Raw genomic sequence first — 238,058 nt, 5'->3', positions numbered from 1 at the left:
TAAAACTGACTGATGAGTTAAACATGTACCTGATTTACTGTTCATCCAACTGATCATAATTGGTAATAAAATACAGGTATGTTTTGCTTCTGTTAAAAAAAACTAAATATTAAAAAAAATATATAACTACTGCACTTTGTTTTCTTATGTTGTATTGATGCCACCAACATGCAGATTAGTTTGTTCATTCAGTCAGATTAACTAGCTGGGCAGTCTATGTGTGACCCACAGCATTAATCTTATTAATGTCATATTATAGCTAAGCCTTTGGAGGAACAAGGTTTTAAAAAATAATCAACTTAAGTTACATTAAGACTTCATTATAGCAGCATTTAGTGGGAGTCAGTGGGGCCGAGGCTCAGCAGCTTAAACATAAAGCGACTGAAAACAAACAAAATTTAATGTGACATTTTTGTGGTATTTCCATTATGATTTCCTAAAGATCCGTGTTGGGAGTGCTGTGATTCGTGGGTGGATTATGAGAAAATGGGCCCTTGTGCACAGACATGTAAAAGCCCTCCCACTCCTCAAACATAGCAAGACACCCAGATTGAAAGAGATGACTACAGACAACATCATTTTTGCAACTTTTTCAGTGACATTTTACAGGTGAACTAGAACTCTTTAAATGCTGCTGTTGGTTCAAAAACAGCATCTGAACTTCAGTGTTAAGTTCATGCTGGAGATAAAAAGAGGCTGTCTGACTCCTTCCTGTTTTCCACTGACACTGCTCTTCAGTTCAGATATAATATGGAATAATACAGCACACTTTATATATATATATATATATATATATATATATATATATATATATATATATATATATATATATATATACAATATTACAGGAAACCATCAGAGAAAGCTTTACATTCTTGTTATATTTAGCTCTTAAATAGCAGAGCTGTTTTGATGACATACTGGTTAAGTTTAAATTGCTTTAATTCTACTGCATTTTAACAGAATGTAACTGTGGCCTCAGTATGCTGTATGTGTCCAAATATTGGATTTAATCAGTGATGGAATGTAACCCGGTACATTTACTCAACAGACGTCCACATAAGTCATTTGTTCAAGTAGTGGTGGCGCCCTCTAGTGGCCGTAGTAGTTGTGACAGGAGCAAAGCAGGAAGTAAGGTAACAAAGTGTAAGGAGGTAGTTTGGGGTGGTGGATTACGGTGGCCCTGAAGTGCAAATCACAACAGCAAATAGAAAAACGCAACAGCAAATCATAAAACACAACGGCAAATAGGAAAACACAACGGCAAATATGAAAACACGACAGCAAATAGGAAAACACGACAGCAAATATGAAAACACAACAGCAGATATGAAAAAAAAACGGCATTAACTTCTACCGGAAAAGGTAGAGCCTATCTAGCAGAGGACGGAGCCTCCTGAAAGGACAGACAGACTGTCTCTCTGTTAAAAGTAGGCGCTTTTTTCACCTCTCCTTCCTGTTAAAAGACAGACAGTCCATCTGTCCAATCAGATGGGTCCGTCCTCTACTAGATAGGCCCTACCTTTTCCGGTAGAAGTTAATGCCGTTGTGTTTTCATATTTGTTGAAGTGTTTTCATATTTGCTGTCGTGTTTTCCTGTTTGCTGTCGTGTTTTCCTGTTTGCTGTCGTGTTTTCATGTTTGCTGTCGTGTTTTCCTATTTGCTGTTGTGTTTTATGATTTGCTGTTGCGTTTTTCTATTTGCTGTTGTGATTTGCACTTCAGGGCCACCGTAGTGGATGGGTCAAACAAACACCAGACTTTCACCCAGAAGACTGGGTTTTGTGTCCCGTTTGAAAATAAAAGTACGGAACAAGTTCAGGAAACAAACGGAGCTATGACATAGACGTAATGAAGTGAAGTGTCTGATTTTAGCCCAAACCACAATCTTTTTCTAAACTTAACCAGGTAGTTTTGGTGCCTAAACATAACCAACGTTTTATATTTAATACTTTTACTTGTAATGGGTTATTTTTATAGTATGGCATCACTGTGTTTACTTGAGTAGATGATCTGAATACTTCCTCCTTAAAAGACTCAGATCAGGTCCAGGAGCAAAGATAACAACAGGTCATCCCTACTTTTAACTGAGCTCTGTGACTTTCCTACAATAACTTTTAATAGTAGTTCTTCTTACTTCTTATAGAGACCTAGGACCAGAGGCCCTTGTGCCCTTGGGCCTGTGCCCTGAAGGCACAAAAGGTTATCCATCCATGCTTTGACTTCTTGTTCTTTGAGTTTCTGTTGGTGAAGTTTGAGTTTCTCGATAGATGGCGCTGTTTCCTTTGCGTTGTTTCCTTTGTATCCATTCAGTCATAGGGCTGGCATTCTGCTCATGCTAATGTCCATAGAGATTTACTAAAACTAGATTTTCAATAAAAATAATAGCATTCAGGTTCCCAAGGTGGAGGTGCATCACAAAAACTTTTAAACCCTTTAAAATCAAATGAAATAAAAATGAGGGAGAGGGAGGCAGCCCAACAAACAGGAACACTGTGTGTCCTGCTGCCTGTGTGTGACAGTTATACAAGCGGGGTGATGGACGGCTCAGCTGTCAGGTAGGCAGAGAAGCACCAGCAACTGACTGTGGTGGGCCTGGCCATATAAGGTCACCGGTCCCCGGGGAAACTCCTGCTCACCACATATTCACCTATAAGGGTCAGGGTCAGTAAGGGTCAGTCAATAAGAGGAGATCTCTTATTTCCTGCACTTTGAAGCCTATCAGCCTATAGTCTATATCGACAACGTTTCATTTCCGGGATTGTTCAGGTGCCGCTAGAAATTCCGCCAGATGTCCCTCTTTTTAGGCCGGATGTCTGTTACCTTCCGCTTTTTTTGTGTTGGCATTCTAAACGCCGATGGATTTATGAGGTCTATGGTTAACTGCTCCTCAGATCTCTGCAGGCTAAATCCAGACAGCTAGCTAGACTATCTGTCCAATCTGATTTTTCTGTTGCACGACTAAAACAACCTTTGAACGCACACATGTTCCACCAAAACAAGTTCCTTCCTGAGGCTATTTTGCAGAGGCACCATGGCTCTGTCCGACGCTTAGCAACACTCAAGACGTTTGTGATTGGTTTAAAGAAATGCCAATAAACCCGGAATGCTGTGTGGACTAACTAGACCCTCCTTCGCAGCGCTGTGGAGGAAGGTCTGGCAATGCGAGACTAATAAGCCTATTAAGATCTATAAAAATATCTATATGTCTATCTATATGTTCTGTGTGCACATGAACACTAAAAAGAAGATTTGCTATTTGGAAGATACTTTTTCTACTACAACTCCTTGCTGTATTAGTGTTAACAATTCTTCTCTCTTGATGCCTCCACTGAGAATTGGATTCCTCGCTTAGTGTCATTATAGGTCCTTTATTGTAAAAAGTAAGATTTCCATGTGTTTTTTTATTTTTTTTATCATATAACAGGTTGAGGTGCTATATAAATACTGTGGAAGTATCAAAAGGCTCAATCACCAGAGAAATGCACACAGCCTGTATTCAGAAACTGTGACTGTATGTATGTGATGTCACGACTATACTATATAAAAGTAGAAAGTGCCGCTACAGTGCCGTTCAATCAATCATTCCCCAGCTGCAATGACGGTGCAGAGACACAGAGAGCCCAGATGCGAAAGACCTGGAAATGCTGACCAATCAGAGCAGACTGGCTTTTTTCGGGGGCTTAAAGAGACAGGCGTTAAACAGAATGTTTGAGACAGAGGATGAATACAGCTTTATTTACACAGACAATATAAGAAAAATAATGTGTTTTTGAACATTAAAGCATGTAAACATGTTCAAATAGAAAACCAAATTACAAAATGAACCCGATTTAGCTAAATATGGGACCTTTAAACTATGCAGGGCCACCACATATTTCTGAGTTCATTCTTTCCTCAACCTCTGACCTCTGTGCAGAAAATAGAAAACACTACAGATATATGTACTGCAACAGATAAACAAATAATCTAATAGTTAGGGTCCACAGCACACTACTACTGTTTTTATGTGAAATTAAGCACTGAACTGAACCACTTATCTTAATGATTTATCTTCTCAATTATATATTTTTTTTTGCTTGCTTTATTAGTTCCTGATGTGCATTTTCTTTCAGTAAATACTAACTGTTTTCTACTGTTGACAACACTGGAATAAGTTTTTAGTTTGTCTATACTGAAATCCAGAGAGTACTTACTCCTGAGTAAAAAAGTTAAGCCCTGTTAAATCAGTTCAGCCTCCTAAATCTCTTCATAAAGCTCACTGATGTTTTATTAAGTCTTTGTTTATAAGTACAGTATTATTGACTGATTAAATATTGACATTAATGTAAACTCGTGTTTTCATTTATTTTCTTCCTTTTATGTTCTTGTAAAGTTGGTGCACAAAGAAAGGATGATAGAAATTATATCTGTGTGTGTGTGTGTGTGTGTGTGTGTGTGTGTGTGTGTGTGTGTGTGTGTGTGTGTGTAAGTTGGGTTAAAAGCTGCAAAGTTAAGAAAATTAGATCAATGCTGAGATGAGACCGGCAGTGGGACTTCACACTGGCAATACAATACTGCTGCTGACAGCCGATATCAGAAAGAAATGACACTCTGCAGTCAGTGTGTGTGTGTGTGCGGTGTGTGCATGTGTGTGTATATATACATGCTGTATGTGTGTATAGACATGCACAACGATAAGCATTAACGAAAAGAACACAGGTGTGCATGATAGACATATGCACGTACTATAGACATGTGCTCAGAAGAATGTTGCAATACATGCACGTATGCACGCACACATGAACGAACGCGCGCATGCACACACATACGCACACACACAGTCAGTGAAGAACTGCAGCTTTAAATGTTACAGCTGTCTTTTCCAACTTTCCATTGATGTAAAATTAGAAATTAATGACTTATACAATAAATGGGAACAATGAAACACACACACACACAGCACAACCAAATGTCTAGGGTTGCATTTTAGGTAAAGAAAAAGCTGATTTGATTTACTGTATGTGCCTAAACGTTACTGAATAGCTTCTTGTTAAAAGCCATGCATGAGTTATTTTCTTTTAATACATATCCTAGTAGATTTCCCTTGTGACAGTAGTGAAGGCACGAGACATAAAGTCATACATATGTGAGAAGATAAACATGAAATTGCACATCACAAATAATGTGAATTAATCCCATGTATAATGTGTATGTTCTCCACAGCTAGTCATAGATTAAATCTCAACGGTTTATTGTTCTGTGTCCATTATTCTGTCTCTTCTCATTCGTCCTGCTGCTTTGGTAATGAAATGTAAGTTTTGTCACTCTGGTCAAGTGAAGGCGGATGAACAGATGAATGGACAGAGAGATGGAAGGAGGGACAGGCAGACTGACAGCTGAGTCGATGCAATTCAATCGGGTGAAAAGGCATTGAGATGGGAGGACCTGGTGAGGCGGTACTAAAGATAGAAATCTACGGTTCACCCCTCCACCTCTTGTATAACCACCCCCTCACGAGTTACTCAGGCAGCTCATGTTTCAATGTAAGCTCACCACCGTCACTTTCACAGAAACTTGAAACTATTATCCAAAAATAACATAAATTACTTACATAAACAGAAAACAGTAAACAGTTTAATTGAAACACAGGGTAATGTTGCTCAGTGCAGATGGAAGAATAATCAATAGTGTGATCCCCTCAGGCATTTTAGCACCCATACACACAACACATCCAATTTATTGCACCACTTTGAAAACACAATGCTTTAAGCTGTGTACCTCTCTGTCATCTTTCTAATATTACTGGTTCTATAGGCTATATATATAAGATAAATCCCCCCGGTTTATGTCCATTGTCCGTTGCTTTTGATATCATCTTACATTACATTATATGTCATTTAGCTGACGCTTTTATCCAAAGCGACTTAAAATTGCTATATATGTCAGAGGTCACACGCCTCTGGAGCAACTAGCGGTTAAGTGTCTTGCTCAGGGGCACATTGGTTGATGTATTGCAGTGGGAATCAAACCCGGGTCTCCCACACCAAAGGCATGTGTCATTGTACACTCAACAATGCACCCAGATTACCCAGGCAGCAATTATGTTTTCTCCATATGGTCAAGCTAATCAATATTACACAGTGTTAACATATTTTGTAGGAGATAAAGTTGCAGTGACACAAAGAAAACAGTGAAACATTTTCATCACCTTTGATTCATTCAGTGTTGTGTACAACCAAACACCAAACACAACGCCTCCCATCTCATTGGCTAAAACACCGTCACTTCTTCTCATTTACATGTAACCCCTGCTCATTCCAATACAGCACGTTTCACTGTGTGACAGACGTAACATGCACATGTTGACAGAGTCGTCTTACAAATGCTTTGGTCTATTTGTGGTGCTTCTCAACCTGTTAACATGGTTTTTCCTGCAATGGCTCAGGACGTATATGTCTGAAACAGTCCATGTCAAATCTGAGCAATCCAAAGAAGGTATAAGGGCTGCTGCTGCTTCTCCAGATCTGCAATCTCTTTCATAAGAGAATCACTTCCCTTTGAGTTTAGGAAGTTATGTCTTTATACATGGGGTTACAGGTTAAGGGTAAACAGCTTAGATTTAAAACACAAATGTCAAGTCTTTGAAATACAGCACATGACCTTAAATTCAGGAAAAGGACCTTGAGCTCATTGATTTCTTGTTACATCCTCAGGTTTCACATCAAACCAGTTTTCTTTTTTCATTCACTCATCTCTCTCAGTACAGGAACCACAAGGACAATTTACGGAGCTATAAGATGCTGTATAATGAAGACAGAAACATACCAAATGTGCGTCAGTGGAAGCCATCAGTGACCAAGACTGCCAGTTGGTCCTGGCAACACCCATGTGTGAATCTGTGAATGCGTGTAACCCTCAACTGCTCCCTAAGGCCTTTGCTGTGAATAAGAATTTGCCATCAGACTGCACGCCAGCTCAAATGAGCTTTATAAAATACTGTTTATATATATATATATATATATATACATATATATCTTGAATGCTTTAAAACTACATACACTTCTTGTATGTCATAACATTTTGTATGTATGTTTGTTCGTCACGCAGACAATGTATCGAAACACATTCACAGAAAAACATACTACATATATATTAATTTTAACAACTACACGTACAGTACAACTTCAGGCGGTAGACACATTAACAGCTACACCTGAAAAAATAAATAAATAAAATTGCAATGGATTGCAATGAAATGTTCAAGTTTCCACCACCTGTATGCTTGTGTGGATGCATGCACACATTTCCAAATGCACACACAATCTGCACCAACTCTACAATCTCCTTTGCGACTCGTAACACAGATTGGTCTGTGCAAACCATTTCCTTCCTCATCCTGCTGCCTCATATGAATCAGCACCTTATTACATCTTTTCTAAAAACCTTTTCTCATAAAGATATCAGAAAACAAAAATGTATTCCATTCAATATCATGTTATTTAATACACACATAAAGTAATCAACCATCTGACTTTTTTTTTTTTACACACTCTGCTCATGAGATTCAGATGGAATCATTATAAATGATTCACAGTGTTCCTGGTTACATAACTGTCCTTGGTGCCTGTTTCCCCAGGGCAGCTGCAGGGTTCTGAGGTTGTGTGTGTGTGTGTGTGTGTGTGTGTGTGTGTGTGTGTGTGTGTGTGTGTGTGTGTGTGTGTGTTTAGGGGGGTGGGGGGGTTGGTATGGGTGTGGGGAGTGCTGAAGTATACAATGACAGTCTAAACTGGGATACTGGATCTGTGCCACGGTGGTAAACGGACTACAGAACTAACTGGTCTGAATGGGCAGAAGACGCAGACAGCACATAACACATGTCAGTCAGCATGACCTTTGAGTTTTATTGATGGGGGTTTTGGTAAAGGATGTAGTGGAGGGTAAAACTGTACTTTCATATGTGAAGAGACTTAATACACCCTTTTAAGCTGCTTTGATTGTAGTTCACAACTACTGCTCTGATGTCACAAGGTATAAATATTTTCAAGACAAAGCTTAAATCTGTGTCACTGTAGTTTTCATCCTACAGTACATATATTTTACTTTATATAGTGTTCATTAGTGATCACTTATTACAAGGTTATGTGCACATGGTTGCATATATCATTTTGGGTACTGCATTGACACTATGAGCGATTGTTATGGTAATGAGTAGGTGTGTTTGAATGTTCATTCACAAGTGATTGTGTTCACAGTGGGTGAGCAACATGCAGAAACATGCAGCAACATCATGGAGAAAGACTCTTTTGGAAAGTCATGTCTGTGGATGATCAGGACACAGCTGGGAAACTGGAGCATGAGTGTTGATTTGGAGGAAAGGAGCTGAGACTCAGAGTGACTCTTTAAATCAGCTGAAAGTATAAATACAACCACAAATGTACAAACACGCCTGTAGTATGTGTGCTAAATGTCAGTATCTGCTGTGATGCAGTTCATGTAAACACTGACAAGCTATTCATTTAGTTTATCACATATTGTAAGTAAAGTTGAGGGATATCCATCGTTTGACTTTGAATAGGCACATATATAAGTTTAGAAACTGGGAGTGTTCATTTGTATAGAATTGATTATCATCAGCACAGCATGTAAATCCCAGATTTTCAAATGATAGCATGGTTGTAGATATAGAGTACCATTGGGCCAAGAACAGAGCTTTGTGGTGCACCAAAACTGAGATGATCACCTGGGGATTATTAAGCAGGTGCTCTAATACTTTTAAAGTTTAATAAACAACTCTGTTGTGTTTTGGTGAAACCTGGATCTTATGTAAGACTGTCTGCATCACAACGTCTCTCAGCTCCACTCCAAAATGTCTACTTTGTCACATGATGTGGGTGTGATTTAATATCTGTCTGCAGGTAGATTACTGAGGTCTATCACATTACCAGTGGGGGGTAATGATGCTGGCACTTGTACAGAAAAGAGCTGGACTCAAGGTTTCATAATAAGTAGTGTATAATTAGTAGAGTATAACCTTCTGTGAGCCCAGGCTTGACCAATGGCCTTTTGCATTGGATACAAAGCGATGCAAACATAAACTCATCAGACAGGATATTTATTATGATTTACACTGCTGTTCAAAAGTTTGTAATCTCCTGCCACAAAGCTTGATTGGGTCCAGACAGATGTCTGAGAGGACTGCTCTATATGTTTGATGGTCTTTGATGCTTTTAGGTTGTAGAAAGTCCTCTTTACAAATAGATGTCATTTAGTTGTGTATATGGGGAACAAAACGCTGTACAACTGAAAGATACAAAGATCCCTCTGAGCAATAGTTGAATAATAAGAGAAGAAATCAGCAGTCGTTGGTAAAATAAACTGGAAGCTTAGCATCAAAATGTGTTCAGATTTAAATAGGAACAGCTTCCTGTTACAGTGTCAAGTGCACAATAATACAGCCTATGACGAGCTGGAATTAACATTTAGCAAAGGCTTTCTTCAAACTTCACAAGAGAAACAGAAGGTTAGAATAGGGTTGGCATCATCAATATCAACTGAACATATAATGGAGTGATAAATCACAGTTTAAACCTCTTCAAAACCATTGAGTGGACTGCAGAGGGCCCAAAGAAAAACACAACAACTCAATATTTAGAGGTTATTGCACAGCTTTTCTGGGAAATAAACTCAAATTCCAACAGTATTTTCCCCTGTCATGCAACACGGTGGGGACACCAACTAAAACATAGTTTGAATCATTTCATTCTTCTTTTTTTGGGGCCAAATGATTTTACTAAAATAATAAATTTGGTGTCTAAATTATACTGTTTGTATCTCTATTAAAATAGTTATTATTGAAGAAAAGAAGAACATCAATATAATAGCTGATTCCAAACTTTTGAATGGAAGTGTATGAATATAAAACTTCTGAGGAAAGCACAAGACATGCTGAGAAAGCTGTGCAATTAAATACACATTTTGATATATAGAAAACAAACAGGAATTTACGTTTTCCCTCCTCTGACTTGCCAAATATTTTAAGTTTGGACAGCCTGTCACTATGCATTACTACATGACATTCCACACATGTAGACACCCCCACTGAGCAAATTGGTAGGTGAGAGGGACCACAGCTCAATGAAATCCAGTCTGTAATCTTGAATATTACAATGATGCAATCCAAAACGAAGTGGTTATTTAAATCTCCTAAATATGATGCCAGACAGAGCTCCAGTTACTCTGCTTCACCAACTCACCGGGGACACTTATGAAACATTGAGGAGAGATTCAGTGAAGTACATGTGCATGTCTACAATAAAAGTCCAAACCATCATAGCCACCTGCTCCTCTCAAACTGACCAGTTGAAAGCAGGTTGAAAAACTTAATTCCTTATCAACGTAGCCCTCTCCATTGAATTAAAATAATATTCAAACTACAGCAAAGATGATACATTAATATTTAGTGTAATTATAAACAGATTTATTTGAAACAAAGATGACTTTACTATATAAATGTACGAAGGTGCATGTGCTTTTGTCCTGCAAGCTCCTAGCAGCTACAAGCAGGCAGAATGTAAAATGTTGAACTGAGCGGCTGCAGCTGTTTTTTGTCTCTCGTCTCGAGTGTTGTGTGGTATTCGTTCTTGCCTTTTAGAAACTCAACCAGGCACAGAAGACCCCCTGCGACCAATCAAATGAGGGGACCCCGGGTCTACTCAGCCAATAGGGAGAGAGATCTGGGTATAAATACTTAAGCCCATCACCTGGCAGAGTTGGGCAACCCTTACATTTGGTTGACAGGATCTGATCCCGGGATCTGTTACCTCTTTCTTTTCTCCTAAGCAGGTAAAAAAAGCCTTTTTGATAAATCCAAGGGAAAGATTGTGGTGATTTTTTCTATATAAGTGTGGACAGAAACCTTTTTCTGAGCAAACCTCCTGAAAACAAACCTCCTCTCAGAGAGGGAAACAGTTTTGATTTCAAATGACCTCTGGAGCCATGAAAACATTTTTCTCTTCTCGCATTTTTGTCTTGGACCCCTCAAATGCTTTGCACATTTTTTCCTGATCTGGAAACTCCTAAACTCTACTTTTTCTATCAGTGCACACTGTAGTGAAACTTCTCTTTTAAAAACTTGATGCTCCTGGTTTCTTGGCTGTATGGGTAGTACTAGTCTTCTGATAATAGTTAAAGTAAAGTGTCACTGAAACAGCTATGACTTTCAGCTGTTGCTGACGCTAGCATGGTAGACTTGAAGTGTGTCTTTGAATAGTCTAGGAGCGCTTGATTTAGTCATGGAACTTGTGGAGCCATCTGTGAGGCATGCAATGCTTTGACCTTTCAGTGCATCAGGTGTCATCAATCAACTACACCTCAAGCAACTGATGGAGTTCTGACCTCTGTCTGACGGAGAGAGAGGTCAGCTATTTTGACTGATTCTGCAGCTGCAGCTCTTTCGATTCCAGCTCTGCATCTAGACATTTTTATTAAAGTAGTTTTTGGCTTTTTCAATTAAAATCTAATGGACACAATTACATTGTAGAAAAAAAAACTAAACCAAAAAGGGAGAAGGCCAAATATAGATTAACCATTTTTTAAGCATTAGCAAATTTGTGCTATTTTCAGTTTTAAAAATGTTGATTTATTTGAATGTTTTATAGCATTCATCATAATGTGCTGTAGACCGTAGCTCCCTGCAGAGATGGGAGGGGTGCAGGACAAGAGGGGGGCACAGCCACACTATTAATAAGCTTTGCTGTGAAGGGGAGACAGGTGGTGAGACAGTCAGACAGGCAGGACAGCAGGGAGAAAAGCATGTACACTGAACAGCTGAGAGAGAGAGAGAGAGAGAGAGAGAGAGAGAGAGAGAGAGAGAGAGAGAGAGAGAGAGAATGAGACGGTGTCTCCTGTTCACCAGAAGACTCATAGACAAGTCATTTGAAAAACTAGGAGAAATACCAGACAATAAATATTGTATTCACTGGATCACTGCTGTGTTTTAGGCTGCTTTGTTACGTCACTTCAACAAATAAACATAATTTTGAAAAATACATTTTGTAGGTTGTAACTTGATTGAACTATAAATCTCTATAACATTCTTCTGATTTAACACAAATCAGGAAAAAATGTGACTGCATAGACCTGAGGCGTTCCAGTTTCATCAAATAAGTCTTTAAGTCTCAAATAAGCATTGCAGATTTTGAAAACTAATTTTTTTTTTCTTCTCATTTTTGCTCAGGTGGAGTAAGAATCGCAGCCATGGCGAAGAACTGTCATAATGACCTCAAAATGAAGTACTCCGTGGACGAGGAGTACCCCGATCTGTCCCTGCACAACAACCACATGGCCAAGGTACAAAATCTACTCTGACCTTTTCTATCCATGAACAGTGAACACAAACCCACAACACACATCCTGCACAGGCACCAATAACTTGCAGCATGACATCGCGTTTTAGAAAGGCATGACTCTTCAGGTGTACATTCCGAAATGTACCTCAGATGAGACAAGTCACTTTAAACAAAAATATTTTTTCATTGTTGCTTTTGGAACCAAAATATGTTCTGATTGCTAAGATCACTGACCTGCACTGGTTGTCATCTGCTGTATAGGTGCTGACCAAGGAGATCTATGGCAAGCTGAGGGGAAAGTCCACCCCAAGCGGCTTCACCCTGGATGACATCATCCAGACTGGTGTTGACAACCCTGGTAAGAAGGAGCAAGTCATCAGCATAGAGATTAACACAAACCAACAAATATAGGGTTTGTCTGCCCAATGGACTACAGATGGAAATTAGTCCTTTGGCTACAATCTGGCACTTTTACGTGTACTGCTGTACATGTTCATCAAATGTGCATTGTCCTGAAATAATAAAATAAAATAGAATAAAAATAGAAGACAACAATATTTGTAGCCAAATATGAGTTATGATTATTTTAGATTATGATTATGGATGCTGTTAAACCTGACAATGATAGCATCCATCAATACCGCTAAGAAAACAGGACTTCTTATACATTTTTTTGGGGATCAGGGCTAAAGTCTTCTGTTCTACCCAGTAAGTTATGTCCAGGAACGAGAGGACCTATCAGCATCCCTCCATACATAACAATCTTCATAGTTAGCAATGTTACTAACTTCCTCATCCTCCCTCTTGTCCCCCAGGTCACCCCTTCATCATGACCGTGGGTTGCGTTGCTGGTGATGAGGAGTCCTATGAGGTCTTCAAGGATCTGCTGGACCCCATCATCTCCGACCGTCATGGCGGATACAAGCCCACCGACAAGCACAAGACCGATCTGAACTTCGAGAACCTGAAGGTGAGAAGTCAAGACCTGCACGATGGTATTGTTATAGATCAGCACAGCATTAAGCTTCCACACTAAATGAATGGCTTCTAATTGATTAATTACTGGTTACTTGTATGGCCACATTAATTGAAAGTTAAGTTCAATAATTCCCAAAATATTGATACATTCTTTACAAACATTTTCTAAAGCAACAAGCTAAACCAAATTCAGTCCAACCCCTCATATGTAAAGCCAGCAAGTTTGTAAATAATAATGTGTGTGTTGTGTTTTCTGTCCTGCCTTCTTCTCTCAGGGTGGTGACGACCTGGACCCCAACTACGTGCTGTCCAGCCGTGTCCGTACCGGCCGCAGCATCAAGGGATTCACCCTGCCCCCCCACAATAGCCGTGGAGAGCGCAGAGGCATTGAGAAGCTGTCCATTGAGGGTGAATGTCAAACTATTGACAATAATGCCAATCTATCACAAGTGTTTGTAGAATGCAGGATATCATTTTCAGAGACTGACTCTTTTTCCTCTGTCTACCTTCCTCGGTTCCTTCCTCTCAGCCCTGTCCAGCCTGGAGGGTGAGTTCAAGGGAAAGTACTACCCCCTGAGCGGCATGACCGAAGCCGAGCAGGACCAGCTGATCAATGATCACTTCCTGTTCGACAAGCCTGTGTCCCCCCTGCTGACCTGCGCTGGTATGGCCCGTGACTGGCCCGACGGCAGAGGCATCTGGTGAGAGACACACAGAATGGAAATGAAATTTTAATGCAAATTAGACTCTTTTGGGATTCCCCGAGTTTAGAAAGCAAAAAAAATGATCACATATGTGCTATAATCCTAATCAACTGCAAAAAGCAGATTTTATAAACACATAAATACACACTCACTAAACAAACGACCGCCCTCTGAGCTAAAAGCTCCCATCTGCCCTTCAACATTTAACACTTTCACCATCTGTCTTATTCTCCCACAGCTCTAATATGAAAATCCTGATTACTCCTGTTTTCAAACATCTGTTAAAGTGTTTCATGAATACCAAAGCACAGTGTGCACAGCTACAGCATACACTGCCCCTTACAGTAGCTCGACATCCTGTAAATCCACCACTGTGTAGCTCAGACAATTCACATTATCAGGGTTTAGTATTTTGGCTTACATTCTAAAACATGCACACTGTCACACACACTTACTGCCAGAAACATTTCTACCAAATTGTATTCATGCAACATTGTTGTATCAAATTACTGGCTTGCGAACATTTTGTTCTATATGTAGATCATGTGAAACTGAGCTGGATTTTCTTCCTCCAGGCACAACGACAACAAGACCTTCCTGGTCTGGGTGAACGAGGAGGATCACCTGCGTGTCATCTCCATGCAGCTGGGAGGCAACATGAAGGAGGTCTTCAGACGCTTCTGTGTTGGCCTGCAGAAGGTAAAACACAACCGTTATGCACACACATAAGTTTGCACGATTCAACTTGGTACAAGAGTTAAAGCCAATTCACCTCCTATGTGCAAAACAGCTTTCTATGGTTACTCTCTCTGTGCTGTTATTATGTAAATGGTGTAAATATTAAACCTTTTTATATCAACCTTTCATGGCTGTTAAACAACTTCATGATGTTTAAGTTCTGTCTCCATTAGGTCTTGTTAGCATTTAGTGCCATGCATCTAGTTTTAACCATCATGCTTCATTCATTTCACTTTTCTCTTCACTGGTCAGATTGAGGAGATCTTCAAGAAGCACAACCACGGCTTCATGTGGAACGAGCATCTGGGCTACATCCTGACCTGCCCCTCCAACCTGGGAACCGGCCTGCGCGGTGGTGTGCACGTCAAGCTGCCCAAGCTCAGCACACACGCCAAGTTCGAGGAGATCCTGACCAGGCTGCGTCTGCAGAAGCGTGGCACAGGTACTTTAAAAAAGAAACAGCTCCAATGGATCAGTCTCAAAGCTAGTGACCAGCTAGTATTTTCAGAGGAGCCTCAAGAGCTGTAGTGTTAAACACAACACAGCTGGATGGGGGGAGGTAAAGAATTAACAGCAGAAGTATTAATAGCAAACAAATATAAGTGAATATTCTGAAAACACTAAGATACAAACAAGTTACTCATCAAAACACTAACAAAAATACAATTTTATATACATGACATAAACTTAGCCGTTCCAAATAGCTACCGTCACAAAAAGGATGCCATAGTTTTGTTTTAGGATTACCAAGACTTAATAAGCTTTCTAAAATATATTATTTCATATGATTTGCTCTATTTGTTTCTGTTAGTAGCATTATGTCCCCCCTCTCTTACCTAATGGATCATTTTCACCAAAATATCCAGGGAGAGAAATCGTCAGGAAGTAGGCCAGTCGACTTGAATTGTTTTCCCGCTGCATCTCAAGAACTGCGAAAATTAGATCGACTATAAGGGAGGAATGTTTGTTAGATATACATGTATTTAATTGAAGAAACGTTCTTGCAAAGCTTGAGTAAGTCAGGCAGCGATATTCAGTCAAGCAAGTATGTTCATGTTCTCCAGAAAGCATCCATGTTCAAGGAGAAATACTTTTAGTATAAAGAGGACTCATTCTTCTCCCCTTCTTTTCCCTCCAGGTGGCGTGGACACAGCCTCTGTGGGTGGTGTGTTCGACATCTCCAACGCTGACCGTCTGGGCTCCTCCGAGGTGGATCAGGTCCAGCTGGTGGTTGATGGTGTCAAGCTGATGGTTGAGATGGAGAAGAAGCTTGAGAAGGGAGAGTCCATCGATGGCATGATCCCCGCCCAGAAGTAAAGTGGACAGACAACCAATGACTAAATGACTGTCTGTGTTGTTTTTTTTTTACATTATAAAAAATGAACAGGGGGTAGCATTGTGGTAAAATTATTTTACTGGTTTCGGCCAACTGGCTACCTTCTGCTTACTTCTTTCCATCAAGAAGACACTCCACTTTCCTCTCTGCTCCTTCCTTTCCCACTTACTTCGGTTAACCTCACTCATCTTTTCCTTTCCTTTTTTTTCTTTGGCTCCTAATTTCCTGTCACTTTAACCATCTCTCATCCGCATCTTCTCTGTAACATCCTGGGATCAATCCATGCATAGTCTGGTAACGGCTATGTATCCGGAAAAAAAAAATGTTTTGGGTTGTAAAATATAACTGGACAATTAAACCATGCCCCATGTAACAATCAAACTTCCTCTCTCATGTTTTCTTTATGAGAAACACACATGAATCTTTTGCAACTCCTCATAACAGATTGATAGTGATATGTGCTTACTGTACATGAACTGATACAGTACATTTAAGAGTAAATAAAATCCTTAAATATTAATATTTAAGTTCACTCGACACACATTATACAACAATTCAACGATAACACAAAGAAACTGGTGGGATGCCACGTCAAAGACATTAAATCCATCCTTGAGATAATAAAACAGACATGAAATACGAGGTTGAAAGTCTTTATTTTTGTGTCACACATTATTTCCTAGGAGACATGCAGGATTGCAGGTCGATCATTTCCGTAATTTCAGCCCATAAGTTAAGTTTTCTTGACAACAGCGACAGCTTCAAACACACTATACAGAACTGTAGCCTTCAAGCATGGCTCTAACTGTTTCTACAGAACAGGTTCTGAGAGTGAGGCCCAGTTGTACACAACAAAAACAAATGCAAAAACTAGCCCTAAATCACAGCTTCACATTTTCAGACAGTGATGGATACCAGCTGCAGCTAAAATCTCCCATTAAACAGATACATTCCTGCAGACCTTACAGCGTGATGATCAAATATCTGCTGTATCTCATCCAACTTTTCCTTTTACATATCCGCGTTTTGTTAAATGCTGCATACTTCTAAAGTACAAATTATAACTGCTTGGCTTCATAAAATTACAGTACAAGTACAACAACCTTTTGATTTTGGAGTCGTCAGTGTCAATATACGATCAATGAAGCACTCTGTTAGTTTTGTTCTGTAAAGAGCAGCAAAGTGTTTTTATAAAAGAAAATCTAATTTCTCCAACATTCGAGGTCCCATCTTGAACAGTTGCATGCTTTGAAATTATATAGTGGCTTAATGAGGCAGGAATCTGATTGCTTAACAGTCATACACCTTTTACAGTAATACTGGAATCTGATTGGTCAACAGTACACGTTACAGCAGTGCTGCAGCCTGATTCGTCGACAGATGTTAAGCTCTACAGCTTCTATATATCAGAAGTGTTGCTGAGGTTAAGAACACAAAATAAATGTACTATTGGACGAAAGAAAACTGACAAAACTTTATGGAGACAGTTCGCCATTTTGAATTTTTTTTACCTCAGTTTCCAAAATATTACATTTGTGGCACTTCTACCTGGAAACCTGAAGCCATCACTCCAGCTGGTTTCACTGAGGGAAGTAGAGGAAATAAGGGCACTCAATGTCAATGATTCACTTCAGTGGGCTTTAAAATGTGTGATTTTGTAACAATTTACAAAAGAAAATACAGATTAATTAAAAACTCTGCCAGTACAGTACAATGCAATCCTGACTAAAAAGCAAAAAAAAAAAAAGTGCTCAATGAATTTTAACAACATATCAGCAATACCAACAATTAAAAAAGAAATCAAGCGAGGGGCCCTATTGAGCCGATGCTTATTCAAGTCTAGATTCTTGGCTTTGGGGCTGTATTGCACTACATTAGAGGAACGGATGGCGGTGGCGTTCTGACAGACTGTGATATTGTTAAGTGCTACCAGTAAAACCTCCCTCTCCTCCATTTACTCTAAACCAGCACGAGCTACTGTAATCATGTGCATGGGAAAAATGTGGAATCAAATTGAAAAACTAAAAAATGCACTGCTTTTACTGGTGTTCAAATCTGTGGCTGCTTAACGTCTGTATTGTTTGACAACCAATAAAGGCTTTTTAGCTTCATGCTGAATTGGGTTTCTGAACGACGTCCGCATTGGCCTTGCAGGAAAAGGATGACGATTTGTATTTTTTTTGGATCATACTGTGTTCAATTTAAATCAGATAAAAACCTGGATCAGTATTTAATGCAAGGGTTTATTTGTTGAGCTTTTAAAAAAAGAAGAAGCCATTTGTGGGAGAGATTTAATCTTATCAGTTGTCTGGGCACTCCGTGAAAGCATACAATATGGGCTGGGGGAAAAAATCTATTTTTATTTTGTTTTGGGTAAAAAAAAAAGTATAGTTTAGTTAAATGTTAAACTAACTTTATTTAATTGAACTAATAGTTGAATCAGCACGTATCGGTCTCTGAAAAATGTACTCTGGCTGACCTGCTTTTCTAATCTTAATAGACAAAACCTGCTGAGTGAGAAATAATGTAAAGTGGCTTTTTTTCCCAGATAAGAAACTCAAAAACTAAAATAAATACAGGACAGCTGAGACACCCTGTTGTGTAATAAAAACTCAAATCATTGTTCCTGCTGGAGATCCAGTTTTTTTGTAGAAATAAATTCTACTTTGCACTTTAAACCAACTGAATGTCATTTGAAGTACTTTTGCTTGTTAATTAAGTTAGCATTGGACAAAACACTGGGCGAAGTAGAGTATATGTAAGGAGCAGAGCATACGCTCAAATGATCAGGTTCCCAAATGCAACATATCAGCTGGGTCCTGTATTATTATTAGGCAGCTTTGTTCCTCTGTAAATACACAGTGGAGAATGCAGTATAGATGGCAGGCAGAGAGGCAACATTTTACCAGAAATGGTACAAAACGAATTATTAAAATCCCAACTGAGCTGTAAATGGGCGTTATGAATGGATGGGCAGAAAGGCCGCTATGCTTCATTCAGTCTGTCACAAGTCTCTGCATTTCTGCATGTCTCCCTCTAGAGGCTGGAGGTCAGACTGCGACCTCACTTCTGAAATATGTGACGTCTGCTTCAGAGAAACAGATGTCAAACTTCGGCCCATTTTTAAAAGCCTTAAAGAAAGAAAATAAACTTAATACACAAAAAAATTTCAAACATTTCTTTAAATAGCAGCTCTTTAAAAAGGAATGATGACAACAAATATGATACAACAGGAATAACAATGTCAATAACAACAAATTAACAATCTTCCATCATTCTCAGCAACACCATCCTCATCGTCATCAAACATGAAATCGTGAAAGAGAGGGAAAAAAAAAAAAAACGGACTCCATGGGCTCACGTAATATGGAGGTGGTGGTGTGTTTCAAGCAGGGGTCGTAGGTCACTGACAGTTCCATGGTCAAGGGTCATCATAAGTCTGCCGATGGCGGTCTATCCGTGTCTGTGCATCCGTTTGTCTTTTGATTGGTGGTCTTTGGCGGAGGCGAGGCATCGTTAGCCACATCCGATGAGGTGGAGCCCGGGGAGGAAGAGGAGGCGGCGATACTTTCTTCCTTGTTCCTCCTCCTCTTCATCCCTCTTCATCTCTCCTCATTCATCAACCGGTCCAGTCTGTTATCAATCTGCCCCGCCTCCTGTCGCCCTCAGAGCTCCAGCTCCTTGGACACTTTGGTGGCGATGTCTCTAAAGGCTAACGGTGCCCCCCACAGGCGTTTGAACCTCACACCGCTGCTCTGGCCCAGCCCGCTGGGCAGCTGGCAGACCTCGGCCTCGAAGGCCACGCGGGCGCCGGCTGCTCCGTGGGTGCAGGACAGGAGGAAAGGCCCGGCGAGGTGGACCTGGCAGCCGCAGCCCTGCGCTGCCTCGCGCAGAGCTAGCACCACCTCGGCCGGGTCGCGGGGGCTCCGCACCCTCACATCCCAGCCGCATCGGGGGGTCCGGGGCTCGACCGCTTTCTGATGCCCAGATAGATGGCGACTGGAAGGGGGTGGGAGGGGGGGGGAGTGAAGGGACGATGCAAACAGAGGATGGAGGAGGGAATGTTGGAGGTAATGTTGGAGGGTTTAAAATGAAGGAGGAGGAGATCAGATATGAATGTAGGAGCGTGGATTTCAGTATAAATGGGTTTTTGAGATAAAGTGAGATGGATGTGTAAAGGAAGTGTAGACAAGTGAAAGTATGGTTGTATGAATGTGAATGTATGAGTGGTTAGGGAAAGGGAGAGGAGAAGAAAAAAAGATTAATATCATACATTATTGGATTTTTATATCTCTACATAGCAATCTAGGTCACAGATAGGTTTTCTAGTCTAAAACATCTCTTTTCTTTAATAATATACAAAGGATGTACACAGGGATATGCAAATTAGGGCTGGACCAAATAGTTTGAAGCTTCATCCATAACCTTAACATTCAAATTCTAATTATTTCTCTCTCTCTCTCTCTTTCTTTCTTTCTTTCTTTCTTTCTTTCTTTGCATGTCTATTCATTTTGTTCAAACTCTGTATTTTTGCACAGTTGCTAAAATAATATTATAAGTAAAATACTATTTGAGCTAGATTCCAGTGGTGGCTGCGTAGAATTGTTTCCGACTCGTGTCGTAATGTTGCTATAACTTTTAGATTATTATTTCATAATTTTTTTTTGTCCTTATTGGATCAGCCGAGTTGTATTCATTGAAGAAAGTGGATTTAATAGAAAAAACTCAACAGATTTAAACTGATGAATCACTTTATTTAATTTGAGGATTTCGTTCAAGGACTTTTGATTTTTCTTCTTCTTCTTGGGGGGTTTGACCTCATAAAATATGACGACAAGATCGAAGATGCATTCGGAAACCTCACTAGAAGCTTCAAAAGTAAAAAAAAAAGACATTTGGTACAGCGCTAATGCAAATCCAACCCACCTCAGATGAATTGCTCATGTGAGGGGTTTAGGTCAATCTGGAATTGATAATACAACTGTTTTGTTCCTGAATGAGAGTTTATAATGAAATGTATATAATTAATAACACTTAACATCAACTAACACACAACAATCTAAAAAACATCAGCCTGCTGGTGTGGGAGGATGAAGAGTTTTAGGGACTGAGCCCTTGATAGACACACTGAAAGTTATTATAATTTCTTTCTGTGACGCGGTTCTATCCGCAGGGATCATCTACCACAAGGAGTACCACAGTCTGTTGGCTAACGTTAGCCTGGTGCTGCTGGTTTACCTGCTGGTTTGAACCTGAGACTGAGACTGGGCTGAAGCAGCCGAGGCTGAGAGGAAGTACACAAGACCTTTAGTAACATAAGGATAGGCTGACACGGTTAACCCTGAGAAAAATACAGTTTAAATAAAATGAGAGAGCAAGATCAATACCAATGTAAGCTAGGTTTGGTAAATGCTTTTGTTGCAACTTTTCATGAGAATTTTGGGACGTAACCCATAAATGAAAGCGATAACTTAGATTGTTATTTTTTCATAGTTAATTTCTGTTACAGTATTGTGTCTTTAAGGTTCTAACCAGTGTCCCTAAAGTTATAATAAAGGTGGCTTTCTTTACATTGTTGTTTATGATTGTTTTCCATGTAAAGAGTGAACATCTAAATAAAATAATGGCTGCAGTTGTCTCCTATGAATTACATGAAATAGCAAAAACTTTCAATTCTAATTAGAACAGCACTGCCAAATGATAATATATGTATTGTATCATCATTTTGCACTCAGTATAGGGCTGCACGATATGAGGAAAATATGCGATATATCATAACGGTGTTTAATATCGCGATAACGATATTACTAAATAAACAGATATTAAAGTGTACTCAGTTCTGCATTTCTGCTGCTTTCAGTATTCTGCTAAAATACAACAAATTGCACGTTAAATTTAAAACAAATGAAAGGAAATCATTTCCAACATTCTTTTATTGGACAAAGTGAACATTGAATTGAATATAAAAGGCAGCACTAAAAAAGAATGACAGTTACATTTTAAAGTGTATATGTCGGAGCCTTTCGCGATTTGTTTATTGTGCCAGTTCATATTGCGATGACGGTAAAAAATAAAAAAAAATAAAAGATTATTGTGCAGCCCTACTCAATATGATGTACAATCAATAATAATGCCAAAAGTTCCACAATGTACGATAATTTAACCATTTTGTGACACTAACAATAAGCAGTTGGTTTGTCTGCAGCCATTGTGGTTACAGGTGTTTGATCATTTATAGCAATTATACGTTCTTGATGAGAGCTTTCAAATCTATTTTACTGTATTTCCTTGTGTCCTCACCACATAAAAAAAGAGGAAAATTTAATTAAAAAAAATCATCACAAGTCAGCATCGAGAGTAGCACGATTCAGGATCCGTGCCGGATACGTAATCCAGTTCCCGTGTTGGATCACATGCAAAAAGTGTGACTCTGTGTAGACTTGTGAGGTTTAGAAACTGATCAGAAGAAATCAGTCACACCTAAGAATGAAAACATTTACAGCTGCAGCGTGAACACAAACGGTTCTCTGTATACAACACATCCTTGTTAATGTATTTTACTCAGAGATTAAAGGAATCAGATTTAAGTGCTACAATTGAATTACCTTCAGAATAGTCAGGCTGAGAATTAAAGCTTAGGTTAGTTCAACATTTTGGTAAATATTTAGTTTTCTTGCTGATTGACACCACTCTCGTGTCTGCAGCTGGTTATCTTAGCATAACCAGCTACAGACTAAAGACTGAAAACAGGGGAAAGAGCTAGCCTGGCTCTGCACTGAGGAAACCAAATCCAAACTTCCAGCACCTCTAAAGCTCACCAATTTACACCTTACATCTTGTTTGTTTAATCCTGTAAAAACGTCAATTGATAAAGCTAGATCCAAAATATATCTTCCTCGTCAAGACAGCAAATTAGCCCAAAATTTCCCAAAATGTTTAACTATTCTTTTAACAACAGCAGTAACACCGTCATTCATGTGTAGCACACAAAACATTGTCTCTTATCTATAGCTTGAGGAGTTAACTAAAGGCATTTAAAGGAACAGGACACCCTCAAAATGGCCATTTGTTGAGTGTTGCCTTGAATTTATAAAGAAAACTTAGTTTTTGTCGCATGCCTCCACGGTGAATGGAGAATAGGGAAACGTCTTGATGAATTGAAGAAATAGGGCTGCGTTTAACAACAGCAAAACTATATCACACAACACTTCCATATAAACAGTCTCCCAACAGGCGCTCTACTTGTCCAGAATTGCACGGACAACAAGTGCACCTCGGCAGCTTCTCAGATGAGTAGCGGAAGGGTTTTAAATAGTAAGGTTTTGGTGAGAATGCATGTGTTTGGGAATTACTGAGCAGACGGCTGGATGAATGAGACTTGAATTATACTGCACGGGTTGTGTGAGTTCGTAAATATAGTTTACAAACGATATAGTTTTGCTGTTGTTAAACTCGTCACCCTATTACTTCAATTCATCACAAATTTTCTCCATTTGGGATTCCCCGTTCACCATGGAGGCATGTGACAAAAACCAAGTTTTCGTCATGAGTTCAGGGCAACACTGAGTAATTGATATACAAATGGTCATTTTGAGGGTAAAGTATTGCTTTAACATCCTTTAAGTACTTGATGGATACATTATAAGAAAAAAGCAGGCTGCTTGTAATGCACACATGAAAGTGAAGATTATTCTACTGTTGCACTTTGGTGTGTCAGTGTTGGAAAAAAAATTTAAACGTGAGCTCACCTTGTGACCGGAGATCTGCTGATTCTCTCAGGTTCGTCTGTGACCCTCAAGAGGAAGAAAAACGCATCCGTTAGGAATCAATTGTCCAATCGAGTATTTTACAGCAACATCCCCCGCCAGCTCCCCCCAATTTCCTGTTTTAATGCACAAATAGCTGCATGGCTAAGTCAGTCAATCCACGCCAATCACAACACAAAACACAACAACTCGTCTTCAAATCACAGATGGATCATCACCAACCTACACTCACCACACTGGAACACTGGATGGACATGAAACAACAAAATGTCAAAGTCACTAACAAAACGAATGAGATGGATAGACAAATGTAGAGGGAGTGAATCCAGAGCAGAGAACCAGGTCTGAATGGACACAAAACGCAGTGGTGCCAGACTTGACTCACACAAATACAAATCTAATGCTTATAAAAACACAAATGTGTGTATTTAAAGATAACACCAGCCTCATTTAGAGCAAAAAAATATTTTACTTTTGTCTGTACTTGATTTTAACTGCTGTCACAGTGTGGATTAATGAAGATGTGGATGTAAGATTAACATCTGTAAAGCGTGGTTTAAAAGAGGCTACAGTGTCTCTTGGGATTACGTTCATTTCTTTTTGTGACTCCAGTCGATTGATAGGAACCAGTTGATATCAGATGTACTGTACATTCATTGATTTATTCTATGATTTCTAATAATTATTTTTGACATGTGGTACGTTTTATAAAGTCTTTCTACCTGCATTTCACAACTTTGGCACGTTTTCAGTGTCAAACTGCGTTATTTTTGTATGGTTTATGGTTTAAAAAAAAGGGGTAGTACTTTGCAGCTAAGTAATAACATGGAAAATGTTTATCTTCTACAATGATGAGAATAAAATGAAACATTGAACACGTGGTTTCAATTCTAAACGTAATTACTGATAATTACATATTGTACGATCACAAGATCCTGTAAGTACATAAACTGATAACACAAAGTGGATTATAAACCCTCAATGGCCCGCTGTATATAGGCTTCCCCTGCTTTCTCTACTTTCTCCCTTCAAGAATCTGAAAGTGAACCTGATTTGACGGGCTACCAAGCTATATAAACTGGTGTTAGTGTCAGGTGTCTACCTCTTTCCTCACATCCATCATCATTTGGGTTTGTTTGATTTGGTTATGTTACATTTCTTCTTTTACTGTATTCATTCACTACTATTGTTACCATCCCTCCCTACATTTTCAAGTTTGATTGAATGTACGTGTAGCTTATGTTCTATATCAAAATCATGTGGGATCTTCTTCCTTTTTCGTCCTTTCTTGAGGCCGATGGTGACAAGTCTAATCTTAGCAAAGACAACTTCCAGACAGTCTAACTTGCAAAGATTATATAAAATATTTCTTCTACTTTTGACCTGCTTGTCCCCCTCCGAAGCACCTGTCTCATGTTGTAGATGTGCGAAGTATTTTTCTGTACTGACAAGTCTAATCTTCTACTCATATGTAGCTATGCAATTTTTACTTAGAGAGTAGATTATTGCACATGCCACACGGAAGGGCCATACACATCCAGGATGTATGAGCTCATGGTTGCTGTACGGTGCTTTGGGTTAAAGTATCTTCTAAACGACATAACAGGCTGCCAGGTACTATTGAGTTTAAGGCTGCATACTGCACTTCCCTCCGTTGGCCACCAGGGGCTCCTGTTGCTATTTTCTATGCCCTACCAACCTGGCAACCTTGTTTCTATTCCAGGAACTGGGGGTGGCCTGGAGGAGCGAGCAGTAAGACTTGATTTTTGTTTTTTTATTTACTGAAAATGAAACCCTGGCTCTGACTGAGGAGCTATTGCAGGGCTGTGCTTTAGATCTCAATACATGTTGTATGTGTCACCTCTCTGAAATGTCATGTATAGATCCCTGCTAATCCACACAGATAAACACTGGATTGCTCCTCAGCATTTATGAATGATTATATATAAATAATTATCCAGCAGGATATCTGGAAGGTAATTCCTGATGGCTTAAGAACACTAGACCTCATTCCAGCAACTCTGTTGGGAACACGTGACTCTTAACACCATTATGTTGCTGAAAGAACAGGTAGCTGTACGATTCTTTTGAAATCTTTGTACTCAACAGTAATTATGTCAACGTTTTGAGACTGGAGTGTCCAACCTTTACTATATTTAGGATTTAGGAATCTAATTGTTTTGTGAATGAAGAGTATGAAGTGACAGACTAGACATACTCTTGTGCATTGAATTAGGGACTATCTGTGTATAATCTAGGACTCGATATCGGTACTTAATACTTTAAAAGGTATCGACTGAAATAAACCCAGTACCATGTATTATCAAAACACTGCATTCAATCCTTTTTGTACACAGATCTAGAAAAAACAACTTTTTGTATGTTTTTCTCACAGCCAATCACCGCAAGCGTTGTTCAATTTAATACCACGTGTAATTGGCCCGCTACTGCAGCAGCTACAACCCTTACAGTCTGTAGTGTGGTGAGGTCGAGCCCGGTGTATTCGACGGAGTCTGCAGTTCAGCGTGCCAAGATGCTTCCATTCACATGATGGGTATCAAATGAAGTAGAAAAAAATAAGGAAAATCAAATGAAGTACTCTATATTGGTATCACTTTAAGGGGACTTGTATTATTATTTAAATGATACCAAACCCTAGTATAAACTGTGCAGTATGTGTGCCAGATTGTGCAATCAGTATGAAGGATTGAGAGTGAGTGAGTGAAAGAAAGAGGAGCAAAAAGTGTCGGGAGTGAGAGAAGCTAGCAGCAGTGAAACAGGACAATCGGCTTGTATCTTGAGGGAGAGCTGTGCAAGATCCCAGTATCTTGAGGGAGAGCTGTGCAAGATCCCAGTATCTTGAGGGAGAGCTGTGCAAGATCCCAGTTTAAGAGAAGGATTAATCCTGGTTGCATAACTAATCCTGATTAAAAATGGCAGTGACGCTGGGTCAGTCAGGATGACGGGTGCAGGCTTCTTACAAGCATTTAGCTCGTGTAGAGGACTCCGACACATGCTGTGTAATCCTAATGTCACAGGTTCAAAGCTACAATAATGCAGACTCAATTCTTTTAACCCAGACATGAATCTTTACAACTAAAACTTTAAAATGTTGAGGGCAGGTCATTCAAGAGTGCAAACCGTTTTCTCCCCTATGTTTTCTTTGTATTGCTATCATGTTGTTACCATTATAAAACTGAAAGTCATAGTTCACCTGGTTTACTGTTACCACAATATTTCTGCTATTTACACTGTGAATGTTGTCTATGTGATCACAACAAGAGGCGTAATCTAACCTCAAATCAGTTGAGAGAAAATCTCAAGAGAGTAATGTACAGTATATACTAGACTCGACAGAGATTCAGCAATTCTAATAATCAATTATTTGTTTTGAGTCATTTTTTAGGAAAAGAAATGTCCAAATTCTGTGATTCCAGCTTCTAAAATGTGATTATTTGGTTTCCTTCATCTCCTTCAATCGTAAACTAAATAGTATTGGGATTGGTCGGACAAAACAAGACATCAAGATACAGTATATACTTGAATTCTTAACAAATTGCGATGGACATTTTTAAACCGTTTCTGACATTTTATAGACAAAACGATTAATCATTTATCAAGAATTAAAGGGTAACTACCATTTTTTTCAACCTGGACCCTATTTTCCTATGTTTTTATGTTTAACTGAATGAACAACAATCTTTGAAATTGGTCCAGTATTAAGCATGAACGCTGTAACCAGCAGCCACAGACCGGGCTGCAATGTGACCCTATGGGGCAAATGTTCAGCATCAGTTTGGTCCACTAAAAGGCTCAGATTATTATTCTAACACATTATGGAAAGGATCCCTACAGAGATAGACCTTTTTAAAACCTCTTTGAGACGGTTTTGTTTAACCAGAAACAGCTCTGAGGTCACTTGCGCTAAACCCATGAGACTCCATTTAAAAAAATACTAACATATTTTTACATGTAAATCGATAAACTATGTGTTTATTTCAACCCAAACTAGAGTTGTGATGATGATGTAGAAAGACGACCCAAAACGGCTTTTCATAGTTTTATTATGTAGAGTCTGGTGGGTTTAGCGAATCCAATTTCGCAGATGTTTTTATGTTTAAAAAAAAGGGATCAACCTCCTTAGAAATCCTTCCCATAATCTTGTCAGACACTTAGAATATTAATCTGAGCCCGTCAGTGGCAAAACGAGCACTTTTGCCTTATATTGTAGCCTGTTTCGCTGCTGCCGACTGCAGCAATCTCGCTTAATACTGGACCAGTGTCAAAGATTGTTGTTCCCATCAGTCACTTAGACACAAAAACATAGGAAAATAGGGTTGAAAAAAACGGTAGTTACCCTTTCATTGACAGATTAGACACCAGAAATCAATTAGACACTAAAGAAAGACATTATTTTATGATGAAGTATTATTATTCACCCTTCTGCGGTCTTCGCATTCCTTCAACCTACTCCTACTTCAGTTATCAATTTTCTAAATTTCTTTAAGTGACATTTATCAGTGGATATCACCAGACATTGTGACTGCAACAGCATAAAAAGAACTTAATCAAAACACAATGTTGCACATTGCATTCAATGTCTCTTAATACTGGTATAAAGCACTGGTCTCCACGCCTCTTTGACCGCAGCTTTCCTCTTTGTAAGACTGTTTTATGTCGGTGCAAAAAGTTGGCTCTAGAAAGAAGCCTTTGCCCTTTGATTATGAAGGACTAACATCAAAAACTACACCTACGTTTTAGGATCTAAGGTTTTAGATCACTGAAACATTTTAAATCAAACTGGATATCTGGAAATGTGTCAAAGTTGTGCCATGATGTCTCTGTATTGCCAATCATACACGGTAATGAGAAATATTCACCCCTAACAATTAGAACAGTAATGCTAATGCACACTACATTACCAGTAGTAATGAAGTAGTTTACCTCAAAGACAGCGAGTCTCTCTCTCTTTATCACTTCTCTTCATCCTCTTTCCCCCTACCTTTGTCCTACATGAAACATAAATAAAGCACCATCCCCCCTTTTCCTGTCTGTCCTGGATCCTCTGCTCACAGAGATCCCACAGTCCTGCTGTTTTGTTAACAGCATGAGCAAACATATGGTGTTGATTACATGACTCAGACTTGTACAGTTGAGTTGCAATAAACTCACATACTCCTGGCGACACACACACGCACATCTTCATTGCGTTGCTTATTCTCAAAATTGAGTTGTGTGACTCTGAGTGTGTTGTGTGTGAGTAACAGACAACGCTAACATTCAAAAAGCTCACATCTAAAAAAAAAAAAAAAAAATCACTATAACAATAAACCAACTTCACAATCTTGTTGTCCCAGAAAAAAAAACAAAAAAAAACGGTTGTGTTATTGTTGGAAACAGGTAATGATGCTGTGCCACCTATAGCCTCTAGTGAGTGCTCCAGCATAAAGCCCAGCCAGCAGAGACACAAGCAGTCCAGACAGACAGAGACATTCAGGCAGGCAGCTGCTGAGTTTTAAGTCACATAAACATACAGTTTTGAGATAGAGCTGCTTTACAGGAAGAAATAATCTTGTAAACTAAGTCAAACCTCGACGGCAGTCCTAGAAACTCAAGTTTGCTGGATAAGAATTTTGGTCACAGAATAAGCTGGGTTTAAACTGTGCCAGAGCTTAAGCTTCCAAGGCGAGGCTCCTAAATGTCCTCAGTCAGAATGAAGCCTTAGTTTAGCCTCTATTTTTCTACAGAGATGCTTTGAAGTCTGGAGTTTCTAACCCTAACCCACCGTTGTCAGTTTTACAAACAGGGTGGACATATTGACAATATACTGTATATCATAAGACGATAGTAATCTATTTATACTGAGGTAACTACCCGTTCAACATGTGCAGTATATGGTCATACTGTAATATGACTGATTCATGGCAAATTGGCATTATTAGAATTTAAAAGATTTTTGCATCAATGTGATGAGAAAACCTTGACAGGGTTTCAGCAGTGCTCACCCATTTCAATTTCATATTTTAAAGACCTTTTTAACACCACATAAAATGCAATTTAATACACGTTTCATAATCATACCAGACAGCATACCAGAAGTCTAGTTTTCTCTCAGACCAATTGAATTACAATATGGTTAAAGGTTATTATGGACAATAGCAAAGAACGGCCCAACAAGAGACTGTCTTTAAGCCTTGGTCTCTTCTCGGTGGAAAACGTAACAAAAAAAGAAGAAAATAAACTTTGTATTTTTAAAGGAAAAGAGGTTTTCCAGTTTACGTCAGTACAGAGGGACGGTTCTCGATGCCAGAGCACCGCAGGTTAAATTGAACTCAAGCGCTAATTCAATTCCTGCCTGTAGAGATGCTCCTCTTCAGATAAATGTTTGTACAAATAAACTCCAACCTGTGACAGACAGCGAATGAAGGGTAAAGGGAATAACAGGGCACTGGCAAGCAGGCAGACAGTCAGACAGACAGAAGCAGCCAGAAAACATGGGAAAGGAAGACTTACTAACGGTTTTTGTCCCCTGTGGGAGGGTGCAGCCCGACATGGACTTGTTTGAGCTCTGACGTTTAGAAGGGTCAAGAGTGACCCTAGGAGGAGAGAGGAAGAAGAGAAGGAGATGAAGAGAAGATGAGAGGAATGGGAAAAAAGGAAAATTAACAGCAGAAAGTCAGAGAGACATTGAACAAAAGAGAAAGCAAGTGAGGGGGAAGACAATATAGAGATGACAGACAGTAAGAAGCACAGGTAGAAGAGGCAGAGAAGTACAAATCAAACTGTATGTACTGTAGTTCAGGAAAAAAAGAAGGATAGAAGATTGGCAGGTGACTGGCAAGGAAAAGCAAAAGTTGTTAAAGAATCAAACAAACCAACAGATAAAGCAACAATAAGCAGCAGAGAAGAACTGACAGTGAAAGACACACAGTATGTCCACCTGAGCAGCAGACCTGGGTCAAATAGGTTTGTTTGTACCAACGTAGAGTCACACCTGGGTGAGGTTAACTGCATCAGGAAAACAGTTGATGACAGAAGCTGAAAAGTGCACGTTACACAATTGGATTTTACATTTTTTCTTGAATTGAACATATCCAACTGCAGAAATGTAACAAGTTTAGATAAAAGGCTGCAACGGGATTGGGCCTTTTATTACTGGTGGCGGCGAGCAGTTGACATCACTTCTGCAGGATGAAATGTTTTATCCATTGACTTCCAGTAAACTATATGCTCCCTAGTTCCAAATTAAGTCAAATTTTATTTTTTTGCGTCTCTCTGATTCGCCTACTCTTTTTTTCACGAACTCGGCATTGCTCTTTTTTTCTCTCTCTATGGATACATTTAAAGATCAGAAATTACCATCCTTAATTCTAAACCCCCCCAAATAAATGAGTTCTGTCAACGACACCAGCAGTTGTCTGTCTTGTTTGTCTGTGTTGCTAAAAAAAAACAACATGAAGAGGAACACTTTTTTTTTTTTTAAATGTTAATAATAAGGTTTGTCTTTTCAAATATCTTATCTACTATTTCATAAGGGCTACATGTTGTTTCCCGTGGGAAGAGTCAGACCCATTTTCAATAGAAAATGTAATTGGCAGAAATCCCACAGCTTTTGGCAGGTGTTTAATTGAAAAGAAACACAGGCATCTAGTTTAAACAAGTAAAACAAACAGAAGTATTAATGCTGAAACACTATTAGACCCAGGTCTGAAGCCTGTGAAGCTTTATCATTAGAGAAGAAAGGCTGGTAGGTTAGTGCTGGTTAAGAAAGAGACGGTCAAGAGAGTCAGCAAGGTTAGCTAATTGATCATCATGTACAGGTTTCTAGCAAAACAGCTGTCCAGTTACAAGCCTGTAAACATACAGGCTTTTACAGGCAGTCTGCTATCACTTCACCACATTTGGATGGTTAGCAGTAATCATCAAAAACATACAACCCTTAAAAATACTTGGAAATGTCTGAATGAGCAAAAAAAAGGTTAATTTGTTTCTTGAGTTATCGTTCTCTCTCTTCCTGTTTTACCTACTGTATAGTCACACTCACGCCTCTAAACAAAAGTAAACCTCATCCTTTTTTTAACCTTATATCCTTTCATTCCCTTCTCCCTCTCCTGGCTTCTCCCCTTACCTGCGGGTCAACTTGGAGGTGAGTTTGCTTAGCAGGTTGGTCGTGGCCCGGGTCCTGGCGTGGGGCAGCGGGCTGGCATCATGAGACGGCGTTGGGGAAGCTGGGGGAGCATGGGATGGAGGACGACGGTCTCTGATCTGCCCTCCATGGAAAGTGCTCCTCACAGTGGATCCCCTGGAGAGGCGGGAGGAGGGCGTGGAGGACGCAGAGGAGGTCCCAGAAGCACCAGCGATGCTGTGGGTTGAAGGGGAGGCGGGGGGCAGGCGATGGGATATGGAACTGGAGGGAGAGGAGGAGAAAAACCAAGAGAGGATAAACGCAATCAAGATCATTTCAATTTGCAAGTGCAAGAACTGTGCAGGAATCACATACATGTTACATTATAGGACCTCCTGCTAATTTCCAAAGTATTCAATATCTTTATATAATTTGTAATATGTTTTTCTAAACATCTAGGCAGAGGTCTTTTCAGTTTAAATATAATTAAAAACATGCTGGCAGGTAACTTTACATTTTGTAAATTTACATTGTCATCACAGAAATGCAGTAACTGTTCAAATCAGTATTACTTAAACAGGAACAAACTGCATATAAATACACATTTGGCATGCTAGTGAGTATTTACAGCACCAGGACAGTGTATTGAGTAAATCCCACATTGACTCAAAATACAGTGCCCATGTTTATTGTAAAGAAGGAGAAATATCAGGCTTCGGATACACATACAATACCTGTTAGGATCAACCCTTGTTTTTTTGTCTTTTCATTGGATTTGCTGGCAATAGTAATAATAGTACCAACCTTTTGAGGCAAATTTATGTTACGTTTGTTAAAAAATGTTCACAGTATACCAAGTGAATTAAGGTTTACTGTACTACCACAGATAGAAAAGCCAGTATTATATACTGTATTTCTGGTTAAACATGCCTCTTCAATATGCCCCTAAATAATGGAAGGCAGGATCTGAAATATATATATATATATATATATATATATATATATATATATATATATATATATATATATATATATATATATATATATATATATATATATAAATAAATAAAGGGGTGGTACGGTTCATGAAAAAACCGCTCCGTTCACGTCTCGGTTCGGAGTGTGTGTGCATCGCACGGTTCGCCAGTACACGAACCACAGTGTTAATGTGCACTAACCACTTACTGCCGTAGTGCCAGGTAAACGACCATAGACAGTATATAAACGATGAGGGGGATGAGCATGACGAACGCAACCCATGGCAGCTGATTGGACGAATGCGTCACGTGGTATATATATATATATATATTTGGTCACATGACTTTAGTTTTGTTTACTTTTTGGACCACAAACATTTGCATGTGTGTAAAGAATTGTGTTTTATGATTACAAGTGCATTTGTAATACTTGTATAGCCTTAAACTGAGGTAATATAAGACTTTTTGCCAGACTTTTCAAGAAGAATGAATACTACGGAAAGGAACTGTAACAAGAGTGAGAGAGCCAGCTGCTCTTCACATCATGACCAACAGTTTTTCCTAATCTCTGAGTGGACCCAAAATGCTCTCAATTCCCTTACCCTTTGACACACACACACACACACACACACACACACACACACACACACACACACACACACACACACACACACACACACACACACACACACACACACACACACACACACACACACACACACACACACACACACACACACACCTCTCCACCTCTGATTCTCTGGCTGGCTGGTGGCCTGAGGCTGCTTTACATAACGCTCTAGATAACACTGGCACACAAGGTTCAAGTGGGGCAGAACCATTAAACGAATTACGTTGAAGCGCAGCCGTTGCAGAGCAAAATCGTTTAACATCAATGTGAACTATATGCCTACTGCAGCTAACTGCAGGGGGTGCACACCAGGGATGGAGGGAGGAGAGGAAAAGAGAAGAGAAGGGTGGAGAGGCTTGAGAGATGAAGCCTGAAAAAAATGGTGCGTGGAGACAAGGATTAAGAGAGGTAGAGTTGGTGCAAAAGTGGGGAAGAAAAGTGGACTCCCTTTTACAGTCAACACCTGAGATTTCCGTTTTACATATATACTGTTATTTTTTTTTCTTCTCCGTTGCAGCACGATGCTTATAAAAGTTATGAGTATAAATCATTTACATGACAGTAAAGAGGGTTGAGACTATCATCAGGAATGACACTTTTAGATTAAGGGCCCTATTTTAACGATCTAAGTGCATGGCGTGAAGCGCCTGGCGCAGGTGCGTTTAGGGCGTGTCCAAATCCACTTTTGCTAGTTTGACGGCGGAAAAAAGGGTCCGTGCGCCGGGCGCATGGTTCAAAAGGGTTGTACTTAGTGTCTTCATTAATTCATGAGTGTGTTTTGGGCGTAAGATGCAATAAACCAATCAGAGATCATCTCCCATTCCCTTTAAAAGCCAGGCGCGTTTGGACCTTGGCGCATTGCTATTATGGTGGTGGATTTGCACCGTAATATTTTTATTTGTAATCTTTAGCATGTGTGTGTGCCGCTGTGCATCCCTGTGTGTGTAACAAGCATAGTGTGCATGCACTGTGCATAAGCCTAGGCGCATTTCACTAATTTGCGGTTAATATAACAATGAAATGCTGCGTTATTGACTTTAGACCAGGTTTTTGTTGGTCAACAGCGCGATAACTTCCCACTGCCTCAAGATAGCAATACGCCAAGAATGCACCTGAACACACCTCCCTGTAAGACCAGCACGCCCATGGGCACAGTTGCATTTGCTATTTAAAACGACGCGGGCGCTGGACGGGAAATTGACAACTGTGTCGGTCTTAAACTAGCAAAGACACTTGCGTCGGACTTTGCGCTGCGCTGGGTACCAGATAGGGCCCTAAATCAGCCAGTCCTTTGTACACCTGTGCTGAAGATGGTTCAAACGTTTTTAATTATTTCTAGCTATATTATTAGGCTTATTATCATTGAATATGTTAAATTACATGGATTTCAGAGTTCAACAGTATTTACATAAAAAATAACTTGAAGTCAAGTACACTTTAGTTAGTTAGTAAAAGTACCTCAGCAGGATATTTGGCCCTTGGACATCAGGCCTGTTTGTCTACATCAAACTGTGCTTTACGATGCGTTATCTTATTTGCAATCTTATTTGTCTTGGCATGATGTCATTTATCTTCTAGTGTCATCGTAGATTATTGTCTGTGTGTGTATAATGTAGTATACACTGGAACGTGTGTTTGATACACCTGTATGTTTTATACAAACAAATGTGTTTAACTATGGTCTCACACACGCTGTCATGTACATAATCAGTGTTTTGTGTTTCTTGTGTACCTTTAACTAAATGCGACTGCGTGTTTGTGTCGATGCACGTGTTTGTCCCATCATCCACTCTGGCATGGCATCACATTGACAAGGCCTCTGAGGCAAATGGAGGGTTATGTTGGCACAATGCCAGTCCTCACTTCACCCTGCTGCTCTCTCCTGCTCAGTTCCCCTTTCCTACCCACTCTTTTTCTCATCCTGTCTTCTTTTGACCTGTCCCTCACCACCACCTGTTAAATCACAAAATGGAGCAGCAAAGGTGACTCGGTGTAATGCCTGAATGTAATAGTGTTGGGTGTGACGTCAAATCAAAACGGAGGGGCGAAACACAAACTGACTCTAAAACACCAGTGAGTCAGCGCTCCATCGAGAACACTGTTTGAGCTTTCTTTGGTATCTAATGAAGCATCATGGTTGGTCAACATGACCATGTTTGTGCAGTTTATTGACTCATTTTCAACAATGTTCTATGCTTTTGTGCAGTTTTAACACAAAGCTTAAAAAATAATATATTTGTACATTCACTCATGACTCCATGTTTTTCTTAGCTGCTTTCAATGAATTCTTGAAAACTCTTCAACGGTCTCTTATCCATTTGATAATTTGTTAAACCCTCTGGCTGACCTGCCCAGATCCCCCCCCCCCCCAATCTGTGCAGGAACATTTTCTACTGGAGGTCAAACGACAGCCAGGAACCTTCTGGCTCTTCCTCAGAGAGGCAACATTACAGAGTGAGTGAGAAAGAGAAAGAGGGATGGAAAACAGGTCAGCCAGAATGAAAGTGAGATAGTGAGAGAGGGAGAGAGAAGAGACTGTGGATGCCATCCTCGGACACTGCCAAGCAGACAACCATCTGTCACAACAGACAGTTCATATTGGGTACATAAACACACGCAAAGATGAACCCACTCATGCACACTCTCAACCCTTTATCCTCTCTAGAAGAGACAAAATGTATGTGAGACAAACACTCTGGGCCAAACACTCTCTAAGCTCTGTGCAGAAAGAGACGAGCTGTACTATACCAGTGGATCCAGTCTTTACAACATCCTTTCACACTGTCTTTATTATGAATATGTAATAAATGTGTTTCCTAGATTGGGTTAAATAAAATACAATAGGGCAATTCAAGTTGACACAATCTTTTTCCTAACCCAAACCTAAATCCTAAACCTAATCTCAACTCTTGGAGGTCCTTAAGGGAGTTTGGATACAAGATATGGTTAAATTTAGAGCTGGCACAAAGTCAAAACAGACCCCCAGTTTGCTCTTGGCTGTTTGAACTGGCGCTATCACTTGTGGTGATGCTGAAACCTTCAGTATCACTTTTTATTTGTTTATACATATGTGCTTCATGACCGTTGGCTGTGGTCCAAAATTCCACAAATAAAGCAAGAAAAACGCTGTCTTTTGTTAGGGCTGGACAATATATCGATATTATATCAACATAGATATAGGAGTATTGTCTTTTCCTGGTTTTAAAGACTGCATTACAGTAAAGTGATGTAATTTTCAGAATTTACCAGACTTACTAGCTGCTTTATTATTTGCCTTTACCCACTTAGTCATTGTATAAACATTATTGGTGATTATTAATCAAAACTCTCATTGTGTTAATATTTTGTGAAAGCACCAATAGTCAACCCTACAATATCGCTGCAACATGTACAACGACGTATTTGGTCAAAAATATTGTGATATTTGATTTTCTCCATATCGCCCAGCTCTACCTCATGTTGCATTTGAAAAAAAAAATGAAAAAAAAGAGTCCTATCAAAAAATGAAGAATTACCAAAATGTCCACACTTTTAGCTGTGAGGGCACTTTGCTTATCTTTTACATTACATATACAGCTCCTCTCACCTGTTTTCCTTGCCATTTTGCAGCAGTGTGTGTCTATCAGTGCTGGATCGGTCTGTACACACATACGTGTTTCTTCGAGTCATGGCACTGGCAGGGACGTTATTCTGGAGAAAAAACATTTATTATGTCTGATAATTTACGTCACACTATTTGAAAAGCCCTAAATTAAAAATACTTCTCTTGACTGTTTGACCTCAGACAGTCATGTGTTCTGCCTGTATCTCCCATACAGAACATTAAAGAGTTAATCTCAGGTTAATCTGGCTGCTGTCTTCAACTCTTTAAATTCCCTAGACTGACTCACTCATTATCTTATTGAACAACCGTTACCTCCATATTCTTCCTGCTGCGTCAATCTACAGTTTGTTATTCATCTATGTTTGCAAGTGTTGTATAGTTAAACTCTTCTCTAATTTGTGAAGGACGTTGCAGTCTCTATATCTGTGTCAGTGTAGTCTAATCTGAGTAAATGGGATTAGGATTAGATTGAGGATTCTGCCATCTGTACCTGTTCTATTGATAACGGATTAAAGGTGACAGATGTCTGAATCTGGATGATTCATCACACCCACAAAATATCATTTTGGCCTTACTGTGGTTGCAGTAACTTCCTTGCGCCGGTCAGGTATCTCTGCCTTATTTGGGTTATGAGCAGAGCTAACCATGGGACTGGAGGGGGTAGGGATGCTACGAGAGCCAACGGTACTGGTGCTCGGCTTGCGGCTTGACAGCCGCTCCTCCTTCAGGCCTGGACCTTCGCCTACACCACTGGGACTCCGCTTAGGGTTTGTCGAACCTGGAAGCGCTGGACCACCTGAGAGATAGGATACAAAGTTCTCAGTGAGGTAGATTTCTGTAGCCCTTTCAACATTTGAGAATTTATTAAACCAACTCTAACTTATCACAAAACGTCAATGATCTCGCCATTTAGCCTTACAGAAGTCAGAGTGTCGTCTCTGGCGGTGGTAAGTGGAGGCGCTGCGCTGCGCCTTGTGGCCAGAGGAAGAAGAAGTTGCAGCGGAGGCGGAGGAGGACGATGTGGGGTGTTTGCTGGTTCCGTTGGTGAGGGTGCCGGGTCGGACTCGAGCTAGACTCAGACTGCTAGCTGACCGAGACTCACTGCCCTCCGTCTGAGAGACGGACACACAGACACAGAAAAAAAAATAAAAAAATGTAACCTACAAAATGGCTGGAGACAAACATTGATTACGCTGCTTACAGCTTCTCTTCTATTCAACCCAGGGCTATAAACAAGACCATGTTAGTCTAGTACAATGAAACCCCAAATTTGCAATATGAACTGTTGATGACACCCTGTCCATCCTAAATCTGATCCCCATTCTGTGGTATTTCCTAATTTTGTGATATTTGATTTAGTATATGAGCTTATCTGGCAAAAGTTATGATATACGCTGTCAATTAAATGCATAAACCATTAACTCATATTCCACCTAAATATAAAGAAAGCTGCGAAAAAACAAACAAACAGCTGATACACTCACCTCATTCTTGCGTCCCAGCAGCAGGTAGGTGGCGGTGACCTCATTGTACTTCTGACTAGACAGTGAATCTCTGATCTCATCTCTGGTGAAGCCCATCCCAACCATCACATCTGGAACGAGACAAATGAAATTACAAACATTGTAATTAAAGTTCCACAGAAAGTGAGAAGCTACACAGGAATCATGCAGGTTGACGTGTACAATTATGAAAGGTTCAACCTGAGTGCTCTGCTTGGTGTGAACCTTCAGTGCTAGTAGAAAATGTGTGGAGCACTATTTAGGTCATCTTAAACTTTTATGATTCTAAATGATGCTGTCCCATAGGACATTCATGTAGAGGAAGCTTTGAGTGATGCAATAAGAGATCTCAGGCATAAGCTTTCCCTGGGAGGTTGAACAGTGCACCAGAACTTCTTTAACCAACCAAAAGTCATCATGACAGTGTTTGGTGTTTTAAGCCCCCAATGTCGTCTTCCAGGCAGCGCTGCCTGGAAGGCACTAGGATTAGGCAATGGTTAGGGTTAAGGTTAGGTGCCTTGAAGTCATTGGTCGCAGTGCTGCCTTGAAGTCGACGTTGGGGGCTTAAAACACCATCGAGCCATCATGACTTTGACACTGATGACTTTGCAGCCACAACTACAGACAGACACTTCTGTACTGGAGGCTTTGAACATGACCCAATCAGATTCCATGTCCCCAACCGCCCCAAAAAAATACAAAAATAGCAACCCTCCAGAGATGGCAGTTGAAGACTCTGTGGACAGGGGCCTCAGCCAGATGTTCCCAGCTTACCCTCACTGAATATTTTTGTTTACTGTTACAGTAACCTGCCACACAATCCAACTCAACGCCAGGCAATTGTGTGATCAATGATTAGGCAAATAAATGAATGTTTCTCACCAATGCGGCTGGCATTGTTTAAGTCCTCCACAGGCTCTGTGTGGGGCTTCAGATCCTCGCCATCATAGCCGATATTTATCCACTTATCTTTCATTATTTGCTGGTGAGGAAAGAGAAGGAGAGCTCAATATTTAGACACTAATGTGGTCAATCTGAACTTGCTGTATGTATGTTTCCTCCTCACGTCCAGCGAGCAGCGCTTGGCAGGGTTGAGGACCAGGAAGCGGCGCAGGATTCCCTCGCAGTCTGTAGACATGTAGAAGGGCACACGATATTTCCCCCTCAAAACACGCTCCCGCAGCTCCTGAACGCAAAACATATTGATAAACACAATCATTTTCCGCTACAGGGACATTGAATCTATAAAAGATCGGGACTAGGCAACATTTAAATACTGTTTATTTTATTATGTGATATTGTAATGCACGTGCATGTGATTAAAATGTTCACTTTTGACCTCTAGTGGAGCCGTTTTTCTACGAGTGGGCCCCGTTTAGTTTTTCTAGGGTACGTGCACACGTTCCTGCCAATGGTTTCCAGTGACTGACAGGTGGTGGCAATGTGCGAAGATATGCTGCAATGTGCCAACAAAGGCAGTGAAGAAGAAGACTGAAGGCTAGTAAACATTGATGTTAACAATGCAGGATTTAAAAATCGGCTTTGCAAAAGTGTTTTTTGAGGAAAGAAATGCATTCATCACATTTGTTAGGCCTCAAGGATACAAACGTCTTGGAAAGCATTATAAATGCATGTATGACTTTTCTTTATTTACAAGAAAACTCCACAAGGTCACTTTAAACACATTCAATAAGAAAAAATGTAAAGGATCATTTGAAATTTCCTAATTTGATATCATGCTATTATTAATGTGAAGTTCAATATGACTAACAGCAATTTCATTGTTTTCAAATGTGGAATCACTTGCTATCTATACTGATTATCCTAATACTGATTTTAACCATGTTGCAAAACCCTGAGAGGAGAAAGATTAAAACCAGTTTGCATTGTGGAGGACAATGTGCAATGTGCTACAGGTGTTTTAGCAAAATGAGAAAAGGGTTTAGATATTACTAGCATGCTGTTTTAACAGAAGTCATAAGAACTACTTTTATCTGGCATTTTACACCACCCAGTGTTCTGGCCTTCAAAAGCAAAGTGCAGTGACAGGTGATTGTATCTAAAAATGAACTTATAATAAATGTCTCTATGGGACATTCTTTTTCTTCTACATAATACCAATAATAAGTGAAGGAAAACAACAAAGCACACACATAGTTATTGCGCACTGCACCCCATGTTCTAACTGCAGTACGCCAGCTTTCTGTCTCCTCAAATGACATTTATACTGGACCAAAACAGCCTCCACATCACCCACCTTTAGGTTCTGTCCGTCAAAGGGCAAGGACCCACTGACCAGTGTGTACAAGATGACACCCAGGCTCCAGATGTCCACCTCTGGACCGTCGTACTTCTTCCCCTGGAAGAGCTCTGGGGCGGCATAGGGCGGGGAGCCGCAGAACGTGTCCAGCTTACTGCCCGCAGTGAACTCGTTACTGAAGCCAAAGTCGGCTATTTTGATGTTGGAGTCGGCGTCTAATAGCAGGTTCTCCGCCTGCACAAACAGAAAAATATCTATAATCAAGTATTGTTACTGAAAAGCTGAGTGCATACAGTCTGTTTAATGTGATAATGATTGAGACAGAGACTTTCACAGATATCTGGTTATCTGAAGAAGGTTCTTAAACCCTTTTTCATTTTTTTTCTTGTAACATTGTGTAATCACCTTCAAGTCTCTGTGAACGATGTTCTTCAGATGACAGTAGTGCACAGCTGAGACAATCTGAAGAGAGAAAAAGAAGACAATAATATGATGGTAATTGCACTTAATGTTTGTACTTAACATGTAAACAGAAGCTAAACTAGGAGCTCCAGTCACACATTCACACGCCCTCCTTGACCAACAATGTAACTCAACATCATGAACAAAAAGCAGATGACGGACTTTCTTTCTGTGCAATCACACCTACGGTTTGTTTTATTTGGTCTGAACCACAGTGGAAAAATGTACTGCATTTCTTCATTTCTGCACTGCCCAGTTACAAGCAAAGCAAGGACTATAAGCAATAAGTCACATCAACTCTGACTCTGATGTATCGTATAGTTTAAGTATAGATAAGTATAGATTTTAGCTGTTGTAACGTTGACAAGATTAATTAATACAGTATGTCCTCTTCCTCTCTTCTTAATCAGTCCAGACTTTTGTTATGCTCAGTTTTCCAACCACAAGGAATAGCTGGCTGTCATATGTCAACATTTGACCACATGGCAGCTAATATTGACAGACAGACAGACAGACAGAAAGACGAGTGAGGTAAGGAATGACGCTTAACGGACCTGTCTGAACTTGGCTCTGGCCTCTTTCTCCTTCATTCTGCCATGAGCCACGAGGTAGTCAAACACTTCGCCTGGAGGGGAAAAAAGAGAGCAAGACTGTAGTTCAGGCAAGCATGGAAGTTGCTTAATAGTCACATAGAACTGTCACCAGTGACTAGGTTGTCCTTATTAACAGTTTTGGTTCTCATTCTTTTTGCATACATCAATGCTCAGCACTGTGTCTTTGCTGCGACACCCCTGCCCACTTCCCAGCAAATTTTCACTCCCTCAAGCTCATACAACAACCCTTGCAAACGATATATGCAATAGAATGTTTATTCCCTCAGTATGTGTTGATGAGTGTTTAAGTATTATAAATCTCTGGTCTCACTCTGGTGTTTATGAGTTTAGAGTCAGGTTTGCGCCAAACTTCCACAAATATGTTTTAGAGCATTACAGGAGCAAATGTAGCAATACCGTAAAGGGTTGAAACCTGGGATAAATCCACCTACACATGCAAAAAAACATGAAATAGGGCACAGAGCATAGTGCAAGCACTTCAGACACAATGCACGGTTCGCAGGTACAGTGCACGTCATCATTGCTTCTGGCTACCTCCTTTCATTGTTGCGCCTTGTAAGGTCAGTGGCAATGATGTCAAAGTTGAAATAATTTGAATCTTGAGCGCAGCGCTAGGTGGCAATTCCGAGCGGTGCACCATACCAAAGATAGCGCTTCCTTCGAGTTGTCTCCACCGCTCTTCGCATAGGAAAACAATGGAACAGCCAGCACACAGCAGTTTTACGGCGGATCACATGTAGGCGGCTTAAATGTGACATGAGTAAGGGCATATGGGTATGTGGTAACACCTTGTGTTATATTTTTATGACATGACACATTAAAAAACAATCCTGATATTTCCAAACCTGGTATTGTGGTATTGCATTCATATTCCACAAACTTCAAATTATTTTTGTGTGCAGGTCTCCATATATATATATTGTGTGTGTGTGTGTGTGTGTGTGTGTGTGTCTGTGTGTGCACTCCAGCCAACCATTTGACCTTAGAGATCCTAAAAAGTAAAAAAAAAAAGAAAAGAAAAAAGGCTGAAGTTGAGTTGAACAGAGCATGTCGGCTGGTGAACTGCTGCCTCCTTATTAGGTATTGGAAGTAAGAGATCACACAACATCCAGAAAGAGCAGCGGAGAGAGATTAAAGGATCACAAGAAGAGAGGAAAGAACAACAAAAAGCTGCAAAAATAGAAAAGTGCATGGGAAACAGTTGAACAATGTTAAAGAGCAAGATGAATAGAGGAGCACAACAAAGGGGAAGTAGAGGAAACAGTAGAGAAGTAAAGAAAAGTGATTTGCCTTTTTCACAGAGAGAGACACGACATCGCAATAATGAAAATGGAGGGAAAAGGGAATGGACTCAATCTTTTATACCCTAAATTAATGAGTTCATCGGCTGTACTGTATAGCTCAGTCAAAGAAATCTATCTAATTGGCACCATTCAATAGTTGGCCATGATGGTGGTGGTGGGGATGTCACTCACCTCCGCTTGCGTACTCCATAATCAGGTAAAGAGTCTTCTCAGTCTCAATCACCTCAAACAGCTTCACTGTAACACACAAAAGACGAGGCGTTAACACCAAGGCCAGCATGGAAACACACACAAGATAATTATCTGGAGTGGAACTCACCTATGTTGGGATGGTTGAGAGTTTTCATGATGCGTACCTCTCGAAACAGCTGGTAAAAAGAGAGAAAGTGAACCGTCAGACACCATTTGTTTTTGTAATGTCTCAATTAGAAGATTACACAAAGGTCTACATTCACTCATTGCTTAAAATATTTTAAATTACAAAAAACTAAATTATCATAATAGCAAAAGGATAACAGCAATGTAAACTGCTGTATGGCTTGAATTGAAAAGTTGCCTGTGTTATTTTCGTGACGTGTAACTAGAAGAGCGGGCAATATGGACAAATTAAAAAATATATATATATAATTATTGCAGCATTATCTCGACATCAAGATGTTGATCCATGCTGAAGAATTCAAAATTAAAATGGTTAAGTTAAACTCGTGTTCATTCCATAAAAATCAAGGGTTTTACTAGAACAAAATGTAGTAAATACAGTAGAAGGTGTTTCATATCGTATGTTATAGATTGGAGTTTTTGTGTGATTTATGTACACATAAGAACCGTGAAATGTATACAATATGCCAAATGCATGGTTACAATCAATATATGGAGAGACAAAGAATAATACTAAATGTACTTTTGTGAATTAAAAACACATCTGAGTCTGAGTCTTAAAGTAAAAGCTCTTTTCTTTGTTTTCTGACTTTGGAAAAGGAGGTCGGCCTTCTCACATTTACATTTGAATTATTCCTCATTTATTCATCGAATGAATTGTTCTTCAGCTAATTCATACAATCCACAGCTGGTGTATAGAGCCATTGTTCCCCTCACTCATCTTTCCGACCACCTCTAGACCTGGGCCACCCAAGGGAGTGTCTCACTGGTGCTAGGCTGACAGCGGGGGCCCCCTCCCCTGGGTGTGCTCTCCCTCTGCCCCCGCCCCTTATCAATCACTGAGCTCCAGACTGCTGCCTCATCCTGCCACTCGGTCTCTCTCTCTCTCTCTCTCTCTCTCTCTCTCTCTCTGTGTCTAATTACAGTAATGTATTCGTCTGTGAACTTTAAAAGATTACAGAGGGAAAGCGCCATGCTAGAATCCTCACAGTGGACCACGCTGGTGAACTGTTATAATATGTTTTTAACACCAGATGGAAATACAGTAAAAAAAAACAAAAAAAAAACACCATCATTTCACCACAGAAATGATTAAAAATCAGAGAAATTACAGGAAATACCAGGTGGAATATCAAGTCAGTTTGAAGAAGACCCTTGAAATAGGTTTTAAAGCTGACATATATGTTTTAAAGTTTTGGGATTTTGCCAACTAACTCTACACCTGTTAATCGTGGTCTGCATACAGTATCTGTAAAGTGTTAAACAAATGCAATGTAGTCATTCATCCATCATTAGTTGTACTGGTTTGGTTATTAGTGTCAAAGTGAGACATTCGGACCCTGGAGGGGAACAAGTGTGTATGTGGAGACATAAGAAAAAACAAAGTGTGTGTGTGTGTGTGTTGCAGAGCAGAGTGTGTCAGGACTATTTCTGTATCTGCAGGAAACTCAAACTGAAATAGAAAATGAGGCAGATTAACAATGCACAGGAGATGAGGGGCGTAGAGGGAGGAAAAGACAAGAAAACAATATGAATGAAAGCGGGAGGGGCAAAATACACAGCAAGAAGTAAAACTGAGGTGTATTAGCATTTTGTTTTGGATTAGAAGTGTTACTTAATGCTCTGTAAATCTCCCAGCAAACCTGCCTTGTTTCAAATGATTTAGGAATAAATTACACAAGTGAAAAATGTGAGAGCACAGAAAAAGACAGAGGAGAGAAAATTCAAAAGCAGGAATGCAGCGATGCCTTCATTTTTGTAGCCGGCACGCTGCTGCCCTGGGAGACACAGCCCCCCCTGCATCACTCTCTCTCTGTTATTATACAATAAAACCAGATACAATCCTCATCTTTCATGTTCTTATGGTTACACTTTCTTATTTGACAATCACTACAACCAACTCATGGTGATTATAAGATGGATAAGGTGATTGATCGATGACCTTAAATCAGTGGTCATGGCAAACTGATAAACAAATACAAAGATTTTTGTTGGTCTAAAAAGACAGTTTACTAAAATGTGAGTTAACAGGCTCTTGATGCCAGGGCTGTAGTCTAAACCACCTTTGTCAAGTCCAAGACAAGTCCAAGACCAGGACTAGTCGAGACCAAGTCAAGACCGAGTCCAGGACAGAAAAAAAAGTCTTATGCATGTATAAGTAGTATCAAGACAATCATTTGGGGTTATTATTTGTTGATCTAAAAGCAAAAACAGTGTTTCAACTAAATCTAGTGTGTGATTATCAGGTGGCCCGTGTTTCACTTTCCCTCAAATATTATTATAAACATAATAAAAGACACCTGGACTCGGTCGAGACCAAAAGTCATATTTGGCAAGACCAGTGGCAGAGACCCAGACAAGCCCAAATACCAGCGAGTCCGAGACAAGTCCGAGACCGTAGGAAAACCGTCTTGAGTCCGGACTCGAGTCCAAGACCAGACTTGAGTACTACAGCCCTGCTTGATGCATTGTCATTTGACTACATTCCTGAATGCACCAGGCTTTAGATAAAAGAGCTGCCATGTGTGAAGCAAGTTGAAGTCACTTTAAGACAGAGGGACACATTATATAGACTGACACTTGCTTGCAGTGTCAGTGACTGTCTAGGTATTTAGTTGAAGCTAATTGCATGCACATGTGCATATGCATGTAAGTAAGTAAAGTTGTATTTATGTAGCACTTTTTAAAACAGTTACAAAGTGCTTTACACACACAAAAAATATAAATGAATGTAGAAAAAGTAGAAAGAAATTAAAATATATAACACAGAACAATGAGAGACAGACTAAACAAAAAAACCAAAACATTAGATTTAAAAAAAAAAAAAAAAAAAAACACAAAGACCAATACAGAATATTATTTTGTTAAATATTCAAAAAGTACAAAAAAGATTAGCCAAAAAGAGCAGAAGATGTCAGTAACTAGGAAAGTAGAGACTACAGTGGTACATATGTGATCAACAGACAGATGCTTTGATCTGTCTATCCTACTCATTAAGAGAGGGCTGACTAGTACTTATATACACCCTGCTTCATATTCATACTGAATGTAATTAATTCATGTAATAGACATATCAGACAGCTGCTGTGTAGGACCAGTCAAAGACAGCAGAAGCAGAGAAAATATGTTTCTTTCATTTGTTTATCAATCTTCTTTTGAAACAAAATTCAAATTTCCTTCATGCCACATGTTCAAGGAATTTTCTTACTTGCAGTGAAGCGACAACACTTTCACGATGACATAACTTTACTTTTTGCCCGAGGCGATGTGTGTATGCCTGTGTGTGCATGTTTTCACAGATATCATCTCAGACAGATTCCCAGAAGAAAAAGACCAGTTTAGTTCTCCCAAGCAAAAACATACGCACACACTCACCGACTAACTTGGCCATGCTGTGCAGTCAAATGCATATTTTGTGCCAAGATAAGACACAAGACATTTAAATAGCAAACAACTACCACACAGGAACTATTGCAAGATATTTTATTATAAATTAATTGCCAATTTCGATAACCTATTAATTGTTCAAGTTCTCTGCTTTATATCACTGTAAACTGAAAATGTTTGTGTTTTGGACTGTTGGTTGGAACCAACAAGCCATTTAAATAGGCTGTGACCTTAATTAAAAGAAGAAGGAATTGACAGAATAATCATTAGTTGCGCCCATATACTGATTTCTATTAACTCCTCATTAAAAAAAGGCAGGGATACAGAGCTGCAGTGATTTGACATCCCCTCGGTTATTTGTAAAACCTTGATGTGAATTCATATGAAGAAGAAAAATGTTGTGTTGTTGTAGCATTCACACATAAGAACCACAGGGAATAGTCTCCGTCTGGTCATGTGTTATAAACATTAGTTTGCTTCTTCTTATTCTCTGTCAGTTTTTTTTCTACTCAATGCTCTTAAAATGGGAAGCTGTCATAAAACACCCCCACAGGTCCGCTGGGAGTGTGTGCGCAATTGAATTAAGTGCATGGTGCATCAGCTGTTCATCTGAGCTTTAAGAAGAAATTTCGGCTACGCCTCTCCCTCTCCTCCAAAACAGAGTGTGGCTGAAAAGAGACTTGAGAACCAGAAACCTCAGCAGCTGACCAGGAAATTGCTGAGTCACTGGTATTGATTGAACACGCCAATCAATCCTCAGCTCATACTGCTGTAATGTTGTGCTGTGGGGCAGTCATTTGGTTTCTTATTACATACATGTTGTAGATTAAAAACATTCCTTGGTAAAAGCAAAAAAAAGGCCTGACTTTTCCCATCACATCCGAATGCAGCATTTGTCCACTGATCCAACAGAACAACTTCACTCTCTTATGTTCCCCCTTTCTTTCTGGTTATCTGCCATGGCAATAACCCCGCATCACAGTTGCCATGCCAACCCAGGTATTAATCCCTGGGCCTGAATCTCCTGCTTCCCAGGGGATTGTGGGAAGTCATGGAACGACAAGCACATGGAAAGAGCTGAACACAAAGACACACACACAGCTGCCGCCATGTGGAGTCCTCATGTGATAAAATGTTGATTTTTATGGATGAAGGCGAGACACTACAGGCAAAAGATTGTTTTATTCATGCACTGGTCAATTTTGAGATTTTGGGCTATGTTGCTTCCATAACATGGCTTACTTCAGTCTAGTGGAAAGAAAACAATCAAAATAAAAAAAGATATGCTTTCAATTCTCTTCTGTACAAAATACAAATATTTACTAGCCCTTGTCTCAGTTCCAGACAATATTTCAATATTTGATCGTGGTGTATTATTATCCAGCATCCTTCACTTTTCCTCCGTTCATCTTCTTCTTCCCTCTTTACAGGCAGAATTAATCAACTTCTGAGCGTTTACATCCTCTCTGTGTCTCTGTCCATGCCAGGAATTATTAATCAACTGCTAAGTCAAAGCTCTCACTGCTTTTCTACCACAAAGCAACTTAATGACTGACGACTGAGTTTTTTGCCCCTTTGCTCTTTCTCGCTTTGAGAGCAGTGCTGCGTGGGTTTGATTCATGTGTCTAGTCTGCCAGTCTGTCGCCCTTTGACCTGTTTATCCAGGCTGTGTATCTGTATTTTTCCTTTAAGTACACTCACGCAAACACATAACGAGAGAGAGAGAGAGAGAGAGAATGGTGATGTTGAAATGGAGAAATGAGGAATTGATAATGCTTGTCTAGCTGACATATTTAAATGGCCAGCCCTGTCACATCTCTACTGCACAACACAGTCTAAAACACTGCAGTTGTCTACACTTCCTCTTATCCGCCACAGCCAATCATGGGACCAGAGACACTCAGAGAAATAAGGGGGAAGAGAGTGAGAAGAAGTAGAGAACGAGAGGGACAGATGAACACACAGGCCTCTCCCTACTCCAACGTCAGAGTGCCTCTTGTGAATAACCCTCTGTTTGTGTGTGCTAATGTGTGTGTGTGTGTGTGTGTGTGTGTGTGTGTGTGTGTGTGCTTGTGTTAATGTTTGTGTTAATGTGTGTGTTAATGTGTGTGTTAATGTGTGTGTGTGTGTGTGTGTGTGTGTGTGTGTGTGTGTGTGTTAGTGTCTGTAAACTCTGAATGAAACAGACCATTACTGACTAGCCTTCAAGGTACAAGTCCTCTTCATTTAAACTACTGGCATGGTGCTCTTCAGCAAGGCACAGCTCAATCAAAGCCAGCTCATCATCATTGGTGTTCCTGAACGTCGTTGAAAAAAAGTTGGCAATGTAGCTGCGTTGTGTGTGGTTCTGGTATGATTAAACAGGTCATGGAAATTCACACATGCACATGTAATGTTCGACTGAGCCCATGTAAAGAGAGCAGGTCATTGTCCGGAGAATTCACAGCGAGCGAGTGAGCGTGTTGATGACGTTTCTATCATGCGGCTGGCACAAAGCTGGAAGAAAACTAACTTCGAGGGTGAAAGAGAAGGGTCATTTACACAAAGACGGCAACGAATATGTCTAACTGTAGAGACGACAAGATTTGGGAACTTCTGTTGGTAAGGGCTCATGCTGAAATCGCCAGACAAATTCAAGTAACAGCAAGAGACTCTGTTGTTTATGACCAAATCATGAAACAGGCCACTCCTTTACTTCTGCTGAGACATTTCAGACATGTGTATCTAAACACAGATCTGAGGGAATTTCTACAGGTCTATGAGCACCTTCAATAAAGGCAAACAGTAATGAACCAAACTGTCAGTTTCCTGCCGAATGTTTTGGGGCACTCAACATTAGAGCAACATTACTCAAGGATTCGACTTTGCGCTTTTTATTGCCGCTGGGGAACATTTGAATAGACTTTTGACCTGGTTTCTCCCTTTGTTTCCTGTTGCTGGGAGAGCTGCCCTTTTACGTTAATAAATAAAACGCCCACTATAACAACCCCCCCAAAATACCTCCATTCCTGTAATGTACAGAAGTAATTGGAGCTCCCAGGCTGGCCGATGAGAGGAGCTGAATCCTTAATGAAGAGAAGCTGGAGTTTAATTCAGACCTCATATAGCTGGCTGTTTGTTTTCAGATCATAAGAAGAAGAAGACCAAAGGCAGGGCATCATACTTCTCTTCTTCGGCTGTTCCATTTACTGTTGCTTTGAAGATGAGCTTGTGGGAAAACCTTCTGTTTTGGCTCTGTCCGCCCTCTTGTCCCTTTATTGTCTAATTATTCCCTTTACACACTGGCACAATAACAACAATGCATACAGCAGCAACAAGATAATTATGCACAGACACCCACACAGGGACAATATGCTGCATACAATAGCAATGCAGATAATGGCATTACACGTCCATACAAAGGCAGAGCAGAGACCGTGACGGGCTGTGAGTCTATCCGCCTGTTATCATATACACAGACATACAGACACACAGACACACTGTCTGTTCTTTTTGGTTCTGCTCTATATCTTGTCTTTCTCAGGGTCCCTGCTCCTGTGCCAAGGCCTCAATAACAGCACCCCCACCCCACCCGACCGTTCCTTTTGTTTGCCTGTCTGGAATTCAGCTCCTGGCTGAGGGGGCCTGGGTGAGGGACAAAAACACACTTCACAGCATTAGATGGTGGCCCAAACATTGTCCTGCATGCACACACATACGCTTTACTTTTGTGCACATACACAACATTGGATGGCTGCCCACAAAATTCTACTGTTCTCAAAGTAACACCGGGCTTTTGATGGGGCCCTCCATAGTCTGGCAGATTACCCAACAACACACATGGCAGGGAAGAGTGAATTAAAAACACACATGGTCCTGTACAGTATGTTGCTATTACAGCTGTAAAGTTTTAAGATATGAAACAGGACAACAGCATATTTTAGGTAAGGTATTCCCAAAAAGATTCAATTGAGATTCAGAAAACAAATCGGTTTTCATGCACTTTCTAATGTCTGGAACTCTTTTGCTGCGTTCAGGTGTGAATAGGACAATCTGACATCAGGATTTCCAACTCTGCTTATAAACACCTTTGCAAATGAACACCCAAAGGCAGCTCGTAAACAAGAATAAACCATTTACAGATTGTGCAGCTTTGCAATTTGGAAAATTGCTCAGCATTGGCAGACATCCATCCATCTTCATCCGCTTATCCGGGGTCGGGTCGCGGGGGTAGCAGCTCCAGCAGGGGACCCCAAACTTCCCTTTCCCGGGCCACATTAACCAGCTCCGACTGGGGGATCCCGAGGCGTTCCCAGGCCAGGTTAGAGATATAATCCCTCCACCTAGTCCTGGGTCTCCCCCGAGGCCTCCTCCCAGCTGGACGTGCCTGGAACACCTCCCTAGGGAGGCGCCCAGGGGGCATCCTTACCAGATGCCCGAACCACCTCAACTGGCTCCTTTCGACGCAAAGGAGCAGCGGCTCTACTCCGAGCTCCTCACGGATAACTGAGCTTCTCACCCTATCTCTAAGGGAGACACCAGCTACCCTCCTGAGAAACCCATTTCGGCCGCTTGTACCCTGGATCTTGTTCTTTCGGTCATGACCCAGCCTTCATGACCATAGGTGAGAGTAGGAACAAAAAACTGACCGGTAGATTAAGAGCTTTGCCTTCTGGCTCAGCTCTCTTTTCGTCTAGCGGTGCGATAAATTGAATGTAATACCGCACCTGCTGTGCCGATTCTCAGACCAATCTCCCGCTCCATTGTCCCCTCACTCGCGAACAAGACCCCCAAGGTACTTGAACTCCTTCACTTGGGGGTAAGGACTCATTCCCTACCTGGAAAAGGCACTCCATCGGTTTCCTGCTGAGAACCATGGCCTCCGATTTAGAGGTGCTGATCCTCATCCCAGCCGCTTCACACTCGGCTGCGAACCGATCCAGTGAGTGCTGAAGGTCACAGGCCGATGATGCCATCAGGACCACATCATCTGCAAAAAAGCAGCGATGAGATCCCCAGCCCACTGAACTGCAACCCCTCTCCACCCCGACTACGCCTCGATATCCTGTCCATAAATACAACAAACAGGATTGGTGACAAAGCGCAGCCCTGGCGGAGGCCAACTCTCACCTGAAACGAGTCCGACTTACTGCCGAGAACCCGGACACAGCTCTCGCTTTGGTCGTACAGAGATTGGATGGCCCTGAGAAGGGACCCCCTCACCCCATACTCCCGCAGCACCTCCCACAGTATCTCCCGGGGCACCCGGTCATACGCCTTCTCCAGATCCACAAAACACATGTAGACTGGTTGGGCATACTCCCAGGCTCCCTCCAGGATCCTTGCGAGAGTAAAGATCTGGTCCGTTGTTCCACGACCAGGACGGAATCCGCATTGTTCCTCTTCAACCTGAGATTCAACTATCGACCGAACCCTCCTTTCCAGCACCTTGGAGTAGACTTTACCGGGGAGGCTGAGAAGTGTGATACCCCTGTAATTGGCACACACCCTCTGGTCCCCCTTTTTAAAAAGGGGAACCACCACCCCGGTCTGCCACTCCTTAGGCACCGTCCCAGACTTCCACGCAATGTTGAAGAGGCGTGTCAACCAAGACAACCCCTCCACACCCAGAGCTTTAAGCATTTCTGGACGGATCTCATCAATTCCTGGGGCTTTGCCACTGTGGAGTTGGTTAACTACCTCAGCAACCTCCACCAGGGAAATTGATGCCAATCCCCCCTCATCCTCCAGCTCTGCCTCTACCATAGAGGGCGTCTTCTCCGAACTTCTCCCACACACGCTGCTTTGCCTCTTTCACGGCAGAGGCTGCAGCCCTTCGGGCCCTTCGGTACCTTGCAACTGCCTCCGGAGTCGTCTGGGATAACATATCCCGGAAAGACTCCTTCTTCAGTCGGACGGCTTCCCTGACCACCGGTGTCCACCACGGTGTTCGTGGATTACCGCCCCTTGAGGCACCTAAGACCCTAAGACCACAGCTCCTCACCGCAGCTTCAGCAATGGAAACTTTGAACATTGTCCACTCGGGTTCAATGCCCCCAGCCTCCACAGGGATGCACGAAAAGCTCCGCCGGAGGTGTGAGTTGAAAGTCTGTCGGACAGGGGCCTCCTCCAGACGTTCCCAATTTACCCGCACTACCCGTTTGGGCTTACCAGGTCTGTCCAGAGTCTTCCCCCACCCCTGACCCAACTCACCACCAGATGGTGATCGGTTGACAGCTCCGCCCCTCTCTTCACCCGAGTGTCCAAAACATATGGCCTCAGATCAGATGAAAGCGATTATAAAATCGATCATTGACCTTTGGCCTAGGGTGCTCTGGTACCAAGTACACTTATGAGCATCCCTATGTTCGAACATGGTGTTCGTTATAGACAATCCATGACTAGCACAGAAGTCCAACAACAAACAACCACTCTGGTTTAGATCAGGAGGCCGTTCCTCCCAATCACGCCTCTCCATGTGTCTCCATCATTACCCACGTGCGCGTTGAAGTCCCCCCAGCAGAACTATGGAGTCCCCGACTGGAGCCCCCATGCAGGACTCCACTCAAGGTCTCCAAGAAGGCCGAATACTCTGAACTCTTGTTTGGTGCATATGCACAAACAACAGTCAGAGTTTTCCCCCCCACAACCCGCAGGCGTAGGGAGGCGACCCTCTCGTCCACCGGGTTAAACTCCAACGTAGCGGCGCTCAGCCGGGGGCTTGTGAGTATCCCCACACCCGCCCGGCGCCTCACACCCTGGGCAACTCCAGAGAAGAAAAGAGTCCAACCCCTATCCAGGAGTATGGTTCCAGAACCAAGACTGTGCGTAGAGGTAAGCCCCACGAGATCTAACCGGTAGCGCTCCACCTCCCGCACAAGTTCCGGCTCCTTCCCCCACAGAGAGGTGACATTCCACGTCCCCAGAGCCAGCCTCTGCTGCCCGGGTCTGGTCCGTCGAGGCCCCTGACCTTCACTGCCACCCATGTGGCAGCGCACCCGACCCCAGCGGTTCCTCCCACAGGTGGTGGGCCCATGGGATGGAGGGATGTCTGCCACGTAGCTTTTTCGGGCTGTGCCCGACCGGGCTCCGTGGCAAACCCGGCCACCAGACGCTCGCTGACGAGCCCTCCATCTTGGCCTGGCTCCAGACGGGGGCCCCGGGCTGACACGTGCACTTACTAAATGCTCTTTAGTAGGTGTACGCAAAAACAGAAGACAATACTACAAATTTAGGTGATTGATTTTGATGAAACCTGTGACGAAGACTCTACTTCATGATTTGATCAATCGTGTGGTGTATATCTCTGTAACAACAGATTAAATAAAGATTCTACACAAGTAGACCTGCATATTTACAGTTTACACTTCATTTCAAGTCCAGACACATCAAACAACTATTGCACACAAATTCACTTTGCACCGTATGATGACTTTTTTGTTTTGTTTCTTTATGTTCACATTGGAGCAGGCTGGCACTTGGGTGAAGCAGGGAGCTTGCACAGTGGCAGTACTGGCTGTTCTATAGAAACTCAGATTTTTTCAAAACACTAAAACCTCACAGTTCCTACATCAGTGAAATAGTTTTAGGAGCCATAGTGTAGTGCTACGGACAGTAGAGAGTACAGCTGTGATTACAGTAGAGCTACTACTGCAACACAACGCCTGAGGAGAAAGAAGAGAGAAGTGGGACACAAAGCTAGAGTAACGAGAACAAAATAAAGATTTTAAAAAGGAGAAAATAAAAAGGGAGGGGTGAGTAGAAGAGGGAGGGGGAAATTGGGTATAAAATGACAATACAGAGAAGAAGATGGTAGAATATAGACTGATGCGTAACAGAGTGTGAAGAGAAAGAGAGCAAAGAATTAGAGTTGACTGAAGCTACTGTGCTTCTATTTCAACCCAACTGTGAATACTATATATTTTGAATATTAATGTTGTGAAAATTAAAATGCAAATGAAGTGCATCTCCATTAGGTATACTGAAGCAAATAAATCTCCCATGAAAGACAAAAGATTGAAAACTGTTGGACTAATACACTTCAGTGTCAGCTAAAGCTACACTTGTTTCATGTTTTCATCCAATCAGCTGATGGTCACTAAACCAAAAAGAGGCGGGGAGACAGCAGGTCTGTAATTTCCCAACAATCCACCAGAGAGTATTTAAAAAAGTCCAGCCTCTCATGTAAATCGTTGATCCAGAGTGAGCCAGTAGTTTAAAGCCACCGTCATTTAATCAGCAAATACATCTCAGTTTCAATTTATTGAGCAACACCCTCATAAAAAACATCTTTAAAGTTGGGAGAAAGCCTATATTTTAGCTTTTATACTGTACTTTAGAAAATCAATTGGCAACAATTTTGATAGTCGGTTAATTGTTTGAATTGATTTTAAGCAAAATCGTCAAACATTTCATGTTGCTGCTTTTCTCTGTTGTATATCCAATAAATATAAATATTTTTGCATTTGCGTTGTTCAGAAGAAGAAGAAAAAAAGCCATTAAAAAGATCCCACCTGGGACTATCAGAACTTTCTTTCAGAATTTTAAAGATTAAAAACAATTACACACAATTAATTAACTCCCCATATAGGCAGACAAGTTACTATTCACCAACAATTTATAGATTAAACGAAGAATTGAAAAATAAATAAATAGATTACAATAATAAGCGAAATTCAAACTCGGTTTGTAGATTATAGAGAATGTTAAAGCAGGAAAAAGAGAGAGAGAGAGAGAGAGGACAGACAGAGACAGAAAAAGAGAGAGACAGTGAGAGAGAGGACAGACAGAGACAGACAAAGAGAGAGACAGTGTCACCTGGCAGCATGCATAGTGTGTCCTATACCATCTACAATAATGCTGACAGGACAGGACGCAACTGGCTGCGCTATGCAGTACTAGACCACTACCACTCTGCTGCAGAACACACAGACACAGACACAGACACACACACACACACACACACACACACACAGTACCAGCCTTGTTAAAACCAAGGTCTTAGCTTAAAGATTTGAAGAGCAGATTCATGGTGTAATTGAGTAGGTATCTTACTGTTGGAACAGCAGGCAAACAATACCGCTGTACAGCACAAGAAGGTCTATGTTCCCAGTAGGAGACACACACACACGCGGCCTGTGTTCCCACAATGGGACAACGCACAGGCACGCCCACGACCATAACAGATACAGTGGGGAGAACAAGTATTTGATACACTGCCGATTTTGCAGGTTTTCCTACTTACAAAGCATGTAGAGGTCTGTAATTTTTATCATAGGTACATTTCAACTGTGAGAGACGGAATCTAAAACAAAAATCCAGAAAATCACACTGTATGATTTTTAAATAATTAATTTGCATTTTATTGCATGACATAAGTATTTGATCACCTAACAACCAGTAAGAATTCCAGCTCTCACAGACCTGTTAGTTTTTCTTTAAGAAGCTCTCCTGTTCTCCACTCATTACCTGTATTAACTGCACCTGTTTGAACTTGTTACCTGTATAAAAGACACCTGTCCACACACTCAATCAAACAAACAGACTCCAACCTCTCCACAATGGCCAAGACCAGAGAGCTGTGTAAGGACATCATGGATAAAATTGTAGACCTGCACAAGGCTGGGATGGGCTACAGGACAATAGGCAAGCAGCTTGGTGAGAAGGCAACAACTGTTGGCGCAATTATTAGAAAATGGAAGAAGTTCAAGTTGACGGTCAATCTCCCTCGGTTGGGGGCTCCATGCAAGATCTCACCTTGTGGGGCATCAATGATCATGAGGAAGTTGAGGGATCAGCCCAGAACTACACGTCAGGACCTGGTCAATGACCTGAAGAGAGCTGGGACCACAGTCTCAAAGAAAAACATTAGTAACACACTATGCTGTCATGGATTAAAATCCTGCAGCGCACGCAAGGTCCCCCTGCTCAAGCCTGCGCATGTCCAGGCACGTCTGAAGTTTGCCCATGACCATCTGGATGATCCAGAGGAGGAATGGGAGAAGGTCATATGGTCTGATGAGACAAAAATAGAGCTTTTTGGTCTAAACTCCACTCGCCATGTTTGGAGGAAGAAGAAGGATGAGTACAACCCCAAGAACACCATCCCAACCGTGAAGCATGGAGGTGGAAACATCATTCTTTGGGGATGCAAAGGTGACAGGACTACTGCACCGTATTGAGGGGAGGATGGATGGGGCCACGCATGGCAAGATCTTGGCCAACAACCTCCTTACCTCAGTAAGAGCATTGAAGATGGGTCGTGGCTGGGTCTTCCAGCATGACAATGACCCGAAACACACAGCCAGGGCAACTAAGGAGTGGCTCCGTAAGAAGCATCTCAAGGTCCTGGAGTGGCCTAGCCAGTCTCCAGACCTGAACCCAATAGAAAATCTTTGGAGGGAGCTTAAAGTCCGTATTGCCCAGCGACCGTCCAGAAACCTGAAGGAGCTGGAGAAGGTCTGTATGGAGGAGTGGGCCAAAATCCCTGCTGCAGTGTGTGCAAACCTGGTCAAGAACTACAGGAAACGTATGATCTCTGTAATTTCAAACAAAGATTTCTATATCAAATATTAAGTTCTGCTTTTCTGATGTATCAAATACTTATGTCATGCAATAAAATGCAAATTAATTACTTAAAAATCATACAATGTGATTTTCTGGATTTTTGTTTTAGATTCCGTCAGTCACTGTTGAAGAGTACCTATGATAAAAATGACAGACTTCTACATGCTTTGTAAGTGGGAAAACCTACAAAAATCGGCAGTGTATCAAATACTTGTTCTCCCCATTGTATATGAATACTCTTCAAAATGTGTAAACTGCAGAGACACAAACATAGTTTATTTTAAAAGGCACTGACCCCAACTCCCCTGACTAGAGAATTGTGAAGTTGGATTAGAATTACAACTAAAACCAAGAACTAAAAGAAATGGGATTTCACCAGCAGAATATGAGAAACTACACTTATTGCCATCTTTAGTTACATAGGCAATTATATAGGTTTTGTTTTTATTTAGTTGTGACATAAACAGTTCTGACATATATAGCAAGCAGACTGATAAATCCTGCTTGTATAAAGGCCTGGTGGATCAACCAACGCACAGAGCCAGACCCCATCAATAACCCAACTCTGTCTTATCAATAGAGTCAAAACCCAGCCTGGACTGGTTAGGTAACCAGCTGAGTATTCATCAACAGGCTAGCTGTGATGCAGTATCGATCTCGATGATGCAACTGAGTGTATTATTTGTTTCAGTGAAGGTGTTGATAAAGAACACTCATGAACAGACCACAGTTTGGTCAGCAGAGCGGCCGCTGAACAAAGAGTGACTTGTATGAACTGTGAGAACAGAACCCATCACACAAAATACACACAAGGTTGAAACTATCTCTAAATGACAAAAAAAAAGCATACTATGCATGCCTTTTAAAGGACACAATATTGAGTCAATTAAAAGATGTATTAAATTAACAAAAAATAATCAGCAACTACTTTGATAACCTATTAACTGTTGGAGTCCGTTCTCAAGCAAAAATGCTAAACATTTGCAGGTACCAGCTTCTTCATACGTGAGTATTTTATGCTTTTCTCTGTTTTGTATAATTGGAAACTGTAAACTTATCTGGATTTTGGAATGCTGGTTTGTAAAAAACAAGACTTAAAGAGAAGACCCCAGTGTATTTTGAAGAGCTACTTTTACTATTTTCTGACATTGTATAGGCAAAACAATTAATCAATTGAAAGAAATAAATAGCACATTCATCAATAGTGGTAATTAAGGTTAGCTGCTGCAACCCTAAAAAAAACTGGTGCCAATATTGTATTTGTTTTTATAATGATCACTCATAACATCATTTTTTACCCTAAACTAAACTATTAGAAGTTAACCTGCATCGACAGCATGAAAAGAAATACCAATACGCAGTCAAAATCTTACACCTAATGAAGCATTTCTTACAGACAGCAGACACAAATATTTCAATATTGCAAGTAATATTCCACCAACAAATCCAGATGAGAAAACACCGCAACTGCTTAAAAACTGAATGCAGCCCTGAGGCTTTGTTTCTCACTCAATTTTGTTTCATTAGCTCACTCTCAATTAGCACATGCATTACACACACACACACACACACACACACACACACGCACACACACACACACACGCACAAATGGCGGCAACAGGCCAAGTCCAGACAGGCGAGAGCCTAATCTCATAAGAGCTAGGAGTGCAACACATGTAGTTAATACTTGGCCCTAGACAAGCATACAGTGACGTACATTACCACTAGTATTTAACCTAGTTAGTTCCAGTGGCCTGTGTGGACAAATGTTGCTTATGTCATACTGACACAAAGCAGAACTCCAAGCTTCACCAGCTTATTGAAATGTCTGTATGAAACTATATTAATTGTACAAAAGAAACAAAATCACCCATAAAACTGGACAGACACACTTTTTAATCACACAGCAGTGCAACAGCTCAAGTTGAAAAGAGGCATTTTCCCTGTTGTCTGTTTGTCTGTTGTCTCAACGTATAACACATCCTCCCTGAAATGAAATGAGGCAGCCAGTAACAGCTTCATGAACACTGTGCTTCACATAACAACCAAAAGGTCAAAGGTCAGACAACTGCTGCACGCAAGGGTCATCAAGGCAAAACAACACATGAAGAGGCTACTGTGCTCAGTGATACAACACAAGTGCAAACAAACACACTTAAGGACACCACACAGACTTTTATATATATATTTTTTTACATAGATCATGCAGTTACAGAGGTTAAGTAGATAAGGTAAGCAGGGGTGAAACAGATCACAAAACAATAATAAAAAAAAGAGTAATGTGTATATACACACTAAAGGAAAAAACATCATAAGCAGCTAATTTTCTGCTTAATTAATTAATTTTGAGTTTGAATTGAGTTTGATGTACATAGGCCTGAAAATCCCATCAGCCAGCCGAAGAACCAAAGACATCTGTGTGCGCACAAAATACACACACGCACATACACACACACACACACACACACACACACACACACGACACTTACCTTCTGTAGGCTGGTTGGGTTGAGTTGTGTTTTATCGATGATCTTTATTGCAACCTGGGGGGAAACAATAGAAAAATAAATGAACAAAAACAATATAACAAAGAAAATTAATTTGTTGCAACAAATCTTGCCTAACACAATCTTAACAAAAATGTAATACAGAGGGCCAGATGTACTAACGCTTTTGCACTCACTTCAGGCGTATTTGTTTCGCAACGTGTGTGTAAAAGCATGGCGAGGTATGTACAAACGGGCCGCGCTGAGGTAAAAGCTGAAAATGGCAAATTGCGCTTTTCCGTGTCACGCATATGCATTCACGGAAGGGTCAAGGGGAAAGTGGGAGTTTCCCATAAAGAGATGGGAGGGGAATCGCAAATTTCGCCTAATTATGTATTCTGCGGTATGTACAAAAACCGCCCGTGAAAGCGCGCCTCTATTTTGCGGTGAAAATTCTCCGCCTCTTAAAAGCAGGTGTAAACCAGCCGCAAGCGGGTTTCCTCGCATATGCCTGGTGAAATGGCAGCAGTAATCCGAGCAAGACGAAGACATAGGCCAAGGAGACGAGCTGAAAGGATTTTTGACACAAGGATCACACTTTTTCAGTTGAGTGAACACGAAATCATTAAGCGTTACAGATTAAGCAGCCATGCAAAATTACAGTTACTGGAAGAAATCAAAGATGACATCGAATCTCCGACTCAGCGTTCACATTCCATTCCAGCAGCTGTTAAACTCATCGCTACATTACAAATATTGGCATCAGGATCATTTCAAACAGTCGTAGCATCAGCAGTGGGAATATTGCAGTCTGCACTCAGCCGTATCACAGCACCAGTACTTAACGCTTTGCTACAGCGCACTAGTCAATACATACATTTCCCCACCACTAATGCCGAAATAACACACATCAAGCTGTTGCCTCATAAACAAGCATATCAACTTCGTTATCGCTAAATCTTTGTTTTCGCTGTTTTGACTGACGTGGTGGCTGATCCATGATAGAAAGAGAGAGAGAAGAAGGCCCATTCAATTGCGCTTTTAAATGTGCGCAATTTACGGTATACGGTATATATCACAGCGTGCGCTTTCTGCGAGTCAGCCATGGCGCTGATAACGCTACTTTCGCAAATGTACGTACATCTGGCCCTCAAAGTTTCTAAAAGGTAGTATTAATTCCTGGGCTAATGTACTGGAATGCATTTAAGCACAAAGGTTTACTTTTTCCTGGTAGAGTTTATTTACAGTATGGTGAAGCAACTACTACAGCGGGTTCCATTTTTTTATCAATTCATCAAAAATGTGAAAAGATGCCCGTTAAAAATTCCCATAACCCAAGCTGATGTCCTCATTGTCTTGATTTGGCCAATCAACAATCTAAAACCAAAACATATTACATTTACTATAAATTAAGACAAAGAACAGCAGCAAATCTTCACAACTGAGACGCTGGAATTGGAAAAAGGTTGTTATTTTTTGACTGAAAACTGGCTTCAAACTATTAATTTTTCAAAGTAGTTGCTGTTAAATTTTTCAATCAATGAACTGACTAATCGTTTCACCTCTAATTATATTTATTATTAACCATTTCAATTTCCAAGCAGCATAAGGCTGTCTTTGTCTTAATCAGACTGCTGGCTACTGAACAACGTGCTCTGGACTAAATAAAACATGCATTAAAAGAAAACACATTTATAGCATTAGATTAGCATTATCCATTATTCAAAGTTTGAACATGCAAATCAAACCACACTATAGAGAGGATAAACAGTTGCACAGTGTTTTACAGCATTTAAAGAACATAGGAGCTGAAATCCACTAAACAAACCAACAAAGCTTCATAAGAGGCTTAACAACATGTGGTGACCGGGTCAAAGACTGCGTCAAACTGCCGCTGTAAACCACCGATATATGACTGTCTTCTTCTTTACATGGGTGAAAAACAACAGCTCTCACATGATCGAGCCAGCTGCTGACACGACAAAGTTTCTACTGAGCCTGATGGAGTTATTAACTCAACTAATGTAGGTCATGTTCACAAGAAGACTACAGTAAGAACAAAAGAAAAACATGGCTGTCTCTCTTCAAAGAGTTTGACTGTGCTGTGGGACTAGACAGATTTGGCTGGCTGTAAAAGCTAACAGGAGGTGCTCTGAACTCGATAGAAAAGCCCTTTTCAAAATCTGTGGGCACCTGGTTCTTTTCTGGCACCCAAACCCCGGTTGTTACTCATTCCTTCAGCCTTATCAATCCCAGCATGCATGGCTTTATTGACCCTTCCAGGGCAGTGAGGAACAGTGTTTGCAGTACTCCTATCTTCCCCTCTCTTTAAAACTCACCTCTCTGCCGGTCAGTATGTGTCGTGCCAGCTTGACCTTGGCAAAGTTTCCCTTGCCGATGGTCTTGAGCAGCCGGTAGTTTCCGATGTGTGGCTGCTCATCGGAACACAAGGCGATGGAGTTACGACATCGGGCACCAAGCGAGCGGTTCGACCAGCCAGTACCCTTCTCTGAGCGGCTGCCCGACAGGGAGGTATGCTGAGGGGAGAGAGAGAGAGAGAGAGAGAGAGAGAGAGAGAGAGAAACAGAGAGTGGTCAACCACCAGTCAAACTAAGTTTGAATAAAGGAGTTTGTTTTTTGCTGGCCTTCGTAAATGTCCTATTACGTTCAATTACATGTATTCTATTCCTCCATACTGTTCTACAACAAGAAAAGTAAGAAAACCTGAGACCTGCTAGACAAATTGTTAGTAGAATTGTAGGCAGGGCTGGGTATCGTTCAAAAATGTTCGATACCGGTACCGATACCGTGACTTCGATACCGGTTCCTAAACGATACTTTTTCGACCAATTTTATAAAATCCATTTTAACAAAGAACAACAAAAAAAATTACATTATACATTACGGCACAAATCTTTTAATTTATTTTCCAGCTCCTAATACGTGAGCCCTGTCTCTGTGCGTAACGTAGAGTTTTCCCTGCGTGTCTCTACGACGTGTAACGTTAGACAGCCAATCAGCAGCATTATTAGATCTTGGTAGAAGCATGCTGCATGCTTATTGGCTCCCTGTCACTGATGAGATTTACTCCTAAAGGTATTGAAATTTGGTATTGAATGACGAGGCATTTTTCGATACTGGATACTATAGAGGCAATTCGGTCGGTGCCTAAAAAGTATTAAAGTAAGTATGTATGAAGAAAATGGACTACAAGGGACCATTATGTAAAAAAAATGTACTATATAACAAATATTACCAATCGTATCCTTATCCTGTCTAAAGCAATACCATTTTTGCTTTCAAGACTGACTGAGGCTATGAAAACTTGTTATACAGTATTTGTTGCATTCAGTGTTCATAAAACATAATCTGTATTAGCGTCAGTAGGGGTTAACATATTTATAGAGATGATAAATGAGTGAAAGAGAGCTACGCCCTCCAGAGTATCTCCCTACACATAGTCACCTTGACTCTGTTCCTGTATGGGACTACTGCCTGGTACCAGACACCCAAAAACACGGCCACCTATGAATCTCACCTGACCCCTCTTAGTCTGCATTCCTCACATTCATGTGTGGCTGTGAGGCCAGTGGTGTTAAACATGTGTTGCTGTGTCTGTACCACACGAAGTGACATCAGCACACGGATCTACCCTGAACGCCCAACGCTCTGCAGATACACATGACAAAGCTCTGATTACACACTTTCGCAACCTAGAGCAGAGCATTCACTGTTTCTTACAACAGCAGGGTAATAGTGACAAATCAGGGATGTAAAGTTAGATATCAGAAAACTAAAATATTACATGCTTGGCACTAAATCTCATACTTAACTATCTGCCAGACCAATTCTCTAACCACTCAAGGGATGTAGCTTTCAGAGATGCAGTAGTATGATGAGTGGGAAATAGGGGCGTTGATATTAATCACTGCAGGACGTGGATGATTCTGCATCGATGCAGTGACAGACCATAAGCATTATTGCCAACTGATGTATGTTGTTGATTTTCTGGTCGCTGCTTTGCCTTTTGCCTGTTGTCTGCTCGGTTCAGAGAGTTGGAGAGTTCATATATATCTGACTGCTTGAATTTGTTGATGAAAACCATGTGCAGCAATATATAGTATAATAATATTGAGAAGGTGACACATCGTGGTATCGAATCAACAAATCATTTCCAAAATATCATAAAAACACTTGATATAATTAGGTAGAAAGGGCAACATAATGTCCTAGAGTCAAATTATAGTATGTAACACTGTTGAATTTAACAAACTAGGCTACTTGATTACAAAATGTGCTTATGAAATAGTATAATACTGTTAGTAGTTCTCTAAATAACTCATGGCCTAATTATTCTGTTGCACAAAATGTCACAAATTATCTATATATTGTTACATAAATTATGAATACAACTTAACTAAATGTATGTGCATCAACATGATAAATTGATAAAGATTGCCACTGGCATGTTTCTAATGTGTAACACATTTTCAAAAGCACATTTGCCTTTGAGCCCCCATAAAGACATATATGTCCCTAAATGTATGTGCTCAATTATATAATATAATAAACGGGTTACTATTTTTTTTCCAACCCTTCACAGACATTCAGCCTGACCCTACTGAACCTTTAAGGTCAGCTGAGGTCTGAGGTCTTACAGCATAAACATCAAACTAATCCCTCCATCTGCTCTCCTCTGAGCGCTGAAAACAAGCACGGAAACAAACTAACTTGAACTTTTCATCTGTAGTGGCGATGGCATGAGGAACAAGGAAATAAAAGAAGAACAGGAAGCATCAGAGGCTCACAGTCGCACTTCAGCTCCCATCAGGCCTCACTACCGTAACACAAACACAAGCATAAACACTTCATATGAAGTGTGAACAGTATTACTTTAAATGTTTGTCATTTTCCAACTTCCACCCACTTTCACAAGATAAAACTGAGAAATGACAGCGCCGTGGCAGCAGTCAGTGTTATTTAGATAGAGAAGACAGTTGTATCAGTTATCACCATGCAACACCTTCTCAGCAAAGCAGACATGAACACTACACTTCTCACCAGTTTAACTACTACTGTACTGACAATATGTGTGCCTAGTAAGTTAGTAAGTAAGTAAGCAAGTTATATAGCACCTTTTAAGGCAAAGTTACAAAGTGTTTTACAGGATACAGAAGAATATACAGTATCTCACAAAAGTGAGTACACCCCTCACATTTTAGTAAATATTTCATTATATCTTTTAATGGGACAAAACTGAAGAAATTACACTTTGCTACAATGTAAAGTATTAAGTGTACGGCTTGTATAACAGTGTAAATGTGCTGTCCCCTCAAAATAACTCAACACAGCCATTAATGTCTAAACCGCTGGCAACAAAAGTAAGTACACCCCTATGTTAAATTCCCATAGAGGCAGGCAGATTTTTATTTTTAAAGGCCAGTTATTTCATGGATCCAGGATACTATGCATCCTGATAAAGTTCCCTTGGCCTTTGGAATTAAAATAGCCCCACATCATCACATACCCTTCACCATACCTAGAGATTGGCATGGGGTACTTTCCATAAAATCATCTCTCAATGCAAATCAAACCAGCTATTAGGCTAACTGACATAAAACCATGCACATATACACAGCTATAAACAGAAAGGACACATAAACAAATAAAGAGGACACAAGTAAATCACAGCCCCAAAACAGGGAAGCAGTTTACAGACTCAGCTGATGTAATAGATGGGGTTCCAGTGGGACGGGGCCCTAACGGCAAAAGCACAATCATCCTTGAATTTGTGAAGGGAGCGGGGTATGAAAAAGAGACCTTGATCGGATGATCAGAGAAGCCTTGAGGTGGTATAAGGATGTAGGAGTTCGGAGATGTACGAAGGGACAAGATCACGTAGGGCCTTGTATGTGAGAAGCAGTATCTTAAGGTCTAGTAGGATGCATCAGAGAGTGGCTTAAGGTGCAATCACACCTACAGTTTGTTTTCTTTGGTCCAAATCATTGCAGGACAGTTAAAAATGTCTTCTCTGTAATGTTAGACTCACCCTACCAGATTCAAAATGAACAAATGGTTGTAAAAAAGGTACCTGGACTCTGGAAGTAGACCATGTTTTCCAGTGAGGAGTCGGACTGGAGTTACTTGGGCATTATGTTGATGTATGTTAATGAGATGGACTGGCATTGCTTTCATTGGACCAAATCAACCACAATAAATATGGAAAACATAATCTGAAATCTGTCCAATTGCAACAATTCTGAAATAAGCCACAACAATTAGTTAATGAAGAGAAAGAGATTAAACATGCTGGAACCACAAAAGCACAACAACGCAGATTTCAATACTGCCCAGGATCTTTAACACCTACCTCCCCTCACTTTCCTGACTCTTCCTGCTTCAACCCAGTAAAACAAAAATACGGCCAGCATTGGGGTTACAGAGTTGCAGCTCTTTGCAAAATGCTGCATATGGATTAGGCCTCTTGGACAGAGGACATATGTAAGAGAAAATATGTTAAGTCTGAACTGCATTACTGCGAAGAAAGGCAGAGGCATAAGAGAAACTGTGCAACTTATGACAAGCCCTCAGCACAATGACTCTCTATTTCCACACTATATGAGAACCACACACTCTCTCACACACTCACACAACCAGATCAGAAGTCAGATAAAACCACATCACCTTGAAATGCACCCAATGTGGTAAACACAGCGGTGAGATCACAAGATCTAATGATTTTCCAGCACACCCATGGAGAAGTGCACAGGCTCAGGACGGCATACTATAAATGACATTCATGCTACTAATATGAAAACTCACAGAGCAATGTAAAAAGGAAAAAGCAAGGTAAACATTTCTACATAACTTGTATAGTACATTTTAGTGGCAAGTAGTATCGAGGCCAATCCGGCCATTTTGAATGGATCAGTATCGGCTAAAATAAAGTAGTTCAAATTCTGATCCTTTTTTTTTTTATGAACTTTAGTTTTGTCCACCAGGTTGTAGGGCTGTGCAATTAATCAAATTACGATTTCAGCTCCTGACGATCACAAAAACAACGTAACTGAGAAAAACTATTATTTTGCACATTGCATTTTGCAAGTAAACTCCTACTTTGTCTTGTGTTCTGAAGGGGAATTCAGAAAGTTCAACGGGAAAAGTATTAAGGGAAATATTCACAGTTCAAGGTATTTTCACTGTTGATTTGAATGTTGAACTGTTGCACTTTTTTGTATTTTTAAGTTCAATGAATGCATCATCTTCCCAAAAATCCAATGAGCAATCGTGTTAAATAACGTAATCGTGATTATGATTTTTTTCCATAATCGAGCAGCCCTACCTTGTTGCAGCACTTTGCTCTCTTTATTGACAGCCGGGCTCATAGCATTTCGCTCCTTATAAGAGTGTAAATTAGAGTGTGGGAATGTGAAAAATTCAGCGTGGCATCAAAGTGCATTTATTTGGAAAGAGGAGAAAAAGGGAAAAGTGTATACTCATATACTATGCGTACAAAAGCCGAGCTGAAACTAACTGCCAACATCTACAGACATACACAACATGTTACAAATACTCTGAGGTCATTGCTTGGAATTTGTTTTTGCTTTTTGCACATTGCATGCTACAGTATGTGAACTGTGATTAATTGTAGGACTGTAACATAAAGCAGTACACCAGAAAAATAAATCTACTTCATCTTTCAATATTTCATCACTTTGTATAAAGTTGACCCCACACATCGGCCATCAAGGATTGAACCATGAGGATTTCTGAGCTTGGGAATAGAAACAAAGCACAAAAAACTTCAAACTGAAAAAGTTATGAGCATCAATGAGACTGTAAAGTAACGACTGGAGCAGCTTTTAGGGATTTTAAAGGAAATGTTTGAGGGATTACAGAGGTACTATACAGGCCTTTATAATACTATAGCCACCCAGCAGAATATGTTCCTTTTCCAATTTATTCCGCCACGTTCATTTTCCCCTTCTCTTCACCCTTCCCCCATTTATTCACCCCTTCTTCTCTCTCCCCTGGCTCATCCCATCCCCCAGACAAATCAATTTGCCTCCGTTCCCTCCATTCTCCTCTCTGCGCCTGGACCCACCCTCTCTTTTGTCTCGCGCAGCAATCTTCATTTTCAGCGACCTCACATCAATTTGAGCCTCATGCCGCCGCCCCCCCCATCTCCCATCTCCCCTCTCCCCTCTCCCCGTCAGTCACACATACTCCTTTCAAGGAGCGCAGTACATCGATTCACCCACTCCTTCTGATTACCACGCAGTTTCATTCAGGAGGAGGCCTCTGTGTGCAGTTGGGCGAGATGTGACGGGGTCTCCATTGGCAGCGGACTGGGGCCAGCAGAGGTATTTGGTTGGGGAGTGAGGGGGATGAAGCCCCCTCACATCATTACACATGTAGGCATTTGACATTTTGTATGGTATGTGATTTGCACATTCAGCAAACAAGCTGCACCTTGTGCAAACAAAGAAATACGATTCTTTGTGACGATGTCCTGCATCTCACACTGTTATCGACCTATTTTTCCCAGGACGATAATTCCGATCATTTATTTCTGTTGATAGGCCTACTTTCTCCTTAAAAACATTCTACCGCATTTGTAGGGTCCGAAATGAACCCACAGCAGTCGCCAAATGCGGGAGTGGGCCGACACACACACACACACACACAAACACTGGCGCACACACCAGACACAACCACTACCTTCGGTTTACTGATAGCTAACGTTTAACGTGGCGATTTTTGGCAGCCAGCCTTCCAAAAGAAAAGCACAATGAAATTAAATGTTAACCAATCATTAACCGTTGACCGACAAGCAGGAAACGGAGTCTCAGTTCACCCGTCTGGGAGGCTCTGACACACTTTCCGCACTCCGTGTCCGCGGACAGCTGTAGGCTTGTACCGGTGTTGATGTTTTGTGAATTCTTGGACACATGCAGCCACTTTCCTCAAACCGCTTGCGGGACTGACACAAGTCCACAGCGTCATATTTTAGGTCATATCGTGCAGCCCTATCACAGCTTCACCCTGCTGTCCTAAACTCTTGGTTTTGAGTTTGCTGATGGGAGAGCCATGGATGTAACTGAGGCTAAACACAACCCTAACCATATTATTTTAAAATCACAGTTGCTTTTAATATTGGTTGCCTCCCTTCTCAATCTAATGTTAATCTTTATACACATTTTTAAAGTTGTTCAGGACAGCATGATTGTGATCAAAACTGAAAATCCCCATCAATGTTATTTATGTCACCACGATGATTCGAAAAGCAAATCTACTTTCCTGCACCATCTAGGGCTGTACCAAATGTCATTTTTCTTCATTGGAAGCTTCTACTGAGGGGTTTTCTAAGTTTTGAATGTCTCTCGTCATATTTTATGACATCACCAAAAAACAAAAATCCTTGAACAGAATCCTTAATTTAAATAAAGTGATTCATTGGATTGAATACATTGTTTTTTTTTTACTAAATCAACTTTCTTTAATGATAATAACTCGCCAGTTTCATCAACATAAATACATGCAGGCAGCAGGCTGATCCAAAAAGAGCATAAAATAACGACGAATTAATAATCCAGCCCCTAGGCTTATAGTACATTATGCTTCGACAGAAACAACGCTCTGGAGTTATTAGAAATGTTTGGATCACACGAATCTGAAACAATCCTACGCAGCTTCAAATTATTCCGTACAGCCCTAGCACCATCTGCATTTTGAGTAACTTGTGATTGTTATAAAAGTAAATATTCATACAGTATATGCAAATGTGTGTACAATTCTGAAGTGTAGAAGATTAAAAAAAGGATAAATGGTTCATTGTGAAGCTAAATTATCCTGAAATAAAAATGTTATAATAATTCCTTAATGGCTTAAATCCAGTTTTGGGAAAATCTATCTACATCAAGTGACTCTGCAATACTGTCCTAAAGCTGGCTCCTGTCATTGGCTAAACAAAGTCAAAAAGCCGGCTATTCCTTTAAATTCCTGTGTGGCTGATAGGAATGACAGCTTGACGTCATTTCAACAACAATACAACGAACTTGTGAGCATGATTATCAGATGGCCCTGATGTGAAACACAAAACTATTGACCTTTCAACAACAGTAGCATTATCATCGTTACATCACAGCTTCAAACACGTTACCCTTAAAACGTAAGTAACACCAGTTTTCACCAGTGTCAACTTCAGCTAAAAGATGACACACTTCCAACCTGTTAAAATATTTCAGAAACAACGTCAGATAATTGAAAAAAAAAAAAGAAAAAAAAAAAAAACTGGAAAAGATTAAAAGAAGGTTGTTTCTTACACTGCCAGAGTTGCCATGGATAATATACAGAGGCGTTATTATGGATCCCACGCAACTTCTAGGCAAGTCCCGACCTACGAAGCAGCCTGATTGGTTGGGGTTAGGCATGACCTCGAGTAGTTAAGGTTAAGATAGTCGACTGGTCAGGGGATAGGACCTGAACAAATCGGGTTCCGTTACCTTGCGTAAGCATGGACGCCTGGCCAATAGTAGCATGTCAATGCTATTGAAGGGCGGGTCTTGTCTAGAAGTTGCGGGGGTTCTATAATAACGCTATACAGAGATATAGTATGTGCTGTATGTGTAGCTAATGATACACATGATACGTACTAAATAAAGTTGCCAGTTTTTTTATGTACACCTAGCTAAAACTTAAGCCGTCTAACACACCAGCCTTGCAATAAAGCCTTCCTATGAAGGCTACAAAGTCACACAAATCAGTTTTAGAGACATGTCAACTAAAATTTATTTTGGAGGCTGCAGTTTGTGGTGCAGCTGAATTATATCGTATATACATGTAGCAAGAGATATGTTACTTAGCCTACCTTCTCCTCATTATGTGAATGGGATGGATAAAAATCATAGACACACCTTCCCTTAGACATACTACGTACTAAGAAACCATCCCACTAAAATGTCTCTGCACATAAATGGCAATGGTAAATTCCATAGGTTTTTCTGATTAAATTAGATGATGGCATGACATGACTGCAGGGTGTTCATCCTGATCATGTGTGAGCAAAACAGAGAAAGCTCTTTCCTTCTGCTGATATTTAACCCACAAGCAAAAACGGGTCAGATAAGTTTGACTTCAAAATAAGAACCCAAGATACAAGTTTCTGCCATTTTTGTCTTGTTTTTAAAACTGATACTAAAGGTAGAAGCTGTTTAACTAAGAAAACCGTAATCCCCTGAGGCACATCACAAAGATATCATGAGTTATAGCTACAGTCATTAGAAATAGTTAGTACAAAAGAAGAAGTGTTGGGTAAACTATGTGGTAGCATGCATGTTTGAATGTCTGGCATCCCATCAGCTATTTTACAGTACAGCAGCTCTTATATCTGTGCTGGTCTGTGTGGGCATACAGCTGACTAAAAATGCATATGAATGCATGAATGGAAACTCTCATGAATCTTGTAATATAGTGCTTCTACTCTGAATATGTGCCTAATTTGACTGAACCCGATTCCGCTCATCTTTTGTACTTCAAACATATGATTTCATAAATTGAAATTTTAATTTAACAGTTTTAAAAACAACTGTTGTCATAATGGCTTGATTTTAATTTTTTGTTCCATGCTGCTTCTCTGCCATATGTGATCAATCTCAAGCTTCAGGAATATGTATCATATCACTTGCAGTCATTGTAAAAAACTGTATGAGTTTTCTGATGTTATTAATGTAGGAGGAATTATTGCTTATTTTGCAACTGAACCCATAAATAACTTGATTTTCCATTTCTTCCTTGCTTGTTACCGTGGTTTTAAATGAAGCTGAGGGAGGTGGCAAAGGGAGGGCAGAGTGGCAACTCAAGGTTTGCAGCGTGACAAACACAAACATGTTTCCAAACAATGGACCACGCCCTGAGGGAGGTCTCCTGCTGCTGCAGCCTGGATGAACTGGAGGTCTGAGCGTGTGTGAGTCAGTGTAGGAGTGTGTATGTTGGTAAGGAGGTATTGCGTAAAGACAGGATGTGTGACGTTGGTCCCCAGCAGAGGAATGGTGTAACCTTGAGCCATCCTCCACCCGTGCTAACACACACACACACACACACACACACACACACACTTTCCTCTTCCTCTCTCTAGCAGTTGCGGCTCCCTGCCTTGTGGCCTCAGGATGGCGTGTCCTGACACAAACCTCCTCTATCATGCGGCGCAGCAGACACACCGTCTCCACAACATGACGGAAAACAACAAAGAGATAACCGTGTTGACAATGAAAAGCATGAATGGATAACTTAAGAGGCTCAAGTGAACTATAACATCATGAGATCAACAACACACATCTGTACAGTTTGTCTGTCTATGGTAACGCGTCATATATAGCCAGGGCGGAGTCGAACCTGCAGCCGCTGCGTCAAGGAGTAGACCTCTATATATGGGTGCCTGCTCTACCAGGTGAGCTACCTAGACGCAGAATTTTCCGAATATATGAGGAAAACAGTTATTAAAAGACTTGGATATCAACAGGTTTTTGATATGCGCAAACATCGCTACGTCAACCTTTTCAAGAAGCTGGTTGAAGGAATGAAAGAGGGACGCTGTGTTCACACGGTCCAACAAGTCCGCCACCGCTGGAAAACTTTGAAAAAAAATTGGATTTTGCACAGCTAACGTAACGTTACATGTAAACGGGAATATTAGTGGAATATTCACTTTCCTTAGCCATGTAAACAGCTTAGTCGGAATATCGTCATTTTCAGAATAAGGGCAAAAACCGGAATGTTATGTGCATGTAAACATAGTCAATGACCATCAACAGTCACACCCTTCAGCACCATAGCTAATGTTAGCAATTCATTGCAGTTAAACAAAGAAACGGCGATTACGTAAAATAATGGACAATTATGTAATAACTGTTACAGGCCTACACATTTGGCATATTCACTTTGTCAACCCACACAACACATCCTTCTTTTCTATCTCTGCTAAATCTTGTCGTGTCAAGAGCAGAGGGAAGTTGCATGAGCTTGACCAGCGTCACTTCCTGTCTTGGAGACAGAGATGTCACAGCAATGACAGCAGAGGTGTCACATTTTGCAGTGCAACACCCGGAAAGCATTTCCTGGCAAGCCCCACAAGGAAGAGGGAGCTGCCAGAAAAATATGTCAGTGACAGACAGGATGTCCGATACTCTGGAGCCGAGGCTCCATAAGTTGCTGAAGTCGTGCTTTGCTCGTAACGTTCACGTGATCTGGACTTTTCACGAAGCATAAAGCATTTAATTACAGATGATAGATGCAATTAGCCACTGTGCTGAGTGTTTATGTACTGTGAAAGTTGTCAGTAATGTGCACTGGTTTTTACAGCTAAAAAAAATATTTGATATCAGTAGTCCTTAGTGAACAAAGTGGTTCAGTCTGATTAAATCAATTCTGATGGAAAATATAATAGAATTGATCTGCAAGCCATTATTATCCAGTATCATTCAGGACAACACAAAAGGTCACGAAAAGCATCATTGTCCACTATCGTGATAACCTCGTGATAGTGGCTGCCTGAAGGAATCTCTGGAGTTCAAGTCTCAGCTTTCTTCCACTTTCAGGTCTGACCACATAAAACCTTACTGTATTCATCAGTATTCTCTCTTACACACATATCCTGTATACTTTTTATATTTATTTCTGGCCTAGTAAAGCCCCAGACTCATGCTAATTGTCAGCCTTGACATCTATGACAAAGTCTCACCGCCACAGTCCCACCACCATCATGTTAATTTACTTTTATCACAGGAAATAATCATTTGCAGAGGATATTTTTTCATGACTTTTTGTAGCATTTTTTGCTAACAGAAAAACAGAAGGTGAAGAGTGGCAGGAAATGTGGGAGCCAAAAACATGATGAATAGAAGAAGGTCATGCTGAATCAAATCTCTTTAACTTCAGAATAATTAGTGACAAAAGCTGCTAAAAGAATTGACTTTCTTTCAGAGGGAGTGCAAATGACATACTGTTGCACAAACCAAAATCAAACGAGTTTACATTGTGAGTAATGAACATAATATTCAATCTGAAACCTCTTTAACATTGTAAATGACCTACAGTTAAACAATACATCACATCAAGTGTATTAATCTGTAACTACTGTTGCCGCTTCGGTTTTTAATTAGAGAAAATGTGTGGACGACTAAAGCAACGCAGAAGCTTGGCAGACATTCTTCAGCTTCTGCCAGACTGATTCAGATTCCTACCAATAACCATTAGACTGAGTCAGACCAGTGTGGCTGTAAGGCTACTCTCACTCATCTAATGTATATTTCCCCAGGGCAGGCTAAATTGTGTTGTTCTTACTGGAAGCTCAGTCTTAACCTTCTGTCCTACGTGCCAAATACAGTACCAATAGCAAAGGTTCATTAAAACTCAACTTTTTAGGAATTTTACTCAGAGAAATCTCATTTGATTCCCTCATCAAACTGACGAGGTTAGCATTCCTGAAATGTAGTCATGGCTTTGGAATGGGTTTCTTGTGCCCTCAGGTCAGGAAACTAGCTTCAACACTACAAAAAAGTTAGTTAGTTTTGATGCTCATATTGATTTTACATTCATTTAGCCTAGGGGGTGCCCAGAACGGCTTGGGTCCTATGCCTTATTATGGTAGGGAAAACCCTGTTGGCAGACAATAATCACCCTGTGGATGTGAAGCAGGCTATTCAACATCTTAAGTTTAGATGACCTTGATTTTGTGATACACTACAAGATGTTCCATACAACCAATAAATGCATGAATGCCACATGATGCTTCCTTTGTTGAGCCTCTTTAAGTGGAACATCTTGGATTTAAGAAAAAGCATCATGATTATCTTAAATTCTGTCAGCTAACATGGTGAGTAACATCGAAATATTATTGCCAACATGAGCCAAAGGACGCAAAGTTAAAGACAGTGTATTTTCCATTGTGCCATATTTTTCAATAAAAATATCTAACAAAGACAGTCTGACGTTATCTGGCTCCTGCATGCAAAGTGTAACTGGATTCCTGTCTGGACAGTGCACGCATGCATGCACACACACACACACACACACTTTCTGTTCGCCTCTGGAAATCTGCCACATTACTTAGCATATCATTCACTGCAGGGCTGTGATCATCAGACCAGGCTGAGTATGGGTCAGATTTATTCTGTTTGGATCAACAGCGGCGGATTAAAAAGCTGAGTCACTCGTTGGCTAGACCTCGGTTTCCCTCTCTGTCTCTATACAGACTGAATCTTCTCTCTGTAATAATCTGTTCCATAAACCAAGTGTCGCTGACTGCTCTGAGATACAATTTTCAAATGTCTCTACAACTGCAAAAAAAGAGACAGGATTACAACACAACTATAATCACTTATAGGAAAATTACCTTTATTTTTGTAGTTTTGGCCTTAATTTCTGCTGGTAATGATAACACTGTACTCCCCAAAATAACTGGTATGATGAGATCTTGGCAACATTCCTAAAATGAAGACTGACAGGGCAAGAAACATGCAGACGATCAGACACGTTGTGAGCAAGCCCACCCATAATGTCAGTAATAATGCTCACTGCACAGGAAAACTGTGCACATGCAACCATTAGGAAGTACAGTTGGTCATAGCTGAACCAGAAAGTCTGTAAAATGTGATGAATTGGAACGTTTGTTGTTGTTGGCCTTTTTTTCCTTTTCTTTACATTTACTTAAATTGATTTTCATGCTGGTTTGTTTAAAACACGTGTCATCCTCATGCCCAAAGCAATTTGACTGAAAGGTCAAGCTATGGGAGGGCGTCGACAAGCTTTTTGTGAAAACAGACCTGCTTGGTAATATCTGCTAAATGGCTGGCTTGGCTTCCCAGATGAGAAGTGGTTGAAACAAGGAATTTCCATGTTAGACATGTTCAAAACTAGCGTTGACAACAAATATGCCTTTGTTGGTTTGAAAATACAAGGTGTTGCTGATTAAGATAACAGTCTGTCAGATGTCACTAGTCATGTTTCCATCAACGTATTTTTATGTGCATTTTGAAGTATCTCATTAGAAAATGTTGATGGAAACGGCAACATTCAAGAGAAAAAAACGTCCTAAAATTCGCAAAAAGGTTTTTACGCTTGCTTGAGGTAGTTTTTCCATTTTTGAAAAAGAGTTAATGCGCAAAATGGGAGCTGGAAACAGCTTTGACAAATAAGTTGTGACGTAGTGAACATGTAACTCACATGTAACTCACATGTAGTGATGGCGATGGTGGTGGTGATGGTGCAGTGGATATGACACATGCCTTTGGTGTGGGAGATCTGGGTTCGATTCCCACTGTGATACATCAACCAATGTGTCCCTGAGCAAGACACTTAACCCCTAGTTGCTCCAGAGGCGTGTGACCTCTGACATATGTAGCAATTGTAAGTAAGATAAATGTAATGTGATGTAGTCCCGGTATCCATCGGATGGGGGAAGATTCAGGATATAGGTCCCATCCAGTGCGCCAGTGTGTATGATGTGCCTCAGCCACGTTGGGTATATTGACAAATTGGTTCAACAGCTTGAATCGTATGGCCCTGAACACACCACGTATACACAGCGGTGAACGGTTGTCTCGCTGACACCAAATGTCTCTGCCACAACCCTGTATTCTGCACAGGTAACCAACTTGTACAATGCTACCTCTCTCCCCTTAGCTTCTAAACTCTTTGCAATCTACAACCATGCATAAAGTCATCTTGTAACCAAACTACGTTTTGCGTAGTCTAGTTTATTCGCTCTAAACCAGATGGAAACGCTTCTAATTTGCATTATTTTTTTTCTTCTTTTATGCGCAATTTTAAAAGTTTGCTTAAAATTCGCTTGACAATTAGATGGAAACATGACTACTGTAAGGTGAAATCATGACACAGCAGTCAAAAGCACCTACAATGTAACATCATCTCTCTGCCATTACCCATTTGATAAAGCACAAATGTCTCTTCAATCCTCAAGGAAAACTCAAATGGGAAATGCCAGCACTGTAAAAATGATCATATGACAGGCTCTGTGTCTCTGCTAAACACAATTAAAGGACTCCGCGTTGTTGCAGAGCTCCTGTCTGCAACAGCTAATGGACAAAAACAGTGTCAGCTGTTTCGGATGCAACATTTCCTCTGGTTAACATGCACATTACATAAAAATATGTGGAAATGCAAACATGAGTTTAAAAGTTAAGATTTGAAAAAGAATAATCCGCTGTTAAAATGAAGATACCCTTTTTTAAAGCTTCATAGAGCTGTCAAGACACACACACTACAGACGCAAACACACTTATGAGAACAGGAAGAGCAGATATCGTATCTATATGAGTAAACAGCTGCAGCTCAGGCCTGAAGCGAAACACTGAGGACAGTAAGCAGACACCTGAGAGCCCGACAGCAGAAGAGCCCCCATTACACAATGAACACAACAAACCGACTGTGTGCTCTGACTGAGAGTCCTTTATGCTTGTCAGCCGGTTTGTTTGTGTAATTGTGCGTATCTGTGTGCGATAATGTGTTTTTCTGCAGGGTCTGTGTGTGTGTGTGTGTGTGTGTGTGTGTGTGTGTGTGTGTGTGTGTGTGTGTGTGTGTGTGAGTTAACAGGGGCTCTGTGAACAGTGTCAATTCTTCACACGGTAGCCTGATCTTCAGAAAACGCCACCTGTTCAGCACCGGGCGGTCGCTGACCAACCTCTTAACTAGAATTACATAATAGCTGGCAGGAAAACAATTTGTGCTGACAGAAAAGCCATTTCAGTTGTTAGGCCTTTATGCCAATAAAGTTTATTTATTAACTTTAACCAACACATATTCAGATTTGGACTCTTTATCCTGCATCTGATACTGGGTTTCTTCCTTTTGAACCTTCGAAAAAGCTAATCCTGAGTTTTATTTTTGCTCTTTTTATTATTATTATTATTATTATTATTATTATGCTTAGTGTACCTTAAGGCTCTGACACACCAACCCGACAGCCGACCGTCAGCAGAAAAGGACAGCCTCCCCGAGTTGGTCAAAAAAGTGCCTCGGAACACACCGAAGCGATGCCGACTTGAGCGTACGTTCTGCGCGTGCGCAAGACACAATATGTCTCCATAACAGCAGGCGGTGCTAATCTGTATTGTCGCCCAAAAAAATGCAAACCGGCAGCTGATTGGACGAATGCGTCCCGACTGCCCACCCACCGATTCAACGGAAGACACCGAACAGACTCGAGTCACCGACCTCGCCAGACTCTCCGACGGCCGATAATCGGGTTGGTGTGCCAGCGCCTTTAAAGCTTCGGTATTCGTTGCTTTTTGGCTGACACGTTTTCATAAATGTTTGTTAAAAGTCTACAATGAACAATAAAAATTCACCTACTTTAATACACTCACTACTAAACAAAATGTCCTCTGGTGACAGCAAGTAATGCTATTTATATTTCCGACAGTATTAATAAATATTTTTTGGAAAAAGAAGTAGTCAGAGTAGACAAATGAAAAATAAAAAATGAAAAAAAGAGTGCCACCTACAGAAACTCAAACCTCATAAATACACTCTGAGGCAGGAGACGACAGAGTGGACACACTGAGTGATGGTAAAAGCGATTTGGAAAGTGCAATGGAAAAAATCACAAAAGAGAGAAGTTAAGATGGTATTTAAACAAGTAATACTAATCTGAACAGGGAACGTTCAAATTTGTGTGCTTAATCTCTTAAGCTCTTTTCCCAGCACTGCCCTGCTTTACATTCACACTTTCATACGTTCACAGCCACTGACAAGTATCAACGGAGCTAGTGAAAGCCCAGCGACTTCATCATGGGCACCATGGTAGTAGCTGCTAAGGCTTAACAGATGGTAATTCAATCACCTTTCCAGGGATTAAAGTCGGAAATTTCCTTGTAACTGGCCCACTTCTCGGACCTTTGGGCTACTGTTGCACCCGTAACTCAAAACACATTTCAGTTGGGTTAAGCTGACGAGTATACAACACAGAACACGTCAGCGTGGCCAACATAGGTCATCTAATATCAACCTGCCTAAATTTATAGCGATCAAACATGGTTCACTTGGCCTCAGTGAACTAGATGATTAAAAGCCTGGGGCTGTTTATCACTGTGTGTGGTGTGTTTCTAGGTAAAATGAATGCCAGCGTGGGGCATCATAGGTGGGTGCCAGCTTTTGGGTAACAAGTCAGCACAGCAAGCTCATGAATATTTCGCTTGTCCGGGGTAACACAAAAGCCCTGTTCTGCCCTGCGGTGGCACACAGAAAGACATGTTAGCTTTTTTTCCTAAACATGCATGTGCGCACAAGCACTTACCCACACCCACTACAGTACTTCCTTTTCTCTCTCTCACACACTCAGATAAAAGCTCAAGACTAGCCCCAAGCAAAATAGTTCATCTTTTCCCACAGTACAGCAACAGAAAGCATGCATGCATACCTGTTTTTCATACTTGTAAGGACCTTGACTGACTATATCCTAGCTCTGACCTTTAACTTCAACTTTGTGTCGTGCTAGTGACGATTCCCTCTGACCAATCAGTGGTCTGCAGTGTTTTAACTCCACCTTATAGTATCAGCTCAGCTCGCTCGGGAACCTGGATCAAGGTGATACCAAAAAAAAGATACTATCCACAATTTTTGCTTATGGAAAACCAAAAAAGAGCGAGTGGAGTAGTTGAGTCAAGCTGTACCATGAAGTGGATAAACGGCATTAAATGTCCTCATTCTTCTAACCTTGACAAAAACACTGGATCCCCAGAAATACACAATACAAATACAAGTCTGACACACACATATAGTTCATGAGCTTTAGCAGTTAACCAGCACAACAGAATAAGAAAAGGAAACAAAAACTAAAGTTTAAATGCAAACACTTGCAGCTTGCAGGCCGATAAGAGAAGCCAGTTCAGCAGGTTAGGTAAAGCTGTCCGTGTTTGGAAATGAAAACACTGATACAGACACAATCCCAGAAATAGATCTGAAGTTGATTTATGACATTATTTTGCAAACAACAGACAAACTAGAGTAAAAAAATATGGACCAAAATATGTCAGAGGTCACAAGGAGCTAAAAGGAAGGGACTCCTAGTGATGTTGATGATGACACTGTGCAGGTTTAGTGCATTTTATTAACGGTAATTTTCCGATGCATGCAGATTGGAAACCCTACATAACTTGAAAAAAATTTTAAATGTAGCACAAGTGGATACAACAAATCCTCAAAAGTACAATTACGGGACTAAAAGTAATGTGTGAAGAGCACAAAAAGCAACTGGGGCTTTTTGACGTGTCTAAAGGGTGAAAGGAGGAGAAGGATGGAGGACTTGGACGCTGCCTGTCCTGGAAGAAGGTTTGTCTGCCTTTAGGTCTGGTTTCTGGGACTTTGGATCCACAGGACTCAATGGAGGGGTAACACAAGGAAGAGAAGTGAAGTGAGAACAACGGAGGAGAGGCAGCGGAGGGAACGGGGAGTACGAACATGCAAATTGTGGATCCTGGTGTGAAAGCTCTGGCTGACGTGTCAAGAGTGCTGTTATTGAATTATAATGTGGTGATAATGATCTCAATAGATGACAAAGCCACAGGAGGACAAATATCACGGGTTGAGTTGTGTAACGGTGGGTTTATGATGGTCTCGGGTCTGCAGGAGGTTATGAAACTACATCTGTGTTACATGCAAAATACACGCGTGTACATGCACCAACATGTTACTATATGCCAAGAAATGTACATCCAAAACATTCATATTAAGTGTTGTGTGTGTATATACCACTTATATTTACTCCTATTTTATCTTTTTTGTGACCTCTACAGCTCAGGACTGCAAAAAGTGATGAAATTCAACATCAAGCTCAAAATCACAAAACGATTCACTCAATTTGACATACCAGAGGAATGTACTACGAAGCAAGATCAACATGCCCTGGATTTATTTCCATTACCCGGCTTCAACAAACCTAACAACCGCGGTCCCGCATAAGTGGGACACGACGGTGGTTATCAACTTGTTCAATCAAACCAGGGTTTCCCAATCTAGTGATGAGCGCATTCCCATAAAAAATATGATCAATCGCAAACATGGAGTCTACCAGGGCAGCATATTTTACACAATAAGAGCAAACGATAACCCTACAGAAATATGAAGAATACAGACACGGTTTTACAGGCAAAAAGCAATACAGTCGCTGCTTCTTAGCCCAGGAAGGAAAGCTGGCAAAAAAAAATTGCAGATGCTGGAAATACGTAAATTACAAGGCTTATCAATATCACTGCCCCATCAGTCAGGCACAACAAGATCTGGCCATCATTACACTTGCGCATTCCATAAACATTCGTTGCTGTAGCCTATTCTTTTAGTCGCAACCCTGGCAGTGGTAAGCAATCGTGGGAAACACTGGTCACCATCTATTTAATCCATTTGCTTGTTTCTTGTCCAAGAGATGTTTATGAAATGGATCTTAAGCTAAAGTGAAGGGATAAGGTAAGACCTCAGCCTCATTTGGCACCAGAGAGAGAGAGAGAGAGAGAGAGAGAGAGAGAGAGAGAGAGAGAGAGAGAGAGAGAGGTGAAATGGTTTTAGTTGTGAGCATCTTAATTACATTATAGCTTCCACTATGAAAGTGCTTATAGAGTCTTGAGTGCACACAGCAACATGAACACGAGCCATCAATCAAATGCCAAACAGCTAAAACTGGAAAGAAATTAAATGGCCAGAAAGCAGAATAGCTCAGAGAAAATGTCATCATATCACAATAGACTTAGTGAACAGAACTACTGGGTGTGCTAGCTGTGTGAGAGTAAATTACATGTTCATGTGTGTGTTTGTTTAAATCGACCAGGTTTGACCCGACTGTTTTGTTACTTAACGACAACTCTACATTACACCTGCTTGGGAGACTAGGCTAGCTGGCTCAACCACAACCAAGAAAATGATAGCTCAGCGCTGGCTCCCCCTCCCCCCACTCGCTTTGTATAAAACAGTGGTTGGCGTATTTTCTAGACATAGTTATGCTTGAGCTCCCTACAGCAAGGATTAACAAAGCCAAATCATCAACTATCAGCCTACTGAAAAGCACAGCAGTGCAAATATCAGACCTAATGACCTTAGCACCACAAGAACTAGAGGAGAGTGACTAGGCAAGGTGTGATTTTGGTTTGTTTATGTTCCTCGAGACCGCAGAGGGTGGGTGGGCAAGGGTTTTTGTTCTTGTTCAATTTCTGTTTCTCTGTTCTGTATTTTTGCATAAAAAAAAAAAAAAAAAAAAGATAAAGTTCAACATCAACCAGGTTTGGTGAGGTAGGGGTATGGACAACCCCCTGTTGTTGCCATGGTGAAGTTGCTAACAAGGGTGGCTTGTGACTGAGCGAGCACAGCAATCATTGTGCTGTCCAGCTCACAGGCAAATACTTTATTCCCTGCACTGCTTTTAAAATCAGTGCAGAGATTCCTGCTCTACCAGCTCGGTCACAATTAGAGCTGTCCTCGACTAAAGAAATTCTCAGTCGACCAACACTCATGTGACTATTGACTAATCGATTGGTTTATTTAATTGACACATCTGTAAAACTGAGTTTCTCCACAAAGAATTGTGCAAAAGCACCACTTTAAAACTTGTGTTTACCAGAGATCTGCTCATTAAGCCTTTTGGAAATAGGTCATTCAGCATGAGAAAGCATAAAGACTAATCGACAGAAGAAATCTTAGTCAACTAAGACCAAAACAAGAGACTTGTTCGACTAATCGACTAAAAAGGGGGCAGCCCTATAGTCACAATGCATCACAAAAAGGGCGCACCTAAATATGACCAGTTCTGTTGTGCAGAGAAAAAACTCAAAACTACTGATATTATAGCAGTGGGACTGATGTAATAGCTCAATAAGTTTGAGGAAGGAAAGAGGTGAAGACGACAGAACAGATGATTATTTCTACAAGTGTTTATTTACACGATTGCTTACTTATCCTTTTTCAGTCAGAAAGAAGAGTTCTGTCATCTGCAATTTGTCTGCAAACGTAATGACAAAAACAGAACTGCATCAAGCATTTAATGGGCACAAGTATTGGTTTACTGCTCTGCTTTGTTCAGGAGAAACTGTTTTATCACACCTGCAGTTACTAAACAGGAGAAGAGAGCCATCACTCAGAAACTACTAAACACCACGCAGCCAAAAAAGCCTGCTCAGAATGTGATAGATATTGTACACATTTAAGTAACTGGAAAAGGAGTTTCCTGTTGTTGTGACTGAACTTCTTTACTCTGATTATTATTAGAATAAACGGCTCTATCTAAATGCATCGTCACTGTTAGGAGTACATTTGGGGTGTGGCCTGACACAAAAGTTCATATGAAAAAAGATTAAAATATCTCCTGGATTCTGCCACCTCTATAAGTGTTTCTGGGTCCTGGCACAGGCCACAAGTAATAAACACCTAACTGTAAAAATCCACAGTAAGTCAGAAGTATGATCAAAATCACACAGCAGGTTAGTAAGGAAAGGTGGCAGCATCATCTCTCCCATAGGTACAGCCAGGGCTCAAAAGGCCCCTAAGCAGAGGTACCTAATTTTTACGGATGGTTTGCATGTATTTTCCAGGGCTGCCATTCAAAACTTACATTACAGCCTGCAGCTAAGACAGGAAACTATATTTCAGTTGTGTCAGTCTTTTGGTTAGAGTGTCACACCCAAAATATGCTGTAAATTCAACACACTCGTCGCTGTTGGAAAAGCTCAATGTGTAAGCCAATGAAACCAGCAAACTGTGAATCAGCACTACTGGTAGCTGCCATTTATAATATCACATGAGACACTTGCACAATATCAAAACAACACATACAGGGATTGGGATAGTGACGACATATCCTTTAAATACCCGGGAAGTATTCAGTATTTTTTTCGTGTGGCTCTTTGGGAAAGCTTCAAATCCAAAAAGTGTGAGTGATGCTTCAGGCAGCTAGGTTGGTGTAAGCTAGGTGCCCTTGAGATAAAGGTGGGGATTCTATATGCAGCTACTGATGTTAATATGTGGCGAGGAGATACTAGAGAGAAGCTCACGTCCTCACAAGCAATCCTTATGAAAGAAATCCTGTAAAATGCTTCAAAATTGTGCCATTCAACTCAAAGTCCTGTCTCCCCAAAAACCCAGACGCTGCCACAAATGCAGAAAAACATCAGCAGGACAAACCAGGCTAGCCTGACACAGCAGATTTTGCAATAGTGTGCTGTGCACTGAGCTGCCTTTCATTTAGGGGAAACTAGACAGACCAGATGGTGTGAAGAGGGACAGACAAGGTGAAGAGCTGGATGATGTAAGGTGATGGAGTGGGAGAGAAAAGGAGGGGTGGGTGCAGGGCATGCTGGGTGTGGAGAGGGCTGGGTGGCCTTGCATCGGATGCATTCATTATTGATCAGCTGGAGGAAGACAAACATGCGCAGTGAAGACACCGGTGGGTGAAGGGGTGGAAGTGAAAGTCTAGGAAGATTTTTTTTGAAACTCATTGATTAAATGTGTGCATTTTGCATGTGTGTGATCAATGTAACACACACGACTCTGCACCCAGTCCACCTAAACCTCCCCCATCTCCCTCCCCATGTTCTCCATCCTGTGTGTCCAATTGCAACCTGTCCCAAATGGGCTAGTTGAGATTAGGGCGTCTGTGTCGCTTGCTTGCAGCTGCTCTTTGCACATGCAAAGACTAATCTCAGGGCCTGGGGGCTGAGGGGGTTATTTTAATAATGGTATTCAAAAGCACAACACCACCTAATGGTAACCTATTCCTGCTGCTGAAGGTGACAGATACACGCACTGTGTTTTTAATTATCTACTTACATGGTCCGGGTTCCGCTCGTTTCCAGGCAGTGCCGTGCGTAAAGACATTTTCGTCCCTGAGTGCGCTTCGTCGTCCAAGAGAAAATAAATAAATGGGCTGTAGGTTTGTGTTCACACTGGGTTGGAAAAAAAAAAGTCACCCCAGATTAGCCTGGCTGTCAGTCACACCAGAGAAAAGCAGCCTCACTTCTCATACAATCCTCATTGTCACAGTCCGTGAAGGCAGCAAAGATCACCAAGACAGTGATCCAGCTTAAATGAATGCGTAAAAAAACAAACTACATCCACCTCATGTCTGTCTGGTGTTTTTGGTACCAACCCAGCCACATCTGAAGAAAAAAGAAAAAAGACAGCCCAGACTGAACCCCCCACTTAGCTTCTCACTTTCCCCCAATCCTTCCCAGACGCTATCGTACCATTTCGGTGGACACAGGCTGGCTCGTTAATAAACCAATCCCGGTGGTCATCGGTTTACTTTCAGCTGCATCCGTCTTGTGGTGAGAAAGGAAAGAAAACTCAACCATTGAGGCAACTGATGGGGGTCAAAAAAGAGAAAACAGCCGTGGGCTCTGTGCGACCACCGCGGGTTGAGTTGAGAAAAAAGGGGGAGTTTTTGTTTTCCTGTTAGCTAACGTTAAAATGATATGATTTTCCTGGGTGACAAACGTCAAAGCGGTGACTCCCACAGAGAAATAGTAACGGAAACAGAAGTAGGAAACGCCTGATACCACATTTCAAGACGTCAAGAGATGTACGGAGCCTTGGGAGAAAAAAATCAATGGAAAATTACGGTTGAATTAAAGAAAGCGGCGGATGTGCAGCCTTCAAATCAGTCTCCGGTTCTTCCTCTCAATCCAGTCCGCCCTTAGCTCCTCTCATTCGGTTTGGTTCCAACTGCTTTTGCTGTGAATGTAAAGTCGCCCGGCTGAGCAGCGGCGAAACACAAAGATATGTCTTTCCCCGGAAACATAACATTTTTTTTCTGCGAAGAGGATGAAAGAAAACGGGAACCCTTCCTCCGCCTCCCGAAAAACACAGTGACAAGAGAAAGAGGGAGGGAGAAGGACGTTAGCGGTGGCATATAGGCAGGGCTGCTGCGTCGGTGGCCGCGCACGCGCACACAGACACGTGCCTTTCTCTCTTCTCTCCCCCTCTCGCTCATGCTGCCTTCAAGAACCCCCCGTCTTCCGAGTGTCACAAATCATAACGAACACTTGCTTGTGAGTTAATGTCACAATTAACTTAAGGATGTCTTCATTTTTGACGGGTTTGTATACAAATAAACAGCAACAAAGTCCTTCTGTTATTTTATAGACAACATTTCTTGATTTTACCTTCTGGAAAACAACTCGACTCCTATTTCTTTGTCCTACTAATATATTATTACCACCTCCTGGTGGCCAAAAATATAGATATGTAAAAATCGTCACTATCTAATATAAATCTAAACACGCTGTATATGCTGTACTGTCATATCCACCTAGCTACATCATGAGGTTTATAAAGCAACATGTTACATTGATCATTTCATATATATTCCACAACCCTTTGCACTCTGCGCCATGGCACTATTGTACTTGTACTTGCACTTTGTATTTCACATTGCACTTTTCTGCTTTTTTTGCACTTCTGGTTAGACGCAAAGTGCATTTCGTTGTCTTTGTACTTGTACTCTGCACAATGACAATAAAGTTGAATCTAATCTAATCTATTGTCTTACTGTTTACAAATGTTTTTGTTGTTATAATATATTATAAGCTGGTCAGGTACCCTGACTTGCAGCCAACAGCACTGTAACTAAATTCACATGTACTCAAAGCAGCACAATAACTATAAATAAATTAACATATATTCTAACAACACAGGATTTATAGCGCAGTTACACTCAACAAAATCTAAATTTAAAATCCAAATGTAGGTTAACTGGTGTGCAACAAATGCATCAAAGAGCATTGTTTAACAGGCAGCACTCTCAGCACTAAAAATATCCCATGCTGCCCTGCAGGAAATATACTGTTTGGTCATGCAGCTGTAGATTGGTCTGCAGGCCGATGTTATATGATAGGGCCCACAAGCCACAAGGGCCCATTCAGAACATATGACAAAATAAAACTTTACTTGCAAAACGTAATGTGCAAAATAATTCTTTTTCTTAATTACATTGTTTTTGTGACCGGGAGCTGACATCGGAATCATGTTTGTGATCAAAATTAAAATAACTGCACAGCTTCTGCATTTCTCGCAGAGGCTCCGGTTTAGGGGCCTCAGAGCCCAAGGCCCGATAGGCCCGTTTGGTAATCCACCATGATGCCAGTCAGGTGAGAACTTGAGAAAGCACTGGGAATGATCCTCTGTAGACTTTGAGGCCAAGGTTCATCCTACTTAGAACTACTAGTGTTCTCCAAAGTCCACAGTTTTACAGAAACAGGACACTGGAGCCAGACAATGTAAAGGACACAGCCTCTAAAATGCAAATATAATATAATATAATAGTGAATAACAACTGTCTTTAGATGGGGAATCACTCCATTCACACAGACATGCTGGAGTGTGTGTGTGTGTGTGTGTGTGTGTGTGTGTGTGTGTGTGTGTGTGTGTGTGTGTGTGTGTGTGTGTGTGTGTGTGTGAGAGACATGCTTGTGTAGTTTGTGGATACCCCCTACCAGGAAATCTGCCTCATCTGTGTTTGTTGGCTTCAGGATTACGATTTAGCGCATTAAAGACAATTCAACCAACACGTATTCAGAACTCAGAAGAGCTATTAAACAGCAGGCCTAATTGGAAGCATTAATGGAACAACACAGTGGTACTTATCCCATGTTGTAGCTCCTGATAACATTTTTACAATTTGAGGTTTGCAAGTCACATATTGAAAAACAGAAATGGCAGAAAAAGAGATTTAAACAATCCAGAGATTTAAAAAGAAAATATAAGGGATCATCTCCAAGCTGAGGCTGATCACTGACTTTTGCTTTAACACCTTATTTAAAAAAAATCATTTCATTGCACCAAAGCCCAGAAAATCAAATTGTATTACTATAACTTTTGATTTCATGAACTGTAATGTACTGTGCAGTTTATAAATGCGGGACAGTAAAATGTAAACCATCCTCTACCTTCTGTTAATAGCAAAACTATAAACCTACAAAACATGTACGTTGGAGCATCATTTTGATTAATTTAGAGTTTTTTTCTCTCGACACAAAACATTGATGCAGCTCTTGACCTGTGACCTGTAAAATGCATAAGTTAGTTGTCTTTGTCAAGCAGCTTTGTTTCTGACTCACTATGTTCCCAGAAGGAGTCTGAACACTGTCAATCACACACACACACACACACACACACACACACACACCAGATGCCAACATTATGATTATTTATTTATTTATTTTTTAGCAAATTATACTCTTTCCTCGATATTCAATCTGATTTTAAATATGAAAAAAAAAACAAGGCTTAAAGGGAGAACCAACAATCATGCACTGATCAATTCTGGGCTATTTTGCTTTTATAACATGTCTTCTTTCAGACTATAGTGGGAAAAAACAGTAGTGTATTGTTGTATATTTGTCTATTTGTGTCTGTACATTTATCATAAATTCACCAAAAGTAAGCATAAGTTAAGTTGCCTATTTAAATGTAATTCAGAAATAATCAATCAATCAATCAAAATGTATTAATATATTATTATTATATATTCTATATTATACATATCATACAATAAAAAGAATGAAACATATAACACAGTAAAATCAGAAAAGGTTACAAAGAAACAGGAGAGTGAAATTGTCACACCACTACTACGTATTAACAGCCAGTCTAAACAAATAGGTTAGTTTGGACCTAAAAAGAGCAACATCCGTAATAGTGCGAATATCAGGGGGTAACTTGTTCCAGAGTCTCGGGGCAGATCCCCCCACCGTTTATACCTTGACCTTGGGACTTCTAAAACCAGCTGATTTGAAGACCGCAATGACTGGTTGTGCTTACGCAAAGTTAAAATTTCGGACAAATACTCCTGGACCAGGCCATTTAAGGCCTTGAAAACAAACAATAAGATCTTAAAATCTATTATACGCACAGGGAGCCAATGTAGGGTGTAGAGAACAGGAGTGATGTGTGCACATCTAGATGTATTTGTGAAAAAGCAAGCAGCAGCATTTTGAACAAGTTGAAGGCATGAGATGGAGGTCTGATTCAGACCAAAATAAAGAGCATTACAGTAATCCAACCTTGAACTAATAAAAGTATGAATAGCCTTTTCTAGATCGTGCCTATTCAGGAAAGGCTTAACTTTAGCCAGGAGACGAAGCTGGAAAAAACTCATTCTAACAACATTACTGATCTGCTTGTCAAATAAAATAAAATAAAAATAAAGCTAGGACAGCACTCCAATTTGATAAAATGTACTGCCACACAACGGATGTTTCGGGCAGCGCCCTTCCTCAGCGTGTGCAATTCTTAATGTAATTCATCAACTTACAATACATATCTTTAAAGGCTGTTTTCTCAAAATGAGTTTTTCTCAGACTCTGAACCAGAAATCTCCACTTCAGCACTGCAGTAGCAATAACAAACACCAAACCCTCCACTTTCATTCCTATTCTGAAGGGTTTTACAGAGGGGTTTGTTAATATATCATTCATAGCCTGAATTACACAACATTTTAATCCTTAAAACATGGCGAAAATTGATTATTTTTTTAATGGCTGTTGACTGTATTTTCTAATTTATTGAGTGCTAAAAATATATATATCCAGAATTCCCTCTGTAAAAACCTTTGACTCTAATATGTCAACAACATGAAACAAGAATTGCGAACCTGGCTTCATCCAATGTTCAGATTTCTGTTCTGAAAATGAATGCAAATGAGTGCATATTTAATAAGATAATGTTTCATTTGCATATTTAAACATGTAATTACTGAAAAACTTATCATACAGAAAATAATTATCTTAATGTCAGTAATCAACTGGGGAAGTTACATGGTGATATATATTACATTGTATTGTTTACCTTATTCACCTGTAGTGTCTCCCTTTGAAAACATGTGTCAGTGAATTTATGTATTTGTGACTTGTTTTATTCATGACTAAATTACAAATTAGAAGTCTTACCTGGACTGATCTGGACCTGTTGGAGCGAATCCAGGGCCTCATCCTTCCCTCGCACCCCTACTTCCTGGTTATGACTGAGACCTTCAGTGACCTGAACCCCCGAAGACTGAGAGGCTGATACTGGAACAAACAGTTGAACAACAGACGGGCAGATTCACTGTCATCGCTCGGAGAACGGTGGCAGAGAAAGAGAGAGGTTTACCAGGGAAGCAGAGTGCTGCTGCGGAAATGCTGAGAGAATCGATGGTGGAAAGAACAAGCAGAGCAGAAGTCCATATTTCCATGGACTGTTCTGAACACTGTGTTACAGAGTACACCATGTACAGCATCACGAGCATCACTGTCCGGTCAGCTGTGAATAAACCAATTAGAGGGCAAACAAAAAAAAAACACTGGATGTGGAATCATCAATACAATCTAATGGGCTATGGAAAAGGAAGGGAGGCGATGTTTCTGTTGCTTTTCTGCACGTAAGCAGGGATTGATCGCGCCAGTGGCTCATGCTGAGCAATCCGAGGACTGGGGATGGAAATGGATAAGATTTTATTGATACCAATGTCATTATCGATTCTGCTTATCAGTCAGATTCTTTATAGATTCCCTTATTAATTCCTGGTCAATTTTCTGTGTGGGAAAAAAAGTAGGCCTACACAGGTTTTCAGCGTCAACGCAACTGTTTTTATCTCTGAAGTCTGAACACAGTGGGGATGAAATGAGAGAACGTTCGTATTCATTTTCATTTAGGTTTTTTTTAGTCAAACACAAAACCTGCTAAGCCTGCCTGTGTGGCGCTAATGTTATTATAAAAGGATATTGGCACTCATGCGTAGAGTGTCAAACACATGGAATTCCTGGAATGTAAGGCCATGTTTCGGAGAAAAATGTTTCAGCATATTGCTGGTGTTTCCACCCTTTTTACCCAAATTATCATTTTACAGACATTACAGCACCACTGTTGTCCATTTTCTTCATGAAATCAAGCCATGCTTTGGACTGTTTCTTCCTCTCCGCCATGACTCTTCCTTTAAGTTTCCGGCAGCGTAGATTTATGAGTTTGATGTCGTTGTTTTGCAATGTGCAACTGTCAGAAAAACATGATAAAAGGAATTGATAAGCTCTAAGGCATATGATGGGACAACTTGTAACCGCCCTACTGAGGACATCAATACATGAAAAAACACATATTTGTATACTTTGATACTTTTAAGGGACCTTCATTGACATGATGTATTTCCTAGCTCTTGAGCGTAACCATTATAACTACACACCTAACCTCACCCTTACCCAAACCTTAGCCTAATTTTAACTTTAACCCTAAAGCCAGGAACTGACCCTCAAACAGCGCTTTGAAGAAGTGAGAACAGACAAACCAAGGGGGTAAGCTTCTCCTCGGAACGCGTAGCTCCTATGGGGCCATTTTGTTGCTAACAAGCACTCACCTCCCGTTAGCATCCCATTGAATGCCATTCATTTTGGCAAGTGAGACAAACTCACTTTCCAACAACACCAATGTATGGAAGCCCATATTGGCCAGGACAACAAAACAAAAAATAGACAAAAAGTTCCTTGACATATTTGTGTTTTATGTATTTTATTTTGTATCTTAAATGTAGCTTAAAGGTGCAGTAGGTAGGATTGCGAAGATCCAGGACTTAGCCAAAAAATGTGAACATCGACAACTTCTCAGTCGCTCCGCTGCATGAGCAGTGATTGACAAGCAGTTAGACACCCCCTCTGGCCCTGATTGGTGCATCTTTTTAAATCTAAATGAAGAAAAAAACTGAGGTCATTTTGTTTGGACCCAGTCGGGCCGATGATATCCTTCCCGTTGACCTGGGCTAACTGCAACAATATGCGAAACACATAGTCACAAATCTGGGTGTCAAAATAGACAATGGTTTTAAACTTGATAAACAGTTAAATAATGTTGTTAAAACCAGTTTCTATCACTTGAGGCTTTTATCTAAAATTAAACCTGTTTTATCACATGTGATTCATGCTTTTATTTCAACTCGTTTAGACTACTGTAATGCACTTTACATTGGCGTTAACCAAACCTCTCTCTCACGCTTACAGTTAGTACAAAACACAGCCGCTCATCTTTTAACCGGAACTCGCAAGCATGAACACATAACACCAGTCCTGGCCTCGCTACATTGGCTCCCGGTCCATTTTAGAATACATTTTAAGATCTTATTGTTTGTTTTTAAATCACTGAATGGGCTGACACCTCGCTACATCTCAGATCTCTTACAAGTTTACACCCCCTCACGTTCACTTAGGTCTGCTGATCAACTTTGGCTGGTTGCTCCAAAAACCAGGTTAAAAACCAGGGGCGACCACGCTTTTTCAGCTGCAGCGCCTAAACTGTGGAATGAGCTACCTCCACAGGTCAAATTGGCCCCGACCCTCGAATCTTTTAAATCCCGTCTTAAAACTCACTTGTATTCCCTGGCTTTTAACCCAGCATGAGAACTGTGTGGTGTTATGTTGTTTTATGTGTTCTATGTGTTTATATGTGTTTTTTATGTTTTATTTCTTGTCCAGCACTATGTAAACCTTTGTTTTTTTAAATGTGCTATATAAATAAAATGGATTGGATCTGAACAGGGAGCTGTGGATTTTTGCAAATCCCACTACAGGCTGTAGGTGGTGCCAGAGGAGCCGGATTATTTTTTAACTTACCTTTAACTTCTACTGGAACATAGGGTCAGTTTCAGCAAATATGACAGAAAGTTAGTATTATAAGTCTTACCTACTAAACCTTTAAGTCTCGTTTGCCTATGTTTTACCTGGCTGCAAGAGTCAAACTTTCCCTCGGGGACAAAAAAGTTAAAGCACAGACATGATGGTTGACTTCTTGACCTCGACAGAAACACGCTGTATTCTGAAAAGAAACACATTTATATCTTTATTTTTTATTTACTGTCTAGCCAAATCCCCAGGTATTTATAAGATTACCCATTAAGTGTATGGAGGTGTGTGTCTGTATTATCAAAAAACAGGCTTGTCAGTGTGCAGTGGGGAGTTTTTAGTATCTTTACTAAATGCATGCTGTGCAGTTACCACATTGGTCTGACCAAACTCTGTTTGTCGTTCTAAGTCACATAACCACACCTTCCTCTGTAACGTAGCTTACACAGCATTATCTACAGTCAAGTATAAAGACAGTCTGCAAAGTCGGCTTTTAGCAAAACCATCCTGCAACAAAACAACTTCAAGCACTTCCTTTACATCAGTGGTAAGTTTTGATTTAAAAGCAATTACATTGGTCTAACAAAAGCAACACTTGAACATGATTTACTAAATAGATGATTGTACGCGCCTTTAACATGTTTGACCAAACCCAAAAATATAAATCTTGAAGCTGTTTAAATTGTAACTTATACTATTTTCTGTAAATGTCTGAAAAATTATACAATAGGCCTACAAAAAGAACTCCTTGAGAAGAACGAATTATGATCAATCAAGGTATTCTTAAAATGTTCGTATTTCTTCAGGAATGTAAAGTTAATTTCTCTTTTTATCCAACTAAATTGAAGTGCTCACAAATCAGCAAATTATGAGATAAGCTAAACCTTTATTAATCCCGGAAGAGATACAGTGGGGCAAAAAACCTTCCACCAATTGTGCAAGTTCTCTCACTTAAAAAGATGAGAGAGGCCTGTAATTTTCATCATAGGTACACTTCAACTATGAGAGACAAAATGAGAAAAAAAAATCCAGAAAATCACATTGTAGGATTTTTAATGAATTTATTTGCAAATTATGGTGGAAAATAAGTATTTGGTCAATAACAAAAGTTCATCTCAATACTTTGTTATATACCCTTTGTTGGCAATGACAGAGGTCAAACGTTTTCTGTAAGTCTTCACAAGGTTTTCACACACTGTTGCTGGTATTTTGGCCCATTCCTCCATGCAGATCTCCTCTAGAGCAGTGATGTTTTGGGGCTGTCACTGGGCAACACGGACTTTCAACTCCCTCCAAAGATTTGCTATGGGGTTGAGAGCTGGAGAGTGGCTAGGCCACTCCAGGACTTTGAAATGCTTCTTACAAAGCCACTCCTTCGTTGCCCGGGCGGTGTGTTTTGGATCATTGTCATGCTGAAAGACCCAGCCACGTTTCATCTTCAATGCCCTTGCTGATGGAAGGAGGTTTTCACTCAAAATCTCACGATACATGGCCCCATTCATTCTTTCCTTTACACGGATCAGTCGTCCTGGTCCCTTTGCAGAAAAACAGCCCCAAAGCATGATGTTTCCAACCCCATGCTTCACAGTAGGTATGGTGTTCTTTGGATGCAACTCAGCATTATTTCCCCCCCAGCACGACGAGTTGAGTTTTTACCAAAAAGTTCTATTTTGGTTTCATCTGACCATATGACATTCTCCCAATCCTCTTCTGGATCATCCAAATGCTCTCTAGCAAAGTCCAGATGGGCCTGGATATGTACTGGCTTAAGCAGGGGGACACGTCTGGCACTGCAGGATTTGAGTCCCTTGCGGCGTAGTGTGTTACTGATGGTAGACTTTGTTACTTTGGTCCCAGCTCTCTGCAGGTCATTCACTAGGTCCCCTAGGTGGTTCTGGGATTTTTGCTCACCGTTCTTGTGATCATTTTGACCCCACGGGGTGAGATCTTGCATGGAGATTATTAGTGGTCTGGTACGTCTTCCATTTTCTTATAATTTCTCCCACAGTTGATTTCTTCACACCAAGCTGCTTACCTATTGCAGATTCAGTCTTCCCAGCCTGGTGCAGGTCTACAATTTTGTTTCTGGTGTCCTTTGACAGCTCTTTGGTCTTGGCCATAGTGGAGTTTGGAGTGTGACTGTTTGAGGTTGTGGACAGGTGTCTTTTATACTGATAACAAGTTCAAACAGGTGCCATTAATACAGGTAACAAGTGGAGGACAGAGGAGCCTCTTAAAGAAGAAGTTACAGGTCTGTGAGAGCCAGAAATCTTGCTTTTTTGTAGGTGACCAAATACTTATTTTCCCGAGGAATTTGCAAATAAATTCATTAAAAATCCTACAATGTGATTTTCTGGATTTATTTTTCTCATTTTGTCTCTCATAGTTGAAGTGTACCTATGATGAAAATTACAGGCCTCTCTCATTTTTTTAAGTGGGAGAACTTGCACAATTGGTGGCTGACTAAATACTTTTTTGCCCCACTATATTCAGGAAATGGTGGTTCTGGTTATGATTGTTTAAGGAATACAACATGCAAAATTAACACAAAAATGATTTAGAATACAAGGTACAACCACTATAGAGAATACTGCTGGATATACAGAAAAATATATTGGTTGTAATCAGGGTTCGAATTATGATTTCATCTTTGTGGGGGTCTCTTAAAAAAAAGAAAAAAAGTAGTCTATGAGCAGCAAATTTTGAGCATTAAACATTTAATTTCCTGCATTCTGGTGAATTTTTATGCACCTATTTACCTTTTTCTGAATCAGTGTATGCTGCAAATATCTTTATGTAAAGGGAAATATAGATTACAATCCAAATATAAAAACATAATGGAATATATTACAGTAAGGCTCTCAGGCATTCTGTATTGCTATGTATTCTCCCGTAGATCGACTTTTCTAATTACATCTGAGTCAGCACACATGTAGCCTAGCATCATTTACTCCTCCCTCCTCTTTTGCTTCTTTTGTTGAGGAAGTAACCTCCTTAAATGTGCATATGACAATTATTCACCTCAATGATACATGAATTAATTTTAATTAATTAATAAACCCCTGGACTGTCATATTTCAGATGTTTGAGCAAGATTACTGCTCATGTTCAAAACTTTGTGCTGCTCATCTCTATTTTTACAACGAGAGTGGACACTATAAGCGACACACAGGTCCGCTTCAGAGCTCCGTGTGTTTGGGAAAAGGGCTTTATTTGTGATTTAAATAATGGTGCTGATGATTTTTAGAGACCCCCACAGGTGTATGATTTTACTGCTATCATGGGAGCTCATCCTCTCTCTATGGGAGCTCAGCTGCCACTGGCTCCCACGTAATTCGAAACCTGGTTGTAATGTGATTTTTAACTAAGTGATGACTAATTTACTTAATTCCCTTTAAGATCTTGTTCTCCAAAACTAAAGCAAACTTGAAATAATATTTTAAATTAAATACCATGATCTCAAGAGAATATTTTTTGGGGTTTATAAAACACTACAGAATGGAAGAATATTGTAGTGTTTCAACTCTCCCATGCTCCATATTTGGTTTTCAGCTTTAGCTGACCATGTTGACAGCCTTAACTCTGGCCACCCTGAGCCTTATGGTGTGGCCATCTAACCTCTGCCCTCCAACCTGCAAATGTCTCCACAAACTGACCGATGTTGTGTGTCAGGAGAAAGGACTGGACCAGATCCCTGAGCTGCCAGAAGGCACAGAGCAGCTGTACGTCTCATACAATAAGATCCAGGAAATACCCAAGCATGGGCTGGAGAAGCTAAAGGTAAAAGGAGAAAGCTTAAAGGCCCTGGCACACCAACCCGATTATCGGCCGTCGGACGGTCTGGTGAGGTCAGTGACTCTGTTCGGTGTGTTGGTCAGAGGAGCCATCGGCCTTCATTTGGGCCGATTTGACACGTTGAATCGAAAGGCGGGCAGTCGGACTCAATGGCCAATCTGATTGGTGGAGTGCTAACCCGGAAATGACGAGCGGGATGAGCGGGACTAACACCTCTCAAAATCTGACGAAAATCTTTTAAACTGACCTTTGTCGATCTGAAATGAAGACAGATTCAGCAACTGCACGGCCTATTTCTCTCTTAAAATGTTTTCAGAAACACGTTTCGGTTAACTATCTTCGTAAAATATGAGATCGTATTCTGAACGAGCCGCCATTATGCTTGGTTGTAAAATCCGGGAGCAGCCAGACCCACATGACGCATTCGTCCAATCAGCTGCCGGTTTAAATTTTTTGGGCGACAATACAGATTAGCGCCGCCTGCTGTTATGGTGACGTATTACGTCTTGCGCACGCACAGAACGTACGCTCAAGTCGGCGTCGCTTGGGTGTGTTCCGAGGCACTTTTTTTTGACCAACTCGGGGAGGCAGTCAGTTCGACTGACTTTTCTGCCGAAGGTCAGCCGTCGGGTTGGTGTTTTCAGAGCCAGTTTCATTTGGGCTTTCAAGATATTGGGTGTAGCCTATTATCTCACACTAATAATATGACTTTTTTTGTGATATTTCTAAAGAATTATACATAACAGACCTTTCACAAGTTGTTTCTCCTCCCTGGATGTTCTATAGGTCCTGGACCTGACTAAGAATCAGCTGAATGTCTTCCTATCCCTCAACCCAGTTTGGCCCAACATGACAAAGCTGTCTAAGCTCTTCCTACGCAACAATGACCTGAGGTTGCTACACCCTGGTCAGTTCCTAAACTGCCTCGCTCTCACCTTACTGGACCTGAGTGAGAACCAGATCGAATATCTACCCACTGGATTCCTCCATGGATTATCTAATCTGAAGACGCTGTTTGTGAACTTTAACCAGATTCAAATGTTACAGGTTGGTGGATTGGAAGGAGCCTTTGCCCTCGCTGACCTCCACCTTAGCCACAACAATATAACAAAGATAGAGGAAGGTGTGTTCAAGAACTCCACTGTATTGGAGAACCTTGTTCTGTCCAGAAACAGAATCACACGTGTGGGCGAAGCCAGCTTCACAGGAGTGACAGGTCTCCAACAGCTTAACCTGAGTGGTAACATGCTGGTCACTATTCCAGCTGAGGCACTGAGGGCTGTAAACATGCTCAGGTATCTGTATCTACAGAAGAACAGCATAATCAGCCTTCCAGAGGATTGCTTCTTCTCAATGAGCCTATTGGAGCATCTAGACTTGAGCAACAACAAGCTGACCACTCTGTCTGAGGGATCACTCAGAGGTCTGACCATGCTGCTTGCGCTGGACCTCAGTCTCAACCTCATAGATTCTCTTCCCTCAAAAGTCTTCAATGACCTGATCAGCCTTGAGTCACTTGATTTATACAGGAACAGGCTGGCATCTCTTCCTCTGGATGTATTCAGTAACTTGAACAACCTGCAAGAGTTGCAGCTGGACAGCAATCAGATCTCTGCCATACCAGTCGGGGTATTTGATTCGTTGTCCAAACTCAACGACTTACATCTGTCGAACAACCGCATCCCGGAGCTCCGACCTGCTCTGTTCAACAAGCTTGAATCACTGCAGAACCTGTACTTGGAGTACAATGCTCTGAGGCACCTTCCTGAAGGCCTTTTCCACAAGATGAAGGTCCTCAAGAAGATACACCTCGATCACAACCATATCAGGTCTCTACATCCCTCAGTCTTCCATGGTTTGGTGCGAGTACATTCGCTGAAGCTCTCTCGCAACCATCTCAGCTCTCTACACCCGGACCAGTTCAGAGACCTTATTGGTTTGAAAAAGTTAAAACTAGATGGAAACCACATAGGTAACCTTCCTGCAAGCCTGTTTGTGAATCTACTACATCTTAATACACTGGATCTGGACTATAACCGTATCTCAGAGCTGTCTCCTGATGACTTCGTAGGGTTGACTGACTTGAAAGACCTCAGACTGAGCTTCAATCAGCTCCATGACATCCCGTTTAACACTTTCTATCCCCTACACAACCTCCGCAAGCTTCTGCTGAAGAACAACAGCCTGGGTAGTTTACACCCTCAGCTCTTTGCCCGACTTCCAAAGCTAACGGAACTCAACTTAGATGGAAACAAGTTGGATCACCTGCAACCTGGTGTATTTAAAGGACTCTTAAAACTTCAGAAACTGAGTTTAAAGTCCAACCAGCTTAGAGCAGTAGAGAATGGGACTTTGGAGCCTTTAAGAAACCTTAGGGCTGTCTATCTGTCAGGTAATTTATGGGACTGCTCCTGCGTACATATTCTCTACATCAGCAGCTGGGTCAACATGCACAGAGACAATCTCGGAGATCAGCCCATTTGCTTCTTCTCTTCTTCTTCTTCAGAGAATACAACACTTTCTCAGGCAGCTCTGTCTCCCCCGTCGTTGCAAGATCATTGCACGACAAGTGCTGCAAGTGGCTCATCCCCTTTATTTCCTCTAGAAATGCTGAATCTGCTCACCATTTATCTCATAGCTGTCTGCCCACTGTGACATCCTTTGTGGTTAATTTGTGCTCTCTAACATTTTCTTCCTGCCTTTGCTTTTCATGTCTACTCTGTACAGAAGCCCTGAGAGGCAAGTGAGAAGAAAAAAAAAGTCTGGTGATCCATTTTCTAAGTCTGACCTAAATTCTTTTCTCTCCTGTGTTTATGATTAAAGAAAAGATGCCAGGACAATCTTTCTAAGTTCCTTAAATATTTTCTAAGTTACTTTTTTTCCATCTGTGATTTTGTGCGTGGATCACGTTTGTTTCAAGTGTTTGATGTTGTAATACTCATTTTGGCCACAAGACGCTGAAGTGTATCACTAAACGTTTCTTTACACCTGTTTTCACAGACGAAAAAAAACAGTATTTGCACCATGATCACAATATACTGTAAACTTGAATATCTTTAGGTGCATTTAAATATTGTGTAAACAAAAATGTATATGTAAAGTGCAAGATAGATTTGTGAGTATTAAGAGAGTTCTTGCAAAACTGTAAACTTAATGATTTAATTCACAATCAAATGTTCCGGATAAGGGATCTAAAGCGAATATGAGCATAATATACACGTTGGTAGCACAAACACGTGGTACATATTACATTTTAGTAAACCTCACCATAAGACAACATGGACTCTAGTCCAGTGATTTGCATCAGCTCCTGGTTTTGTATCTTGCTGATATTTAGAGTTACTTTAAGGCTGCGAGGGTTGAGCATGTGTTCATAAATACTGGGAAAACTGGCTTGACGACTAGAGATAAGTTTGTGAATTGTTTGTGTCTGCATTTGATTTTGACAGTATACCAGTCAAAAAGAGAGATTTTAAGCTCTTTAACCTTTTCCAATGCATTATGAAAGTCAATAAAATAAAATAAAAAACTCACAAGATTTAGATTTCAATGTTTCATTAATCAGTTTGACTCACATTCACTAAGTAGAAGAATAACAAATACACTCCATAAGAGTAGTTACAGATGGAACTTTCTTACAAATAATGGTTTCAGTTTTGTTAGTCAACACATAGGCTCTTCTAACGCACACAAGGCAACTTTGTTACCAAACAAGTCATAGTTGTATTTTCTTTATCTATTGAAGATCAAATGAAACAAGAAAATAAATGCACTCTTCAAGTTGGTTGAACCATTACTCACCGCTTTCAGGTAAATGCCTTAAATTTAAAACGTAAAAAAGGTTTCTTACCTAAGCCTTTTTTAACTTCACTTAAAAGTTGTTCATTTATTTGTTCACTAATCTCAACCCCACACTGCATCTATCCCCACCAGCTTCACAGTAAAACAAATCAAATCTGCAAAACCCAACTTCATAATCAACAAAACCACTTTCACAGCAAAGTCTTCTTTTATTATCTATATCCACTCATTCATTCCTCAACAGGTACAAGGAAGCCTAACGTCATCCACTCTGTCACCAGGGCTGACGTCTCATCAGAGTTTTGCTTCAGACATAAAAACACTTGTGGTCCTTCAAGTTCCTCAGGTAGGAGAAACTCTTCCCACACTTGTCGCACATAAACTGTTTCTCCCCGGTGTGTATCTGCTGATGGGCTTTCAGGCTGTTGCCCTGGTTGAAGCTGCGTCCGCACGTGTCGCAGCTGAAAGGCTTCTCTCCAGTGTGGATACGCTGGTGTCTGTTCAGGTTTCCCGTGTTGCTGAAGCATTTTCCGCATGTGCCACAGCTGAACGGTTTCTGTCCTGTGTGGACAGCCTTTGGAGAGGAAGGTTAAAAAAAAAAACTGTTAAGTGAAGTCATGTTCAGCTGTAGGATTAAATTGAAGACTTAACACCATACTGGGCCTCACGCAAGAAATGTTTCGCAGTCTTACTCTAAACCTCTCTTACTTAAAAGGTGCAGACTTATAAACTAACTTTCTGTCATATTTGCTGAAACTGACCCTATGTTCCAGTAGAACTACATGAAGCAGGTCATTAAAAAAAAATCTAAAGTCTAACTGCGTGTCAATCACTGCTCATGCACACACATTCATTCTCCCTTGTGGGAGGAGGGGTTTAGAAGACCGTTTGGGCTTTAGCAGAAAGGGGGGAGGGACTGAGAAGTTGTCGATGTACAAATTCTTTGGCTAAGTCCTGGATCGTCACAATCCTACCTACAGCACCTTTAAGCATGAAGAAGTCCTGAAGAGAACGCAAAGAGTACTATCTAGCTCTTTTCTGCGTGATAAAGACACTTAGTATGGCAGCAGACCAATAACTTCCTGTCTGTCACCTATAAAGGAAATTACCTCAGCTCGTGTTCACAAAAAACGTTTGTGTTTTTGTTTCTAATTTATTTAACCAGCATCACTGTTCGATGTGAACAGAAAGTGTGCTCTGTTGCATCTGTAAACCACACAGTAGAGCAATGTCAGAAATAAAAATGTATTTCTATGGTCAGCAGCAGAGGTTTTTGTGTGTCGTAGCATGAGGTCTGTGAGCTCTCCTCGTTTTAATAACAAACCCCCTTATCCATCATTTTAAAATGTAGGTCTTTCAAAAATTGCATGGCATCATGACTTCGCGTAAACATACATGCCGACTTTCTTAAGCCAAGTGGCGTGTTATCTGTACGCATTTTGAGCTATCCGCGTGTATGTCTACGCTGTATACAGCGGACGTAAACATACGTGTTATCGCCATCTTGCCGTGTTATCGCGAGAAGAAAGCTACAATTGAGTTTAGGAAAAGAAGAGCCGGTTGGGTTTACGAAAAGAAAAACGGGGTTGGGTTTAGGAAAAGAACAACGGGGTTGACTTCACACAAACAACAGAGCGAGGAAACGCTACACGCGGGACGCGCTCGCCGCTCTCCTGGGTGAAAGTCCTGTGTTTTACCCATCCTCCACCCCAAACAACCTCCCTATGCAGATTTTCGCCCTTTCATACTACTCGCTACGGCGTGAATTCACACACAATCGCAAGGTAATGTCAGTCAATGGAGATCAGTCTGGATTTTTAGGAAATTAGTCATGGAAAACATGGATGTTGCTACAGACCAGCAACACATTTCTGTTTTTTTGTCAAACACAGCAAATGAAGGGATGGGGATATCTTTATAACTTCACTGTTGAACCTTTCCATCACAAAAACAATGCGTAATGCAAACCTACCTGATGGGACTTAAGGCTGCTGTGCTGTGTAAATGTGTGGCCGCAGATGTCGCAGGAGAAGGGCTTCTCCCCGCTGTGCCCCTTCAGGTGAATCTTCAGGTAACTGGACGACTTGAAACTCTTCCCACAGAGCCCGCAGCTGTGAGGCCTGACCACTGTGTGGTGCTGCTGGTGCGAGCGCAGGTCAGTGATGGAGCTGAGCCGCCGGCCGCAGAGCACACACGTACAAGGAATGGTCGCCGCATGTGTCTGGAGGTGTTTGCGAAGCGAGTCGACACAGGCCATCGTAGTGCCGCATGCTACGCAGGCCACGCTCGCCAGCGGGTCCTCGCCTGAGTGAATCTTCTGGTGCATCTTCAAGGCACTCTTCTGGATGAAACATTTACCGCAGGTCTCGCAGCTGAAGGGACGCTCACCACTGTGTATCCGCTTATGGCCTTTCAGAGTGTCGGCCTGGTTGAAGCTTTTGCCACAAGTCTCGCACCTGAACGGCTTTTCCCCCGTGTGTATGCGCAGGTGGCGCTGCAGGTTACCTTGTATTGTGAAGCTTTTCTTGCAGTACTTGCAGTTATAGGCCCGCTCTCCCGTGTGGACCATCTGATGCATTTTCAGGCCGTGGGCTCGGTAGAAACTCTTTCCGCACACTTCACAGCGAAACGGCCGGACCTCAGCATGGAGACGCTGGTGGTTCCTCAGCAGCTGTTTCAGGGTGAAACCCTTTCCACAAACGTCACAGATGTGTGGTCTCTCACCTGTATATGGGACCAATGGGTTAGAGTAACACAATATAGCATACTAAAAGGTAATATGCTTTTTAAAGCTCCCCTAATAAACATGTTTAATGAACATGAATCAAATGACTGGATGTAATGTGAAATAGGTTTCTTGCACTGACAAACACAAAGACAATTCTGCAGCTCTACTGAGCTTTTCAGACACTTTTAACCAGGCCAGCGGGAGAAAGACTACTGCACATATTCAGTGGGCCGCATATCAAGGAAGTAAACTCGGATGCTTAGAAACGTTTTTTTAGCATATGCTCCAGGGGAGCAACTCCATTGAACTGAATAGCCGCCATTTTGGGATCCGGTATCCAGTTAATATAATACATCCATGCTTTTAGCTCATTGTTTTGGTTTTAAGGCACTTTACTGTGTGGTTGAGTCTCATGGCTCTTAGTCTATCTTTGCCAGACCCTCCTCCAGCGTGCTTTGGAGGCTACTCCACATAGCATTTGGGGATGGGAGGAAAACATGCTCTGGTTTATTGGCATTTCTTTAAACCAATCACAATCGTCTTGGGCGGCGCTAAGCACTGGAGAAAAACCGTGGTGCCTCTGCAAAATAGGCTCGGAAGGAACTTGTTTTGGTGGAACGTGTACGTTCAAAAGTTGTTTTAGTCGTGCAACAGAAAACTCAGACTGGACAGATAGTCTAGCTAGCTGTCTGGATTTACCCTGCAGAGATCTGAGGAGGTGTTAACCATAGTCCTCAGAAATCCACCGGAGTTTAAAATGTCAACACAAAGAAAGAAAGAACTGGACATCCGGCCGAAAAGAGTGAAATCCGGTGGAATTTCTGGCAGCAACGGAGCAATCTCGGAAGTGGAACGTCGTGGATCTAGACTAGTGAATGCTGGACAACATTCATCAGGCCAAAAACACACCTCCAAATTAATACTAATACCACTGTGTCTGCTGGATGTGTAAATATGTTTCCTATGGATGTTTATATGGATGTTCCTTGATACTATTAAAGCCGCAAAGATTAATCGATTAGTTGTCAGCTATTAAATTATTCGCCAACTATTTTGATAATCAATTAAATCGGTTTGAGTCATTATTTTAATAAGAAAAAGTAAAACAAATCTGATTCCAGCTTCTTAAATGTGAATATTTTGGAGGCTTTTTTCCACTCCTCTATGACAGTAAATTGAATGTCTTTAAGTTTTGTGCAAAACAAGATATTGGAGGACGTCATCTTGGGCTTTAGAAAACACTGATCAGCATTTTTCACATTTTATAGACCAAACAACTAATCGATTAATCCAGATAATAATCGACAGTTAATCGACACTGAAATGAATCGTTAGTTTCAGCTCCAGACACCATATCAACTTTTAAGGCAATATCAGGGCTGTTGGTTTGTCAGCTTCTTGTGGAGTCCTTATGCCCCCCGTACCGTATTACCACACTCACCAGTGTGAAGAAGCATGTGTGCATTGAGGCTTCGCTGGAGTGAAAAGCCTCTGCCACACTGAGAGCAGCGGAAGGCCTTCTCAGTGTTCGCCCCGTGGACGGCCTGGTGGGCTTTGAGCTGCAGCAGCTTGGTGAAGGTTTTCGTGCAGTGTTTGCAGCTCAGAGGCTGCTGGTTCTGACCCTGACCCTCCTTCTTTGATCGACCTCGATGGGCCTTGGGCTTAACAACACGTTTAGGTCTGGTAGTGAATCCTGGGTCACCGTCGTCTGAATCTTCATGCTCCAACTAACAGAACAATTGCACAAATTGATAATTAATTTCCTCCTAACTCGGTTGTTTTTTTCTTGTTTTTGGTGGGCTGCATACACTGGCCAGAATGCAGAAATTACCATTTACTGGTGTAGTTCATCACATGCTTAACAAACTGGCCACAACACTCACACTAACATATAGGGGCAATTTAAAACAGTATTATTAATTGTGAATGGATGGACCATGTACTGTATGTATGCTAAATTTTTTACGTAATAAAGGAGGACACAAACAGACATAAACAAGAAAATGAATTAGGTATTTAGAAAATCAACCTGGTAGTCTGGGTCGTCATCATCGTTCTGGCCCAGGTCATCTCTGTTCTGACCCGAATCAGAGGACGCCTGGTCAGCAAACGCCTCCAATTCTTCTTCCTTTATTATCACAGGTTGGACATTTTCCTGAGAGGAGTAGAGAGAATATGGACATAATTAAGAGTCAAAACATTGTGTCTGGGTGGACTAAGGCAGTGATGGGGTTCCGTTAAAAGTTTTCAGATTCAATCATTTAAATTATTAAAGGATATCAGAACATCTACATAAGAGAAGACAGGATTTTACCTCATAAGTTCTGACTTTCCACAGGTGAATTATAGGTGATCTCTTCACTCCAGCAACCCCGCTAGCCACAACTGTAACAATTCAGAAAGCTATTTATCAATATTTTTTTTTTGCAATTTCTGCTTTCATCAGACAAAGTGTCAATGCCTGACAGAAAGCAAGAGAAAGCAAAGACAGTGGAAACACAGCACACCGCGGAGTCCAACTCTCAGCAAACTGCTCCAACATCGATAGTGTTGGAGCTTATGATAACAAAGATAAATGATTTAAATGAGTTGCTGTCAAAGCGCAGTGTTTTATTATCTTGTGCATATGTGAAAACTTAAATGCATCATTCATACACAGAGCTAAGTGGCAATAAAAAAACACAAGACAATAAACTGTTTACGTAGAATTTATGAGCCTATTCATTAAAATACTGTGTATATATAGTTATACTGTTCCTCACATTTGTATAGCGGTGGAAGAAGTATTCACATATTTTACTTGAGTAAAAGTAGCAATACTACAGTGTAAAAATACTACAAGTAAAAGTCCTGCATTCAAAATAGAGATGGTCCGATACCATTTTTTGCGTCCGATTCCGATTCTGATACCTGAACTTGTGTATCGGCCGATAACGAGTACCGATCTGATACCAGTGTGTCATATATTTTATTATGTTTTAACAACTGTATACTACTATCCCTGTATGGATGTGATATGATTTCTATCTTTGTTGTCAGTCTGGCTCAGGTTAAACTCTTTGTGAAACATGAACAATGAACGCCACAGAACTTTCTTTTTTTATTCAGTTGACAGTCAGTTATAACGGAAAAAGAACATAAATAAACTACTTTAACGTAGATTTTCTTTAGGGCTTTATTACGTGGTATCGGATCGGTGCATAAACTCCAGTACTTCCCGATACAGATACCAGCATTTTAGGCAGTATCGGAGCCGATACCGAACATCTCTAATTCAAAACCTTACTTAAGTAAAAAGTACCAAAAGTAAAATTACTCATTAATAGTAGTAGTGAAGTAAAAGTATAAAGTAACATAAAAGTATGCATTCAAATACTCAAGTAAAGTACAAATACCTTTAAAATTGTACTTAAGTACAGTGATTGAGTAAAAGAGTATACTTAGTTACATTCCACCACTGTGTTTTTACGGCAGTTTCCCTACCTCATTCTTGTCAACATATACAGTATTTACTTGTTGTTTTCTGAAAGAAAGAATGCTTGCTAAATATCAACATGTATCATAATATATTTTATTACACTGACTTGTTGAATACTTGAATCTGATTGGTCAATCACAGCATTCTACAGTCTGCTTTTCCTCACACCTTTGGGCTGAATCAAGAGCCCTCCGCTCCGGTCCTGCATCAGCCTGTCACGGTTCTAATTTGCTATAATGACCAGCTCGCTGGCAACACGACCAATTTCCCACTCAACGTTTAATTAAAGTGCTCATATTATGCTTTTTGGCTTTTTCCCTTTCCTTTATTGTGTTATATATCTTTTTTGTGCACGGTATAGGTTTACAAAGTGAAAAAGCCCAAAGTCCACCCCAAAGGGACTTACCATCTCCAACAGAAAACACTGTTCACAAACTGCTCCAAACAGCTCTATTGTAGTCCAGCCTTTACTTCAGAGACAAACGTGGTCACTTTGTAACACACGTTATAATGCTCGCCTAGCTGCTAGCATGGCACGCCCTCATACTCTGCTTCTGACTGACTAGTAGTCCTTACCTAGTTACTGTCAGGGCACGCCCTCATACTCTGCTTCTGACTGGCTAGTAGTCCTTACCTAGCTACTGTCTGGGCACGCCCTCATACTCTGCTTCTGACTGACTAGTAGTCCTTACCTAGTTACTGTCAGGGCACGCCCTCATACTCTGCTTCTGACTGGCTAGTAGTCCTTACCTAGTTACTGTCAGGGCACGCCCTCATACTCTGCTTCTGACTGGCTAGAAGTCCTTACCTAGTTACTGTCAGGGCACGCCCTCATACTCTGCTTCTGACTGGCTAGTAGTCCTTACCTAGCTACTGCGCATGTGCGACTCCCAACAAAGATGGAACAGAAGTGAGATGTCTCACTCTGTAGCTAAAACAGAGAGCTCAACACACAGGGTGAAAAGAGGAGCTGCAGCAATGTGCAGTACAACAAAAATATGGTGTTTTTTGAAAATTAAAACCATGTAAACCTATTCTGATATAACCTCTAAATACAATTATGAACCTGAAAATGAGCATAATATGAACACTTTAAGAAAAACAACACAGTGAACGGATAATCTCCTCACCTCTGCGACTCTTCCTGCCTGAGCGCTGGCTCTGAACAGTCTCTCCTTCTGCTCCGTCGGTCGAAGCCCTCGGGCCCTCCATCTCTCCGCTGCTTCCCTCCGTCAGCTCCTCCGCTTGCTTCTGGCCTCCGCTGCCCTCCAGCACCAGCTTCAGCTCTGTCTCCGCCACCTCCAGTCTCTTCCTCAGCTCTTCAATCTCTGCAACGCCCTGTGTCGCCTACAAAGACAAACTTTTTTAAATTGAACTCATGACTAATGGAGAATGTGAGGATTTTGTAGCCATCTGGTTTTCTACTAGGGTTGGGCGGGAGCGTGCCTATGTTCCCACAACCCGATGTTCTCATAAATTTGTATCAGAGTGTATCCCCATTTCTCCCAATTTGGTAGCCAATTACACCCAACCTATTATCCAGTATCAATGAACTACAGATGCAATGTAGCTTTTTTTTATCTTAGAAATGTGGGAACATAGGGCTGTGGGAACATAAGGTTGTGGGAACATAAGGCTGTGGGAACATAAGGCTGTGGGAACATAAGGCTGTGGGAACATAGTGCTGTGGGAACATAGATTTAAGAAAAATCTTAGAAATGTGGGAACATAGGGCTGTGGGAACATAAGGCTGTGCTGTGGGAACATAGGGCTGTGGGAACATAGGGCTGTGGGAACATAGGGCTGTGGGAACATAAGGCTGTGGGAACATAAGGCTGTGCTGTGGGAACATAGGGCTGTGGGAACATAGGGCTGTGGGACCATTGGGCTGTGGGAACATAGGGCTGTGGGACCATTGGGCTGTGGGAACATAGGGCTGTGGGAACATAGGGCTGTGGGACCATTGGGCTGTGGGAACATAAGGCTGACCCCGGTTGGGCAATATGGCGATCCATACTAATAATATAAAATTGTACAGTCGTAACTATCCCTTTAATTTTTGTAATATTTTGAGTTAGAGCCTGAGCGATTTGTCAATCACAGACATAAAGCATATGTCTGTCATAAGCATATCGGCATATATGTCCGATATGAAAACTTTTTTTTTTTTACAGAACATACAATGCAGGAAACGAGGCTTGGGTGATTTAGATATTGTAACATTACATAGTTTGTCCAGCAGCGCACACTCTGACTCCATTGTTTACTCTCAGCACTGTCTGCAGCATGCAGCAGAGTGCATCCTGAGCCCACGGTGGTGCGAACTGCGGAGTCAAGCGGTGTCCCCGCGGTAAGTATCGAACTAGTTTGTGAAATACATTCTGGAAAGTTAGTAAACAATGACCCTATCATTTTCCCTTTTTAATATAACTAATACAACATTTACCATGTCGCTGACAACTGCCATGTTACCTGTGCTTATAATCACACCGACCTATGCAGTCTTAATCGGTACACTATCCACAAAGAAAAGGTCTACTTTCATTCCAGTTAAATCGGCTGCCACATCAGTAATCAGTGACTTGATTCCCTCTAAAATCGGTATCACTCTAAACAAATTCCATATCTGTCGAACAAGCAGAATCATCTCTAACCAGAAGTTTGGGGGTGATAAAAAAAAACAAAAAAACATCTTCGTTTCAACTGTTTCTGCTGAGATTTGCTCAAAGTATTTATTCTTGGTATGGTCCAAATTCAGAATAAACACTTGCACAGGCGTTGGCCAGTACTGTGTAACATCAAAAACTAAAACAATTAGATGCTTAATTGATCAGATAACAATAGAAACTAAATGTAAAATCTAAAGCTTTTTCAAGCAGAAATGCCCCAAATTTGCTGGTTCCAGCTTCTCAAATATTAGAATTTACATTACAGTGATATCTTTGGCTTTTGGACTGTTGAGTCGTAAGAAATAAGCAATTTGAAGGACTGTAGGATATGGTGATGGAAATCTTTCACTACTTTCTTACATATCATAGAAGAAAAAGCGATAGATTGGGAAAATGATTACAGAATTAATAAATTGTTAGTTGCAGCCCTAGGACCTCTTCATCTTAAGTCTTTATAGGAAGACATAAGTTCCATCGATGTTGTTGAGATTACTTCTTCTGCATATGACATATGCAGAAGAAGTGGGACATGATATGAAATGTTTTACTGCATGCCATGTACAGATATGTTTCAAATTTCTCATAAATTCTGTGCAACAAACAAAAAATTAGAAACTAACTTTGGCATTTGGAAAATATGCTGCAATAAAAATCCTGATATAACATTATACTTGCCCTGATATAACATTAGATAAGATTGATTTTCCAAAGATGGCTGCAACACAACAACACCAATGCAGTGAAGTGACGTACTTCTAACTGCAGCAGACAGGAATAATCGTGGAAAAGCTGGCAGATCTTCTCCACAGCTTCTCGAGCCAAAGACGTCATGAAGACGCTGAAATGGATCACCTGATGGGAACAACACAGATCTGTGTTACACACTGGATCAATACTTATCAAGTGTTACAGCAAAGGGTGAAAGAAAAATGAATCGACTGTTTCACATAATCAGGAAGAGTAATACTTGTGAAAAAGAGCAGGAGTTTATATTCGCTTAAAATCACAAAGGCAATATTATGATTATCTTGTTCCTATTTACAGTACATTAACTCAAGGAATATTTTCATATTCTACTACTTTCTACTCCTACACTACAATTCAGAGGTAAACAAAGGCTCCACTACATTTATTTGTTAACTTAATAATTTTGCAGACACATATTAATAATAGATTAATACAATTTTGAATGCAGGGTTGTTGTTTTTTTTACTTATTATTTCTACATTGTGGTAGGCCTACTGCTACTTATTTTACTTAAATAAAATATGTGGTTACTTCTTTTGATACATAACTATATATAAATATATATTTAGCTATGTCATGGCTGCATTCCAGTTAGACATGTCTTTAGTGTCCTTAAGATGATCACAGAAGCTATCATTTTCAATTGACAACTGATAAATTGATCACGATCCTGCACGTGACGTCTGCGTCGAGTGAAACCTGTAGCTGAAAGGCTTCTAGACATACAGCAGATAGATAGGCCTGGGCTTGCCGTCCAACTCAAAATGGCGATCAAAGATGGATTCTTCTCGGTTGTTGACCAACCTGAGCTACATATTTTAATTTAATTTAGTCGTAATAATGATTGTGTTCGTAATACGCGCTACAGTCAGCATAGCAGACATAATAAGTGGTTATTTAAGTTCAGCTCTTCTATTTCTATGTTCAGCTGGTCGTTTAGACGCCAGAGAAGGAGGGAGCCCCAACACAGCAGAGGATGGACCGACACGGCTCACACACAAACAATAACCGACAGTTTAACGTACCTTCTCATCCAAAGACCCGTCTATGTTTTCAGTTGTACATGATGGTGACACTTCTGGATGTGTTGATGCGGAGCCGCCGATAACTTTGGTCAACTCTGTCACCGTCGTATTCACCATTATCTCCACAATGGAGCCTACCTGCGCCTCAAAGTCTGACATTCTGACAAGTTAATATTTCAGCTAACTAACACATTTAGTTTCAGTTCTAAAATGTTATAACAACACAATTAGCATTTGCTGCTACAATATTGTCGCTATAGTGAAAAGAAAAACTCGAGCCATTCACAACACGGATACCGTCTTCCTCTTCCCAGTTCATGTTCTTCAAAATAAGAGCACGCATACTTACTATACGGTCCTTGCTTGGGTCCTATCAGAGACGGTTTACTATAAAGGATCTTTGGTCCTATTCAGTTGTCCACACTCACCAATAACGTTAGGTAACAGTGGTGCAAAAAAAAAAAAAAAAAACACATTCCGTGATGTTGACATTATATAATGACATTATATAATTTGATTATTATTACTCATGCATTCATGTAAAAGCAGGATTTACTGTTGTAGTTGGTTGAGCTGGAGTATTATCTTGATTAATCGATTGATTGTACATTTAAATGATTAAAAATGTTAAAAGTAAAAGCAGCAAATCTTCACAGAGTAGTCATAGAAGTCTTTAACTTTTTTAATGGCAAAGCAAACACAACTTCATACGGGAGAAACGTGGGGTTCAGTGTCTAGCTCAAGGACACGTTGACAAGCGGAGAGGATTAAACCTCCAAACTTGTGATTAAAGAACGACCCCGAGCCACAGCTAGGCCTGTCGCAATATGCAATAAATCAATTAATCGCATGATAAATAAAAGTCAGCTTGATCATTTTTAAATGGAAATTATCGCGGCCAGAAAAAATTCTGTTTTATTTATTGTTTTTGATTGTGTTTGGTTTTTATTCCAGTGTATGTTTTGTTAACAGAGACTGAGAGTCCATTTTATTTATTGTTTTTGGTTGTTTTGTTCATTTATTGTGGATATTTAAAATGTCTTCCAGTTCCAGTGTTAAATATTCTTTAGAAGTCAAAGTTTATTGATCTTTGAAAAGGTGTACCTGCATTATTATGCCATTATCATTATATTAGATGAAAATGGTCTCAGAACGACAATATTATCGAGCCACAGCCTCCCGCAATACCAATACAAGTATATCTAAGTAAGAAGTTTCTTGTTTTATTGGACCGAATTATTATAAATATTCTTTAGAGGTATCAATTAGGGTATTCTAAGCTTTGTTTGAAGTGATTTCAATAGTGTATGTAATAATATATAGTCCCTTACTACCCTCCAATGGTCAAAAGAGGAATTACATTAACACAAAACATCAAGTCAGACATGAAAACATAGGAATACTTCCGTCAATTACTTTCAAAATAAACACAAGTGACTAAACTATAAAAAAAAAAAAAATCTTTCTTCAGATATCCAATACGTATCAGGACTGGGTGTTTTGTTCTGACAGGAAAAAACATTTACGAGTTTCCAAAGGTGCGACTACAACGAAATCACTGCTGCATTGTCCTTATTATCACCAGGTGCTCAGTTTCAGGACGTAGAGAGTGTGTTCCCTAACACTTTCTGGCGTTTCTCGGCACAATTGTGTTTCTTGAGCAGCCTTGAGTCTGAAAATCCGAGTCCGCAGCTTCTGCAAGAATACGGTCTCTCTCCTGTGTGGACCTGCATGTGAAACTTCACGTGTCCAAGCTGCCTGAACCTCACTCCACAAACTTCACACTCGTAAGGCTTCTCCCCCGTGTGGACCCGCAAGTGTCTGAGGTAGTTTGTGTAGATCCTGAAGGCCTTGCCGCACTGCTCGCATTTATGTGGTTTCTCTCCAGTGTGCTGCAGTTTGTGGGACTTGAGAGCCTGAAGGATGATGAACCTCTTCCCGCACACGTCACAACCGAACGGCCGTTCCCCCGAGTGGATTCGTTGATGGTAGTCGAACGTCACTTTGTAGAAAAAAGACCTCCCGCATGTGTCGCAGTGGTATTGCATCTGACCTGTGTGAATGAGCTCGTGTCTTCGCAGCATACTCGCGCTGTCGAAACTCTTGCGGCAGGTCTTGCAGCTGAACGGCGTCACATCTACGATCGTTTTGTCCCGTCGATAGATAACTCTGCGGTTCCCTCGCTCTCGAGTTCGTCGTCGGATGACCTGCCCGTGTCTTTCATCGTGGGTTGCTTTCTGGTGTCTCTGCAGATGGCAGTTGTAAAGAAAAGTCTTTCCACACAGGTCACACATGAACGGCTTTGAGGCACCGTGAACAAGCATGTGGGCTTTCAGCCTGTTGTCCTGAATGAAACTCTTCCCGCAGACTTTACATTTGAACGGTTTTTCACCTGTGTGAATACGAATGTGTCTCTTTAGGTTTTGTTGCATGGTGAAGCCCCTTCCACACGTCTCACATGTAAACATTTTCCCTCTGTGAACCAACTGGTGCATCCTGAGCGACCTCCTCCTCATAAAAGCTTTGCCACACACCGTGCATTTGTAAGGATCTTCACCAGTATGAGTGCTTTTATGGCACTGCAGCGTGAACGCGTACCGGAAACTCTCCCCGCACTCGGAGCATTTGTGCGGTTTTTCAACACTGTGTACGACCTGGTGAGCCTGCAGGTTGGGTTTAGTTTTGAAGGCCTTCCCACAGGTGGAGCAGGTGAACGGCCTTGTGTCTGTGTGTGCGAGCTGGTGAGTCTTCAGTTGCATTTTTGTTTTGAACATCTTCTCACAGAGCTGGCACTTGAAGGTAGCGTACTTCTTCTCCTCGTGCCGCAGCAGGTGGTACTCAAAAGTCGCCGTGTTCCTGAATTTTCTCGGGCACTGGTCGCAGGCGAAAGGCCTCTGGTCTTTGTGAGTGTTCATGTGCTTTGTCAGATGAAACTGCCGGTTGAAGCTCTTGTAACACACATCACATACAAACAACTTCCCTTTCCTTGTGACTTCTGCTTCCTGTGTGTTTTGGCTGTCGGTGTTTTTGGATTCTGCCGTGTTTGTTGTGGTACAATCATCTGCCGTGTCTAGACAGGAGAGGAAAAGATAACAGTTATCACACAAGAGTAATAGAGGCAAAGACTGGGATTGTTATGGTAAAAGGGAACATTTTAAGCACATAAATCATTATTTTACTTCTTATCAATTTCACATTAAAAGGTCCCATGGCCTGAAAATTTCACTTTATGAGGATTTTTAACATTAATATGCATTCCCCCAGCCTGCCTATGGTCCTCCAGTGGCTAGAAATGGCGATAGGTGTAAACCGAGCCCTGGGTATCCTGCTCTGTCTTTGAGAAAATGAAAGCTCAGATGGGCCAATCTGGAATCTTCTCCTTATGACGTCATGAGGAGCAAGGTTACCTCCCCTTTCCCCTTTCTCTGCTTTGCCCGCCCAGAGAATTTGGCCCGCCCACGAGAGAGAGACATCATGGCTTGCAAATGAGCGAAGCATGGCAGTTGGTCAAGACCACATCCCCACTCTCCACCTTGCCCCCCCCCCCTTCTTCTCCTCAATAGCATTTAAAGCTACAGACACAGAAATGGCACATACTAAGTAAAGCTCATTGTGGGACTGGCTCTAGAGGCTGTAATTCTGCACCAAGGCTGAATTTCGGGAAAGAGACTTCAGATACAGTATTAGGGGACCACTAAGGCCTATATAAAAGAGACTTCAGATACAGTATTATGGGACCACTAAGGCCTATATAAAAGAGACTTCAGATACAGTATTAGGGGACCACTAAGGCCTATATAAAAGAGACTTCAGATACAGTATTAGGGGGACCACTAAGGCCTATATAAAAGAGACTTCAGATACAGTATTAGGGGACCACTAAGGCCTATATAAAAGAGACTTCAGATACAGTATTAGGGGACCACTGAGGCCTATATAAAAAGAGACTTCAGATACAGTATTAGGGGACCACTAAGGTCTATGTAAAATAGACTTCAGATACAGTATTAGGGGGACCACTGAGGCCTATATAAAAGAGACTTCAGATACAGTATTAGGGGACCACTGAGGCCTATATAAAAGAGACTTCAGATACAGTATTAGGGGACCACTGAGGTCTATATTAAAGAGACTTCAGATACAGTATTAGGGGACCACTGAGGCCTATATAAAAGAGACTTCAGATACAGTATTAGGGGACCACTGAGGCCTATATAAAAAGAGACTTCAGATACAGTATTAGGGGACCACTGAGGTCTATATAAAAGAGACTTCAGATACAGTATTAGGGGACCACTAAGGCCTATATAAAAGAGACTTCAGATAACAGTATTAGGGGACCACTGAGGCCTATATAAAAGAGACTTCAGATACAGTATTAGGGGACCACTAAGGTCTATATAAAAGAGACTTCAGATACAGTATTAGGGGACCACTAAGGCCTATATAAAAGAGACTTCAGATAACAGTATTAGGGGACCACTGAGGCCTATATAAAAGAGACTTCAGATAACAGTATTAGGGGACCACTAAGGTCTATATAAAAGAGACTTCAGATACAGTATTAGGGGACCACTAAGGTCTATATAAAAGAGACTTCAGATACAGTATTAGGGGACCACTAAGGCCTATATAAAAGAGACTTCAGATAACAGTATTAGGGGGACCACTGAGGCCTATATAAAAGAGACTTCAGATAACAGTATTAGGGGACCACTAAGGCCTATATAAAAGAGACTTCAGATACAGTATTAGGGGACCACTAAGGCCTATATAAAAGAGACTTCAGATACAGTATTAGGGGACCACTGAGGCCTATATAAAAGCATCCAAAAAGCAGCATGTCATAGGACCTTAAAAATGTACATATTAACTGTGTAAAGTCTAAGACCCTGTTCACCCCTGGCATTAACATCCGCCATGAAATTAAATATTTCTCGTCTCACAGAAACTTCTGGGAGTGAATCTTGTGTTTCGGATGTTACTGTGTCAGTGATGCGTTATTATGAACCCCACTTGGTTTCTTGGCTAGATCCGCCCTGCGTAGTAGCCCAATTGGTTGAGGTTAGGCGTTGACCTCGAGTAGTTTAGGTCAGGGTAACTCACTGGTCAGTGAACAAATCGGGTTCTGGTACCTCATGGACGCCTGACCATTCCTAGTGTTTAAATGCTACACAGGGCGGGTCTTTCCAAGAAACCAAGTAGCTTGTTCCGTTGCTCTCTGTGCGCTGCAGTTGCCCAGCAAAGGCGGTGGTGTCGTTGGAACCTAGCCTTGGTCTCTAGCTCACCCAGTAAGCGCGTTCGCCCCATGTTGGCTGAGTCCTGCAGCAGCACAGGGTTCAAATCCGACCTACTGCCCTTTGCTGTGTGTCATCCCCCATCTCTCTCCCCCTTTCATGTCTATCTAACTACAAATAAAAGGGAAAAGCCCCAAAAAAATAATCTTTTTTAAGATTATTTTTTTGGGGCTTATATATATATATATATTATTTATTATTATATTAGGGCTGTCAAAATAACGCGTTAATTTCGATTAATTAATCAGAGAACAAATAACGCGTTAAAAAAAATAACGCAGATTAATCCATTCCATATTGACGTTTGACCCGGACCGTTCTAGCCACCATTGGACTGTAAAATGAAGGAGGGAGACGAGAATGTTCTGCCTGGATTACTAATTGGAACATTTACTTGTAAAAATCTTCTTCCTATACAACCCTGGCTACCAAAATCTGGTGCCACTGATATGTCTGCGCTTCTCTCTGATGCTCTGAAACAGACGATACAGACAACACAAATCCCGTTGCATGTGACGCTAGTTAACACTATACTCGACAGCAGCTAACGTTAGCCTACCGCTAGCTAGTAGCTGGATTAAACACGGTTACAATGCTAACAGCTAACGCTTAACGGTGTAAAGTGTGACTGTGTTTTACTGTAGAGGATTCAACACCGGGATGTAACAATCTGCAGCTGCCGTCGGAGAAACAACACAGACGGTGCGTTCAAAGAAACTGGTAAACTACAGTCTCGTGGTGCATTTGAAGTTATTGTAAATGTCCTTTTCCCATCTGGTGGTTGTTTTTGTCGTTGAACAGCAATTTACTAGTGAAATAAGTTATTGTTATACATTATTATTAAATCATTTCATTTTGACCATATGGCCTTAGCAATAAACAAGCCGTTCTTTAATGTCACCAACTGTTGTTTAGTACCCCCTTTTTTTTCCCTCTTTTTTTAGCCGTTAATTATGTATGCGATTAATTTTGATTAATTAATCACAGAGTATGTAATTAATTAGATTACATTTTGTAATTGATTGACAGCCCTAACATATATCTCTGAGCGAACACATAGTCCCACACATCGTTGAATTTATATTTTACTCAAATAGCTTTACTATTTATCTTATTCCCTGTGTATTAACATGGATTACTTCCACAGTCATTGTTTTTTTTTTTTTTAAATCTCACCTTGTTTACTGGCCGGTGAGGACTCAGCTTCAGCGTTCACCTCCTTTGTTTCCTCTCCACCATCTGAACAAGAAAGGAATAGTAAAGAATACAAACAAAGACACATTAGTTAGTTAACTGAAGATACTGTAAATGTTCAGTTCACAGTGATGATAATAATAATAATAATAATAATAATAATAATAATAATAATAATAATAATAACAACAACATTATGCTGTCTGGGTCAAATTTCCTAAATGAAAAACATATTTTCTGGTGCTGTGAAATCCTAATGCTCCATTGCTGCTTCCACAAGTACCAACAACATCATTGTTTTCTATCAGATGATTAGTAATTAAACTCCCTTTGAATCCGTGTTGTGTAATGAGTTGTTATTCTTTGTTCCTATATATAATATATAATATAATATAATATATATAATTTATTTAAGGACAACCCTGAATTCATTTGATACATTTTGGGATAACATTTCATCCAGTTGCTTAAAGGAGGTGTTTTAGAAAAAACGTTTTCACTTTTTTATTATTATTTGTTATTTTTTTTATGTTTTGAGTGTTTTTACTTTTGTTATTTATTTATTTTGTGTTTTTGTTTATTATTATTATTATTATTATGGTGACTCCGATATCTTATGGAACTTTTTTTGTGCATTTGCTATTTTTTTTAAATTTTTTAAACAAAATTTAAATTAAATAAAAAAAGGTGAAAAGAAAAATTTGAATTCCTTTTAATGATTTATTGCTTAAATTCACCACACTTTTCTGCATCTGTTGGTAATCATAAGGTCTCTTTATTCGTTATTGTAGTTATTTATTCAGAAACAGAAGCAACAGCTACCTAATTTAACTGAGTCTGATAACAGGAAGTACTTCATGTGCAGGAGTAGCCAACCAGGAGATATTTGTGTTTGGGTCATCGTGAAATGTTCAGTGCATTCCAGAAGTAGTGTTGAAATGTTGTTTTGAGGAACTCACTTTCTCTCTTTGTGCGGTATCTACACCCCATTTTTCCCAAAAGGAAATACAATAAGCTTTAAAAAAAAAAAAAAAGTATTTTGTGGTGGATTTATTTTTTATTTAAAAAGGTACACTGTGTAGGAATTTCTCCCATCTAGGGGTGAAAGTGTATTTTGCATTCAAACGAATAGTGCTCTCTAGCGCCTTACTTTTCCAAATGCGTGTTGCAACTACGGTAGCCGTCATGTACCAAGAAGCTATGACAACATGTCTTCCAATCTTCTTCTTTTAATCATTTTTTATATTTTTAAAAATACAACATACAGAAGAAATAAATGCACTAGAACAAGAACCAAAACCCTCTCCCACCCCCCCCACCCTCTGCGGTCTCGAGGGAAAACAAAACAAACCTTTGTTACAAAGCTTTGTTAATCCTCGCTGTAGAGAGCTCAAGCATAACTATGTTCAGGAAGTACGCCAACCACTGTTTCATACAAAGCGAGTGGGGGGGGGGAAGCCAGCGCTGAGCTATCATTTTCTTAGTTGCGGTTGAGCCGGTTAGCCAAATTTTCGTCTGTCTCCCAAGCAGGTGTAATTTAGAGTCTTTAAGTAACAGAACAATCGGGTCAGTAGGGATTTGACATCCTATCACATTAGATATTATTGACGTTGTTTTATTCCAGAACTCATGCACCTGTTCACACTCCCAGACCATGTGCAGGAAAGTTCCAGTTTGTTCAGGTTGGCAGAACGAGCAATAGGGAGTAGGAATCGCTTCATCACTTTTTCGGCGACGAGGATTCCTTCTCCTGTGGTTCGGCATAAGTCTGATCCTCCGTTATGAACTAAAGTGCAGTGCAGGCTTTCAAATTTGCCGGGGCAGTGACAAGCGCCTCTCACTGATCTCCTTCTCCGTTTCAGCTGGTTTCAGTCACGTGACGCTGGCTCTGAACGAAAACGTGTTGTAGATTAGCTAGACAGGTAGGCTAGTGCTCTATGTCCCTCTCAGCCATTATAGTTTCTCAAAATGGCGGAACGACATGGAAGCCTCCTTGGACTTGCCCGTCCAATGCAAATACAGATAAGAAATTCTTCGCTTACGAGGATAAGTCAGATAATTGGCAGAGGTCATTTTATACCAATGAGGACATATTTATGAATGAAGACATTGATTTTAGCTAATAAAATACTTAAAACACTACACAGTGTACCTTTAATAAAAACTTACCAGCATCATGTCCACTCTCCATCTCAGCAGCAGGCGCTGGTTCTGTGACTCCCTCTGGTAATGTATCCGTCTTTCTTTTTAACTTCCCAAAAGGCTTCAGGGTGTAGATCAACCCTCTCTGCTCAAACAGGACAGGGCAGCCGTTCAGGACATTTTCTCTCCACTTCCTGGCATTTTCAAAGTTTTCAGTCGTAGTCTTCAGCACGCTCTCCAGATGCCAAACTTTGATCTTCAGAGTATTGTTTTCGTTGTGCAGCATTGAGGACAGTTGAGAGAAAACGGCGCTGATCTTTCTCGTTGCCTCCCGAGTCAACATTTCCACAAGGCTGTCAAAATCCGGCTGTGAGGATTAAAATAAAGCAGTCAGCACTTTTTGTTATAAATAGATCTATAAGATACAACATCTGTTAAAACTGAATTTAAATGTCCCTACAAAAAAAAAAAAAAGAAGTTATATAAACAGGAGGTATAGTACAAACACACTATACAGTGATTATTACCTATTAAGGGTTTCAACTGATGACCCACCATCATTCATTAATACAACTTCTCTAGTATAACTCAATGTCTCAAACTATTACAATATTAATAGAATTATGTTAAAATTACACATTCAATGGTTTGCTATGTGTTTTATGTTTGTTTAATTAGGATCTAATTTAGGAAGTTAGGCAGAATTTCTGCTGCTTTGGTGGAACTACCAACAACTCATCAACATCTGAAATGAAGATGTTGAAATGAAATGAAGACCAAACCGTAACCGGCTTTTTTTATAAATCACAAGCGAAAAAAGTTGAGAACTACTGATTTAATCTTTAATAATGAATTTCGCATTGGTTATAATGTTTTTTTAATATAAAATCTTAAATGTAAAGTAACTAGGAGCTATAGCTGTCATATTAACGTAGTGATGTGAAAAGTAAAATACCGGTCCTCTGTCCTCTGAAATGTTGTGATTGAAGTATTAAGTACCACTACCAATCAAGTCCAGTACCTCAATACTTAAGTAAATATACTTAAATTACTTTCCACCACTGTCCAGGTGAGAAAAATGAAGCATGTCGAGATTTGCAGGTTAAATTTGGTCCTTTCAAAAGAGATGCGAGTGTTGTGGATATATTAAATGACTTATAATAAAATCACTGTTAATTATGTTTCAAATGATTAATGTCATCACTATCATTAATTATATATAATATATATATATATATATATATTATAATAGTATCATTAATTCGTATCACTCATGTTGGAGCTGGTAAAGGTGGGGCTAATTTCAACTACTTAGTTAACTAGCCTAATCTATAATAATATATTCATTTAGTTGATTACTGAATTTACAGCTGTCATTGTATTTATATCAATCTACACATTTGTGAATATTTTTTCTGTGACTTCATATTCATAACACGCGAGCGTGAATATTTTCCGAGTAAAAATTTCAACACACAAGTCTTTGACTTTAAATTCAGCTCGTGCGAATTTTTTATTAGTGAAGATTTTAATATACAAGTTCAGATTTTTGTTCTACAAGTTCGTATTCGACTTGTGTGCTCACATCGAGGCTACAAACTCTCGCATTTTGCAACATTTACTTTTATACAAAAACGTTACTTTCCCCCTCAAAACATGACATTTTTAGCTAGCTAGCTAACGTTACCGCTTGTGATGACAGTCCGCCATCTTTGTTGCGCTGTCCCTTTACTTGATTTCTTTCCGTCGGCTCAATCTCCCTCAGCTAGTGTTTCTGACCAACTCAACAAACTCTCTGGTGTCCGCAGCGTTGTTTTACATCCATGGTCATCGCTGTTAACCGTTGACTCACCTCACGTCTTACATTTGGCGCCTTCGTGGATTGTTCTTTTGAATTTCCGACAACAAGAGCGGTCTTTATGACGGTCTCCATGATGGACTTTGTTTCGGAGTAAAACACTAACTTTTCTGACATTTCTACCTCCGCCGACTCTAACAACAGCGTTAATAAATCCTGGGTGTATAAAGAGAACGGCGATAAACAACATGAGAGTTAGCACCAGAACATTTCTCATAAGGGACGATTTCTAATCCGTAGACTGGCTCTGGTCAGCGCCATCGATTCCGGAAATGAAAGTAGATTTCCGGAAAGCTTTATTTCAAAATAAAACCCTTAAAAGTTGCTTCGATTGCAAGTGTTCTTTAATTGCAGTAACAAACGAAAACAAGTATATTTTCGGTGCCATAATACACAGAGCTCAAAAGTCATTTTACAGTTTCAAATTTTTGTTTGAAAATAATTACATCTTAATGGCATTGTATTGATTATTGTGAATTAACAAAACATAAAACCATACACATTTTCCCCAAAATAATAAATAAAATAGCTGAAGTTATTGAAACACAGAAAAACAGATATTTCAATGCTGCTAACCTCTACTGCGAATACTCAGAGTAGAGCTGCGACTACTTTTCCTTTCAATTACTGTATTCATTACTTTTGATTAATCCCTGAACTCTAGCAAATTAAGAGCAGTAAGAAGTGAGAGTTACAAGAGCCCTACATTGTGTTAAAACTCATAGTAACCCAACTGCCAAAACAAAAGCTATCAGTTTATAATATGAGGACAAACAAGCATCCCTTTGCCAGTGTGAAGAGCTCACAATTGTATTTTTAGTTTTTTTTTTTTATTAAATAGATGAATCTTCTGTCAATAAACTGGCTCTTTAATGGAGTGCATTGTACCCGCTCTCAACAACAGATTATTTAAATTAATTAAACTTTATGTGAAGCACTATGTTGAGCACACAAGTCATTTTGTTTCCCTTAATACAACAAACCACTTGTTTTATTTATGACATTCTGGTAGACATCCCATCACCTATGGCCCGTCACAGCTGTGCTTCCTGAGCTGCCTGGAATCAGAGAAGCCGCGGCCACACTGCTGGCACGAGTAGAGCTTCTCCCCCGTGTGGACCTGCATGTGGGACTTGAGCTGGTTTGACTGGTGGAACTTCCGGTGACAGTACACGCATTCAAACGGCTTCTCGCCCGTGTGGATCCGCAAGTGTCTGTAGAAGTTTCCGTCTGTTCTGAAGGCCTTGTCGCACTGGTCACATTTGTACGGTTTTTCGCCGGTGTGAATGCGCTTGTGCTGCTTCAGACTACCGGCGAGGAAAAATCTCTTCCCACACACGTCACAGATATAGGGCTTCTCCCCCGCGTGACTTCTCTGATGATAGCCGAAAGAGTACTTGTTATGGAACGCCCTCCCACATATGCCACAGTTGAACTCCTTTTGCTCACTGTGGCCTCTTTCGTGAAGTTTGAGGGAAGACGCGGCGCTGAAACCTCTCAGACATATTTTGCAGCTGTATGGTTTAACCAGCGAAGCAGTGTTGCACCTTCTAGGCTGGGAAGACGTTTGTGTGCCGTCCGTTTCCTTGCTCCGGTGAGCATGCACGTACTTCTGGTGTATCCGCAGCCTGCAGTTGAAGAGGAAGGTCTTCCCGCAGAGATCACACATGAAAGGTTTCCTGGCGCCGTGGATGAGCATGTGGGACTTCAGCTTGTTGTTTTCCGAGAAGCTCTTGCCACACTCCTGGCAGGTGAACGGCTTCTCTCCTGTGTGAATGCGAAGGTGCCTCTTGAGATTGTTATTCAGGCTGAATCTCGCTCCGCATATGTGACAGGTGAACGGCTTCTCCCCAGTGTGGACTATGCTGTGTCTTTTCAGGGCAGTGCCGGTCCTGTACGGCTTGTTGCACACGGTGCATATGAACGGCGTGATGCCCGTGTGTTTCCTCTTATGCACGGTCAGGGAGTGGGCATATTTGAATGTCTCGTCGCACATTGTGCATTGGTATTTTTTTTGGTTGGAGTGAACTATCTGGTGGAAGCGGAGGGTGTCTTTACTCTTGAACTCCTTTCCACATGTTGCGCAGCTGAACGGCCTCTCTTCCGAGTGTACGCTCATGTGGCATTTGAGCAGGACTGCCGTCTTGCAAGTCTTCTCACAAAGCTGGCACTTCAGCAGTTGCTTTGATTTCTGGTGGCGTACGAGGTGGTTTTCAAGAGACTGCTGGACTCTGAATGTTTTCCCACACTGGTCGCAGGCGAACGGCTTTGGTAGTTCCACCAGCTGGTGACGCTTGAGGTGATTCTGAAGCGACTGCTCTCTTCGGTACGATCTTTTACACTTAGGACAGGAGAAGGGCATGGGGGCGTTCCTTTTCTCGTGGCGCAAAAGGTGATTTTCCAAAGACTTCTTTTCAAGGAAACTTCTGCCGCACTTCTCACAAGGAAAAGGCTCCTTGTGGACCTTCATGTGTTTCGTAAAGTCACCTTTCCAATAAAAACCAAGGTTACAACGCTCGCAGGAGAACCGCCTTGCCGTCTGGGCCTCTTTTCTTTTTCTCCGCCCTCCACCTGTCTTGATGCGTTTCTTTTTGGTGCTGTTGTCAGTGAAAACTGGAAATAGAGGGGAAAACAGTCACAAAATGAGTAACTACTAGTATTTGAAGATTTTATTTTAATAGTCACCTTTTTTTCTCTAGAGAGGATTTCTTCCTCCACCTATTCAAGTTCCATCCTTTTAATGTTTGGCCGGCTACACACTGGCTGCGTGGCGTGAGCGTGACGTTTCTGTTGCGTAGCGGCTGCTTGGATTTCTGTCTTTACACACCAGAAACGTGTCTGACGCGGCGCTGCTGCTAGCCTTGTCTGTACACATGTATGTTTCCCATTGATAAAATTAAATACCATGTTAGACATAAATATAGACTGGTTTTGATTACAGCAAAGACAACGTTGGCAGCATTGACGGCAAAATAGGCTACAGAATATTTCATTCTGTATTGACAAGTGCAATATTAGAAAATAGATTTTTTTATTTATTTTTTTAAGTTACATTTATATCTGCATTTACATCAAAACCTAGACACTTTCAAACATCAACATGTCATTTATTAATATGTATTTGTGTCAAAACGACATATAAACATCTTTTCCTATTCTATTTTGCCTGGAAACGCTTCCAACACGCTTGCGTCTCGCGTGAAAAATAGGCGTTGGTTCCATTTCTAGCACGCACGCGTTTTCAGCGCGGCTCAAGCCGCTCCTGAGACGTGCGTGTCACGCAGGCAGTGTGTAAGCTCTAACCTGTTAACACGGGAGCTGAAATAAAAACGGACACGCCACACAGGCAGTGTGTAGCCGGCCTTAGGGTCACATCCTGCGAGAAACAGTCTGAAATCTAATCACACCTTCTTCAGCTTTAGAAGTAGGTTTCCTGATCCTCTTCGGTCTCCCTGAAGGTGCCTCTACCACAGATGTCTGTGATGCATAAGAAAATAATTTAAGTTAAAATTTTAAAATGACATGCAATCAACACCCCAACAGTGGCAGGTTTCCTAAGCATTACACTTCCTATTCATATAGAGACATGACACTAGAACATCTGATAATAACTGTTGGCTCAGTCTGCTGCTTAAAGACAGCAACACTGATCGTATAGCATGTTTTCCCCTTAAAGTACATACTGTATCTCCACCAGAGTGGGACATAAGCACCACTGACATGCAGCTGATGTAAGTATACAGACACAAAATAGCTCAGGTTTGAGAGTTTTAAGATTCTCAAACCTGAACTTGCTTTCAGACAAATCAGAATCTACCAAGTTTAACCAACAACAGCAAAAAAAAAAAACACAGCACAGAAACACCAAACCTTTTCCTGTGCAGAGTCGACATCGCTGGCGGAGCTGGAGTCTGGACTGGGGAGGCCTTGCGGCGTAGACTCCGGCGAGGCTGCTGGTTTGAGAACGAGCTGCGTGGATCCCGTCGTCTCAGAGACAGCCGTCGATGGCGCAGGAGGCTGGTAGACGACTTGGCTGGCGCTCAGCAACAGAACCGTGGGAGCAGAGTGGCCTCTGCCAACGAACATCACCGGGGCTATCGCAGACTCAGGGACAGCCACAGATCCAGCGGTGGAGCTGGGAACGGCTTCAGCGCTTCCTGATGAAACCAGAAGAGGGTTCGAGGTGGATTCCTTCGCAGCAACCAGAGGGGCAGCAGGACTGGTGGAGACCGACACAACCGGTGCTCCTGTGTTGCGTCAAAGACAGAAATGAACGTTGTTACATTAATCAATGTTCACCATGTTCACATGTATAATGTGCAGATCACAAGAAACACTGGATGTATCCATGAAGAAACTAATTTACTGTCACACACAGAAATAAATTGTATGATATTGGTGTATGATATTTAGCCTCATACATGGATGTCGATATAATATCTAGGGCTGCACCATATGAGGAAAATGTCAAATTGCGATTATTTTTGACGGATTGCGATATGATTCACGATATTGGAAGGAATGATCAATTTTTTGGATCATCATTCTCATTTTCATTGACACACAAATAAAAATGTACTATAGTCATGTAGTGTGATTTTTGCAAGAATCTGTACCAAACAAAGATGTCTTCCTTTAGTCTGTAGGATAGGATTTGTAGACCGGGAGTTCTCTGCAGCCCCACAATACTTCATTCAGAATGGTTACACACATTTTGCCTTTTACAAATATTGCCCCCCCCCCCCCCTACGATTTGGTTATTGTACTAGTCCATATTGCGATTTCGATAAAACTGCGACTAATTGGGTATTTTCACTACTTTCTAACATTTGTAGACTAATCAATTAATCCACAATTGACAAACCTACTTAGATACATTCCACCACTGAGCTCCACATCCTACCACGTCCTCGTAGCTGTGATGTTTTCAAAACTTCATCTAACTGACTGATGGGTTTTCATGTGGCCCTAAGAGTGATTTAAAGATCGCCTGTCACCTATCAGTGAGCCGTCCTGCACCAGGATGTGGGTCGGGCCTCCTCGTGTCCTGTTGCTGCCTTCACTGATGCTCTTCAGCTCTTTCTCCAGCTGCTCCATCTCTCTGCCCAGCTGGACCACTCTGGCCTCCAGCTCCTGCTCGAGTTGCCCGGCTTTCCTATGCAGCACATCCTCCAGCTGCTCCACCTTGGCCCGCAGAGCCTCGTTCTCCTCAAACAGCTCCGAGGAGAACTCCGTGAACACCTTATGGATCTGAACCACCAGACACTTCTCTATCTCCTGGATTTCGCCGAGCTTCGCCTCTTCCCATTTGGTGTTTGGCGCCTCTTTCGCCCAGACATCTCTGAAAACAGAGACGGTTGCCTGGATGGCGACTTCCACGATCGCCGCCACTTCGCCGCCGAACCTCGCCTCCATTTTTCCTCAGTCAAATTCAAAACTCAGCCCGCTGTGTCCGCCAGGTCGCAGGGCATTTTATAAAGCTTAAAAAGTAACTTATATCAGAGTGATTTGGACTTTAAACACAACAGACTTTCTTCCGTGAAAACGTATCATTTGCTGTCCTTTATATGGCGGCCTGTGCGTTTCTCAAAATATTCCGTGCTGCACATCCGCTTCCGGTGTCACGTCTACATTTCAAAATAAAAGTCCCATACAGTGGTGGAATTTTCTTCCCGATCGCAAACTAACGTATATAGGTGCATACCGTCACCCGCTGGACCGGATTGTGTAACATCAGGGCTTTACACATTTACATACTTCCTACTACAGGTTATATTAAAGTAAAGAGAAAACTAAAAAACTATATATTACAATCTAATGCCTTGCAGTATTCACTCATTGTGTCACATTCAGATATTTTACTTAAGTAAAAGTAACAATATTACAGTGTAAAATACTCTGTTACAAGTAAAAGTCCTGCATTCAAATCAAAGTATTAGCACCAATATAAACTTAAATTACCAAAAGTACTCATTAGGCAGATGTGTATTATATTATTGGGTTATACTTTTTGATAATAATGTGTACATCATTGGTAAGGTGGAACTATTTTGAATTACTTGATATACTGCTGGGTAGCTTAATCCATTATATCATAATTGATTAGTTGGTTTATATTTTATACTAACGATGCAATTAGGCAATCCAAATAAATGATTGCCCTTTTACATTCAGTGTGCTCACTTTGTTGCCCTCCTTGGAGCACGCAAAGGACCCCCTGCAGTACCCCAGACCTTACTTATCTGCTTGACAAAAAGACACACAAACATTATCTTTCAATATCACAATCTGTATTTATCAATTCAAAGAAACGACTGTACAGAGCAAATGATTCGCAGTTGGTTCTGATCATTTTATACATTATTGGTTCATTCATTCACCCTTTTCTCATGTTGGTAGATTGTGTTGCCCCGGTATGTTACAGTGATTGCATAGTGGAGGGATGGGACTTGAAGACATGCACAGCAGTACCATAATATAGACTATGTCATTCATGCAACCCCTTTGTCCTGTTGTGTTTGTGTGGAGGAGGTGTTATAAACCTGGATTATCAACAATCTCACTTCCACACAGACTCCAAAAGTTAAACATAACAGCGTCACCATCGATAAACTTATTTTCTCGTTTGTTTTTTACAGAAAATAATTATGATCACATACATTTGTACATCATCAGGTTGCTGTAGGCAGGCGTACAGAGAGGCAGACAGGCTGAGGGCAGATAGACAGTGGTGCTCTGGGGTCCTGGGAGGAGAGAACCTATGGCAGCAAATATGTTTGTTTGGGTGCGTTTCCTGCAGAAAAGTGACTTGAACTGAAAGAGGAGGTCATAAATAACTGACCCTTGAATCGTCCTAATGTGGCAGAGGATAATTTTGTAAGAAAACCGGTGCATTTATAGACGTTAAACCTCCAATAAAAGATCCATGAGTCCACATAATCAGCCTCTCATTCTCCGTTAGTGACTTAACTCTACAAAACGTCACAACTAAAGTTCTGAGGCCGGAATTGAGCTCAAGAGTCTTCCCTGATTGTCTTCAGAAACATATAAATAAATGCTGGATACAAAAATTATACTTAAGGTTGATTGTGTTCACTGTAGTCTGAGCCCTATTCAAAAATATTTTGTAGACGATATATTTCAGGCAGTGTGTGTACTAGATCGATTTATTACAGCTGTTCTTTCAAGTTCTCAAGTTCGACATTAACGCATGAATTAGGTCGAATAATTGTTTTTTATTATTATTATTATAAGCTGGTATCACAATTTTCTGGAGCTCAACCTATGGAAGGCCATTTCCGCCAATGTGATGGGAAAAAAAGATCCTGTAAGTCATTATAATGAGAAACTTTCTCATAATTAGCTATTTTGAGAACATTTCTCATTATTTTGTGATACTAAGTCATTATTTTGTGAAACTAAGTCATTATTTTGAGATACCAAGTTATTATTTTGTGGTATTAAGTCATTATTTTTAAGATACATGGTCATTTTTTTTGATGCTGATGAATTTTCTGTCGATCAACCAATCGATTAATTGACTAACTGTTTCAGTTCTAGCACACATTTGCTGTCTTGTTAACCCCCCAAAAAAACTTCAATCACTTCACTAATAATTGATCCTGAAACAGCCTGACATAAAAATGTCTTCCAACCAACGAGATCATTCTTAACTTTTCTGGATCTGACGTCCCTCTGCTGAATCCCCAACACCACTGACCATCAGGCCTCAGCTCTGCAACAGGCCAGTGTCCCTAGTGCAACAAAAAAAGTTGCATAATGTCTCAGTTCATTGCTACCATGATCATCATCATCATCATCAACATTCACAATTTTCATTCCTGTAGAAACACTTCTACAACCCTCATTAATTACACTCCATATTACTGCATACTGCTGTGTGGTTTTGGTGTACAAGATGCAACAGGTCAAAGACTGAAACTGTGTTTTATGTTGGTAGCTGAATGACTGAATGGTATCAGACTGAGAAATGTCTGCATCAGTGTTTCCCTCTGCTAAAGTATCAGGAAAGATTTCACTTTCTATCTAACTGCCAGCGACTAACTGAATGTTCTTATTCCTGGTTTAATGTACATTTTTATTATATTATGATCTACATGCTGTTTTCAGAGAGCAGGAGCAAACACTGATCTGCACCCAAACTGAAACATTTTCCACAACAAAGTTTTACATTCATTTCCAGTTAGAAAAGAAAACACTGACTATAAATACATATATGATAAACCAAAAGGTATTTTATTCGTCATTTCATCTCAGCCGACAGACTGAGTTCGATGTGAACAGAACAGCACAGACACACACAGACAGGCAGGGTACCATCCGCCATGATGTTTACCACGCTGACTTTCACGTTGTTTCTGCTGTGTAAAATGGTTCAAATGAAATACTTTGTAATGTTATCTGTTAACGAGTTAGCTGTACCCTGCATGTTTTGTCCTGCGTGTATCTACAGCAACAAAATGTGTCAGTTTATTACGCTGTTAGACTCATAATCTGACAGTAGAGGATTGTACCATGTCACTTTACACGTGGAAAAATTGCTCATTCAATATTCACCTCTTTTAACTCTTGACTTGTGTCCAACATGCATGTAAATGATTGCATTGATCTGGAATCCACACCTAATTTAAATGCATAAAGTGTGTTAAAATAATTTGAAGTTACAGTTCTGGAGACATGTTTTATGATAACCATGAAGCTGACCAACAGGTCAGGACAGAATTTAAAATCTGGAAGTGAATAAGGTACACAAAAAAAAGGAGCAGCGAGATATAATAATACTTTCGTAACCTTAATATTAAACTTTTGAGAAACAGAATAATTAACCTGGCAAATATTGACTTTTTCTAAGTGGGATTTCTAAGTGGGATGTTTGGGCTCTACAGCCTCCTCAGAGGCGAATGTAAACTTTTAAGTTTAAAGTACAACTAAAATCACATTTTTGCAGTCAACAATAATGTCAATGTGTTTTCTTTTATTGTCAATAGTGTTTTATTTTTTTTTATTTAAAGAAAGGGAAAAAATAGTTCCAGTACCAGCAGGAAAACCAGAGACAAAGTAAACAAACGTGTACTGAACATAGCTTATAAACCATGAGCAGACAGTGTTTGGTTCGCAGTGGTTTTAAAGAGTTAGGAGGAACATACCAGCCCTGAACGGGACCATCTCATCCACTACATGTTGGAATGTTCTAATTAACCACTGGTGGACTTTAACTAAAAGATTTAAAAACACCGGAACTGAAATGAACAAGGTTTTCATACAGTAGCAGTGATATTAAAACATTATTGGTATTTGAAATGATTTGACGAAGATGCTCCTACCAGGGCAGGAAAGTAACTTTAGTTTGCCCATCAGCCTCTGCGGCTGGTGCTTCCTAAAATTCCCCAGCTGCATTTACAAGTTTATTAGACTCTGACGATTCTCCCTTCATGGCTTTGTGGTGAGCTTTACAAGCAGGGTTTAAAATGAACGTTTTCCTCCACCAGCCAAATGGCTAGTGAATGTTCAGATTTCACCAGCCAGGTGAATGAAGCAAATCTACCAGCCACTTGCATATTTTACCAGCATTTGGCAGGTAGATGGTGCTAATTTTGAACCCAGAAATATAACATAAACTGATGCGTGGATGCTGAGTCAGCAGGCTGCAAACGCAAGCTTCTATTGATGAGTGATTTCTCTTCAAGCAAAACATGCAATCTCACAACTTACAGACAGTTCAACCCCCTTTTTCTTAATATTTGGTCCGTCTGATATCCTGGCTCTCAACGGTGTGTCAGTTCATTCATTCATTCATTCATTCATATATTCCCGTCTAATTCTACACTAATGAGATGTTGACCTGGACAAGTTGACGACCTTTTACACTCTGGAACACGTTTATAACCTTTGAACTTTTAAACCTGCTGAGTTATATTCTTCTGTGTGTGTGTGTGTGTGTCGTGGTTTGGACATGTCTGGAAGACTGAGGTGGCGTCTGAGGGGACAAACATATTAACATGTGAAGCACACGGTAAGCACACACTAACATAGATAACCTGAGAGCTATGGAGACCCTGGGAGCGGAGAGCAGCAACACACACACACACACACACACACGCGCACGCACACGCACAAACACTGCACGCAGAAAAACAAGATATTTTGAATTCTGTATAAAAAAAAAAAAGAGGACGCAACAGATTTGGGAGAATAAATCAAAGAGAATAACCAACGAGTTGTTTGATGTTATAAGAGAATAAAAGAGTAGATGACGCCTGTTTTCAGCCTGAGGGCCTCATTCATTAAAAACATGCCAGGCGCAGATTTTGTGCTTATGACCAAAGCCAAACATGTAATTTATGGGAAATGGATTCTTGATGCTAAAATCAGCAGGTTACAATGAATTTCACCCACTTCCTTTGAGATATCGAAACATATACATATTTGCCTCTACAGCTTTCTAAAATATGAATGCTTTAGTTTGTTTTTGCCTTTTTATGTGTTTTTCTTTAAAGTAAAATGAAATGAATGAGACCCCTGGGAGCCAGAGTCTACCATCTGATTAAGTTTTTATCTAAGAACTGTACATGTGTTTTTTTTTTTATAATTTAAACTTGGGAGCCCAAGTGGCTGCAGTGACCACACTGTCTTTATGTCAGTTTAAACATCTTGTGACCCATCTTGCACAAATGTAATCCTAAATCCTATTCAAACGAAGGGAAGCTGCTCTGTTTGCTCTTTGTGGGCAGAGTTCAACAATTCAAGCTAATTTCAGGGGGGATCTTTCTTAAGGGTTTCAAGCCTTTAGATGTATTTTCTATGACTTTCTGAGCAACAATGAAACATTTTTGCTTTGCTCTTGTTTCTTGTGTTCCTGATTGTTTTGAAGGTAATCACCCTGGTTGGCCATCTACTCTTCTCTCGTCTTAAATCATCATCTTTCCACCTTTCTAGAATCAGCTCAGTGCTGTAGCTGTTTATCAGTGCTGACTCATCCGTAGTGAACTTGGATGAAGTTTGTATGTCTGTAAAACATTTTGGCATAATTTCATTGTCTTTCCATTTTCTGAGCAGTAATGAGACATAGTGTAGGATGAAAGATAGATACAGTAGATATGACAGACAGACAAGAAATACATACATGTACAGCTCATCTCATAGAAAAAACAAACATGGAACAGAATGAGCTACGTTTTCTCGCACTACCAGCAATCAGACTTTGAGCTAATGTAATGCATGTCCCGTCTCTCTCTCGCGTTAACGCTGCCCGAGGTTCAGCAGCACGGAACTCTCTCTGCAGTTCTCTGAAACAGCCACCGGGGGGGAAGGGGAGGGGGGGCATAGGTGGAGCGTCAGTGACTCTGTGTGTTCTCACAGAGACACAGAAGAAGAGAGAGAAAGAGAGAGAAAGACGTCTCCTGCACCAAATCCGTCCTGTCCGTCCTATGAGTGAGCCTGGGTCAGTCCTTCTGTCCTGTGTGTCACTTTCCATCCAAACACAACCGCTTTGTTGACAGTGTTGGAGGCGGAGAGAAGGAGGGGGGCGTTCACTACCATTCTATGGCCCCGCCTCCTATCCGGAGTTCACGGTTCACGAATTCAAATCCCGAGATCGATCCGTCGCCCGGCTCACTTTTTCTTAGCGGACTTTTCCGAGCGCTTTGCGTCCGACTTCCCTCCCCGCTCTGACCTCTCCGACCGTTCGCCCCTCTCTCTCTCCTTCTCCTTCTCTCTCTCTTTCTCCTTTTCTTTATCTGCCCGCTCGATCCGATCGGCCCGGTCCGAGCGCTCGCCGCCGCGCTCTGACCTGTTGTCCGCTTTGCTGCCGTCGCGGCGCGTGCCCTCGTCTGTGGATGAGGTAGTTGGTTGGGGCTGACCCCATTTGGCAATCTCCTCGTGCTCCGTAATACTGCCGGTGATGTTGGTCACCCACACTTTGAGGTCGTCCTGCGACCGAAGAGAGGGATCACAGATGTGAGATGATTTACTGTTTACTGACATGCATCACATAACTTCAGGTGTCTCAGTGATTTTACATTATGTCATCGATAAAATAAAGCCACTGCTATTTCGGGATCAAATTAGAAAAACAAGAATGTCTCACCTCATCTTTTGCATGAAACAAAAACTCACTGCCGTCCTTCGTTCTGCAATAAGAGGAGAGAAATTGAACTTACAGTGTAGTGCAAAACATGTTTGGTGGATAACTTTAACTAGAAGAAATGTTTTTCTCGGGAATATTGCGGTACAAGACAAGTCTTTTTCATCTTGTTTCTACCAGTTACTCATTATTCATAACATGCTGTTTGCAGTTTATCAATAATAATAATAATAATAATAATAATAATAATAATGTATTTTCTTTGTGACACACTTTTATACTAAGAACTGCTCTTGTGTAGGTAATTCCAGATGGTGGCTAGATCGCTAACTACATTAGTAGCTAGTGTGCTAGTGAGTTAACTAATTTACCAACTGGAACATTTAAGAACAACACAACCTACTGAATGGTGCATCATGACCGGTAGGCCCTTGTTAACCTGCCATCCCCTAGAAGCAGAGAGAGTGCAGTCGCAGAGCGGTTCTTTAGTTGAAAATGTTATTGTAGTCTGCCTGACTCATTGATCCATGATCTGACTGAGGTTTGTGCAAGTTAGAATCTACGGCCCGACCATACAGACAGACTTTTTCTCTGAGTTCGCCCCTTCTGTCAGTTTTGGTTTGAATCTATAATATTCTCTAAACTACGTATACAGCTAGGAGGGTGGGTGGTATTAAAAAATACAGAACTGGGGGTGCCTGGGTAGCTCACCTGGTAGAGCAGACGCCCATATATAGACGTTTACTGGGGCGACCTCTAGCTTACCCAGTAAGAGCGTGCGCCCCATGTTGGCTCAGTCCTTGGCAGCGGCCAGGGTTCAAATCCAACCCGAGGCCCTTTGCTGCATGTCATCCCCCCTCTCTCTCCCCCATTTCCTGTCTCTCTTCAGCTGTTCTAAATAAAGGAAAAAGCCCTAAAAATATCTTTCAAAAAATACAGAACCAAAAAAAGCCATTTACGGGGCGGTTCGCTAGTCACAGGTGAACGAAACGAACTGGGTCCACCCCCCCATGTTAAAGATAAACAAATCACCAACTGATCACGAGTGACTGCAAACTACACGACACCGCTTCTTCCATTTTTATTTCAGCTGTGGGAAAACCAATGTAGGAAACAGCAAAAAGTGATAAGCAATTTTAAACCCAGTTCTGTAAAAAAAAAAATAAAAAAATAATCACACTTATGCCTGTGTTTAAAAAGTACAATAAACAAACAGTAAACACGAGTATGAAAGCAGCTCCTCACTTGAGCGTGAAGACATTCTTCTTCTTCTTGTAGCCGTTGGTGACGTCGCAGTGGCAGTGGGAGAGGTTGAGCAGCGGCTCGTTGTTGTAGGATGTGGCGGTGTTCTTGGCGTCCTTGTAGAAACCCATCTCCCCCTTTTTCAGCACGCAGTACAGGTTGACCCATGACCTGCTGTGGTGTGGGAAGGCGGGAGGGGTGAGGGTAGGGAGAGTGGAGGAGGAGAGGAAGGTGGAGGGGAGGAGCACGGGGAAGGTGGTGGTTGGGGGGGGGGGAGATGGGAGGAGTCAGGAAGAGCTGCAGAGTCGCTCTCGCTAAGCTAACACCTCACTCACCTGACCAGAGCAGACAGGTAGGTAGGCGGGATGGACCGGCGCCAAGAAGGGAGGAGGAAACACACTGCTGAACAAACACAGACGAACGGACGGGCACACAGACGGACGGAGGAGGAGGTGGGGGATGGAGGGATGGGGAGGGAGACTACGTACAGTTCGTGTGTCTCTGTGTGTGGGGCTTATATATGACTTACCTTGGAGGAGACGAGAGGAGCAGCCAGTAGCACCGAGGAAGAGAAGAGAAAAGAGGGAGAGTTTGGTTAAATGGCATTTTGGCAACAAGACAACTTAAACTCGTAGTCATGCTTCTTTTCCATCTTTGAGCGTGTTTACATGCACACAGCATTCCAATCAATAAGCTTACACCCAATTATAGGTATTATTCAGGGAAAGCTGTCTGTGTGCAGCTTGATATCTCAATTTCAAATACCTCTGTGAACGAACAATGGAAACAGAACTTGACTGGAGAAGACCAACGGTGCATGTGATAAGGTGTCTGCATTGCTGATATTAGCACTGGTTTCAAGTGTTCAAGTTATTCATTGTCATGTCTGTCACAACAATGACAGAGAGGCAGTTATTGGCAATGAAAATCATAGATCTCAGGCTCCCTCCAACAATGCTCATTAAATACTTATAAAAAGAAAATCTTGCAGGTAAAACATGAGACATGACATGTCTCAGATGACACAGATGTACAATAATTGCAAAATTAATAAACTGAATGTAAACATGAATATAGTAAATGTGGGTAAGTAGTATATACATCTAGAGATGTAAACAGGTAGTAAAACAGTAAGTAAAAGCATATAAAGGTAAGTGACATCTACTACCATCTATTATGCTAAAATCCTAAAGATAAAGAAAAACAAAATGAATGACAAGATTCTAATTTTCTATTCATACACATAATATGGACACACAGACTAATCAAGACCCATCTCGCACAGTGACACAGTACGGAGCCCCTAAGGGGATATGAGCAAAAAAAAATCTAAAGTTTAGTTTCACGTGCTCACATGAAAGTTTTGTGTGAGCACATGAAAGTTTTTCGTATACTGATGTAGCCTGGGATACAGCATAGTATCGTGATATTTTCCCGTGGCAATACAGTACTGAATCGATACAGGGACGCCAAGTATCGATCTATTATCATATATAAATTGCACATGAGAATTTAACTTTTTGGTACTAGAATAATAAAATCAATTGCATATACTTTTAAAATTGAAGTGAGATGAACAAACAGAGAAATGTATCTTTTTTTAGATAAAACAGATTTGGGACAGGGACATCATTTGAAGATGGAAAAAAGGTAATAAATTGCAATATATCGCAGAATATCACAATAGGTTTAAAATCGCAATAATATGACACAAGTATTGTGATAACATCGTATGGTGGGGCCTCTGGTGATTGCCACCGCTACGTGAAACTAGTGACTGACAGATTTAAACATCATGATACACACACCATTCACATGCACCGTATCCTATTATAAGGAACGCTTGGTTATCCTGAATAATACCAGAATAATAATGTGCACATAAACATACTCAGTGCCTCGTCATGTAGCTATGTAACAGAGACAGGTTGAACCTCAATTCTTTCTCTCGGACTAACTGCATCCTCTCTTTCTCAGTATTGATTGGAGGATAAGGTCTGAGGGCCCTCCCCCCACAGACCTTCTCCTCCAATCAAAGTTGAATGTAAAGCAAAAAGAGAGCATACAATAAGACAAACGAGGAGCTGTTTGGAGATTCACACTTGTCCAGATTTAAGCCATTCAGGATTATGCTTTACCTTGCCATGTACATAACAGGGCATGTACATTTGAGACATTCATCCATCGCTTTGAGTGGGACTCATCCATAGCTGGAAGGGGATGAGCTTTTAGCTGTGCGTGGTCAGCCCAGCCACTAGAGGGCAGTGCAGAGAAAGACTTTGCCGTTGGTGTCTCTCTGGAGGAAGCAGGGCGGTCATCTATGGAGGCCAGGTAGTCTGTGTGTGTGTGTGTGTGTGTGTGTGTGTGTTGTGTGTTCAGCCAGGCTAAGCAACACAAGGCAGTGTACGCCACCAACTGCTCCATCAACCTCCACTCCCACAGCAGTCATCAGCCAGCACGCCAACCATTTCTGTTGTGCTTTATTCTGTGGCTCGTGTTAGATCAGGAGGCATCTTAAGCATCATGCATAATGTTTTCCATGCGGTGAGATGTCTGCGGGTTGCTGTTTTAATTCATGTAACTGTTGTCTTCAAGTTCTGATCCTGATGATCAGAGATGACATACATCAAATATTAAAAAGCTACAGCCTGATATGAGAATAACCTAGTGTCTGGAGTGTCTGCTGTTGGCACTGTCAATGGGATACTCTAATGTTTAGATTTCTGCATGGGTGTTTTTTTTAAAGTAATTGCTTAAAGCTGGGGTAGGCAGTTTTCTTGAAAACAGCCCTTCTCCTGCAGCTCTTCAATCTCTGTCCTCAGCCCCTCCCTTCATGAAGTAACCTGTACGAGTACTAGTCATTCATTTCAATCATCCCCATCGTGATTGTGATCCCAATGTTGTTAAATAGCGTCAATTCTATGAGACTTAACGTCCTGTTTGATGACATTCTGTGATTTGAAGTTCTAGCTAGCTACATAAACATGAACTAATAAACTTTATCTGAAGGGACGTGCATCTGCGTTGGTAGAACAGCCAATACAATACTCTCTGAAATGACCTGTGATTGGCTAAAGTCTAGTTTTCTCTCACAACACTTGAATTACCATATGCTGAAAGGTTATTATGGAATTTTTGCCCATTGACACAAAAAAAAACTGGGCTTCTCCAGCTTTAACTTTGGAAGAAACTACACACTTACAAGCTTACAAACTAGCAGTGCCACTTAAAAAGCAACAGTAGCAGCGCATTTTTAAAAATGACCATAATGACTTGATAAAATGATTGTTCTGTACAAACTATGAACTGACAGGCACTGCAATTTCTATGTTCAGACAGATCTTATTAAGGTTCGGAATCAAACAACACTTTCTATTTTTAACTGGTTAGAGATCGAAGGCAGTGCTGAGAGCAACAACGCAACAAATAGTGACACATTACTTACTCACTGATAAACCTTTCCATTGTATAATCCTAATAATGTGACTTCTTCATGTATGTTTGTCAATTACAGGAAACATTAAGATGTGCCACACATTTGTCAATGTTCAATTTCTTTGGAAGCAGATGAAACTGACAAAATACCTCTTACTTCCACTTTGTAGAATGTAGAACTTTTTCTTATGTGTTATCTAGTAATCAAAATAGGTGAAGAAATGATAACGTCATAGCATCCCTTGTATCTAAACATATGTAAACCTTAATGTATGCATGCTTCTAAAGACACACAGTATGTCTGCTGAGAAAATCCAAAGCTTAGCTGAGTAGTGAGGTGTCATGTGTCATCTGCGCTGGTGACAGTCATGCATCTGTTCAACATGTCAGACGCAGTGTCAGCGGAGTGTGTTAGCTTGTTAGCTTAGCATGCTGGAGTCATGCCCCTGTCATTATTGTTGAACCAATAAATGGAGGGGGCAGTGATGTCATGAGAAAACAGACAGCGGAGATACGACGTGTGTGGCAGTAAAAAAGTATTTAAAAATCAACAACAATCGACAGTAAAGACCAAAAAGGTTTAGATTTAGCAACAACAGGTGGAATGTAAAAGTCATGTTGGTATCATTTTATGTGAAAAAAAAACCTGACAATATGTGAGTATTTTGTGGTAAACCCGACCCATCTGTGACTCCGAGAAGTACTAAATTAATCAATTGATCAGAATCCCTAAAGTCTGATACTCATGACACCAGTGTCCATCCTCCTCCTCAACGACTTCTATCATCTGCTAGTCCAGATGTTATGCTCATCATTATGACCCTGAACACCCACCTATTGGTGCTCTTTTTCAGGGTCTCGATGTCCAGCTTGCGGAAGAGGAAGCCCTCGTGGTGTGCGGTGTGTGTTGGTGGCTGGGGGACTGCCGGGCTGCTCTGGGCCGGAGCGGACCTGGACCGCCGCGTAGTCTCTCCTGGCTCTTTGGGTCGTGGTCGACGCCTTGGTTTGGGTCTGTCCCGAGCCCGAGGCCGGTCGAGACGGGAAGACTTCTCTGGTACCCCGTTAGGCACTCGGGGAACCTCACCACGGGCCTGAGGGTGGGGAGGGGTGATGGAGTCAGTAGGAATTTGGTTCATGATTTAAAAGTAATAATCTTTATTAAGTCTTTGATGGTGTGTTTTACATTTTCATTATCTAAAGCACACATGCATGCATGTTCTCAGGTTATCACGGCTGACTCTAACCAGTAACCAAACTAATCTACCAGTATCATCCAATTCACATGTACTCTCTGACCAGCGCACATTTGCTTTTGAGGTGTGAGTAGATGATGGCTCTACAATAGCTACAATATGCAACACAAATAACCAGTGTGAGTATTTTGATGAAATGCACAGACCTGTGCTGCTTCTCTTTCTTGCAGTTGCTCTACAATTTCTGCCATGGTGGATCTCTTTTCTCTGTAGAAAAAAAAAATTAGAAATTGCAAAATTAGACATTGACTTCATAGACACATTGGAGTTCAGTTGAGCTGTAGATGAAACATATTATTAATATCTTGCATTCTTTTCTTGCAAAAGTATCCAACTGTAATGCCCTACATGGCCGACATTTTAACAGTGCTCAGCAAAAATATACACTAGGTTCCAACTCCGAAAAGTGTATTAAAACATCTCTTTAATAAGATATCCGTTCATATTCTGTATAACCTGCTCCCAGAGACCATATCTTAAAATAAGACAATCACTTTATGTGCTACATAACACATTAGACAGCACAACCTAACAGCACCTCAGTACACTCAAAGTCTCACCCTCCTGCTGAGCGTCTGTCTGAGTGCTCTTTCCCGGTGTCATGCTCACTGGATTCCTGTCTGTCCGGCCGGTGTCGGTCCCTCTCTCTCCGCCGGCCCTCATGGCCGCCGTGGCCCTCCTGCTCACTGGAAGTTTGCCTTTCCAGCGTCCGTCTCTCCCGCCTCTCGGCCTGTTCCCTCCACACCTCCTGAGGAAGCTCGTCCCTGCGTGCCTGGATCAGCTGCTCGCTGGACAGCTGCCGTTCTATCCTGTGGTGGGTGTGGCCCTGGGGCTCAGTGGGGCCCAACAGGTCAGTCCTGGACCCCCGAGACCCTCGGGTGGGCTCGCTGTGCAGGCGCTCCCTCGGCTCCTGAAGCACCACCTCGGCCATCACAGCCACCTCCGCTCTCTCTGTCCCTATCTCTCCCATCATCATCTCCCTCTCCCTCCCCCTCTCCCTCTCCCTCGCTTTCTCCAGCCGGCTGGCCACAAGCAGCGGCGTCACCGCATCATCCAAGTGTTTAATTTTCGGTTGCCGTAGGTACGTGGAGGATTTCACCTCCAGTGTCCTCGCTGTCTGCACTGGCTGGAGGTGACTCATCACCTTTGTCGCTTGGTCCCTCGCTGTGCTGGCACTCTCTCGCACCTGGTTGGCTGAGACTAGCATGGCCGCCGTGGCAACTGAGGCGATCGAGGAAGGTGCGGGCTGGCCTAGTCCTGCAGCTACACCCACTACGCCTCCGTGCCGCGCCTCCAGGGTGTGGCGGTAGCTGGAGCCGTTCATCACAGGGGTGTAGTTGGCGACTGTTGACCCCAGCCGACAAGCCACAGACGAAGGAGAAGGTGTGGGCGTGGCAGGTGAGGGCGAGGGAGGAGAGTTGGCTTCGTTCTGCTCATAGATGGTCTGTCTCATGACGGGGGAGATCGGGAGGCGGGGCAGGGTGGATGCATTGGGTGAACCATCTTGGGGGTCCAGGAAGACTTTACGACCCAGCAGAGGGGTCGGGGGTTGTTTACTTTGCTCTGCTTTCAACTTTTCCACCTGCAGAAAGATGACAGAGCCCGCTTTAAAATCAAACTTTGAGACTAACGAGTCACTTAAGGCTTTAGCATGATTGAATGATATTGATATTTTATGGAAACTGTATCTCTTTACATATTTGGAAATCCTAAGCTTTTAGTTAATGATTATAGCATGTCAGAATTTACAACTGAAGCGTGATTTATGGGTCTGCATTAAATGGATGCCGTGGCTACGTACTTAGGTACGTGGAGATACCGACCCTACGGGTTAACTTTTCCTGCTACAGATTTCTGACCGTGGTCAGAAAGCACAGGGCAGACACTTTGTTTCTCTCACTATGCCTCTGGAGTTGGTACTCGCTCTCACTCGCTCTACCACACACTCCCCACGCACACACGCCGGCCCTGCTATTCTCTTAATGAGATCGATGCACACACCAACGCACAAGTATTAACTTCAGGCCACTTACGTAGGCTACGGCGAAAGCTCTGCATGGAGCCTCCGCAGAACCATAAATCACGCTTTAGCCTTTTCAGATGACAACTCTCTTTTTCTGGCCAGATTGCATATGTATTTACACAAGGATAGTGGTGATATTACCGTGGTGAGTCGTCGCAGTGAGCTGAATCGCTCTTCCCAGGTGGCGGCGGCTTTGCGGAAGGCTTCATGCCGACGAATCAGCTGCTCCACCTCGTCTACACTCGCGCCCAGCTCGTTGCTGCTGATGAACGGCTCCTGAGCGGTCAGCCACGCCTCCGCCACTACCGCCTCCTGGGCAAACTGGTGAACTTCCAACACTGAGGGGAGGAGAGACAAAAATAATATTCAAAAGCAGATAAAAAAAAAACTTTGTTTGTTTGTTTTTAATTAGAAATTCTTGGCTTGAACATTATGTGTATTTATACTTTATATGTGTTTATCTGTGTGTTTGTACATCTGTGTATATTTATAAAAGATTGTAAGTCTGTGTGTGTGTGTATGTGTGTGTGTGTGTGTGTGTGTGCGCGCGCGCTCACATTGCTGTAGAAATTCCCAGTGCTTGTCCCACTTCTCAGACATCTCATATTGTTTAGCAACCACCTTGTCCAGCCTCTCCTTGATCTGAGAATCAGCAACATCAGAATCACAACATCACAGGAGTCAAAATTAGTGCTAAAATAAGAACAATGTTCAGAATATTACCAGGCAGTATTGTTGTGTATATTTAAAGTATGGTCCTAGTTTTTAGTTTTAACTTGTTGTATTTATGTGTGACTTGGCTGCTGCAAAAGTCTGTCTGTCTGTCTCTCTATCTTAAAATGTAAACCAAAAAAGATGTCGCTTGCTGTTAGTTTGCTGAAAGTAAAAAAAAAAACCTTATCACAGTTTGTTTCCACAGCAGTTTGGCTGATCAGCCCAAATCCCAAATCTAAACACACACACACATATACATACATATGCAGCAGCAGCAAACATCGTTGGCAATTTAATTCACAATATTATTATTGTGCTGCACTGCTCCAATTTCTCTTGTAGATTATTAACTGTAATTTACAATAATTATCATATCTCCTGCTCTCACCTCTTCAGCGGCTGGGTTTCTAGCAGCCAGCAAAGTTTTGCCCGTCTCGATACACTCCAGGGTGCTCCGTCTGCGAGCCTCCACTTCACTCTTCAGACTCTGGTGATAATTCATCAGCACCTCTACTGAGGACACGTCCCTGCAGGACCCACAGAGCACACAGACACTTAGCTCACTGGTACAATCACCTATTTAGTTTTTCAATGGTGTGTGTTGCTCAGAGAAACCTTTAATCCAAGAGGTACATTTTTATTTTTTTAAGTTTTTAAGTTGATGATGAGAGAAATATCAAAGCATCAATTACCTTTTCTGTTCTAACAACTTGGTTTGAGATATATATATATATATATATATATATATATATATATATATATATATATATATATTATTTTTGAACATTGATTGATTAATGTAGCTGCTTAAATTAGGTAATATTGCTGTTGATGTCGTGAGCTGTTTTAAGGAGTCCTGCTGTTGAGGCTCAGTGGTAGAGCAGGCACACATATACTTAGAGGTTTATGCCTCGACGCAGAGGTCCAGGGTTCAAATCTGACCTGTGATGAGTTCCTGCATGTCTTCACTCTCTTTCTCACCTAGCTGTCCTGATGTCCAAATAAAGGTGGAAAAGCCCAAGAAACTCTTTTAAAAAAAAAAAGAGTCCTACTGTTGGCTAATTGTTTACACTAGAATACAAAAAGGCCAGTTTTCCTCTACATAGAATACTTAGGTCCTACTTTTCAGTGAGAATTTCTTATCTCTTATCAGAAATGTTCTTCTTTAACTTGAAATAAAAAGAAAACACAGATAACTGTCTATTTACTGGTATACTGGTAATTGTACTGTATATCAGCTGCTAATAACAGTCACATTTAACCTAATTTGGATACAGAGTCTGATGCAAACTGAGAGCCAACATCACACACTGCCACTACCTCTGGTCCACTCTCTCTGGAGTGGACCATTATATAATAATTGATGTACATTTGAAATAGATTTTGGGTATGAGGGAGGAGTTCACATTCACATTCACAATTACTGAATTGCATACAAACAGGGTGGGATTAAATAAGTTTATACTTCTTCCCACTTCTTTTCAGATATGTAAAGTTGTTATTATTATTAATTTATTGTCTCGTTAGTTGTTGTTATTGATTTGTTTAGTTTTTATTTCTTGTCTGCTGTTCTGTTCTTTACATATTCAAAATCAATCAATCAGTCAATCAATCAATATAGTATAGCTTTTGTATTATCCTGTGAAAGCCGTACATATTTTACACCATACCATCTTGATTTAGTGTAGATACCTGGGCTTCTCTCCTGTCCCTATCTGACAGATGATCGATTCCATCCACATGATCTGATCTCGGACCATGCTGAAGAACCTCAGCTTGTCTGTCTCAGTGGTAATCTGTACTCGACACTCCTCGCAGGACGTCAGCAGCTCTTTCCAGAACTGCATCACTTCATGCTCGCGGCATAGGATAGCTTCGGCCTTCTCGCCGGCGTACACCGTCCTTAGCTGAGCCGCACTCTCCTGCAACTGACGCACCTGGCAGCGTGGGAGAGCAGATTTTAGGAAAACACTAAGCTGAGCAAAGAAGAAAAAAAAAAAATAGAAAGGGTTTGTTTTCCAAATGACGCACAAAACACAGCTGCTCTGACAGCTGTGTTCAGTCTGGCCAAATGTCACTGGAGTTGACACAGCAGCTGTAATTTTGCAGCGTTCTTCAGTAAAATGTACCACTGTTTCTGTTCCCCAGGTGCATGACAGAGACTACATAAAGCAAAATGAAATGCAGAGTAAGTAGCCATGAAGATTCAGGCTTTCAGATTCAGAGTTTTTAACTGTCAATCAACTATAAAATTAATTTAATTAACAGTTGTGAAATAATGACAAATGATTCACATCAAAGTTCCAACCATACCTGTAACAATAAAATGTCTGTAAAGTAAAATATCAGTATACTGGGACAGGCAATTTCATCATGTAAATAATATTTTTTGAGGTGGGTGAAGAGATATGAGACAATTGCTATTTTACTGATTCTAAATGATCACCTCCACCTCATGTCTGTATGAATGTGAGGCACAGCTTGCTAAAGAAAGCGTACGTGCTAAACAAACATCTGCTGAGTTACAGAATGATCTTTCACTGAGGGAAGTCTTTGTGAGTCTTGAGGTCAGTGAATGCTGAAGCAGTTCATTTTACATGCTGTCTGTTAATGTGCATGTTGCTGTACTTGCGTGACCAGCAGCTGTATGTCCTGTTCGAAGCTGTGCAGGAGTCTCTGCAGGGTGCTGGTATTGGCAGTGCTGCCCTGCCGAGCCTGAACTTCTGGCAGCCTTCGATGTTTGTCCTCTATCTGGGCCAAAACCTGAAAAATACAGCAGTACATACGTGTTCCATGTATACAGTGTGTGTGGGGAAAGTAATTTCTGTATTTAGCTGCAATATTTGTCCTCTACTGTAAAACAACAGTGTCCTGCCAAATTGTCGTAAAAAGTGAAAATCAATAATACAAAGATTCTGCATACCTTAAAAATTTAAAATACCTTCTACAGGGCAAAAACACCGAATAGATTGCTTACTTTAAAAAGAAGCTGGTACATATACTTAGCAGCTCATTAACATTTTCTTGCTTTTTTGTCAGATGTTCGAGCTGTTCTCACCACAAAGAGGGCCTTCTTGCACCAGAAAACACTAACATTTTAGATGCATGCAATTATACAAGATATTACACCGGGCTGAAATCAGTGTAGAAAATATAATAAAGTGGTATCATTGCACCATTGTATTATATCGCATAAAACACCATATTATATCTAAGTTTTGTTTGTTCTTCAGGTGTCTTACCTCTCTGCAGTCAGAGAAGAACTTGTGCAGCTGGTGTGAGGCGGCGAGCATCTGCGCCCGAGTCTCCATGAGCTCCAGCAGGTCAGCCCAGGCCTCATTCACCCCATCCTTCCATTCGGCGATGGTGGCGGCCTCTGAGTGGCCATAGTCGATGAGCTCGTCCACCATCTGGTTGACGGCCGTCACTCGCTCCTGCCCCACGCTGCCCGTCTCTGACGCAAACTCCGTAAACTTCTCCTGCAGGACCTGGAGGTGCGACAGGGGAGGAAGTAAGAAGGGAAATATAAGAATATTAAATTCTCCACATGCCGTAAGTTGTTTATTCACAGAGAGAAGCAGATTTATTAGCTGCTGTAAAAGAATAAAACTAATTGTTTAAAGTTGGTGCAATTAACAGTTGTAACTTATAGTCGTAACAAATAGTCTATATCGACGATGTTTCATTCCCGGGATTGTTCAGGTGTAGCCGGAAGATCCGCCAGATGTCCCCCATTTCGGCCGGATGTCCTTCACCTTCTGCTTCCTTTGTGTTGGCATTCTAAACCCCGGTGGATTTATGAGGACTATGGTTAACTGCTCCTCAGATCTCTGCAGGGTAAATCCAGACAGCTAGCTAGACTATCTGTCCAATCGGAGTTTTCTGTTGCGCGACTAAAACAACTTTTGAACGTACACGTTCCACCAAAACAAGTTCCTTCCAGAGGCTGTTTAGCAGAGGCGCCATACCTGCGTCTGGCGCTTAGCACCGGCCATGACGATTGTGATTGATTTAAAGACATGTCAATAAACCACAGCACGTTTTTCTCCCACCCCAGAATGCTGTGTGGACTAGCAAGACGCTCCTCCGCAGTGCTGTGGAGGAGGTTCTGGCAATGCAAGACTACGTAACAAACAATCAAAAGAGACCCGTGTTGTTTTTCAATTTCAACATGTGACTTTCTTAAATCTTGTATTCACTCACAGACGCCATCTGTTGACACACTTACAGTGACATGCTCATAGTCTTGACCCAGTTCGGGCGAGCTGGCGACCACCTCCTTCTGAGCGATCCACTGCTCCAGCTCGTCCACCTCCCTGTTAAGCTGGTAGAGCCAGTACTGCTGCTCCAGGCGGCTCTTCCTCTCCTCCACCAGGTCCTTCAGAGACACGTACAGACGGTCGATCTGGGACTGACGCTTGCTGATCTGTTCGCTGTAGAAAAGAGGAACTTAGATCACATTTCTTCCCCATTCTGATGTTTGGTCTAAACAACAACTCTTAGCAATTGCTGCATGCTTAGATTCTTTTTTTGGGGCTTTTTTCAGCCTTTATTTTGATAGGACAGCTGCAGACATGAAAGGGGAGAGAGAGGGGGAATGACATGCAGCAAAGGGCCGCAGGTCGGAGTCAAACCTGGGCCCGCTGCATTGAGGAGTAAACCTCTATATATGGGTGCCTGCTCTACCAACTGAGCTATCCAGGCACCCATGCTTTTATAATTTAAGTACATTTTTAAAACTTTCAGTTGCTGCACTGCATGATGCACAGATGGAAACATTTATGTCTTGACACGTTTCTTTGTGTCAGAACGTTTTTTAGTTTGCCATCATCTTTTATTTTCAAAAGTTGAAATTGTCAGAAACAAACAAATTGCAAGAAAAACAGCAGTGCTTGCTGTCCTATACAGTCCTATACAGTAATTAAAATATTGTCTTTGCCAGGATTAGGCAGAACACCACATAACTCTTGACCAATGCTACATGCAAACATTTTTTGCACTGTACTGTAACTGTTGGTAATCCTCTTGTTCACCTTACATTTGAAATAACAGTAACAAAAACAGCTTGACAGCAGTCCACACATTTGTCCTCAACAGGTCAAACATAACCAGCAAGATTCATTGAAAAAGAAGTTTAATCAAAAAGAGTTTAATCAACAAAAATATATTTGTTTCTGATTAACTTTGACAACTGACTTCTAAAATCAAACACTTTCTATTTGGTCATAAAGCAGAAGATTAAGAGCATTCCTGTCATTTATTTTGTGGTGACAGAAATTCTCTGTTTATAGATTGTATATGTGTGTTTACATGCTCACCAGTCTGGATGCCCCATCTCCAGCAGCTGTCGACACTGCTGCGACAGCAGGCCGATGGTCTCAGCGTAGTCCTCGATGGTCTGTTCTAGGACTAAGTGTTTCTTTAGCAGCTGAAGTGTGCTCGGCTCGTCCTGGTGGGAGGAGGAAACAACACACACAAGGACGAGTTTCACTTTAGAAACGTAGCACAAATGCTCAATGCTGCCTCCATGTATAAGTCTAAGTAAAGAGAAAATAGCCATGCTCAGATTAGGGTCCCACAAAATGAGATGAATATTAAAGTACTACTGATGATTTTAGATACTTTGAGACTGGCAGAGGCTTAGCAGCCTTTGCAGGGACTTGTGCAATCAGGGGAGTCATAATGACTGAAATTTGATGACGAAATGATTACCTGATTTTAACTGACTAACTAAATGCCGTGATTTTGAACCAGATAATGAACAATTCATTAGTTGCGTTTTTAATTTCATTAATTTATTATGAAATTAATTTAATTATTAATTTAATTCCAACTTTCAGACAGTCGCCCACACACACACACACACACACACACACACACACACACACACACACACCTTCCCCTTCTCCTCGTTCATCATGTGTAGCTCTTGCTCGCTCAACCAGGCCTCCACCTCGGCTGTGTCAAAGTAGTACTGCTGCGCCTGGTACATGGCGTCCAGGACCAGCTGCCTCCTCTCGGTCTCGGCCCAGAGCAGAGCCCACAGCTGGGCCAGCTGGTCATGGCCCGCCCTGACACAGTCGGCCTCTGGGCTGCGTATGGAAGCGATGATCCCCGCCCTTTCCAGGACGTCTTCGATCCTGCTCCTGTGGCCCTGCAGTTCTCTCTGAAGTGTCTGGAGGAGAGCAAAGGGCAGGGGCGGAGCTAGAAGTGAAATATTATTGGTCCCCCCTGGTGCTCTAGACCAGTGGTTCTCAACCTTTTTTGGGCCAGCACCGCCCTATCCATTATCCAGGTCTCTAACCGCCCCCCATCAAATAAGATGTAGGCTAGTTGCCCCGAATATTAATGATTACGCCCTAATATTAGGCCTATTATTGTTGTTACTATTGTTATCACAAATAATCAAAAAATCATATCATTGAATGACAAACAACATATTTATTAATTTCCCAGGTATCAAAAAAGTCATGTGAATAGAAATTATATTTACAGGTGTTTAAAAAAATGCAACCCTTTGACATTCAATATAAATTAGGTAACAGCAGCCAATCAGAACTAGATATGCAACATTCAAACTTCAATTAGGTATTACAAACACTAATAGTAGCCAATCAGAAATAGCAAGCAGATTCAAATTTAAATCTATAATCGAATTGTTCCAACGGACACAAGCTGCATTTATCAAGAGGTAAAAGCAGAAGGATTTACTTCCGAATGGAAATAAGTTTACAACCTTTGAAAGTTAGTGGGAGCCCTTTGTTGATGCTTAGAAGAGTATAGGTGTGCTGTCGCCTGACTTGCGAGTAAATGGCAGAAAAAAACATTTGGAGAGACGCAACCCCACATTGCGCTGCGCTTTGAGAATCCCGTACAGTCAACAGTAACATCAATCTATCGTCTATCGCTTCCACAAGAAAGTTTTAAAACACCAAACACAAGCCCAGGCGATGTCTTTCGCTCGTCTTTTTTCTTTCTCTCTTTCTCTGTGAAATGAAGCTGCCTTCAGGTGCAGTAGGAAATATTGTGTTCTATAAAAGATCTGATGAAAAACGTACTTACTGTGAAATATAAAGTCTACTTGTGCTACATTGGGGGGGTTAAAGAACACAAAAGGACGTTGCGGCGATTTCTTTTGTTTATCTGAACGCAGCATCACACTGAAGTACGGAGCTCATTTAAGATGATGCTCTGACGTCCCGTTTCCATGAAGGCAGCACGGTGCTGCGCCAAACAAAGCTGACAGAAGCACAAAAGAGAAGAATAATGAGTAATGATCCACCGTCTCATCCAGTTGCAGACCACTGTTTTTTACAAGGAGTTTAAAGTGTAAACATGTATTGTTATTGTGAATCTTTGGTTTAAACTAGCTTTCAAACAAACGCCTCCCAAGGGCACCTCAATGCCCCCCTTTCCAAAATATTGCTTCCAGCGCCCCCGTCATCTTCTGAATGCCCCCTGGGGGGCGGTACCGCCCCCGTTGAGAAACACTGCTCTAGACCAATCCTTTGGGCTAGAGTGCTGTCAATCTGACAACTGTGATTTTCATTAGTTCAGAGTACTGTCACTTGGCTGCCTGTTGTGGCAATCTTCCCAGCCCGTGTCACATGACCAATTAATGTTTCCATCCCATGATGACTATCAGAAATTCTGATGCCATGGAACCAGCACTGGAATTGTTTTTTAAAAAGTGGCAGGCTAAGCCTATAGAAAATGTGTATTGTATAACAAGTGAAACTAATAATGAATGTGATGTTTTATTTAGCAGAATTACATTATGTTGTTCTATCCCATTCAATATTTCCACTATTTCTAAGCAGATTTTCTATGCTGTATTCTGATAAAATGATTCGATATTAGATTATTGGTCCCGCCCCTATGCCACCCCACTTAATAAATCCTGGAATCGCCCCCAGCTAGAATTCTTACCTGGTTCTTCTTCATGAGCTGCTGGACTGCCTGCAGAGAGGAGCCGTGCTCCTGAGACATGGCCATTGGGAGGCGCTCCTGGACCCACAACTACAACCATAACATTATGACACACAGACGTAAATACAGATGTGCATGTTGTGAGACAACAATAAATTAATTAAGCATCCAGGCTGTGACATGACGAAATGTATACACCCTGAAGGCTCCTGGTTTCCATTATAGTGAGTATGTATGAGTAAACTTGTACTGCTCCTTTTGTGGATATCTGTTATACACAGTCATATTGTGGGAACTCCCTTTTGGGGATACATGTCCCCACAATGTAAATCATTTAATTCAGGGTAAGATTTGTTTTAAGTGTAAGGTATGGGTAAATGTTGGGATAAGGCATGTAGTAGTTATGTTGAAGATAAGTGTCAGTCTCCAAGGAATGAATGCCAGTCAATAAAATGTCTCTCTACTTGATGGAAACAAGTTTGTGTATGTGTTTGTGTTGGCCAACGGCCGTCAAACTCACGATCTCATCCTCCAGGTCTCGTCCAACTTGATGAACTTCTTTGGACGCCAGCAGGATGCGTCGTCTCTCCTTCAGCGGCTCGATCAGACGCACCATCCTGGCCTCCACAATGGCTTGACGCTCTGCAACCGTCTCCTTGATCTGCGTCTGCTGTGGGATGGAGGCCACCTGCGCCTGCAGCTGCCCCACCTCCTTATACCACTCCTCCATATGGCTCTCCATGGTCTGAGGGGGAGGAGGAGGAGGAGCAGGACGGCAGGGGAGAGGGGGAGTAGAGTCAAAGTTATCAAAACGGACGAAGCAATGGAGGATGTGTTGATGGGGAGAGAGGGATGGAGGTGGGTGAGAGGAAGAGAGAGTAAATTGGATGGAGGTAGAGAAGAGACATGTTGCCATGGGAGACCAGATAAAGATGGGATGAGTGGGATGTGACAGAAATGCAAAAATGAGTAGTTTGTCGTTGTTTTGACTCCCAGGCGACAATTAATTCATGTGTAATTTTATTTTAATCGCTCTTATTTCTGACATAAATTTAAGATTACTTCATTTATCTTTATGTCATTAAGAAACCAAAAATTGCTATCTATATTAACCTATCAGAAGGAGGTTATTACACAGTATAAGCTAGACAGAAGTATAAGTATAAAGTTAATTTGTGTAAGTACAAAATTATAAGGGAAAAACAATACAAAAAGTAATGACACAGCTTGTGGCCCATCCAAAGAGACAGGGTAACAACAATCACAATAAGAATTTATTCATAATTGTTTGCTTGTAATGCCTGAAATTTAAGCATTAGTTTAAATGGCAAAACGATCACAACAGAAACAATACATATCAATAACTACAATCTCTGTATTATGTCTAGTAATTATATAATTCTAAAAAATTAGATTATTTTATTATATAATATATATATATATACATACACTATATAATATAATTTTCTAATATATTGAATTGAATTATTGCTTGTGTTGAGTTCTAAAATGTCATCATTTAAAAAAAGCATGAAAGCAAAGATGAGACTGAAAATAACCCAGAACAGCGAAAGAATAATTGATGGACATGAAGTGTAGTGAAGTTTACTGTACCCCTTGCCAGGATGGATGCTGGGTAGTGGAGTTTGGTGTGGAGTTAGGATGATGTGGTAAAGCAGTGCTAATGGCGGCCTGTTAAAGGAAGCTGTAAGCGGAATGCTGTGGGAGAGGAGAGTGAGACATGTCCGGTGAAATGATGAAGTAATGAAAGGATGAATCTGTGCGCCGTTAAACCCAGGTCACACCTGCCTGCTGTTGGCTGTGCAAAGAATTGGACTCCTCCAAACCGCCGCTGTTGGAGGGCAAGTGACGAGTTACATCCCAATATCACACGTAGAGGAAAAAGGACCTTTTTACACCACGTTTACTACCGTGAAATTAAACCTAATGGATATTTAATTATATAATATTAAGTTATTGGACAGGTTATGGGTATAGAACAAGAAAAGTTGTGTTGTTGAATATAGATATAACTAGACGATACAGGGCTGTGTACACCCTTCACACGCCTTCAGCTACTGTACGTATGTGTACATGAGTATTTTGCAAATCCAAATAACAAAAAAAAATGCTTTGAGAATACAGCTGGGGTCAATTGAAAGCTCTTAGCTTTTCATTTTATGTTTAACCATTCGTTTATGGTGAATGGACTGCACTTATATAGTGCTTTTTTCCAACTTTTCAACAGCACAAAGTACTCGACTTTACGCACACACACTCACACAGCAAAGATGGCGGAGCTGCCATGCTCATCGCAAACAATTTTGGTTCTTGAATCAGTACTCGGTCAGCAATTGCTAGCTCATAAGCTACGCAACTACATTTCAAATTCATTCCATATTCTTCCTGATAAAAATAAAGTGTAGTTGCACCAGTTCAGCGGTGTACTCTCTCACCGCACACCATCAGTCTGAACAGAATAACACATGATCAGTGTTAGGTATTTAATTACTAAAGTAAATTTAAGACTATTCAATGTGAACGTGTAACATAAACAATTATTGTTCTATAGTGAAATAACTAAACACAGGACAAACAGAGATGAAACTGTATCCAATCAATCACAAAACTGTAAGCTTATCAAAGAACATCAAAATCTGTTGATTTAATTGGCAAACAATAATAAAAAAGATGTTAGCATCTGTATTTAAAAAAATATACTTATCAATACAATATATATATATAATACTTATATATACAATATCTTCCACTAATCAGTATTTGTAAAATGATCTTGGGATGAAACTCTTATGAAAGCTCACCGGGTTGGCATGAGTGCTGATGGCTTATAGTGTTAAAAAAAACATCAACACAAATAAAAAATGTATGTTGGCGTGAAAGTAAAAGCGCCTGACTGTGCTGAAATGAGATAAAAAGCATTGAAGGCACCCAGTGAAAAATGCAGTTGTTGTCATTTCCAGACATGATGTTTCGTTTAAATATTAATGAGAGGAGGCCATCACTGTGTGGAGATAATAACGTGAACAGTGAGACAGACCATGGCCCGGGAAAGGGAAGTTTGGGGTCCCCTGCTGGAGCTGCTACCCCCGCGACCCGACCCCTGATAAGCGGATGAAGATGGATGGATGGATGGACAGTGAGACAGAGTAAAGAAGCAGTGCTACAGAGTCATATTCACAATTTAGGTCAAACTATTTAGAAAAGTGTTGAAATTCCTTTAGCCTAGAAAATGAATACTTATAACAAATATGAACTATGTTTTTTTAGCCCAATATTGCACAAATATCTGGCAAAAATGCCTAGTAATGTGATCATTAGCTGTTTTTGCTATGGCGAAAATTAGAGAAGACCACAGAAGTGCCAGAATAATGCTTGTGTAATTCATAAAGGAAATAGAGACACTTGTTATCTCATTGGCTGCTTGTCAGACTGACTAAAAGGCAAAAAAACTACCCAGAGGAGAAACAGAGCAGCATTGTCATCTAATTGACATGCAGAATCCTCCACAAAAATATATGTACTCTATGTTAACCTTAAAAATGGAATAAAAGAAGCAAACGTGAACTTCATCTGGAATCACCGAACATGCTCTTGAATTTCTTTCCTGTACCTTTAAATATTAATGTTTATCTTGTCTTTGTAATGTAATAATCTGTAACCTAGAGCTGACCAACTTATGGGATACAGAAACATACATTTCTGTTAAACAAATATAAAGCTTTTTTATTTTTGTTTTATTATTATTTTTTAATCAAATTGTTTAGCACTCTGCTTATGCAGCCTTTGAAAGGATCAGAGCTCAATATGTTTGAGAATGAGTAAGCTTGAGGTTAGAGACACAGCACTTTAAAAGAGGACTTTTGGTTGAAATGCCTGCGAGAATAAAATGAAGAACATTTTTTAACATTAGGTTTTTTAAATCCTACGTACGTGTAGTTTTTTCAGCTGCTTGTTGACAGTGGTGAGGTCCTGTCCCTGGTCCACGTAGGCTAGTTGACACTCCAGCTGGCCCAGTCTCTGGTCCAGGCTTTCGTAGCTCTGCACCAGCAGGTCGGCCTTGTTGGCCTCAAAGAGCTGGCGGGCTTTGGCCTGGGTGGTGCTCTCCAGATCCTGCCAGCACTCCCTGATCTCCTCCAGCTTCCTCCGGACCACCGGGCTGAGCTCCGGCTTCTCCTGGATCAGCTGCTGGCCCTCCTGGATGGACGGGAGGAGGGAGGGACACAGAGGGGGCGGTAACACAGAGGTTCAGACCTTTCATGTTTTAATAGGAAGCGACCATTACAGGCGATAATGACATACAGACCCATAGGCGGATGAGCAATGGAGCAGGTGGCATTATTCAATTAGCAAAGTTATAGTTTAGCTACCCTACTTTTTATCTTTAAAAGGTTGATTATATTTAAAGGCCTCATGAAATGAAAAATGCATTTTTCCAGTGTTAACTCTCGGTCATTGTTCAATTTTGAGTATTTTTACATTTTAATCACGGTCAGTTCTCATCCTGTGAAACGGTTTCAAAGGTTTGATAACTCATCCTGCACTTGGGGGCGTTTACTAATTTTACGTCCAATAAAAATGTTTTTTCAAGTTTTGATGTCCCGCTCCCATGACTACAAATCCTGCCTGTTACCCGACCGGCGCATTTAATAAGACCAACATGGCTTAACGTTACGCTTTTCTAGCTTTTTGACATGTTACATTCAGCCTGAATCAATGTTCAATTGACTATTTTCAGCAACTGACAAAAACAATAAAAAAATAAAAATTACACATTTTTAGGCCACCCTTTGAGTTGGTTCAGTCGAACCCGTCGCTGATCGTTTGCTACAGCATGCTTTGGGTGTCAATCACAGTCTGCCAATCCACACAGGAGTCTGACACATTTCATTTATTATTTCATTAACTATTATCGTGGACTGAAAACAGAACACAGGAAAAGATAGGCTAGCGTATGTTAAATGAACCTGCTTGGTCCACTGACTCCACACAAACTAAAAGTCAGATTATACTGTTGCCAAAAATGCCAAACTGATTTGCAAGTCAAAGTAAAACAACCTTGCCAGCCAGCCCACTTAACGTTAGCCCGCTGATTGGACAGGATTGGAGATGGGACATCTCCTAAGGAGCAGAATGGAAGAGTCGGCTCTTGACTTATTAGCAGAGGTTATGTAGAAATGCATGACATTTTTTTACAATTACAATTCAATGTATCTATCCAAGTTTGCCTCACTATTTTCAAACATAACCAGGGGCCCATGTTCAGACCATGTAACTAGTGAACAGTTGAGCATGTAGAATCAAAAGCGTATATATAGCACTTGAGGTAAATACTGAACACAAAACGCACTTGAGCTACCAAATGTCACGCCATAATCATCATTACAATATTAAACATAACCTGTTGTGATAATGAGGTCACTACGTAATCAACCACCTTAATCAGTGAGTCTGTCTCTACACAGCACCTTGGCAGTATTTACATAAACTCATAATTTCAAGCATATATCAGTTTCATGTTAATCACTTTTCCCCTCATCACTAGGCAAATTTATGCCAAAAGATACTCTGAAAATGAACCATGTATATTTCAAAAAGCAGTAACGCTTCAAGAAATGCTGGGTGTACAATCAAAGAACAAAAGAATAAATATGAAAATAAACAACAATAAAGAGTGTAAAATGGACTTGTTTAAGACAGAGGGAAAACTTACTCCATCTGTCTCAAATACAGGGATAAAAATGATATATTTTCAAGGGCTGCATTATTATAAATTCTGTAAAAGGGGCGGTACCCGACATTCAGAACATTGATATAGTGGCTAACAAAATTTGCTAAGTAAAGATATATTGGAGTAATGCCGTCCTGAGCAGAGAATGATGTCACATTTCCTCTGTGTGTGTTGTAATCTGGATTTCTCTGTTCTTTGTTTTGATAGCCAGTCCGGCCGTGCATGATTGTGCATCTGGCCGTCAAAAAACTTGTGAGAGCCGCATGGAGGCAATCCCAGCCCGCAGCTTTTTTTTCTTCAGTTTTTCAAGTACAGCCCCTTTAATAGAATGTCAGAAATTGTGGATTGTCCATAATCTGATCACATTGTCTGATCAAAAATCCCAAAAAGAAAGCCCAAACCCATTTGTAATTATTGTAAAGATGATTTACAATTCCAATAAACAGCTGACCTGATGTCACTGAAAATGAGAAAATGAACTGAAAACATTTAAAAAAAATCTATTAATCTTAAGCAAAAATGGCAAAATATCACTGGTTGCAGCTTCTCGAATGTGAATATTTTTTGGTTTTCTAATTCTTTTATAATAGTAAACTGAATATTTGGGGGGGTTTTGAACAGTTAATCGCACAAATAAGTTTATGTATAAGTATAAGTTTAAGTTCATAAACGTCACCAAGGGCTCCGGGAAGCTGTGATAGATATTTTCCACTATTTGCTAATATTTCATAGACCAAACAATGAATTAAGAAATAAAAAGTATAATTATTTGCAGCCCTACTGAAATGGAACATCTAAATATAGTCATAAGGATGCAAGGATGGCTCTCTCTTCTCGGCTTCATCACATCCACATATATTCGCTGTGTCTTATGTTGGTTATAATTTTGTACTGTAGAACTGGGTTAGGATATGTATGTGTGTGTGTGTGTGTGTGTGTGTGTGTGTGTGTGTGTGTGTGAAGAGATTAAACCTCATCGTATTAAAATGCCTCATAAATTACCTCACACTCCCCTTCCCCCTTCCCCCTCTCTTTTTGATATTTCTGCCCCCTTTTGTAGCTCATCCTGTTCTGAACCCCATTTTACACACGCACAAACACACACACACACACACACACACACACACACACACACACACACACACGCGCAAACACACACCACCATTCCTTATGTACACCTGCTCCCTTCCTTTTTTCTCCAGTTTACCTCCCCCACAGTGAAATCCTTCCCCTATCCAATTGTAATTTGTCTTTTGCAGCCTCTATGTGTGTGTGTGTGTGTGTGTGTGTGTGTGTGTGTGTGTGCACGCGTGCATGTTGGAAAGAGAAAGAGAGTTACAGAAAAAAAGGAGGAATCAAACAAAGAAAAAACCCAAACCCCAGTGCTGGGGAAGGTAACTTTAAACACAATATGTATGTTACTTACTTACATTATACAGTAACAGTGCTATTCATTCAGTGTCTGTATTCATCTCCCTTAAAATACATTATTAATACATTATGGCCACTTAAACAAAAACAACCAATATTTCTTCACGTTTCTAAATAATTTTCGTTGTAGAAACAATGCAATTTAAACTGATAAGATAGAAGAAGAAAAGCACAATTTTACAGAGTCTACAGCTAAAAAGCTAAAAAGCCAGAGGATCACCAAAGTCAGTAGGGTTCATTCTGTGGAAACCATGATTGTACAAAATGTCATGGTAATCCATATCATAGTAGTCATTTCAGTCTGGACCAAAGTGGCCGACCGATGGACGGACGGACGGACGGACCGACCGACATGCTGCTAACATGCCGAATAACTAATTACTTTATTAGTGATGCTGCTAGAAAAATAATATTGCCAATGTAAAAAGGACTGTAAATAACGAGTCATTAGAGCTATGATTGGGACCAAAAAAAATCAGTCCCGACCCCACATGAACCCAAACTCCAAGCCCTAAATTCCACTGTTTTTTTTATCCATGCGTTAAGTTGAATAGATACAGTATATAAAAGACGGCGTTCACACAGAGCAGTACACAGCCCATGTATTATTCATGACATTACACAGACTATAAGGTCTGCATTAAAACACTGGGAAATATGCTTGAATCTGACCTGATTCAAGCCCGGGGAAATTTGAGAAATTACGTCCCGGCCCAGCTTCGGCAACAGCGTTTGGGTAAAGACTAAAGCCCTACTAGTCATCACAACAATGTAGCCTACTCTGTGTACTCTACTAAGTAAGACTACTACATTTCTCAGCATTTGGTGCTTGGCGGACAGTCATTTCAGACTCTGCCAACACATTTCACCTTTTCAACAGCAAAATAACTTTGAGCATTGACCCATCATCCTCAGAGGACAACATCCTGCCTGATTCACTCAGGTTAGGATCAAATCTAGACACACAGAGCTGGCTGATGACTGGAAACTGGATGACACTGGGATGATAAAAAAGGCTTCTGGTCAAAACCCCCGGACCGGCTGTGTGAGAATGGTTGCTCCACAGTGTGAATGTGAGTATTATAAAAGCATTATTAGTCATAGAACAAAGTGAAGTAATACTAAAAACATTGCAGGTTTGAAGTCTTCCTTTAAAAGCTATTTTTGAGGAGATAGCACATATAACTGCATGTGGTGCTGCTTGTTGTTAATGTTGATGTTAAGTCAGATTTTAGCAAATATGCTTTTTTTTTTTTTTAAACAAAATATGCATTTTATATATATTATAAGAAATTATCTAAATTTAAATTCAGCTATATTTTGCAAAACATGGCAATTCCGTTTATATTTTCTACAAATTGTTTAAGAATATATCAAACAACAAAATGTGTTTTTTTATATACTGTGTATAACATAAGGAAAAAAACATACTGTATATGGTTATACATTTTACAACATTCTGTATTGTGGCAATAATTATATAACAATGTCAGATATTTTGCAAAGATCCCATTTCATGTTACAAATGTGTTACAAATTTATTGTAAATTATCAGATCTCCATGAATGAAAAATATATTTCCATTGCATAAATAATAAACTCCTATTTCCTACATTAATGAATGTTACAATAAAAGATAAAAAAAACAAAAACACTAATGGCTTAAACTCCTGAACCAGATGGGTACAAGTGGAGGAAAAGGAGTAGAATTATGATAATAAAATGAAATGTATTGTTTTCCTCAAAAACTCCAGTTAAAATGTTCTATGGAACTGCAGTAATGTGTGTACGTACATTAACAAACAGAAAATGAAATAAAAGCTGCACAGGAGGCCACACTACACCACTCATTGTCACGTAATTTCCAGTGTTAGTGCGTTACGTCAGCTCTCATTCTGGTGTGGCGTTTCCCTGGCTGCTGATGCGTCCTCTGCTGTGAGTGGGAGCGCTGCGTGGGCTCGAGCAGCTTCACCCACAGACTGAGAGCTGCTACTCCACACTCACACATACTCAGTCTGCAGTTCAAAGAGGATCATGATATTCCACTGCTCACACAAACCGTATCTGCAGAGATTCCACAGCAAGCTGATCCGAAACAATGGGAAGAAAAATCCACATCCAACTTGTAACTGCTGTTTTTTCTTTTTAAAGTTTAAGAGACATTCAACTGACTCTACGCATTAGGATCAGTTTAGTCCGCCTGCAAAAACAGTTGTAAAATGGCTTCTATTGTTATCGGAGTTATCTTGGCTTGAGCTTGGAGACATAGAAATCTTTAACAGCCTGCGTTACAAACTGGGGGCGTGGAGTTTGAAAGATATTGGTGTTTACCACGCAGGCTATCGAGTTGCATTATGGGAATCAAAGGATCAAGTGTTTTTGGAGCTGGATCCATTCCAGGGACTAAAATGTTTATAAAGATAACATTTAAGGAAGTGTCACATAAGTAAAAACACATGCAGTATTGTGAAAGAAGTTCATGCATCCCACACAGTAGAGCAAACAAACTGCTCCTGAAAACAAAGGGGATTTCTGTCCTGCTTCATACATTTGAGGGGTATCTCTGCCTCCGCTGTATTTATTTAGACCATTCTTCTTTTAATCTGTGTCTTGCAAGTCAGCCCACTTTATGATAGTGTTATACAAAATCATTGGGGTACCCATTTAAAGTGGTAAAACAGATGCTCACACTCGTTGCTATGAAGTCTGTGCTATATGTGCACGATGTGTTGTGTTTTGAGAAGCGACCCCTATTCAACGTTATACTGCCGAATAGCATGTTGGGTACAGCTTGCTCTCCGTCGCTCGCTATTCAAGAACAGATGACGACATAGACCGGAGATGTTACCCTGTAGCAAACTCAAACATTTCAAGCATCAGCCACTTTCGGAATGAATGCTCTTGTTCCAACAAACAGCCCGGTCTCATATAGCTAGCTGTTGACACGTATACTCTAGCATTGCCAGGGGATGCAACTATGTCATGGCAGGTGTATTGCTCAGGACCCAAGGAAGCGCAGGGTCGAGTGTGAAGTTGTTTGTATGAGCGGTTCTCGAGAAAGCTACAAGCAGCAATACCGGAGGCCAAGCAATCGACCCGTTCAGAACAGGCACCTTTTCAACAGGCACTGCACTAGTTCAGTTAATACTATTTAAAGCGGAAAATAGAAAAACTTGACACGACATCGGTAGGTATTCCTGGGCGCCCCGATACACACACAACACAACAACATACTCCGTTAGGATCCAGCCTTGGACCTTTGTAGCAAGTCATTCCCCTCTCTCTCCCTCATTTTTTGTCTGCCTGCACCCACTATAAAGGCAAAAATGCAAAAAAATAAAAAGTGAAAAGTATGAAAAAGTATTTTAGTATTCAAGTATTCTAAATATATTCTAAATCGTTTTTTCATAACAATGCAACACCACCCTCTTTCCTCCTAGAACTTATGATAATAAGGAAGAAGTTACGCTTTGTTTTTGAGAATAAACCAAAACAAAATGATACGAACATAAGAAGAAAACAGGCAAAATGAAGAAGGAAAGGGAGTGAGGACTCCTGACAGAACACTGATGCTAACAGTAACAGATGGGCGCTCCTCATTCTCCTGTCTGGTCTGTATATTACAGCAGACATCTGCTCCTGAGCATCACTGCTGCTGACACTCGGCTGGTCAGTGTGTCTGTCACGCTCAGGCCACTGCTGCTATTGTGTCAATATTTACTCCACGTGTGAAAAATCTGTTCATCTGACCAAATATATAAAAAAAAACTTGGTAGGTTTCACGTTGTAGCTTTCGCTTTTTAAATGAATAATTGTTGATGTTCTACAACTATATTCTGTTCGTATTGTAGAACTCTTTCAGGGAAATCCTCTGGTACTCAGAAAGTGATGCATGCAATAGCCGTCCATACTATTTACCAATTCAAAGCAGGTCTTTAGTGCGTAGTGTGTTTACTTAAATCTATACTCAAAGCAAAAAGGATGCAAACAAAGTATAGGCGATTTTTGAATTGAGTGTTTGTGCATCAACAGCACACTATTCTCTCATAATGCAATTCACAAAAGAAACGGCTAAGTGACATTTTAAAGTCACAGTTTGATTGACATCCGCCAACACATGAACTGTATTATTTCATGTTGGTATGAAATGGGAAAGTATTTTCTTGTTTTGATATACTAACTGCTTAAAAAAGAAACCATGATTATTAAGGAATTATATACTGTGTATATATATATATATATATATAAAAATTATTAGGAAGCCTCTCATTGCAGGAAAGCCCACATGCACACCTGGCAGGCTGCCCAGTAAAACCACAGTCTGATCTGCTGGCCACTGAGCAGCTCCACTGGAGCGACTAGTTACAGCTAAAGAAAAGATCAACACCTCCTGGAAGTCATCCTCACATATGTATTATTTGCCGCAGCAAAATGCTAGAGGAAACAAATGGAGGGAAAACTAACGTTAACAAGTCCAAGACAACAATCTTTTTGGACTTAACAAAGTATATATATATATATATATATTTTTTTTTAAGATTATTTTTTGGGCATTTTAAGCCTTTAATTCCACAGGACAGATGAAGACATGAAAGGGGAGAGAGAGGGGAGAATGACATGCAGCAAAGGGCCACAGGTCGGAGTCGAATCCACGGCCGCTGCGTCGAGGAGCAAACCTCTACATATGTGCGCCCACTCTACCAACTGTGCTAACCCGGCCACAACAAAGTATGTTTTTGACGAGGTATTACATACATGTTGCCCAACTACACCTCTGTCCAAATGATATGGTTTACTGATAATGTTTACTCATGTTGTTACAGCAGCAGACACACACGCACACACACGCACACACACACACACACACACACACACACACACACACACACACACATTTTCCAGAAGCCGCCCAGCTAGATACGGGCGATGAGCACTGTGAAGAGAAAGCGCCCTGCTCTCCTCCTCTGTGCTGCTGTAAAAGCATCAATTTGACTGGAGGAAAAAACTGAACCTTTTTTTTTTTTACCATTGTCCTTCTCAACCCCCTGAGTGTGTCTTTTTGTACTGAGAGGATCAGAAAGGTCAGAGTGCTCCAGGATTTGGAAGGTATTCATTTCATTTTACTGCACTTTCCTATTTGATATGGACTCAATATTAGAAAAAAAAAGATGTAAAGACACTGTGTGCTGGTTACGTCACACCCACAAAGTCTAAACACACTGTTAAGTGACTCTTACGAAAAATCACGTTATGAGTTAATGTAAAAACCCGGATCCTTCCGATTTCTTTTAAATCTTGCAGAATAAACAGACTAGTGATTTTTTTTTTCTGAATTATGCTCAAAATCTGACAAACTGATTTAGCTTTAAACCCTGTGGTGTGCATGACTGCCAGTGAAAGTGGAGCTCTCTTTGAAGGATAAGAGTCTTAACAGCAGGGTTGCAGTGTAGGCAGAGGAAGCTCCTGTATAGTATCACTGTGAGACATATTGAGGTCAGAACCAGAAACTAGATAATGACCAGGTGTGGATGCCATCGTTTTTGTTTGTTTTAAAAGAAACACTCCTGCAAACACCAGAAAATAACTGTGGTGTTTCTGATTTTTTTTTAATACTATGGTCCACTTTTAGCAGTACATAAAGCCGGAGATACTCATTTTACTGTGGATAATAACAGAATAGCCCAATATAATGTAAAATAATATGGGAAATATATTGTGGAACAAAGAGCCCTGAAATCTGTTTTAAATCAGAGGAACACCACCTGACTTTCAGCCCTCTCTGGTGTGTGTGTGTGTGTGTGTGTGTGTGTGTGTGTGTGTGTGTGTGTGTGTGTGTGCATGTGTGTGTGTGTGCGTGCGTGTGTGGAGGTATGTGCGAGGAGAACATCAAGTGATGATACTAGTGCTCTGACTGAGAGGAAGCGGTTAACTGAGACAGAGATCTGCTGTCATATTTTTATTCTCTTTAAATTAATTCCAGTTGTTTTAGATACTCTGGGAACACTGTCCATGGAGCATTCATGCCAGTTCTGCATAAAGAGTTGGACTGAACTGGTACAGTGTTGCTGAGGAAGACTACATACACTCCCACATTTACGCACACACTTTATCATATACTGCAAAGCTAGCACAACACTACAGGTCAAAGCTATGAATGCACACAGGGCTTTGTGAAATGAGGCAGTTGCATATATAGTATATGTCAGAAAAGGGGAAAGGACATAGGTTGACTTATGTGCATATATCATTTAGGTTTTGCCAACTCATTTGACTCACCAGATGTTTTGAAAATGATTATTTAATCATATTTAGCTCTAGTGATGGCATTCTACCACTGGTTCAGAGTCAGGGGATCACTAGCATTATCTTTTCATCTAGCACCACTAACAGGCCAACATTTCCAACACTGTCCAAAACTCCAGTTCATGACAGAATACCTCCCATCAGCCTCAGCTGTAACTTCAGATAAATGCTTATGGGCCATGGAAACATGGTAACATTAGCAAGCTAACATTCTAAATGTTATAATAATTTTATTTATATAGCACTTTTCAAGCATTAAGCACAACATGTTTTCTAAATTATAAAATTTACAAATTACAATTAAAGAATCAGAAACCTACGAGAGAGGACTGTAATTTATGATGCTCTGGACCAAAGATCAAAACCTGTGTTTTATTGCTATTGAATTGTATGAAGTTAGCTGCCATCCAGTCCTTGACATTGGATAAACAAGAATGCAGGATGGTTAGATTATTCTGTTCATGTGGTTTAAATGAAAGGTGACCATATTACTAGTCTGACTATGATAACATGTATGCATGGTAACTTTTAGCAAGCAACGTTTTAAATGTTAGACAGCCCACATTCAGTGTCCTTGAGTGCCGAGAAAGGTGCCTTTAAATAAAATGTATTATTATTATATGCTTAACGTTAACTAATAAATGCTCCCACATCCAAAAGGAGCATGCTAACACTAACATTAGCTGTGTTTTGAATGAACTGCTAATGTTAGCGTGTCAGCTTAAAGCATGGGTGAGGCTACATAAAGCTGAGGCTGAAGCTCATGAAAGTTAAGCCAAGCCTGACAATGCTATCTGCAGATATAATAATGTATAATTTTTATTCATTCCCAGTGGGGAAATTACAATTTTCACTCTCTTGTTATTATACACTACACACAGGCCTGAAAAACACACACACACACACACACACACACACACACATATGCTCAGGTCCTTTTACATGCACAAATGGACAGATGCCAGAGTGAGTGGGCTACAACTGCTGGACAGGCACCCTGAGCATGGGGGGGCACCTTGGCAGTGCCCAGGAGGTGAAATAGCATCTCTCCAGCTACCAGTCCACACTTGAACCAGCGACCCTCCGGTTCCCAACCCAACTCCCTACAGACAGAGCTACTGCCACCCCAAAATGCCCACTGTACAAAGGATAAAGGATTTAGTAAAACACAATACATCACCTTCAGGCCAAACTTCTGCTCATTATTAATAAGGAGGTAAAAGTTGTCAGTTCTGTCATCTAATAAACACTTTTGTTTTTGACTCACAGGGCCACTATAGTGTTGAGTAGACACAACAAACCTTGTTTTCTCCTGATAGACTTACTGTCTGCAAAGCCCACAAGAAAGTCTATTCACCTAAAACTAGTCTTCTCTTTACTAGTGTGTGATACAACACAGAGAGTGAGTGAGAGTGGGATCGGGGCCGCAAAGGCAGAGATTGTTATTCATAATGAGTTAATGAGGCCAATTAATTATCAAGGGTAATGGGAGAGAAGGGGCCAGGAATCAAAAGCCCATTGGATTTAGGCTAGCAACTGCATGTGGAAGAAGCCATTTTCACTGTGCTCTCACACACTCCCCCACATACTCACATACACAAACAAACAAAATTTGCTGCAACTCACCCATAACAGCCAGCAGCTTCTATTTCTTCTAAATCACTGCAGCGTTACATTACAGACACACAGCACAGAATGACTAGGCACATCTTTACAAGCAGCACGTCTTCTAAAGGCGTGCAGACTACTGTTACATTGATTTGTAGCTCTGTAAATAGAAAAACGTAGGTTCTATTTTTGGTTAAGAAACCAGAAACCTGCACAAGGGGCTTTTTAAAAAAAGCACACCTTTCATCTGAGCATTAAAGTGCCCATATTATGAAAAAAACACTTTTTCTGGGATTTGGGGTGTTCTCTGGTGCTTCCACACACATACAAACTTTGAAAAAAATCCATCCATGCTGTTTTGAGTGAGATACGGTTTCTGAATGTGTCCTGCCTTCAGTCTCCGGGTGAGCTGTTCAAAATCGGCATGGCTTGTGACGTTACAAGCCGAAACGAGCTGGCTAACCGCAACCGTTAGCTCGTAGCTAATGCTAACGCTAGCATGCTCCCTCGTTCTCAATAGCAAAGCACTGCTACAACACACACAAGTTCACCATAATCTACACAAGAACTACTTCCATGTGCGCCCTCATTTAGAAGTCTCCCAGCTAATCCTGCCTTGTAACTGACCGAAGTTGGAGAAACAGCCTTTCTTTTACTGTCTATGGAGCTAGCTAGCTGACATGATCTACATCTGAGCTACTGCATGTGCAAGTGCAATCAAAGATAGTAGATAGATAGATAAAAGAGGTCTCACTCTGTAGCTAAAACAGAGACCAGCTGAAAAGAGGATCTGCAGCAGTGAGAGAGAGCTGTGCAGTACAACAAAAATATGGTGTTTTTTTGAAAATTAAGCCATGTAAACCTATTCTGGTACAACCTTAAAATACAATTATGAACCTGAAAATGAGCATAATATGGGCGCTTTAATCTTTCTTCTTTGAATTTTGGTACAAATGTTTTCATCAGGTCATTCATCATTCCTTGTCATAGTTACACGGATATAATCCACATGTAATCAGATTTGTTTATCTGGCCCGTTAAGGAAGCCTAGTCATGCTGCAGCGACAGAACAGCAGAGTTATTGATTAAACAATGCATTACACATTCAGAACACTGCAAACCTCAGCGTATTAGATCTGGCCCTCTATACTACAATACATTAACACATATTGTTGTAGGCTGGATTTCAACACTCAAAAGCATTTTTCTGTGCTCTCTTGGTCTGTGTCTTACATCACTTCCTGTCAAATCTTGACATGTTTCCTGTCCCCTGATTAAAGGGGAGAGGATTGAGAGAGAGAGAGAGAGAGAGAGAGAGAGAGAGAGAGAGAGAGAGAGAGAGAGAGAAAAAAAGGGTAGAGAAGGAGGAATGACCTTCACACATGAGCTGTAAAGGTACGAAGAGAGGAGGGAAAACAAGGAGAGGGGAGTGGACAGCTGTTGCCTGGCAACTACCACAAGCACAGGAAGAGGAGATGAGTTGCCCCAGCTGCTGCCGGCCACTTGACGTCACAACAGAAACCGACACAGCACACAAGATGCATCATAATCATCCAAAAAGGCCTCCACTGCTGGAGTACAGGCAATGTGCTTCCTTTACAGCAGAGAAGGGTTCTTACCAGATTACATAAAAAGACTAGAGACTCTCAGAGGACAGAAGCAGAGAGACACAACCAGGACACAGGATACATAGTCTTTAGACAAGGGCTGCGTCCGGAATTCCATACTAACATGCTATTTAGGAGGCTAAAACAGTATTTGAGATTTTTTAGTATGCCCGAAAACTTAGTATGATACCAATAGTACAGACAGAAACCAAGGAGCTCTGTAACGCTCTAATTTACATTTCTACATATTTAAACGACTGTTGGTCTAGTTATTCACCTCTTTCAGTAATTTAAGCATTGTCTGGCGATGCCACTAGAGCGGAAATCTACAGGGGTTACCATGGTTACGCGACTTCAACGGCAAGGAGGCTCTCAGGAAGTGACGTTGAAAATTACAGCTTAGTGCGTCCGAAAAGATACACACTACTGTTTATTTACACAAAAGTATGTTGAACTATAGTACACATGTTGCATATGTACTGCAGAGTATGCAATTTCGGACGCAACCAGGAAGTACTGTACAACAGGAACCACAATACCACACTACCCGAAAACAATCATGTTCCATGATTCATATTCCAGCCAAAAGATGTGTTTCGTGTTTTTTGTTGTTGTTTTTTTTAATTACATACACATTTTAACGTTAGGAACACAGCACTGGGAACAGAAGACTGTTTCTAACACTAGTCGGCAACATGTTTGATTCAAAAGTCAATGAAAAGATGCCAAATCCTATGAATGTTATCTTGCAAAAAAACTTACGTTGCTAAGCAACGGCCTGGGAGCAGGCTTTTGGGGGTGAAGATGGATTATCACGAACGACTTCAGAAGCTAAACCCTGTCTATATGCCAACAGCTAGCTTGGTGTGACTACAGTCTGCTACTGAAGAGCATGAGCTGGGACCACTAGAGCTGGATACACACCAATACAATACAAACTATTTCAACGGCTAAAATTGGTCCTCACAAAGAGAGAAGGTAGAGAGCACACACATACACAGTATACAAGCACATAAAACGTTCCTATATATGCCAGTTCCTCTCGCTGCACCTTAATGATCCTCCCTTGAATTAAAAATAAAATGAAAGATTTTGAGTGTGTGTTTGATTTCATGTTTCATGTTTTTTATTGTTCTCCTCTGAGTGTGCTGTAAAGCACTATGGATCGACTGTGTTGTGTGTAAAATGCTATATAAATAAAGTTGAGTTGAATTGTTTAGGTTGCGAAGGAGACTCATCCTGCAGGGAGAACAGGCTTCACAGAAGTCTCTACACTCTTCACACCCTTGATTTTGTTGTGTGCAGTCAAGTTGGACTCTTTGCAGTATAAATATTAAAAAAAAATTCATAAAGAAAGGAAAGTATTCTAGGATTTCAGTGTTGTTTGACTATCGTAAGATATGAGTAGGTTGTTGTTGTTTTTTTACTGTGAGCCAATTACATATTTTCATCTGAAGAAGAAAACAAATAAATGCACCAAGCAATATTCTGCTACTTAAACTTGTGGGCGTAAAAACCACAATGGACTCCTTTATACATCTGAGCAGCAGCAGATTTGATATTTGGAAGAGGTCCAGGTGCCCAGATCTTTCCCAGAACAACATTTCAGACAACCAGAGCCACTTCTGAACTGTAGTCCAAAGTAATCATGACATTAACTACAATATGTATGCAAATAATGCATTTCAATCAGTTTCTATCACAAGTAAAATCATTTTTACTTAAACTTTGCAAATTAGGAACTAATCATTTTTGTTATTTACCGGACATTTGCATTTAAAACAACATAAAAACAATTCTGCAAATACAAGAAACCACAGTGTTTATTCTCCTCCTCTCCTTTGTCTCTGTCACGTCCTCTCTCTCCTTCTGTAAGCATTTTTCCAGTAACACAACTCTGCCTTCAGATAAGCACATGACCCATGAATCTATAATGGAAACTGCTCGGCGCTCTCAGGCCTCACAGTGCTGCTCTCTCTCAACATTATATCACTGTATATCATTACACATCAGTAAGCCAATTTTTTCTGACATCATATGCCCACGTTATAGACGATATAAACCCCCATGCTAACACACACACACACACACACACACACACACACACACACACACACACACACACACACACACACTGAACTAGAGCTGCAACTAACAATTATTTTCATTATCGACAAAAACATCTGGAAATAGTGAAAAATCCCCCATCACCATTTTCTGGAGCCCAGAATGATATATTCACATTGTGGTGAATCGATTCGAATCATTGACGGGATGATTGGAATCGAATCGTGACACCAGTGAAGATTCCCACCCCTAACTACTACTCTGCCTGAGACAGGTTATGAGGTTATGTTGGACACTGACTTGAATGAGATCGGGGTACCACTGTCTCAACAGCATGAGTTCGTAAGCTGGAAATTCCACCACACATAGTATGATGAGCTTTAATGACTGAAATACACTCAGTATAGCAATATTTGATGGCTCATTTGATGTTTCCTCAGTACAGAATGACGCACTGCCAAGATTAGTTTATACCAAACACTCTACACAGATGAACAGCCTGCTAACTACACAAGTTTGATTTTCCATAACAACCCATATGGGTCCATCATCATCCATGTGTCCTGTCACTCACTTTGAGTTCTCTGAAGGGTCATCACACACAATATCTAATGTTGTGCTGATAGCAGGCACAGTGAGACTATTGTCAACATAATCTGATGATCTGAAACAGCATCAGCCGCTCAGAAAGATGAGCATGGAAGTGAATTTGAAACAAATTTAGCTTTAGCATGTTTTTGCTTTAGTTCGAAAGGTTTCACTTTTGCAGAATTTCAACAAAAAGTGAAAACTCAGTTATGGTCATGCAGGCCATAACTGGGTTGTAGCTAGGCATGGGCCGGTTACTGGTTTCAAGGTATACCACGGTTTGAAAAAGTCACGGTTTCAAAAACACGTTCATTTTCTGTCATACCGTTCCTAAGGTATGTGCTGTTTTTCCCCCTCTCCCTGCCGGTGTGCAGTGTGTTTTAAAATAAAATACATTGTGTTCAAAATATCCAGACATTTCAAAACTAATACATTTATAGCTCTAATTGCAATACCGTAATACCGTGATATTTTTGCTGAAGGTTATCATACCGGCCCATGCCTAGTTCTAGCATTTATTCCGATCCTATAAGGTAACTGCTAATACACTGCACACATTTATACTTCATTTATATTACTCTAAACCACCTTCTGTAAACCAACTGTACACTACCGTCTACACTGCACTATATTTCTTGTCCTGTCTATACTTGAATATCACATTACACTTTTTGTTCACTTCTGGTTGGATGCAAACTGCATTTCGTTGTCTTTGTACTCTGCACAATGACAATAAAGTTGAATCTAATCCACACGTGTCAAACTCAAGGCCCGCGTGCCAAATCCGGCCCCTCGCAGATTTTGATCCGGCCCGCATATATATTTTGGTTTACAATAAATTTTGGCCCACCTAGTTTTTGTTGCTTTTTCTTCGTTTTTGTTGCTTTTTTCAAAGTTATTGGGCGCTTTCTTCTATGTTGGCTAAGAACATTTTGGCTGACTTTTTTAGGACTTTATGTCGAACAAACTGTGAGTGAGAAGACTATACGAGACATGCAATAATACAGTCAAAGATATTTAACTTGGATTAAATAAAAGCATGTCAATTAACCCGTACATGTCTGGCCCTTGATGTGATTCTAATTTTCCAGTGTGGCCCTTTGTGAAATTGAGTTTGACACCCCTGATCTAATCTAATCTAAAAAAAATAATTACACAAGTAAACGCTGCCAGCGTTCAAGACTGAACATGTGAGAATTATATCATCTTTTATATATTCTAATGGACATACACAATTCTTGATCATTCATTTAGCAGAAAAGGTGTTCATGTTTTCTGAGGATTGCAATAATTAATCATAGGGGTGCAAAAAATTTCAGTCCAAGCAATTAAACTGGAGAGATGCAGAAATGTATTGACAACATAGACAGCAAAATAACATCTAAGGCCATCTGTAGTATGATAACATGAGCAAATGTCATTCAATTATCGCCTTCACTGCCTCTCACAGGCCAACACAGAGGCACACACACACACAATGTGCAACTTAGCCTAAAATAGGATCACAAACTACTGACGAGTTCCCGAGGGACTGTGGCACTGAACTACAGTTCTACTGACCCGTACTGATTTCACACATACAGATTTACGTCACTGCAGCCAGTGAGAGGTGTAAACACAACAGCCCAAAGTCAACCCAGTGAAACCTGGACGTGCAGCTGGGGAAACACTGGCTAACCCAATTACGTCTGTGTCGACTGCATCTTTACACAAGAGGCTGATGTGCTGTATAAATCTCCTTAATATGAAACAGATCATATCAGAACACAGAGCACTGGTGAAGGTTACAGTGTTCCCCTCTCTATTTCAAATCCTTCTGTAATACTTTCTGCCCTTGCCACTGGCTTTGTTACGCTTCAATTATGTGAGTTTAGCACTTTAGTGTTTTAATACCAGCAATATTATATGAAACGGTTAAAAATAAATTTGCCATTAGGTAATGAAAGGCTGTGCAACTTTGATGATTGATATCCAAGCTTTGTTTACATCCGTGATGCCTGTCTGAAGGGAAGTAGACATAAGAGATCACTTTTCTTTTTAAAATGGTATCGTTGCAAAAAATAAATCTTAACCTTGAGGGACCATAAAAACACTCCAAACACAGCTAACATTGATAATAGTCCTAAAACAACATTGTTTTCTCTGCTACAGTGTAACATCCATGATTCAACGTAAATGTATGTGCCTTTACAATTGTTTTTCTATTTTGTATTCCTAGCTTGATGTTAAGTGCTGTTTAAGACTCAAAATGACAAAATAATGTAAACACTTGAGTATAGGCTTTATCTCTGCATACATTTAAAGCGTAACTCTCGCCAAAATGCAACCTAGGGTCTTTTTGTGAATATACCTGAGTCAAACTTTCGTTTAAAAGCATATTTAGGACGGAAACGCCACTTTTAAGATTTACCGTTTTCTCGTTTTTTGGTCAAATGGCCTTTTGAATGGGAGTGCTAGGGGCACTTTTATGATAGCATCAAAATCAACATTTTTAAAACACTAAGAAGGCTCGACACAACATGAGACTACACGAGACAAAGTATCACCAGGGGCTCTACACATGAACTTGAGTATTGAGAACATTGTTTGTGTACACAGAGTTTACTAAAAAGAAAGGTTTTGAGCAACTCACGTTAGCAGTTGTTGTTTACGCTATCTGCCATTTTCTCAGTCAAAAATAGGTAATCTCCGAATGCTCCATAGGAGGAAATGTCATTCTTATATGAGGCTCCTTTTTCAGCTACAAGGTCAATATTGTTTTTCACTTCACTAATTTATATGGAACTAAGCTTTAGGAGCTTTCCATCTTTACTCTCCTTCCTCGACTATTTTTGACTTGCGAGATGGACGGCGAACGGAAGAACAACAGCTACAGTAAGTTCTTCAAAACCTTTTTTAGTAAACTCTGGGTACACAAACAATGTTGTCAATGCTTTCGTTAAGGTGTAGAGCCCCTGGTGATACTTCGAGCAAAGTCTCATGTTGTGTCGAGCGTTCTTAGTGTTTTAAAAATGTTGATTTTGATTCTATCATAAAAATGCCCCTAGCTCTCCCATTCAAAAGGCCATTTGACCGAAGAACGAAATTACGGCCAATCTTAAAAGTGGCGTTTCCGTCCTAATTATGCTTTTAAACGAAAGTTTGACTCTGGTATATTCACAAAAAGACCCTAGGTTGCATTTTGGCGAGAGTTACACTTTAATCGTAAATGAAAAATCTGTTACAAGCATCTTTGAAGCTTTGTTATTTGGGCATCATCGATTTGTAGGAGCAATGTTTATAAAACTACAACAAAAAGTATGTGTAAAATAATATATTGACAGCATCTGCCAAACAGAGACACACTGAAACATCAAAAAGACAAAGGCATACTGTAAGAAGAACACAGATTATGAAATATAGCTCAGTGGGCCCAAGCCACTTCCAATATATAAACCAATATATCATGTCATTCCTTCTCAATCCTGACATCCTCTGCTGATTACTGTCAAAAGAAACCCAAATGTTACATGACAAAATACACATTACAGAGTGGCATTTGATTATGCTCCAAGGACCAAAAGGGCAAAGGCGTACAACTCACTCAACATCAGAAGGACCCAGTAAACTTTCAAGCAAGAGGAAAAACGTACCAAAACTGTATTTGCATGGCAGGAAAATACTATCGTTTAGGGACTGGCAGCACTTACCTTTTCAATTTTGTCCAACCATTCCTTATTCTGGGCCAACTCGGCCATGAAGGCCTGGTGCTTCAGCCATTTCTTATGGAGCTTCTGGGTCTCGTCTCGGCTGCTGTCCCTCGCCATTAGCATCTTCTCACACACCCAGTCCCCCAGCTGGGCGAGAGACACAGGGAGAGAATGAGAGAGGGAGAGAGGTGTCAATACTGGATGAGCATACATACTGTAAATAACTGTTGGTGTGTATGAACGGATTCCTCATTTTAAAAAGATCTGGATACACCAAAACACTCGCACCCACTAATAGGTACATGCTGAAATAGTGTCCAGTTCATAAGAAAAACGCTATATGCTTGATTGCATAAGAGAGACACACACACACACACACACACACACACACACACACACACACACACACAAACTTTATCATAATTCTGTATGTGTATGTATGTATATGATAAATAGAATTATGATAGAGTGCACTGTAGATAAACACACCAGCAACACATACAGTGGGAAATACAAGGTCAAACACACAGAGATGAATATTTAATGACGCACAGCAGGCACATGTAGGCAGACACACGTGTACCAACAAGCATGGTGGCAAGGATTTACATATACACACAAACAGAACAGAACCACAGCATCAACACACACACACACACACACACACACACACACACACACACACACACACACACACAGCAAACAACCCCCTCCACACACTCACATATCCACTGTCCATCAAAGAGTAAAATCTGCATTTGTGTCTGTGTGAGGCAAACACAGGGAGAACACTCCACGCCTGCGCTGACAGCATCACCAAAATATTTAGGTCAGCATCAGCACCCTCGTCTCTACGTTATCAACATCCTCACACCTGCATGCAACACTTCCACCTGCACCTCCGACCCTCTCTTTTAACTCAACTGTAAAGCGAATAACCCGTTTACCGGCAGCGTTTAGCGGGAACAGCCCATGGGATTGTGGCAGCTGCAAACAGCCGCTGGTATCCGCATCCTCGCTGGTCCGCCGTCACACACATGCAAAGACGCTCTTCACCGCAGAGTGAGATGGAGCGAGAGAACGAGTAGAGGAAGGAAAGGAAAGGACAGAGAGAGCTATAGAGAAAGAGAGGCACCTTCTGGAGAGCTGAACACGAGACAGCCACACAAAAGGTGTGCTAAGAAGAAAACGCCAAGCAGGAGGTTAAATAACAACAAGACTAGAGGCTGAGGAGACAGACTGGAGACTTCAAACTAAGGCTGCGCTCCTCTCTCTCTCCCTCTCTCTCTCTCTCTCTCTCTCTCTCTCTCTCTCTCTCTCTCTCTCTTTCCCTCTCTCTCTCTGCTATGTTGTTGAGGATTCGCTATATGCACAACCAGGAGAGAGAGGAGGGGCGGAGGCAGATCAGTGACGAGTGAGAGGGCAAGAATAAGGAGGACTGAGAGAAGAAGAAGAAGGAGAAAAAATCCTCCCCAAAACAATGAAATGACAAGCAGCTGAGCCAGTGCATGGGCGCCCCTCCCCTGCCTCACACCTTCAGCGAGTGGGCGAGTGAGTGGGCGAGTGAGTGAGCGGGCTGTCTGGCTGGTTGGTGGAGAGATGGGGTGGAGGAGGAGGAGAGGAGAGGAGAGGGAGGAGCGAAAGACTGGGATTGGGGTTTTGGGGGCAGGGGATGCAGGCCGTGCCTCCAGGCTTACCGGTCACGGCTAATGATGCTGACCTGGAGGAGTTGGAGGGGGGAGGTTGGCTTTAAGTGGTGGATGAGTGTGAAGGTAAAGAAATACTGACAAACACAAGATTGAAACACGCCGGTCTCCGCTAACAGCCGAGCTCACGACTCATCTACAGCTGCTTTTGTTTTACCCTTCCCCTCCCAAACTACACACAGCACCCTCCTCTACCATCCCTCTCTTCCTCTCTGCAGCAGTCCCAAGAAGCTTGACTGACTCTGCTGCAGTGGTAGAGCAGAGAGAAGAGAGAAAGAGAGAGAGTAGAGGTTTGGACAGAGGAAAAGAGAAAGAAAAGAGGAGGGGTGATAGTGGAAAGAGAGAGACGAGTAGCAGAGGATTGGACAGAGCAGGGATTTACCCTGAATGATGTGGTTGTAGTCTTCCCTTAAAAGAACTAGGGTTGGATTTCTGTCTAACACCCCCTCTGTTTGTCACGTCTATCACACATCTATCACACATAATCGCACACAGTAAAGAAAGACATGCCAGCTAACATGAGTAAACACACCTCACACATTCACACACATACATGCAGAATGTGTGGACACTCACACTCATTAGGATTGCACAAACATATATGCATGAACACACAGGTGCGCTCTCTCTCTCTCTCTCTCTCTCTCTCGCTCGCACATAGGCACGCACGCACGCACGCACGCCTACAGGTCCCATGACTGCAGGGGTCATGGAGGGTCACAGTCTGATGCCCCCCTTGAGACTGTAAATGAATTGAGGGAAGAGGAGGAGGAGAGAGGGAGTGTGCTAGTTGGGGGTGGGGCGGGAGAGAATGAATGAGAGAAGGGGAGGAGGAGAAGTTTGTCTGATGTAGGAGCGAAAGAAAGGGACAGAAAAGAAGCGGGACAGGGGGGAGAGAGGGGGATTCACCGTCTCATCATCACGTCGTTACACTTCACCATCTTGGTGTATTTGAACTGCTGGTCTCAAAGACATCAGTTAGTGAGAGCGTGTGGAACTAAAAACGATTAAGCCATTAATTGATCCAGTCCAGTGACAGAAAATGTAACAACAACTCTGTTTTAGTTTTTATCACTGCAAATTCAATCTATTTGGGTTTTGGACTGTTGGTCGGACAACATGATATAAAAGACGTTAGACAGAGGGAGTTTCGCATGTGTTGCATCTGTTATATAAAGACACACTGTGTCTAGCAATGCAGCCTTTGGGCATACACCTGCTCTTTTCCTGAAACAGACCGGGAGGTCAATCGGGCTAAAAAGCTACAGTATGATCTCTAACTGAGTTCTCCTCTTCAATACCCTTTAGTTCTGAAGATGGAGTTGGACTGTAGACAAAGAGGAAGAGACAGGTTGAAAAGGGACTTTTAAGATTATTTAAGAGGAAACAAGAAAAAAACGTTTTTCAATATTTTTACACTCCTGTATTGTTCACAACTAAAATAGCCAGAAATTCCAACACCAACTGGTGGTTGTCTAGAAATGTGTCTAAAAGTTAAAGACCAAGTTAATTAAGAGCCCATGTCTCTGTGTAATGCTGGTGTCATCGGCTAATAACTGAACCAAAATAAATCACTTAAATAAAATACATAATAAACCAGTACTAAAAGAACAGACCTTTTGAAATTGGGCTTTGTTTTGTATATGGTAATAAATAGCACTGACTTTCTCTGCTGTAATTTGAGTCTATTCTAACAGTAACAGAGCTTAACACTTTGTCTTGTAATTCTCTAGAGTAAGGGAAGTATTTCTAAAAAAGCAGCTTAATCTATGGAGTGTATTACAACTATTGTAACTAGAGGCGTGACGAGATCTCGTCCCACCAGATCTCGCGATATTAAAACGTTATGATATTTCTCGTCGAGGTTAAAAGTTGTCTCGCGATTTCAGAAGCCTACACAAGTGCAGAATTACATTGGTACTACTCAGGACCAGTAACCGCAAGCTTCTCTGTCCTCCCTGCATGTTTTACAGAGAGTGGGGCTCAGCTCCGACACACACACACACACACACACACACACACACACACACACACACACACACACACACACACAAACACACACAAATACACACACCCACCCACGCAAAAGTGCGGTGCAGACGGGAGAGAAAGTTACACCACCTCTGCAGGTGTTCAAGTCACAGTGAGACACGGCGTTGCCAGTAAAGTGGACAACAAGTGTGGTTACACTTTTCAAAACTTCACGCAGACAGAGTTTGCTGCAATATGATATAATAGCGAGATCGCCGTGCCGTTAATGTTACCCTTTCTGGTGACTGACTGACAGGCACAAGACAGAAGCGTTCAAATGCCCTGGTGATTGACTGACAGGCTGAGGTTGTAGGGCAAGGCAATTTTATTTCTTTGGCACAAGCAACCTGGTAAAACCTTTCACAGTGCTCATTTTTCATTTTGTGACTATTTTTCCAGTCATATTTCATCATTTAAGTTTTCTTTAAAATAGTGTTAAAATCTCGTCTCGTGAACCCAATCTCATGTCTCGTCTCGTCTCGTAAGCTAAGTGTCTCATCACACCCCTAATTTATGTACTGACTGTCCACTGGCCCACTGTTAACTGCTTACACTGTTAACACTGTTTACTGGCTATATTAGCCCACATGCACAACCCCTCCCTTTACCCTTTATCCTTGCACTATTGGACTTATTTGCACTACCACCATGACACACACTCCCATAGAGCACGTTACCATAGAGCACCTTACCTGCCCTGTCACTGCAAGCGTCTCATGCTTATACATCCCTTAGTACATTCATGTGGATTTTTTATTAAATATCTTTTTTTTTTTTTGTCCATATTATTCATGTCGATTTGTTTTTTTATTTTATCATCCTGTTCATGATGTGTATGTTGTGTGTGATGTCTGTAAGCTACCTTGAATTTCCCCTTGGGGATCAATAAAGTATCTCTCTCTCTCTCTCTCTCTCTCTCTCTCTCTCTCTCTGTCTCTCTCACTCTCTCTCACTAACTCTAACTCCAGTGTACCTTAAACGAGCTTTAAAGTCTGTACCACAAATTAAGGTAACATTAACACTGATGACTTCCTGTAGCATCTCTTGCACGTATGTTCAGCTTATCATCACTGGAACAGTTTGATTTTTGCCACTCGTCTCTCCACAGTTGATCAAATGATTTTGTTACCAATATGACACTTCCATAACACAAACTGATTTTTAAGTCAATAAAATACAACAGCATTTTCTTACCAAAGAGTACCAAAGGCTGTTCTGACATATGGACAGTATAAAATATGGTAGGTTTATAAAAAGGTTTCTGAAGAGCAAAAATGAAGATCAAAGTGGGTGGCTGCTCGCCGGGTAATTCAACTATGGGCAAAGAGGTGGAGCGTGGATGGAGCTGAGGCAGGCCTATTAAAGTCTACGGTCTATGCTGGCCTCCTCTGACTGCAGCCGCCTGTCACTCAAAGCAGCCAAGCCCTTAAATATGCATAACTTTAAGCCCTTAATATAATTTTAACAGGTGAGTTATATATAAATGATACTGTGTACAGTTGTCATGAACGGGGAAATTAGCTAAAGAAACCAAACCTGGTTGTAAACTTTCTGCTGTAAAGTTGGGCATTTTGACATGGGGGTCTATCGGGATTGCTTCGCTTTTGGAGCCAGCCTCAAGTGGTCACCCCAGGAACTGCAGTTTGTGGCCGCGTTCGCTTTATTCTCAGCCCCAGAGGTTGCCGCTTGTTAAGACACCCGCTGAAAGGAGCTTATGTGCTGAAGCAGCAGTGTAGGTTGCTCTGAAATCTACCTTAATGACCAGAACAAGAATATAAACTGTGATCATTTTGTGTCTAATAGCATAAAGCTCAGTGTAAATGTGTTGGTGAGTGTATGGAAGGAAAGCAGCAGTGAGAAGCAGGAAACACGAGGATGCAGCATGGACCAAACAAGAGAGAGAACACACCCAGCTGAGAGCTCAGGTTCCTACAGACTGACGCAGTGTCACTCACCCTTTGTAGGCCACACACATACTGTAGGCATTCCAGGTCCGCACGTGCACGTGCACACACACACACACACACACACACACACACACACACACACACACACACACAGACACACAGACACAGTGAGATACACTCTGCCTTGAATAAGTGATGAGGAGCTGTGCTGCTGAATTATTCAGTAGAGTCAAAGAGAGAAAGTTGCTGAAACTAAACAGGGTTTTGGCCCAGAAAGAAGCCTGTGACTCCGCAGGGTGAGAGAGCAAAAACTGCAGGAGTGAGCAGAGGTGAGCCGTGTGCAACACAATTGGACATGCATAAGGTGTGGATCATGTCAATGATAGCTCCCAACAAAAATAATCAGAATTAAACTGGTGATCCTAAAAATACTGTATGCTGACTGAAATTAAAGCGATAATCATGGCTTACAGATAAAGAGCATAAAACTGCTAAAAGGCTCTAATAATGATCCAGTGCAAACTTGGTTGGAACTTTATCTAACATGTCTTTGTGACACTAGCAATAAATGAGAAGATTATCTTATTGTTTACATTTACATTTCAATCTAAAACAAATTGTGACTTGGAACTGCATATATTAGGTTTATTTCCCCACATTCATTTAAAATGGAAATCTTACAAACTGACAAACCTTTGTGATCAAAACTTGAAATACTAATTTCTTACGCTAGCACTAGAGTCCGCCAAAATGCGAAGTTTGTTATGGTAAAAAGGAACAAAGAGAAGATCATGCTCTTCCCTTTAAAAATGCTCTTCAACCAATTTAATACACTTCTGCACCAGACCTTCTTAGGTCCCTAACAGGCATTTTCCACTGGACGCATCTCTGCTGCGTTCCGGTTTTGTTCCGTCCTCCGCCACACGCCATACCACACCGGGAGCGCCTCAGAAGCGGAGCGTCTTGCTGCCCGACTCGCAGATGTTATTATCTTATTGTTAAAGTACTTCACAGAACAATTACGTGTTTATTAAGTTAGTATCTACCTTCCACTCCAAGCACTCCTGTAATTAAACTCCATGTCTTCTCTTTTCTGGCGTTGTCCTGATGAAAAGGATCTGTGATGTCGTATTCTTTTTTCCACCTCCAAGATGAATCTCTCGTTGTCCGTGGTGTTGTAGAGGAGACGTATACGACATTGGGGTGTGTTTTGGTAAACTGACTGGACGCTGTTGCTGGACGGCCCGCGGCTTGCATGAAAATAGACCTGGCGCGTATCTTTAGCGGAGCAGAGAGACGATTTATGCACGCTTCTGGGACGCGCAGTTGCGCGACTGGTGAAAAATCAAGCATTGACTTGAATGGCCGTGATTGCTTGCGGGGCCTGCGCCGCCTCCGGAACGCAGCAGAGACGCGCCCGGTGGAAAATGCCTGTAAGAGTTCAGCCAGTACAAGCAGTCTGTTGGCCTCCTACCTCATGACAGTCCTGAAGAAACCTCTGAAGTTCCCACTGGTCGTTCAGTTTTTCCAGCCACTGCTGGGCCTGCTCTCTGTTCTGGTTTCCCCTAAAAGAGTAAGGGACAGGACATTTAGTTACAAGTTAACATAACTAAATACAAACAAAACTATACCATATGTAGGAGTGTGTGTACCCATCGTTGTTCATCTTTACACTTTACCAGGTGCTGAGATTTCTGACAATCTAAACTCACATCTTAACTCAATCTGAAATTCCCAACATACTGTATATGCATTTTAAAAGCTTGGTGATGGAGGACTTGTGTTTGTAAATAACAGCAAACAAGACTAGTTTTCATTTGTACCTGTATCAGAAAGAACCTTAATTAACGTAATAACTGTGAAATGATTTATTACCGAACCAGAATGTAACACTTTCAAATAACCATGTTGCGCTGTGCTCATTTATTTCTCCCCATGAGAGAAAAATGAATGTCCAATGAGTTAATTTATGTAAATTAAATCTAAAAACCATATGGTTCTTTACATTGCTATTGTTGGACACATGCGCACACAAAAAACCCCAACCCCCACCCAACACACACATATACTACTACCACCTCAGCCATCACGCAGATTTCATGGGCAGGTGTCAGTTGTGGACTAAACAGGCCGAGCTCTGTTTTCCGTGCTTTGTTTCATTTGTACTTGGGGATCCCTCTCCTTTGAATTCTTTAGCTGCGATTATTCGTTGTATTATTATTGTGTTTGGACAGCTGCTTACTTCTTTGTGCTTTAAAATCTGAAACTGCTGGCATCTTAATCATCTTGATCTCCAACATTTCAAAAAGGAAAATAAAACTGCTACGGGTGTTTGCAAGCTAGCGACTACTTAAAGAGTCTATCCATATTTCTCATATTTTTCCTACAGACAACACTATTCCTACTGCTCTTTTTCATACAGCATGCAAACAATTTCCACAGAGCAAGATAATCCATCACTGTATACAAAAGGCTTTTCTCTCATATGCTCAAACTGTATATTATTCGTTATTTAATTGTGCTTTAACTCATTTTCCATTAGTGGCAAGCATATATTCTTTTTGTCATCATTTCTACATGCCACGTGCTCACACTCAGTGAATGTCCTCCATAAGAAAGTCACACAGCGAAGGAAAGGAAAACCAAAGGAAAAATGAACTTTAAATGTGAACATTTAACGTTTTGAGGCTTTTTGATAGCTTTCAATGCTTCTTTATGAAGTAAAACTGATACTATATTATTAAAAAAACTGCTAAACACAGAGAGATATTGCCTTCTGCTTCAGAGCTTTGGCCTCAAATTAGTCTAGGCTTTATTTACTCTTCATATAGTTTGTATGTGGTACCTGTTGGCGAGGGTGTCGATGCGTTCCTTGATGCGGTCAGAGTAGATGTTACTCTGGCTGATCAGACTCTCTCCAGCCTCGATCACAGCTTTGATCCTGTGCAGGTTCAGCTCCATGGTGGTGGTGAAGTCCTTGTGTTTCTTTATGGAGGCTTCGACTGTTTCCACCGTGGTGGGCAGCTCCACGTGAGCGAGGGCCGACTCCTAGAAGATGAAGATGGGGGAAAAGTAAGTTGTTTTCTTGGTTGAGGAACTGATTGAGTTAAGTCAGGAGATAAAAAAAGAAACGTTAAGAGCCTACAATAAATAAAAAAGATATTAGGAGAGCACAGAATAGATTAGAGCGATTTATTGAGATGTAGGCCTGATACGACAAAAAAAATCATATGGGCAACTACCAACTTTACTTTTTAACACACAGTCAGTTTTGGTTGTGAAATTAACCAACCATTGTTGATTAGTTGATCAAAAGATAATCTATTAATCGGTTGAATAATTTTTTCAAGCCAAAAGGCCAAACATTCCTTGGTTTTAGCCTCCCTGCTGCTTTTTATTTGTCTTATGTGATAGTAAAGTCAATATCTTTAGGTTGTGGACTGTAAGTCGGACAAAACTAATCATTTGAAGGCATCGCCTTGGTCTTTATGAAATTGTTTCTGTCATTCGAAAGACTAAATAATGAATCAATTACTTTAGTAAATAGTTATATTGCATTTACCCCTTCATGAGAAGGTAGTAGCACTATTCTTAAAAACTAAAGTTGTTTAATTTTGTTTCTATCGATCACTAAAGATCAGAAAATGTTTAAAACAAAACTACTCAGGTCGCCCGGATAGCTCAGTTGGTAAAGCGGTGCCCATATATAGAGGTTTATTCAACGCAGCGGCCGCAGGTTGGACTCCGACCTGCGGGCGGCCCTTTGCTGCATGTCATTCCCCCATTTCTCCCCTTTCATGTCTTCAGCTGTCCTATCAAAATAAAGAAAAAACCCAAAAAACTAACAAATTTACTCAAACGAACCGTATCATTACAAATGTAGATGGCCTCTGGACAAAGGGAAAATAAATTAGGCTGAGGCCGAAATAACAGGGAGAGGCAGACAGAGATCTACGGCCTGGAACGTCTTTGATACTTATTGAAGAAGAAATGCTGCTCTCTCTAAATCAAACCCCCGGGCTAATAATGAGAGCTGGTCCCTGGTAACAATCTGTGATTAAACCAAAAGGGACGTTCTGGCCGGCACACTGGCTTACATATACACACAAAGACACATGCACACACAAGAGTCCAGGGCAGCTCTGCCTGTGACATTTCAGATTAAAAAAACCAACCCCCCGTGTACGTGATACTTGGATTAAACAAAGCAATACAGACTGCAAGACCCGGGTCTGACTGTTGATTCTTACCATCATTGTTAAGGAAAAACTCAGGAGCAGTACAACTCATTTCACATACCGAAGACGGTTTGGGAGACCTTGATGAATTACACAGAAGCATTTAATGAAGTCTCAATGTAAAAGAGAACTGAGGCAGGCAGTACAGTTTAACCACGATGTGTTATCATGTCGTGCCGTCCCAACTCTCTGAAGTTCCTGTCCTCCTGAAGGAGTATTTAAACTCATGCTGGAGGCGTTAAGTTCAGCTGAACCTTCAATGTAAACAAAGATATTGCGGGCGCCGTAAACACAGATGCTTAACCCAAATTCATAGTTGAGCCTATCTCTCTAAGGGATGTATGCTACAGTGTGGCAGGCCCCTTCATCCTGTTTCCACGGACCTCCAAAAAGAGACCTGAAACAAAACGTTCACTTATCATGCAGCTGCCTAGATTCCATGAATCTCTAGAGGCACATACATATTTATACATGAACAGGTTTGGTTATTAGAGACTGGCCGAAAATATTCTCGTCCCCCTGACCTGTGGCCTATGAATGACCTGATGTTGTCTAAGCTTTCCCTTTGTCTCATCATACCATAACATGGTGTTCCTGGAAATTCCACCACAATTATTATCGCGAGAACCAACTTAAGGACAAAAGCAGAATAAGTTTTATCAACGTTTGTCAGTTGTTTGACCTCACATTGCATCTTATCATATTTTAAGCTCTTTGCAGAAGGTCAATAATAGTGTAAGATGTGAATCTAATCTACTCTGTAACTATATGTTTCTTTTCTGCCCCTCACTTCACTAGTCACACAAATGGATGTTTATTTTTTATTTTCTGGCCCAAAAAATATTTTTTTAAAACTGACATCTTTATTCTTTTCCTCAACTGATTTTGTGTGCATTATATTGCTCCTTCTGGTCTGCCACTATCAGAAGAACGGATGAGATGAAAAGGGGAGAATGAGCACAGCGGAGGAGATTTGTCTTAGCCTCAGTGGCAGCCAGACGAGCTCAGAGAAAATCACCTAAAAGGGGCAATGTAAAAACAGCAACATAAAAGCACATCATACATGTTGCATCAGTGTGTCCAGTATATAGAAAGTCAGTTACATAATCACAACAAATAGTTAAGTCATGAAGAACGATGGATCGCGGTCTACATCGATTTTTCACGTCACCTGGCGTTGGCCATAGTTCACGCTGTAAAACTGTTTCATCCTTGAGCAATGCCGCTAAAATAGCTATAAAGAGCTGTCCTGAGACAGTCCTTGTAAACTCCGACCACCTGCTCTGTCTTTGTTTGTCTCACCTGGTTGTTGAGGAAGGACTCGGCCTGTTTGACATCTCGCAGGAACAGATGGAAAATGTGAGCCTGGACCAGAACTTCCCTCCTGCTCTCCCACATCTCCAGCAGTTTGTTCCAGCCAACATCGAGCTTCTGGAGCCACTGCTGCAGGGCGGCCTGAGGGAGAGGAGCCTCCTCGGACTCCAGCAGCTCGTTCATGGCCTGCAAGCGCTCATAGTCCTCTTCATACCTGCACGGAAATGGACAGCAAACTGATAAATTATGCTCTAAACGCCTGGTGGGTTTTAAAGAACGTTTAGGAAGATACTGTATGTTCAAATAGTAAAAACAAGCTTCTGCAGAGGGAAAATGCAGGACAGGAGACATAAAAATGCAATAAGTGGTGAACCCCAGAAGGGGAAAGGACTGGGGCATGTCTTGGAGGGTAAAAGCAGAGGTACAATTCTTGTTTGTTTTTGTATTTGTGTGTAGCGGAGCTTTGTTGGAGGTGCCATTGTTCTGTGCATAAGACACCGTCATATAGTTTGCTTTTTGGCTTTTCTAATACGGCAGATGTTGGGTGAGAGATTTTGTTGTGGGATGGGACGGGGACGGGTCCTTGTTAATAATTATATAATAATAATAATGTATTATTGAAAAAACGCTAAAAACGTTAAAAATGTAAAAACAAGAATAAGCCTTATGTGGTCTTCAGTAACACACCGTCCAATCTCCTCCTTTAGGGCAGCATGTTTGTTGATGAGTTTCTCCGCCTCTTCCAAGTTGTTGGGCAGCTGGTCTGAGGCGGCGGCCGTCTGCGTCTGGACCAACCAGGTGAGGAACGAGTCCAGGTCCTGATAGTCAGGGAGAGGAACATGATTTATACTTAATCAATTCTATTGTTGGTCAACAGTACAGAAGTTTGTGCAGGCTGACAATTCTGTTAAAGCAACACTAGAGAACTTTTCCCGCTTCGGTCCCCCTACAGGTTGGAAGCGGAATTGTGCATTACATTACATTATGCAAGTTTGACAGATCGGCTAGCGGATCTGTAGTTCGAATGAACTGGACAAAGTAATGGACAATTACGCTTCCAACCTGTAGGGGGACCGAAGCGGGAAAAGTTCTCTAGTGAGTCTTCTGTGTGGGAAAATGCCTTTCTTCTTGCACAGTGAAATTAAAGGCAGATCTTGCGGGTTGTTTCCAGATTACCAGTAGAGAGATACATGTTCTTTTTTCCAGTAAAATTAACCAATTTCTCCACTATGATTTTCTCAATGTCTGTTGTTGAAACCCAGCCTCTCATTCATTTTTTGATTTGTTGGCTTATAGAATTGTGATTGACGTCTCTTGCACCTCTTCTGGGAAGTTGGCCCTTTCTCAACCTTTGAAGAGGCAGATAAGGTTTCTATTGTCTGATCACTATCAGAGCATTATGTGTCTGCCTGGGTTGCTGATCAATACCAGTGATGGAATTATTACTGGTATAAGTGCTGAGATTTTCAATGTTGTTTTGGATGAAAACAATAACTAACTCAAAGCAACAATGTGATTTTACATATTTTAGTTAATTTGTTCAAAACAAAACAAAAACCTGAACTGGTTATGTCAGTTACATGCCAGTATCACTGCGGTGGAGTAAGACACCAAGTCAGTCTCTATTCAGAATGATCTCTTTCTTCTTGATGCATGAAATGAAGCTGAGCATAAGTCCATTCAGGAAGACTACTATGCTTCACATTTTTCTCTCCCAACCTAATCATCTGAATGTGGGCGTTTACTCTTTCAGTTAAACCAGCCAGATTTTGCCACAATCTCTTTGATCTATTGCGTTGTTGCATTCAACCTTGAAATCTGTTCTACTCTTTGCTGCTGTCAGTTGTCATTTCAGGCAGAATCGATGCGACCCTCTTCCACCCCGTTCACCTCTGGTTCTCGTCATTCCCAGCACCCAGGGTTCCTCCATCAGAAGCCCCGCTTCACATCACATCCATCCAGATCTTCAGGCTTCCTTCATCACCACCAACAAGTGTCTAGACTCCATCGGGAGGGATATTCCTATACATCCATGGCCTCTATACCCCTTATAATTTAACATTTCGATGGAGTCTAATCGCCAAAGACTCTTAAAGGTGCACTATGAGTTCCTCCATGGTCACTTCTGTTGACATTCTAAGTAAATTCCAAACAAAACAGAGCAAGCTCGCCCCTCCCCCCATGTCTCCATAACTGGCATGACTAACTGACTAACTGTCACTAACCCCCACCCCCTCCCCCAACCATCTTGTCGGTGATTGGCTGGAGTGGTTTGTTGTATTTTGGTGCACAGCCTGTGCCCCTAGTGTTTGTTTAACGTTTACGACCCCTGTGTTGTCTCCCGAGACCGGGCTGTTTCACAGTGTATTCATGGGGGCAGGCAGTTAGCGGATCAAGGAGAGATGCATACCATTTGAGACAAAAATGAAATAGCGCTGAAACCATGCAGGAACTCATAGTGCACCTTTAACATATCAACCTACTATGCACCACGCTTATTAACAGCCTGGTCGCACAGAATTCCGTGAAATGATCACGAATTGTTAACAGCGCATTACGTGAATGTGTGAAAAATCTGTGTGGCCACTACGGAAAACAATGCCAATGTAAAGTCAATGAGAAGATGACGTAGCATTAAGAGCGACTACGGTAGCGAGTACTATGTAAGGCCGAAATTCCGTGCAAGGAGGTTGGTTGGGGGGGGTTAGCACAGGACTTTCACCCAGGAGATCGGGGTTCGCGACCAGGGTTCATGTCCCGCATGTCAAGTTTCCTAAAGTCGCTTTCTTCTTTTCCGTCCCGTTCTTCCCTCGTGTCACGGAACCGTAAGCCCACCCATGACCGTTTCCTTAACTTAAGGGGCCGTGTTTATTTCACGGAATTATTCCATGGGCCCATTACGGAATGTTTTGCGATTCCGTGAATTATTTCACTCTTAAATGAAGTCTCTCCTGATTGAACTTTCTCTGTGTACCTGTATGAAGCTCTGCAGCCTGCTAGCCACCATCAGCGAGTCCTCACAGCCCTGCAGGGTGCGTTTCAGCTCCTCCCACTCCACACTGATGCCATCAAACGGTACGAGAACCTCCATGGCCCGACCTGGGTGGGCGGTGGCCATATGTTCCGCCTCTTCCTACATCACCAAACAGAGACGGCATTATGGTGATTGTAGCCTTTTATGCTGCAATAATACAACCTGCATATAAAATCATCGTAACCTTTACATTTTTTGTATCTTTTGTGGTTCCTGACACTCACTGATTTGTTCCAAAATAATTTCTTATTTATTTATTTGAATAAATGCCCACTATGTTACTATATATCACCATAACTGTGTTTATAGTGTACACATTACAGTTATTACTCTCTATTTCCTATTTTATTCTTTTTTTGTGTATTTTCGTTATTTTGTTGTGCCGTGAGCTGCTGTGAGAAGTGAATTACCCCATTGTGGGATCAATAAAGTCTATCCTATCTTATCCTATCTTACTGATGCATTCCAAAAGGTGGTTTGTTTGTAATAATTAGAAAAACATAAATAGATAAAAGGAAAAATGAGCAGGTAGTTAGCATTTCCAGTTATAGCCAAGTGTTTTTTAATGAGACTTTTGAACCCTTTAATAATGTCTTCCTTGAACATTTGTAAACTCACTGTATTTTCCCATAATTCCATACCTGTAGATGCAGAAGTTTGGGCTCCAGGACAGACAGGGCTCCCTCCATGGTGGAGAGGCGTCTCTGCAGAGCCAGGACTCCTCCCAGGTCGCTGCCCATGTACTGAGTGGCGTCGATGGCTTTTCTCTTGTCCTGGATCTGGGACTTGATCTCAGCACACTCCAGCAGGTAGTTCTGCAGGCGTAACATCGAGTCCAGCTGATCTTTCTTCTGCTCAACCAGCTCCACAATGCTGTTCCACCTGGTACCATGTGACAGACAGGATAGAGTAATGCTGAAAGTGAGTGTGGTACTGTGGAGGAGAAAGGTGCGATTGTGAAGAGAGTCTGGATTTATTGTAGTTTTACACCTATAGTATATAATTCCCTTTCCATTCCAAAAGAGATTTGTTTTAGTCGTGTATATTGCCTTTCAATTTTCAATCACAGTTTCTGTTAAGCTTTCATGTTTAAGCTAAACGTCTTAAACATGAAAGCTTCATTCTGGCCTCGAGATGAGCCAGGCTGCATCATTAGTAAAAGACATGTTCAAATGAATTATGATGACCACATATGACCAGACAGTTGATTTGGTTTGCTCTCTGTACGCTGTGGTTTCAGCCCAGGACTTGTCTGCTTACCATATCGTCATACAATATGTCCTCCTGATTTTGCTCCAGATCAGCAGGTCTCAATCCACACCCATTTAGCCAAGAAACACACACACACACACACGCACACGCACACACACACACACACACACACACACACACACACACACACACACAGAGATCCTTGTGACTGTAATGAGGTAATGGCAGAGTCGCTGCTGAGAGGCAGACAGAGCGCTCAGCAGGCAGGCAGGAAAACAGCTCGGGGACATCAGAGCTGCAAAAGTCGTCTTATTGATGCAACATGGTGGTGTGAATTTGTGGGGGGGTACGTGTGTGACAGGGGTTCGCTGCTTCACAAAAGTGAAACATAACATACAGGGAAGTAGAGGTTGCATTATAACTATTGCTTAAGTGTTTAATACCGTTAATTAAGAAGTAGTAACAACAGATAATATATCAGAAATCTATAAAAAGCATAGCAGTCTACATCCACGAGGTTCCACATCGGGGTTGCTCCGGTGCCGCCGGAAATTCCGCCGGATGTCTTTCATTTCGGCCGGATGTCCGCTACCTTCCGCTTTCTTTGTGTCGGCGTTCTAAACTTCGGTGGATTCATGAGGACTATGGTTAACTGCTCCTCAGATCTCTGCAGGGTAAATCCAGACAGCTAGCTAGACTATCTGTCCAATCTGAGTTTTCTGTTGCACGACTAAAACAACTTTTGAACGTACACATGTTCCACTATTTTGCAGAGGCACGGCAGCCTTTAGCGCCATCCAAGACGATTGTGATTGGTTTTAAGAAATGCCAATAAACCAGAGCACGTTTCTCTCCCATTCCAGAATGCTGTGTGGACTAACCAGACCCTCCTCCGCAGCGCTGTGGAGGAAGGTCTGGCAATGCGAGACTATAAGCACTGTGACTCTGTATTAAAATAAATTACATGACTATGACATGTGCTATGAAATACAGTTAGAATTTTCCTTTTAAAGTAGATTAATGTATTTCATTACACTTAGGATTACTGGTGTGACCATGACCCCAATGCTGTACACAGTGTCCATATCTAAGAAAAGATATTTTGGAGTTAAGGTCCTAAAAATGAAAACAGAGAAGGCGATAAGGAGATAGAAGTGTTGATTTTGTTTGTTGGTTCTTATTTTTGCTCTCGGCTGGCTTCTTCTTGACTGAGGCAGCCAGCACAGATGGTCACCCTGAGACCACCACTATGTGCCAAGGTCCAAAGACTCATAGTCACCCGGCCGCCATGAACTCTGCTGCCAGACGTGCCACTAACAGTGGTCAGTGAATATGACTGACACGGATAACACAGCCAATCCCATCACAGGGTTGACCTGGCCGGATGTTACCGTAAATAACCCTGTCGGCCAAACGGAGAGAGAGTGAGAGTGATCTCAGGCACTGACTGAACTCATACTCTTCAAAGATGAAAAAGCAGGCAGGAGTTCAGCCTCTGTACTAAGTCAAAAACAATTACACTCTGCGAACAAAAAGAATTTTCTAAAGTATGAATTCCCCTAAATAATTACACAACCCAAAGAAATGTCTCTCCCTTGCCATCTCTCTTTTCTCTCTGCGTGTCAGTCTGCCTCCCTCTCCTCCCACCTACTCCTCCCCCTTTCCCAGGAGTAAATATGACAGAGATCCGAGAGGCTGCTCTCCACATACAGTGCAGTATATGAACATCATCAAATAATTTCTGGATATAATTCTGAAATGCATTCATTTACTGAGAATGCTTTGTAGTTCCAACAAGTGCCACTTTAAGATGTGTTAGTGAGCGTGCAAAGACACAGCCAGTGTATTCGTGCTTTAATGCATATTGTGTAACTGTCCATAAGGTTAGTAGTTGCAGTTAAGTTTTGCAGTGTAGTGCTTTGATGACATTGTTATTATTAATAGTAGTAGCTGTAATATAATTCGTTAATAATACAATAAGTAATTGAAACAATACTCATAGATTTAACTTTCGTAATTAAAATGACTGTTCTTTGAAACAAAGATATTGAAATGTATTTAATTTCATTTTACTACTTTACTAGATTTTATCTTCCCCTGCGTTGTGTGATCGTTGTGATCTAATGTATTTCTGGGCTTCAGGCAAAACATTTTGAAATCCCTCTGTGTTTACAAGGTGCTGTATTAATAAACTTACCTCGCCTAGTAGGATTTGGAGCAGGAGTATTAGAGTCTTACAGTGTATCGTAATGCCATGTACCAGTAGAAGTAGAACTGAGCATTAGTGTGTTCTGTAAACTTGTTGTAATTGCCTGCGTGACACGCACGTCTCAGGCGCGGCTCGAGCGTGCGCGGTAGACATAGGACAACGCCTATTTTTCACGCGACACGCAAGCGTGTTGGAAGCATTTCCAGGCAAAATAGAATACAAAAAGATGTTTATATGTCATTTTGACACAAATACATATTAATAAATGACATGTTGATGTTTGAAAGTCTCTAGGTTTTGACATAAATGCAGATATAAATGTAATTTAAAAAAATAATAATAAATAATTATCGATTTTCAAATATTGCACCTGTCAATACAGAACGACATATTCTGTAGCCTATTTTGCCGTCAATACTGCCGACGTTGTCTTTGCTGTAATCAAATCAGTATACAGTATATTTATGTTTAACATGAAGTATACTACTGCTTGAGTTTATTTTATCAATTGGAAACATACATGTGTACAGACAGACAAGGCTAGCAGCAGCAGCGCCGCGTCAGACACGTTTCTGACATAGAAAACTCCACGCAGCCACCACGCAACTGACACGCAACAGAAACGCCACGCTCACGCCACGCAGCCAGTGCGAAGCCGGCCTTAATGTCAGTAGAAGTACAAGTATCTGTGATAGTGGTAGTGGTTGTAGCTGTTGGGAGGTGAGTTCTGTTTCAGTACCTTGAGTTGAGGTGGTCCTGACAACCTCTGACCTCTGTAGAGGATGGATGACCACCATCCAGGAGCTGCTGAACTATTTGGTTAACGTCCAGGATCCTACCCATCAGGCTGTTCATCTCCTGGTCCAGGCTCTCAAACCTACACCAACAAAGGGCATTGTGGGATATGATGGGACAAAGTCAGCAGGTAAGGATGATTTAGCATGGGCCAAAAACTGAGCTCTTTGATTGAAAGATCTCATATTATGCTCATTTTCAGGTTCATAATTGTATTTAGAGGTTGTACCATAATAGGTTATCATGGTTTAATTTTCAAAAAGCACCATATTTTTGTCATACTGCACATTGCTGCAGCTCCTCTTTTCCTCGTGTGTGTACCGAGTGAGGCATCTCACTTCTATTCCATCTTTTTGGAGTCGCACATGCGCAGTACCGGTAAGGACTACAAGCCAGTCAGAAGCAGAGTAGGGCGGGCCCTGACAAGCAAGCTAGTGTGATCCAAAACAAACCCGCTTCAACCGGTAACCATGGCTTCGGCTCAACCGTACAACCTAGACTGGAGCAAGACGTTTCAGAGTGGTAAGTTATTTAAATGTTAACAAAAACGTCTTTTTCATACATTTTTTTGTGGGAGATGGTAAGTCCCTTTGGGGTGGACTTTGGGCTTTTTCGCTTTGTAAATCTATAACGTGCACAAAAAAGATATATGACACAATAAAGGAAAGGGGGAAAAGCCAAAAAGCATAATATGAACACTTTAAACAAAACAACAGAAACCCAGCTGAGCTTCCTTGTCAACTTCAACTTTATTTATCTCATCCCGAGGGGCAACTTGTAATGCAACCTTATACATGTAAAGAGTGAATTATACTGGCTGTTCCCAACCTGGCACGCCATCGTGAGGTCAAAATGACGTAGATCTTGCCGGCGCGTCCGGATTCATAGCGCGCAAGCAGAGGTCGCGCACCACTCTTTTTTTTTCAGCGCCGTGCGACAAAGCAGAAACAGGAAGCATGAACGAGCTCCTGGGCAACCTGATGCCAGGACTCTCAGAGTGACTGCAAGTCTCTCGTAAACTTATTGGGTTAGGATGAGTTATTTTATGATTAATGAAAGACTTGATCTGACGAAGTAGGTCATCGAATCAAATCGAAGCATTGACGGCAATGCTGCTGCCAGTTCTGCCGTTGTTTACCTTTTTCTTCTTCTTCTAGTCCGTAGAAAGAGCAACGTCGGTAGCCTTTCCTCTTTAGCGCCACCTCTGTTCAGGAGAAGACTGCAACTAGTGTCGCGAGCACCACGCGTGAGTATAAATAGTTACGGCGATCCCATGACGTCACATTTGCGCGCGCCAGCTGGGCTGCGGCCAGTATAATTCACGCTTTAGACAATCAGACACACAGCACAACAAAAGAGTGGAGCATTGAAAATAAGCACATGGAATACATAAATCACATTAAAGTAGCTAAGGTCCTACAATCCATCACTTAAGGTGCCAGTTATTCTATCTTAAAGTGACATAAATGATAAACAGACATCTATAAAAACCATCATCAATCACTAATAAAAATCTGAGCAACAAGGTCTATCACAAATACAACTACAACCGATCCCTTTTCGAAATCCCCATTTCGTGTAACAGCGATCGAACCCTCTACCTCCCCTTTTCCTCACCTGTGTGCGACCATCTCCACGTCCTCCAGTCTCTCTGGGATCTCCATCTTGTCCAACCACTGCTCCTTCTCATCAATCCACAGCTCACAGGCATTGACCTCGCTGAACATGCGGTAGACAGCGAGTGCGTCGTGGAGCCACTGCTGTCGGAGCACCGCCACCTCGGCCACCTCAGTATAGAGCTGCTCCACCTCTCCCATACGCACCTGCACCTCCTGCAGAGAGGAGAGGGCAGAAGACAGGAAAAGGAAAAGCAAGGACATAGAGGGGTAAAAGAAAAGATAAACAAAAATACTTTATGCTAAAAAAGTTAAGCATCCTTTCTAGGGCTGCACAATTAATCGCAATTTTTTTTCTTCTCAAAATCGCAATATGGACTAGTGCAATATCCAAATCGCAGAGGAGGCACAATATTTATTAAAGGCAAAATACGTGTCAAACCAAGTACTTTGGTGCTGCAGAGATAGCCCAGCCTCGTATCAAACCGACTAACTCCTCGCAAAAGTCACACTATAAATCATTTTATTTTTAATATTTTTCAATGGAAATGAGAATAATGATACAAAAATGATCATTCCCTCCAATATCGTGAATCATATCGCAGTCGCAATATCAGTCAAAATAATCGCAATTAGATATTTTCCTCATATCGTGCAGCCCTAAACCTTTCCCTGCTCACCTCCTGTTCACGGTAGCGCAGAGGCAGCAGCACCATGTGTTTACGCAGCGTCACAACATGCAGACGATGTTTGTCGATGGCCTCGCTGACCCCTCTGTGTTTCTTCAGAAGGGACTGGGTGGAGTACTCATCGTGTCCAAAGTCTTCGCTGTAGACCAGACGGTAAGCGTCCTGCAGCCATACTACCAGGTCGTCTGTCTCCGTGGAGAACTGAAAAAAGTTTAGCGCCTCCTGCAGGTGGCCGAGACGCTGCGCGGCTTGGTCCTCCAGCCTCTTCCACTCGCCCTTCACCTCCATGATGCTCTCCTGGATCCCCGCAGTGCCAAAGCTCTTCTCACTCAGGATCCGCTTTCCTCGCTTCATGGTGTTCTATAGAGGCAGGATAGGATAGAAGAAATAACAGTGTTATTTCAAATTATTTCACACTGTATGGAGTACAGTTACTGGCTTTATGCATGATGCTGTTTCTTAATGGGTGGTCAACTGACCAGCAATTGTACATGATAATAAAACTTTCATGTGCTGTTTCACAACAAGAAGAAAAGCATGAAACCAATGCCAATAAGTCACATATGGAAGTGAGCAACAAGTTTTAAATAACTGAAATTATACCCGTTCAAACTGTTATAGAGTCAGATTCTACAAGTGAAAATAGACAGAAAAAGGAAGGGTGATATAACAACTGTATTTGTACTATTTTTGGTAAGTTAAGCTGATTTCTTTGTAGGTGAGCTCAAATTTAAATTCCCTAAAATACCTGAAGTTCAGAACAGAAACTCCAGGTACTGTAGGCATTCCAGGTGCGCACGCACACACACACACACACACACACACACACACACACACACACACACACACACACACACACACACACACACACACACACACACACACACACACACACACACACACACACACACACACACACCTGCAGCAGTGACCGGTGAGCCAGCAGTTCTCCTGCCAGAGTCTTGTGTTTTTGTAGTAACTTCAGCACACTGCTCAGGTCCTTCCCATAACCCTGAGCTCCCAGGATGGAGCTCTTCTCCCTGATCCAGGCCTCCGACTCCTCCAGCTCCTAACAGCAGAACAAACAGACAAACTAGATTTACATATTTTTTGTTTTAACAAATACAAACTTCATTCTAAAACAGAAACATTTTGAGAAGGAGGAAAAGATAGACTCAAAGAACGTAACGTATAAGTGTGAAGAAACTGCATGTCACAGACAAAAGATCATTTAAAAAAAAATAAGTTCAGAAATATAGAACAGTCCTCCCCTTTAATCCCTAAATAAGTCCAGTCTGTTTCTGAGAGCCTTTCCAAAAGGCAGAAGGGGAATTAGCCGAATTAATCAATGTGATATAATTAGTGACTCGACAGTGTGAACCAATGACTCTTTGGACAAAAAAAATCCTCTGTTCTAATTATACACTCATTACTTTCACAATTCGTTCTAAAAGCTTATTCACTAACATTAATAACTCGTTCATCACCTCTGTCTGTCTGTATCAAAGCGACGGACAGCATTTTCAGGAGATAGACACAGGCCAAGTCTGACACATGAATACTGAGACATAATGATGCGTAAAACTAAGCACAAAATAAAGGTACGTGGTGAATAAAAAAAATGATGTTGTAATTCTAAATTGTACCTGAAAATATTACAGAGTGAGTCCATAATTTGACTAACATTGCGTTTGGTATGACCTGAATAACTAATCGGATTATAGTTTTAACCTTCTCTCCCAGCCTACTAGAGAGACAGCTGTGTTAGTCATAAAAACTGTAGTATAGTATATCGTATATGCTGTTAAACACTAAACAATGGTCGGTCAGCCAGCACGGTTTTGTTCTCACGCAAAGCAGCTAAGAACAAAGCGTTATTATTAAGACAGTATTTTGCTGTGTGACTTCTTACGTCTTCAGTAGAAACATTTCTGTTACATCTCTCCTCTAGTTAGCTAGGTCGCTTCTGGTTGTGGTTGTGGTTAAGGAGGAAGGTGAAGAGTTGGGCTCCAAACTCTACTCAAGACCTGTAGATGTTGTTGCAAAGCCTTGGCCAGAAATAGAGGTTGGTGAGTATAATAGATGAATTAACACGCATTTAAATATGGGCCTGTCGCGTTTGTGTGGCAGACTGAGGTGCTGAATTACCACAAATCTTACAACCCTGGTCTGTATATCTTTATGAAGGGTGCTTGGTGGCATGGTGGGATTGTCCGTGGCAATAAGGTGCCAGTGGCCCAGAGTCTGGGTTCAAACCCTGCCCATTTCCAGTAGCTGACTTACCATGACTTTGCAGATTTTCATTGTTCTAAGCACAATGACAATAACGATCTACAGTATTCTATTTAATTCATCTGCAGGTTTGGGATGCTCAAGATTAAATTATTTGGAAATCCAAACACAAAGACTGACACCCCTTTGAATATCTATCAAAGGCGGAGTGAAATGCCGGCTGTCACATAGAGATGGGAGACGCAATAATCATTTAAATATGGGGATAACGACACACATTTTTAGACAGTCTCTCGGAAGGCATTAATAGTGTTGCACTCAGTTGTACACACAAAAAGATACAGAAACAGTTTGAGAGAGTTCAAACCCAGCTTACTTTCTCATCTCCACAACCCCGACCAATCACTGGGTGATGTGGGTGTGGACATCGGAACAATGGTTTTGGAAAGTTACAAAAATTGTAGGACACATCCCCCAATTCCCCAATTTGTGTGGTGGGAGCAGTTTTCCTCAGCTGTTTAAAGCATCCAACAAGCACTTCAGATGCGGTATATTGGCCTCTTAACTTGCTTGGAACAAATAACATGACCTGATCCTGCCTTTAGCCTCATCCCGCATCCCATCGACCCATTTTACCTGAAAGAAGGCCCACAGTTGTCTCGACTCCTCAAGCTCATCACGCCTTTTAGCTGCCAGTTGTTTCAGCTCCTCCAGACAGGAAGAGACATGGTTGACACGGTTACAGATCACCTGTGGGTCACACGGTTGGTAACCTGGGAAACAACAAAATGAGGTTAATTACCATGAAAAAAAGAAACACAGAATCGATACAGCACATCATTCATTACAGTAGTGTACTCTTAGCTGGACTACTTTAAAAAATGAAATAAAAAACGTCCACAAAGTGTACTGAGCAGATCTCCTCACTGATATCAAGTCTCAGAAATCTATTTTCCAGTTGTCTCGAGGTGAAATACATTTTCACTTGACGAAATGAAATCAATACTGGATCATGGCTTCCTCTTTGTTTTATTTATTTAGTTCGTTTTTGACAGATAACAAGCATTGAGGAACAGTTCAGAAACAATTGTTGCCTCTTCATTACAATTCAAATGACTCTTATATTTTTTGCTAACATGTACCACAAGGTAATTTAAAATGTTGATATTGTAGAGGTGTTGTTGTTTTTGTAGCCCTTATCAATACTTTTGAATCAAAATAGGCATCAAATCTACACATTTGTTTTGTCGTTTTTCTAAATATGGTGATTAATTATTAATTTTTTTTATTTATTTTTTTAAGACTATGTTTTTGGGCATTTCAGGCCTTTATTTTTGACAGGACAGCTGAAGACATAAAAGGGGGGAGAGAGGGGAAAAAACATGCAGAAAAAGGCCGCAGGTCGGACTTGAACCCGCGGCCGCTGTGTCGAGGAGTAAACCTCTACATATGGGCGCGCGCTCTGACAGGTGAGACATGCAGCCGCCCGGCACTGTTTAAAAAATGTAAATCTCAGTGTACAATGCTAATTTGCCTTCACCTGAGATCATTCCAGGTGATTCTAACTAGATCCATTAAAAATCATCCCAGCCTTTATTACAGGCAATACAAACTTAAAACCTTGAAACTTTGTTAAGACTTTTGTTATCATATGAAGCTAAAGACGATAAAATGACACACTTCACCAGCGCTGTACACAATACACAAGATAGATGTGTGTGTACCCTCTATAGTGGTAAATTTGAGTGCAGCGGTGTTGAGTGTCTCGACCCTCTCAGCCTGCACTGCAATGTCGGCTTCCTGCAGGCCGTGTTTCTGCAGCAGGTCGTCAACCTCCAGAAGATGCTTCCCAAAGTCCTTCGACAGAAGCTGGACCTGAGAGAGAGCGGGAGATGACAGGGAACGTGTGATGTCATTATGTATAAGGAGGCCTTTTTTGTCTTCTACTTCCTCATTCAATTATTCTCTCTTCCCTCTTCCTATATTCCCCTTGCCTTCATTTCCATTGATGAATCAAAAGCAAGCAATCATACTTTCGCTCTGTGTCTTTCTGGATCTCCCCCATTTCTATTTTTCACTCTTCAAACTATGTAGACCCTCTTTAACCTTGTCCACTATTTCTTTCCTCTGTCTTTATTTAACTACTGAATATAGTGGAGTGTCTCACTCTCTCTTTCTCTTTCTCTCTCTCTCTCTGCACACAGCCTCCAGTACAGCACCTGTGTGTCCTCCATCCAGTCGATCATGTAGACCATGTCCTGAAAAGTCTTCTGCAGGGCCAGGTTCTTCTCCAGCCGGGTCCTCCTCCCAGCCACCAGCTCCTTCAGCAGACTCCACTGGCCCAGAATGTTCTCCTTACGTGCCAAGATACGCCGAATGTCGTAGTATCCTTCTGTCTCCATCTCTGCAGCAAGTTCCACCACCACGCCGATTCGCTCTTCATACGAGGCTATGTCTGCCTCGATGGCCTCGTGTTTCTTCATTGCCGCCTCGACTGCTGGTAGGTCATAGCCAAAATTGTCCTGTAGGCCGAGAGCAGAAAAATATTATTTATCATCATATCACTAAGCATGCAGGATTTGACTTTGCATCCATGCAAAACAAAAAAATTATTTGCATAAAACATTTATATTATTTCTCATGTTACTAAGGGAACTGCAATTAGAAGAAGCATGTTTATAACCCAGCTGCATAAGGTCCCTACCTGCGATACAAGCCTCTGGTTCTCATTGAGCCAGGCTTGTCTCATGGTGGTTTTGTGGTCAAAGCACTGAGCCAGCAGCTCCAACTTCTCCTGACGAATCAGCTCCTTGCGCAGAGCCACGCCCCTCTCATGTTCCGCCTTCTCCAGCCTCTCCCAGGCCTGGACAGGAAATGAAAAATAAATCAAATAAACAGTTTAATAGTGGTGATGTAATTGAGAAATAAGAGTAATGAAAACCAAAAACTTAAATTAAACACGTCAATGTGAGGTGAAAACCTTTGAAGGAGGTGCAGATTTATCTCTCAACTGTTAAAGAGTGATGGCGACGTTTTAATCGATCAATAACTCGCTCATATCAGTTGCCACTTTGTTTAGTGAAAGGTGAAATACGGTACTGTGTATAAAAGAAAACCAACGCAGCAGGTGGATGTATGACCTTGTTGATGTCTGAGATGAGCTTCCCATCATGAGGCACATAGGGTTTCTGGTTGTTGGCTCTAAGCTTGCTTTGGATGGTGAACAGAAGGACCTCAAGATTCCCCTTCTCCTGAAACCTGAGCGAGAAACAGAAAACTTTAGTTTGTGTTACTGTTTCACAATATGGCCTCTTGTGTCCCCTCCTGTGTAGGACACGCTGAAAGTACCAACTTTGTTAAAAAAAAAAAACGGTGTCTTGCTCAAGGACACTTTAACAGCATGAAAACTTGCTCACAGGGAGGTCTGACGACTCTGCTCGCTCTGCTACCCTGCTGTCCAGTGTCATGGCCATTCATCACTCTGAGGGAATCTACTGTGTGAACACCTGGGTGTTTAATACAGCTTCAAACCAATATATGGTGACATATTCTGAAAACATGCATTGTCAATTTCATGGTAACTAACCTATTCTGAGAAGCATGTCATCTATGACTGGAATTATTGATTTATCTGCTTATTGTTTTCTGGATGAATCAATTGTTTTGTCTATAAATTGTCAGTAAATAGTGAAAATGCCCATTATAATTACCCAGAGCTTAAGGTGATGTCTGCTATCTGACCAACAATCCAAAACTAGAGATGCACCGATTACAACTTTCTAGGCCGATTCCGATTTCCGATTTTCTTTGAGTTAGGCCAGCCAATACCGATTTTAGCCGATTCCAATTTCATTTTTTCTAACCTCTTTACAGCACACACAAATATTTATTTTCTATCTTTTCTTTAATAGAACATTTTGCACAGAACATAAAACATTTTTTGAACAGATAATGGATCACTATAAAATAGAACTATATAAATGACTCCTGGTGTGGGAAATTCACACACATCTAAAGTGCAATGTTAGAACCATTTCCTTCTTTTCACGTCCAATATCCAACTAAAAAAATGTGATTTTGGTTTTTGGTGTCGTCCCTCCACGCCCTACTTTTTCCTTGCAGGTGTTGCATATTGCAAACTTGTTATCTTCTGTACACACGCTGAAGAATTTCCAAACAGCTGACATGTTGCAGGTTAATTCACGAGGTTCCCTACATGTGTGAGAATAGTGCGGACACGCGCTTCACACCGCGAGCGGGTACGCGCGACACACGGCAGAAAAGTTGAGAGAAAGGAAAAAGAGACTGTGCTGTCACGTCCGTATGTGCGTGCGTCCTTGAAAACTGTAACACGTATAACTTATGTGGTCAGTTAATTGTAGCATTGACCGGCATGAAATCGGCATATGTCAGACTGACCTGCCGGTCGCCGATCATGGCCGAGCACGTGAAAACCGGCCAATTCCGGTCACCGGCCGGTCTATCGGTGCATCTCTATCCAAAACCTTAAGATATTCCGTTTATTATCACACATCAAAGCAAAGCAGCAAATCCTCACATTGGACAGGCTGGAACCAGAACATTTGGGGCATTTTGGGCATTTCTGAAAAAACGATGATTAAAAAAAAATAAAAAATCTGCTGATCAGATGGAAGTCATACAGTAATCTTAAAGTTTTACATGTTTCAGCTTCAGTTGAAAAAGTACACAGTTCTCTATTTTGAATTATGTTTTCACACATTTTTCTGATCATGCCGCCATAAAGGCCAGTTTTTAACCTACTTGTACTGTTGTTGAATGATTAAACAACATAACATAAGGGCTGCAAATGATGATTATTTTTTCCCATTAATTGATTAATCAAGAAAAGACGCAGATTCACACATTTCAGAAGCTGGAAATTATCAATCCGTTAATGTTGTAGTTGATACACTTCTATGTATCGACTTACTGATTCATTTAATTAGTTTGTAGCTACAATCATCATCATCTTGAACCACAATCAGGGGTCAGAATAGAGCACAAGTTGCCAGTAGTATTTACGAGCAGTGTGTTAATGCTCTTCAGTATAGGGCATGCATGAGAAGGCATACTTATGTTTGTGTGTGCTATGTAATAAATGACTGGTAATAGTATCTCAAGATTGCCATTTTAAAAATCCACAAAACGTACTTGATGGGCTTCTCTATGGTGCAGTAGGTTGTGAAGGCCTGCAGCTGCTGTTGAACTCCGGTCAGCGAGTTTGCAAACTTCTGGTTGCTAATGACCGCGATGGTCTTTTCTATCCAGTCCAGCAGGTCTGACGCCAGAGCCTCATAGCGGTTGATGATCTTCTCTGCCTCAATACAGTTGTCTAGTACCTGAGTCAGACAGACGGAGGAAGATAAAGAGAGAGAGAATGGGATGAGAATTAAGAAAAAAGCAGACACTGGAAGAGAGAGATACAGTACACAGTGATAGAAAGAGATTTTTTTTTTTATTATCATGTTTTTACATTTCTCCCTTTTTTGAGCCCCCCCCACATTTCAATGAACTGTTACTTGTGTCTAGCTAGCAAACTCCGCTTGCCCTTCACCTTTCATGTAATGTGTTAGAATAATTACATTATCAAAGGACAGACCACTGAAGTTATATCAGAGTTAATTTTTTACTTGTGAACAGAACAAAGAGCCAGTTACAGTACTCACAGCATAAGTACAGAAGTGAAATGAAAACACTCTCTTACAAAAGCTTTTGTAATACAACGTGGAATGTGATACAAAGTCTATATTGATAACAAAGTCGATGTCGCCCGTTTATGTCATTCGGGGAGGACATGTCCTTTCCTCAGCGTCACATCGTGCTCAGACAAGGACATTCAATGGCTCCATGGTATCTTTTGGGAGCAATCAGTATAATATGGTATTTTATGCAAACAGTTTAAATATTGAACAAAGACAGTAGAATATACGTCTCAATTTTTCCAGACAAACAGAATGTCTATGTGTGTGTATCTGCATGTGTGTAATTTGTTACCTTGCCAACCCTCTTGCCCTCCACAATAAGAGCCTTCATCTTGGAGAAGTAGTGGTAGTAGGAGACCACATAAGTGATGATGGACTTTTCGTCTGGGTTCTCTGTGTTTACATCTGCACCGAAGGAAGGTGGCGGAGACAGAGATAGGAGGAGTTAACTGCTTGACTTTAGGTGGAGGCACACCATTACTATTTATCTCAGTGAGTAAAATAGTAAAAGAAAGAAATCACTCTTATTGCACGGTTATAGATATTGCTGTATGTAATTTGGACACCAAAACGAGATAAACATTCTTACCCTCAGGGTCCAGGAGTTTGGTGAGGCCCAGGTGCTGCTCAGCGATGTTGAAGGCTTGCTGGAGGTTGTGAGTTGCATTGGACCGCGTCAGCTTGTGGAACTCAATCAGGTCAGGCCTGGAGGGCACAAGATGATGAGACAGAATGTGTCATGTTAGTATGACTAATCTTAAATCAGTCAAAACCCATTACACGTCTTAGTTCCCACTTTATTTTTGTCTGTTTATCTACTGTAAATAAGTGTGTATGTATTTAGTTTTTCATCATGTTTTTACATCAAAATCCTACTATTTTAATTCGTGGAAAACTGAGAAAATAAAACAATTCCTGTTTGTTTTTTTTAAATGCAGTAACATTGCAAACACTGTTTTATACTTGATGCTGTCATCATGTAAAACATGCAACTTCCCAATTATAAACATGTTAGCATGCTGGGGAGTATTACAATTTCTAGCTACCTGTGTCTGTGTATGAGGGCGTTGAAGGCGAGGCCGTCTCTCCAGCAGGTGGTGAAGTTCTGGATGTTGACCTCAGGGTACCTGGAGCACGGAGAAATCTTTAAATGTAAACCAAGGAGCACCAACGTACTAACACTAACATACCCACTCTGTAAATTACGTGAATGCTCACAAAATTCACAGTTGCAGCTTACAGTTTCCTGTATTATTTATTTCACTGCTCACCCTGCCGTCTTCATCTGGCACCAGAGCAGCAGGGCATCCTTGGCAGAACGAGTTTCTCTGTTGTCCTCCGTCTCTATTTTGATCACCTGAATCTGGACAAGAACACAACAAAGCAACCGTGTAGCGTTTGTTTGGGAGAGACATTGTGGCATGGACCCTAAACCTTCTGTGTCACAGACCATCCCTCCATGCTTTCTTTTTGGGAACATACATTCACATTTTAGGTAATTACCTGTGTCTACTGGTGTGTTGTTTAGCAAACAGAGTAACTGTGGCTGTTTAAATAATTTCCCCCTGGGATTATTAAAGTATTTCTGATTCTGTGTCCAAAATCACTGGCTATTTACTTTATAGTACACTATAACTGTGTCTGACATTGTATTTGAGTGTAAACATTTTTAGTGTAAATTTATGCACTATATAGTACCATCAAAACCTCCCATAATGGCGGAAAAAAATGTAGTACACTATCTTTTAGTCGTGCAACACTACACCTTTCAGTTATGATGCAAAAAATGCTGATTGTTTAGTGTCCGGAATCTCAATTTAGCTCTGACTACGCGTTAACTACAGTATTACGTAGGGAGGGAGCAGTGAATGAGTGAATGAAGGAGTGATTATGGGCACAGCCTGAGTGACAGAGGCTTTCTGGCTAATATTGCAAGCTGGCTAGCAGAGTCATCGTACTTATTAGCTACCTGTAGTCATGCTCCAATTCCGAGTCAGATAATTTGTATTTATTGGCTATAATAACTATGAAGCTTAAAAGATCGTGAGCAGTGATTAGATCTGTGATTAAAAGTAAAGTAACCATGTTCAAAGTGCTCATATTATGCTCATTTTCAGGTTCATAATTGTATTTAGAGGTTGTACCAGAATAGGTTTACATGGTTTAATTTTTCAAAAAACACCATATATTTGTTGTACTGCACATTGCTGCAGCTCCTCTTTTCACCCTGTGTGTTGAGCTCTCTGTTTTAGCTACAGAGTGAGACCTCTCACTTCTGTTTAATCTTTGTTGGGAGTCGCACATGCGCAGTAGCTAGGTAAGTACTGCTACAGTTACAGAATATGAGGGAGTGCCACGCTAGCAGCTAGGCGAGCATTATAACATGTTACAAAGTGACCACGTTTGTCTCTGAAGTAAAGGCTGGAGTACAACAGAGCTGTTTGGAGCAGTTTGTGAACAGTGTTTTCTGTTGGAGATGGTAAGTCCCTTTGGGGTGGACTTTGGGCTTTTTGACTTTGTAAACCTATAACGTGCACAAAAAAGATATATGACTATATGACAATAATATAAAGGGAAAAAGCCAAAAAGCACAATATGAGCACTTTAAGATTTGTTTAACCATGACAAAGTTTGTCACCCACTTCAGTCCTGCCCACAAAGGCTCTGATTGGCTCAGGGGTTTCTCCAACTGGGGGAAACAGCCACAAGAGCAACACCAGTCCTAATTGAATCACTTGTTAAAAAAAACTCAGGCGGCAACTTAAGACTTCTGGAACCAGTCAAGAGCAAAGGTCAGAACCACATTGCCCTGACAGTATTCCTGAAACCTCAAAGGAACACACACACACACACACACACAGTGAGAGAGACTTAAAGGTCCAATGTGTAGGAATTTCTCCCATCTAGCGTTGAGATCATATATCACAATCGACTCTCTTGCACCACGCAGCTCAAAGTACATATTACAGCTACGGTAGCCTTCACTATTTTCTGATGACGCCGGTCTCTTGCTCTTTTCAGTATCCTTTTTCTTTTTCTGGGTAAAGAAGAAGACTCCTGTTCCTGAAATTTGGATTTTGAATACGTGTGGTCCTCCATGTTTCCTTCTTCAAACTTGTCGGAGCCGGGAAGCTACAATACCCATTAGCAGCATTAGCAGCACCTGTGAGATTATCATGCGACAGCGAAAATGCGAAAGGCGGAGCAGTATGTCCTGTATGTCCCTTACCGGCTAACGTATTTCAAGATGGCGCATGAATATGGGGCGTCTACCCCAGTTCATGCAAATGCAAATGTAACATTTCAAGCCAAAAGGAATACTTGGAATTGATGGTGGTGGTAAATATTCATGAAAAGTTTGTGAACTGGCAACACAGATTTTGAGAATGAACAACTAAAAACGTTACACACTGGACCTTTAACAGTAAAAACAGACAAGAGCAATATGAGCAGAGGATTTCAGTGCAAGGAAGTGCAGAGCCATTATAACGCCTGATGATAGGTGACAGTGACAGCCATTCAACCAATAACATCACAGTGACATGATCCAAGGTAATTGGGGACATCACACCCTGGAATCAGCTGCTACCCACACACACACACCACACACACACGCACACGCACTCGCACACACACAGTCCTACATGTAAAAGCAGACACACAAACACAACGCCTATGCATGAACACATACAAAAAGATGAACACATGTACACAAATGCTCACCAATAGAGACCAGATTAGGTTTGTGATTACACTAAAATCATCTGTCTCTTTATCCTGAGAGGATATCACAATTTTAAACTAGCATTGGATGTTATTTAAGATACATCATAATTGAAATATAAACATTGCATTAACTACTGTAAAGATGAGAATGAAAAAAAAAAAAAGAAGATGAATATGGAAAAAAAACACTCTTGTATATCATTGTAACCTAAATATTCTTTTTGGAAGCAAGCCGTTTTTAAGGCATCACTATAGGCTGGAAGTTGTGAGCTATTAGTATTTGCCATTATTTTTGAGATACAGATGTATTTTAATGATTAATCAGCATGTCCAACAAATAATTGATGGAATGATCAATTAAACATCGAACAGTTGAGGAAAACACAGAAAATAAAATTGCAGTGTTGTTTAACATAGAAAAGTAGTTCTAAATTGACATTTTAGTGTTGAATTCACACTTCAACACGAGTCCTATAGTTTGTCTATTATGATGTAAAGTGTGTCTGCTGTAAACCATCTAAAAAAGGGTAAGAACAAGAGTAGGTTAAAACAAAACTGTTAAAATAATGTACCAGATAAACCCACAGGGGAATGTATAAAACCATCAAGCATATTAACCATGTCACAAAATTACATTATGTGCATTCAGTAAAAATCTGAATCTATGTATCTGTCAAATGTACAGTAAAGTCACATCAATGAGTCTCAATTCAGACTCTGTAAACAGCAAGTGAGCTGGCAGCGTTTTAGGTAAGCAAACACACACACACACACACACACACACACACACACACACACACACACACACACACACACAAATGTTTGTTTCACTATCTTTGTGGGGACCCGCCATTGACATAATGCATTCCCTAGCCCCATACCCTAACCTTAACCATCACAACTAAATGCCTAACCTTAACCCTTACCCTCACCCTAACCATAACCTAATTCTAACCCTAATCCTAAAACCAAGTCTTAACCCTCAAACAGCCCTTTAACCTTGTGGGGTCCAGCATTTTGGGCCCCACAAGGCTGTGCAAACCCCACAAGTATACTGTATTCCCGGGTATTTGGACCCCACGAATATAGTAAAACAAGCACACACACACACACACACACACACACACACACACACACACACACACCCCCCGCACTCAAGGACATTCAGCCAACCATATACAACATTAATTGAAGTCACTGCAAATAATAACGGTCTGTTATTATTTGTGAATGGTTCTGTAAATACATTAGGATTACCTCTTCCTTTGCCTGTCAATCCTCTCCCTTCTTTCCTCTCTCTCTCTCTCTCTCTCTCTCTCTCTCTTTCTGTCTCGCTCACTCTTTCCGCCTGTGTGCAGTTACTGCAGTGGTTTGGCCCTACCTGCTGACTGGACAAAGCAAACTCTCACTTTCACCACAGAGGAAGGGAGGAAAGCGGAGAAGAACTGGAGAAGAGGAGAGTCAAAGTGCAAGAGTGAAAGATAACATACCGTATACAGACAAACCATGGACAATTCTCCATCCTACTGTCATTATTCTTAGCACTTAAATGCTCTGTTAAATTAAGTTATTGACCTTATGAACTGCCTTCAGATTTGGAATCGAGGCTCAGGCAGTTACGGCCAGGTAATGGCAAAAATCCCAGTCCTGGTTCACAAGCAAACTACAAAACCAACTGTTTCTTGGCCTAAAGTTGATTAGTCTCCCAAATGTACTGTGTATTTTAACATGTAATGTGTTCCATATGCAGCCAAGTCTCACATAATCCAAACTGAGAACATGAATTCAGCACATAAATGGGAAATAAACCGTGATGACCTGTTCTTGACAACGATGCAGACTTCTTTCCAATGCTACTTTGAAACATCTCCAAAATGAATCTGATTCATAAATCTAATTTTAACTTTGTGTGCTGTGCAGCTTAGTGTCATTATTTAATGTATTCATAATCAGTTAGCAGCTTTTCTCTGTTCAAATCCCAATATTTCATCTCTCTACATGGACCCTTGGATTTTTTTTTCATTTCTGTTTTGTCCCATTAACTTAGGCTTTTTGCCAGGTTGGAATTCTAAAAAAAACAAATGTTTTTTTTAGGTTACACAAGTTACATGCCTGTTTAAATAATGGCAAATAAAGCAGGTGTGTGAAAAGGCTTACATGCTAATAATCAGTAGGAATTGCAGTAGTCTAAAGAAGACAAATAATAAGCACAACAACAAAGAGTGTGGTTTACTGTATGGAAACTGAAGAACCTGATTTCTATTTTTAATCCTAAAGTAATCCCTCTCAATCATCACTTAGAAGAGTGTAGTGGTGGATGAAGCTCTGCATTCACTCATAATCCAGCAATGTGGCACCTTCCCGCGGAGGTGTGGGTGTGTTTATTTGTGCTTTAGAACATAATCGCTGTAAAACAATTGAGAAAAGAGCCTTCTATTCCTCTGATCACTGCTTTGTACGGCGCTCCCTCTCTTCATTCACTCCCTAGCTCGCTCGACCATCACTCCTCTCTCTCTCTCTCTCTCTCGCCGTTGAGCCAGGGCCAACTTTGATTGGTGTGTTTACAAACAGTAAAGCCATAATCACTACATATTCTTTTTTTAAGATTATTTTTTGGACATTTTAGGCTTTTATTATGCAGGACAGCTAAAGATGTGAAAGGGGAGAGAGAGAGAGGGAACGACATGCAGCAAAGGGCTGCAGGTCAGAGCTGTACCTGCGGCCACTGCGACAAGGAGCACACGCTCTAACCGGGTGAGCTATCCAGGTGCCCCACTCACTACATATTCTGCCTTTAATCATTAGAAACGTGACACTGACTGAAGATCGCGGTTAGGCCCCACCCGTTGCTTATTTACCACAACATCGATGCTCATGGTTTCCCATCAGCCAACCATCCTTTCCCCCTATACTCACTTCTTTCATAATTACTCTCTCTGTTCCACACACACGCACACACACACACACACACACACACACACGCACACATGCGCACACATGCACACACGCGCGCACACACTCACACACACTCCCTAACACCAGTCTTCCGCACTGCTCGTCTTTCTCAGCGCATGCAAAATTGAAGAGGCCATCGACTGGTGGCCCTTTAGAGCAGGAGAGCAGACAACAGCCAAGCTCGCAGCTAATGGTGGCAGAGCTTGTAGTCAGCTAACACTACTGTAGCCCAAACTGTACAGTTACATATGCTAAGCTGGACTCAAAACACAACAAAAACCAGCAACAAACAGGTGCTGATACTTTATTAACAAGTGTGCTATCAAGACTGTTTCTGCTTTCTTAAGCATCGCTGTACTACAGCTATTAAATAATTATGTGGAGCATATTTCTAAACTGTGTTTTTCTACACAGTCTACTTAACTAATTACCTACCAACATGTCATTCAGATTAAACAGTGAAACTTGACTTACTTTGATACAATGCTGTTGTGGGAAATTTAGATGGCAAGGACAAAAAAACGTTATATGCAAGCTGTGATTTTATGATTACAAAAATAAATACCACAAACTCTGCAATGCACACTTACACGTCAATAATATCCATCATGAACTAGGCTTCAACCGTGAACATCATACAACATTCATTTCAACATGTACACTGAAATTATGAGTCCAGTTATATTGCACACACAGAAAATTCATCCTCTTTGCCCCACTAGCCTGGCTGTCAGAGGGTCACTTGACATACTAAGGCCTAAGTCTACTAGCAGTGCTATAAAATGTGCTTTGTGGTAGGTCGCCAGCCCTAGCATGACAATACTGAGTCCCAGGAGACAGCTCCTTGGCACCTGTGCACCGTGAATGTTACAGAAGGGTCTGAATAATGCTAAACAAGCATTTTGTGCCAAAGCCACGGTGTAGCACTGAAGCATAATAAAGAGGAGCTGTGGGCTTCTGCTGTACTTACATGGCAGGAATTGCTCCTGTATCACTGCTGCTTTGGCCTGGAAACCTGTGTGTGTGTGTGTGTGTGTGTGTGTGTGTGTGTGTGTGTGTGTGTGTGTGTGTGCATGCGTGCATGCGTACGTGCGTGTGTGTGTGTGTGTGTGACTAGATAGACAGTCTGACAGATGAAGTGTGTATGTAAGAGAGTGAGGGTAGTGTGGGCATGTGTGTGTGTGTGTGTGTGTGTGTGTGTGTGTGTGTGTGTGTGTGTGTGTGTGTGCGTGCGTGCGCGTGTGTGTGCGTCCTTGTTGAAGAGCAGACTGGAAGGCGACTGCTACCTCTAGGCCGCTGAGCCCTGAGTGACATTCAGGCTTTATCCACCAAACACTGCTGTCGCTGTCGCACACTGATGATGCGGCAGTTGTGACATCCTCCCCCAAACAGAACCGCTGGCAGCTCATCCTAAATGAAGCCACTGCTGATCACAGCATCCTTGTGCTTCACTAAGTAGCACGGAAACATGTGCCAGCATCTCAGTGCCCTTATGGAGAAGGTCACGTTTAAGCCTCACGGGAAGAATCAAATCATTGAAAAAGACAGTCCATAATTTTGCCTTTTGTCTAGTGTACTTTTACAAAGACCTTTGTGATACTGCGGACATCAATTCAATTCAATTCAATTTAATTTAAAGTATCTAATCATAACAGGTGTTATCTCAAGACACTTTACAGATAGAGTAGGTTGATAATTTACAGAAACCCAACGATTCCTCCAAGAGCATGCATTTGGGGCGACAGTAGCAAGGAAAAACTAACTTTTAACAGGCAGACACCTCAGATAGAACCTGGCTCTTGGTGGGCGGCCATCTGCCGCGACCAGATATCAGGTCACTACCAGGCTTAAAGTTATTATCCTTAAGATCTTCATGTGGTCTACATGTTGCTCCCGATGCGGCACTATCGGTGTGTGAATAAAAGTCACTTTGGATAAAAGCGTCAGCTAAATGTAATGTAATAATTACCTCATTATTGTAGTTTTTAGTTAGTGGTTGAAGTCCGCTATTTAAGCACTTGATTCAAATTGCCTTCACACACACAAGAGAGAGTCACAGGAAACAATGTAGTATGTAATCCAGTTTTCACTCTTGTAGTGCCGAATCAGAGCTGTATTAAGTTACTGCAAATGCAAACTGAACATTTCTGTCTGGTGCGGCTTCACACTGGACTAGCTTTGATTGTAAAGCAATCACAAGTAACTCAATGTTTGTATGTCACAGAGGTTACTGTAGACTGCTATCGTTCATCAAAAATGTGTCTACAAAACTAAATGCGACATGGTCAGTTTCAGCATTTTTTGAGTGAGGATCAGTTATAAATATTGCATAAATGTTGTCATGTAACAACAATGACCAACCACAGTGAACTTCTAGATAAAAAGCTGTAGACAACAGGCTGCAGATCTCCGACTCCTCAGCAAGGTAACCAACTGTGTCCTGCTGTTGCGTGAAAACTTCCTTGCAGTGTGCGCAGCATTAACTCAGATCGCGGCTGCAATTGCAATGACAACGTGAGTTTGTTTGGTTGCCCTGTAAAAAGATACACCAGCTCCTCTTCTGTTGTATTTCTGACAAAGTAGCTTTTCAGGGAGTGTTTGCTGTACTGTTAAACCACACTTGCCATTAGCACAGTAACCCTGTGTGTGTCACCAAACAGATAGATCTTAGGTCAAGACACCTGGCCATGACGCCACCAAATGCAACTCTCCAAGAGACATCTCCCAAATCTAACTACTGCATCACTGAGCTGTGATAAAAATGTCATACAATAATCTTACCAATACATATGTGTTTTATATGTGTTTGTGTTTACCTGGAAGCGTAGGATGATGGTCCACATAAGGCCCAGGGTGAGACGGTGGTTTCCATCCACAATGTCATGGGAACCAACATTTTCCAGGTGAACCCTCTGTTCTTTAAGGAACTGGAGGGCTTTGTCAACATTCTCCAGGCAGTGAATCCGCATACGACCCCGTGTAGGCCTTGGCTGGGGAAAATCACAGGGATTATAAACATACATGCCAAAAAACATAATGCTGCCATCAATTGTAAACTGTAAAAACAGGACTAGAGCTAAAATTATGAGAATGTTACAAAAAAACAAGAGAATGAAAGGTTCAGGGACAAATCATTTCTCACATTTATCGTCCTCAGTGAAGTAAAGGAAACCGCTAATGGACAACTACAGTATATCAGAAGATCCAGTTTGACTACTGTAGAAAAATGTGCTCCACAGAAATGCTTTCATCAGAAAATCTGTTCCACTTGACACCAATTGTTTACTCACTCGCTGCAGGTTTAAAAAAATCTGTAATTAACAAAAGATTACAAAATAAGTGTACATACTAACTTTTCCGATGGCTAACGTTATAGTACTTGCAAAAATAAACAACAAGCTATCTAGTGAGTCAGCTAGGTCACACAGCTAATATTAAAATAATGTATTGATGTTCAGAAAGGCATACAGCATCTATACAGCATCTTTAACACTTCACATCCTATGGTGGATCAATTAAGAGAGACTATAAAATTGATACAAAGCCCATTATAAATGACTGTGTGTGTGTGTGTGTGTGTGTGTGCGTGTGTGTGTGTGTGTGTGTGTGTGTGTGTGTTTCGATTAGCTCTGGCCTCTGGAGGACTTATTTTATTTCTTTGTTCCAACTTCCAAGTGGCCTATAGCCTACATTAGTCACGAATAAATGATGTTAAAAAATGTATAAATGACTCATTCTTGACAAAAGGAAAAAACAGCTGTGTGTGTGTGCGCACATTTCAATAATGGTGGGCTGTAAAGGGGTTCGGGCTTTTAAAAGGCTGTCAATCAAAATGTACTTGTCGGGCTCGGGCCTTGTCGTGCCTAACTTTTAAGGCCTGATTACAGCTCTATGTGTGTGTGTGTGTGTGTGTGTGTGTGTGTGTGTGTTCCCACCAGCAGCTCTCCACTGAGGACCTCCAGCAGTCTGGTGAGCATGTATCCATCCCTCAGGTCATTGTAGAGGTCCGCTATGCGACAGGACACTCTGGCCAGATGGGAGTTAACCCACTTGGTAAAAGTCTTCTTCTGCACCGCATCTCGCTCATCTGAGGAAAATAAAAGAATCAGCGTTACGTCAAAGGAAAGGGGAAAGGGAACAACCATTGCTCTCTGCTGAATGAGACATCTCGAATAATATCAAGTCAAATATTAAATAAATAGCTAACACTAGCATTAAATCTAATTGTGCTTATCCTGTGAGATGCGTTACCTGATGAGACTTTTTAAAATATGATGTGCAGGATTGATTTTCAATTCAGCACTTCTTACCTATTAAAACTAGTGTTAGAGGAGGTCAAACAAGACAAGCCATCAACTTAAAATATTGTTCTTTTATCATTTTAGAAATAAATCAAGCCTTTGAGAAGTCAGTAAATAAAACAGATAAAAAGAAGACCTTTTTTTTTTACACTAAAATTCAAAACAGCAAAGAATCAACACAATGCACATGATGTAGGTGTATTAATACTAGTGCTCCACGATATATAATAAATATATAAATATCTAATTGCGATTATTTGGACTGATATTGCAATAGCGATATGATTCACGATACTGGAGGGAATGATAATTGTTATTCTCATTTTCATTGAAAAGTATTAAAATTAAAAAAGTGTGATTTTTGCGAGGATCCGTACCAAACAAAGATTTTTTTCTCTAGTCTGTAGGATACGATTTCTAGCAGCACCATCATACTTAATTCAGAATGGTTTGACACATATTTTGCATTTAACAAATATGAAACCCTGCAATTTGGATATTGCACTTGCCTATATTGTGATTTTGAATTGTGCAGCCCTAATTAATACCCCTACTGATGCAGATGTGTGTGTGTGTGTGTGTGTGTGTGTGTGTGTGTGTGTGTGTGTGTGTGTGTGTGTGTGTGTGTGTGTGATTGGATGTGTATGAATGTAAGTAAGCATGTGCACGAGCTCTGACCTGCCAGGGCCTTGATGCGGGAGCACTCAAACAGCTTGGAGCTGGTACACTCCGTCTCCCAGAATCCCGAGCTGCTTGGTCGGTTGTTGTTGTTGAGCTGGCGCTGGGCTTCCGCGTTGTCCAGGTCTGGGGAGGCATTAGCCATCGCGCCCGACGCCCTGCAACACACAGACACAGAAACACAGGTATAGATATACACTGTGTATGTATATATATATATACATACAATATAACAGTCGACATTTCCATTTCGTTAAAAATTTGATTAAAATATCAGCTTGTCGTTGTTGTCTTCCTGCCCTGAACTGTGATCCAAATCAAACATCCCTGCACACCACATACAGCACAAGGTGTGCGTGTGCTTCCTGCATGGGCTCACATATGGCATTTATCCCTGTTCATTCAACTCTCACTGTCTGTCTGTCTGTCTGTCTGTCTGTGTGTGTGTGTGTGTGTGTGTGTGTGTGTGTGTGTGTGTGTGTGTGTGTGTGTGTGTGTGTGTGTGTGTGTGTGTGTGTGTGTGTGTGGGAGCAACAGAACAAGAGCAAGAGAGGAACAGAGAGACCCAGGAGAAGAAGATTAATGGTATATTATCAAACATACCAAACCAGAATTTGATGGACAAGGACGCAAAGCTCCAAACTCTGGCAGAGGACAATGATAGGAAGTTGAGCCATGTCGTCCGAGCGGCTCTAGAAGTAAAGTATTTGGAGAGTGAAACCAAGCTCATGGCGAAGGAAAGGCAGATCATCCAGAGGGAGGCAGAGTTTGAAACAAAACTTGCCACTCTGGAGGACCAAAAGACGCTGGAAAGAGAGAGCAGAGAGATGGAGTGGAACAACAAAGAGAGCCAAATGGAGAATAAAATCAAGCTCTTAAAAGAGAAAATCTCTGCTCTTCAGGTACAAACCCACTGCCTCCAGGAGATCGAAAAGAACAGCAGAAGGATGGAGGAGTGGATTACTAAGGAGAGCCAAATGGTGAACGAAATCAAGATCCTAAAAGAGTAAAACTCTGAACTTCAGGTACATTACCACAGCCTCCAGGAGATCGAAAAAATCAGCAAAAGGATGGAGAAGGAGTGGATTAACAAAGAGAGCCAAATGGTGAACGAAATCAAGATCCTAAAAGAGCAAAACTCTGAACTTCAGGTCAATCTCCTTAGCCTGCAGGAGCTGGCTCAAAAAACTGACAAGGAGAAGGCCAGAATGAAAAAGGAGGAAGAGAAGGCCAAGAAGGCGGCAGAAAAGAGGCTGAAAAAGGAGGAGGAGCGAGAGAATAAACAGAAGGAGCAAAATAGGAAGCAAGAGAAGGAAGAATTGAAAAGACAGAAGAAGGAAAAAGAGGAGATGGAGAAAAAAGTCAAGAAAGAGAGGACGGAGCAGGCGAAGAGAGAGAAGGAGGGATTGAAAAGACAGAAGAAAGAAAAGGAGGCGAGAGCGACAGAAGAGGAGCAGAAGGAGAAGAGAGAGGATTAACATCATCAACCTTTCTTCATGTAAACATTAACGCTACTGTCTTTATAATTTATCTTTTTAATAAACCGTCTGTACACTTACAAAGTTCTCAATGCTACGGTTAGCATGTAGGGACCCTCATTATGCTACCGCTATTTCAAGCCTTGTTAGTGGTATCAAATAGTGATTTACCCTGTACCCCGAAAGCTAGCGTTAGCAGCTAACCCTCGGTTGGCGGTAGCTTGTTTCAAGCTAGAGACACATTTGATTAGCATGAAAACGTTCGACTCGGTACACATATGTTATTAACCCCTCGTTCAATTTGCGCCGGAATTGTCCTTGAACGGTTTATTGTTGTCCTTTAATTAATCAATGAGTTGATCGACAAAATTAATAATTGGCAACTATTTTGATAATTGAGTCTTTTTTGTCTTTTATAAGCAAAAAATGAAAAGAATTCTGTGGTTTCAGCTTCTCACATGTGAATATTTAATCTTTGGGTTTTGGTTGGTCAAATAAAATAAGACATTTGAAGACTTCACCTTGGACTTTTGGGAAATTGTCCTGGACATTTAGCATTTAATAGATTAATCAATGAATCAAGAAAATAACCTGCAGATGAATTGATAACGAAAATAATGTTATTATCAGTCAATATAGTGGTGCTTATTCTCCATGGATAGTTTTAGTTAAAATGGTTCCAGTGCTGTTTCACGTCACACTACATTGTTTTGGAATGATCTGACTCTTCATTGGACCACTCACACCAAGAGGACCAACATGCACACGTATGTACAGACATTCACACATGTACTGTACAGACACACACACTCGTACACGCAGAGGAAGGCGAGAAAGGTTGTGTGGACAGGCAGTTCACACTTCATAATTAAACTCTGACTGACTTCACACACACCTCATCTGACACCTTTTAACCCCCATTTAGCCACGCAGGTTCACTGAATCTAATTCAGACTCACACAGGGGGAAAAATATTAAACAGTTGCTGCAACATTCCAAATTAATTAGTGTTTAAAATAACATGGTTTACAGCAAAAACTACTCCGGAGTCTATAAATAACAGCTCCTTTCCATTCATGAATGATGCAGCACCTGTCCTTGGCATCAGAGCATTTTACAAAAGAGAAGCTTAAAATAAAATCTCTCTGATGGCGGGAGACAAAGAAACAACAACAACATTATTTGGCTCATCTGTCCTGTCTCTGACAGCTGAAAACCAGAAGATAAAAATAACTTCTAAACTTTACCAAGAAATCACACATTTCAGGGTGAAAGGTAGGAAATGGAAATGTTCAAAACATCAAAATGATGAATGAAACGAAAAGACTTTAGTTACAATTTCTGATATTCCGTTTCAGTCGTGTTTTCTAAAGAGATGATAGAACTGTTTGACATCTAACAGATTTCTATTCAATCTTAACAAAATGCACTGGATATTCATCTGGGACCGTATTCACAAAACATCCTACGGCTAAAAGTAGCTCCTACAGTAACTGGTGGAGTGGGGTGTCTCAGTCCTAACTTTAAGACTCCTAAAAACTCATATGCTGATGGTATTAGACCCCATATACAATATACAGTACTTAAAAAGTCAATAATCTATATTGATTTAGCTATCTCCTAACCCGCAATTTCCCCCAACTGCGGAACGGCTGCGGATCTGCTCCGGAACGGCGGTGGAGTCATTAGGTTTCCATTAAAGTCAATGTGTGTATTTCCACTGACTGCAGAACGGCTGTGTTCCGACTGCGTCCCAGCTCCGGCGATCCGCAGCCCTCCGGAGCAGATACGCAGAGCTTCTATTTTTGCCGGACGCCGGAGAGCTCCGCAGCAATTCAGCACAGGGCAGATTGTGCGGGACAGGAAGTCGAGCACAGAAACAAAATAAAACACCCGGTTAATTTTCAAAATAAAATGCACTGTGCTCACGGCGGATCATATTTCCCTGCACTACACCTTGAAAACGTCATAATGGGCATAGACAGGTTTTGTGGTTCTGTTTATAGAAACTACTGTTATATCACGCGATCATACGTGAATTCGCAAGATCTCGTGGGTCCTCGTGACTTCAGCTGTCAGTCATGGCCGCAGTGGGTATTGCCACATGGTATTGAAGGACGGCGGAGCACGGAGCCGACACACAGCAGAGCCGATCCGCAGCCGTTCCGCAGTTGGTGGAAATTGCGGGTAATTCTACAGTCTATCATTTTAGTTCATTTGTTCCTAACCAAAAGTTGCTCTCTGCAGCTTTGTGAAAAACCCTTAAGAAAGAACCCCTTGGTGTGGCCGGGTTATCTCAGTTGGTAGAGCAGGCGCACATAGAGGTTTACTCCTTGACGCAGCGGCTGCGGGTTCGACTCCGATCTGTGGCCCTTTGCTGCATGTCATTCCCCCTCTCTCTCCCCTTTCATGTCTTCATCTGTCCTGTGGAAATAAAGGCCTAAAAATGCCCAAAAAATAATCTTTAAAAAAATTTATGTATGGCGTAACGATATGCTTCGAGCACTGCACGCTTCTGTTTGAGGTATCCGAAAATTCAGAGCAGACATAAAAATCAGCAGACTTGGTGAAAATTTAAACTTGTCCTCTCGTGCAAGAAAAACCTGGCAGTTACCAAATATGAACTGTGTTTTCAGAGGACGCTTTCTCCCTATTAGGCAGATATTTTACAGATTTTCCCCAGACTGTAGCTAAGAGGAGCTATGTTATGTGTCTGTATAAGCATTTTACACTTCCTTCCTTATATTCCACTGATCTCCTTTAAAAAAAAAATCGTTATAGTTTGCAATCTAGTGTGATAGATACTTTTTAGCATCAAATCCTGAAAACTGTGTATAAAGCAGTGTATACAGCTACATGCAGGCATGTTTTAATATGTGAGAGTTGGAACATAAACATAAAGATGGACCGCAGAAAGGTGGATTATGCTGCAGGAGCAATCTGATAAGTTTCTGAGAGTAGTTTGATACTTTTTTTCTCTACTGTGAAAGCTCATCAGTATAGGAATCCACTGTAACACACATGGATTCAAGCTGACAACAGACACTCTTCTTTAGGACGGATGGAAATTTAAATATTCACCTTTCAGGCCACAATAAGTTTATGTAAGTTGTAAGTAAGTATGTAAGTTCTGATAAATGCTTCACTTTCACATATATTATTATATTTATTATAATAATTGGTGCAATGGTTTCTTCTGGTAAAGAGCAAATGTGCCCACAAGACACAAAATATGACATTTGGTGCTTTTTTCCAATGCTGCTTGGGGGAATACGTTTCTACGCATGCTGCATGCTTATCTAACTCTTTCACGATTATGAGATTAATTGATTAATTAAGATTTCAAGTACAAAGTGTGATTGAGGCTGCTGTGCAGTGTTTAGGGGTTTCTCTGTCATTTTCTACCTTGACCTTTTTGTTGTAAATCTCTTCCTCTTCCCCTCGTCCCACCCCTCTTCCCTCCTTCTCCAATGCAACAAAAGTCTGAGCTCACAGTTGTCACATACCTAAACCACTGGAAAACAACGTAGCCATATCGAGTAAATGTCAGTGTGTCCTGCAAGACAGAGAGAGGAGGGGTAGTTGTGCACATGCACTTAGCCGTTCTCCCTGGAGACAATAACAGCAAACATTACAGTGCTGTGTATCTAGTGTTGAAGCAGATAGAGGACGGCACAAGAACCCAGCAGAGAGTGGAACGTGCAGGAAAATGAGCCGATTAATTGAAATTCAACTGAATTAATCTAATGCAGCTATGTAAAGTTGATATTCTCACTGTGCCATTCACAGTGTTGGGGAAGTTACTTTTAAAAAGTAGCGTTTGCTCATTACTTCTTAAAAAAGTAATCCGTTACTTCACTTAGTTACCCCCTATGGAAAGTAACTTTTTACTTTACCTGTTACTTTTACGTTACTTTTAAAAGCAGGGTTCTCTGGCAGAGACTGAAGTTAATTATACAAAAACTTTCTTTGACCATAAAGCCAATCTCTGGTTTATCAGTGAAGTGTCTGAACTCCACTGCAGACTGGATTCTCTACTCACAGAGTGACGGCTGATTCATTATGAACGAGTCCAGCACGGGTTGAATGCACATCAGCAGGTCATCGGCGTTACACGGTGTTAGTGTATACTATGTAATGTCTGTATCGACTTGTACCGGTCGCGCAGCCACGATGGCCCGTGCATTGTCGTAGACACACGCAGCCTCTTTTCTGGAAATCCTTGCGTGTCCGTGCAACCGACACAAGTCCACAGCGGTCCGCTGCGTGTATGTATGAGGCCATCACCACCGCATCCATCTGTGAGGTTGTCAGCCACAAAAGCCACAAAGCTTAAAACGCTCTCAAAAGTTAGCTTTGGCTGCTTCTCGCTTGCCATGATTGCTCTGCTACCAGCCTCTGTCACGTCCTGTGTGGAGCTTGTGAGCACGCAGCTGAGAAGTGTCGCAGTCATATCTGTCCCTGGGAAAAGTAACACTGCGCCGAATTGAAAAAGGAACTACGCTTGGTTACCAAATTTTCAGTAGTAGCACGTTACACTACTTTTCACCCGAAAAAAGTAGTCACGTTACACCCAACACTGGCCATTCAGTAAAGGATAGGGGTGGGGGGAAAAATCGATACAGCATAGTATCGCAATATTTTCCTTGGCAATACTGTATCGATACACAGACGCCAAGTATCAATCTTTTATTATACATGTGTTGACAATCCCAATTTGCAGCAATAAAAGTGAAGTGATCTTCTTCTGTGTTTGATTTTTCTCCTGTATGATTGTTGAATGTTGGTGCATTTCTTCTTTGATGATGATGGACTGATATTTTCTCTTAAACATCACTATTGTCTGCTATTAAACTCCCTTGCAGATGTACGGATACTATCTCAACATGACTTGGTCTATTTTGTCTCAGATGACTGGCATCTGATGGTGTAATCTCAGATGTTGCAAATGAGCTAGCCCCATGTTTAATTTAAACTAAACTAAACTTTAAACTTTATATCCCTGTACATTTTTACCCATATCCCCCAATGTGGCAAAATCCTTCACCAGCATTTCTGGCTAAATAAAGACACTCCTGCCACAGAGAGGTGTGAGTATGTGGAGAATAAAACAAGACAAGCTAATCAGAGAAAGCTAGAGTGATATTTTTAACCATGTTGTTCCTTAAAGAAAATATTGCTGTCTCGACTGTCACTAGACTATGAAATTACTGGTCTGCTACGAGGTCGAACGAGATCATACATCTACTGCCTCACTTTCATGTCAGTCAAAATACTGTGTGTGTGTGTGTGTGTGTGTGTGTGTGTCCTCTGTTCTTCTTGCCTAACCTCAACCACCTGGTGTCTTCCAATCAATCAGGCTCACAGCTTGCAGGACTGCTCCCATATGTATTTGTGTGTGTGTGTGTGTGTGTGTGTGTGTGTGTGTGTGTGTGTGTGTGTGTGTGTGTGTGTGTGTGTGTGTGAGAGAGAGAGATTGTCAGACAGTGTTGCCTGGGGCTGGCTGATTTCTCAACAGCTGAGTCTGATTAGTAGAATAAGGTGATCTCTCTCACACACACACGTTTATAATACTGTAAAAGACTAGGGCCAAACGTAAAAATGAATATGCACGTTTTTATGTTGACTCTTTACTACACTTTTCTTCCTGTTTCCAAAACAAATATCTATCTATCTATATCTATATCTATCTATATATATATCTCGCTCTCATAAATACACTTACAGTAAGAAAGTTCTCTTCAGTGAATTTGAATTCATGTGGTTGATGGGATTTGAGTTCATGTGTGAATGTGGTTCATTTGTCATGACGGCGGTGCAGTGATAAATCTATGTTTCATGCTGCTTTTGTTAGATCTGGGGGATCTAGTTCTGGTTCTGAGGTTTGGGCTGTTGGACTCCACGGGGTAACGGTGTTCCTATGTTTCAGTCAGTCCCGGATATACAGTAGAGTCTACTGTTTCAACACTGAAGGATCAAACGTTTAAACAGCAGCAGACTCTCTGATCTCTCCATGGAGCTGGAAGGAAGAGGAGGAATCACGTACGTGTGTGTGTGCATGCGTGTGTGTGTGTGTGTGTGTGTGCGTGTGTGGGCTTGTTTAACTATATCTGTGGGGTCCAAAAACCAGGAGTCCAGTATACTTGTGGGGTCCCAACAGCTTTGTGGGGTCAAAATGCTGGACCCCACAAGTTTAAAGGGCTGTTTGAGGGTTAAGACTTGGTTGTAGGATTAGGGTTAGAATTAGGTTAGGGTTAGGGTGAGGGTAAAGGTTAAGGTTAGGCATTTAGGTGTGATGGTTAAGGTTAGGGTATGGGGCTAGGGAATGCCAATGTCATTATGTCAATGACGGGTCCCCACAAAGATAGTGCCACAAACCTGTATGTGTGTGTGTGTGTGTGTGTGTGTAAAACAAAATAGATACATCAATTCTGAACAGTCCTAGGGTCTCATTTATAAACGTGGCATACGCACAAAACGGGGCTGATGTTTTGCCCCGTTGTGCGTACATCACTTCCAACGCAAAGGTTGTGATTTATAAAAAACAAACTTGACGGGAGAATGTGAGGTCCTCCACGCAAACTCTGTCCTATGCGTACGCACATTTTGGAGACAAAATAGGAATTGGCGACGCAGATGGTGAGGTGGTAGCCTGGCTCCGCCCTCCTACTTACTTCCGCTCAATTTTCATTTCCCTTCAGTACTCGGTCTGGGTTTGCGGTATATTCTTGGGTTTTCTCCGGTCAAATATTTATAGGTCCAATCAGCGAACGGAGGGAGTGGCTGAGAACGATGACGTTGAGGACGTGCACTAGAAGGATGCGAGCGAAGCCATTCGGTCTGTTGTGGCAACGCTGCCGAATATCCAGAAGTTAAAGCCCGAGCAAGAACAATCTTTGCTGAGTTGTGTTGGTGGCCATGATGTTGTGGCCCTCCTCCCCACGGGGTTCAGAAAAAGTTTGATTTTCCAGCTCGCTCCGTTAGTGGTGAAGGAGTTGGCTAAGGCTAACGCTAGCGATGCTAATGCTATATATAAGCCGATAGTTGTTGTCGGTCTCCCCTCTTGTTGCACATGCGCATGACATACGTCACGACCAAACGTTAATATATCCAATAGTTTTAAACTTCAACAGAGTACCCGCCTTCAAGGAAGTTAACTCTTGTCAATGGAGAAGGGCAAGACTCTCTGTACAAATGAAATGTACGAGAGTCTGGTAGGACCAGGCTAGTGAGGTGGTGAACTGAAGTCAGACTTCAGAAAGTAAATGTGGGAATAACGATTACTCGTAATATGTTCAAGTATTGATGCCTCACGCACATTTCTTCACTCCATATCATCCACGTTGTCATGAAGATTAAATCCAGCAGTGTTATTTGCGCTTGTACTGAGTGATAATTGTTCCTTAAACCTTGTAAAATCCAACTCAAATCTTAAATCAAAATTCGTTCTTAATATTTAATCGGCGCTGTCTCACCGTCACATAGTCCGCTACGGAGCACAGGAGGAGGAGATGGCCCGACGCATGGAATACAGGATAGCATCAAATACCCTAGCATTAGACGGCAGAACACAGTGTAAATAACTAAATATCTGTCTTTAATACTGTGCATATATCATCAAATGTCAAAGTCTGGAAATACAGCCGTTAAGCTCTCGCGCAATCGTTACACTTAATGTCCTCGTTATCAGTCCAACTTTAATACTGTTAGTGACCAAACCTGCATGAAGAAACGTGTGTTTGCCTATTAGACTTTCGTCTTCAAATTGTATCTCGGGGTGGGGGATACCACTAGTTGATGCTGGGATTTTGGCAAGGTGTCTACAATCACAAATTGTTGTAAACATAAATACTGGTGTGACCCTGTGCGTAATGCTGCATGATGGCACTGCTGGCCCTGCAGGAGGACTACGCTAATGGAAGTAACAGGAGAGAAAGAAGCTTCAGGGACCATGACGATGATTGGCTAATATGACGATTGAAATTCCCTAAAGCTGTGCTCTTGGATATATGTACTGAATTGGGTCCAGTAGAAAGGGCAATGCGCCGGAACCGTGCCATCCCGGTCCATCCCGGTCCAAATACAGGGCCTCGCCACTCTGGGGGCAACCGGCTGTTTCCAGAGGGAAATGGCAGACAGCTAAGTGTTTTATATAAATATTATATATAATCTTCAACTTTATCGCTAAGGCTTGTTTGGATATAATATATAGTATTGTTTTTTTTTTTAAGACTATGTTTTTGGGCATTTTCAGCCTTTATTTGGATAGGACAGCAGAAGACATGAAAATGGAAAGAGAGGGGGGAATGACATGCAGCAAAGTTGAAGTTGGAGTCGAACCCAGGTCTGCTGCGTCGAGGAGTAAACCTCTATATATGGGTGCCTGCTCTACCAACTGAGCTATACGGGCGCCCTAATATACAGTATTGTTCAATCTTATCATTTGGGTCTGGTATATCGAAGCTGTGCTGTAATGCCTGCCGTTTTGGAAGGTATTATTAATATAGGTAGTCTATAGATCAGGTTTCCCTACACTGTGCAAGAACAGGCCGAAATTATAATTCAATTTGCAGTAATCCCGAGCGTCTGAGAAGTTTTTTCGCTTTTTCCCCACCAGTCGTCATGATTCAGTGTAAAGAACTGCCAGGCCATTAACATACTGATCAGCATTCATGAGGTGCTTTGCATTGACTATTTATGGTTAAAAATGGGCGTGTACAGGGCGGGATAAGAGGCTGATTCACGTACGCACACTTGTGGGTAATCTGTGATTTATAAAGGGAACATTGCTTACAGGTGTGCGTACACACGGTTTTATAAATCAGATTCTTTTTTGGCGTATGCCACTTTTGGCTTTTGGGCGTACGTACACTTTTAGTAAGGATCCTACGCACAGTTTTATAAATGAGACCCCTGGTAGGGCTTTCCTGCATAAATAAATATAAGATGCAGAATAAGAGTAGAGCTGAATAGATAAGTTGATTAATCACTTAGTCCATCCATCCATCCATCTTCATCCGCTTATCCGGGGTCGGGTCGCGGGGGTAGCAGCTCCAGCAGGGGGACCCCCAAACTTCCCTTTCCCGGGCCACATTAACCAGCTCCGACTGGGGGATCCCGAGGCGTTCCCAGGCCAGGTTAGAGATATAATCCCTCCACCTAGTCCTGGGTCTCCCCGAGGCCTCCTCCCAGCTGGACGTGCCTGGAACACCTCCCTAGGGAGGCGCCTCAGGGGGCATCCTTACCAGATGCCCGAACCACCTCAACTGGCTCCTTTCGACGCAAAGGAGCAGCGGCTCTACTCCGAGCTCCTCACGGATAACTGAGCTTCTCACCCTATCTCTAAGGGAGACGCCAGCTACCCTCCTGAGGAAACCCATTTCGCCGCTTGTACCCTGGATCTTGTTCTTTCGGTCATGACCCAACCTTCATGACCATAGGTGAGGGTAGGAACAAAAACTGACCGGTAGATTAAGAGCTTTGCCTTCTGGCTCAGCTCTTTTCGTCACAACGGTGCGATAAATTGAATGTAATACCGCACCTGCTGTGCCGATTCTCCGACCAATCTCCCGCTCCATTGTCCCCTCACTCGCGAACAAGACCCCAAGGTACTTGAACTCCTTCACTTGGGGTAAGGACTCATTCCCTACCTGGAGAAGGCACTCCATCGGTTTCCTGCTGAGAACCATGGCCTCCGATTTAGAGGTGCTGATCCTCATCCCAGCCGCTTCACACTCGGCTGCGAACCGATCCAGTGAGTGCTGAAGGTCACAGGCCGATGATGCCATCAGGACCACATCATCTGCAAAAAGCAGCGATGAGATCCCCAGCCCACCGAACTGCAACCCCTCTCCACCCCGACTACGCTTCGATATCCTGTCCATAAATACAACAAACAGGATTGGTGACAAAGCGCAGCCCTGGCGGAGGCCAACTCTCACCTGAAACGAGTCCGACTTACTGCCGAGAACCCGGACACAGCTCTCGCTTGGTCGTACAGAGATTGGATGGCCCTGAGAAGGGACCTCCTCACCCCATACTCCCGCAGCACCTCCCACAGTATCTCCCGGGCACCCGGTCATACGCCTTCTCCAGATCCACAAAACACATGTAGACTGGTTAGGGCATACTCCCAGGCTCCCTCCAGGATCCTTGCGAGAGTAAAGATCTGGTCCGTTGTTCCACGCACTCAGGACGTGAACCGCATTGTTCCTCTTCAACCTGAGATTCGACTATCGACCGAACCCTCCTTTCCAGCACCTTGGAGTAGACTTTACCGGGAGGCTGAGAAGTGTGATACCCCTGTAATTGGCACACACCCTCTGGTCCCCCTTTTAAAAAAGGGGAACCACCACCCCGGTCTGCCACTCCTTAGGCACCGTCCCAGACTTCCACGCAATGCTGAAGAGGCGTGTCAACCAAGACAACCCCCTCCACACCCAGAGCTTTAAGCATTTCTGGACGGATCTCATCAATTCCTGGGGCTTTGCCACTGTGGAGTTGTTTAACTACCTCAGCAACCTCCACCAGGGAAATTGATGCCAATCCCCCCTCATCAATCACTTAGTCGATCAACAAAAATGAATCTAATATTTACATACTTTTTTAAGCATAAATGTTAAACATGCTCTGCTTCCAGATTCTCTCTGTCAGGATTTGCTGCCTTTCATTGTGATTATTGAGCAGTAACCTAAAATATCTTTCTTTTTTGGGACTGTTCATCAGACAAAACAAGGAATTTGAATAAGTCACTTGGTAAACTGTAATTTCTTTACTACACAAATATTCGATTGATGAAAAAATGATCAGCAGTTCCACGAATGACTGTTATCTTCAGCCCTAAAACAGATGATGAGCAGGATAGTCGATCTAACTCTAGTTTAAAACAACAGTGGACACCAGAGATGTCTTCTCATCTCTCCCTTTCAGGATAGAATCTAGATCATCTGAGGCATCGGTTTTTTTCTGCTGGTGGACCTGAACCCTAACCTCACCATGGTTTATAGAACAGCATCTAAAAGAAATGTTCTATATTCAGAGTGGCCATCTTTGTTTCTCCCCAGCAGATCCTCACAATTGAGAGGCAGGAACCAGCTAATGTTGGGCATTTTTGCTTGATAAATGACAACTAATTGATTATCAAAATTGTTGCTGATTAATCTTTTTATCGATTTACTATTCAATCAATAACCAAGTAGTGTCAGCACTTAGTATATATGCCTTGTTAGGGCTGCTCGATTATGGAAAAAATGATAATCCCAATTAATTTGGTCAATATTGAAATCACTATTATTTAACAGGATTAATCTTTGACTTTTGGAAAGATGTTGCATTTGTTGAACTTAAAAAACAGTGAAACAGCTAAACAAATCAACAGTGAAAACACCTTGAACTGTGAAATTTCCCTCGATACTTTTCCCGTTGAACTTTTTTTTTTCATTCAGAAAACAAGACAAAATAAGAATTTACTTGCAAAATGTAATGTGCAAAATAATAGTTTTTCTCAATTACATTGTGTTTGTGATCGTTAGGAGCTGAAATCAAAAGTTGATTAATTGCACAGCCTTAATGTGCGTATGAGCTTGTGTGTGTGTGTGTGTGTGTGTGTGTGTGTGTGTGTGTGTGTGTGTGTGTGCAGAACTGTCAGTCGTTATGCTTTCTCCTCTAAACCACTCAGTGTTATTATTGTCCTCTCTCCCCAGCTATGCTGTCGCCGTTGGTAACCACAATAAATCACCATTACACCAACCGTGTAATGAAAGCGTCACCCCCCGCCTCCCTGCTCTCTCCTTTTATTATCCGTCACACTTTTTCAACCGTCCTCTCCCTCTATTCCCACTCGTCCCTGTGTCCTAGCCCCCAATCCTATCTGTCTGGCCTACGCAACTTGTGTTTTGGCTATTAGCATTTGGCATGGTGCCTCCATTCTACCAAAGAGTGACGATCCTCTAATCTTTTCAGTACATGCGATGCCAAACATCAGGCACCCTTGAAACAAGCACTTAACCCCCAAATGCTGCAGTGAGGCCGCTCGGTGACTTCAGTGGCCTTAGACTGTTGGTCCTGAGCAGCTAACGGCTGTTAATTCATATAACTGTGTCTATGAAGCTGAAAAAAGGAGCCTGCTTCTTTTGGATTCATATTTATTTAGTTAATATTTAAAGAATTTGCATAGGTTTGAGAGGTCCCATCATGTCATGTCAATCATTTCCAAATAGATGCAACTATAAAAACAAAAGAACTTAAACCATGAGCCCATCTCAGGTTTCAGAAACGTGAGGTTTGAGTAGTCAGTAAAATATGACTTAAATTAGATATGTGTGTCGTTGTATTTTCCAATGTTGTACTAACCTCTAACAAACAACCAACAACAAAATACTAAGTGGGCCCAGAGTCACTCTTTAAGAACCCCTCATCAGTCCCTTTCAAGCTGCAAGAATCTTTTCAAGTAACTTGGTTCCAGTTTTGATTGCTTGGGCACAGTTACTGCCTCCCAAAACGTCATATTTCCCTATGTCCCCATAACTAGCAGGAATAAAGGGAGCGATATTGAAAATGTTGGTTATAGTCAAGAATCTAAAATAAACACTTGCTAGGCACAATAAATACGGGGGTAATGGTATAATAAACTCTAAATGCTCAAGAACAGGGTCAATTAAATGAGATAAGCATCACCAGAACCGCCCTTAAATTTGATAGTTTTTTTTTTTTTATGTCACACCGAAATGATCATTTAAAAGCAGATATGGTTGTAAGGGTTGCAAGGGTTCGATTCCGCAGCCCTTTGTTGCATGTCTTCTCCCCTCTCTCATGCCCTGTTCCTGTCAAACTCTTCAGCTGTAGCCTACTATCAAATAAAAGCGGAAAAGGCTTAAAAAAATATTTTTTAAAAGCAGATGTGGCATAGAGAAAACTCATTTATGTGTCCATGTTTCATCTACAAATTTCTAACATCCAACTGGAACCCAGCTCCGACAAGAAATTCACCTAAATATGGTTGAAAACGTACTATTACGACACACATTTTAGCCCCATTTCTATATCAGATCCTGTGTACCTCCCACTCTATGATGAATTCTTTACACATGATAACGATTTAAGTGACAAGTGTTCTTTGTTTTTGTTTTTTTCCATTAATCATATTGCTGGACGAATGCTGCAAGAACAGCCTAACGTAGACCACAGACATCTGTCTGTCCATCTCTTTTGATTTAGAGGTTAGATCTTGAGACGTATAGAGAGAGAGTGAGAGAGTGAGAGAGGCAGGCATAATAAAGAGAGATAGAGACAGAGAGAGACTAAAGGAGTAAGATAGGAGGTTAAAGAGTGAGGGGAAAAAAAGAGTGTAACGTTATAGAAGAGATATGTTACAGAGAACAGAAAGGTTGACATGGAAGGGGAGAGGTGAATAGAGAAAATTAGGGGGGGGGGGGCAAAAGAAATCGAAGGAGCAAGAGAGTCAGGAGGGCATATCACAAGAAAGATGAAGAAAGAGAGAGAGAAGAGAGAGACAGCTGCCACTGTTAATCAGTCAGTGGCAGCAGCTCTGTGTCTCTGTTTCTCTAAAGGCTTAATGGGGACCAGGCCCTCAGTGTACGTCCCCTTTTTAACACACAGACACACACACACACACACACACACACACACACACACACACACACACACACACACACACACACACACACACACACACACACACACACACACACACTGCAGTCAATAATCGTCACAAGCAATGCAATGTCTGGGGAACATCTATAATGACCTTTGCTATGTGGCTGACAAGTCATCATGTCATGTTCGGCTTCGGGAATTTCTATTGATTGATCTAATGATCAGGTACCACATAAATGCACCTCGGAAGGTCTGATGAATGTTAATGAACATTACACACAACACAACATAACAATGCTGACAGTCATCAAATTAGGGTTCCTGATAGAGGTGTTGAAATTAATCAAATAATCGATGCATCGAATCGTGGACATGGACGATGCTGCATCGATAATCGGCCGGGCCGTAATCGATTATTTCTGTTTACAATTTAAAGTAGGCCTAACAACCTTTCTGTTTACATATTCTGTTATGTTTTGCACATTCAGGAAGTGCCATGCGCTCAGTGCTGTAGTTTTATGTATCCAGTTTATTTACTATTAGAGCACTGCAGAATGTTTTGTTTTTGAAGCTTGAAAAGCTATGAATTAAATATCCTATATGGCTTTAATAGAAAAATGTATTTGACGCATCGTGATGCATCGAGATATCGAATCGAAGACATGATAATCGTAATCGAATCGAATGATCAGTGAAGATTCACACCTCTAGTTCCTGATACGAGGAATTTACATATTGTATAGAAATAAATTAAACTTATACTTGCTTGTTAATTACATATATTCTGTAAAGGTTTAAATGTATTGTCGAACATAGTACAAAATGTCTTGCCCTTTCCAAAACCAACTGTTTACAATCTATCAACCAATGTCACTAAAATCTATTTCTGTATAATACTTATCACATGGCCTATAAATCAATCTTAGACAACACAGGCCACAACCAGTGAATCCTGCGCAGTTTTAGCTGAAAATGAAGGTGTTGTAAGGGACATCTTAAATATGTAATAGATTTGAATCTGGGATTCTTTTACCAAAAGAGTCAGAAAGTTTCTGAGGGTTGTAGTGAAGAGAATAGTACTTATTAAGGGTGGGTATTACAACGCTGTATGCAGGGATGTTGCTATGCTTGTGAAAAACCACCTAGCATAATGGAGAATACTGTTGTTAAGACTTTTGCTGTGCTTCTATGTTCCTGTTCTTACTATTTATCTAACCTGGTATTTCTGCTTTGCTGTATTTGATCAGAGCAGTGGTGAAGTTTGTTCCTTCTGTGCTATTTCTTGCTGATCTGTCAACAAAAGAGCAGCAAAAAATGTGCAAATTTAGATGTAGCCACTAGCAACAAAGATTGTTTTTAAAAAAGTACATTGAATGCCTTGGGGCTGCTTCACAGTAAATGCCCTGCATGGTTGCCATTAAAATGCAAACTGAATTACACACTGAAATGTACACGTTTTTGGAAGATTTCAGACATTTGTAGTCTGTCTGATGGCATGAGCTTCTCTCTGAGACCTTGATCTAACCTTAAATTGAACAATGACTGACCCAGGACTTATCCCAAACTTTATAGAGGGGAAGTCCCTCCCCTTCCAGTGGACCTCCATGGAACATTATTTCGGAAAAAATATGCACGGTAGTGAACAGCGAGAGACAAATAATTATTTGATCCGGTTTGAATTGAGCCATGATGAATTACACATATGATGTTCGTCAACTTAAAAGATCATTTTGCAAGTCAAGAAAGTCTCAGTTTGTCGTAAAACTGTTGAAAATATGTAATTAGAAAGACTACACACCCCAAAGTCACATAAGTGACGTCTCACTGAAACTACGATGTCTGTGTGTTTCGTACCGGGAGGTTACGTTACTCACTCAAGCAATGGGTCATGCTCGATAAAGTAGACGCTCGATAAAACACATTAATTAGGATAGAGTTACATATGTTGTGAAACATAGCTAAGCTAGCTAGCTAGCGAGCAAGCCGAGCAGCAAGCAAGGTGACGTATATTGTGCTAGACGAGATATGTAGTTCACTAAACTAAGTGTTACTACAACAAACCATAACTTTCAATTGCCCCATTCACCACCGTACAAATTTTTTTTATGAAATAGGGTCCCATGGGGTTCACCGGAAGGGGAGGGACTTCGCCTCTCTATCCAGAATGATCTCACTTTCCAAAAATATCTGAAACCTAGATTGTTCTTACAGGCTGAGAAGCGCTCTCTCTCTTTCACCCGTACACACACTGGATGCTTCATCATGACGTCACGCAGTACGCACTTTACACACTGCACTGAGTCACTTCCACTCATTTCACCTCAGCAAAGTGAAACATCTGTGAGCGAGAGCAGCAGCCGACGCCCAATTCCAAGCTGGCAAGACCACAAGTCTTAATCAAAACAGTCACCTTGTGGTCTGATAAACACCAGAGCAGCAGCAGAGAGCTTCAGAGTCTCCGAGAGGCTGCCTATCATCCAGACAAGACGGGGATGACAACTGTCAAAAAGAACTGCTGTAATAGAGCTAGTGTGAGATACACCAAAAATCATTTTTGCTATACCATTTTATTTTTATGTTGACCTTAATAATACACCCCAGCTGCACTGTACAGTAGTAACGTGAGGGTATTTATAAAACTTTAGAGGACAAGGGGTCAATGCGAACAAAATGTTGAACATAACTTAGATTTATTTTTGTAATATATAAATATTAGTGATAAGTGTAGGCAAGATGTATACCATAAAGTGTAATAAATTCACTATAGTAAACTGCTGAGCACCACAGACACACTGCAACCCCCTGTAGGTGTATAACAGAAGCTGAATAGTGACACCACGGGTCTTTAACTTTCATAGAGTACAATAAGGTCAAAACACATTAGTCTATTATGTACCATGGGCTACTATGAACCCCCAAAAGAATATTAGAGTGAGGGTATTAAACTGGCTCAATAAATGTAACTAAAGTTACCAGCGGGCTAGTTAGCTATTTGCTATCTTTAATGAAATAATGGAATAAATTAATGACTACAGCATTTGCTCATTGTGACTGCCTTAACACTGAACACAGTCTTACTCTTTTCTTTCCTGTTAACCCCCCTCCCACACACACACACACACACACACACACACACACACACACACACACATCTTGCACCAACAAATCAAAGCTAACCAACTAACCTACACCTGCCTGTACACCTCTGTATTAGCTCCCTACAGTAGCTCTAGAAGTTTACCCCAAATAACGAACATATTGAACAGCCAATGATATTCTCAATGCATAACTGAGGTTGTAGTCACTTTTCACTGCAGATGTGATCAAACATACCACATAAAGACTTGACAGGCTACAGTGCATCTGCCTCTTGTGTAGCTAAAGCAAGCTAGCCTGCTGTTGGCCTGGTCTCACTAAAGCATACAAATAATCTGAATGAATTCACCCCCTTTAGAACAGCAAAAAAAAATTTTTTATCAGGAATAACTGATGCCACAAGGGGCAGAAATGCCAAAGTAATGCCAGGTCACATCATGAACCAGATACACACTATAACTTTCTGCAGGAATATATAGTAGGCCTATTCCTGTAGAGATGTATCGCTTGGGAAGTTCTGTTGCTATTTGCATTGGGGCACTGTTCGCCAAAATGCCACAGAACCCAACGTAACCCAACGTAACCACCAAGTTATCGGTTATAAAGAAACCTAAATTGATCCGCTATAACTTGCAACAGCATACCATAGCCCATACACTAGGCCGCTATTATGCTTCTTATCCCATTTATCCTTTCAAATTAGACAACTGGCTCTGACAGGCATCATAAACACTTCTCCAGGCATGCATCATGTAACACATGTAGTTAAAAAAGACATGGAGCAGCGCGTCCCCCCGCCGGATCACTGCAGTACCCTGCACCCAAATGCAGGCCGGCGTCCCTGCAAAAAAAAAGAAAAAACACCGTGCACCTCGACTCCTTGCTCTCACACTGGGAATGACAAAATAAAACGACATCCCATTGAGAAAGGAATCATCCTGACCTCCTTCTGTCGGCCTTACCTTCAGCTTCAGCGTCCGTTTTTTTGATTGGTTTTGTCCTCTTATACCAAGACGTCGTTGGGCTGAATCGATGAGAAGAGCGGTTTATCAATGGAGGAAACTGACGCTCCGCTTTTATTCCAGCAGGGTCTTCCCTCGATTAGTCCATATTACAGGAAGAAGCGGTTTGTCAGGGTAATTACAGAAGCTGCCCGGGGAGTCTCTACCGTGGAAATGCAACGCCTTGGCGCATAAAAAGGACGCTGTGTGCCTGCAGCGGTGACCGCCGGCAGGGAGATGCTGTCGGTGCTGAGGATGCGAGCCGGTGGAGGGTGATGATGATATCCATAGAGGTCCCCGTTTCCACCTGACACAACCTCTCCTTCCTCCTCCTCTTCCTCTCCGCTGGTGATGCTGGAGATAAATATCAGCATCAGTGCAGTGAGCAGAGAGTGAGAAAAAGAGAGAGAGAGCGAGAGAGAGAGAGAGAGAGAGAGAGAGAGTGGACTGTCAAATTTGAGCAAAAAGCCACAAGAGGCGTGTTTTACGCGTTTTACACATGGTTTTTACATCGTCACTTTACAGCAGCAGACACGGCGAAAAAAAATCAAATGTTAAAAAAAAAAAAAAAAACAAAGCCTATCGTTAAATAAAGGAACCAAAAAAAACTTTCATTTGTTTCAATCATTTTTGGCTTCGCTCGTAATCACTCTGACCGATATTAGCTATTGGTTTAGCTAGATTAAACCAAAGAGCCTCAACGTAACGCTAGCTTAGCTAGTTTCACATTTACACGCTGCTAGCTAGCTAGCTAAAACGTTAGCCTACCGGTACAACTACAATATCAATAGCTAACGTTACTGTTGTTATGACAAAAGTTTAACATACCTTAGGCATGGTTATTAAAATGATGTAATGATTACCGACTTACTAACTAGGTAATTAATTAACTAGTTAACTAGCTAGCTAGCTAAGTACCGTAACTCGGTCGTCGTTAAAGTTAACCGGACATTCTACTTTTCCCCGTTTTTAACTAACTAGCTACGGTTTTCAAGCTTCTGTTCGACGAAGAAAAGGTGGGCGGGGCTCCGGAGTCCAGCTGTCAACCCAATCAAAATCTAGTAATTTCCATCAAAATATTTAGATAACCATACATTACTAATAGTTAAACCTTTTCTGTTTTAAAGCACTGTCACTGGCATATAATTTCAACAGATGGTTAGATGTGTGCTATAACTGATGCAGTGATCACTAGCCTAAGCACAATTACCACCGAATAACTGTAGAATGTAAACTCCTAAACCCCCAAATACCAAGAAAAATACAGATGCAACTCAACTTCAGTGTATTTATAGTGCACATCACACAGAGAATCTCTGCACACTTAAAATGTAGGTTAAAATGTAAACATCACACACACACACACACACACACACACACACACACACACACACACACACACACACACACACACACACACACACACACACACACACACACACACACACGGCATCATTGGCCTCTGGCTCCCTGCAGGATTTGGACTGCCAATTGGTCTTACCACCAATATTTCAAAGCTGATAGAAAAATCAAGATGCAATTTTTAGAAAAGTGTACCATGTGCAACCACCAAATCTCTTTGAAATACCGCTTTAATTTAAGTGACAGAGTTCAGATTTTGTGTTATATGCTGAGTCATTTCTTCTGGATCTAACTTCCGAGGTCTTCAAGTTTCTTTGAGAGTTTAGTCCCTGTAAAAATTATGTGCAGAGGTCAGAACACCCTAATTGTTGTGCTGGTACTGAATGAAATTGATCATATTAAACCATTACATTCAGTTGTACATTGGTGACTTGTGAATTACATGTCTAATCATGAGTAGGCGTAGCAGACACATTTATATCAAGGTCTCTAATGATCGACAAAAAAAACATGTTCCACTAGTTAAAAAAATAATGTATTCAACATTTTCCTTCTGCAGTTATTTTGTCTAGGTTTTAATTCACATTTTTCTTAATTTCTGTCTTCTGTTGTAAAATCAAGGAATAATTTCTTGTTGGTGATTGTTCCCTTCAATATGAATCACCTATTATGAGCTGGGAACCAACACTGTTTAATAAATCCTATTACAAACACAGAGGGATTTAGTGAGATAAATAGCCTTTATTTGGAAAAAATAATAATAATAAAGTGAGAGATTTTGGTGAAAATCTGACAAAACGTTCACCAGAAACAACAGATACCTCACAGCCGTGTTCCAGCGTAGTAGTATACAAAAGCAAGATGAAGAACTAAGTGCACTTGACTTCACTCTCAAAGTGAGTCTGTTTTGGAAGCCTTGAGGAGATGTATTAAAAAAGAAGCATATAAGCAGGCCAGCCTCTCGTGTATTCCCCATATTACAAGCACAACTTGGGTATGTCAAAGAATTGGTTTGACCTTTTCTCAACAACTCTGTTCAAGAACCCTCTGCCAGTTTTACCCCTGAATCATCTCATATCCTTTAACATTTAAGGGCAGAACAAATACCAGTATTGGACAATTGTTCCCAGTTCCAAACCTTAGCAGGGCTTCTTTGCAGTAACTAAGCATAAGTAAAATATTCTTTATGATTTAGATGGCATTTAGAAACTTAGCACAAAAAGTAAGGAAATGTGTGTTTGGTAGATGATTGCTCTGTGGTAACAATGATTTTTGGCAATAAATCTTATACTGTTGGAAAGCCTGTTTAGTTCCCTTTCAAATGGTGCCCCATTTGTAAGGAACATACATTTGTGGGATGAGCAGCAGCACTGAGTATGTGGGCTGCACCCATGAAAAATTTGCCATATCTTCTCTGCCAATGTCAATGCCAATGCCAAACAGCGTATTCTGCCATTGACTCGTTTGGTGTTTGGTGGATCGGATGATTGAAGTTTGAAGAAACAAGACATATTGACAATTTAACAATTTATTCATTTCACAAACAGGAGCCTCAGTAGCGTGTGGAAGAACCATACACAGCCACAACAGCCTGGCACCTCCTCCTCATGCTGGTCACCAGCCTGGTCACACACTGCTGTGGGATGGCATCCCATTCTTCAACCAGCATTTGTCGCAAGTTAGCCAATATGGTTGTGTTGGTCACTCTGGCACGAACAGCACGCCCAAGCTAATCCCACAAGTGTTCAATGGGGTTGAGGTCAGGACTGCTGGCAGGCCATTCCATCCTCTCCTCTCCCACATTCTGGAGGTAGTCTCTGATAAACCCCGCCCTGTGGGGGTGAGCGTTGTCATCTTGGAGGATAGAGTTCGGTCCCAGACTGTGGAGATATGGGATTGCCACTGGTTGCAGAATCTCATCTCTATATCTCTCTGCATTGAGATTGACTCCAATGATGACAAGCCTCGTTTTTCCAGTGAGGGAGATGCCGCCCCACACCATCACACTGCCTCCACCAAAAGGTGTTACTCTATCGGTGCAGCAATCAGCATAGCGTTCTCCGCGTCTTCTCCACACTTTGACCCTACGATCCAACTGCCGCAGGCAGAATCATCCAATCCACCAAACGAGTCAGTGGCAGAATAAGCTGTTTGGCATTGGCAGAGAAGATTTGGCAAATGTTTCATGGGCGCAACCCACATACTCAGCGCTGCTGCTCATCCCACAAATGCATGTTCCTTACAAATGGACCACCATTTGAAAGGGAACTAAACAGGCTTTCCAACGGTATAAGATTTATTGCCAAAAATCATTGTTACCACAGAGAAATAATATACCAAACATAAATTTCCTTACTTTTTGTGCTAAGTTTATTTAAAAAAGTGAGAAAGTGGAGGCAGGATCAACCTTTTTTAGAAGACCTGGTTTGAGTCACATCATCAAAGACTTTCAAGGGATACGAAGACTAGTAGAAATCAACAAAATGGGGTGCACTGAGCAGTGGTGGAAAGGAACTAAGAACTACAGAACACTATACTCAAGTACTGTGCTAAAGTAAAAATGTTAGTGTACTTTATTGTAGTATTTCCATTTTATGCTGCTTTATCCTTACTACATTTTGGAAGCAAATACTTTTTCCTATTCTACATTTATTTGACAACATCAGTTACTATGTACTAGTCTTGTTTTGTGCTAAGTTCTGCTCTGCTTGTGTTGTCTTTTTTGTTTATTTGTATTTTAAAAAGCCGTTTTTAACATCTAGGCTAGGGGACTACAGATGAAAAATAGCCTTTTGGCTAATTCTGGCATTTTAAACTTTTAATTAATTTGCATTGTCCACTGTGGGGGAATACAAAATGTTGTATCATGATAATCTGAAAACCTTCCAGGACCCCCTGGCAGAGTGCCATTGACTCCACTTTAAGAGACACTAGATTACACCACCCACCAGTATAAATAGTAGTTGAAATTAGCCCCACCTTTACCAGCTGCAACCAGGCTACAACATTAAAGTGATGTAGCCATATCATCCAATATAGTCTATTATTCTGAAAAGGGCCGTTCTGCATGAGTAGCCTACTTTTACTTTTGGCTACTTTAAAGTGCTCATATTATACTCATTTTCAGGTTCATAATTGTATTTAGAGGTTATATCAGAATAGGTTTACATGGTTTAATTTTCAAAAAACACCATATTTTTGTTGTACTGCACATTGCTGCAGCTCCTCTTTTCACCCTGTGTGTTGAGCTCTCTGTTTTAGCTACAGAGTGAGGCATCTCACTTTTATTCCATCTTTGTTGGGAGTCGCACATGCGCAGTAGCTAGGTAAGGACTACTAGCCAGTCAGAAGCAGAGCATCCGTGCAGATCCACCTGGCCATGCGACATTTCTGTCACGCTGCGCTCCACTTTATTGGTGTGACATCAAGCGACTTTAACGCGCCCGCAAAGCATCTCGGGAAGGCAGCGCTGCATTTGAAAAAATGCTGCGTGTCAAAAAGCTGGCCGATGCCCATCCTTATGCAGATTAATCCGTTGAACGCGACGCGACTATCCAATAGAAGTAGCGCACAGGGGAGACTGGGGGTGGGTCCTTTGTGCTAGACGTCCTACTACAAAAATGCTCAGGAAACTTTAGTATCGAATAGCGAAAATGGACGCGACACCACGCTTCAGTCGTGTTGCAAAAGTGGATCCGCAGCGTATAAGGGCGTGCCACGCTAGCAGCTAGGCGAGCATTATAATGTGTGTTAAATCAGAATAGTTTACATGGTTTAATTTTTCAAAAAACACCATGTTTTTGTTGTACTGCACATTGCTGCAGCTCCTCTTTTCACCCTGTGTGTTGAGCTCTCTGTTTTAGCTACAGAGTGAGACATCTCACTTCTGTTCCATCTTTGTTGGGAGT

General features: G+C 41.2%; 7 protein-coding genes across 12 annotated transcripts; 2 read left to right on the top strand and 5 right to left on the bottom strand.

Annotated features, from left to right (window-relative positions):
• The first annotated feature begins 10,753 nt into the window (after positions 1–10,753).
• ckmb (creatine kinase, muscle b) lies at positions 10,754–16,459 on the top strand. Its single transcript, XM_078244564.1, has 9 exons — positions 10,754–10,823; positions 12,217–12,329; positions 12,590–12,686; positions 13,144–13,298; positions 13,582–13,714; positions 13,836–14,007; positions 14,586–14,709; positions 15,001–15,190; positions 15,887–16,459. Exons 2-9 carry the CDS (start codon positions 12,237–12,239, stop codon positions 16,063–16,065), a joined length of 1,143 nt encoding a protein of 380 aa, XP_078100690.1. The 5' UTR covers positions 10,754–10,823; positions 12,217–12,236; the 3' UTR covers positions 16,066–16,459.
• A 1,643-nt stretch (positions 16,460–18,102) lies between these two features.
• mark4b (MAP/microtubule affinity-regulating kinase 4b) lies at positions 18,103–85,354 on the bottom strand. 2 transcript variants are annotated; one of them, XM_078247001.1, is made up of 18 exons: positions 84,948–85,354; positions 62,465–62,662; positions 60,129–60,182; positions 43,649–43,697; positions 43,501–43,566; positions 41,966–42,036; positions 41,355–41,411; positions 40,947–41,183; positions 39,756–39,875; positions 39,572–39,671; positions 38,672–38,781; positions 38,107–38,299; positions 37,763–37,983; positions 37,170–37,273; positions 31,979–32,257; positions 30,364–30,446; positions 23,833–23,869; positions 18,103–20,083 (listed from the first exon to the last, which is right to left on the bottom strand). In XM_078247001.1, the coding sequence occupies exons 1-18, from the start codon at positions 84,993–84,995 to the stop codon at positions 19,750–19,752; spliced, it is 2,361 nt and encodes a 786-aa protein (XP_078103127.1). In that variant the 5' UTR covers positions 84,996–85,354; the 3' UTR covers positions 18,103–19,749. The 2 variants fall into 2 exon arrangements, with proteins under 2 accessions (XP_078103127.1, XP_078103126.1); XM_078247000.1 differs by lacking the exon at positions 30,364–30,446 and having other exon boundaries at positions 23,833–23,877.
• A 7,818-nt stretch (positions 85,355–93,172) lies between these two features.
• On the top strand, positions 93,173–100,091 carry LOC144515841 (uncharacterized). 3 transcript variants are annotated; one of them, XM_078246991.1, is made up of 3 exons: positions 93,173–93,305; positions 96,431–96,538; positions 97,340–100,091. In XM_078246991.1, the coding sequence occupies exon 3, from the start codon at positions 97,403–97,405 to the stop codon at positions 99,206–99,208; it is 1,806 nt and encodes a 601-aa protein (XP_078103117.1). In that variant the 5' UTR covers positions 93,173–93,305; positions 96,431–96,538; positions 97,340–97,402; the 3' UTR covers positions 99,209–100,091. The 3 variants fall into 3 exon arrangements, with proteins under 3 accessions (XP_078103117.1, XP_078103118.1, XP_078103116.1); XM_078246990.1 differs by having other exon boundaries at positions 93,191–93,305; positions 96,311–96,538; XM_078246992.1 differs by lacking the exon at positions 96,431–96,538.
• Positions 100,092–111,335, bottom strand: LOC144515844 (uncharacterized). Its single transcript, XM_078246999.1, has 8 exons — positions 111,002–111,335; positions 109,983–110,081; positions 107,691–107,907; positions 105,397–105,467; positions 105,112–105,237; positions 104,524–104,809; positions 102,327–103,078; positions 100,092–100,928 (listed from the first exon to the last, which is right to left on the bottom strand). Exons 1-8 carry the CDS (start codon positions 111,158–111,160, stop codon positions 100,662–100,664), a joined length of 1,977 nt encoding a protein of 658 aa, XP_078103125.1. The 5' UTR covers positions 111,161–111,335; the 3' UTR covers positions 100,092–100,661.
• A 334-nt stretch (positions 111,336–111,669) lies between these two features.
• Positions 111,670–121,772, bottom strand: LOC144515843 (uncharacterized). Of its 3 annotated transcripts, none has more exons than XM_078246993.1 (4): positions 121,487–121,772; positions 119,662–120,001; positions 117,475–117,537; positions 111,670–114,071 (listed from the first exon to the last, which is right to left on the bottom strand). In XM_078246993.1, the coding sequence occupies exons 1-4, from the start codon at positions 121,607–121,609 to the stop codon at positions 112,597–112,599; spliced, it is 2,001 nt and encodes a 666-aa protein (XP_078103119.1). In that variant the 5' UTR covers positions 121,610–121,772; the 3' UTR covers positions 111,670–112,596. The 3 variants fall into 3 exon arrangements, with proteins under 3 accessions (XP_078103119.1, XP_078103120.1, XP_078103121.1); XM_078246994.1 differs by having other exon boundaries at positions 121,499–121,772; XM_078246995.1 differs by lacking the exon at positions 121,487–121,772 and adding an exon at positions 121,322–121,477.
• Positions 121,773–121,818: 46 nt separating this feature from the next.
• Positions 121,819–127,105, bottom strand: LOC144515840 (uncharacterized). Its single transcript, XM_078246989.1, has 4 exons — positions 126,490–127,105; positions 125,363–125,739; positions 124,900–124,969; positions 121,819–124,105 (listed from the first exon to the last, which is right to left on the bottom strand). Exons 1-4 carry the CDS (start codon positions 126,905–126,907, stop codon positions 122,517–122,519), a joined length of 2,454 nt encoding a protein of 817 aa, XP_078103115.1. The 5' UTR covers positions 126,908–127,105; the 3' UTR covers positions 121,819–122,516.
• A 5,178-nt stretch (positions 127,106–132,283) lies between these two features.
• On the bottom strand, positions 132,284–213,744 carry sptbn4b (spectrin, beta, non-erythrocytic 4b). Its single transcript, XM_078246988.1, has 42 exons — positions 213,600–213,744; positions 212,556–212,707; positions 211,437–211,610; positions 203,211–203,302; positions 202,986–203,066; positions 202,529–202,644; positions 202,232–202,344; positions 201,389–201,576; positions 199,357–199,474; positions 198,921–199,079; positions 198,436–198,738; positions 197,941–198,091; positions 196,853–196,989; positions 194,904–195,053; positions 193,976–194,344; positions 193,297–193,511; positions 191,624–191,761; positions 188,105–188,345; positions 187,404–187,562; positions 185,117–185,247; positions 184,418–184,643; positions 181,723–181,925; positions 180,352–180,442; positions 173,234–173,380; positions 154,143–154,406; positions 150,712–150,936; positions 150,192–150,281; positions 148,159–148,437; positions 147,581–147,711; positions 146,491–146,695; positions 145,505–145,750; positions 144,891–145,025; positions 143,955–144,199; positions 142,651–142,789; positions 142,106–142,190; positions 141,690–141,886; positions 140,086–141,107; positions 139,672–139,732; positions 139,107–139,363; positions 134,841–135,011; positions 133,599–133,641; positions 132,284–133,441 (listed from the first exon to the last, which is right to left on the bottom strand). Exons 1-42 carry the CDS (start codon positions 213,742–213,744, stop codon positions 133,124–133,126), a joined length of 8,112 nt encoding a protein of 2,703 aa, XP_078103114.1. The 3' UTR covers positions 132,284–133,123.
• Between the last annotated feature and the right edge of the window lie 24,314 nt (positions 213,745–238,058).

Source organism: Sander vitreus, chromosome 3 (genome assembly GCF_031162955.1).
Source record: "Sander vitreus isolate 19-12246 chromosome 3, sanVit1, whole genome shotgun sequence".
Lineage (NCBI taxonomy): Eukaryota > Metazoa > Chordata > Actinopteri > Perciformes > Percidae > Sander > Sander vitreus.
This window is presented reverse-complemented; position numbering and strand designations above follow the sequence as displayed.

Bases quoted from the DNA above. Each gene is read 5' to 3' on its own strand.
- ckmb (XM_078244564.1), top strand. From the start codon at position 12,237: ATGGCGAAGAACTGTCATAATGACCTCAAAATGAAGTACTCCGTGGAC. The intron at 12,330-12,589 runs GTACAAAATCTA...TCTGCTGTATAG, and splicing joins ACAACAACCACATGGCCAAG to GTGCTGACCAAGGAGATCTA. The intron at 13,299-13,581 runs GTGAGAAGTCAA...TTCTTCTCTCAG, and splicing joins TGAACTTCGAGAACCTGAAG to GGTGGTGACGACCTGGACCC.
- mark4b (XM_078247001.1), bottom strand. From the start codon at position 84,995: ATGTCTTTACGCACGGCACTGCCTGGAAACGAGCGGAACCCGGACCAT. The intron at 43,698-60,128 runs GTAAGTGTCGTG...TCTTTTTACCAG, and splicing joins ACCCAACCAGCCTACAGAAG to CTGTTTCGAGAGGTACGCAT. The intron at 42,037-43,500 runs GTGAGTGACATC...TTTCCCCTCCAG, and splicing joins TATGGAGTACGCAAGCGGAG to GCGAAGTGTTTGACTACCTC.
- LOC144515841 (XM_078246990.1), top strand. From the start codon at position 96,323: ATGTTGACAGCCTTAACTCTGGCCACCCTGAGCCTTATGGTGTGGCCA. The intron at 96,539-97,339 runs GTAAAAGGAGAA...GATGTTCTATAG, and splicing joins ATGGGCTGGAGAAGCTAAAG to GTCCTGGACCTGACTAAGAA.
- LOC144515844 (XM_078246999.1), bottom strand. From the start codon at position 111,160: ATGTCAGACTTTGAGGCGCAGGTAGGCTCCATTGTGGAGATAATGGTG. The intron at 105,468-107,690 runs GTGAGGAGATTA...GAATTGTTACAG, and splicing joins AGGCAGGAAGAGTCGCAGAG to TTGTGGCTAGCGGGGTTGCT. The intron at 103,079-104,523 runs GTGAGTGTGGTA...TCCCATATACAG, and splicing joins ACACATGCTTCTTCACACTG to GTGAGAGACCACACATCTGT.
- LOC144515843 (XM_078246993.1), bottom strand. From the start codon at position 121,609: ATGTCAGAAAAGTTAGTGTTTTACTCCGAAACAAAGTCCATCATGGAG. The intron at 120,002-121,486 runs GTGAGTCAACGG...TAATCCTCACAG, and splicing joins CGCCAAATGTAAGACGTGAG to CCGGATTTTGACAGCCTTGT. The intron at 117,538-119,661 runs GTAAGTTTTTAT...TTTCTTGTTCAG, and splicing joins GGAGAGTGGACATGATGCTG to ATGGTGGAGAGGAAACAAAG.
- LOC144515840 (XM_078246989.1), bottom strand. From the start codon at position 126,907: ATGGAGGCGAGGTTCGGCGGCGAAGTGGCGGCGATCGTGGAAGTCGCC. The intron at 125,740-126,489 runs GTGACAGGCGAT...GACGCAACACAG, and splicing joins GCAGGACGGCTCACTGATAG to GAGCACCGGTTGTGTCGGTC. The intron at 124,970-125,362 runs GTTTGGTGTTTC...TATGCATCACAG, and splicing joins TCGACTCTGCACAGGAAAAG to ACATCTGTGGTAGAGGCACC.
- sptbn4b (XM_078246988.1), bottom strand. From the start codon at position 213,744: ATGGCTAATGCCTCCCCAGACCTGGACAACGCGGAAGCCCAGCGCCAG. The intron at 142,790-143,954 runs GTATCTACACTA...TGGGTCCTGCAG, and splicing joins GGGACAGGAGAGAAGCCCAG to GGACGTGTCCTCAGTAGAGG. The intron at 141,108-141,689 runs GTAATATCACCA...ATCTTTCTGCAG, and splicing joins CACTGCGACGACTCACCACG to GTGGAAAAGTTGAAAGCAGA.